The sequence below is a fragment of the Salvelinus alpinus genome, chromosome 36 (genome assembly GCF_045679555.1).
Source record: "Salvelinus alpinus chromosome 36, SLU_Salpinus.1, whole genome shotgun sequence".
Taxonomy (NCBI): Eukaryota; Metazoa; Chordata; class Actinopteri; order Salmoniformes; family Salmonidae; genus Salvelinus; species Salvelinus alpinus.
This window is the reverse complement of record NC_092121.1, coordinates 1,259,169-1,511,706: the sequence shown is the minus strand read 5'-3', so window position 1 is coordinate 1,511,706 and position 252,538 is coordinate 1,259,169. Positions and strand designations below refer to the sequence as shown.

At 42.9% G+C, this 252,538-nt stretch overlaps 8 protein-coding genes across 16 annotated transcripts; 6 read left to right on the top strand and 2 right to left on the bottom strand.

Moving 5' to 3' along the window:
- Window positions 1–21,443: 21,443 nt before the first annotated feature.
- Window positions 21,444–44,225, bottom strand: LOC139565440 (cytokine receptor common subunit beta-like). 4 transcript variants are annotated; one of them, XM_071385787.1, is made up of 15 exons: window positions 44,073–44,225; window positions 43,588–43,860; window positions 40,492–40,729; window positions 40,108–40,240; window positions 39,805–39,965; window positions 39,465–39,619; window positions 34,308–34,452; window positions 32,493–32,628; window positions 32,135–32,289; window positions 29,604–29,731; window positions 29,213–29,396; window positions 28,352–28,448; window positions 27,635–27,704; window positions 26,862–26,971; window positions 21,444–26,742 (listed from the first exon to the last, which is right to left on the bottom strand). In XM_071385787.1, the coding sequence occupies exons 3-15, from the start codon at window positions 40,640–40,642 to the stop codon at window positions 25,959–25,961; spliced, it is 2,409 nt and encodes an 802-aa protein (XP_071241888.1). In that variant the 5' UTR covers window positions 40,643–40,729; window positions 43,588–43,860; window positions 44,073–44,225; the 3' UTR covers window positions 21,444–25,958. The 4 variants fall into 4 exon arrangements, with proteins under 4 accessions (XP_071241888.1, XP_071241889.1, XP_071241890.1 ...); XM_071385788.1 differs by lacking the exon at window positions 43,588–43,860 and having other exon boundaries at window positions 44,073–44,201; XM_071385789.1 differs by lacking the exons at window positions 43,588–43,860; window positions 44,073–44,225 and adding an exon at window positions 41,331–41,543 and having other exon boundaries at window positions 26,862–26,968.
- A 15,180-nt stretch (window positions 44,226–59,405) lies between these two features.
- Window positions 59,406–107,830, top strand: LOC139565439 (parvalbumin-7-like). Of its 2 annotated transcripts, none has more exons than XM_071385784.1 (5): window positions 59,406–59,682; window positions 105,115–105,183; window positions 106,521–106,653; window positions 106,940–107,049; window positions 107,173–107,830. In XM_071385784.1, exons 2-5 carry the CDS (start codon window positions 105,123–105,125, stop codon window positions 107,196–107,198), a joined length of 330 nt encoding a protein of 109 aa, XP_071241885.1. In that variant the 5' UTR covers window positions 59,406–59,682; window positions 105,115–105,122; the 3' UTR covers window positions 107,199–107,830. The 2 variants fall into 2 exon arrangements, with proteins under 2 accessions (XP_071241885.1, XP_071241886.1); XM_071385785.1 differs by lacking the exon at window positions 59,406–59,682 and adding an exon at window positions 98,393–98,485.
- Window positions 107,831–108,311: 481 nt separating this feature from the next.
- LOC139565438 (BAR/IMD domain-containing adapter protein 2-like 2) lies at window positions 108,312–134,196 on the bottom strand. Its single transcript, XM_071385782.1, has 13 exons — window positions 133,495–134,196; window positions 133,072–133,147; window positions 132,303–132,389; window positions 116,532–116,593; window positions 116,163–116,234; window positions 115,558–115,638; window positions 114,989–115,114; window positions 114,322–114,511; window positions 113,762–113,981; window positions 113,424–113,489; window positions 113,081–113,246; window positions 112,224–112,267; window positions 108,312–110,219 (listed from the first exon to the last, which is right to left on the bottom strand). Exons 1-13 carry the CDS (start codon window positions 133,546–133,548, stop codon window positions 110,141–110,143), a joined length of 1,323 nt encoding a protein of 440 aa, XP_071241883.1. The 5' UTR covers window positions 133,549–134,196; the 3' UTR covers window positions 108,312–110,140.
- LOC139565269 (putative nuclease HARBI1) lies at window positions 120,937–124,653 on the top strand. Of its 2 annotated transcripts, XR_011672882.1 has the most exons (10): window positions 120,937–121,671; window positions 121,759–121,935; window positions 122,026–122,087; window positions 122,170–122,256; window positions 122,344–122,385; window positions 122,454–122,627; window positions 122,707–122,742; window positions 122,841–123,395; window positions 123,677–123,788; window positions 123,883–124,653. XR_011672882.1 is itself a non-coding variant. In XM_071385461.1 (8 exons), the coding sequence occupies exons 6-8, from the start codon at window positions 123,327–123,329 to the stop codon at window positions 124,251–124,253; spliced, it is 552 nt and encodes a 183-aa protein (XP_071241562.1). In that variant the 5' UTR covers window positions 120,937–121,671; window positions 121,759–121,935; window positions 122,026–122,087; window positions 122,170–122,256; window positions 122,344–122,627; window positions 122,707–123,326; the 3' UTR covers window positions 124,254–124,653. The 2 variants fall into 2 exon arrangements, 1 of the variants encoding a protein (XP_071241562.1); XM_071385461.1 differs by having other exon boundaries at window positions 122,344–122,627; window positions 122,707–123,395.
- A 9,747-nt stretch (window positions 134,197–143,943) lies between the features above and the next one.
- Window positions 143,944–160,544, top strand: LOC139565437 (neuronal pentraxin-2-like). Its single transcript, XM_071385781.1, has 5 exons — window positions 143,944–145,109; window positions 149,505–149,811; window positions 150,243–150,484; window positions 151,201–151,380; window positions 151,691–160,544. The coding sequence occupies exons 1-5, from the start codon at window positions 144,453–144,455 to the stop codon at window positions 151,931–151,933; spliced, it is 1,629 nt and encodes a 542-aa protein (XP_071241882.1). The 5' UTR covers window positions 143,944–144,452; the 3' UTR covers window positions 151,934–160,544.
- An 8,782-nt stretch (window positions 160,545–169,326) lies between these two features.
- Window positions 169,327–172,275, top strand: LOC139565027 (dynein axonemal light chain 4-like). Its single transcript, XM_071385033.1, has 4 exons — window positions 169,327–169,483; window positions 170,109–170,192; window positions 170,313–170,396; window positions 170,869–172,275. Exons 2-4 carry the CDS (start codon window positions 170,121–170,123, stop codon window positions 171,031–171,033), a joined length of 321 nt encoding a protein of 106 aa, XP_071241134.1. The 5' UTR covers window positions 169,327–169,483; window positions 170,109–170,120; the 3' UTR covers window positions 171,034–172,275.
- A 5,022-nt stretch (window positions 172,276–177,297) lies between these two features.
- On the top strand, window positions 177,298–192,427 carry LOC139565108 (extracellular serine/threonine protein kinase FAM20C-like). 4 transcript variants are annotated; one of them, XM_071385197.1, is made up of 11 exons: window positions 177,298–177,468; window positions 181,938–182,486; window positions 182,681–182,859; window positions 187,041–187,119; window positions 188,821–188,913; window positions 189,048–189,214; window positions 189,544–189,724; window positions 190,027–190,136; window positions 190,389–190,470; window positions 191,693–191,752; window positions 191,975–192,427. In XM_071385197.1, the coding sequence occupies exons 2-11, from the start codon at window positions 181,939–181,941 to the stop codon at window positions 192,225–192,227; spliced, it is 1,752 nt and encodes a 583-aa protein (XP_071241298.1). In that variant the 5' UTR covers window positions 177,298–177,468; window position 181,938; the 3' UTR covers window positions 192,228–192,427. The 4 variants fall into 4 exon arrangements, 3 of the variants coding, with proteins under 3 accessions (XP_071241298.1, XP_071241296.1, XP_071241297.1); XM_071385195.1 differs by lacking the exon at window positions 177,298–177,468 and adding an exon at window positions 180,951–181,441; XM_071385196.1 differs by lacking the exon at window positions 177,298–177,468 and adding an exon at window positions 180,955–181,441 and having other exon boundaries at window positions 189,048–189,163.
- Window positions 192,428–205,761: 13,334 nt separating this feature from the next.
- On the top strand, window positions 205,762–228,733 carry LOC139564865 (membrane-spanning 4-domains subfamily A member 4A-like). The gene is made up of 7 exons (XM_071384703.1): window positions 205,762–206,012; window positions 206,148–206,264; window positions 206,692–206,748; window positions 207,037–207,201; window positions 207,512–207,634; window positions 209,388–209,477; window positions 228,234–228,733. The coding sequence occupies exons 1-7, from the start codon at window positions 205,764–205,766 to the stop codon at window positions 228,327–228,329; spliced, it is 897 nt and encodes a 298-aa protein (XP_071240804.1). The 5' UTR covers window positions 205,762–205,763; the 3' UTR covers window positions 228,330–228,733.
- The last annotated feature ends 23,805 nt before the right edge of the window (window positions 228,734–252,538 follow it).

Genomic DNA, 252,538 nt, shown 5'->3' with positions numbered 1-252,538 from the left:
TCCGGCCTCTAGGTCACCAGGCTGCACAGTATGGCGCACACCTGTCATCATCGTTAAGTGCATTATGACACTCACCTGGACTCCATCACGTCCTTGATAACCTGCTCTATATACAGTTTAAGTCGGAAGTTTACATACACCTTAGCCAAATACATTTAAACTCAGTTTCAAAATTCCTGACATTTAATCCTAGTAAATATTCCCTGTTAAAGGTCAGTTAGGATCACCACTTTATTTTAAGAATGTGAAATGTCAGAATAATAGTAGAGAGAATGATTTATTTCAGCTTTTATTTCTTTGAACACATTCCCAGTGGGTCAGAAGTTTACATACACTCAATTAGTATTTGGTAGCATTGCCTTTAAATTGTTTAACTTGGGTCAAATTCTTTGGGCAGCATTCCACAAGCTTCCCACAATAAGTTGGGTGAATTTTGGCCCATTCCTCCTGACAGGTTGGTATGCCTCCTTGCTCGCACACGCTTTTTCAGTTCTGCCCACAAATTTTCTATGGGATTAAGGTCAGGGCTTTGTGATGGCCACTCCAATACCTTGACTTTGTTGTCCTTAAGCCATTTTGCAACAACTTTGGAAGTATGCTTGGGGTCATTGTCCATTGGAAGATCCATTTGCGACCAAGCTTTAACTTCCTGACTGATGTCTTGAGATGTTGCTTCAATATATCCACATAATTTTCCTGCCTCATGATGCCATCTATTTTGTAAAGTGCACCAGTCCCTCCTGCAGCAAAGCACCCCCACAACATGATGCTGCCACCTCCGAGCTTCACGGTTGGGATGGTGTTCTTCGGCTTGCAAGCCTCCCCCTTTTTCCTCCAAGCATAATGATGGTCATTATGGCCAAACAGTTCTATTTTTGTTTCATCAGACCAGAGGACATTTCTCCAAAAAGTATATGGCGGTTTTGGGGCAGTGGCTTCTTCCTTGCTGAGCGGCCTTTCAGGTTATGTCAATATAGGACTCGTTTTACTGTGGATATAGACACTTTTGTACCTGTTTCCTCCAGCATCTTTACAAGATCCTTTGCTTTTTTTCTGGGATTGATTTGCACTTTTCGCATCAAAGTATGTTCATCTCTAGGAGATGTGGTCCCATGGTGTTTATACTTGCGTACTATTGTTTGTACAGATGAACGTGGTACCTTCAGGCGTTTGGAAATTGCTCCCAAGGATGAACCAGACTTGTGGAGTTCTAAAAAAAAATTCAGAGGTCTTGGCAGATTTCTTTTGATTTTCTCATGATGTCAAGCAAAGAGGCACTGAGTTTGAAGGTAGGCCTTGAAATACATCCACAGGTACACCTCCAAGTGACTCAAATGATGTCAATTAGCCTATCGGGAGCTTCTAAAGCCATGAAATAATTTTCTGGAATTTTCCAAGCTGTTTAAAGGCACAGTCAAGTAATTGTATATAAACTTCTGACCCACTGGAATTGTGATACAATGAATTAGAAGTGAAATAATCTGTCTGTAAACAGTTGTTGGAAAAATGACTTGTGTCATGCACAAAGTAGATGTCCTAACCGACTTGCCAAAACTATAGTTTGTTAACAAGAAATTTGTGGAGTGGTTGAATAACGAGTTATAATGACTCCAACATAAGTGTATGTAAACTTTCGACTTCAACTGTATGTCACTCCCTTTGGTTTCTTCCCCAGTAGTCATTGTTCCCGTTTCATGTCGGTGCGCTGTTCGTGTTTCTTGTTTTGTTCATTTATTAATGAAATGTATTCACTCCCTGAACTTGCTTCCCGACTCTCAGCGTACATCGTTACAATAGCTAGGTTTCCATCCAATTGGCGACAGATTTTCATGTACTGAATAGAAATATAAAGTTCAATGTGTTTCCATCACATTTAAACTCTCCCGATAGTTTTGTCACAAAAACTGTTGCGTTAAATAGCAAATGTGCCTACTCGGGTCTTGGCACGTGCGCTCTAGGCAACAGCTTGCAGATACAATGATGAGATTATTATGGATAAGAGCGAACTATTTAAACACTTTTAAACGGCAGTCAAGCATCAATCCTCATGTCACCAGAATAAGACCTTCGATATTTATTGGAAAGGAGCATCAAAATCACTGTGCACTTTCACCACCCTGTGAAGCTCATCATAATTTATTTCATCTGTAGCCTAATAAACTGCATGGTTTCCCAAGTCATAGTGGGAGGACCACGCACCATATCATCGCGTGACTCCAAGTTCACTTCGATATGATGGTTATTTGATCAATATTAGTGTATAAAGGCGTTTCCACCACCATTTCTCAAATAATTAATTTTACCGACACAAAAATATCCCACCATGTCGAACGGACAAATGATATGTCGACATTTATAAAATTGTACCAAAACGACCTGTTTCCATCACAGCTGTCATGATCATTTTTTTTATACGGTATGAGTTTACTCCAGGGGAGGCTGGTGGGAGGAGCTATAGGAGGATGGGCTCATTGTATGGCTGGAATGGAATAAATGGAAGGCATATCAAACACATCAAACATATAAGTTCTTAACTGACTTGCCTAGTCAATTAAAGTTGAAATAAGGAAAAAAATATAGAAACCATATTCAATTCCAGACATTACAATGAGCTCATCCTCCTATAGCTCCTAATATAAAAACCACCACTTTACTCATATAGAAACTGTGGATGGAAACGTGGTTAGCGTAGCACTAAAAATAACATAAAGTAGAACAAAAACAGAAGAAATAATAATAAGAAATAAGAACACAAGAAAGTAAGAAGCTATTTACATGGTCAGTTCCCAATACCATATTTACAATTTGCAGGGATACTGGAGCTATAGAGGTAAATATGTACAGGGGTAAGGTGACTAGGGATCAGGATATATAATAAACAGAGTAGCATTAGTGCAAATTATGATGTATGTGAGTGTGTGTGCGGAGTGAGTACAACAGTGTGTGCATGTTATGTGTGTTGGAGTGTACGTGAGTGTGTAGAGTCCTGTGAGTATGCATAGAGACAAATGTTGTTTAAAAAAAAGATGTAATACAAGGGTCAACACAGATAGTTTGTGTAGCCATTCTGTTAGCTATTTAGCAGTCTTATGGCTTGGGGATCAGTGGTGTGTATTCAGGGAAGCCAGGCTTCCCCCAAAAATTGGGGGAAAAAACATACAATAATTTATCGTCTCTCTGTGTTTTCATAATTTTTCTTAAATTCGCAAGAGGCTTCACCGGAGAAAACATCCGAACGAGCAAAACAGCGGCCCTCTGTCTCTGAAGGCCATCTATCTGATGAGGTATGGTCATAAAGAGTATGACTTTGTTGCCACCCGTAGCTTTGAATGCAAGGGAAGCCAGCGAGCATTTGACCTCCCTTGATTAAAAAAGTATAAAATAGCCAATCAGCGTTGAGCTGAATGGTCCTGGCGTACCAAAAAAAAAAAAAAAAAGTGTGAAGGGAAGCCAGTTTGGATTTGGCTTCAATCCTATCACAGAGAAATATGTAATTGATAGAAACATCTTCTTGTGTTATTGTCCTACGGTGGCTAGCTAGATAGCTCAAATTGGCCCTTTTCTAAATTAAACATAGATGGAGATAAGGATTTGGATTTGTGGTTTTACTTAACTCTGTACTGGCCAATGATTATAACGATTATATGATTATAATGATTATATTCTGATCCATCCATAAAATACATTGAGTGATACACCTGGACTGAGAGGATGGACGTTCATTATGTAGCTAGATGTAGAAGGCTAATGTTAACTAGCTAACATTGCCCAAAAAGGACTTTAGGCTAGCGAGCAAGCATTTCAGCCAGGTAGCCTAGGACAACAAAAATAAGTGTGTACTGTATGACAGAGTGATAGACGTTTCGTCAACATGAATGAGAGGAGGATGTCATTGCCGTTTCTCTACAAGTAGGGTGAGTCAACATTTTTTTCTAATTGCACGAACGCACACACACACACACGGACAGCCACATCATATTTAGCTTACATTGATTGGACTAAATTATTTTTGGTATCTTTTAGTTGTCACTGTATTAGACCAAGCATAGGTGATTTTATGATGTTAAAATGTTGAAGTTGAAATGGTGCTGGAATAGTGGAGGCAGCTCCTGTTTTCTTTGTGACTTGAGGTAACTCTCCGTTGTTCTAAATCAATAGTTGTTTAGTAGTCCAAAAATGTCAGAAAGATTAACTTTCTTGACCATGCTGTAGGTCATGTAACTGTTTGTTACATGCAATATGCTTTGTGGACTTCACCGGACAGAGATTGTTCTCCAGTTTTGTGAAACAAAGGTGTGGTTGAATTTATACTGCCACTGTGTCTTCTTGTCTCGGCCTTAGGCATATATCACGGTCGCAAGGCATATGAATTAACAGGTTATAGAGAAAACAACACAATTATCAAATCAAATGTATTTGTCAAAAGCGCCGAATACAACAGGTGAACACAACAGTGAAATGCTTACTTACAATCCCTTAACCAACAATGCAGTTTTCAGAAAAATACCCCCCCAAAAGCAATTAAAGTAACAAATAATTAAAGAGCAGCGGTAAAATAACAATAGCGAGGCTATATACAGGGGGTGCCGGTACAGAGTCAATGTGCGGCGGCACCGGTTAGTCGAGGTTATTGAGGTAATATGTAAATGTAGGTAGTGTTATTAAAGTGACTATGCATAGATATTAACAGGGGGGGGGGGCAGTGCAAATAGACTGGGTAGCCATTTGATTAGATGTTCAGGAGTCTTATGGCTTGAGGGTAGAAGCTGTTTAGAAGCCTCTTGGACCTAGACTTGGCGCTCCGGTACCACTTGCCGTGCGGTAGCAAAGAGAACAGTCTATGACTAGAGTGGCTGGAGTCTGACAATTTTTAGGGCCTTCCTCTGACACCGCCTGGTATAGAGGTCCTGGGTGGCAGGAAGCTTGTCCCGGTGATGTACTTGGCCGCATGCACAACCCTCTGTAGTGCCTTGCGGTCGGAAACCGAGCGGTTACCATACCAGGCAGTGATGCAATCCGTCAGGATGCTCTCAACGGTGCAGCTGTAGAACCTTTTGAGGATCTGACGATCCATGACAAATCTTTTCAGTCTCCTGAGGGGGAATAGGTTTTGTCGTGCCCTCTTCACAATTGTCTTGGTGTGCTTGGACCATGTTAGTTTGTTGATGATATGGACACCAAGGAACTTGAAGCTCTCACTCTGCTCCATCCACTACAGCCCCGTCGATGAGATTGAGGGCGTGCTCGGTCCTCCTTTTCCTGTGGTCCACAATCATCTCCTTTGTCTTGATCACGTTGAGGGAGAGGTTGTTGTCCTTGCACCACACGGTCATGTCTCTGACCTCCTCCCTATAGGCTGTCTCGTCGTTGTCGGGGATCAGGCCAACTTAATGATGGGGTTGGAGTCGTGCCTGGCCGTGCAGTCATGAGTGAACAGGGAGTACAGGAGAGGACTGAGCACGCACCCCTGAGGGTCCACTGTGTTGAGGATCAGCGTGGCAGATGTGTTGTTACCTACCCTTACCACCTGAGGGCGGCCCGTCAGAAAGTCCAGGATCCAGTTGCAGAGGGAGGTGTTTAGTCCCAGGGTCCTTAGCTTAGTGATGAGCTTTGAGGGCACTATGGTGTTGAAAGCTGAGCTGTAGTCAATGAATTGCATTCTCACATAGGTGTTCCTTTTGTCCAGGTGTGAAAGGGCAGTGTGGAGTGCAAAAGAGATTGCATCATCTGTGGATCTGTTGGGTTGGTATGCAAATTGGAGTGGGTCTAGGGTTTCTGGGATAATGGTGTTGATTTGAGCCATGACCAGCCTTTCAAAGCACTTCATGGCTACAGACATGAGTGCTACGGGTCGGTAGTCATTTAGGCAAGTTACCATATTACAACATATGTAATATGGCTTCCCAGTGATTTTACCCACGCCCTCGCCCCCCCCCCCCCCCCCCCATTTCCTGTAGTCCACGATTGTCTCTTTGTTTGATGATTTTTTTCGTTTTCCATGTTGATTCAATGTCATCACAGAGATCTTTTGGGTTGAATTGACGTGGAAACAAAATTGATTTAACCAGTTTTTGTCCAGTAGGATACTTCAAATAATTTTGTGAAGTCATATCTATCTGTTTCCAAAATAGAATAGAACAAGCCTATAGGCCAGAACCAGTGGAAGTCACTCCAATTTTCCACTGTCACATTCTAAACCTATCAGTTCCATACATTTTTTTTTTACTTCCGTTTTTGAGAGTTGACGAGAGTTCCCTTAAACGAAACAAGACATTTTTGAGCCAACAATAGGGCGAACAAGGTGAGGCAGAGCGATCAGAATCTCTTACAGAGAAGTGAGAGAAAAAAAGACTTACGGATTCAAAAAGGAAATGGTGTTTTTTTTCACAGCGAGGCATCAACAACAGGTGAGTATGAACCAGCTGGGGAAAAACTGCTACATGGATTTACACACGACGAGCAGTACGCTATGTAAACTGCAATTTGATTCTCTGACAGTGTTTTGGCGCGGGAGTCTCTCGCTGATGCAGTGCTGAGGCGAAAACGCAGCAGGTGCTCATTCTAAGCAACTGCGGTGGGGACACACATGAACTCTGGGACACCTCTTCATTCTGTGGTTTACTTTGCACACTTACCCTACACTCGACTTCTGGAACTCACAAACTCAGCTGTAAAACTGCATCTCAGCCTCTGCTACATGCAGCAGTGCAGGCCTGCATTGGCACACAGCACAAACTATTGCTACCCCAGCAAACACATGAATGTGGATAACAATTCCATAGCTGTCAAGTAGTCTAAGCTATCAATTCAATTAGAGAATGGTCCCCATGATAATACAAAACTCATTTTTCATATTATCTCAATATTTTCCACTTCATTGTGACTGATTATGGCCTTTGAACACAACAGCTGTCCCTCTCTTGTATATTGGGCTTGGGCACACACAACATAGCTTTTTTTCAAGACATCATACAGCAGGTCCCAGAATCCTATGCACAAGGCCCATGGCGCTACCGTCAACCTCACATCCCCATACTACTTTTAAACAGCACACCATCTCAACATTCAGCACAGAGGTGGGAGGATATATTCAAGGAAGGGATGGTGAAGTTGTCCAACCCCCACAAACAACAATGGGGATAGCACAGAGGTGGGCCTGTTGACTGCCCCCATAGTCCCCATAGTCCCCCCAGTAGATTGGGTTCATCCACCATGGCAATGGGTGTCTGTGTGGGACCAGGGACCATGACTAAGGAGACATGGTTCGCAGATGACTACACTGATCTGGGTCATCGGATCAGAACAACACCATCCCCAACTCTGAACATTCACTTCCTGTGCCATGTGAGATATCTCATCCTCTTTCTCGGTTTGTGGGGACTGTTTAACCTTCTGACTCTGTTTCTCTTTTGCCCTTTCTCAATTGCTATTCAATGGTGACTTGAGTGGAGCAGGTGGTCGTGGCATAGACAGGATAGGTGATAGATCCCATGGTTCTGCTGGTGATGGCACTCTTAGAAATCTCCTGGTGTCTTTACAGTTCTCTTTTTTTCTATGTTTGGGCATTATATATACAGTACTCTGCAAGCAAACACACACGCACACAGGGGCGCAACATTGGTTTTAGAAGTGTGAGGGACATAACCTTGCGATCTGGGGGTCCTCCCTAAAGCTAAACCATTTTGGGGTCACTTTTATTGTAAATAAGAATAGAATATGTTTCTAAACACTTCTAAGTGAATGTGGATGCTTCCATGATTCTGGATAATCCTGAATGAATCGTGAATAATGATGAGTGAGAAAGTTAGACGCACGAATATCATACCCCCCCAAAAAATACTGGCTTCCCCTGTTATTGTAATGGTGAGAGGTTAGCATGTCTTGGGGGTATGGTATTTGTGCGTCTAACTTTCTCACTAATCATTATTCACGATTCATTCAGGATTATCCGTAATCATGGTAGCATCCACATGAATGTAGAAGTGTTTGGAAACATTCTATTCTTATTTACAATAAAAGTGACTCCAAAATGACAATACGTTATTTACCATTCATTTCTATTTGGCACAAAATAATCTAAAACACAATCTAAAACGCATCCAACAAATTTGTAGAGTCACAACCTTGATGTAGTCATTGTGTGCTATGAATGTGGGACCAAATACTTGTTACTACTTTAATACACATACAAGTGAATTTGTCCAAATACTTCTGCTCCCCTAAAATGGGGGGACAATGTGCAAAAAGTGGTCTAATTTCTAAATGGTCCACCCGATATGGATGAAAATACGCTCAAATTAAAGCGGACAGTCTGCACTTTAACTTCATAGTCATATGTTTGGTTTTAAATCCACACTTTTGGCGCATAGAGACAAAACAAGAAGAAAATAATCACTGTCCCAATAACTACGGAGGGCACTGTAATTCATATCATAGGCCTAATAGTACTGTAGAGCTCTTTTTTCCGTCCTGCCCCTAGGGGTCCACCACCCTGCAGCCCCCCAACACACCCCACTCAGCTTTAGGATCTTAGTGAAACATTCATTATTGGTTTCAGGTGTGTTAGGCCAAGGCCAGAGTGACAACTAGTACGGCAGAACCCCAGGGCCGGGACTGAGCAGCCCAACAGCTAGGGATTGCCTGAATAGGTATCTCCCCTGACGTGGGAATGTTTGCAACACAGAATCCTTTTGTCGTACAGTATCCCATCCTATCCAGACCTTATGAAAGTTACACTGTATACCTTTAATATTGTAATTAAATCAAATCTAGTGATACATAACTTGACATTTCTGACATCCATTGTGACATAGTGGAAGGCTAACCAACATTACAATTAATGGCAATGCATTTCTTAGCCGCTATAAATGCTTGGTTACACAGTTTCTTCAGATAAGTCTCTGGTATCAACATTTCCAAGCAAACAAAAACAGTCAGAAGGAAGAATCTGTAAAAATGCTGAGATAAAAGAACATACTCTTTGCCAGAATACAGCCAACCTTCACAAGAGCATAATATATGCAAATATGTCCTCTTTTGTGTTTTACACCTCCAGCAGAGGAAATACATTTCAGAGTGCATGATATTCCGTTTCACTGGCATCTAATACGTTCTATGGATGGTCTTAAACTGCAGTAATTTATGACTGAGATTATATGAACAGGACTGGGCATTCAAACATATGTGTATCCATTCATCTTCATCAATAGTGTCTCCCAGGTCTTCCTCACATTTTTGTTTGACATGTTTTGTGTCATCGGGAAAAGCCTCTATCAACCCTTCATACAGTTTGGAAATCAACTTTAGAGGTTTGTCAGACTGCCTTAATATAGTTTCAATCTTTGAAGCGTCTGGCTTGTCCAGTGTTTGCTGCACAAAGAGAATAAAGTGTTGCATCTGCAAAAGTTCATCTCAGCTCCGTCACAGACTGGACTTCCCTGGTTGCCTGACCCTGCTGAGACCCCAGTCACCATCTGATCCTTCTCTTACCTTGGTGTACTTTTATACATTATATTATCCAAGAATAGAATCAATGGTTCAATCATTGAAATGACCATTATTCCCAGATCCAAGACAGTAGCCCACCCATCAACTCAAGATCAAGCTTTGTATCCCATTCACTGGTTGTTATAATATACTTCGAAGACTAGTCTTCCCTGGCTGTCTGACCCTGCTGGGACACCTATCATCATCTGATCCTGCTAAGAAATGATGAGCATTAGTGTTGTGTACCGACTGTACACCATGACAATGAAGCCTGTAGAGCTGTTTATACCAAGTTACTATGAAAAGTAGGGAATTAGCTAGGGGAACGGACATATCAATAACATTACATTGCTATGCTGACAACAACAACAAAAATCACATTGCTCTGTCAAAAAATCATCAGAATATCAGTCTTCAATCATTTGGCCGCTGGTTTCATCATTTGATTCAGGTCTAGACTAGTGTGATTGAGGCAAAAAATAATAACTACAGTTAGTGAGCTAGCTACCTAGCGAACATTAGCCAACTTTTTGCTAGCTCTAATGGTATATCAACTGGCAAAAATGTACTTCTGTTGAAACAGGACAAAACAAGGGCTACAAAACATTTCCATACCCACAACAGCTGTTAGATACTGCTTCCTGACAGATAGCTAGAGGCTAGAGCTGAACTGGCTGTGGTAGCTACAGTACTAGCTAGCTAGCTAGTTCATTCACTTCAGAGAGAACTTCAGTCGAGAGGGGATGAAACATGTAGCTAATGCATTAGTTAACGTTTCATGTCAGTCACACTACAAACTCAGCACTGTGAATATATATATAGATATATATATATATATATATATATATATATATATATATTCTGTTAAGTCAAGTAGCAGTTACCTTGCCAGCTACAGCAATCAAATAAAGAGTAGCCAGTTTCTGCTCTGCTTGTTTTTACAACTCAGAGAAAAAGCACACACAAACAGCTGCCTCTGTTCACACGCTCTGTGGTGTCTGCACGGTCCTAAATCCAGCCGGCTGATACCGCCAAACAGCCCACCCGACCGCTCTGAGGCGTCTGCATGTCCTAAAGCACACTGATACCTCTTTTTGTATCACAGTGCAATTATAAAACTGGGGGGGGACAAGAATGCAATTTCAGAATGTGTGTGTGGGGGGGGGGTCATGTTTCCCCCATCCCCAGTGGAAGTTGTGTCCCTGCACACACACACACACACACACACACACACACACACACACACACACACACACACACACACACACACACACACACACACACACACACACACACACACACACACACACACACACACGGAGGAAGAAATCATGCCTGAATAAGATAACAGGAAGAGCCCTTGTGCTGCAGGGAAAGATAAAGATCATATCCATTGTGTGGGTGTGTGTGCCCCTGTGCGACTGTGTGAGTCGTGTGTCCCAGTACTAAATGAAGACTACCGATGACCTGTAGCCTACTGTTGCTTACTTAATTGGGAGAGTCCCCAATGTCTCATTCACAAAGCTTGTGTCAAAACCTAGGAGGCTCGCGGGCCTCCCGGGTGGCGCAGTGGTCTAGAGCACTGCATCGCAGTGCTAGCTGCGCCACCAGAGTCTCTGAGTTCGCGCCCAGGCTCTGTCGCAGCCGGCCGCGACCGGGAGGTCCGTGGGGCGACGCACAATTAGCTTAGCGTCGTCCGGGTTAGGGAGGGTTTGGCCGGTAGGGATATCCTTGTCTCATCGCGCTCCAGCGACTCCTATGGCGGGCCGGGCGCAGTGCGCGCTAACCGAGGGGGGCAGGTGCACGGTGTTTCCTCCGACACATTGGTGCGGCTGGCTTCCGGGTTGGAGGCGCGCTGTGTTAAGAAGCAGTGCGGCTTGGTTGGGTTGTGCTTCGGAGGACGCATGGCTTTCGACCTTCGTCTCTCCCGAGCCCGTACGGGAGTTGTAGCGATGAGACAAGATAGTAATTACTAGCGATTGGATACCACGAAAATTGGGGAGAAAAGGGGATAAAATTTATATTAAAAAAAAAATATATAAAATAAAAAAACCTAGGAGGCTCATGGTTCTCACCACCTTACCATAGACTTACACAGTAATTATGACAACTTCTGAAGGACGCCCTCCAACCTATCAGAGCTCTTGCAGCATGAACTGACATGTTGTACACCCAATCAAAGGATCAGAGAATGAATCTCATACTGAAAGCATAAGCTACAGCTAGCTAGCACTGCACTGCATAAAATGTGGTGAGTAGAGAAAGACAATAGTTAGACAGTTTGAACAAATACATTTCTTAAAAAATGAAGGAGAAGCAAGAGTGAGAGAGGCTGCAGTCCCAATTCAAAGTAGACAGCCCTCGGGCCTAAACCCTCAGCCCTTGAATTACATTTTACATCGTCACATCCGAGTGTACCTTAAATGGCCCTTGCCCAAGCGAGGGAGCGTGATGATCAGAGGCGTAACATCCTTGGTGGAAATCTTGAAATTGAGCTTTAAAACAATCAACCTAAAGCTATTAATGTACCTAGCAAGCTAACGTATCTAGCTAGCACTCCTGGCAGGTACCCAGCCAGCTACAGCTGGCTAGATAGTTTAATAGTTTGGTCATTTTTTCCAATATGTTTCAGAATTCCCCAATATATGTTTTTATTTATTAATTATTTAACCTCTCTAGGGTACGTGGGACGGTAACGTCCCACCTCGTCAACAGCCAGTGAAACTGCAGGGCGCCAAATTCAAAACAACAGAAATCCCATAATTAAAATTCCTCAAACATACATGTATTTTACACCATTTTAAAGATATACTTGTTGTAAATCCAGCCAGTGTCCGATTTCAAAAAGGCTAAATGTTGATGAAAATACAAGTGTTATGCATGGAACTTTAGATGCACTTCTCCTTAACTTCTTTGATATAGGGGGCAGCATTTTCACTTTTGGATGAATTGCGTGCCCATAGTGAACTGCCTCCTACTCTGTCCCAGATACTAATATATGCATATTATTATTACTATTATTACTGTTTTCTATCCAAATCTACTAATATGCATATTCTAGCTTTTATGGCTGAGTAGCAGGCCGTTTACTCTGGGCACGCTTTTCATCCGTATGTGAAAATACTGCCCCCTACCCCAAAGAAGTTAACTAGTTTTGAAGCTAGCTACGTTTTATAGGGTCCTCACTACTAGATTAAGCCAATTTGCCAACACTAAAATGAATGTCATCTATATATTTTTTTTGCAAGCTAGCTTCATAATCTGACATGCCAATAAGGCAGCCGTGTTGATTAAATTTGACACTTCGCAGCCACTGGAGTATGACACGTGACTACAGTTTGCATTGAATTGTGGGTCATATCAACCCCACAAGTGATCAAATTTCTTAACTCGCTCCCTTAGACTAAATTGAGGGCCGAGGGGGCAACGTTAGTAAATTGGACCTCCGATTAAGATGACAATTAATCTACATCCGGTTTCGGGAAAGTGTCTAGCGCGAGGGCTGAGGGGGGAAAATAACGTGTTTGGACTGCAGCTAGAGAGAGCTAGCTATATTTCATATTTTAACACTTTCACTTTCACTTAAAAATACACTATGCAGAAATCACTCTGCCATTTCCTGGTTGCTAAAATTCTAATAGTTTGCTTAATTTCAGTTTATGTGACAAAACAAGCAAGTATAGTGAAGAGAATCATTGTACCTTCTAAACCGCTGTGATTTTTTTTCCCCATAACCAAAAATATTGTATTTTCAACTGTTTGAAGCTGGTGTACAAATCAAAAGTAAAAGACACAAAAACGAAACATAAGAAAAGGAAGCATAGAAATAGCGCACATAGAACAGATCTACCACTTCTTAGACTTGTTTTTAATGATAATGACAGATCTATAACATGCATTTCTATGTGAAAGTTACATATTGCAGTGAGATAGCAATTGCAGCTAGCTAGTTTAGCCTACTCAAACACCCAGCTCAAACAGAGAGGGATGCGACGATAGCTAGCTAGATATGGCTCTTCCAAGTCAAGGTAAGGTTTTATTAATTTATTGCCACCGGGGCCCGCCAATGTAACTACTAAACTGCTTGCTGTACACGGTTTGCTGCTTGCTGTACACACATTAGTTCTAGTAGCTACAATATATATACAAAAGTATGTGTTCAAATTAGTGGATTCGGCTATTACAGGTAACAGGAGTATAAAATCGAGCACACAGCCATGCAATCTCCATAGACAAACATTGGCAGTAGAATGGCCTTACTGAAGAGCTCAGTGACTTTCAACGTGGCAGGATGTCAAATTTCTGCCCTGCTAGAGCTGCCCCGGTCAACTGTAAGTGCTGTTATTGTGAAGTGGAAACATCTATGAGGAACAACGGATCAGCCGCGAATTGATAGGCTACAGAAGTTTACAGAACAGGACCGCCGAGGGCTGAAGCGCGTAGCGAGTAAAAATCGTCTGGTCTCGGTTGCAACACTCACTACCGAATACCAAACTCCCTCTGGAAGCAACGTCAGCACAAGAACTGTTCATTGGGAACTTCATAAAATGGGTTTCCATGGCCGAGCAGCGGCACACAAGCCTAAGATCACAATGCGCAATGCCAAGCGTTAGCTGGAGTGGTGTAAAGCTCAGCGCCATTGGACTATGGAGCAGAGGAAAAGCATTCTCTGGAGGGATGAATCACGCTTCAACATCTGGCAGTCCGACGGACGAATCTGGTTTGACAGATGCCAGGAAAACGTTACATGCCCGAATACTTAGTGCCAACTGTAAAGTTTGGTGGATGAGGAATAAAGGTCTGGGGTTGTTTTTCATGGTTCGGGCTAGGCCCCTTAGTTCCATTGAAGGGAAATCTTAACGCCACAGCATACAATTACATTCTAGATGATTCTGTGCCTTCAACTTTGTGGCAACAGTTTGGGGAAGGCCTTTACCTGTTTCAGCATGACAATGCCCCCGTGCACAAAGAGAGGTCCATACAGAAATGGTTTGTCGAGATCGGTGTGGAAGAACTTGGCTGGCCTGCACAGAACCCTGACCTCAACCCCATCGAACACCTTTGCGATGAATTGGAATGCCAACTGCGAGCCAGGCCTAATCGCCCAACATCAGTGCCCGACTAATGCTCTTGTGGCTGAATGGAAGCAATTCTCAATGTTCCAACATCTAGTGGAAAGCCTTCCCAAAAGAGTGAAGGCTTTTATAACAGCAAAAGGGGGACCAACTCCATATTAATGCCGATGGTTTTGGAATGAGATTCTCGATGAGCAGGTGTCCTGCTTTGTCTAGCGGTTAGCGGTTATGGTATAACATTTTGGCTTGGAAAAGGTTTTTTCGCCTGGTCGCAGAATAGCACATAGATGTGAGAAGGAATTATACAATGAGCAAAGCGATCATGCTGTTTGTATGTGGCTGCAATGAAAAATGAACTATGTTTGGGGATGATCAGGGGTGTAATCATTCCGCTGATTCTGTTGAAAATTGTTTCTTAAACAGAAGCAAATGGAATGAAACGGGGATGAACATACCTGAATTTGTCCAATAGAAACTCTCGTTTGCAACTGTTTGGACTAATGATTACACCCTAGATCAGCTAGATGCAGGCAAGAGCGTGCAAAGCAGTATTGAATGTGTCACTGTCGGTCACCTTGATTACTCAAATGTTTCTCTCGACCTATGCACCTATGTTGTAAATGTTCATTCGTAGGCTAGGTGGTAGCAACCTCATGATGGGTATAGGGAACATTTGAGTATCATGTAGTAGCCTAAACCTATTGATGTTACATTGAGCTGGGTGAATGGAAAAGAAATGACAATCATCCAATATGCTGTAATAGAAATAAGGTCACGCTCATAAAAAATATATATCATCCTCCATAATCTTGAACAGAACTGACCGCCACTGCAGTGTAGGTATGTGTAGGTCTTCCCTTCAGAACTGATCTAAAGAAAGAGGTAGCATACTGTGCTTGGGTTTTCCTGTAGTTGCCATGGTGGGTAAATTATGTGTTGAAAACATGTCCGGTCTTGGCTCTTCTCGTTTTATGTTTTCGGTTGGCTTTGGAACTTGAAAGTGTTGTTTGGAATATTCAAGCCTAACGCTTCTCAATTGTGATCCTTTTTTAATTTGTATAAAGTCTTCGTGGGGGTGGGGGGTGTCCTCTGTGGCGTCCTTTGTGGCACTACCTGGTGGCTCCCGCCTGTCAGCGGTGAAAGTGACCTAGACTAATTGTTCCTGTCGAAAATAGAACAAAAGACGTTGAACAAGCCCTTGCATAAGTATCTGTGTGGCGCCACGCACCCCCTACACCTTCTTCACTTTTTATTTTCCTGTTCTTATTTACGACAAAGGATGGGGACAGACTGTACACAGAGAAGCCCCCAAACCCCCACCCCAGACATCACCGACTCTACCTCAACCCAAGCCGCCTTCTCTCTCTCTCTTTCTCTCTCTGTCTATTTCCCTTTATCCACCCCCCTCTCTCTCTGCGAACAATAGAACTGTGGTGGTGACAGAGGAATGTGGGACGGAGGAATGTGAGTGTTTTGGGGCAGTTTCAGCATCTGAACCAGTCTGGAATGTTTGGAAAAAATGAATCACCTCTTTACCTCCAAGCCACGGTCAAGGCTGTTATCTCAATAATAATAATAAATATGCTATATGAGCACGTTTGGGGGCAGTTTGACCGACACGCATGCACACACACATACACAAACGTCTCTAAACTGAACCCCAGAAGACAGGATGCTGTACCTTGCAAACAGGAAGTAGTACCTTGTGATGGGTTGAAAACACAGGAAGTTCGTATCATCATGCCTGAAATTCTTGCATTGTGTTTTCTGCGCAGACCAAGACATGCACAAGTACACACACAACACAAATGACGAACGACACCCACACTAAGGGCCACTGAGATATTAACCGTGAATACATGGTACAGTAATTCTCACATACTGACAACAGTTCCAAAAGTGGTTAGTTGGATGAGCGGATACACTCGGTCATAAATTTGATGATAAGTAATTCAGAACTGCAGACACAGGAATATTTCCCACGAGCCAGGCTTTAGTTGCCAACAGACAGCCAGCCAAATTACAATGTTCAAATAACTGGAGACCTAGCACCTATAAGCAGAAACAGACAGGGACTGGAGAGCAACCAAGTTTTCGCATCTAAATACGAACATACCAATATGTTTTTCATAACTTCTCGCAAAAACCGAGTAAGTGACACTGCCCAATTTCAATTCAACTACTTCAGTAAAATTAATTCTCTATAACCAGATTTACATCCAACCATTTAATGCGGATGAATTTCCTGACTGATAGCAAAACCTGATAGCAACCAATGTCCAGTGAAGTCCACAAAGCATATTGCATGTACAGTAACAGACAGTTACATGACCTACAACATGATCAACTGTCACGTTCCTGACCTGTTTTCCCTTGTTTTGTATTTATTTAGTTGGTCAGGGCGTGAGTTGGGTGGGTTGTCTATGTGTGATTTTCTATGTTGGGATTTTGTGTTCGGCCTGGTATGATTCTCAATCAGAGGCAGCTGTCAATCGTTGTCCCTGATTGAGAATCATACTTAGGCAGCCTGGGTTTCACGTGTGTTTTGTGGGTGTTTGTTTTCCGTGTCAGTAGTTGTGCCACACGGGACTGTTTGTCGGTTAGATTCTCTTTTTGTTATTTTGTTTCGTGTAGTGTTCAGTTTATTTGATAATAAAACATGGACACTTTCCACTCTGCGTCTTGGTCCGATCCCTACACCTCCTCTTCAGACGAAGAGGAGGAAATCAGCCGTAACAGTCAACCAAGTTCATGTTTTCGACATTTTCGGACCACTTAACAACTATTGCTTTTTAGAACCACAGAGAGTTACCGCAAGTCGCAAAGAAAACAGGAGCTGCCTCCACCATTCCAGCACCATTTCAACTTCAACATCCTCAAATCACTTCTGCTTAGTCTAATACAGTGACAATTAAAACATACACACAACTATTTAGTCCAATCAACGTAAACTAAATGTGATGTGGCTGTCCATGGTTCTGATTTATGTGTGCATGTGTGTGCGTGCACGTTCGTGCAAGTAGAAAAACATGTTGACTCATCCTACTTGTAGAGAAACGCCAATGCCATACTCCTCCCTTTCATGTTGACGAAACGGTCTATCACTCTGTCATACAGTACACACTTTTATTTGTTGTTGTCCTTGGCTACCTGGCTAAAATGTTATCTCGCTAGCCTAACTTCCATTCATGGGCAACGTTAGCTAGTTAACATTAGCCTTCTACATCCTCTCAGGCCAGGGGCACAACAATGTATGAATTAATGGTTTCATCAGAATCCCCATTATAATCATTGGCCAGTACTGAGAATTAAGTAAAACAACAAGTTCAAATCCCTATCTCCATCTATGTTAAATTTAGGAAAGGGACACTTTTAGCTTGCTAGCTAGCCACCGGAGGACAACAACACAACGAGATGCAACAATTCAAGTTTTTCTGTCAAGGCTGATTGCCAAATTTTTTTGTCAAGGGCTCGCATGCGTTCTCCTGTAAAATACATTCATCCTTTTGTGAATTGAAGGAAAATTATGAAACACAGATTTATTTCCCTTGACAGACATGAATACTCGTCACTGCCTGACGCATGAAAACAGTGACGACGGGCTGTTACTTTAGTAATGACCACCCAGAAACAGTGTTGAGTCTTTTTTTTGGCATTGTATTCATGTAAGAAAACTGTGGCAAGACATCAGTAGATTTATAATTGAACACATTTATGAAGGTCTTACACTATTGTGGAGAGAAGTACTGCTTGGATTCTTTACCTACGATAGGAATAAACTGAAACATTTTTATGTAATTAATTTCATTATTCTTTTGGCCAAATTTCATATTCACAAATGTAAATCTACAAACAAAAAAAACACATTTTCTTACCCTACAAAAAGAAATTGAACTGTATTTTAAGACAATTAAATACTCTACTAACAAAAAAAAGCTGTTAGAATTTTAAGTGTATGTATGTCCCTTATGGTCCTTGTGTAATGTGATATTGTACCCCCTAGCTCAATTGTCCATTGTATATTATCCATATATACTTGTGTTCCCCCATGTACTTCCTGTATTGATATGTTGTTAATAAAATAAAAGAAAACATTTAAATAAAAAACGACGGGCTGTTATAAATGCCGACAGACAATTTGTTCGTTGGACATTGAGATCTATTTGTGTCGGTATTGTATTATGTATTATGCGGGAAGTTGCGGTGGAAACGCCTTTATGTGCAAATATTGATATAATAACTATATCGAAGTAGGCTAAACTTGGGAGTCATACGTTGTGTGGTCCCCCCTCCACGACTCGGGAAACCATGCAGTTTATTAGGCTACAGGTGAAGTAAATTGGTGAATGTGCAAGTGATGAGCTTGATGCGCCTTTCCAATAAATATCAAGGGTCTTATTCTGGTGACATGATGATCGATGTGGCTGCCATTTGACGGAATAAAAATAATATCGCTCAACAGTTTTTGTGACGAAACCAACAGTAGAGTTGAAAATGTGATGGGAACCATTTAACTTCTATTTTTCATTCGGGACATGGGAATTAAAACGTAAACGTTATTTTTATGTGCACAACTTTTATCTGCAAATAGTCCGTTTGATGGAAACATCTCTGGTGGGAAAATGAGCATATTATTTTATCCAGATTTTAGAATATTTGCATGAAAATCTGTCGCAAATTGGACGGAAACCTATTTTCAAAGAGCGGCCGAAATGGAACCCTATTCCCTATAGTGATCAATTTTTTGATGTTCTGTAAACTACTTGATGTAGCACTCATCTCTACTCAACTTTTCCAGGTTTTCTGGAAACGGGTACGATCGAGTAGCATTGTTGAGGCCTTTTGCTCCAATAGGAGCTAAAAGGAAGAAGTAAAGTAAAGTGCTAACTTTATTGGTTAGGCTCGAATCCAGCCATGATATAAGGTTTAATGGGTAGGATCAAGTTCCCAAAAGAGCAAGGTTCTGGAGAGACTGCATAAATCAGAGAAAGCAAGGTGACAAGAGAGTGAGCGAAAGTGAGATACTCTTACTCTAGCGTGAAGGTGGGTCAAGCACATCATAAAACATAAGTAATGGTTGAAAAAGAAAGGGAAAAAAGGGGAAGAGAGGAAAGAGGTAGTGCTGAGTGCCCTGACTAGAAGGATTATACATCTCAGATGGGGTGTATGAACAGCTGTTTCTTTCCCACTCCAGATGTATGTCAGAGAGAGGGGCCACGGAGACAAGGGTGCACAAGAAAGAGGGTTGAATTATCCAAGCATATACTGTACGTTATGTATATTTTCTATAATATGTGTCTGTAGCAGTGGAGGCTGCTGAGGAGAGGTCAGTCATAATAATGGCTGGAATGGAGTGAATGGATGATAACCATGTGTTCGATACCATTCCATTCATTGCATTTCGGCCATTATTATGATCCATCCTCCCCTCAACAGCCTCCACTGGTCTGTAGCTTATCTGTAGGCCTACACAGTGCATTCAGAAATTATTCAGACCCCTTGACTTTTTCCACATTTTGTTACGTTACAGCCTTATTCTAAAATGGATTAAATCGTTTTTTCCCCCTCAATCTATACACAGTACCCCATAATGACAAAGCAAAAACAGGTTTTTAAGACATTTTTGAAAATGTATAAACAATTAAAAATGGAAATATCACTTTTACATAAGTATTCAGACCCTTTACTCAGTACTTTGTTGAAGCATCTTTGGCAGCGATCCTGACTAGTCTCCCAGTCTCTACCACTGAAAAACATCCCTACAGCATGATGCTGCCTCCACCATGCTTCACCTTAGGGATGGTGCCAGGATTCCTCCAGACGTGACGTTTGGCATTCAGGCCAAAGAGTTCAATCTTGGTTTCATCAGACCAGAGAGTCTTGTTTCTAATGGCCTGTGATTCCTTTAGGGGCCTTTTGGCAAACTCCAAGCGGACTGTAGTGCCTTTTATTGAGGAGTGGCTTCCATCTGGCCACACTACCATAAAGGCCTGATTGGTGGAGTGCAGCAGAGATGGTGGTCCTTCTGGAAGTTTCTCCCATCTCCACAGAGGAACTCTGAAGCTCTGTCAGAGTGACCATCAGGTTCTTGGTCACCTCTCACACCAAGGCACTTCTCCCCCGATTGCTCAGTTTGGCCAGGCTGCCAGCTCTAGGAAGAGTCTTGGTGGTTCTGAACTTCCATTTAAGAATGATGGAGGCCACCGTGTTCTTGGGGACCTTCAATGCTGCAGACATTTTTTGGTACCCTTCCCCAGATCTGTGCCTCGACACAATCCGGTGTCGGAGCTCTATGGACAATTCCTTCGACCTCATGGCTTGGTTTTTGTTCTAACATGCACTGTCAACTGTGAGAACTTTTATAGACAGGTTTGTGCTTTTCCAAATCATGTCCAATCAATTGAATTTACCACAGGTGGACTCCAATCAAGTTGTCGAAACAGCTCAAGGATGATCAATGGAAACATGATGCACCTGAGTTCAATTTCAAGTTTCATAGCAAAGGGTCTGAATACCTATGTAAATAAGATTTCTGTTTTAGATATTTTATAAATTAGCAAAATTTGAAAAAAAAAATGTTTTCACTTTGTCATTATGGAGTATTGTGTGTAGATCGATGAGGATTTTTATTTATATAATCCATTTAAGAATAATGCTGTAACGTAACAAAATGTGGAAAAAGTCAAGGGGTCTGAATACTTTCTGAAGACACTGTATGTGACATATAGGTCATATCCAAAGCCATAGTCATTTTATTCTTAAATAATAATAAATGTATACATTATTAACCTCTGATATTAACCTGATAATATTAGGATAGGCACAATGAGAATCGCTATACAGAAAAAACACGGGGGGAAAGAAATCATCATAGCACATCCATCTGGTGCCATTTTTCTTTACTTGAATGGAGCATTTGGGGAAGGAAAGTGTGACAGAAAGCTTGTTTCACAACATCATCTAATTGTATGATCGCCTAGAAATAGGCCTACACCACAAAACACATGAAATACAGGAAAAAGTTGGCAAAATTTTTCATACATCAAACTGCTTATCATATCTCATATAAAGCAAAATATAAAATGTATATTATATTGATTATTTCAGAAGTAAATAGGACAGACAAATAGTTAACACAAAGTTAAGGGCACCAGATGATCCAACAAGGCATATATAGTGTGCCAAAGACTAACATTTGCTCTGTGATGGTGAAGCATTCATAACCTTGGGGAAACTGGGGATGGTTCTAACACTTTTAGCATTTTTGTCAATTTCTCAGAGATTGTTTAAGCTGCTACATTCAAAATGTGATAGGAACGTCTTCCACCTGTCTGCTACCAATAGGTATAGGTGTTTATCTCTCTAAATCAAACAGACAAGGAGTAAAATGTTAACAATTTATGTCACCTCCCAGGTCAGTTGTAACACGGCCTGGGGTGAAATGTAACAGTGAAAAAAATGCAGAAATCATGATATGCAACGAAATATTGAAAGCCTTATTGAGAGCATGAGAACAACATTGCCACGTCCTCTTAAGGATCGGACCCTTTTTTTCCATTTTCGCCTAAAATGACATCCCCAAATCTAACTGCCTGAAGCTCAGGATCTGAAGCAAGGATATGCATATTATTGATACCATTTGAAAACGAAATACTTTGAAGTTTGTGGAAATGTGAAATTAATGTAGGAGAATATAACACATTAGATCTGGTAAAAGATGATACAATGAAAAAAACATTTCACTGTAACAGCTACTGTAAATTGGACAGTGCAGTTAGATTAACAAGAATTTAAACTTTCTGCCCATTTGAGATATGTCTATGTCCTGGGAAATGTTCTTGCTACTTAAAATGTCATGCTTAATCACATTAGCGCACGTTAGCTCAACCGTCCTGCGGGGGGACACCGATCCCATAGAGGGTTAACATTTTGTGCAGCGGAAATAATAAAATAATAATAAAAATCTGAAAATGTTTATTTTTTACATTTCATTAACTGGCCCTTCTCAACCACTACAACAACATCTGACAACTAAACAAGAACATCTGGACTAAACAACTGAATGTTTGTGGTGTCTCTTATGTAAAAAAAAAAACTCATGAATTCCACACGTGTCATTTTATGTGACGTTAATGTGATAAAATGTGACAACGTGAGCACATGTTAAATGTGACACGGGGATGCAACATTTCAACATGTGATACCATGAAACTATACATAAATGTGACACGGGGATGCAACATTTCAACATGTGATACCATGAAACTACACGTGACATTTCACATGTTAAATCATGTGCACGTGTTTTTTTCCCAACACTTCACATGAGACATTGAAGGGATTTGATTATCTGACACAGGTTGCCCTGGCAGGAGGAGTTTGCCCTGGGTAAAAAGTGATTGCATTCGGTTTGGAACAAGGCTGCCTCCCGGGCGTGAACCAAGTGCCCCGTTCAATGCCCACGGCAAAGTTGGCTCAAAACAAAAGTGACATACTGTAGATTAAGCAAGTGGATGTTCTCAAGACACTTGTTTTACCAGTCGTCAGGACGTCACATGATGGTCCCAAACCATCCCAAACCATTATAACAAAGTAATGGTATGGTGGTTTTAAAGTAAGTGGTAAACTGTTCATCTAAAATATAACTCCACCTGGGATTTGACCTCACAACCACTGGATTTGAGGTGTGCTAATCTTTCTGCTGCACCAATATGTCTGGCAGCATTCCTCCTGTGGCAATTTGCATTCCCAGTACCCAGACATCCTTAGGCTTGTTCCAACTAACCCTGACCCTTGCAGCCATGATTATCTATTAGCTATCTTCAATTTTAGCCACATGTTCAAACTTTAGCATTGATAGCATATATATAATATATACACACACTGGTTATAAACCTGATAAGTTTGGTGAATCTAACGACAAAGCAGGTGATGCTGTCTGCAAAATACATTTGGTCAATTTGTTTTATTATTTATTTATTCACAGGGTCTTGCTTCTTCACAATAGATTGTGCACGGTGAGTCACGTGATTCCAGCTTGTTCCTGATTAGAGATATTGAGAGTGTTACAACTATCCTGTGTTACAACCATCCCCGGTCTCTCCTAAGTATCCCCGCTATGATAACCTTTCAGAGGAGGATACACAGTAGCTAAGTCGGAGTCCCAAATGGCACCCTATTCCCTACATAGTGAACAAGGAGGCATTTGGGACGCAACCTTCACTACTGTGTGCCCTCTTCTGATGTGTAACATGGGGGATTTACATATATCTACCTATTCCCGTAGTCGATAGTACGGCACATTTCTATACGCGAGGGGAGGTCCTCGGGACTCATCTGAAACACACAGGTTCTCTAACGTCAGGGAGTGGAGCATGAGAATAATAGGCAGAGGTATAGTGAACAACAACAAAAATATTTTACACCATCTTTTCATCTTCAGCTCCAGGCATACATGTTCCTTGGAAGCTCCAGATCGTACTGGCATACGGGTACTCTTGCCGTACACACGTACAAAATCCCCGGATATACTTCCGAATTTGGACTAGCCCAATGTTGCCACTCCCATCCTCCCTGCGCATGCCAACCTTCTCATGGTAATGCAACTATGTAGAACAACAAGAACAGCCAAGTTAAACACGGAAGGCCACACCCTTAATTACAATCAACAATCTCACACACCTGGCACTGACAGAGGCACAAGGCTGCATTCACCAACTCAACAGTTCCACCCTGTTACATCTTCCCCCTCTATTTTTGAAATGTGTCCTCACATTTAACCAAGGAAGTAAAAAGTTTGCCACGCTGACCCTCGACACGTGAGCCCCTCAGGGGTGCATGCTTAGTCCCCTCCTGTGCTCCCTGTTCACCCACGCCTGCTTGGCTGCGCACAACTCCAATGCCATCATTAAGGCTGCTTAGACCACCTATAGAGAGGAGGTCAGTGATCTGTCAGTGTGGTGCCAGGACAACAACCTCTCCCTTAACATCAGCAAGACAAAGGAGCTGATCGTGGACTACAGGATACGGAGAGCCGAGCACACCCCTATCCACATCGATGGGGCTGTAGTGGAGTGCGATGAGAGCTTCAAGCTCCTTAGTTCCACATCACTAAGGAATAAACATGGTCCACCCACACCCACACATTTGTGAAGGTACGACAATGTCTCTTCCCCCTCAGGAGGCTAAAAATATTTGACATGGGCCCTCAGATCCTCAAAGTTCTACAGCTGCACCATTAAAGGCATCTTGACTGGTTGCATCACTGCTTGGTATGGCAACTGCTTGGCATCCGACTGCAAGGCGCTACAGAGGGTAGTGTGAACGGTCATGCCATCCAGGACCTCTACACCAGGTGGTTTCAAAGGAAAACATTTGTCAAAGACTCCATCCACCCAAGTCACAGACTATTCTCTCTGCTACCGCATGGCAAGCGGTACCAATGCACCAGGTCTGGAACCAACAGGACCCTGAACAGCTTCTACCCCCAAGCCATAAGACTACTAAATAGCTAACCAGACTATCTGCATTGACCCTCTTTGCACTAACACTGCTGCTACTGTTTATTATCTATCCTGTTGCCTTGTCACTTTACCCCTACATATATGTACATAGCTACCTCAATTACCTCATACCCTTGCACATCAACTCAGTGCTGGTAACCAGTGTATGTATCGTTACTCAATGTGTATTTATTCCTCGTGTTATTTTTTTTCTATATTTTTCTCTCTGCATTGTTGGGAAGGGCCTGTAATTAAGCATTTCACTGTAAGTCTACACCTGTTGTTTACGAAGCTTGTGACAAATTACATTTGATTTGATTCTGTAACACAACACTTTGCGGCCCGTGGGCCGACCCCTGCCGTAGAACGACGGGAACAGCCACTGGCACTGACAGAGGCTGCGCCACCAACTCAACAGTGCCACCCTGCCATCCATGTGATGTGGTGGAAACCTGGGATTCTGGCCCTGAGTCACCTTACCACCCAGAGAGGAATGGCTTACTGCAGTATGCTTCTGTGTTTGTAGTTAGTCGTTACAGTAGAATCCATAGGCCACCTCTTGAGTTCAATAGATACACAGTAAGTACAGTGCTGCCATCTGCTGGGCATTGTGAGTAATCAAGGACGGCTACTGTATGATGCTCCACAGTTTTCCCTCCTAGAAATAGAGGTCTTTCTCAATCCCAACCCAGTCTTCAGTGACCACAAATCAGTAGTTTAACACGTGGTCCATTCCAACACTAACACACCTGATTGAACTAGTCCAACTAATAATCAAGCTCTTGTGATTAGTTGAGTCAGGTGTGTTAGTGTTAGAATGGATCAAATATTGAGAACAGTGGCCTATAGAGGCCCTCATGTCCTGAGCATGTATTCCAGCATTAGATGGGGTTAGCTAAGTGGCTAGCTGGGACAGTCTGACATAGGGATCCTCCTTGCACTGCTCCTCCTGCCTCCTCTCTCTCCTCCCTGCCTGCTGCTCTTGACTGCCCCCTTTAGGTGGCCCAGAAGACTGCACATGGCCCCAGCCCCCAAGTGCCTGTAGAGCCGGGAGGAAGCAGTACCCAGAGGTATGTAGGGTAGGGTCCACTGGGGGCAAGGTGAAGGGGGTGGTGGTGGTGGTGAGGGCCATGTACGCTGGAGGAGGGTCTTCATTCTCACTGGGTGGTGAGCAGGTGGACATAGAGCTAGGTCGGGGTGGGAGGAGCTCTGACTTGGGCCATGCCATGATGACGACATTGTTGCCGTTGTTGTTACCAGTGTTCTTACTGTCGTCCGTTACTACCGCGCTCATAAGACCATCAGACACTCCCTCTGTTGATCTGGACAGGCCAGCACTGACCTGAGGCATCGCCACATAGCCCTCACTCGACTCCAAGAAGGATGGGGCAGAGGGAGAAGAGGGGTCAGATATAGAGAGAGTGTTGTCGGACTCCTCACAGGGAGGCTCCAGACTCAGAAACTCACTCGGCGCCGGTGAACTGTCACCACACAAGATGTAAGGGCCACTGAAGCTGAAGCCGGATGAGTCTAGAGCAGGAGGGCAAGATCTGTCCACAGACAACAGAAGTAGGGAGGAAAAGTTTGGGTCATACTTCTTCCACCCCTCCTTGGTAATGGAATGCAACAGTCCATTGGCCTTTACATCTGGGGTCAACCACAATGGATTATCTGAAGGGCTGCAACACAAGAATGAGTTACGGCTTAGGGTTGAGCCAGGTCACCGTGTGTACGAGTATTCTTTTATAAGTGTTGGATAGTGTAGGTTAGAAGTATAAAAGATATGAGCTAATTTTACCATCTAAAGCAGAGACTGATATCCTCCCTGCTCTCCAGTGTCTGTACGCTGCAGATGTAGGTCTTTTCACTTCTCTCACTCTCGGGAAATAACAACCTATCAGGAGACTTCTGGGAAAGAGAGGACATTACCATTATCTGTGAGTGATGAACTATGAAAAATGGATACATGCAGGCACGTGCACAGATAGAGGTCTACCTGTGCCCGAGCACCTGCCCCTTTGCCCTTCCACTCCCGTTTTCCCTCACACTCGCCCTTTTGGGTGGCGGTATATTTTTTGTATACCGTTTTTGTCGTTGTTGTTCTGAACCCATTGCCCCCAAGTCGTCGTGACATCGTCAAGTTCACTAACTGGCAGATTTACATCAATCAACATTAATGATCAGCTGATAGCCTACCCTCTTTTCCCAATATCAATAATGTCTTGCGGAGGCACTGTAACTAGCTTGCTTACAATTTTGTCAATGAGTGTAAATAGGCCAATGCTAAAACATGTTTAAACTTTCGCTACAGAGGCTGTTAGTAGGTTATGAATTTCGAGATATGAATTGCCCCTTTTATCATTTTGAGCACCTGCCCCATGAAAGGTCTGTGCACAGCCCTGGATACATACATTGTAATTTATAGTGGTTATGAAAAATAATTTTTGTACACAGTCTAGACAATGTTTATTATTATTGAGTGCAGTTGTCATATAGCTGAATAGTCCACCGTGAGATGCTTTGTGAATAATGCTGGATGAATACTCAGCCATTCAGATGATTCAGACTTACCTTAATGACCTCTCCCAGTGCCTTGCTCTTGAGGGGCGACGGGACAGACACCTCCCACAGGACTACCCTCCTACAGGCAGAAAACGAATGAATCAATCAATGGGTGGATAAATGAATGAATAGAATGACAGGTAACTGCCAAAATAAAGGATAGGGTGTTGGACCATCATGAACCAGAACAGCTTCAATGCACCTTGGCATAGATTCTACAAGTTTCTGGAATTATATTGGAGGGATGCGACGCCATTCTTCCACGAGAAATTACATACATTTTGTCGATGGTGGTGGAAAATGCTGTCTCAGGCGCCGCCCCAGAATCTCCCATAAGTGTTCAATTGGGTTGAGATCTGGTGACTGAGAAGGCAATGGCATATGGTTTACATTGTTTTCATGGTTTACATTGTTTTCATGCTCATCATGACCACTCGTGGCCTGTGGATGGGTTATTGTCATCCTATGGGGGCATTGCCCATGTAGCCAAAATAATGGTCTGCCCAGCATTTTTATACATGACGGGATGTTAATTGCTTAATTAACTCAGAAACCACACCTGTGTGGAAGCACCTGCTTTCAATATACAGTACTTTGTATCCCTCATTTACTCAAGTGTTTCCATTATTTTGGCAGTTACCTGTAGTTTAACACTAGTAATAACACAAGGGCAAATTCAAATGGTAGAAAAACAATAAAAACAGTTGGAGAAGTTTGATTAATCACCTGTGACAGGCTGGTATGGTAACATAGAGAGCAATGAAGACAATGGCCACCAGTACACTGATGAAGACGTAGAGGAAGGTGGTGATGGACCAGGAAGCTACCAGGAGACATGGGACAAAACATGCATATGTAAGAGTGGAAAAAGTAGTTGATGATCATTGATGAGTAATTGATATGTAGTGTCTGGAAATTCCTGTCTGTCACGTGAACTGATTGAGATGGCAGTTGCTTCAAGAGAACAAAGTCCTATTTTATCAGCTCCTGTATGCTGCCTTCATCAAGTCTAGTCTTAATTTCTTCTTGTTTCACTCTCTGAACCCTCCAAAATGGCGTGTTACACACATTTCAATATTATGGTAGTTCAATGATAAAACATCCAACTCATCCAAGCTCATTTTTCACATGAAAGCAAATATCATGGCTTCACATTAGACTAACACACGGAAGCAAAAAAACGCTCTTCAATACATAATGAAAGTCTTTGTTTGTTTTTGAAAACATTCCTCAAGGGATTTGAACTTTGGTGCTTTTTCATTCAGCATCACATTATAGTTTTTTGAACTCTGCTGTTTTGACATGGATCACATCCCCTCATTTGTACTTGTTTTAGTTCAGACTGGTTATCTCTGATGATAAAATATGTTTTCAGAGTTGTTTGCAAAAAAATATAGAATTAGCTTGGTCCAAGTTTGTGCTCTTGCCAACTCCATTGCTGTCATTATCAAGCCATATATAGCAAATGACATGACAATGAGTGACAAGGAGTTGGCATGATGGCAAAAAACAGACTCTCAGGCTAGAATAGAATAGAATACTATTAAAAACATGCTTCAACCAGGAGATACAATCTAGGTCCATTACCTGGTCGTGAGGTCCACTCCACTGGGTCGGTCCATTCTGAGGGGGGTCCTTCGAAAGTATCACCCCTTCCCGGGACCACCAGGGCTCTCACCTTAACCAGGTAGCACTCAGAGGGGCGCAGGGACCCCCCCAGGATGGAGAGCGAGAGGGACCCCTGGGAGACATTGAGGAACCTAGTGTCCTCCTGAGAAAAAGAAAAGGTAGTCATCATCAAATGATCTATTCATGAGATGCTTAAAAAAAGCAACAGTCTATCTCGCTTGATGAGCGTTCTTTAGATGATGACCTAGATATGATCAAATGTAATGCTGAAAATGAAAAGACATTGCTTTTGGATCATCCCACTTCCTGTGAAATTATAGCACAGAAATAGATCAAATACTTCTCCTACCCGAGTGTCATTACTCCAGTAGTGCACCTGATAGGTGAGTTCAACATTTGATTTTGGCGGATTCCATTTTAGAAGCCAGTTCCCGTCTCGAGCTTCTATCTGCACGTGGAGTGGACGGTTTGGACGGACTGTGTAGAGAGATGCATCAAGAATCAGACGTCAAGAATCTTTAAAGAGATTGAACGGGATCTTAAACAGGCTGGTGTGATTACAGACATATTCAATCTCTCTCCATCCCAGTCTGCTGTCCCCACATGTTTCAAGATAGCCACCATTGTTCCTGTACCCAAGAATGTAAAGGTAACGGAACTAAATGACTATCGCCCAGTAGTGCTCACTTCTGTCATCATTAAGTGCTTTGAGAGACTAGTCAAGGATCATATCACCTCCACCTTACTTGTCACCCTAGATCCACTTCAATTTGCTTACCGCCCCAATAGGTCCACAGACGATGCAATCGCCATCACATTGCACACTGCCCTATCCCATCTGGACAAGAGGAATACCTATGTAAGAATGCTGCTCAGCATTCAAAACCATAGTATCCTCCAAGCTCATCATTAAGCTTGAGGCCCTGGGTCTAAACCCCGCCCCCCTGTGCAATTGGGTCCTGGACTTCCTGACAGGCTGCCCCTAGGTGGTGAAGGTAGAAAACAACACCTCAACACCGGAGACACCTGAAACCCCACCTCTTTAAGGAATACCTAGGATAGGATAAAGTAATCCTTCTAACCCCCCCCCCCTTAAAAGAGTTAGATGCACTATTGTAAAGTGGTTGTTCCACTGGATATCATAAGGTGAATGCACCAATTTGTAAGTCGCTCTGGATAAGAGCGTCTGCTAAATGACTTAAATGTAAATGTAAACACTGGGGCCCCACAAGGGTGCATGCTCAGACCCCTTCTGTACTCCCTGTTCACCCATGACTGCGTGGCCATGCACGCCTCCAACTCAATCATCAAGTTTGCAGACGACACAACAGTAGTAGACTTGATTACCAACAATGATGAGACAGCCTACAGGGAGGAGGTGAGGGCTCTGGGAGTGTGGTGTCAGGAAAATAACCTCTCACTCAACATCAACAAAACAAAGGAGATGATCGTGGACTTCAGGAAACAGCAGAGGGAGCACCTCCCTATCCACATCAACGGGACAGCAGTGGAGAAGGTGGAAAGTTTCAAGTTCCTCGGCGTACATATCACTGACAAACTGAAATGGTCCACCCACACAGACAGTGTGGTGAAGAAGGCACGACAGCGCCTCTTCAACCTCAGGAGGCTGAAAAAAATGTGGCTTGTCACCTAAAACCCTCACACATTTTTACAGATGCACAATTGAGAGCATCCTGTCAGGCTGTATCACCGCCTGGTACGGTAACTGCAGCGCCCACAACCGCAGAGCTCTCCATAGGGTGGTGCTGTCTGCACAATGCATCACAGGAGGCATACTACCTGCCCTCCAGGACACCTACAGCACCCAATGTCACAGTACAGCCATAAAGATCAAAGGACAACATTTTTTACATTTTTACATTTTAAGTCATTTAGCAGACGCTCTTATCCAGAGCGACTTACAAATTGGAAAGTTCATACATATTCATCCTGGTCCCCCCGTGGGGAATGAACCCACAACCCTGGCGTTGCAAGCACCATGCTCTACCAACTGAGCCACACGGGACCAACCGAGCCACTGCCTGTTCACCCTGCTATCATCCACAAGGCAAGGTCAGTACAGGTGCATCAAAGCTGGGGAGACTGAATAACAGCTTCTATCTTAAGGCCATCAGACTGTTAAATAGCCATCACTAGCACAGAGAGGCTGCTGCCTACATACACAGACTTGAAATCATTGGCCACTTTAACAAATGGAACGCGAGTCACTTTAATAATGTTTACATATTTTGCATTACCTATCTCATATGTATATACTGTATTCTATACTATCTACTGTATCTTAGTCTATCCCACTCTGACATTGCTCGTCCACATATTTATATATTCTTAATTCCATTCCTTTACTTAGATTTGTGTGTATTAGGTATTTGTTGTGAAATTGTTAGATATTGGACGTTAGATATTGCTGCACTGTCGGAACTAGAAGCACAAGCATTTCGCTACACACGCAATAACATCTGCTAAACACGTGTATGTGACCAATACAATCTGATTTGATTTATGAACGTATGTATTTTTTGCAGGACGTAACATATCATACGAAATGGATGACGTTGTACACAGTTGTGCACAATTCCCTGGACCAGTTTTGGCTCATGAGCACAAATTTCTTAACTACTGGCTAAAATTATACAAAACCTTCTAGCCTCATTTTTGAGAATACGCTTGGGGAATCAGCAGAAAATTGTGCCTGTGATACCACAATACAAACTCCAGGTGGCAGCACTGATACACAATCACTGAGGCAGTATATTTTCTGGATTGCATCAAAACAAATATCATCATAAATTGAGTCTCAGCTATGAGATTTTATTCTCCCTCAAATATCACCCCTGTGTCGGAGTGAAAATGACTCACTGTTTTTATGCGTCTTAAACATTTTGCTGTTGCATGTGGGGATGAGCTCCACCTCTAGCTGCTCTGAGTCTGGGACAGGGAAGGAGCAGCTGTATTTGAGCATTAGACCTCTGGATGGAGCGCTGACCATGGTGTTAACACAGTATTTCTGGGCTCTGGAGAGATGGCGAAAGGGAGAGAGAAATGGATAGATGGAAATGAGGGAGGACAATGCTGTGAAGGAGAGTAGACATCCTTGAGTCTGAAGTGTAGTCAAATGTTTTGTCTCTCATCCATGGGCACACACACATAAACGCATGCACGCACGCACACACACACACGCACACACATAGTGCTTTGGCAGCAGATCCTAACTCACGGTGCAGTGTGGTTGTGTTTGCAGGACAGATGGAAGGTAAGGAACTGAGCCAGGTCTCTCTTCACCTCCCAGCTGCATGTCACCACTTTCTCGTCATCCACCACACACTGCGCACTGGAGGGGCCTGGCACAGGGTCTGCGTGGGGGGGGGAAGGGAGGTGAGGGAGGGAGGGAGGGAGGGAGGGAGGGAGGGACAGAGAGAGAGTCAATTAGGAAGGACGTGAGTGAACAAAAGGGAAGAAGACATTGATGCACGACTGAGCAATACTATTCCAAACACATGACATGAAGAGATCACAATGCCCTGACACCTCCACGTAAATCACACACAATGCTATAAAGTCACTAGTAACAATTTAATTACAAACTCATTACAATCCTATAAAACTAATACATTAGGATGGAGTATGTTTATGTACAGTTAATTCGGAAAGTATTTAGACACCATTACTTTTCCCACATTTTGTTACGTTACAGCCTTATTCTAAAATTGATTAAATCGTTTCTTTCTCCACAATCAACACACAATATCCCATAATGACAAAGCAAAAACAGGTTGAGACATTTTTGCAGATAAAAAAACAATTAAAAAAATGAAATATCATATCTTCTTGGGTATGACGCTATAAGCTTGAAACACCTGTATTTGAGGAGTTTCTCCCATTCTTCTCTGCAGATCCTCTCAAGCTCTGTCAGGTTGGATGGGCACAGCTATTTTCAGGTCTCTCCAGAGATGTCCGATTGGGTTCAAGTCCGGGCTCAAGGACGTTCAGAGACTTGTAGGGAAGCCACTCCTGCGTTGTATTGGCTGTGTTCCCTCGATCCTGACTAGTCTCCCAGTCCCTGCCGCTGAAAAACATCCCACAGCATAATGCTGCCACCACCGTGCTTCACCGTAGGGATGGTGCCAGGTTTCCTCCAGACGTGAGGCTTGGCATTCAGGCCAGAGTTCAATCTTGGTTTCATCAGACCAGAGACTCTTGTTTCTCAACATCTGAGAGTCCTTAAGGTGCCTTTTGGCAAACTCCAAGCGGGCTGTCTTGTGCCTTTTACTGAGGAGTGGCTTCTGTCTGGCCACTCTACAATAAAGGTCTGATTGGTAGAGTGCTGCAGAGATGGTTGTCCTTCTGGAAGTCTCACCCATCTCCACATAGGAAATCTGAAGCTCTGTCAGAGTGACCATCGGGTTCTTGGTCACCTCCCTGACCAAGGCCCTTCTCCCCCGATTGCTCAGTTTGGCCTGGGGGCCAGCTCTAGGAAGAGTCTTGGTGGTTCCAAACTTCTTCCATTTAAGAATGATGGAGGCCACTGTGTTCTTGGGGACCTTCAATGCGGAAGACATTTTTTGGTACCCTTCCCCAGATCTGTGCCTCGACACAATCCTGTCTCAGAGCTCTGCGGACAATTCCTTCGACCTCATGGCTTGGTTTTTGCTCTGACATGCACTGTTGGACCTTACATAGACAGGTGTGTGCCTTTCCAAATAATGTCCAATCAATTGAATTTACCACAGGTGGACTCCAACGAAGTTAAACATTTCAAGGATGATCAATGGAAACAGGATGCACCTGAGCTCAATTTCGAGTCTCATAGAAAAGGGTCTGAATACTTATGTAATTAAGGTAATTTTTTCATATATTTCTTTTTTACTGTTTTCGCTTTGTCATTATGGGGTATTGTGTGTAGTTTAATGAGGGGGAAAAAAAGATTTAATCAATTTTAGAATAAGGCTATAACGTAACAAAATGTGGAAAAAGTCAAGGGGTCTGAATACTTTCTGAAATCACTTTATGTACAGTAGGATTTGCCACTCACCGTCCTCAGTCATCCAGGTCACTAGAGAGCTCCACTCACTCCACAGTCCCGTCTTCCCCTTTGCCCTAACTTTGGCCTCATACTGGCAGCCAGGCACCTGATCTTCAGCCTCCACACTCAGCTGGGTGTCCTGAACCTTCACTGCCTGCACAGAGAGAAACAGACAAAGACTATGGCTGAGTCCCAAAAGGGCCTCAGAAGGCTCTGGTCTAAAGTTGTGTACTATAAAGGCAATAGGGTTCCATTTGGCACGCACATTATGTGTGCATCTCAATTTACTAAAGTAGCCCTCCATTGGGCACATACATCAATTCAACGTCTATTCCACGTTGGTTCAACATAATTCCATTGAAATAACGTGGACGCAGCATTGATTAAACCAGTGTGTGCCCAGTGGGTTCCTTTCCTTGTCTCATTCCCTACATCTGCACTAGAAGCACCTGGTCTGGACAGGTGAAAGTAGACTTCCTGAAAGAATCTTTAAATTGCTTTCACCTATCCTGTGGTATCAAATCAGTGCAGATGAAAGGGTGGAAACCACTTCAGACTATTGAGACAGAGCCCTGATCTTTATCTGACTCCCGCCGGCGGTACTGTTTTCTGTACTTCCGCCGTGTGAAATCCTCTCAGTCTCAGATAGTGGCACGGTAATCTTTGGTGAGGATTGTGACGTGCAAGATGAACGAAGCAGGAACATGAACGTCACCAGGACATAGCTTTCGGTACTTTAGCCCCGAATCTTTTGCGCTACTGCAATGGTGAATTTTTTTTTTGTAGTCAACTGAATATAAAAAATATAAACACAACATGCAACAATTTTACTGAGTTACAGTTCATATAAGGAAATCAATCAATTATAATACATTCATTAGGCCCTAATCTATAGATTTCACATGACTGGGCAGGGGCGCAGCCATGGGTGGGCCTGGCTCCCCAGTGGGTGGGCCTATGCCCTCCCAGGCCCACCCATGGCTGCGCCCCTGCCCAGTCATGTGAAATCTATCAGTGAGACTTTTTGTCCAGCCTCTTGTCCAGCCAATCAGAAAGACTTTTTCCCCACAAAAGGGCTTTATTACAGACACAAATACTCCTCAGTTTCATCAGCTGTCTGGGTGGCTGGTCTCAGACAATCCCGCAGGTGAAGAAGCCGGTTGTGGAGGTCCTGGGCTGGCATGGTTACACGTGGTCTGCGGTTGTGAGACCGGTTGGACGTACTGTGAAATTCTCTAAAATGATGTTGGAGGCGGCTTATGGTAGAAAAATTAACATTACATTTTTCTGGCTGTGTTTAACTCGATCTTCTCTAAAATTGGATTAGTTCAGCCAGTTAACCACACTTACTTACAACATTCAAGAAGATCAAAATCCATATTCCCATGAAACTGATTGGGATCAAATGGTTGGCATGCATGCAGCATGGACCTTTAACTTCTTATGGCTGCAGGGGCAGTATTGAGTAGCTTGGATAAAGGTGCCCAGAGTAAACGGCCTGCTCCTCAGTCCCAGTTACTAATATATGCATACTATTAGTATTGGATAGAAAACACTCTGAGGTTTCAGAGTGGCAGAGTGGCAACTCATATGGCAGTCAAAAACCTGAGAAAAAATCCAAACAGGAAGTGAGAATTCTGAGAGTGGTCGATGTTAAAGTCATCGCCTATTCAATTCCCTGTAATATATGGATCTGTTTGCACTTCCTACACCTTCCACTAGATGTCAACAGTCAGTAGAACGTGGAATGAAGCTTATGCTGTGTTGTGGGACCGGATGGGAGGTGTTTGAGTCAGTGGTCTGGCAGAGTGCCTTTTCTTGGTCTCGCACTTTCCTCATGATATCACCATGCGTTCCAATACTTATAGAGACTAAAAAGAATGCTCCGGTAGGAACGTTATTGGATATACAGTGGGGTAAAAAAGTATTTAGTCAGCCACCAATTGTGCAAGTTCTCCCACTTAAAAAGATGAGAGAGGCCTGTAATTTTCATCATATGTACACTTCCAACTATGACAGACAAAATGAGAAAAAAAATCCAGAAAATCACATTGTAGGATTTTTTATGAATTTATTTGCAAAATATGGTGGAAAATAAGTATTAAATAAGTATTTAAATAAGTATTAAATACTTTTTTGCCCCACTGTATATGATAACAACATCCTTAAGATTGATTCTCTACTAAGTTTGACCAGTTTATTCGACTTGTAATATAACTTCTTGAAGTTTTCGTGCGACGTTTGCCTGCATCTGCGCGAGCGTTTGGACACGTGTACTACACATGCTAGCAAAATTAGCTAATTGGACATAAGTAATGGACATTATCGAACAAAACAACGATTTATTGTGGAACTAGGATTCCTGGCACTGCATTCTGATGAAGATAATCAAAGGTAAAGGAATATTTATGATGTAATTTCGTATTTCTGTTGACTCCTCCATGGCGGCTAATTTGGCTATTGTTCTGAGCGCCGTCTCAGATTATTGCATGGTTTGTTTTTTCCGTAAAGTTTTTTTGAAATCTGACACAGCGGTTGCATTAAGGAGAGGTATATCTATAATTCCATGTGTATAACTTGTATTATCATCTACATTTATGATGAGTATTTCTGTTGAAACGATGTGGCTATGCAAAATCACTTGATGTTTTTGGAACTAGTGAATGTAACGCGCCAATGTAAACTCAGATCTTTTGTTATAAATATGAACTTTATCAAACAAAACATGCATGTATTGTGTAACATGAAGTCCTATGAGTGTCATCTGATGAAGATATTCAAAGGTTAGTGATTAATTTGATCTCTATTTCTGCTTTTTGTGAAAGCTATCTTTCGCTGGAAAAATGGCTGTGCTTATTGTGGTTTGGTGTTGACCTAACATAATCGTTTGTAGTGCTTTCGCTGAAAAGCATATTTGAAATCGGACACTTTGGTGGGATTAACAACAAGATTACCTTTAAAATTATATAAAACACATGTATGTCTGAGGAATGTTAATTATGAGATTTCTGTTTGAATTTGGCGCCCTGCACTTTCACTGGCTGTTGTCATATCATCCCGGTAACGGGATTGCAGCCATAAGAAGTTTTAACCTGTAAAACGCGAAGAATTATACATTTACGATTGACAGTGATGATGGCCTAATTTATAAAAAGGTAGGTCTAATTTGGTGTTTTAGAATTTTCTGAATTAAAGGTTTCATGTCGGTCGGTACCAACTTTCATTCATAAATGGCTTAATAATAATTTATAAAATGGTGCTCCGGGAGGCTACCTAAAAAAATAGCACTGGTTATAATAAATGTAAAGCAATTGCCATGTGTGGTCAACTGATCCCTCCAGCTGTCACGTTCTGACCTTAGTTCCTTTTTTATGTCTTTATTTTAGTTTGGTCAGGGCGTGAGTTGGGGTGGGCATTCTATGTTTTGTTCTGTATGTTATATTTCTATGTGTTTGGCCTAGTATGCTTCTCAATCAGAGGCAGATGTCAGTCGTTGTCTCTGATTAGGAGCCATATTTAGGTAGCCTGTTTTCTATTGTACTGTTTCGGTTTTCATTTATTCTCTTGTTCTTTTGTATTCATTCTCGGTTAAATGATATTATGGATATGTACCACGCTGCATTTTGGTCCTCCTCTCCTTCCACCAACGAAAGCCGTTACACCAGCACCGGTTTGATTGGGACAGGTTCATTGTGCTGCTTTGAGACAAGCATGGGAACTCATCTTGATAAATCAATCAATGTAAGATTTTTGTTTTCACTGAATCTTTGTTTGGATATTAGGTTACAATTACGCTGGGTAATGTTAGCTAAGTTGAGGTGAGTGTTCATGGTTATTAGTCTAGCATTTAAAAGCAATGCAGATGTTCTCAACACACATATATTAGGCCTATAGCCTACCTGTTGAGCTACGCTGCTATTTTCCTGAACTTTCCAATACTTTTCTGATGCATTTCAGTCACTTAGCCTACTGATGTGAATATACCTTGTACACTTTTCCCATAGGAATTCAAGGCTATTCAAGTCATTTGACATATTTTTGGTTATTGTTTAAAAAGGTCATACAGTAAGGCCTACATTGTTTTAATAACAATATAGCTGAAACCACTATTGGCTTCATTGACTTACTGAATTTATGCTATTGTAATTTTAGGCTAGGCTACTAGCTGATAGATTATTTTAAATATTATTCTAACAGTAGGCCCCCCAATAACAATTGCGGAAGAATTCTGTTTAAATACGTGAGTGGCACTGGAAAGTTGGTGGACTATAATTTCCTACTCATATTGTAGGCCTAAGATCTGTGTATCCACTCTTTTCATTGGCCTATGTTATTTGTTGCATTTAAGACATGGGTTGTTTGACATTTACATATTGAGATCACTAAAACAGAGTAGCTTGACATTTTGATCATTTGTGTGGTATAAAAAAATATTATTGTAACGTCTCCAGTCATGTAAAATGATAGAATTATCATTGGAATTACAGGAAATGATTTCAGAAAATTCATTTTTTCTCTCACCCACAAACCCCTCAGTCCCCCAAATGTTATGAAACTCTGGTGAAACCCGGGCAGGAAGCAGAGGGGTAGTAATGAAGGACTCTAAAGAAGTGATTAACGATTTAGTCACCGAGCAAAACTACCCTGTGCTTGTTTTGCGTGGAATATCTCATGCCATGATGAATAACCATGAGAGTTAGCATGTCTTTTTACAAGAGGGTCGGAAAACATAAGCAATATGTTAACTAACAGTCCTCCTACACTCTTACAAAAAAAGGTGATATCCAGAACCTAAAAGGGTTCTTCAGCTGTCCCCATAGGAGAACCATTTTTGGTTCCAGGTAGAACCCTATTGGGTTCCATGTAAAACCCTTTCCCTGGAGGGACTGTTAATAAATCTAACTGGAACCCAAAAGGGTTATTCTATGGTGACAGCCAAAGAAGCCTTTTGGAACCCATTTTTCTAAGAGTTTGTATTTATGAAGATTCAGAAGCACAACTCTTAGATGAACAGGAGTCTTTGAGAGCACATTGTATGTTAACCTGGTCCCAGATTTGTTTGTGCTCTTGCCTGCTATCCTTGACACTGAGTGATAGGGAGTTGGCAATATATAGCAAAAACAAGATATGGCACTCAAGCTAATTGTTTGTTACTCCAGTACATACTGTCCAGTCATCCTGGTTAGACCTCCTGTAGTTGACCTGATAGTTGAGAGTGGGGGTCAGGAGGGACGTTGGGGGGTAGGGGCTTTCCCAGCTGAGCAAACGGCCCCCTCTCTCTACAGGCTGCTGTGATAAGTGGACTGGTGGACGCACCCTCACTGTAATACACAGAAGCACACACTGTCAAAAACAAATCAACACATAAATGAATAGTCAAATACAGATACAGGACTATATATTTCGTAATCTGCTAGCTAACTTGTAACTAAAAATTAAACATGTAGATGTAAAATGATTGAGAACCAATGATTTATGACAGGGGTCCTGTAATGTTTAAACTCACGATTCTTAGACAGAAGCAGGGCAGGGGGACAGGAGGTCTTGAAGAAGAAGACATGGTTGGTATTGATGCCAAAGTCACGAGTGTTGTAATGACACTGGGCGGTGAGCTTGCTGTTGTTGGCATTCGATGCTGGCTGACCATAGGGTTTACACAGGGACTCACTGGAGGGACAGAGGGGAGAGAAAGTGAGAGAAAGAGAGAGAGAGACATGAGTTAATTGAGTACATTGTTTCTCGGTGTCCACATTTTCCTTCTCCCCTCTCTCCCTCCCTCTTTCTGTCCTCTCATCACCTCTATCCTTACCGGTTCTCAGTGTCGTCCCAGTAGTATAGGGCTAACAGGGCTTGTGAGGACGCGTGTCGACTCTCTTCCCAGCTACAGCGGACGTAGGAGCTGTAGTCATTGTAGCACCGCAGGGACTCAAGCACAGGGGACACTATGGAGAGAGGGAGTGGAATATATATATATATACAATAGAATTAGACCGCATTGTGCTGTATGATGTAGTGTAGTTCTCTCTATAGGGCATACAAATACATTTCCAAGTGGGTGGCAGTGTTGTGATATTGTCTCAATATTAATAAGACTTTCTATAATGTCCACAATTAAACATTTAACCATATGTCCATATTATACATTTTGTTGTCATCGATATCTGCTAAAAAGATTCTTAGACTTAGACCCTACCATGATATTGTTTGTTCTCCTGGATTGTGCAGCGTTCTTTTCCATTATAGCAGAGGACCAGGGGAGGGAGAAGTGATCCACAAGACATCCAGAAGATAAGCATGTTTCCTGGGGAGCGCAGGAGGACAGGTCCCCCGGAGCAGAAGAACATGGGTAAGGGTCAGCAGGTGGGTCTCAGTAATTAACCTTCCAGATCTAGACCATCCTGGGCCCGCATTATGTGGACTGGCTGCTATATCTGTCAGGGTTCAGAGAAAAATGGCTCAGATACAGAAAGTCTCTCTCTCTCTCACGCGCACGCAAATATCATAATTCTCGGAAAAAATTACACCATTCTCACTCACTTCCCTTACAGTATATTCTTCACTAAGTGACTCTGATGTTCCTCACACCATCCACTGTGACCACACATCCGTTCTTCTAACCCTTGTTGGCTTTCTCGTGTCTGTATGTTCCAAATGCCCCTCTATTCCCTATATATAGTGCACATTACCCTATGGGACCTGGTCAAAAGTAATGCACTTTATAGGGATTATGGTGGTATTTTGGACGTCTCTTATGACAGTGGTACTGTCTACATTGTAATGTAATTTCATCCGACACAGACACTTTGGAAGAGAAGAATGAAAACAAAGTGACAGACAGTTGTGACTGTAGTGGCGTTGAGAAATCCCCCTCAGATACAGTGTGTGTGTGTCTCTGTGTCTGTGCGTGCATTTAACGATAAGCATTCTAAGAATATATTGTGGGATAGAGGTTAAAATACAAAAAGATGGTAAGAATCCCAAAAAATGATCACTTATATGTAAGCTTATTTATACAACTTAAGTTATTCTCACCTAGTCTCCTCTTAAGTGTTCAGTGAATTCTGTAGTCCTATTTCCAAGAAGTTATGGTGTGCGAGGAAATGTCAAGACTCAAGACAGATCTGTTCTGTCTGTCGCCTCAACTTGATCTGCTTCCTCTTTTCATGCGGCTGTTTACCATGTAGTCATAAATGACACTTAATCAGCATTCAGCTCCATCGCAGTGTGATCAGTATGCTCCCAGTGAGCACGACACATTGAAAAAAACACTTTTCAACCAGAAATACATCTGTTCAACCAAAAAGGCTTCTTTTCAACATCTTTTCAACCAAAAAGGTGTCTTTTCAAAAGGTTCAACATCTTTTCACGTCTTGTGCTATAGTATGGAAATGAAATGCTGCCATGAGGGTAGTATAAGTAGCATAGTATGCATGAATTATGAATATCACTTTCACACAATTTATTTAAAACGAACTTATTCCTTTTCTGTCATCTTATAATTGTCTTGCTGTTACACAAGGGTGAGACTCTAGCCCAGGTATTTTATGAGTGATGGGGATTTCCAATGAGGTGCTACTAAACAGTGTGAAAATGTATCGATGAAGTCTCTTAGTTGGTTGAGGGAGTGTCATGTCACTACAGCAATTATCTGCATCACAAATGGCACTCTATTCCCTATATAGTACACTACTTTTGACCAGAACCCTATGATCCCTGGTCAAAAGTAGTGCACTAAATAGGGAATATGGTGCCATTTGGGATGTAAACAATTGATGTCATTTAGGTCCCTTTGGCATGCCAGGACTGCACTTCAGTAGCAGAGCAAATCCACAGTATAATACACCAGTCCTTAGCTAACCCACAGACAGACAGGGAAATGCTTGAGTCTGGATTCTGTGTCCAAAATGGCACCCTATTCCCTACATATTGCACTACTTATGAACAGAGGCCTATTTGGGGCGGAGACTGGAAGCTGTGCTGGGCTGCTAGAGTAGCTTATCCTGCTGCTCACTGTGGTGTGAAGGGAGAGGCACAATATCTGTCGAAGAACTCCTGTCTAGTACCTAGCAGGGTGATGATTTGACTCTTAAGTGTATGATACTCACATAGACCACTGATGAGGTTTTTAAGCGCACTCAAAACGCCAAAACCTACAATCGAACAACATTACTGTGACACAACACAGAAAAAATATGATTTTGTGGTAAGAAAGACATTTTTTGGACCAAATTTACATTGGCGATGGCATCACCTGCCTTGTCGTTAGATTCACAAAATGTATATCAGGTTTATAACCAGTGTGTGTAGATATATTTGATGTAAGTTAGCAATGCTAAAATTTGAACGTAGCTAAAATTGAAGATAGCTAATGGCTGCAAGGGTCAGGGTTAGTTGGAACAAACCTAAGGAGGTCTGGGTGCTGGGGATGCAAATTATGGGCCCACCAAGCCTGTATCCCAGGACTACCATACCACTGTCACAACTGACTGTGACTCTGAGTGAATATGTCCAACATACACACACACACACACACACACACACACACACACACACACACACACACACACACACGGAAAAAACATGTGGTTTTGGAAAACGTCACGTGACATTTCACATGTGAATTTATGTTTTTTTTTTTTAACACTTCACATGTGAAAACGTGTTTTTGGACAACAAAAACAGTGTCTATGATACACACACAGTGCTTTTAACATAGTGTTTTCATCTTACATATTTGACACACATGACTACATTGTGTATGTTATGTCATCATCTGGGATTTGAACTCACAACTGCTTGGTTCACGGCATTATGATATTTCTGCTACGCCACCACACCTGTATTGCTACACTTTGGACTTATATACTCAAGAAAAACTATGCTACTGTATTTATCGTAGTGATTCAGGGGTAAAATTAAAACAGAATAATATGGCCCAACAACATTAATGAAAATGAAATCAATGACGAGAGAATAGTCAGATTAACTGATAACTATTTTTCTAAATCCATACTGTAGATCAGTGGTCACCAACGTTTTCTGAGTCGAGACCACTTTTTTACATTAACCTCACACAGTTTTGTAAGAATGAGGTTTGGGCAGTAGGCCTAATACATTATCGCAGCATATTGGCTACATGATTGGCCTGCCAATATTGTTAACCAGACCATATTATATTTAAAAACTCTAGCTTTGATAACAAAATAGATCAGTTGGTTTAGCACTTGTGAGGCACTGTGGAGCATGAATTGAAAACATTTGCTTTTTTATTTTACTGGACTGATGGTACCTGCATCTGATGGTCAACGAGATCAAAGTACGACGTCAGTGATCTTCAGGTCGAAAAGTCGGAGCTCTATCTAAAAAGATGCCCTAGTTTCCGACTTGGAATTCCGAGTTGGATGACCGTTTAAAACGATTTTTCCCAACTGCCTCTCACGGTCCCTGCTCTCTCCTTCCTTTCCTCCGGTGAGACTGACCAGAGAGAGGGGACACCGTCTTCCACCTGATGGCGAAACTCGAGTCGCACCGCATCTGCCTCATGCACAACTTCATATTGTTCCTATGACCAGAGAAAGTTAAATATTCCTTAATATTAAAATCGACACGAACTGCTAATAATAATAATAATAATAATAAAACGCAGGGCTATCGATACTTGGCTACTCATTCATTGCAGCTGCATCCAGAGCGGAAGTACGGAGAAGCGCGTTTTGTAATATTGTTGAATAAAAACAGTTACAGTGCTGAATATAAACTTAAACATGAACTCACTCATAAAAACAGCAGTTATTTGCTGTATTCGTTGACCGTCTCTCTGTGGTCATGAATTGAAAAGTTATTAAATCTTACGTAGGCTAGTAGCCTATAAAGGTTGGCTGTGGCCAGGGTCATGGAAGCTCTGTAGCCACGGTGATTTGAGCTATCCGATTGGGCAGCACACTAGGTGGACTCGATTTAGTCACAGATTTGCCGGTCCGCCGGGTAGGGGGAGTTTGTCTCATGGGAACACTTTGCTACCCGGCGCGCAGGACTTTTGAATAAAATGCATCTACTGGCAACAGCTCAACACAATTTTAAAAAAGGAGCGGAAGCCTTTATCGTTCGTTGGCTTTCCACAAAAATATTTGGTGATCGACTAGGAATGCCTTGAAGATCGACCGTACTAGATGGTAATAGGCGCTCGCGTTGCCAGTACTGAACGGTAGGAAATTGACAGTGAAATAAAACGAAACCCAGGGCCATAATTTCGCAATTTCAATTATGGCACTGGGTGTCATATTCCATATTCTAGTCTGGCCTGTGATGAAGTCAGGTTCTGCGTCACAAATGGGACCTTATTCCCTACATTATGCACTACTTTCACCCAGAAAAGTAGTGCACTCTAAGTAGTAGGTTTCCATTTGGGATGCAAAGGCCTTATTATGTTGTTTTTACTTCACTTCCATAACAACCACAAATAAACCATCCCTTTGCCATCTGTCCCGGGCTGTAAGCTCTCTGAACATCTATTGTTTTGTTCAAATAAAGTTATTCTATTATATTTCCTTAGGGCCCCTCACCCCTATCCCTCGTGAGCAGCAGTCATACAGTGCCCTTCTAATGACAAACCTGGCATGTCTGTATCAAAGTCACACATACAATTAACCCCTGAGTCCCTGAGCTCGGATCAGATTCTCTCAGCAACACTGTGCACTTCACTCCCACCAGACTCCACCTGGTCACGTACTCAGAAACACTCCTCTTGTCAGCCAGGTGTGTTTGTTGTTTTGCATTTGAGAAAACGCCATTTGAGAGAACACCTGACTTTTCACAAAAGCATCACTTTCTGTGGACTATGACCTTGTTGTTTAGGTTAAAACAATCTGACATACTCTTAATCTCTACTCAGTCCAGTCAGAAGAGGATGGGCTACACATCTGACCCGGGTCTCCTTTCTATGTTTCTTCCCTCGGCTGAGTTTGTTTTTCTGGCCACTGTGCTCTCGCTTCTGCTTTTCTTGGTCTTTGGGGTCTAGGCCGGGTTACTGTAAAGCACTGTGACAACTGCTGATGTCAAAAGGGCTTTGTCAAATAAATGTTATTGATTGGTTGATTAAGGTCAAAGAGTGTGAATGGGATGCAACAGTATACTGCAGTTTGTTTGTGTTCAACTCCCTTTTACCTTCACCATCCGTCTGCAAATGAAATGCTTTAACATTTTGTAATTTATACGCCGGGAGGACCAAACATGAGACGCATATTGAAGATGCGAGAAAACAATAACACCTAAGGACTGATAACAACAACTGAGGGCTAAATAAAGTGATGAAGTCCAGGTGTGCCTAATGATGGGGCGCAGGTGTGTGTAATGACGGTTGCCAGGTGTGCGTAATGATGGGTTGCCAGGACTGGTGGTTAGTAAACCTGCAACATCGAGTACCGTAGCAGGAGTAGACATGACACAGTGTAACTATCTGTCATTTTGAGACCGGCAGAACTAAGGAGGATCAAGGTGTTAGCCAGATAACTAGCTTAAATATTCATATTTTTTCTTTCTTTTTTTAAAGATAAGCTTGACATGGGCATGGTCTTTATTGGCTCAACAACCAAAAACACATATCTAAGTTTATCTTTCTTAATTAACTAGAAAATCAATAGTTATTTCTGAGTATTATTCAAGTTAGCTGGCTAGATTCTGCTTTGTAGTATACCCCTCTGAAATGTTTTAATGTGTTGTTGTGTCTCTCTTTCTTTAACTTCCTGTAAGCAAGTGTCAAACCAAGCAGTTCCTCTTTCTTTCTCTGAAAAATGTGCTCTTAGAATTGTTTTGTGGGTATTTGATGGAGATGACATTCTATCATCAAATATTAGTTGTTGGTTGCACTTTCGCACTTTCACACGTTATAGTGTTGAGAGAAATGTATACATACAGTAACTAATGAGGAAGTCCTTACTGTTCTCAACACAAGTTCACAAATGCCCTTCCCATCCTAGATTATAATAGTGATATTGTTAGGTTTTTGAAAGGTGTTATGTGTAGTGTTGAAATTCGCACTACTTCTATATCACCATTATGCAGAGTGCGAATTACACCATTACACTCTGTATTGAAACATTTTTATGAGCCTAATAATAAAAAATGCATGACCTTTTAATATGGCATGAACACAACCAGTCATGATATTTTCATCTGATTGTCAAACGAATCACTTCAAAAAGTAGGCATGTTCGTCCACTCCAAAATAATTCCAGCATCCAAACTGCTTGTATACCTGTGCCATTTGATGAACTGAAATAGACATCAATCAATCAATTCAATCAATCAATTTTATTTTATATAGCCCTTCGTACATCAGCTAATATCTCGAAGTGCTGTACAGACACCCAGCCTAAAACCCCAAACAGCTAGTAATGCAGGTGTAGAAGCACGGTGGCTAGGAAAAACTCCCTAGAAAGGCAAAAACCTAGGAAGAAACCTAGAGAGGAACCAGGCTATGAGGGGTGGCCAGTCCTCTTCTGGCTGTGCCGGGTGGAGATTATAACAGAACTATGCCAAGATGTTCAAAAATGTTCATAAGTGACAAGCATGGTCAAATAATAATCATGAATAATTTTCAGTTGGCTTTTCATAGCCGATCATCAAGAGTTGAAAAACAACAGGTCTGGGACAGGTGGCGGTTCCATAACCGCAGGCAGAACAGCTGAAACTGGAATAGCAGCAAGGCCAGGCGGACTGGGGACAGCAAGGAGTCACCACGGGCGGCAGTCCCGACGCATGGTCCTAGGGCCCAGGTCCTCCGAGAGAAAGAAAGAGAGAAGGAGAAAATTAGAGAGAGCCAAGATTTTCAAAATTTCCATAAATGACAAGCATGGTCAAATAATAATCAGGAATAAATCTCAGTTGGCTTTTCATAGCCGATCATTAAGAGTTGAAAACAGCAGGTCTGGGACAGGTAGGGGTTCCATGACCGCAGGCAGAACAGTTGAAACTGGAATAGCAGCAAGGCCAGGCGGACTGGGGACAGCAAGGAGTCACCACGGCCGGTAGTCCTGACGTATGGTCCTAGGGCTCAGGTCCTCCGAGAGAAAGAAAGAGAGAAGGAGAAAATTAGAGAGAGCCAAGATTTTCAAAATGTTCATAAATGACAAGCATGGTCAAATAATAATCAGGAATAAATCTCAGTTGGCTTTTCATAGCCGATCATTAAGAGTTGAAAACAGCAGGTCTGGGACAGGTAGGGGTTCCATGACCGCAGGCAGAACAGTTGAAACTGGAATAGCAGCAAGGCCAGGCGGACTGGGGACAGCAAGGAGTCACCACGGCCGGTAGTCCCGACGTATGGTCCTAGGGCTCAGGTCCTCCGAGAGAAAGAAAGAGAGAAGGAGAAAATTAGAGAGCCAAGATTTTCAAAATGTTCATAAATGACAAGCATGGTCAAATAATAATCAGGAATAAATCTCAGTTGGCTTTTCATAGCCGATCATTAAGAGTTGAAAACAGCAGGTCTGGGACAGGTAGGGGTTCCGTAACCACAGGCAGAACAGTTGAAACTGGAATAGCAGCAAGGCCAGGCGGACTGGGGACAGCAAGGTGTCATCATGCCCGGTAGTCCTGACGTATGGTCCTAGGGCTCAGGTTCTCAGAGAGAAAGAGAGAACGAGAGAATTAGAGAGAGCATACTTAAATTCACACAGGACACTGGATAAGACAGGAGAAGTACTCCAGGTAACCAACTGACCCTAGCCCCCCGACACAAACTACTGCAGCATAAATACTGGAGGCTGAGACAGGAGCGGTCAGGAGACACTGTGGCCTCATCTGAAGAAACCCCCGGACAGGGCCAAATAGGAAGGATATAACCCCACCCACTTTGCCAAAGCACAGCCCCCGCACCACTAGAGGGAAATCCTCAACCACCAACTTACAATCCTGAGACAAGGCCGAGTATAGCTCACAAAGGTCTCCACCACAGCACAAACCAAGGGGGGGCGCCAACCCAGACAGGAAGATCACGTCAGTAACTCAACCCACTCAAGTGACGCACCCCTCCTAGGGACGGCATGAAAGAGCACCAGCAAGCCAGTGACTCAGCCCCTGTAACAGGGTTAGAGGCAGAGAATCCCAGTGGAGAGAGACATCTGTTACAAAACACCAAAAAGTGTGCCTAAGGACATCTGCAGATTGCCATTGATTAGGCCTACATTAATTAGTTCTATATTGATTAGGCCTAAATTAATACGTTCTATATTGATTAGGCCTACATTAATTAGTTCTATATTGATTAGTCCTACATTAATTGATGCTCTTACTGAAAAATTGACCTTTTTTTGTAGCCTGAAAAGTCGGGACACCTGAAATGGGGCTGAAACTGTCCCGGGAAATACAGGATGGTCAACTTACTAGACTAGGCTACAATGTATATTACCATGAACTTCAAAAAGGCCTGCCAGTGACCTATTGTTAAAAAAAATATGTGCGTAAACTCTGATTGCCGGATGATGAACTAATACTGCTTATACCTTCAACGCATAAAAAAAAGGTGGTTAACAGTGTTTGCTTGTGTTTACCTTGCACTAGGCCTACGCTACTGCCACATGAACACACCCAGAATAGGTATCCTACATTCAATATATAGTAATACGAGTTGAATCAAAACATGTTACACCCTAGTTCATGCGTTAATGCTTGGAGTCTTCACAAATCGTGAAACATACCTTTCTTTCCTTACATTAATGACAGTGCTATTTGTCATTATTACGCATTTAACAATTGAATTAGAACACTGAACTTAAACCCTGTTACGAATCAAAGATCTTGGAGATCAGCGAAAATGCACTGTAGGTCTAAGTGTAACTATGCCTACGTAACGTTTCATTACGTTTCACTGTGAAAACAGTTTTCATGGGAACACAAATCTAAAATAATGTAGGCCTATGCCGTTGCAAAATGTAATGCTTCTAACCTGAAAAGTAAACTATAGGACTACTGTCATTAACGTATGTTGGATGGATTGGATGCGCATTGGTGTCTAGCTGTAGGCTGGTTGTCTAGTGATATTGTCGACCATCATCAGCTGATCCAGGAAAAAGAAAACAAATATAAATGTTTTATTTAACTTTTATTTAACTAGGCAAGTCAGTTAAGAACGCATTCTTATTTACAATGACGGCCTACACCGGCTAAACCCGGACGACGTTGGGCCAATTGTGCGCCGCCCTATGGGACTCCCAATCATACAGCCTGGATATTGATGGAATAAAGAACACCAGTACCCGCGAGCACCTGAAAAACAAAGCAATGAGCGCTCTAAATAGTTGACTGACAAAAGAAAACAACGATTCAATATTTTTTTTTATCATGGAAGCATGGCAAACAAATGGCGAAAATGAAGACGCGCAAAGGAGCTCAGCTGAGTCCGAAATTCTACACTACTGGATGACAACTCTGCCACATATAAATAAATGGTTTAAACCATTACAGAGAGGTGCGGGTGTTTGGTTCATTGAAATATTTTTGCATTTTGAGGAGCTAACGTCTCATTCAGGGAAGCTGAGCCGACCCCTGGCTCCCTCGTAATGCCCTTATGCTAATAAACCTCTCAAAATGCCCGTAGGCAAACGCAATTCATATTAACCTCACCACTCCCATCTAGTGACCACAAAATGTTACTCTCATTTCACTTGATCAGAAAAGGAAATTTGATTTTCAATGTCATGTTTATTTTTAGAAAACCATTCCATAGTGAGTTCACAATCATATGGACTGTTTTCCTAATAGGCACTCTTCTCAGAAATAGATTTTCAGGAGAAGCCTTTATTTTCAGGAGATACTTATACATCTCATAAAATGGCTTTTATCCAGGGCTTCTTCTTTTTGTTACTGATAGACATTTCATCATTTCTACGCTACTAGGTCACAGTAATGACTTGCACGAACACATCAACTCAAATTGCTTCTTTTGTAATGACCACCCAGAAACAGTGTTGCATCTTTTTTGGCATTGTATTCATGTAAGAAAACTGTGGCAAGACATCAGTAGATGTATAATTGAACACATTTATGAAGATCTTACACTATTGTGGAGAGATGTACTGCTTGGATTCTTTACGTACGATAGAAATAAGCTGAAACGTTTTTATGTAATTAATTTAATTATTCTTTTGGACAAAGACAAATGTAAATTTACAAACAAAAAAAACACATTTTCTTACCCTACAAACATGTATTGAACTGTATTTTAAGACAATTAAATTACTAACAGAAAAGCTGTTAGAATTATGAAATTAAAACTTATTCAGGGCAGGGGGCTGTGACAATACAGAGGCGGATGCAAGATGCAAACAACGATGGTTTAATGAATACAGTTTACAGCAGCAACAGGACAGACAGACTGTACTCAGACGGAATCCGACCCAGGGACTAGGGCGCATCTTCCGATGATAGCGTGCTGAGAAATCCAGGGGAGTGTGTCCGGATGGGTAGGAAGGAGCACAGAAGATAATCCACACAAGGGCGGCGAGAGAATGAGCACGGACACACGACACAACCTCAGGGAAGTAACAACGATCTGACAACAAGAAACACTGGTTACAGAACATATAAAGGGAAGATAAGTGATTCCAGCTGGCGCAGACAATCAGGCCGAGATTGGGAACCACGCCCACACAAACACGGGAGAGAGAGAGAGAGAGAGAGAGAGAGAGAGAGAGAAAAAGAGAAAGAGAAAGAGAGAGGGAGGCAGTGGATTCATGAACCGTGACAATACCCCCCCCCCTAGGAACGCCTCTTGGCGTTCCCAGGCGAATTTACCTGTCGATTGAAATCATCGATAAGGGAGTGATCCAGAATGTCCCTAGCAGGTACCCAACTTCTCTCCTCCGGACCGTAACCCTCCCAGTCCACCAGGTACTGGAATCCGCGTCCCCTCCTTCTAGAGTCCAAAATACGATTGACAGAAAAGGTGGGTTCCCCATCAACAAGTCGTGGCGGCGGGGGAACCGGGACCGGCGGGTTAATGCGTGCCTGAAACACAGGTTTTATTTTAGACACATGAAAGGTAGGATGAATTCTCCTATACGCCGGAGGAAGCTTGAGCCGGACCGCCACCGGACTAATGATCCTGGTGACTTTGAACGGGCCGATAAATTTGGGGGCAAGCTTGTTCGAAACGGATCGGAGTGGAATGTTCTTAGTAGAAAGCCACACTCTTTGGCCAACGACGTATACCGGAGGCTTCGACCGGCGGCGATCGGCCTTAGCCTTGGTGCGCGCCCCCACCCGGAGAAGAGTCTCACGGGCTCTGCTCCATGCGTGACGGCACCTCTGGATGAAAGCGTGAGCGGAGGGAACAGTGACCTCGGACTCCGTACTGGGAAAGATAGGTGGCTGGTAACCTAAACTACACTCAAACGGAGAGAGACCCGTGGCTGCCACTGGCAACGAATTGTGAGCGTACTCAACCATAGAGAGTTGTTGACTCCAGGAAGAGGGATTCTTAGAAACCAAACATCGCAACACTCTCTCCAAATCTTGGTTGGCCCTCTCCGTTTGACCGTTGCTCTGGGGATGAAACCCTGAAGACAGACTGACACTCGCTCCCAGTAACCTACAAAACTCTTGCCAAAACTTGGACACAAATTGGGGCCCCCTGTCAGAAACTACGTCCATCGGCAGGCCATGTAAGCGAAAGACGTGATCCACGACAGTTACCGCTGTCTCCTTGGCAGATGGTAATTTAGGCAAGGGAATAAAATGAGCCGCCTTCGAGAACCGGTCCACCACGGTCAAAACAACCGTCTTGCCCTGGGAGGGCGGGAGGGCGGTAACAAAATCTAGCGCGATGTGGGACCAGGGTCTCGAAGGGACCGACAGCGGTTGGAGTAACCCATCTGGGGGTCGATTAGAAGTCTTCCCAGTGGCACAAACCGAGCAAGCCAAGACAAAACTGTGAATGTCACGAGCCATCAGTGGCCACCAAAAGCGTTGCTTAACCAAAAAGCTAGTGCGGCTGACTCCTGGATGACACGCTACGTTGGAGCAATGCCCCCACCGAATAACATCGGACCGACACCCCTCCGGCACAAACAACCGATTAGGCGGGCAACCGGGCGGAGGCTTTACCCCTTCTAAGGCCGTTTTGACCCTCGATTCAACCTCCCATGTGAGTGTGGAGACCACTAGGGTCCCGGGTAGGATGCACTCGGGAGTGGATGGGCGTTCGGAATGGTCAAAAATGCGAGAAAGGGAATCGGGTTTGACATTCTTGGAACCCGGGCGATACGAGAGAGAGAAGTCAAAACGTCCGAAAAAGAGTGCCCACCGCGCCTGCCTGGAGTTGAGTCGCTTGGCGGTTCTGATATATTCCAAATTTTTGTGATCGGTCCAAACTATAAAAGGTACCCCCGAACCCTCTAACCAATGGCGCCACTCCTCCAGTGCTAACTTCACTGCCAACAACTCTCTGTTGCCAATGTCGTAGTTGCGTTCCGCAGGTGATAACCGATGGGAAAGGAACGCGCAAGGGTGCATCTTGTCGTCAGAAGAGGAACGTTGGGAAAGTACCGCACCTACCCCCACCTCTGAAGCGTCCACCTCCACCACGAACTGACGCGAGGGATCGGGAGCTATGAGGATGGGGGCCGAAAACAAAGCGGCTCTTGAGTTTGGCGAATGCAGCCTCGGCTGTATCGGACCACCTGAACGTCACTCTGGGGGAGGTTAAGGCGGTAAGAGAAGCGACTATCTGGCTAAAGTTGCGAACGAAACGCCGGTAGAAATTGGCGAATCCCAGAAACCTCTGTAGGGCCTTACGGGAATCTGGGCTTGGCCAATTCACCACAGCCTTAACCTTGTCAGGATCCATGCGAATACCTTCAGTCGAGACGATGTAACCTATGAATGGAACGGATTGTGCATGAAAAATGCATTTCTCCGCCTTGACAAAAAGTCCATTCTCCAACAACCTCTGAAGCACTCGTCTGACGTGCTGAACGTGTTCCTGGAGAGAAGAAGATAAAATCAGTATGTCATCCAGGTAAACATATATGAACTGATCAATCATATCTCTCAGCACGTCATTGACGAGTGCCTGGAAAACCGCTGGGGAGTTGGATAGCCCAAAAGGCATGACCAAATATTCGAAGTGCCCTCTGGGGGTGTTAAACGCGGTCTTCCATTCGTCCCCCCTCCTTATGCGAACCAAATGATATGCATTACGTAAATCCAACTTAGTGAACACGGATGCTCCCTGTAACCTTTCAAAGGCTGAGGACATCAACGGTAAGGGATAGGTATTCTTCACTGTGATGTTATTCAACCCACGGTAATCAATGCAAGGACGCAGAGATCCGTCCTTCTTCCCCACAAAGAAGGACCCCGCCCCCGCTGGAGAAGAGGAAGGACGAATGAATCCAGATGCCAGAGAATCAGAGATGTATCTCTCCATAGCCTCCCTCTCAGGAACAGAGAGTGAATATAACTTGCCTTTAGGCGGAGACTCACCTGGCAATAATTCTATTGCACAGTCATAGGGACGATGCGGAGGAAGAGAAGCAGCACGGGACTTACTGAACACCTCCTTCAGGTCGAGGTATTCAACGGGCACGTTAGACAAATCCACTGCCTCCTCTAGAAACACAGAATCAGACACCGATGAACAAGCAGACACTAAACAGGACTCAAGACACTTGTTACTCCACATGGATATAGAGTTATGACCCCAGTCAACTCTGGGGTTGTGTTGGGTGAGCCAAGGGTGGCCGAGAACTAATGGTGCAAGGGGTGAGTCCATGAGTAGAAATGATAGTGTCTCAGTGTGATTGCCAGAAGTGATGAGTGTGATAGGTTCAGTGGTGTGAGAAATGTTGGAGAGTTCTTGACCATTGAGAGCGTTGACGGATATCTTGTGCGTGAGTGAGGTGATAGGAATCTGGAGTTTGTGAGCGAGCTTGAAGTCCATGAAATTACCCTCTGCTCCTGAGTCCAGTAAGGCTTGGGTGTCGTGCGTGTGGGTGGCCCATCTTAGTCTTACCGGGAGGAGAGTAGATGATGAGGTCTTCTCTGTGGTGACACCACCCGATAGTAGCCTCATACTTACTACCGGGCCTGATCTTTTACCGGGCAGGAGTGGATAAAGTGGCCCGCTCTACCACAGTAGAGACAGAGTCCTTGGGATCTCCGCCTCTCCCTCTCTTCCCGGGAGAGGCGAGCTCTCCCCAGCTGCATGGGTTCGTGAGCGGAGGCTGAACTGGCCGTGTTCCCGCCGCTGGCATGCCAGCCCTCCGTGTCGTTATACGGTCTGTTAAGGCATGCTCGGCGGCCAATACGACTCAGACGAGCGTCGACCCTCAAGGCTAGTTCCACTAGTCCATTTAAACTCCTGGGAAGGTCCAGAACATAAATCTCCTTCTGGATCCGGTCCTCCAGCCCATGCAGGAACATGTCCCACTGCGCCTCCTCGTTCCACTGACACTCTGCGGCCAGAGTGCGGAATTGGATGGAGTATTCCGATACTGAACGGTCTCCTTGGCGAAGGTCAGCGAATAGTCTGGCCGCCTCCCTACCCGCCACGGCCCGATCGAAGACCCTTCTCATCTCCTCGGAGAGTGTCTGGAAAGAGGTGCAGCATGGGTCCTGGTTCGCCCACACCGCCGTTCCCCAAAGAGCCGCTTTGCCTGATAGCAGTGTGAGTACGAATGCTACCTTAGACTGTTCACGGTTGAAGGTCCGTGGCTGCAACGAGAAATGCATGGAACATCTCGTAAGAAAAGCTCTGCAATAGTCAGGATCACCTGAATAACCCTCTGGTGTCGGTAGCCGTGGCTCTAGCTGGGAATCCGGCTCTGGCGGGGCGGGTTGAACTGCCGGTGTAGGTGGCGCAGCGAGACCCCTCAGATGTTGTAATTGTTGGGTCAGCTGGGATACCTGCGTCGCAAGGGCTTGTACTGCCCGACCTGTGCTGGAGATGTTCTCCTCTTGTTGATCCATTCTCGTGATACTGCGGGAAATGAATTCGGTCAGACTCGTTGAACTCGCTGCATCCATGGTCTGGTCAGATCGTTCTGTGACAATACAGAGGCGGATGCAAGATGCAAACAACGATGGTTTAATGAATACAGTTTACAGCAGCAACAGGACAGACAGACTGTACTCAGACCGAATCCGACCCAGGGCGCATCTTCCGATGATAGCGTGCTGAGAAATCCAGGGGAGTGTGTCCGGATGGGTAGGAAGGAGCACAGAAGATAATCCACACAAGGGCGGCGAGAGAATGAGCACGGACACACGACACAACCTCAGGGAAGTAACAACGATCTGACAACAAGAAACACTGGTTACAGAACATATAAAGGGAAGATAAGTGATTCCAGCTGGCGCAGACAATCAGGCCGAGATTGGGAACCACGCCCACACGAGAGAGAGAGAGAGAGAGAGAGAGAGAGAGAGAGAGAGAGAGAGAGAGAGAGAGAGAGAGAGAGAGAGAGAGAGAGAGAGAGAGAGAGAGAGAGAGAGAGAGAGAGAGAGAGAGAGAGAGAGAGAGAGAGAGAGAGAGAGAGAGAGAGAGAGAGAGAGAGAGAGAGAGAGAGAGAGAGAGAGAGAGAGAGAGAGAGAGAGAGAGAGAGAGAGAGAGAGAGAGAGAGAGAGAGAGAGAGAGAGAGAGAGAGAGAGAGAGAGAGAGAGAGAGAGAGAGAGAGAGAGAGAGAGAGAGAGAGAGAGAGAGAGAGAGAGAGAGAGAGAGAGAGAGAGAGAGACAGTGGATTCATGAACCGTGACAGGGGCAGCATTTTCACTTTTGGATAAATAGCATGCCAAAATTCAACTGCCTGCTACTCATCCCCAGAATATAAGATATGCATATTATTAGTAGATTTGGATAGAAAACACTCTGAAGTTTCTAAAACTGTTGAATTATGTCTGTGAGAATAACAAAACGTATGTAGCAGGCAAAACCCAGAGGACAAACCATTCAGAATTTTTATTTTTTTGAGGTCACTGTCTTTTCAATGAGCTTTCATTGAGACACCAGATTTCTAAGGGACTTGTTTGCAGTTCCTACCGCTTCCACTGGATGTCACCAGTCCTTGGAAATCGGTTGAGGTTATTCCTTTGTGTAATGAAGAAGTAAGGCAATCGTAAATGAGGGGCACATTAAGTAAATCGTTTGAGAGAGGCACGTTACCAAAAATGTTGGGTCAGTTTGTTTTCTTTTTGTATTGAACACAGATCATCCCATCTTCAAATTGATCTATTATTAACGTTTAAAAATACCTAACGTTGTATTACAAAAGTAGTTTGAAATGTTTTGGTAAAGTTTACATGTAACTTTTGTTATATTTTGTAGTGACGTTTCGCAAGTTGGAAGCTGTGTTTTTCTGGATGAAACGCGCCAAATAATTGACATTTTGGATATATATCGACGGAATTAATCGAACAAAAGGACCATTTGTGATGATTATGGGACATATTGGAGTGCCAACAAAAGAATTTCGTCAAAGGTAAGGCATGATTTATATTTTATTTCTGCGTTTTGTGTCGTGCTTGCAGTGTTGAAATATGCTACTCTCTTTGTTTACTGTTGTGCTATCATCAGATAATAGCATCTTATGCTTTCGTTGGCTGGATTCACAACGAGTGTAGCTTTAATTTGGTATCTTACATGTGTGATTTAATGAAAGTTAGATTTTTATATCATTTTATTTGAATATGGCGCGCTGTATTTTCCCTGGCTATTGGCTGCCCCAGAGAGGTTTTAAGGTCCTTGTGTAATGTGATATTGTACCCCCTAGCTCAATTGTCCATTGTATATTATCCATATATACTTGTGTTCCCCCATGTACTTCCTGTATTGATATGTTGTTAATAAAAATAAAAATAATATTTATTTTTTAATGACTTGCACTAACGTGTGATTACCTTAGTGTGTCATGATTCTGTGGGATGCTATTGGCTCTAATATTTCATAGAGGAAGCTGGTGGGAGGAGCTATATGAGGAAGGGCTCCTTGTAATGGCTGGAATGGAATTAATGGAACGGAGTCAAGCATGTGGTTTCCATTAATTCCAGCCATTACAATGAGCCCGTCCTCCTATAGCTCACCCCACCAGCCTCCTCTGATCCCACAGCATGACACACAAAGTAGCATCTGATCCATTCACCCTATTCTATTCCTATATGTTTTATAGCAGGTTATTATTCAGAAGTGGAAACATTTTAAAGGAATTCTTCCTGTATGGATAATGAGATTATATTGTAACTGTATAGGACCATTTAGACCAATAAGATGGAGAGGGATGGATGGGAGAGAGCTGTTAAGTTCGGCCTCCCTTTTATCGATACGTTATTGTGATTATAAGGCACTTGTGGTTTTAATCTAAGTGAATTGCTTTGGGGAGATATGGCAGCGGGCTGGGAGAGGAGATAACTCTCGAAAACTGCCTTTGAATGAGATATATAGAGCGGAGGGGATGCGCATCCACAGTACATGTTGGCTTTGTCTTAAAGCACCCCCATCTATCTCTCTCTCGCTCTCATACCCCCCCCCCCCACACACACACACACAGCTAATGACATGTAGTTGAGGGAGGATGATGCAATCACACTTTCCAATGCTCGGGCAGTGGCTGAATGTAGCTTTCGTAATCTAGCTTTTCATAGACAATTCTGTGCTCTTTTATGTTCTATACTGTTGTAGCGAGCGGCACTGTATCCCAGCTTTCAAGTCAAGTCAAAATCCCTATGCTGGACCCCTGGACCTAAAGCCTCTCCAATCGCTAATGTAGAAGTCCACTCTGACTTCTCAACATCTCAAACACTGCAAATCAACTGGGACCCCTTCACCTATTCACAAAAGAACTTATAGTAGGGGTGCTAATCAAGGATCAGGTCCTCCTGATCAATATAATTTTGATCTAAAACTCTAAGTTGATCCTAGATCACAGCACTCCTGCTCAGAGACACTTTGTGAATTCCAGAACTAACACTGAGCCAAGGTTCAGAACAGCCAGCCAAGTCTAATAGACGAGACATAACGTACTAAATGTAAATCTGGGACACTCAAATGAGTATGATATGTTCCATTTGGTATGGCTGCAAAAAACACAAGGTCAAGCTGGATGGGTAGGCGTATAATGCGAACGTCTAGCAGCCCGAAGGTTACGTGTTTGAATCTCATCGCAGACAACTTTAGCATTTTAGCTAATTAGCAACTACTTACTAGTTTTTATCTACTTTCAACTACGTAGCATGTTAGCTAACCTTTCCCCTAACCCTTAACTCTTTAACCTAACTCCTAACCGTAACTTTAAGCCCTAGCCTAGCTAACGTTAGCCACCGAGCGAATGTTAGCATTAGCCACCTCGCCACCTAGCTAACATTAGCCACAATAAATTGGAATTCATAACATATGATATGTTTAGCAAATTCGGAAACAAATTCTACGTATTGCAATTCGTAACATATTGTATGAGTTGCAATTTAGTAACATATAATAAGAATTGTAATACGTAACATATCATACGAAATGGGGTGTACCAGATTTACATTTACTATGTTATGTCTACCCCCGAGTCCAAGTTGGAACAGCAGGTTGATATGGGGATATTTCTCATTCTGTAATGCACATGGTAAGGATAGAAGTTATCCGCAGGCACTGATCTAGAACCAGCTCAACCTCACACAAAGCCTAACTTGTATAAAATAGCCTCAAAATAGCCTTCTAAATAACCATACGACAGATGACAGAGAAAGAAGGGGAATTTCAATTTAATCTTTCTCTCTATTTATTCATGTTCTTTTTTTCCCTCTGACCTCCTTCGCGTAAACTTTCACTCCTAAGTGCACTCACCCCCAGCCTCAGGCCAAACTGACATGTTCTCTTGTCTCTCATCAGCACTTCATCTATAGGAGGTTCATCCCTCGCTGCACTTTGTACTACTCCTCCACTCTTCCCTTTTCCATCACCTTTTCTGCATCACGTTCTTATCCTCTACTCCCCTCCCTCCTCTCTCAACTCTTCTCCATCTCCCTAGCCACCCTTCCTCTCCCCATCCCTTCTTCCACTATCTCCCTCCACTCTGCTGCAATCCCTCCCTCCTCTTACACATCACAAAATCCCCTCCTATCCCAATCCAGCCCTCTCTCCCTCTCCATTTATCTTTCCCTCCCTCTCTCTCTCCCCTTCATCTCACCTCCAGCCACTCAGCGCTCCCTCTTCCTCTTCAGCAGCACCGCCCGCTCTCTTTCTCTTTCTACCTTTCTTTATTTCTCTCTCTCACTCTCTCTTTTTTCCTCTCCTCCTTTCTTTGGCTCACAGAAGGTTCCCAGGCTCCTGGTCCGCCCGTCCGCCTGAGCGTCCGACGATCCCACTGAAGCTCCAGCACCAACCGGGACACAGACTCTCACAAAGGTAAGAAATAGGGGAAGATGAGAGGAGAGGAGAGAGGGGCTCTGCTTCCCTCAATCATCACTGATGCTGGAGGCAGACGGGACGAGGGAAAGAAAGAGAGAGGGAGTGGGGAGAATCAGAAATGAGAAGAGATGAAGTGGAAAAAGAAGAGGGAGAGAGGAGTGGAGAGGAGAGGCGGTAATGCAGTGCACTGTTACTTGTGAGAAGAGAGGAATATAAGAAAGAGATTTAGTTTCTTCAAGACACACCATTTCAATCTGTCTGAGAATAGAGAAAGAGAGAACAGTTTGATGCATACAGCGGGCAGAATTGCAGAAAGGGAGAGAGGGATGGAGATGGATAGAGAGAATATCATGAAAATGTTGGTGTATCAGCTGTGCGGCTACAGAAAGCATAAAGCAGCGGCAGCTCTGCCTCTCCGTAAAATCCCATTCACAAATAAGACCTGAACTCTGGCAACTCCGATTGGTCCCCGAATGGTGTATGTTTCATTCAGTGTGTGTGTGCACTGTATTAGAGAAAGAGATTGAGAGAGGGAAGGAGGGAAATGGGAAGGGAGGAGGGGTATAGAACATCTATTAGATAGCTCTTCTGTGGGTCTGGTGCTAATGCTGTGCTTGAGTGGCTGCTCCAGCAGCACACACCAAGCAGGCTAACAGAGAGAGACAGAGAGCTGGGCTGAGTTGGAGTGTACGCTTTAATCTGAGACGTACTGTAGGGAGGGGGGTCCAAATGAAAATAATTAGTGATGTTGGCTGTGCGGGTGGGTATACTTGTCATAATGCAGGCTTTAGATACAGAGACGATCAGTGTGACTTTACGACAGACTTTGGGACACCCTGCACTCCTCCCTACCCTTCCTTTCCCCTTCTCCCTGATTGCCTCATCTCTCACTCTAGATTGCTCCCCTTTGATAACATCTGTAGAAACAGAGCTGCACTCCTGGCATGCAAACAGCAGCCCGTAAGATTGACGTTATATTTCTGGGAAACTGTCGTTGGTGCGGCAAAGTACGGCCAGCCTGAAGTATATATGGGAGGGAGAGAGGGATGGAGAGAGAGGGATAGAGGGATGGGGAGAACTTCAGCAACCACAAGGGAGTTAATGGGACAGAGAGGAGAGAGAGAGACCGGGAGAGGGAGAAAGAGAAAAAGAGCACGTGAGAGAGAGGAGAGAAAGCATAAACTGACATATGGAGGGAATGAGGGGAATAATGAGTTGTCAGGAAAAAAAGAGGAGGAGGGTTGGGCAGCCAGAATAAAGGAAGTAGAGAAATAGAGAAGGGAGGGATAGCGATGAAGTAGAGACAGAGGAGGGAGAGAGAAAGAAAGAAAGACAGAACGAGAAAGAGGTGGTAATGCAGTGCACTGTTACTTGTGAGAAGAGAGGAATATAGAAAGAGATGTGTAGATTGAAATGGTCTGTATTGAGGAAACTGTCTGAGAACATTGAAAGAGAGAACAGTTTGATGCATGCAGCGGGCAGAATTAAAGAAATGGAGAGAGAGAGATAGGGATTGAAAGAGAGAGGGATGAGGGGATAGAGAGAACGTCATGAAAATGTTGGTCTATCAGCTGTGCTGGCTGCAGAAAGCCGTAAAATCCCATTCACAAAAAAGACCTGGAATAGACGTTGAATTGACATCGGTGCCCATCTCCTTTTCACTACATATAGTATCTCACACCCCATCACTCCTCTTTCATTAGAAGTGAATGTGAGGGGTGTGATGCATGACTCTAGACTATATCACATCAGGATTTTCTAGGAATTCACTGATTTAGAGGCGAGCGGCTCTTCGGAGTGTGAAATACAGCCTTGTGAAATATACCGTCGTATTTGTGGCAGCTGGGATCGACTGGGATACCCAGTACAGCACAGGAGTGATGGGGATGTGCACGGGGGCGTGGTGGAAGGGTGGGACTGTGGGGAGATTTAAGGGATGTGTCAGTGCGGGTAACTGAGTTCTTGGTGGTAGCTATGTGTTCAAGGGTTCTGCCTCCGGTTTGGTTTCCTGCTGCAGTGTGTTAGAGTAACTTTCGTCCTCCTTCTTCTTGAGGTGTCTCTCCACAAACCCTGTCTATAATAGTGGAGTAGTACAAGTATGTTATTGTGTGTGTGTGCCTGCAACCAAACCAGATCAGACCAGAGCAGGCGCGATGTAGCACCGCAGTTAATGAAGCATATGTCATCCCCGATCCCTGACTCACGGCACGGGCAGATTAATGACCATGAAACATGGATGGGATTAGAGTACCAATCCAACAGAGATGATCAATCTAGCCAGCTAGTACCAGTGTAGCAGCCCCACATACATCAAACTACAGTTATACTTATTATCTATATATTTTCTACAATTCCACATATGTGTGTGGGTGCCTTTCTGTGTGTGCAGTGCACGTATGTTTGAGTGAGTTTGAATGAGTGGGTAGCTAGCTGTGTGCCAGTGGGTGGAAGAATAGGAAAATGTCATGATTACTTGGAAGAAGAGTATTTGTTTGTGTGGGATTGTGTAGGTGAGAGGTTGTTAGATGTTAGATAGGACCAGCTAATTGTGTGCGGACGGATCCAGAGTGCATGTTTGAATTTTTACGTGGGCAGCCTTTTAAACTGAGCTGTAGGAAACTAAAGCACAGCTGCACTCTATAGTCCGAAAGGCATCACTCGCAATTCAAAAACTACCTCTCACACACACACAACTACACTCGTAGAAAAAAGGATTCCAAAAGGGTTCTTTGGCTGTCCCCATAGGAGAACCCTTTTTGGTTCTAGGTAGAACCCTTTTAAGATCCATGTAGAATCCTCTGTGGAATGGGTTCTACATGGAACCCAGAAGGTTTCTTCAAAGGGTTCTCCTATGGGGACAGGTGAAAAACCTATTTAGGTTCTAGATAGAACCTTTTTTTTCTAAGAGTGTAACAGAGATGTGACGAAAATATGTATCTTCCCCCACTTAAAAGGTTACTTGCAATTAGCCATCATTAGCCAACAGAAAGTGACACATTCAATACAGCCTTGCACGCTCTTGCCTGCATCTAGCTGATCTAGGGTGTAATCATTAGTCCAACATTTGCAAACGTTTGCTTCCGTTTATTTTTTTTTTTAACAGAATCAGCTGAATGAATACACCCCTGATCAATCGGAAACACAGTTAACTTTCATAGCAGTCACATTGTATTCTTTCTCGCCTCTATACGCTCTCTTCTTCTCACCTTTTCCCTTAGTTTGTGGACTTCTGCTGTATGTGGCCAGACGAAAAAACCTTTCCAAGCCAAACCATATCATAACCTCTACACACAGCCTACATCGTTGTCAACATATTAGCTAAAGTAACGTCATAGTCAACATAGCTAATATAACTAATGTGTTAGTAAACCTGCTACAATCATGCAGTAATGTTATAGTGTACAGTCAGTAAGCAGTTTAGAACAATGAATTAGTAAAACTCAAAGATCACCTTGACTTGGAAGAGTTCCAGTGTTGGAAATTAATAGCCAGCTAGCCTACATAGCATCCCTCTGTTTGAGCAGTACGCTAAACTAGCTAGCTGCATTTATTAGCTAAGTAAGTGAAACTAAATGTAAAAAAAAAAAAATTTTTAAAGATGAAATCTCGATCTCTCAATCTCTCTCTTGCTTGTCCTACATTTTGGAAGAAATTAATTTGTTCAAAATTGTTCAACTATTGTCTTTCTCTCTCTTTTAGTCAACTACTCACCACATGTTATGCACTGCAGTGCTAGCTAGCTGTAGCTTATGCTTTCAGTACTAGATTAATTCTCTGATCCTTTGATTGGGTGGACAACGTCAGTTCATGCTGCAAGAGCTCTGATAGGCTGGAGAACGTCCTCCGGAAGTTGTCATAATTACTGTGTAAGTCTATGGAAGGGCGTGGGAACCATGAGCCTCCTAGATTTTGTATTGAAGTCAATGTACCCAGAGGAGGACTGAAGCTAGCTGTCCTCCGGCTACACCATGGTGCTACCCTGCAGAGTACTGTTGAGGCTACTGTAGACATTCATTGCAAAACAGTGTGTTTTAATAAATTATTTGGTGACATGTGAATATATTTAGTAGAGTTTTATCTGAAAAGGAAAACATTTAAAATGTTTTACTTAAAAATAAAAAAAATCACTGAGGAGGATGGTCCACTGCTGTAAGGAGTGGGAAACTCAGAGGCTGCTGCCTGCCTGCCAGTCAGTATCGTGGGGATTGATCCCAATGTAGTTTGACACTCATGTCAACTCATTATTGTGCTGAGACACACTCTTGTATTAACCACCACTCGTGCGCGCTAGCGAGCACACACGCACGCACACACACACAAGCACTTACAAACCCCTTCACCTAGATGCACACATAGCGAGATGTTACACACCGTTCCGGAAGAGGCCATTTAGTTTTTCCATTGCTCAGCAGAACAGCACAATACCGTCTCCACCTACATAAAGTCCCACGGTCAGGTCACCAATGCAACGCATTCATCTCTTGAACGTTGGCCAACAAAATTCACTTAGACCTCCCATCATCCTCCAACTCATAATGCTTCGGGGTTAAAGGGGGATACCTAGTCAGTTGTACAACTGAATGCCTTCAACTGAAGTGTGTCTTCCACATTTAACCCAACCCCTCTGAATCAGAGAGGTGCGGGGGGCTGTCTTAATCAACATCCACAGCGCCCGGGGAACAGTGGATTAACTGCGTTGCTGAGGGGCAGAACAACAGATTTTTACCTTGTCAGCTCGGGGAGTCGATCCAGCAACGTTTCGATTACTGGCCCAACTCTTTAACCACCAGGCTACCTGTTGCCCCTGTCGTTAGGGTTATGTTCATGGTTAGGGGTTCGAGAAAGGATGTTGAATGGGACTGAATTGTGTGTCCCCACAAGGTTAGTTATACGTACGTACGTGCGTGCGTGCGTGCGTGCGTGCGTGCGTGCGTGCGTGCGTGCGTGCGTGCGTGCGTGTGTGTGTGTGTGTTACTGATCAGATGAAAGCACATGTGGGACCAAGTGGCATTACAGGGCTGGAAGTTGGAAGCCAGGAGCCATAACTTTGAGCCACCTGCTAATAATTATGGCTGTGGTGTAATGTAGCCTGGTCCCAGATCTGTTTGTGCTTTTCCCTACTCCATTGGCATTCCATAAGGAGTTCGCAAGAGAGCAGAAACAGACTGGCACCCATGCTAGTGCTAATGGTGCGTGGTGCTGGAACCTCAGCTGTTGTTCCATCTACATTTGGCTCTAGATCATATGATTTCAGACATTCTACTTTTACAAACCGCCTGTGTTATCGTGCAGTAAGCATATTAACGTGTGGACGGGAAAATTGTTGTATTGTTTTCATGGGTGATTGTTTTTTCTGTTGTTGAATATCCAGGTGCTGATTTAATTGCCACCACACCTGCAATACACTCAGTTTCTTATTTTACTCTCTCTCTCTCTCTCTTCCTCACGTTTTCTTTCTTTCTCTCTATCACCAGCGATCTCCCTATCCAAATGAAGGTGTGAAAAGGGAACACTTCCCACTGTGTGCCAGAGTTCAGTCGATCTATTTTAGAGATTTGGCCATGTATTTTTTGAAGGCCAACGTATTTTTAAACCGCCCGAGCAACAGAGGTCGCTGAGAGCGAATCTAACTTTAGTAGTGACACAGAGGTCACCGCAGCGCTGCAAGGAGTCAGGCCTAGCAATTAAAACATCCACAAACTCCTAAATGAGATCATTAGTGTGCTGGGATGGATGGAAGTCATCTGGGAAGAGGCAGGGGAGACGAAAGAGGATTGAGATTTTCCTTTTTATGGGTCACGGAGGGAGGGAGTTTTTGGTTAAATGAATGGGATGATAAGGTAACATTGTGAGCTATTTTGATGCGGTGTGACTTAAAGTCCTTACTCTTTTGGGGGAGACAGTGGATGTGGATGATATATAGACACAGATGTACACACACACACAGCACAACAAACAACTCTTCTTACCCAACATCGTTTGTAAAGGTGTACTCTTACTCTGTGACCTTAAAACAGCATCCCTCTGCACCACAGTTCATCTAAGTGAGGCAGGGGGCACTGTTTCACAGACAAGTGGATGAGTAGATGGAGATACTGCTGCATTCCCTATATGGGGGCTCAAACTTCTGCTCCATCTCCTGCTGAGGTTTCTCATGAACCTGCCACTTACCGGCTACATAATTAGCCCCTTACAGAAGACTGCTGCCTGGTCCCTGGCTGAACAGTTCAATCTTAGAACTACTGTTCTCTACTCCCTGCATAGAGAATATATGCCAAGAAAGGCCAATTTACTGGGCAAAGTGCAGAAGTTACCAAACTCTATTCTACTCCGTTCCAATGTATTCTATTATGTTGCTAGCGATGACTACGACGACCAGATATCATTGCATTATCAGCGTGATACAAGAGATAAGCATGACTTGGAATAGCGGTCGTTGTGACCGATACACATCATATTTCACATCAGCTGTGGAATATCAGCTGTCATATACACTGCTGAAAATGAGCGAAGAGGATGATAGAAGTTTCCTCCCCTCCTCTCCCATTTCTTCGCCACCCTGCTATTATATTGTAGATTAAGGTGACCAGACTTCTGAAATTAAAACCGGGGACATTTCCAGTTCGGTGGTCAATATATCATTAAAATGTCCAATGTTATTATCTATGAAATAAAAAAGGGGGACCATTCTGGTTTAATGTATTTAGTCTAAACAGGCACACTGTGATAGAGAAAACAACTATATTACAGAAACACTACAGACGAGACAGAACTGTCCAATCTGAACAGCCATTCAGTGGTCCTGGTAGTCTGGGTAGAATAAGAGCAGAATAGAACATGAGCAAAATTGAAGAAACAGACAATAGTATATGTGAAATACTTAACAACATAATAAAGAAATAAGACGCTGATGAGATTGGTAACTACATTGTATACTTATACCAACCTAACCTGTATATTTCTCAGAAGAATGCATCTTCTTCCGGATTGCTCTGTCTTTGGCCAGCTTCTCCATGAACTCCTGGCAGGGGAGGTTGAAGTTTGTCTTCACAATAAGCATGGCCTTGATGGTAGGAACAGTGAACCTATTTCTTGCTGCCGTCCATATATCATTCATTTGGGAGAACACTCTCTTGACTGGTGCATTACTTGCAGGTAAGCACATGACAACAGACGCTAATCTAGCCAGGTTAGTGTGTGGGATGTCGTTCTCTTTGAAGTGGGTAACCACCGTGCTCCATCTCTGACTAAGCGGTGTCTCAGATGTTTTCCATTCTTCAAGCGATCCCCCCTTTAGGAACTCTTGCAGGCCAGTAACCTCGTCAAACAATGCATCCTCATTGATGGTCACATTGGGACATTTTTCCTGCAGTGTGGCTGCTACCTTCTGGATCTCTTCACGCTGAGGTTGCCTTTTTAAAAGGAGACAATGTAAATCTTTTAGATTATCTGTGTGCTTTCCCCATGCTTGCAAGTTGTTCACTGCCGTAGTGAAGAATGATTGTGATGTTTTGAGAAAGCCCTCTTTAGACATTGCTCCATTTTCCTCTAGCTCTCTCTCAGAAGTCCTCTGACCAAAACTGGAATGAAGTTGTCATCACGTCTTGCAGTCAATTTTGCCTCAACGTTTCTCAGAATTGCAGCGGACTATACAGCACAGCGTTCCTGGCCTTCAAGCATCTTGATCGTGTCACTGAATACGGTCAAGTTTCCATGGGCAAAGGCCAGCCAAAGTTCAGTCAGTGGATCTTCGAACATTGTTCGCAGGACAACAGGGCATTTGTCTTCAGAAAGAAAAAAGGATTTCAATGGAACATCCATTTTCATCACTCTTTCTAGAGCAGGGAGCATGGACAGCCAGCGAACATGGACAGGGACACACATTCAACCTGGTCTAGGTCCTGTGTTACCAAAGTAGTTACCCATGGTGCTAACACGTTATTCACTATGGCGTCACATTTTGTCCTAGCACTTGTAAACTTCGGCTCATAAAGCTTCCGTGTGAGTTGTGCTGTGCAGTCCATAGATCTGTAACTATGATTGTGTCGCATAGTGTGGTATGCAAAGATACCCTCCTGCACAGCTAAATCATATTCTTCTTGGGAAGGCTCTCTTCTTGAAGAATGTGGTGACCAGGCAATCAGAGGCTTTATGATTTTTCGTCTGTTTTACCACTGCCGTTCTTCCCCCGCTGCCAATTGAAAAAGAGGAATTACAAAGGGTGCAGTTAACCCTTCTATCGTCTTGACCTGAGCGTATAAATGGAAATTCTCTCATGTTGTCATTAAAATGGCATTTCCGTTTTTGGAAAGAGCTATTGTACCTCCTCTGTCTGCTCTTCTTCACTCTCCTTGTGTCACTCTTCTTACTCTCTTAACTTTTTCTTCTCCTCCTCTTTTCTTCACTCCCTGCTCTTTCTTCCTTTCCTTCTCTTCATTTTTCCTTCTCCTTCCTCTCCAATCTTTAATAATAAACAGTACACTATTAGATAAAATACTTTGGTTAACATATTCCCATTGCTTGCCTCATTTTTGTATTTTCTCTCAAAAACATTGTTTGGAATAATAAATTGGCAGGCTCTGTAATCATATCTTTACCTTTCCTCCTCTATCTCCTTCACTCTTCTTCCTATTCAGTCTTCCTCCTCTCCTTCCTCTCCACTCTCTAACAGAAAACATTATGCTAATGTTATCCATGAAAATGTCAAAATATATTATATTATATATTATTATTATAATGCCAAACCATTAAAATTGTAATCTACAAATAAATATTCTCAGAATGAATTTTGCATTAATTTAATATAATTATATTTTCAAAATAGTCCGTTCACTGCATTTTCACATGTGAACGTTTTTTAACCTAACGTAAACTCACGTAAACACGTACATCGCCTTGGTCCGTACAATTGCCCTTATTTTAGCGCCCCAAAAACGTAATACTTGTAATGGCTTCTAGGAGTAGTGGGTGGAGGAGTCAGGCGCAGAGAGCAGGGTAGGGTTCAAAACGTGGATCTTTATTCCAAGAACAGAGTAACGGTCACGCCAAACACAAGGGCGCATAAATACCCAGTCCAACAAATAGGACGAAACTGTCCAGAAAAAACGGAATCCACAATAATCCACACACCATGAACAGAAAAACAAGCCCGCACAAAAGCCGGCGGGCATACCGGGTTTAAATAGCCCAAAACCCAAACAAGAAACAGGTGAAACTAATCAGACAAAACTAACTGAAACAGAAAAGGGGATCGGTGGCAGCTAGTAGGCCGGCGACGACGACCGCCGAGCGCCGCCCGAACAGGAAGAGGCACCATCTTCGGCGGGATTCGTGCCAATACTTCCAGATCAACTGTAATGTCAATACCATTGTAAAGCACAATTTCTCCCCTTTCCAACAGAATAAATTACATGACCTAAACACTGCCCGTTTCTGCATAATTCAAGCAGGCAATGAGCCCCGTCGGGTCTTTTTAAAAATGGCGGGTGGGGAAGCGAAACTAATGCGTGATAGTGAGAAGGAGAGATGTCGTATGGGAAAATTGCTTTTTTTCACTCGATCTGTCCAACTTATCACCTTATCGCCTCTAAAATGTAAATATAACACTATAAAGAGTTTATATAATGTGTCATTACATACCTATTTGAAGGTTTGTGTCGAATTTGAATCGGGTTTTTAGGGCGGTGCTAAAGTGATCTTAGAAGTAAACAGCGGCTTTGAGAATGATGATCGCATGCAATGATGCGCAAAAAATGACTAGGTATCCCCCCTTACCACGTCACTGTCCATTTCTTGTTTTTAAAGGATGAGAGAAGTGCTACACCTGGTGGAAAGAGATTGTAAGACAGAAATAGTTGCTTTATGCGTGCTGTACGTTACGACATGACACGTCCCAATGTAACGGAGGGTCCGTTTTTTCAACTTTTCTCCAATACTATAGAGCCATTACCATGTCGATCAACGCTTGAATAGAAAACTAGTTCACACCCCCGATTTTGAAGTCAACACAGTCGCTACAGTCCCATTTAGTTTTCTTTGTAGCCTCGTTTGAATGTCGCGGTTACGCACATTTGTACGGAATGGGGTGAGTTTACGTTAGCTACCATGAAAGTAGCTAGCTAAGCTAGCTAGATAAATTAGTCGACATAGCTAATGTTAGCTAGCATAACCTATTTAAAACCTTATAAAGCAGATCATCTATCTATATAATAAATTGTGACATAACATCACCAGCTAGTATCTCAAACAATTGTAACTTACCTGGCTTGAAAATACGTTTGTGGTGACGTTGTGGATTCACTTGACACTTGCTAGCTTCTGGCCGAGTTCTCCACAGCTGTTTTCTCTAAAACTAGCGCGAGCAAGTAGTTAGTAGAATAAGAAGAGTTAATGAAGCTGATATAGCGAGGAGCCCCCTCTGCTGGACAAAACAAGCACAATGCGATTGAGACGTCAACCGGTAGGCTCTGCTGCCCGGTCTTTCTTGCCACGTAAAATATTATTTCACTTTGCAGTCTGTTTTTAACGCACATTTCAAAACGGGGACATTACCGGGGACAGGCCACCAAAAACAGGGAGTGTCCCCAGAGAACGGGGACGTCTGGTCACCCTATTTTAGATGGGAGCTGGGAGCATTTCGGACTGGCCCCTGATCATAGAGATCATCTGAATGCAGGAAACATGCAACCTCATCTGTGTCCGAAAATCCTCTATGTCATTCTCTATTTGGAAGTGTTAGGTTGAAGCTTTATCAGTGAATGGGTTTTGAACATTATACTGTACAGTAGTACTGTAGATTCTCACACACACACACACACACACACACACACACACACACACACACACACACACACACACACACACACACACACACACACACACACACACACACACACACACACACACACACACACACACACACACACACACACACACATCTACAGTACTACAGTATAATGTCCAAAGCCCATTCACTGATAAGGCTTCAACCTAACACTCCCAAATAGAGAATGACATTCAAGTAAATGAAAGTCATCAGTGTAATATGCGACAAACAGAGACGTTTAGCGCTGGCTATACTGCAAGCCCCTTGCTCACACTGACATAACGATTGCATCCAAAATGGCACCCTATTCTCTAGATAGTGCACTACTTCTGACCAGAGAAGTAGTGCTCTATCTTTTCTATCTTTATGAATAACTGCACATATTGTTCCTTTGTAGGACCATGAATGTTTTCATCCCCCTTCTCCCTCTTTCCTCTCCTTCTCTCTCCTCCTCCCCCTTCTTTCCTCTCCATCTCTCTCCTCTTCCTCCTCCCTCCCTCTTTTTTTATGTGGAGCTGTGAGCGCTGGCTGGACACAGTCAACTCAGCTTGCCCCGGGGCTTGGCCCCGGCTCCCACCAGCAGAGTGTGAAGACTGTGTCAGAGTAAGAGAAGAGAGCAGTAGAGGAGGAGTGGAAGCCCAGGGCTGGACTGGCTTTTATAATGCAAGGTCAATGGAGAGTTTATGTAGCCGAGAGCACACACACATACACTTCTGCAAGACAAGAGGAGTTGTCAGGCGGCAGAGTTTCTGCTGCCAATACTGCTGACAAGGCAAGCCACTGCTAATGGGACAGGGGCTTTAGCCTCTCTCTCTGAATACACACGCTCCGACAACCTACATTGAAATACACACACGGACACACGCACACACCCTGACTCACTCATACACTCAGTAAAAACACGAGCAGAGAAATGTGCAGTTATGCGTGGATGGTGGTCACCCACCCAGTCACCCACATTGCACCAGAAAACACAACAAGAACTAATGCAAATGCATGAACACACACTCAATATCTGGTTTATATTTAGTCTGATGCAAACAACCACACACAACAAAGCATAGTTAAGTAACGTGATGTCATGTCAAAGTTCTGACGGATAGGCCACTTATGTAATGTATTACTACTTTGCCGATAATCCCGTCATTACGATTTTGAGAGTCGTACAAGCGAAATAATGAATTGCGAGTCATTAACGATAACAGCATAATTATAATTATGTGTTTGCAGCCTGCAGGACCATGGGTTAAATCCCAGATAAACAGAGAATGTGCTGACAATGTAAAGCCCAAACTGTATGTTCAAGGATTTTAAGCCGCCTATGACTGTGATTTTAAACCTTGTCTCCCCCCTCCTTCATCACTCTTCTACACCCCCCCCCCCATCAAAGACTAGCACAGAATATAAATTGTGTTGCGCTTTAGTTTTTCGGTACCGTAAGCCGAGGGCATGAGGAGAATGGGGAATAGAAGTGAATCTGTCCCAGGAAGAGAAAGAAAGGATCCAGCACAATAGAGCTGGGTAGACTGGACTGATGCAGACAACAAGCTGAGAGGAGGAGGAGAAAGGCGAGGGAAACAGAGAATAAAAGAGCAAGAGAAAATGGGAAGAAGGAGGACCGTCAAAAGGGAGGTGCTGGAGGGCACGCAAGGAAGAAAGAAAGTAAGAAAGAGAGGAAGAAAGAAACAAATAAGAAAAGGAAAATGCAAACCAGATACAGAGGAGAGGAGCCAGAGTAGCGAGGGATAAAAGACAAGAAAATAAAGGAAGATAAAGGAGTGTGTGATGGATGGACAGGCAGTGTTCTGCGGATGTATGAAGCCTCAGCCTCAGCACCATGCTAGTTGGCTAAGTGATACACAGGACCCTGATATCCAGCCCCTCTCCATAGTCTCATTGTCTCTCTTTCTCTCTCACCCCTCCCCCCAGGATCCTCTGTCCTCCTCTACTCCGCACACAGGGCTGTGTGGACTCAAGCCTCAGCGGCCATCAAAATCCATCAGACTCATCCTGGACAGGCTGCCACTCACATTATACTAAAGGAAACAGGAATCCTCTTCATACACATAGACAAACACGCATTGACTAGTGGAATGCAGTTATATTCATACTGTGCATCAAGGTACAAGGGTTAAATACCAAAAGAGCATGTCCCATCCCTGCCCATCTGGCACTTGTCACTCGAGACTCAATCAAACAATCTTAGAATATTTGGAGGGGGGAGCCAATTTGAACCATAGGGGGCTGGTGGGCAAATAAATGGGAGGATTGGCTCATTGTAATGGTTGGAATGGAATAAATGGAACGGTATCAAAAACATGGAAACATGTTTGATACCTTTCCATCCATTCCATTGCAGCTATTACGATGAGCCCATTTGTTGGGAGTTGTTCCCATGTGGTGAATGGATGCTGAGTTCAGAGTTGTTCAGAGTACTCCTGCCCCGCTGCTGAGACGAGGCTTGTCTCATATATTGGGTGTTAGGCTCTGAGACTATAAGGCAGCAACAGGTCAGTCAGCAGTGTGCTGCGTTGCCTACCTACTCCTTCACCCACTAATACTACTACTCTGCATTGGCAAGCCCCCAAGCTGTCAGTCAGTCATCCAGGAGGAGAAGGGGAAGGAAAAAAATGCCCAAGCAGCAAAGAGAGATGGAAGGATGAAGGGAGGGATGGAGGGAGATGGAGGGAGGAAGCAAGAGAGATGGAGGGAGGATGTATGAGAGATGGAGGGATGAGAGAGGAAGAAAGACAGTGGGATGAAGGGAGGATGGAGAGAGGAAGAGCACTACTGACTGTCATAAATCCTTCACTGCCAGTGGATTACCATAGACTGGAAAGACCTTATCCTTTAAACTTTTTACCCATAATCCCAGATTATGTATGTTTATAGGGGAGTTCACATGTCATGATGTCATTACCAATAAAGGCAAATCAAACGTCCCATCTCAAGACCCACCAAATCAAATCAAGTAGCAGTGGAATAACATAACAGGAACACCTAAATTGAAACAATACCGGCACCCAAAATTGATGCCAGAACCTATTTAAGTCCAAGTCAAGCACTGCATGACAGTGATGGAATGGTCTGAGTGTTATCGGAAATACTGGCTGTTAAAAACAAAATGGAGTAATTAACATAATACAAAATATCCCCACCAACACCCGTCTGTTTAAACTAGAGATATCTGTTTTTGTGTGCGTCTCAATCCACCACATCCACCGATGTCAGCCTTCCACACCTACGGTGGAAAGTGGCAGAGCTACGGCTCTGTTTGTCAGACCAGGAGACGTCCCGAAAATCGATCCTCTCACGAAAATGTCTGTAGCGTCAGAACTGTTTGGCCTACAAACTAATACACGATGGTGTTCTACGTTTTGTTCTATGACACCCACAAGCCCCATGGGACTCGTCTGAAGTCAGTGCCGCCAATGTGCCAACTTCTGTCTGTAGCGCCCGAACAGTTTGGGCTAATAACCAACTATGATCCACACAATTGTCACGGGACTCTTCTGAGGGTAGCCCGGTACTGGTTAAAAAAATGAATAGAAGTATGGAAGTCGTTTTGTGCAAATAACCTCTTGGCGCACAGATCCCTTTAGCGGGATAATTTTCGTAAACATCTGCTGAATTGCAGAGCGCCTACTTAAAACAAATTACTAAAAATATTTAATTTCAGGAAATCACAAGTGCAATATAGCAAAACACAGCTTAGCTTGTTGTTAATCCACCTGTCGTGTCAGATTTTGAAAATATGCTTTACAGGGAAAGCAATCCAAGCGTTTGTGTGAGTTTATCGATCACTAGACAAAACATTACATACAGCTAGCAGCAATGTAGATTGGTCACGAAAGTCAGAAAGCAATAAAAGTAATCGCTTACCTTTGATGATCTTCGGATGTTTGCACTCACGAGACTCCCAGTTACACAATAAATGTTCCTTTTGTTCGATAAAGATTATTTTTATAACCAAAAACATCCATTTGGTTGGCGCGTTATGTTCAGAAATCTACAGGCTCGAGCGGTCATGAAGGGCAGACGAAAATTCCAAATAGTATCCGTCAAGTTCGTAGAAACATGTCAAACGTTTTTTATAATCAATCCTCAGGTTGTTTTTAACATAAATAATCAATAATATTTCAACCGGATGGTGAACTATTCAATACAATAGATAAAGACATTGTCGAGCTATAACTTTCGCGCGCATGAACTAATTGAAGGACATCTGGCTATCCACTGACGCGTTTTGATAAATCTCACTCATTTTTCAGAATTAAAGCTTGAAACTATGTCTAAAGACTGTTCACACCCTGTGGAAGCCACAGGAAAAGGAATCTGGTTGATATCCCTTTAACCTCTCTGGGATAGCGGGACGCTTGCGTCCCAACAGCCTGTTAAAATGTAGAGCGCCAGATTCAAAAAAATTATGTAAAATCTAACTTTATTAAATTACACATATAAGATACCAAATTAAAGCTACACTCGTTGTGAATCCAGCCAACATGTCAGATTTCAAAAAGGCTTTTCGGCGAAATCATAAGATGCTATTATCTGATGATAGCAAAATGTCAACAAGAGAGTGTAGCCTATTTCAACTATGCCGGCGCTACTCAAAACGCAGATATAAAATATAAAACATGCATTACCTTTGACGAGATTCTTTTGTTGGCACTCCAATATGTCCCATAAACATCACAAATGGTCCTTTTGTTCGATTAATTCCGTCCATATATATTGTCCATTTATTTGGCGCCGTTGTACCAGAAAAAAACAGCGTCCAATTTGCGCAAAGTCACGACAAAATATCTAAAAAATTACCTCTAAACTTTGCCAAAACATTTCAAAGTACTTCACTGCACAGGACAGGCCTGGCTGCCACTCACATTATACTAAAGGAAACAGGAATCCTCTTCATACACATAGACAAACACGCATTGACTAGTGGAATGCAGTTATATTCATACTGTACATAAAGGTACAAGGGTTAAATACCAAAAGAGCATGTCCCATCCCTGCCCATCTGGCACTTGTCACTCGAGACTCAATCAAACAATCTTAGAATATTTGGAGGGGGAGCCAATTTGAACCATAGGGGGCTGGTGGGCAAATAAATGGGAGGATTGGCTCATTGTAATGGTTGGAATGGAATAAATGGAACGGTATCAAAAACATGGAAACATGTTTGATACCGTTCCATCCATTCCATTGCAGCTATTACGATGAGCCCATTTGTTGGGAGTTGTTCCCATGTGGTGAATGGATGCTGAGTTCAGAGTTGTTCAGAGTACTCCTGCCACGCTGCTGAGACGAGGCTTGTCTCATATATTGGGTGTTAGGCTCTGAGACTATAAGGCAGCAACAGGTCAGTCAGCAGTGTGCTGCGTTGCCTACCTACTCCTTCACCCACTAATACTACTACTCTGCATTGGCAAGCCCCCAAGCTGTCAGTCAGTCATCCAGGAGGAGAAGGGGAAGGAAAAAAATGCCCAAGCAGCAAAGAGAGATGGAAGGATGAAGGGAGGGATGGAGGGAGATGGAGGGAGGAAGCAAGAGAGATGGAGAGAGGATGTATGACAGATGGAGGGATGAGAGAGGAAGAAAGACAGTGGGATGAAGGGAGGATGGAGGGATGGAGAGAGGAAGAGCACTACTGACTGTCATAAATCCTTCACTGCCAGTGGATTACCATAGACTGGAAAGACCTTATCCTTTAAACTTTTTACCCATAATCCCAGATTATGTACAGTGGGGAGAACAAGTATTTGATACACTGACAATTTTGCAGGTTTTCCTACTTACAAAGCATGTAGAGGTCTGTAATTTTTATCATAGGTACACTTCAACTGTGAGAGAAGGAATCTAAAACAAAAATCCAGAAAATCACATTGTATGATTTTTAAGTAATTAATTTGCATTTTATTGCATGACATAAGTATTTGATACATCAGAAAAGCAGAACTGAATATTTGGTACAGAAACCTTAGTTTGCAATTACAGAGATCATACGTTTCCTGTAGTTCTTGACCAGGTTTGCACACACTGCAGCAGGGATTTTGGCCCACTCCTCCATACAGACCTTCTCCAGATCCTTCAGGTTTCGGGGCTGTCGCTGGGCAATACGGACTTTCGGCTCCCTCCAAAGATTTTCTATTGGGTTCAGGTCTGGAGACTGGCTAGGCCACTCCAGGACCTTGAGATGCTTCTTACGGAGCCACTCCTTAGTTGCCCTGGCTGTGTGTTTCGGGTCGTTGTCATGCTGGAAGACCCAGCCACGACCCATCTTCAATGCTCTTACTGAGGGAAGGAGGTTGTTGGTCAAGATCTCGCGATACATGGCCCCATCCATCCTCCCCTCAATACGGTGCAGTCGTCCTGTCCCCTTTGCAGAAAAGCATCCCCAAAGAATGATGTTTCCACCTCCATGCTTCACGGTTGGGATGGTGTTCTTGGGGTTGTACTCATCCTTCTATTCCTCCAAACACGGCGAGTGGAGTTTAGAGCAAAAAGCTCTATTTTTGTCTCATCAGACCACATGACCTTCTCCCATTCCTCCTCTGGATCATCCAGATGGTCATTGGCAAACTTCAGACGGGCCTGGACATGCGCTGGCTTGAGCAGGGGGACCTTGCGTGCGCTGCAGAATTTTAATCCATGACGGCGTAGTGTGTTACTAATGGTTTTCTTTGAGACTGTGGTCCCAGCTCTCTTCAGGTCATTGACCAGGTCCTGCCGTGTAGTTCTGGGCTGATCCCTCACATTCCTCATGATCATTGATGCCCCACGAGGTGAGATCTTGCATGGAGCCCCAGACCGAGGGTGATTGACCGTCATCTTGAACTTCTTCCATTTTCTAATAATTGTGCCAACAGTTGTTGCCTTCTCACCAAGCTGCTTGGCTATTGTCCTGTAGCCCATCCCAGCCTTGTACAGGTCTACAATTTATCCCTGATGTCCTTACACAGCTCTCTGGTCTTGGCCATTGTGGAGAGGTTGGAGTCTGTTTGATTGAGTGTGTGGACAGGTGTCTTTTATACAGGTAACGAGTTCAAACAGATGCAGTTAATACAGGTAATGAGTAGAGAACAGGAGGGCTTCTTAAAGAAAAACTAACAGGTCTGTGAGAGCCGGAATTCTTACTGGTTGGTAGGTGATCAAATACTTATGTCATGCAATAAAATGCAAATTAATTACTTAAAAATCATACAATGTGATTTTCTGGATTTTTGTTTTAGATTCCGTCTCTCACAGTTGAAGTGTACCTATGATAAAAATGACAGACCTCTACATGCTTTGTAAGTAGGAAAACCTGCAAAATCGGCAGTGTATCAAATACTTGTTCTCCCCACTGTATGTTTATAGGGGAGTTCACATGTCATGATGTCATTACCAATAAAGGCAAATCAAACGTCCCATCTCAAGACCCACCAAATCAAATCAAGTAGCAGTGGAATAACATAACAGGAACACCTAAATTGAAACAATACCGGCACCCAAAATTAATGCCAGAACCTATTTAAATCCAAGTCAAGCACTGCATGACAGTGATGGAATGGTCTGAGTGTTAGCGGAAATACTGGCTGTTAAAAACAAAATGGAGTAATTAACATAATACAAAATATCCCCACCAACACCCGTCTGTTTAAACTAGAGATATCTGTTTTTGTGTGCGTCTCAATCCACCACATCCACCGATGTCAGCCTTCCACACCTACGGTGGAAAGTGGCAGAGCTACGGCTCTGTTTGTCAGACCAGGAGACGTCCCGAAAATCGATCCTCTCACGAAAATGTCTGTAGCGTCAGAACTGTTTGGCCTACAAACTAATACACGATGGTGTTCTACGTTTTGTTCTATGACACCCACAAGCCCCATGGGACTCGTCTGAAGTCAGTGCCGCCAATGTGCCAACTTCTGTCTGTAGCGCCCGAACAGTTTGGGCTAATAACCAACTATGATCCACACAATTGTCACGGGACTCTTCTGAGGGTAGCCCGGTACTGGTTAAAAAAATGAATAGAAGTATGGAAGTCGTTTTGTGCAAATAACCTCTTGGCGCACAGATCCCTTTAGCGGGATAATTTTCGTAAACATCCGCTGAATTGCAGAGCGCCAAATTCAAAAAAATTACTAAAAATATTTAATTTCAGGAAATCACAAGTGCAATATAGCAAAACACAGCTTAGCTTGTTGTTAATCCACCTGTCGTGTCAGATTTTTAAAATATGCTTTACAGGGAAAGCAATCCAAGCGTTTGTGTGAGTTTATTGATCACTAGACAAAACATTACATACAGCTAGCAGCAATGTAGATTGGTCACAAAAGTCAGAAAGCAATAAAATTAATCGCTTACCTTTGATGATCTTCGGATGTTTGCACTCACGAGACTCCCAGTTACACAATAAATGTTCCTTTTGTTCGATAAAGGTTATTTTTATAACCAAAAACCTCCATTTGGTTGGCGCGTTATGTTCAGAAATCCACAGGCTCGAGCGGTCATGAAGGGCAGACGAAAATTCCAAATAGTATCCGTAAAGTTCGTAGAAACATGTCAAACGTTTTTTATAATCAATCCTCGGGTTGTTTTTAACATAAATAATCAATAATATTTCAACCGGACGGTAAACTATTCAATACAATAGATAAAGAAAATGTTGAGCTACAACTTTCGCGCATGAACTAATCGAAGGACATCTGGCTATCCACTGACGCGTTTTGATAAATCTCACTCATTTTTCAGAATTAAAGCTTGAAACTATGTCTAAAGACTGTTCGCACCCTGTGGAAGCCACAGGAAAATGAATCTGGTTGATATCCCTTTAAATGGCGGCAAGGCAGGCAATGGAACAGGGATTTTTCAAAATAAGAGGCACTTCCTGGTTGGATTTCCTCAGGTTTTCGCCTGCAAAATCAGTTCTGTTATACTCACAGACAATATTTTTGACCGTTTTGGAAACATTAGAGTGTTTTCTATCCCAATCTGTCAAATATATGCATATTCTAGCATCTGGGCCATAGGCTGTAATAGGCTGTTTACTTTGGGAACTATATTTTTCCAAACATAAAAATAGTGCCCCCTAGCTTCAAGAGGTTTTAATATATGTGTCAAAAAATAATAACGAATAATTCCTGAGCTTTCTTATATCACCTAGATATAGGACAGACACTTAAAAACCTTATGATTTATTTTTCGACTGTCTGTTTTGCCATTTATAAATTGGTTATTCAATGCATTTCTATGGGCTATAGCAGTAAAGGCCAATTTATATACAGTACCAGTCAAAGGTTTGGACAAACCTACTCAGTCCAGGGTTTTTATTTATTTTTACTATTTTCTGCATTGTACGATAATTGTGTAGACATCAAAACTATGAAATAAAACATATGGAATCATGTAGTAACCAAAAAAAGTGTTAAACAAATCAAAATCTATGTGATATTTGAGATTCTTCAATGTAGCTTTTGACTGGTACTGTATATACTGATAGGGCTCCTACAATTGTGAGCCATGGGATGACCATCTTAAAACAGGGGTTATTAATAGAAAATATGAATTTATCCATTTAGAGAGAGAGAGAGAGAGAATCTTAATCTCTGCTGTTTCAAGAGAAACTCCTGAGAAGACATTTGACAAATAGATAAAGAGCAATAAATAAAAAAAAGCTAAAGAGAGAGAGGAAATATGTCACAGAAACCGGAGAGAGGGAGCCAAGGACAGGAGAGTTGCATACAACAAACCAATAGCTGTTTGGAGAAGGAGGTGCCTCCTGTCTGGAATGTATTGTGGAATACTACTCAGCTCCCCAGATTTCCACTCCAGTTGTACAATTGACAGAAATACAGGGGGCAGAGAGGGGAAGAGAGGAAAGAAGAGGTGGCACTCTTGCATTTGATTTGGCGCTGGTTGTATGTGGAGGAGAAAACTCAGCCATGCCAGCAGCATGGCACCTCAATCACACTGTATCTATCTCTGCTCAGAGCAGCATTAACTGGGTCGTTACTGAAGCAGATTAGCTCATCAGCTCTTCTCCTCCGAGGCCTCCCTCACTTCCATTGTAAGGGGCGCTGCCACCTTACAAGCCTCACACGCCTCTCCTAATTATGCCCCCTGTCTGTCTCCAAGCCTCCATCCCCCTTCCTCCCCTCTCTCTACCCCCTCTCATCTTGTCACCTACAATTTTAGTTCAGGTGGTTTATTGGCAGGGCCACTTCAGGTTCAAAACCAATGCTGGCATTCTGAGCAGATTCCATTATGGTCACGGCAACAGTAAATAGAGGTTGGTAGCAGAATGGTAACAACATTGTTCTGATCCCTGGTCAGTTCCTTGGGATTACCTTGTTTAATTAGGGGCGTTTTCGAAATGCAAATGGCCAAGGTCGTGCACGAGCACTGAGGCTGAGAACAATTGCCATTTATCAATGGTGATCACCTACCGGTGTGTGTATGACACTCATTGGATTGATTTATAATCACACTTTTTCTATGCGTATGAACATTCTAAATTCCATTCGTAAATAGTATTTGAGATAAATTGATAAATGAGGCCCCAGGTGTTCCTTGTCTATGTTTTGTCCACTTACCCACTGCCTATGCTCTATAAGAGGAACTAGACAAAGAGAAAGTACTGGTTAAAAAGTTTGGCTGCATCAAATGTCCTTACAACCCAACACAATTATGCTTATTTTGCCCTCAGTCTGATTAGTCTTTATCATGTGTGTCTTTCACTAGTAGAAGAGCTTCTAGGGAAGCCTGGCTACAGATTAACTAGTCCCCTCTTTGTGTTCACATTCAAACCCCTCTGCCCATATGTGTGAGACTAAGATATATAGAGAGAAATAGTGGAAGACATGAGAAAAAAAGAGAGGGAGAGCGAGCCAGTGGAAGGATATGAGAGAGAGAGAGCTCGTGTGAAAGTGTGGGCATCTAAGTGCCTCGGGAGAAACAGGCAACATTAGTATGTGAGTAACTGAACAGAGCTCTCGTGGCACTCTGCTCTAGCGTGATGTCTTTAAAAAAGTAGGCTCCTTCAAATGCATTGTTGTCCTTGCACTGGCTTGCCTTTTGGCCAGTTAGTATAACCTCCTAGACAACTCTTCTCCTTTCACCAACCCGTAAGTGTGTGTAAAGAGTCACGGTAGAGTTTACGACTCAGTTAGTTATTATGCGTCTGTATTAACCAGGGTTGGGGTCAATTCCATTTAATTTCCAGTCAATTCAGGAAGTACAATCAAATTTAAATTATCTTCAATGCTTTTCAATTAGGAAACATTTGAATTTCAATTGGAGTTTCGTTCACTTTTTGGAATTGACTGTAATTGATATGGAATTAACCCCAACCCTGGAATTAACCCTCCGACCCTACACTACACTTTTGCTCTCCTCTCCTCTCCTCTCATCTCATCTCTTCTCCCCCCTCATCTCCTCTCCTCTCATCCCTAGGCGACGTGGACCCATCCTACATCTTAACACAACAGTGATCCTCATCCTACATCGACTCAGTGACTACTGACGCGAGGGGAACCAACAGGGTCATGAACCCTCCTCATTATATAGGCAGGCCTATAATGTGAACAGAAATGTGTCTTCTCTATGCCTCCATCTCTCTGTGTAGGCAGAGAGAGAGCAGAAGAAAACACAATGGACAGGCACAGAGAGAGAGATACACGGCAGGCATAATAAATAGCCTACAGTGGCGCGATAATCTAAGAGTGAGCACTATTGGGTCCTTACTCGCTAGCTGCTGACAGTATGGGCGTAATATCAAACCCTAGTCCTTCCTATGACCGTCAGGCTCTGAAAAGCATGAGAGGGTGTGAGCGGGTTTAAAGCTTGATCAATAGCTCGACCTTTTGGCCGATATGGCTGAGTAGTATCCGTTACTCTCCTGGGACAATGTCAATGTTCGTGACTTCCAAAAAGAGTGTGTGTGTGTGTGTGTGTGTGTGTGTGTGTGTGTGTGTGTGTGTGTGTGTGTGTGTGTGTGTGTGTGTGTGTGTGTGTGTGTGTGTGTGTGTGTGTGTGTGTGTGTGTGTGTGTGTGTGTGTGTGTGTGTGTGTGTGTGTGTGTGTGTGTGTGTGTGTGTGTGTGTGTGTGTGTGTTGTGCGTTGTGCGTGTTTAATCTGTTATTTCCGAGAACAAAGTAAGAGTAATAGTACGCATAGTTTAAGGACATAAGAAGATGGCAGAGAGAAAGAAAAAAGAGAGAGATGGAGATTGAGAGAAAGGGAGCGTGTGAGAGAGAAAGAGAAAGTTGGAGAGGTACCAAATATTTTAACCATATACAGCACGTTCGGAAATTATTCAGACCCCTTGACTTTTCCCCCCAAAAAATGTACTTTACAACCTTGTTCTAAAATTGATTAAATAAAAAACTGTCCTCATCAATCTACACACAATACCACATAATGACAAAGTGAAAACAGGTTTTTTGAAATTCTTGCAAATTAATACAAAATAAAAAACAGAAATACCTTAATTACATAAGTATTCAGACCCTTCGCTATGAGACTCGACATTGAGCTCAGGTGCATCATGTTTCCATTGATCATCCTTGAGATGTTTCTACAACTTGATTGGAGTCCACCTGTGGTAAATTCAATTGATTGGACATGATTTGGAAAGGTACACACCTATCTATATAAGTTCCAACAGTTGACGGTGCATGTCAGAGCAAAAACCAAGCCATGTGGTCGAAGGAATTGTCCGTAGAGCTCAGATCTGTGTTCTTGGGCACAGATCTGGGGAAGGGTACCAAAACATGTCTTCCGCATTGAAGGTCCCCAAGAACACAGTGGCCTCCATCATTCTTAAATGGAAGAAGTTTGAAACCACCAAGACTCTTCCTAGAGCTGACCACCCGGCCAAACTGAGCAATCGGGGGGAAGGGCCTTGGTCAGGGAGGTGACCAAGAACCCGATGGTCACTCTGACAGAGCTCCAGAGTTCCTCTATAGAGATGGGAGAACCTTCCAGAAGGACAACCATCTCTGCAGCACTCCAACAATCAAGCCTTTATGGTAGAGTGGCCAGGCGGAAGCCACTCCTAAGTAAAAGGCACATGACAGCCCGCTTGGAGTTTGCCAAAAGGTACCTAAAGACTCTCAGACCATGAGAAACAAGATGATCTGGTCTGATGAAACCAAGATTGAACTATTTGGCCTGAATGCCAAGCATCACGTCTGGAGGAAACCTGGCACCATCCCTACGGTGAAGCATGTGGTGGCAGCATCATGCTGTGGGGATGTTTTTCAGTGGCAGGGACTGGGAGACTAGTCAGGATTGAGGGAAAGATGAATGGAGCAAAGTACAGAGAGATTATTGATGAAAACCTGCTCTGGAGCGCTCAGGACCTCAGACTGGGGCAAAGGTTCACCTTCCAACAGGACAGTGACCCTAAGCACACAGCCAAGACAACACAGGAGTGGCTTCGGGACAAGTCCTTGAATGTCCTTGAGTGGTCCAGCCAGAACACGGACTTGAACCCAATCGAACATCTCCGGAGAAACCTGAAAATAGCTGTGCAGCGACGATCCCCAACCAGCCTGACAGAGCTTGAGAGGATCTGCAGAGAAGAATGGGAGAAACTCCTCAAATAAAGGTGTGTCAAGCTTGTATCTTCATACCCACGAAGACTAGAGGCTGTAATTGCTGCCAAAGGTGCTTCAACAAAGTACTGAGTAAAGGGTCCGAACTTACTTATGTAGATGTGATATTTCAAAAAAAGAAAATTATACATTCCTAAAATGTTCTAAAAAACATTTTCTTCTTTGTAATTATGTGTGTAGATATATGAGGTTAAAAAAACTATTTAATAAATTTTATAATAAGGCTGTAACTTAACAAAATGTGGAAAAAGTGAAAAGGTCAGAATACATTCCCGAATGCACTGTATATGGTCAAAAGCACCCCATTAAAGCCTGCAAGGAATATACAACGCCATACCATGAAATACAATGGCACAACCTAAGAAAGCTATGAAAAACAACTGAAATCGAGGTGCTAGTGTCAGAGGTCGAGTACGACCAAAAGGTTTTATTTGGGTCGCTCAGTTGTGGCTTGACCAGTAAAAAATGTAAGTACTAAGAGAGGACCATTAGGACAATTCAAGTTGCTTTAGCTATGGCAAATATACTTAAAATGAGTAGGCAACACTCACAAATAGGCTATCCATCCTCAACAGTTCCCTCCTGTAGGCGTATAGGCCAACATTGCTGTTCTGCAGAATGAACGAGTCGTGCGCTCCACCTGGCCACCACGTTCAGCAGCGTATTTTGCGCATTACATTTAAGTCATTTAGCAGACGCTCTTATCCAGAGCGACTTACAAATTGGAAAGTTCATACATATTCATCCTGGTCCCCCCGTGGGGAATGAACCCACAACCCTGGCGTTGCAAGCGCCATGCTCTACCAACTGAGCCACACGGGACCACATACTGCGCATCACATCACATACTGCAACCATAGTCAAACTCATTTTGTAATAGTGCTTTTATGGCAATGTGGGTGACGTCTATTGCTCCATTCAAATTTGGGAACCCATTGAAGGCGAAGAAACCCCTCTGACATCAACCTGTTGTGCGCTGGTGTATGGAAAGTGTACGTAACTGTTTGTTTAGCTGATTATTGCGTCTAAAACATTGTCTCATCGAAGGCTGTGAGATGCCGATCAGCAAACTCCAGCTGAAAAGTGCCCATTGCCATAACCCATCGCTTGAAAGCACTTGGATGTGCACCGGAATGGCATGGGTTTACCTTTTTTAAAGTAGGTCTAAAACCTTGCTAAAATCCTATAAGATTGGTTTTGTGAAACAACATCTGATGACCAAATCTGTACTTTCTGCAAAAAAGTCTCACCTGTCTCTAAAAAGAGACCATTATCTCAGTCTTTTATAGTATTTCAACAATGGTTTCACTTTCACACATGCCTCTAATTTAACAAACTACTGTACATTATATGGATTATTATCTTAACAAATGTACTGATGTGGTCAAATTATATGATATAGCCTGTAAAGAAATGTTGCATGAATTCACAATGGAAATACAATGAAATAGAAAAATGATTTAATTATTACTCTCACAATTTCACTAATTGTTCAACATACAGTGCACATAGAAAGTCTACACCCCCTTGAATGTTTTCTCATTTTGCTGCCTTAATATTAAATCTAAAAAGGAGTTAAATTTGATTTTGTCCTACAAATCTACACAACCTACTCCACATTTTCAAAGTGAAAGAAAGTTTTAGATAATGTTCCACAAAAAAAATACAGTATCATAATTGGACAAGTCTCCACCCACCTGAGTTAAAACTTGCGGAAAGCACCAGCCATTACAGCTGTGAATCATTTTCATTAAGATTCTATCAACTTTGCACAACTTTTAGGACAACATACAGTGCCTTCAGAAAGTATTAACACCCCTTGACTTTTTCCACATTTTGTTGTGTTACAGCCTGATTTTAAAATTTATTAAATATACGTTTTTTTTACGCACAATACCCCATAAATTGGAAATATGTTTTTCAAAATGTTGACTAATTAATTAAAAACGAAAAGCTGGAATGTCTTGAGTATTCAACCCCTTTGTTATGGCAAGCCTAAATGAGTTCAGGAGTAAACATTTGATTAACAAGTCACATAATAAGTTGCATGGACTCACTATGTGTGCAATAATAGTAATAATAGTAATACTTTTTGACTACCTCATCTCTGTACCCCACACATACAATTATCTCTAAGATCCCTCAGCCCAGCAGTGAATTTCAAACACAGATTCAACCACAAAGACTGTTTTCCAATTGGTAGTTGGGTAAACTGGAAGGAAACTGCTCTGGGATTTCACCATGAGGCCAATCGCAGTTTCCTTCCTCTCCGGCAACTAAGTTAGGATCTTTGTAGTGACTGGGTGTATTGATACACCATCCAAAGTGAAATTAATAACTTCACCATGCTCAAAGGGATATTCAACATCTGCTTTTTTAAAACAGTTACAGAGTTTAATGGCTGTGATAGAAGAAAACTGAGGATGGATCAACAACATTGTAGATGTTACAATACTAACCTTATTGACAGAGTGAAAAGAAGGAAGTCTGTACAGAATACAAATATTACAAGACATGCATCCTGTTTGCAACAAGGCACTAAAGTAATACTGCAAAAAATGTGGCAAAGCAATTCACCTTTTTGAAGGTTGTACTGTACTATAATAAGCTAATGCTAAGCTATTTGCAAACTACGTGTGGCGCCATGTTTGTTGACATTATATAATGCATTCTATCAGACCAAAGATGTTAAAATGGGGTGAGGAATGGTTCACTCATCTTTCGAATAAACTTCCGGAAGTGAATGAAGGGAAGTGAATGATCGTAGACGACACACCCCCTTCAACATGCATACTGTAAACAGATCAACCCCGTCTTCTCTCTTATCTTTGGTTGACGTGAAGAAAAAAAAAATGGCGGAGCGCTCAAACTACCCATCGTCGGAATACTTTCAATTTCTAGAAAGTGTTTTACTCAGTCATTACGATCAATGTTGAGTTCACCTGTGATGTGATGAATTATAAATAGTAATTGCTATTAGCTAATTCATGTTGTGGTTTCTGTCAGCAGAGAATTCTCTAAATATGACCGCTTGTGTTACTTTATTCTTTCCTTAGTTAGCGCTAGAACTAATGTAGTCTACATTTTCCGGTTTGGGTTATTGTGTGTGGTAGCTACTTCTGTGAATGTCTGAACATTGCATCCAAAATTAACTGGTCACATTTAGGACATAACTTTGTAAGGACTGTGTTTGTGCAAAATGTTTATTTGAAAAACCAGTGTGGCTAGCTCAAATGCTGATTTGCGTCAAATCGAAACTGGACGTTCTAAATAAGCGTTCTAATCGCACAGGTTTGAGCGTATGCTGCAGGGACCGCTGTAGAATGATCACACTTATTTTTTTTGTAATTATTATTACATTTAAAAACATGTTTTTTGGTACGTGTGAAAATGTTAAGGGGAGGGTAGGGATGTTTCATGGTCTGACAAACACAGCTCTAGCCTTGTCACCTTTCACCGCAGATGCAGAAGTGCGACATAGGCGGATGCAGGGGATTGAGACGTATCCAATGCAAAAAAAGGATTTCTCTAGTTTAAATGTACCGATTTCTATGGGATTTTTTTATTCTGCTAATTCGTTTCCTCGGGGGCGCGGAATGTAAATTTACGCACACTCTCAAAACACTTTGCGTGGAAATGATCTCACGCATGGTTTACGCACAGATTTGTGCTTATGCATGACTGATAAATTAGGTCACTGGAGCGATGTCAGCTACCATTATATTTTAAAAGATTAAATTGAAGCTGGGAGTATTAACTTTTATGTGAGATTCAAAATTATTTTATATTTTTTAACCAGCGATCCCTCTATGGCTTTTCTCAGATGTAACAGCAGGGGTTGGTTATTCTATCTTTTTGTTCACACACATCACAAAAATGATTCTGAAGAGAGTTGTTCAAAGACTGAGACAAATCCCCTGACACCCCAATTAGAAGACAATGGCTTGTGTTTGTGTGTGTGTGTCTCGCCCATTATGTTGGAATTGTGTCGACTGGAATCCCCCAAATACGTGTGAATAAAATTAGCCAACACTTTGGTTAGTGTTGTCCGAAACTGAGATGTGATATTTTGTGAATGTTGCTATCTCTTCTGAGAGAGATAGCAACAATTACTGTCATTAAGCTCATTCTCTATATTGAGCGCATCTGAAAAAGACACTCATGAACCCCCACTTCAAAATCTGCTACACACTTTTAAACCTAACACCACCTATACACTACTAAATAAATGTCCCAAAACGATTAATGCTTCTTTAGGTAATTACACTGTGGTGTGGTTGGCTGTTGGATCACCTGTAATAAATCTAATGGGTGCATCCCAAATGGCACCCAATTCCCTATATAATGCCATTTTGGACACACTCTAATGACTGGGACTGCTGAGGAATATTAGAGTATAGTGGATTGATGTACACTGGCGGCGGTGCATTAGCTTGTCGTAATTGAGCTATGGTGGCCACCCCCTGACTCCCACACGCTGCCTATATGCACGCCCGCATACACACACACACAGAGAGAGAGAGAGAGACGCACACACACAAAGACACACACCACCCTCATAGCCCATGTAACAGCTAATTGATTGTGTGATGTAATAATACAGGCCTTCCCAACCAAGCAACTTAAGGCATCCTTCACCTGTGAACAGACTTCCATTTTAACTGCAATGCGGCTGGGTCCCGGGGCAGGACAGGGAGCGTAGAATTAACAGTAGTGGTTTGTTAATGGGCCCTTCAAGAACCTATTGTATTTGTTAATATGTGAATACACTCCACTCCCTCCTAAATGGACGCACCCCTGACTGAATGGATGTCCGGCCAGCCGTTCAGTGTTGATGTTTCAATTTCAGGGGTGTGTGTTCCGTCTTTGTGAGCGCTGCCGTCTCTTTAATGTTTTTATAATGTAGTACATTTGGCAACACAGACAGAGATAGCATATCCCCCTAAATCAGGGGTGTGCAATTCCAGTCCTTGGGGGCCTGATTGTTGTCACAGTTTTGCCCCAGCCCCAGCTAACACACTTGACTCCAATAATCACCTAATTGTGATCTTCAGTTTAGAATGCAATTTGATTAATCAGCTGTGTTTGCTAGGAATGGAGAAAGAGTGTGACACCAATCAGGCCCCCGAGGACTGGAGTTGCCCACCCTTACCCTAAATGGACACGAGCCAGAACCAGTGCCAGTCTTTTAAATCTGTTCAACAACTAGTACTGAACAAAAATATAAACACAACACGTAAAGATAATTCTTATTACAATTACAATTATAATTCTGGTAGATCGCTCCTACCAGGTGGTGAATCGCATCTCTGCATGTCTGGCAGACATATCAGTGTGGATGACGGATCACCACCTCAAGCTGAACCTCGGCAAGACGGAGCTGCTCTTCCTCCCGGGGAAGGACTGCCCGTTCCATGATCTCGCCATCACGGTTGGCAACTCCATTGTGTCCTCCTCCCAGAGTGCTAAGAACCTTGGCGTGATCCTGGACAACACCCTGTCGTTCTCAACTAACATCAAGGCGGTGACCCGTTCCTGTAGGTTCATGCTCTACAACATTCGCAGAGTACGACCCTGCCTCACGCAGGAAGCGGCGCAGGTCCTAATCCAGGCACTTGTCATCTCCCGTCTGGATTACTGCAACTCGCTGTTGGCTGGGCTCCCTGCCTGTGCCATTAAACCCCTACAACTCATCCAGAACGCCGCAGCCCGTCTGGTGTTCAACTTTCCCAAGTTCTCTCACGTCACCCCGCTCCTCCGCTCTCTCCACTGGCTTCCAGTTGAAGCTCGCATCCGCTACAAGACCATGGTGCTTGCCTACGGAGCTGTGAGGGGAACGGCACCTCCGTACCTTCAGGCTCTGATCAGGCCCTACACCCAAACAAGGGCACTGCGTTCATCCACCTCTGGCCTGCTCGCCTCCCTACCTCTGAGGAAGTACAGTTCCCGCTCAGCCCACTCAAAACTGTTCGCTGCTCTGGCACCCCAATGGTGGAACAAACTCCCTCACGACGCCAGGTCAGCGGAGTCAATCACCACCTTCCGGAGACACCTGAAACCCCACCTCTTTAAGGAATACCTAGGATAGGATAAAGTAATCCTTCTAACCCCCCCCCCCCCCCTTAAAAGAGTTAGATGCACTATTGTAAAGTGGTTGTTCCACTGGATATCATAAGGTGAATGCACCAATTTGTAAGTCGCTCTGGATAAGAGCGTCTGCTAAATGACTTAAATGTAAATGTAAATGTAAAGACATTTCCGTACGCACCTAAAACATATTTCTCACAAATGTTGTGCACAAATTTGTTTACATCCCTGTTAGTGACCATTTCTCCTTTGCCAAGATAATCCATCCACCTGGCAGGTGTGGCATATCAAGAAGCTGATTAAACAGCATGATCATTACACAGGTGCACCTTGTGCTGGGGACAATACAAATCCATTCTAAAATTTGCAGTTTTGTCACACCACACAATACCACAGATGTCTCAAGTTTTGAAAAAGCGTGGAATTGGCATGCTGACTGCAGGAATGTCCACCAGAGCTGTTGCCAGAGAATTGAATGTTAATTTCTCTACCATAAGCCACCTCCAACGTCATTTTAGAGAATTTGGCAGTACGTCCAACCGGCCGCACAAGCGCAGACCCCGTGTAACCACGCCAGATCTCCACATCCGGCTTCTTCACCTGCGGGTTCGTCTGAGACCAGCCACCCGGACAGCTGATGAAACTGAGAAGTATTTCCGCCTGTAATAAAGCCCTTTTGCGAGGAAGAACTTATTCTGATTGAAGCCTGGCTCCCAAGTGGGTGGGACTATGCCCTCCCATGCCCACCAATGGCTGCGCCCCTGGCCAGTCAAGTGAAATCCATAGATTAGGGCCTAATAAACTGATTTCCTTATATGAACATTAACAGTAAATTTGTTTAAATTGTTGCATGTTGCATTTATATTTTTGTTCAGTATACATTTAGGGGAATAATTATCATTGTAGTAGTTATTATAATTTGGAGCTGCAGTTTAAGCCTGACTGCTTCTTAAGTCGAATGAACATTAGTGCTCTCTCTGCCTCAGGCCTTGAGCTGGTGTAGTGCTCGCTATATATATAAGAGCTACTATTTAGAGCCTTATCCCAGTTCATTCACACTACATACTACACCCGCACACGACGTCAAGGTCAAACCGATCTTGTGTGTGTGTGTGTGTGTGTGTGTGTGTGTGTGTGTGTGTGTGTGTGTTGACATGCATGCTTGCATTTTTGTGCTTGCTTGGTCTTGTGATTCTCAAGTGACACAGTTATAAATGTCATGTTGTTGGTTGGCCTAAAGAGGACGAGAAGGTATCACTGACCCGCTGACATGCTTCCTAAAACAAACAGGAACACACTGACATTAGAACCCAAGGAGAGCTAGAAAATGTATGACAAAAATGCCTTTGATAGTCAACACACTAATAATAACTCAAAAAGAGAAGGGATGAATCTTTTAGAAAAATTGTTTTGTTTCCACCCATTACACATACTATGATTACATATTCACGCACATCGTTCCGCAAATGCAAACTTGCCAGCATCCAACATTAGTTATGACAACATTGCCAGGGATACAGCGTCTGTCTCCCATATTACATTTGTAGCATCGCCGGGTGCAACTCAACATCTATCTCTTGAGTTGTAAGTCGACAGATGCTCCTGAGGAATCTCCTCACCCCTCTACTCCCTCTCCCCCCCACCCCCCTCTCGCTCACTCGCTCTCCTTGCTCAAACTCATATTTCTTCAGTTTCCTTTCGCCTATACCTCCCTCCTCAAATCCCCACACCCTTCTGCCCTCCCTCCCTTCCCTCTCCTCGTATCGCTTTCCCCGTGTTCTCCCTCTTTCCTCATATCTCCCCTTCACAACCTCCTATTCTCCTAAAGCCTGTCTCTCTGGTCCCAAGGCACCTGTTGAAGGGATTACACACCTTCCTGTGCCAAGTTCAGTACAGACCTGCTCTGATACTCTGCCTGCGTCCCAAGTGGCACCTTATTCCCTATATAGTTCACTAATTTTGACCAGAGCCCATAGGACCCTGGTCAAAAGGAGTACATTGCATATAGGACTAGGGTTCAGCTTTTCTATTGCAGCCACCGTCATCTCAAGGGGCTTTCAAGATTTATTGAAATGATTTAGTTCAGATTTGTTGGCACAATTCACATTGGTTGTCCATACTGGTGTGACCAACTGGGTCTGTTAGCATGCTAAGCTAAAGCCTAGGCATTAACTTGTGGAGCTAACAAGTCTTCAGGTCTAAGAAAAGGTTAGGCTACTAATCGCGCGAGCGCAGTTCACCAAATCACCTCCATTACACTGTCCATCGTTGATGATTGGGCTAGTTAACTTTCAGCCTGACTGTATGGTCGTCCTTTGAGGTTGACGACAAGACACTGTCGTCCATCTTATGTTTTTCCCTATAGATTGAGCAACCTTCCTTCACCACATCCAACCAAAACTCTATTTGACCTCTTTCTCTCCCCGCCTCTCCTTTCTCTTTCCTCTGTTTCTTATACACACTGCTTCTCTCCTAGCCTCCTGCCTGGCCCATATTTCTTACTCTCTCTTTCCTCTTTATCTTCTGCTCACTATTTCTCTCCTAGCCTCCTGACTGTCCATCAGTCTTACTATCTCTGTGCATCTCTTGGTATTCTCTTTTGGGTGTGTCTTCCTCAGCCCTGTCTTTTCCTGCATCAGAAGATGCTCGCGGCACGAAACAGCGTTACATCATTGCAACGGAATGGCTGATCATACGGAGAGAGAGAAGAGGCCCATCCGTCTTAATGTTTCAAATGCAGACTCCCATTTGTTAAGGCTAAGGGAGGATCCCTGCAGATGGACGACCCAGTAGCTCCTTTATTAAACAACTCATTAATTTCTGTCCCATGGCCGTCCAGCTCTCATTCTCCTATCATTCCCTCTGTCAGCACCCATGGATGTCCTTGTCCATCTTGTTCTCTCTCTCTCTCTCTCTCTCTCTCTCTCTCTCTCTCTCTCTCTCTCTCTCTCTCTCTCTCTCTCTCTCTCTCTCTCTCTCTCTCTCTCTCTCTCTCTCTCTCTCTCTCTCTCTCTCTCTCTCTCTCTCTCTCTCTCTCTCTCTCTCTCTCTCTCTCTCTCTCTCTCTCTCTCTCTCTCTCTCTCTCTCTCTCTCTCTCTCTCTCTCTCTCTCTCTCTCTCTCTCTCTCTCTCTCTCTCTCTCTCTCTCTCTCTCTCTCTCTCTCTCTCTCTCTCTCTCTCTCTCTCTCTCCTTGGACAGTATCTCATTCTATTGCCTCTCCATTTCCTACCTTTGGTCTTTCTCTCTTTCTTTACAGCTTTCATGTTCCCTCCATCCCTTGTTGCCTTCATCACTCTCAGTGTCATTTTTCGCTCTGTGTCTCCTTTGGAGAAAATGCTGAAACAGAGAAATGTAATAGTTGAAGGGAGGACCATGATTCTCAGTAATGGGTCTATCATGTGATGTCCCACAGCAGGCCAGACAGACGGCAACAGTAATGCCCCTACATACCCGCACCTACTGCCAGGTGGCAAGGCTCAGCACAGCACAGCTAAACAAGTAAACAATGCATTGCTTCCAGTGGTTTGCTGAAACAGACTTCGCCACTGTTTCACTGGATACTGATGATACAGTAAATAAACCAGGCGACAAGAAAAGGCTGGCACTCCAAAATGTACATAAAAGAAGAAGAAAAAAAGATGTCACCTCGTTTGAAAGGAAAATGCTGACGCGTTTATTTAAACGGCGGTTGTTTCAAGCCTTCATATCGTCCAACTTTTCATCCAGACCCACACTGTTCTGCAAAGATGACATTTGGAGATCCCACTACCTCTCATCTCACCCTGGACCAGCCGCACAGCCCTGACATCTGCCTCTTCAAAAGCTGTCAGTTTCAAAGGGACTGAGATTTTGTCTGTTTTAGCTGAGCTTTTTTAGGACTTTTTCAAAGCTTCCCTCCATCCCCCACACCCCGTCCCCCCTCGCTCTCTTTCTCTCCCTGGAATTCGGCTTCCTCTAAAACGTATTCAGTTTTATCCTCTCACTTTGTCTTCCTCAGAATAACTCTGTCTTTGTTATTCCAGGCAGGGAAACATGGAAATATGTAAACATATTTGTGCCTTCTTCAGCCACAGGAAGTGGCTCTCGCTAGGAAGTGTGTTATAAAGAGGAGGCCTTCGAACGACAGTCGCCCACCTGAAACGTAAAAATTTAATATGTGGTTTGGCAAGTTTTATTGCCATATTTGACATTTTGTTTCATATTATAACTTTGTTTCAGAGTAGGCCTAGTGTGAAAATGTCAGTGTGTTCAACTAACAGACCGAGACGAACTGAAATCAAACACTCAAAGACCTTTACTGGAAATGACTTACAACTGAACTCATTACAGTTTCAAATCAAATCAAATGTTATTTGTCAGATGCTTCGTAAACAAGAGGTGTAGACTAACAGTGAAATGCTTCCTTACGGGCCCTTCCCAACAATACAGAGATAAAAAAATGAGAAATAGTAGCAATAAAAAAATAAAAACAACAACACAAGGAATAAATAAATATAAAAATAATAACACAAGGAATAAGTACACAATGAGTAACGATAACCTAGCTATATACACAGGGTACCAGTACCGAGTCGATGTGTAGGGGTACAAGGTAATTGAGGTAGATATGTACATATACAGTGCATTTGGAAAGTATTCAGACCCCTTTTTCCACATTTTGTTACGTTAAAGCCTTATTCTAAAATGTATTAAACATTTAAAAATCCTCGTCAATCTACACAAAATACCCTATAATGAGAAAGCTTTTGCACATTTACTACAAATAAAAAACAGAAATACCAGCTCCTGACCTGTTCCACAACAGCCTCGTCGATGTGCTTTGTGTGCTTTGTCGGGGATAAACAACACAAACACGCACCCTGTCAACAAACCGACAAGGAACTTTTGATTTCCCTATTAACATGCTAGTCAGAACACAATTTATTGATACATCCATTTTCAAATAGTCAACCTCAACAAAAACCTTTCAAATGAACCAACAGATATCGAAACAAAAAGTCCCTTTTGAATCAAGGGAGCAGAGAATTCCATGAACTTCCATCAATTCCCTTACAGAACTACTCAAAATAATGTTGATGGTGTCAGGTGCCGTGCGTGTTAATGACAGCTAGGGCATTGGGGTAGAGGTTGAGATTAGGAAGAGAACCGATGTCATTTCACCCTCCACCCTCCAGGTCCTGACACCTTGGGGTGAAAAAAAAACCCATCAACACTGATTTTGATACAACCTGTTTATGCATCTCACCACCCTTCAGCTCGCCTTTTCGCTTTCCCCCTTGCACCACCCCTCCACCCAGGGAAATTCAGTGACCAGAAACCGGCCCGGCATTTCCTTGAAACCCCACACCAGTCCATTTTTTCTTTGCAGACCCTCAATATTAGCCCCTAAAAAATGTATCACCGACCCGCTGAGCTAAAGATGGACCAGCCCATCTGGTATTTTCCCGAACTGCCCTATGGCCAGTCCGTTTCTGCCACCACTCAGGCTCCACCACTGAGCACCACTGTCATCCCTCCTTGGGAGAGCCCCAGACAACAACCAAGCACTCTGTGGGGTTAAGTCAAGCCTCTTGGTGGCTTTTGGCTGCATGGCCCTGAAAGGCAGAGAGAGGAGGATGATACATTTAGTCTAAGGAAGGCTGGAGAACACAAAAGTTTAGTGGAAGAAAGGGTGCTTTATATACCTCTTCATGCAGTGAACCGAAGGCGGAAGGGATGATATGTTGAAAGGAAAGAGAGGAGAGAAAGAGTTAAAAAGATAAAGTGCTTGAGCGTATTAGAATTGGACGGGGGAATAACATTCCCATGAGTGGTACCAGAGGGAATAAGGGATAGGAGAAAAAGAGGGATAAATTATAGTGGCAAATTGCAGAGAAGTACAGATGGGGAGGTGTTCCATATCAAAGTCATTGATTGGAAATATGTCACGATGACTCAAACTGCATGATTAACCTCATTTGAGAAATGCATGTCATTCCAGAAACAAAACTTTATCGGGTTTTTAAAAAAGTACCAAATCTGCTCCATAAACAGTCCCAATGTGATATGGTAATAGGGCTAAATAGCAGCAGTCACTGAGGTCCCCTACAGAGCAGCAAATCCCTCCTCATCACACCATGTCCCAGTACATTTATACATGGGAACTCAGTGACCCACACCACCACCACAACCACCACCATTGCCTCCCCATCCTATCCTATAGTAAACCTGTTCATTGCTCTCTTTAAGTACAATACAGTAGCACAACAGCCCACATTGCAGGCCGCATCTCTGCCTTCAAACGCACCTTTACAAAGGTCAACGAGTACACACACACACACGCATGCATGCGCACACACACACACACACACACACACACACACTGTACACACACACACACAATAACCCCCAAACACACACACTTCATTAATACCTCAGACATGGAAACAGCTGATGTGTGCAGTCCACTGGTACAGCCATATTCAGTAAGACATATCTATATATGACAGGCTTTGGCGATTCCTGTGGGGGGGTGCTGCCTGCACCAGAGTGACCTAACCCACCAAGCCTCTATGTTTTATGGATAATTGATGCCGAGACTCTGTTCGGATTCTTTCCCCACAAAGTAATGTAGCCTGTGTCCCAAATGACACCCCGTCCCCTATATAGTGCACTACTTTTGACCACACCTACACTGTACATCTATGGGATCTTAATTTGATCACCCTTTTGTTGCTGAGAATTCACATTAAAACACGGGTTATATTAACAGTATTGCACTTTTCACACCTAATTTTTGACCAGCTAATAGCCTAACCACCGATCACGCAACGTTCAAATCCTGTTGCCGCATAATTATTTTGCTATGACAATAGTGGTCAAATGAAGATGCTACATCTGTATGTAGGACATAGGGTGTCATTTGGGACAAACGCATATGAACACAGAGCACAAGGTAGCCCACGGATATCAGATTTCACAGTTATGATCATGGACGTTCAGGGTCTCCCTTCAGCTTTGCTTTGACTTGTGTCTGCTATATATAGATTCGTTAGGGACAGACAAAGAAAGGAATAGGATAATGAAGGTGGATATAAAGGGATGGATTAAGGAAGTTGGCTGATTGTTTTAATCCCCCATGAGAAGGAAAGGTAAATGAGAGAGACTTTGAGATAGGGATGGGCATAAATAAGAAGTTACAATTAGAAAATACAACTTTAAAATACCCTAAAGACCAATGTATCAAAATAAAATATAAGATACTTTTGTAAAGTTTTGTAGTTTATTTAAATGCATGTCTTTTGTATTATAAAGTACAAAAATACATTGCTACTAAACGGTCGAAAAGAAACAACATTCTCAGTAACGGTTACAGAAACGTCTTACTTGCTATGACTGTGATATGTTGTCGTTAATCTACCTTAGTTGAATGCGTTGACTCTCTGGACAAGAGCGTCTGCTAAATGACCAAGATGTACTGTAAATGTATACGTGAAAATGAACAACTGCAAAGCACACAGGGTATTGTCATTGGCCTTGTTTCGGGGCGGCGCTCATTAGAATAATACTCAGCATGCCTTGGAATTGTTCATTTTTACATATACTGTACATCTACAGTATACGTTAATTTAGCAGATAGTCTTATCACACCATAGTGCCATCATACTTTTTTATAACAATGTAGGGTGAAATGGGGCCACAAAATGTTTAACTTCTATAAGGAAATGGTATAGAAAAGTATTTGGTATTTTGAAAATTACAGCCTTTTGAAAATATCTTGTTACAAAATACATTGGACTGTAGTTCAGCCCAGTGTAATACAACATACAAAATACTCAGAAGTAATTCAAATACATGTAACAGAACTACTACCCATCTCTGCTTTGAGAATGGTTAAGTGTGAGAGACAGGGGAAGTTGGAGAGCTTAGGAGATGAATGAGAGAGTGTGTGAAAAAGAGAAATATCAAAAGAGGATCTAAGGACAGAGACCCCTGAGTGGGAGGTGTGAGAAAATGATTTAAGAAAACCAGATGCGTGGAGGGAAGGCGAGAAAGAGAGAGAGTAAAGAAATAGGTGTCAGGTGGAATGGGTGCTGGAGACTGAGCAGGTGATTATTAATAGCAAGGGGTTTGATTAGTTAAGTGTGGTTAAAGGAAGCGATAGGGTTTCCATCTTTCCCTCCTAAAATAGTCGGAGAGGAGGGGTATAAAAAAGAAAGGAGTGGACCCTCGTTCCTTTATCAGACCTCCATCCTATCTCTCTGGCCCCTTTCTCCATCTCCTCCGTACTACTCCTCACCTTAACTCAGGTAAGGCTGCGTGCTTTGGTCAACAACCAGGGTTGGGGTCAATTCCATTTTAATTCAGCCAATTCAGGAAGTAAACATTGGGATTTCAGTTTACTTCCTGAATTGATTGAATTGAAATGGAATTGACCTGGTAATAACATGGAAAAGGGCTTCGTAAATTGGTCACCACAGTAGAGAATATCTATAATTCAATTTTAGGCAATTTTGCAGTACACTTACTAACAGCTACTTTGGAGAAAAAAATGACAAAAATGATATGTAAAGTTGTGAGGGTAAGATCAGGTTTAAGTATGTAGGTAGTTCTGTGTTGGAAAATAGCATGAGCAGGTGCAATTTGTGGTGTTAGTTAGTTGTATAATGGGAATGCAAATTGCTGACACTGTGAAATAGTATTAAGTGATTACATTTTTTAACAAAGATGCCTCTCGGGACTATAACCTTCCCTCATTAACATTCTGTATGTGATTACGTTGAGTATGTTTAGTGCATTTGCATGATACTCATGTGCCCATATCTCCTTGTTAATGCATATTCATGGAGTCAGTGAACTGTTTTAGTGGCTATAGCCTCTGTTAATTAAACAGAGACAAATAATGGGTGCATCCCAAATGGCACCCTATTCCCTATAGTGCACTACTTTTGGCCCAGGCCCAATAGGGCTCTGGTCAAAAGTAGCGCACTATATAAGGGATAGGGTGCCATTTGCTATGAATACAATGTGTTGTTTGTGTGTCATGATGAAATATGACCTCAAGACTTCAGACGTTGCTTTAAATGCTAACGGATAGCTTAAGCGATTGGCATATTTTTATTTACTTAATAATATTATACTACTCTGTTTGTGTCTCATGTAAATGTCTCGTGACGTGGTTTCCTTATTGACATGTTTGGCATTTGCATGTAGATGATTGTCCCATTGTTCCAGATGAAATTATGAGACGATGTGATGAGTTGATTAGATAAGATTACATTATTAGCTTGCGAGTCATAGCGGTACCTTTGTGTGCCATCCAGGAGAGTCCCTACTACTACGCAATGCCTATTGTTGTGGCTGCTCAATCATTGAATTGGGTCATTTGGAAGCTAGACCTGGGTTCAGATACTATATCAGATATTTTTTGCATTACCCTACCTTGATAGACAGGTGGGCAAGTTTGCACTGGGACCACTCTATTGGTTCCATTGCTACAGTCACATTTAGTCAAGTACAGATAAAGTATTTTTTTAAGTATTTGAACCCAGGTCTGATTGTTCAGTTGTACTGTGGCGGTACAGTAGGTAGGTAGCTCAGCAGTTCTTTTCAGTACCATGCTGTCAGATAACATAATGGACTTTGGTGTTATGTCCAAAGATGATCCCCCACAATCCATCTGGGTGTTGTTTTTATGGCCGTGCCGCTCGGACCACCGCTCTTTGTGTTTTGGTATTGTAACCATGACAAGAGAGGCTGACTCCACTTTTTATGATGAAATCAATAGCATTTGTTCTGATGAATAGCAAACATTAGATTGGATACATAGCACAAGATAGCGGCCATAACTAAAGACATCATCACCGTTGGAGCTACAACATTGTGTTGTAGCCACCCAGTTGAGCTGTTCTGTACACAATTTCAACTATTCAGTTACAAGTTGGCTATCATCTGAATCAAAATCCTCCAATAAGAGGTTTCTGCTGTACAGTAGGCTAAAACAAGCACAGTCCCCAATTTGTTGTGTTTAAATCATTCTGATTCACTTACATAGTGGTTATTTAAATGTAAAATCAATTGTAAGTAAGAGCCCTACAAGGTATATGAATCCAGATACACAATGTTGCAAATCATTATCTCACCAACAGCACACAGACGTACATACATGTATATGCATGTACATAAACACACACACAAACTCATCCCCGCCCCATGAGGGCGAGCATGCACGCACACACACACAAACTCATAACCCTGACCATGTGCACACCTAACCTATACCAAGCACACAGATCAAATCTAAGTTCACACACGTCACAGACATATCAGCAAAGCCACACATTCGTACATACAAACACATACTCTCACTCACACACTGACACTACAAACGACCGCATATGAACATACACATGCTGAGATCGAGGGGGCTTAACTTAAGGGGCTCGAGTTTCTTGAGACGCTAGTACATTCTCCCTTGATCCCTCTCTCTCCTCACCCACATCCGGCCTGCCTAGACCCAGAACCCCCAGACCCCCTCTTCCACACACACACACACACACACACACACACACACACACACACACACACACACACACACACACACACACACACACACACACACACACACACACACACACACACACACACACACACACACACACACACACACACACACACCATGCAGCTGTTGTAATGCAGGCTAGGAGTCGGTCCGTTCTCCTGAGGCACGGTTGGGTTTCCCTCACCTCTGGGTGAGAAGAAGGGCACAGGTGGCTCTCACGCAGGAGAAAAGTATAAAGGTTTCATATTTATACTTTTCATTGGAGCCAAAGGGTAAGCCAAACTTAGGAGTGTTAGAAAGAGGTTGGGTGAAAGGAAGTGCTAGATCTCACTAAGATGAGGCTGACTGTTGAGGCATTCGCATAGGACAAACTGTGGAAAGAAAAACGACTAAATAGGATCTTGTAGGCTCCTATAGAGAGCAATAGTAATGGCATATTTTTGTAGGCACTAACTCCACCATTGCTCAATGGCCAAAGCCTATGGAGAAATTCATGTTTTTTTTGACGGGGTTTTGGATAAACTGCAAAAATAAGGTCTGTGGTAAACACAGACTTAGGAGATTTTCTACGTTTTGTTCTATGAGCTAATCTTCATCAGCTAATGTCACTTTTTGTGAATTTTGAAGCATTTATGTAATCAAAACAAGCACATTAACCACATAACCCTTACAGAAAAACCACGTGATCACATGTGAAAACGTGTTGTCGTGTGATCACATAGTCACATGTGATAACATGTGACCATGTAAACACATGCAAAATCATGATCTCATGTGAAATAAATGCCAAATTTCAACATGTGATATCATGAAACTACACGTGACAACATGTGAAAACCCAGGTGTCAAATGTCATTGAGAATATTTTACTTTAAACGGCATAACTGACATGCATTCAATTTTTTATTAAAAAATATATATATTTACTAGACAAGTCAGTTAAGAACAAATTCTTATTTTCAATGACGGCCTAGGAACAGTGGGTTAACTGCCTTGTTCAGGGGCAGAACGACAGATTTGTACCTTGTAAGCTCGGGGATTCAATCTTGCAACCTTTTGGTTACTAGTCCAACGCTCTATACACTAGGCTACCTGCCGCTAATTTAAACAGTCATGATCCCCTGCAGGTTTTGTCTAGTTCCCAGGACATTCCCAATAACCGTTGTAGAACATTGTGTCATGGGGCCCTGCATTACTTGGAACTAAACCTAATTTGGGATTTGAACTCACAACTGCTTGGTTGGTAGGTACCTGAAGTGCCTCCTGCGCTACAAACACTTGACACCGAGTAAACATAAATTTTTGGGGGATTTAAACTTGCAACCGCTTGGTTGAGTGCATCAATGTTTCTGCAGTGCCACCAGGTTCATACTTAATTGCTTGGAACGTGTTACGACACACCCAAAAATTAAGGTAGTGTAAAAAGTAGAAAAAGCTTAATTAAGCTACAAAAAAGTGTCAATGCGCAACCTTAACATGTGTTGACAATACAACAGAACAGATGAACCGGAACGACATTTACTTTCACAGGTGGCCAAAAAGAGCTGAACGCCACGCCTCCAGTATTCTGATCTGACCTGATGGATCATAGCTCAATGACCCAACTGGCTGGGTCAAAAAGAACACAACATGTGTCTGTCCACTATGGGCTGCTTTTAACCCAGCATTTTTTAAAGTGCAGTAGTAATTGTACCCAGAAAAAATGTACGTCATACTAGATTATCTGCACATGTACCCTAAAAGATATTAAAACCTCTCTGGGATAGATGGGACGCTTGCGTCCCAACAGCCATGTCAAAATGTAGAGCGCCAAATTCAAAAAAATTATATAAAATTAAACTTGATTAAATCACACATATAAGATATCAAATTAAAGCTACACTCGTTGTGAATCCAGCCAACATGTCAGATTTCAAAAAGGCTTTTCGGCGAAAGCAAACGATGCTATTATCTGAGGATACACCATAGTAAACAAAGAGAGAGAAGCATATTTCAACCATGCCGGCGCTACTCAAAACGCAGAAATAAAATATAAAAAACGCATTACCTTTTATGAGATTCTTTTGTTGGCACTCCAATATGTCCCATAAACATCACAAGTGGTCCTTTAGTTCGATTAATTCCGTCCATATATATCCAAATTGTCCATTTATTTGGCGCCGTTGTACCAGGAAAAACAGCGTTCAATTTGAGCAAAATCACGACACAATATCTAACAAAAAATTACCTCTAAACTTTGCCAAAACATTTCAAAGTACTTTTGTAATACAGCTTAAGGTATTTGTAAACGTTAATAATCGATCAAATTGAAGACAGGTCAATCTGTTTTCAATACAGGATATCAACAAACTCACGGAACATTTCATTTCTTGCCCAAATCTCAAACATAAACAAACGACGTCACTCCACTTCCGGGTTAATATCTTTTTCACCTCACTATGAAAAAACCTTAACCATTTTCCATACAATGGCGACATCCAGTGGAAGCAGTAGAAACTGCGCATTTACTGATTAGAATCCTGGTTTGCCCAACACAATCCATTGAACATAGAGGAACTGAACAATAAAAAAGTTAGTCCTCAGGGTTTTGACTGCTATATAAGTTATGTTATACTTACAGATATGATTCAAACTGTTTTAGAAACTTCAGAGTGTTTTCTATCCAAATCTACTAATTATATGCATATCTTATATTCTGGGGATGAGTAGCACGAAGTTGAAATTGCGCACGCTATTTTTCCCTAAGTGAAAACTCTGCACCCTATCCTAGAGTTTAACCAGTACCCAGGGCCAGATTAAGAAATTTGTCAAAATTATGCTCTCTGGTGTAATTTCAACATTGAGGACGGGCTCATGTGGATGGATAAAAAAATATATATAAATAATAATTGTTTTTGCCTCTTGGGTCCGTTATGGGCTTGGGCCATGCCCCTGACTCACACAACTGACCAGTCACATGTATCTCCTCCCCCGTTCTAACGATTAGCAGAGAGGCACCAGGCAGCAGCAGGCTATCTACACTCATTGACAGTTGGCTCCTGAATCCTCCTGTGGTTGGCGGTTGCAGAATATTATATATATAATATATACTGTGTATTTTTGGGGTAAGCCCCTGCATTAAGCCGGCCCTGAAGGTACCTTATGTGTACCTTTGACCTTGTATTCTTGCCTATTAATCTGTGGCCACAGATTTGGTTGTGTAGCAGGAAATTCAGATTGCTGGCATCCCCATTACGGAAAAAAACACGTTTTCACATGATTTCACATGTGAAATGGTGTGTTTTTCTGTAAGGGAAAGGCTTCATAATTCATAAAGGTCATCTTAACTAGCTGATATTATCTTACAGAACAAAACGTATAAGATCTCCTAAGCCTGTGATAAACTCAGACGTTATTTTAGGCGTTTACCCCAAAACCCCATTCTTTCTCAATTAATTTCCCCCATAGGAACGGCCGAACAAGCCAGAGGCAAAGCATTTCCATTTTTTAGGACTACAAGCTGGCAAGCTCTGTTGTACTTTATTTGTCTAGCTGGGCCTTTTCGCTCACTTATCCCATGAGCCTTTGCTGCAGTAGTGTCTTAGGGAAATATCTTAGAGCACCCTACTTGGTCCTGACGCCCTGGAGCAGGGCCACCCCTCGGGGGCCATTACAGACATAAACTAATCCAAAAATAGACTTAAAAATTGCCCTCGCACGATATCATAGGATGGCCACCACATGGCAACCACACCTCAACCTACTAATCCATTCCTCAATAACCCCTTAGTCAACACCACTCACTCCCCAACTCTCCTCACATTTGTAAGTGAGAAGCAATTGACTTCAATGGCACACAGGGTTGGACACACAGGGCCAAGAGGTTTGGACACACAGCTCGCCTTTCAAAGTGTGAGACATAAGGAGCCCCCTGTCCACACTATTACTCTACACAGCTCTAACTCTGTGGTGTGTCCACAATGGCCTCCTAGCTCCACAGCTCTCGTTCTTGTTCTATGGTATGTCAGACACAGCACAAGGCACAGATCCCATGGCGCCTGGAGTAGACGCCTGGAGACCAGCCACGTTTCTCTTATAATACCCCACACCTCAACCTGCTCCCAAAAAACACACACAAACTAAATGGAGAACTGAGCACCCCTCACCCCCTCCTCCATGTTCTCCTCCTCCCTCCTCTCCCTCCTTTCTAATTTGTTCTCTCAATATCTCGCTCTCGCCCTGATTTCTTGCTCCAGTTCACAAGTCTCAGCAGTGTAATATGAGAATATCTCTCTCTGTTCCCTTTGCTCTCATGTACCCTCGTGTTTAACTTAGTTCCCCACTTTTCTTCTCATCCCTCCTCCCCCCCCCCCCCCCCCCTCTTTCCTGACATTCCAGCTGCTGAGATGGCGATGAACAGCATTCTCAACGCTGCCGACATCAAGAAAGCTCTAGACGCCTTCGCAGGTGACCAAACACCTTTTACTCCATTTCATTTTCTTACATCACATTTAGGAACAGTTTCCCAGACATACATTAAACCTAGTCCGGGACTAAGAAGCATTCTCAATGAAGATTCTCCATGGAAAAATGTTCTGTTGTTGTGCAGGACTAGGCTTAATCTGTGTACGGGAAACGGTCCCATAATGTGTACACAAGAAAACACTGAAAAGAGGCAAAATAAATGGCTAATAATACTTAGGAAAGGTATAATTAACTTTTTGTATTGCACGCGAGTGGCGAATATGTGTTCTCTCTACTAAAGTGTTAACAGGAGGAGCCCCTTGGTCCAACATACACATCGGATGCGTCCCAAATGGCACCCTATTCCCTATAGTGCCCTCCTTTTGACCAGAACCTCATGTGTCCTGGTCAAAAGTAGTACACTTTTTCCGTGGGGCGACGCACGATTGGCCCAGCGTCGTCCGGGTTAGGGAGGGTTTGGCCGGTAGGGATATCCTGGTCCCATCGCGCACCAGCGACTCCTGTGGCGGGCCGGGCGCAGTGCACGCTAACCAAGGTCGCCAGGTGCACAGTGTTTCCTCCGGCACATTGGTGCGGCTGGCTTCCGGGTTGGATGCGCGCTGTGTTAAGAAGCAGTGCGGCTTGGTTGGGTTGTGTTTCGGAGGACGCATGGCTTTCGACCTTCGTCTCTCCCGAGCCCGAACGGGAGTTGTAGCGATGAGACAAGATAGTAATTACTAACAATTGGATACCACGAAATTGGAGAGAAAAAGGGGGTAAAATTAAAATAAAAAAAATAAGTTGTACACTATGTGGCAAATAGGTGGTCATTTGGGATCAACACTTTTTACATAATTATGGTACTGTTATAGCACATCATATCTGACATAGTTATGATAGTGTAATAACTGATATTGTGTAACACATCTGCCAGAGGATGCCAGCTAGTCCTGGGGTTGGCGCAGTCCTCTAACCTATAGAAATGATATGACCACTGGCACAACACATGCTCTGAATCCACACACGCACATACACTCAGACAAACGCTGTATCGTAGAGTAAAACGAGTAATTTCTTAATGATTGTTTGGCATTAACGTTCAGCCTCTGGAGTGTTGTACACAGGCAGTCACCCATGCTGTTTTTTGTACTTTGTGTGTGTGTGTATGTGTGTGTGTGTGTGCAAGCATCCGTGCGTGCGTGCCTGTCTGTCTGCGTGCATGCGTGCCTGTCTGTGTGTGTTTGTATGTACGTGTGTGTGTCTGCCTCCATTTGTGTTTGTACTGTGTGTGTGTGTGTGTGTGTGTGTTCACTAAACTCTGTGTGCATTATGCCGTGCAGCGGCTGACTCTTTTGACCATAAGAAATTCTTTGAGATGGTGGGTCTGAAGGCCAAGTCAGCTGAGGATGTGAAGAAAGCCTTCCTGGTGCTGGATGCTGACGCCAGCGGATTCATAGAGGAGGAGGAGCTCAAGTAAGAGACACACACACACAGGGAGACACACACAGAGAGACACACACAGAGACAGAGAAAGACACAGACCGAGAGAGAAACACACCAACACTTTGACTGACTACACACTCCGCGATATATTAAACAATATACAGTGCGGGGTGACTGACCAGTGACCACGTGGACATGCATTCCCATCCTATATACACACACAAACACTCATGGTTAACTGTTTAGGCACCAGAGCATTCCTAGTAGTTGTACGGTCTGTACTCAAGTCTCTCTGCCCTCTTCCTGTTGTCCATAGGTTTGTACTGAAGGGATTTGCCTCAGACGGCAGGGACCTGACCGACAAAGAAACCAAAGCATTCTTAAACGAAGCTGACAAGGATGGAGACGGCATGATCGGCATCGATGGTAAATAAACTATTTCTCTGACCGACGGACACATGTACTCACCTGTATCATCATAGTGTAATCAGATTTTCCACAGAGTCTACAGAGGGCTCTAACCTCTTGTCTCTTCTTGTTCTCTTTCAGAGTTCGTTGCCCTGGTGCACGAGTAATAGACACCTTCCTAAACCGACTAGCGCTCCACCACCCAGCCCCGATACTCCCCCTCTTCCAGTCTGCAGCCGACCCCCCACACGCGCCCCTTCCTCCCCCACCTCATCCCTCCACCTGCCCTCACTGACACCCAGCTCTCTCCCACTCAAGCGCACGACTACTACTGCACCGGAGGAAGGGTGTCGTGGCTCCCGTCCCCACCCCGCTAACTTACCCCTCTCCCCCACTCCCACTCCCACCCACAACCCCATCCTATTTATTTTTTCCTTTTTATACAAACGTATGTGTTTCTGTTTCTGTATAGTTATCAGACCGCCTGGAAGGCCAATAACCTCAAGTTAAAATAATAATGTAGATATTTCAAAATGAGAGAAAGTCATTTCTCCTTTGAGTTGATTTTACTTCACCCCCCTTTTTCTCTCTCCCTCTCCCCCCACTCTTTCTCTTTCTCTGTCCCTTGTTTCTGTCTCTTTCTATCTCTATTTCAACTTTCTGGCACTGCTCTCCTCCTTTCCTTTCCTCCCCATCCCTCCATCCCTCTCTCCTTTGGTAATGAGCTGTTGTAATAACACACCAAAAGATGAAACTGTGAAAGAACAAAATAAAATAAAATATAAAAATGCCTCAAGAACAACTGACTCACTCCGACGCTTCCTTTAATGTTTCCTCTGTTTGTCTCCTTCTCATCTCCGATTGGTAGTGCTGAGCGATTAGTGCTTTTTGAGGTCGGTTCGTTTTCAGTTTGATTACAAAAAAGTAATCACAGTTTCGATTTCAGTTTCGATAATATATTTGCCTTTTTACTGCAGTGGGCTAAATCAGAGTAGTCTTAAACAAATCTACTTTGAAACAAAAGTATACCCCTCATTCACATGTTTATGAAATGTATTACATTTTGAGTTTGCATCCCAATATTACATCACAGAAGATGGAAATATATCAAAATCGTTTGACAGATTTTCAGCGGCTTTTTAAAACGTATGTTTATAAATTGTGAAATTATGTAAACTATTAATAACATTCCACCAATGAGGCCACTAGAGAGCAATTTGGTCATTTGAATGCAGGAAAGGGGTATACATTAAATGCATTACAAAATAAAACAATTTAAATGATTTTAAAGCTTTTTAATGGAAATTACAAACCAAAAATAGTGAACATTCAATTGCCAAAACATTACAAATATTCCATTGTCTCTGTCAGGTCCACATTGGGTAGACATCAATAGAAAAATTGAAAATTACTATGATAATAATAACATATTTCAGTTGTGTACATTACTTAGTTTTTATCTGATGACTTTATCATTTTTCATTTCTTAAGGTCATCATCTCATCTCTGCTCAAGTTGTAGCAGCCAGCCAGCACGACCATCTAACGTTACATTATCTCTGTGCTCCCTATACTGTATTGTCTTTTGTCATCCTGTTTAGGCTAGCCTGTCTAATAATGCTGCAGAGCAGTCTGCCAAAATAATTTTACTAGTTCTTCAAAGGAGATAAGGAACACTTTCACTAATGGTCTCTATCCCTCTCATCGTTGTGTTGTGTACATTCCTCTCATGCGGTCTATTTGGTCTGTGTGTATCTAACATTGTAGTTAATTACCAAATTTCTGTGCTGAATTAGGTTTAATTGTTGGCTTAATACTACAGCCAAGCGTCCCACATAGCTCTTGACTTACTTTCTCTTGTGAATTATTTGATTCCTCTCTACAGAAACGGCACGTTGGGCTAACAAATAAATAAATAAATGAACCAATGTTGGTCAATTGGTTGTTCAATAACACCCCCCCCCCCCCCCCCCCACAAAATATGACATTTTGGTTAATCACTCAGCACTACCAAGTGGCCCTCAATAACAAAAAAATAAATGTGTAAAATATCGCCAGCAACTAAAAAACTTCAGAATCAGAGGATGTATTTCTGTCTGATTTAAAGGAATTTGAAACCATGTTTTTATTCTAGCAGTAAAGTCAAAATTATTCATTCAGTTACAGCTATAACATTAGCTCAACACTCTCACGTCAGCCATTTACATAGCTGGGTACACACGAAAGGGTAATTTAGGTTAAGTATCCCCATTGGTGGATTAGAATTGACAACCCCGGGTTCTTCACTACAGTAGTAGTCCACCCTACTGCCTGCATGAACAAACAAACACATACACATCATATCGTACATTTACTAAAGGCACTGGACAAAACAGCACTGTTAAGTTATTAGCTCAAACTCACTTGTCATAACAATCTATCTACATGGCATTCCTAAGAGAAATTTTAGCATCAAAGTTATGTATTGGTTTAAACTGCCATATTGTCACTGTACAAGCAAAGCTAAATAAAAGAGCTACTTGAAGACAACAATTCAAAAGGCTTTGATAAAAACAACTTCCTCTACCATGATATTTCCTGTACCTGACATGTATATCCCTGATTCTGAAGAAAAGTGCATAAATGAGCGCTCTCAAAGATTTGTCTCACTAACGAAAAAAAAAATATTAATGCACTTTTCAGGTCAATCAGTGCACCAAGCATCTATTAGGGTTTCTGTCATCTTACACTGACCTCTGAAGTTCCTTTATCACTGTAGTCATCCGATAAACTCCATAATATGGATATAAATACAAGATTGGTATTAGGGGCTGCTTAGGGAAAGTTTTGGGCAGTTTTAAGACAGTTTTCAACAATTTGGGAAGATTTGGGTCAGTTTTAGGGCATCAACCCTAAAATCCCTGCTGCATGGTAGTGGACGCGTTTTAGGATGACTACATTTCAGACCCACCTGGATAAATATTTATTTAACAGATCAGTGAATCATATGATATAGCAGTCGACTGCACAGTCAATAAAGTGGCATGAAACCATTTTTTTGATGCAATCCAACGACTGAAATGTAGTCAACCTGGAACGCGCCCAGTACCTCTCTCAAGGGCGTGACCTCTTCACCGACGGAGCCGTGGAGCAGATCGGTCATCTGTGGATGTGGGCTTCAGCTTGACAGTGGCGAAAGGGTTAGTGCCCCTATACAACAAAGACAGATTGAGAGAACAGAGATATTTCAGTTCACACATGATATTGTAACAATATTTGTTATTATTTTTTATAAAACCTTTATTTAACTAGGCAAGTCAGTTAAGAACAAATTCTTATCTACAATGACAGCCTACACCAGCCAAACCCAGACAACGCTGGGCCAATTGAGCGCCGGCCTATGGTACTCCCAATCACAGCCGGTTGTGATGCAGCCTGGAATCGAACCAGTGTGTCTGTAGTGACACCTCAAGCACTGAGACAGCTGCGCCACTCAGGATCCCCCGTCTAATTTCGAAGTCGTTGCAAATATTTTTGACAGCCTGGGTTGACTCCTGTTCCTCTGTATCGTTCCGTTTCTCCAAACGTCACATTTTATAGTTAAGGGTTAAGTTTAGGCACTCATACCAATAGTTAAGGTAAAGGTTAAGGTTTGGAATAGGGTTAAAACATGGAGTTCAGGCACTCATTCCAATGGTTAAAGGGGCAAACAATACATTTTTGGACTTGTAAATTCATGATATGTACCCATTGATTCTTGAAGAATATAATTTAGAAATGCCTCATGAGCATAGTTCAACTGTCATACCCCAATAGAATTTAAAATGTAAGCTTATTTTGCTTCAACATTTGTAAACAAAGAAAATGTTAACAAGGTTAAAACTATAATTTTGATATCATGGATGGCCAGTCTTTGTATTCATAGCTCTGTCTATGAATTTGAGAGTGATTTCATTTCTCCAGCCCCATCACTTTGTTTTTTATCGAACCAGGGGTGGGTAGTCTGCTTTGTTATTGTTTTTACTGCTGATTGCCACTTTAAGGTAAGGGTTAAGGTTTGGGATAGGTTATATATACGTATATACTATCATTCAAAAGTTTGGGATCACTTAGAAATGTTCTTGTTTTTGAAAGAAAGGCACATTTTTGGTCCATTAAAATAACATCAAATTGATCAGAAATATAGTGTAGACTTTTGTTAATGTTGTAAATGACTATTGTAGCTGGAAACGGCAGATTTTTAATGGAATATCTACATAGGCCCATTATCAGCAACCATCACTCCTGTGTTCCAATGGCACGTTGTGTTAGCTAATCCAAGTTTATCATTTTAAAAGGCTAATTGATCATTAGAAAACCCTTTTGCAATTATGTTTGCACAGCTGAAAACTGGTGTTCTGATTAAAGAAGCAATAAAACTGGCCTTCTATAGACTTGTTGAGTATCTGGAGCATCAGCATTTGTGGCTTCGATTACAGACTAGAAACAAAGAACTTTCTGCTGAAACTCGTCAGTCTATTCTTGTTCTGAGAAATTGTGGCTATTTCATGAGAGAAATTGCCAAGAAACTGAAGATCTTGTATAACGCTGTGTACTACTCCCTTCACAGAACAGCGCAAACTGGCTCTAACCAGAATAGAAAGAGGAGTGGAAGGCCCCGGTGCACAACTGAGCAAGAGGATAAGTACATTAGAGTGACTATTTTGAGAAACAGACACCTCACAAGTCCTCAACTGGCAGCTTCATTAAATAGTACACGCAAAACAACAGTCTCAACGTCAATTGTGAAGAGGCGACTCCGGAATGCTGGCCTTCTAGGCAGAGTTGCAAAGAAAAAGCCATATCTCAGACTGGCCAATAAAAATAAAAGATTAAGATGGGCAAAAGAACACAGACACTGGACAGAGGAACTCTGAACTATTTGTTTCTGTCCATAACTGGGATCCAACACACAGTCTTCTGATCCAGAATCATCGGATTACACCCAGCCACCGTACCTGTCCATAACGCCCTAGAAAAACCCAAGCCTACTTGATGGTAATAGCGTTCACTGTTGCCCTTATTGGCTTGTTTTGATGGCATTTCCCAACGTCCTCGGAACATGGATAAACATCCAGTTTCGACGTCAATCTTGAACAATCTCTCTAGATATCACTTCTTAGTAATGAATAAACACAAATAGAACTGATGAGAACTGCAATGGTTGTTCCTTACTTTGGGAAGAGGTTTGGCACAGGTCCACCATGGCGCTCTCCTCTCTGCATGGAGAGGAAAGTACACAACTTTAAAGAGGTATCTATTCCAACCCATGCAAACATTTTTACATATAGAGCTGAAACCCAGAGTGGGGGGCAGAGCATCTGTGGTGTGTAATCCACACCATGCAAAGATCCAACACCATGCAAACACACACACACACACACACACGCGCACGCACGCACGCACGCACGCACGCACGCACGCACGCACGCACGCACGCACGCACGCACGCACGCACGCACACACACACACACACACACACACACACACACACACACACACACACACACACACACACACACACACACACACACACACACACACACACACACACACACACACACACACACACACACACACACACACCTCACCCCCCTACACTGTCAGCAGCTGGAGACTCCCCCCTGCATCCACCAGAAAGAGGCCTGTGGCGTCATAGAGAACAGCACATTGCCACAGTGCCACTGCTGGCCGGAGGACAAACATGCAACAGATTTTAAATACTAACTTCTCTATGTGAAGCTTTCATTCAACCTTTTCAGCTTTAACTCCATTCTAACTAGCTTTTACTATAACTAGCTTTTCATTACTTGTTATGCCTCACCAAAAACCTGAATAGGAATAACTTTCACTCAGAGACCTTCCTCAGGCTATCATGTTAACAATAACAAACCAACATTGATTTATCAGAAACACCACGTTAGTGTGGTAGAGCAGGCTCACCATAGAGTAAACACTGTAAACGCTAGAATTTAACAAGACCTTCATGGCCAACATCGATCCTCAGTGATCATTCAACCAGGCAGCACTACCTTGTTGTCAGAGTGAGACTCCGCCCTTCTCTCCATGATGGGTGTGATTGGACGCATCTCTGTCTGTCTATTGGGTGGAGGCGGGGGCGGGGGTCTGCCGTGGCTGCTGCCTCCTGATTGGTCTAGCAGGTTGTCCATACTGTGGGCGCTCCTAAGGGTGGAGCTACTGAAGGGTCAAAGATCACCAAAAGTCAAAACAGCACTAGCATTAGCAACTCTTTTTAGAATATAAAACACGATCAACATAACTCACTAGCAATGTTTCATAATTCACATATAATTTCCCTTGAGGGGAAATTTGGGTGAACTGTCCCTTTAAGAGACAGTGGAGCTAGTGGATCACCTGGAGCCAGTTGATCTAGGGGTCTCCTCCAGTGGCCCCACATAGGCAGCTGGGAACCATCCCTGACTGTGGTGGGAAACAGAGAAGAGATACATTTCTATGAGTTTCTATGAAGGACAGAGAGCTATGGCATGCTAACATTCAGCACGTCATAAGCAAGTAAGCTAAAAATATATTAAAACAGTATTTTCAATTTTCTAATACATATCCCAAATACTACAGTATCTAGTGGAGTATCTCTCAAACGGATTGAAATTTTCCTTATACAATGTTGTTCTGTGAGTTCAGCTCTGTCATGAAGGCAGGAGCATCTCTCTCTCTCCCTCCCTCTCCCTCACCGTGATCTGTTCTCTGCCCGGCCGTAGAGCCAGCCGTTACGGGGATCCTGCACCAGCACACTCACCACCTCCCCTCGGGAGAAGGGCAGCAGGGTGGCGCTGTTGGAGTTAGCGGGGTGGGACACCAGAGCTCTCATAGGTCTCCCTCCTCCACCTCCACCCAGACCTAGGGACTCCCCAATTGAGCTGGAGCGGGAACGGGTGTTTTGGGGTGATGGGCCTGGAGCGGGGGGGGGGGGGGGGTGATGGGGGTGAAGGGTGCGAGGGGAGGGAGGAGAGAGGAGAGGATGTGTGAACATCAGAGGGCCAGGAGGGCAGGTCATAGGAGAGGAAAGACACCTGAACACTTTGGGTATGGTGTGTACATAGTATTTATTTATGGTATGGTTATAGAGCCAGACAGAGGACTCCTGATGGACATACTGTAACTTGTTTTATCATGGACATTGCCATTGATGGCTTCCACCAAAGTAGTCAACTGGGCACGAAGATGAGTACTCTATCTAACTCTATAGGTTTGGTATACTGTAGTGTAGATATACAGTATATCATGCCCCCACCTCTGGAGGGCACTCTTCCCAGAGGCTGCTCCTCTTTGCCTGACCATTGGCTCCCCCTGTCCTCCTCCCTCATTCTGGACGTGTTGTCCTGGTCCAGGCGAGAGGGGTTCTGGGATCCAGGTCCTCTGGTGGCGTTGACCTGGTCTCTCCATCCATCAGCTATCTGCTGTAGGCCTCCCCCTGCCCCTGTCTGGCCCATCGAAAACACACACACACACATTACATTACCTTCATTGACCTTGTTTATTCATTGGCTTTAATCTAGTCAGGAAACTCACTCTCTTCTCTCTTACTTTGGTGACTCTCTCTCTCAAAAAAATAAAAACAGAAAGCATCAAACTAGGTGGAGCCTACTTATTCATTCCCTTTAAATCCACAAATTGGAGAAAACAAGGAAAAGGCCAGGAGCAGGTTGTCATATTGGAAACCAGCCAAGGTTCTTTCTATGATGAATGTGGTTTATGACACTATTGGAGAGGGTGGTCTGTAGCTCAGTTGGTAGAGCATGGCACTTGAAATGCCAGGATAGTGGGTTTGCTTCACGGGACCATCCATACGTAAAATGCATGCATGCCTGACTGTAAGTCGGTTTGGATAAAAGCGTCTGCTAAATGGCATATATTATTGTGTGGGTGTGATTAAATGAGAGCGCAGTAAGCTACACTACCTTGTTCATGAGATAGATGACGGACTGAGTGAGGCCACAGTGTTTCTCAGCCAGGAAACGGTATCTCCTTTCCTCCTCCATCAGAGCCTCGCGCTGACTATCCCTCAGGAAGTGAATGTACTCATCCTGTGGGCGCACACACACATGCAATACGTAAATATAAAACTTTCTCTGACACACACGCACTGTGGAAATACTTTACAGAAATGTAAGACAGTGGAGTACTCCACGGTGCACTCTTAATCTTAATTTTTTATTTATTCTACTCATACTCTTTATCTGACACACACACACACCAGTGGAGGCTGTTAGGGGAGGACAGCTCATAATAATGGCCAGAACGGCGCAAATGGAAGGGCATCAAACACATGGAAACCATGTGTTTGACACCATTCCACCTGTTCCGCTCCAGCCATCACCATGAGCCGTCCTCCCCGATTAAGGTGCCACCAACCTCCTCTGACACACACACACACACACACACACACACACACACACACACACACACACACACACACACACACACACACACACACACACACACACACACACACACAGAGTGGACTGACCTGGTAAGCCCCTCCCCTCAGCTGCCTCTCCAAAGATGTGGCCTGGGTCCGTACCTCCATCTCATATCGCCTCCTGCTGCCCTGGAGGACACATTACACCAATGCCAGACACGGTTACATTGAGTGTACAAAAAATTAGGAACACCTGCTCTTTCCATGACATAGACTGACCAGGTGAAAGCTATGATCCCTTGTGGATCTCACCTGTTAAATCCACTTCAATCAGTGTAGATGAAGGGGAGGAGACAGGTTAAAGAAGGATTTTTAAGCCTTAAGACAGTTGAGAGATGGATTGTGTATGTGTGCCATTCAGAGGGTGAATGGGCAAGACAAAATAATTAAGTGCCCTTGCTATGCACCAGTTTGAGGGTGTCAAGAACAGCAACGCTGCTTGGTTTTTCACGCTCAACAGTTTCCCGTATCAGGAATGGTCCACCATTCTTGAGCACTGCCCACTACTTCTCTACTCCCTTCTGATTCCGTCTGTGCGCCAGTCCATGCTCTTTACTACACAAATGACTTAAATGTAAATGTACTTCTGTACTGTCAACACAAGAGGGTACAGTATGTGAAAAAGGGGTATGTACAGGAGAGTGGCTACTCACTGCTATGTAGTCCTTATCCAGTTTGACATTGTTGTCCATCTCCTGCAGCACCTCAGAGTGGAACCAGCGGAACTAGAGAAACACAGAGCATGGTTATTATGATAGCAGTAGTTGAAACACCATTGGTAAGCCAAACAATCACATCTCAAACTGACAGCAAACTGTGTTGTTACCCCATCTAGTAAAATATACAGTACAATATCTTAATAAGTGGGTTGCTTAGTTGTGAGTTGTTTTGACAGGTGAATAACTACAACCAAGGTACAATTGCAATACACTCTTAATTCTTAATTTTGTATTTTAATACAGGAAAAGAACTAGTGCAGTGCTACTGTTCTACTGTTTGATGAGGAGTGTAAAGTAACCTACTATTGCTTCCAGTTCAGCGGTGAGTCGCCTCTGGTTCTCTGAAATCTGAATCAGGACATCCCCTGTGAGACACAATGAGAAATTACTATCATAGGCAGGCATTAAGACACACACACACACATGCACGTGTGCGCACGTGTGCGCACGTGTGCGCACACACACATCCCAAAAGGAGAGACACACAGTGTCAAAACACACACATACTCCCACTCCGCCACCACCCCCCCGCCCATACACACATACTGAATGAGAGCCTGCTTTTATAATTTTCAACAACATCCCAAGGCTCCTCTCTCTCACAACACTGTAAGACGTTTCTGTAATTTCAACAGTAAAACACTGTAGAACACAGTAAAATATCGTAAATGTGTTTTAATGCACATCTGTCATTTTAAATTTGAGTCATTTAGCAGATGCTCTTATCCAGAGCGACTTGCAGGTAGTGTATTCATCCTAAAACAGCTAAGTGGGGCAACCAGCTAGGTGGGTCAACCCTACCTGTTTGAAGAGGTAGGGTTTCAGGTGCTTTCGAAAGATGAGCAAGGACTCTATTGTACTAGATTCAGGGGGAAGCTGGTTCCCCAATTGGGGTGCCAGGACAGAGAAGAGCTTGGACTGGGCTGAGTGTGGGTGGGAAGGCCAGAATGGGGGCATGCTCAGTCCTCCTTTTCCTGTAGTCCACAATCATCTCCTTAGTCTTGATCACGTTGAGGGAGAGGTTGTTGTCCTGGCACCACACGGCCAGGTCTCTGACCTCCTCCCTATAGGCTGTCTCATCGTTGTCTGTGATCAGGCCTACCACTGTTGTGTCGTCAGAAAGCTTAATGATGGTGTTGGAGTCGTGTTTGGCCACGCAGTCATGGGTGAACTGGGAGTACAGGAGGGGACTAAGTACACACCCCTGAGGGGCCCCAGTGTTGAGGATCAGCGTGGCAGACGTGTTGCTGCCTACTCTTACCACATGGGGGCGGCCCGTCAGGAAGTCCAGGATCCAGTTGCAGAGGGAGGTGTTTAGTCCCAGAGTCCTTAGCTTAGTGATGAGCTTCGTGGGCACTATGGTATTGAACGCTGAGCTGTAGTCAATGAACAGCATTCTCACATAGGTGTTCCTTTTGTCCAGGTGGGACAGGGCAGTGTGGAGCACCCCAGTCTGAGGTCCTAAGCGCTCTGGAGCAAGTTTTCATGAAGGATCTCTCTGTACTTTGCTCCATTCATCTTTCCCTCGATCCTGACTAGTCTCCCAGTCCCTGCCGCTGAAAAACATCCCCAAAGCATGATGCTGCCACCACCATGCTTTTTCCTGTATGGAAGGGCGTCCAGCTCTAGAAAGAGTCTTGGTGGTTCCACACTTCTTCCATTTAAGGATAATGGAGATCACTGTGGTCTTGGGAACCTTCAGAGCCAAGACAATGCAGGAGTGGCTTCGGAACAAGTCTCTGATTGTCCTTGAGTGGCCCAGCCAGAGCCCAGACTTGAACCCGATCGAACATATCTGGTGAGACGTCAAAATAGCTGTGCAGCAACGCACCCTACAGAGTTTGAGAGGATCTGCAGAGAAGAATGGTAGAATCTCCCCAAATACAGGTGTGCCAAGCTTGAAGCGTCATACCCAAGAAGACTCAAGGCTGTAATCGCTGCCAAAGGTGCTTCAACAAAGTACTGAGTAAAGGGTCTGAATACTTATGTAAATGTGAAATTACATTTTTTTTTTTTTTAAGAAATTTGCTAAAAATTCTAAAAACCTGTTTTTGCTTTGTCATTATGGGGTATTGTGTGTAGATTGATGAAGGGGTAAAAAACAATTGAATACATTTTATAATAATTCCTTTACGTAACAAAATGTGGAAAAAGTCAAGGGGTCTGAACATTGACGTCACCAGACGGGTTTTTGGGGCTTTGATTTTGTCTCAGCCCCGAGTCTTTTGCCCTATTGGGATGATGTAAAACAAACTAGGCTACACTGCATTACACTGAATACTCCAATCAAGAGCCCTGGCCTCCCCTGCCTTTTTAGTGCTGCCTAAAATCAGCATTTCTGTGTACGGTGGCACTTTAGGAGGCGGAGTCAAAGTGGTTTTCCAAAGTCATTTTTGATTCGTCCAAAGAAATTATATTTCGGCGAGCACATGCGGGCGACAAGATGAGAAGGACGGAGGTTAACTTTGTTAGCTTGCTACTACTATAGCACTTTTTGGGGTTTTTGAACTCACAGTTTTGAGTAACTTAAATTTCAACATGTTGACTCGAAAGCTGAACATGTTGACAGATAACATTAAACTAGATAACTAACTAACGTTGGGGACTACTTGGTCTAGCTAGCATTGCTGCTAACATTAGCTACCTAATACATTTTATGAGCAGGGTTTTGACCAGAAGTGGTAAAGTACCCAATTGGTATACTTGAGTGAAAGTAAAGATAATAATAACAGAAAATTACTCACGTAAGAGTGAACATCACACAGTAAAATACTACTTGAGTGAAAGTTTTTGGTTTGAAAATATACTTCAGTATCAAAAGTAAATGTAATTGCTAAAATATACCTAAGTATCAAATTCCTCAAATTAAGCAAACCAGACGGGACCATTCTCTTAGATTTTTTTATGAACCGATCCAACACTCAGACATCCTTTACAAATGAAGCATGTGTTTAGTGAGTCAGTCAGATCAGAGGCAGTAGGGATGACCAGAGATGTTCTCTTGATGTGAATTAAACAATTTTCTGTCCTGGTAACCATTCAAAATGTAACGAGTACTTTTGAGTGTCAGGGAAAATGTATGGAGTAAAAAGTACATAATATGCTTTAGGAATGTCATGAAGTAAAAGAAAAAGTAGTCAGAAATATCAATAGTAAAGTACAAAAAAACTTCTTAAATAGTACTTTCAAGTATTTTTTACTTACGTACTTTACACCACTGGTTTTGACAGTAATTGATTAGGTATCTAGACAATGAAAACTCCTTTCACCACCCCACAAGTATCACTAACTAACCAATTACTGTCTACTCAAGTAACGTTACTGTCCAAATATGCAAAATAAATGCTAATAAAGCTAGCTAGCTAACGTAAGGCTAACATTAGCTATTTTGGTAACATCAGCTCAATTAGCTAGCTACTGTATCTGTTGAAAAAACAAAGCTCGATAGCTGAGTTAACATTTTTTTTTAATTTATAGAAGATGGACATACAGAATTTATTATTGAGAAAGAAGGCGAGAGATGCAGCTCGGCAAACACAGAGTGAGATGGTTGTTGTATTTGCAGGAGTAAGTGAAAATATTTTGTGTGTGTGTGTTTACAATACAGTTATTTGCCATCTAACTACATAGATGGGTTGGCTGACAATGTCACAAAAATTATGTGCGCTTCCATGGAGCAGAAGTCAGCCTGTTGTGATTCTGGATTGCCAGATTGCTAGCAAGAATGACAAACTACCATGTGAGGAATCATAAGTGGCTAATTTCAGCATGTTTCATCATGTTATTCATACCATGTGTTGTTTTGAGGTGTTTTGACTAATTTCATGTCAATGCAAATATGGATAAAATTTGCTAGCTATCTAACCAACAACTGTAACAATGTATTTGAGACAACAAGTGGTCAAATGTATTTGTTTCCAATAAACATTGGAGACAAAATATAGCTTACATGTCAACTATCTAAGCCAATCCGTTTTGCCCCATGGTTGAACGCATGTCGATTTTGTTGCTAAAGCGACAGAGAAAGAGAGAACACAGGTATTGTAGTTAGTGGAGGGTAATGCAGTTGAGTGTTAATCAGGTTTAAGATTGAGTGAACTGCTAATGTCATTATTAAGGAACAGAAATTATCCCAGATTTGACCTTCAGCTCAATTCAGGTAAACATTATTTGCCTGTTGTCACATTACATATGTGTGTGTGCACACAAACAATTTCAACGATTTTACTGAGTTACAGTTCATATAAGGAAATCAGTCAATTGAAATTAATTAATTAGGACCTAATCCATGGATTTCACATGACTGGGAATATTTTAGTCAGGCAAGGTGTCGCTTATTTTCCCCAGTGTATTTATCCCTGTGTTTCCTGTCTCTCTGTGTCAGTTCGTCTGGTATGTTTCCAAGTCAACCAGCGTTTTTTCCGTTCTCCTGCTTTTTGCATTCTCCTTTTTCTAGTCCTAGTTTTGCTTTGATTAGCGTAACGTTAGCTAGACACCACAGGTATTGTTTATCCAAATAATGAAAAAGCACCTGCCCAAAAGAAAATTGTAATTTCAGGTGTGCATGATCACAAAGCCGGGCGGCCCATACGCTCGCTACGCAAGTTGTGTAGGGCCCCATAATTACGCAAGGGCCCCGCCTCCCCGTGTCAAAGCGGGTGTCAATGTTTACAACTTCGATGAAGCGGAACTATCCTTCTGGGGCCTGTTGCACAAAAGTAGAATTAAGACATCCGGGATAAATGACTCAGCTGAGCTCAATGAAGCCAAAACATGTGCGTCCAGGCTTAATTGGTTGCACAAAGACCAAGCCGGGATGAGCAGACACGGATTCATTAAGCCAGGTGAAACCAATCCTGGATAGGTGCGCGCTCACGGCTCACTCAAATAGACCCCGCCACAGATCACAGATTAACTGATTTACCATGGCAACTAGAGCCGCGTACTTTTCCCCGTCGGAAGCACAAATCCTCATGGAGGCATACGAGGAGGTAAAAGATATAATTAAGAAGAAAGGCAACACCGCCACAGTGATAAAGCAAAGAGAAAAAGCGTGGCAAAGTATTGCAGACCGCCTGAATGCGTAAGTAGTGCACAATTACACACTCACCGCTCCACTGAAACATCACAATTACAATTCAAATATTTAATTCACATCTCCAAAAATGCAGTTGTACTGTAATTATGAAACGGTTAAATTTTTAATTGAAATGCACTGCAGATATGAGTGAAATTGTGTAAAGTAACTCCATCACACTGTATAAAGCTATGATACATTTTTTGATATTTTTACTGAAAACAAGACAAAAATACCAAGTAATTTTTTGCAGTGTGACTCCATTAAATGTGTGTGTGTGTGTGTGTGTGTGTAGATTAAACATGAACGGGCCAAAACGGACATGGCAGCAGGTCAAAATCAAATACAAGAACATTCTGCAGAATGGTATGGTCCCTGACTAATATTTAACAAAGCACAAGCATATATTGTACCCAGAAGGTGCCTGCTCACACATTGTCTGTACTGTTTTAGCAGTGAAAAAGAATACCCACAGACAAGGCACGGGTGGTGGGTCACCAAAGGCTGACCTTACCCCAGCAGAGGACATGGCCTTGGAGCTAAATAAAGGCAGGCCCGTCTTAGAGGGGATCCCTGGGGGGAAAGAGACGAGCATAGGTTCCTCCCAAGATGCCACCCGCTTCATTCAAGGTATGTCCTTCCATCTCTACATGGGATACAACCACATTCATATTGAATCAATTTGGACTGTCTGACTTTGGTTTACCTATTGCCTTGCAGTGTCTGGCAGCACTGTGTTCCTGTTAGAGCCACCAGCACAAGCACCAGACGATGCTGATCCAGTGAGTACTCCATCAAAGGCATACTGTAGGCCTGGCATGTCTTGTCTACTAGCTTCAATATGAATCCGATTAAATGTGATAGGGTGAAGGCCCCAGTGCAGCAGCAACAGCACATGATGGAGACGATGATGAGGAGGAGACCATCTCTCTGGATTCCAGAAGGCATGAGGTATCATGTTAAGACTGTGAAAGTACTATTTACTCTACAATGGTGAGGAGTCCTCATCAAAATCAAAAAATCTAATTTCTTTTACAGGACCCAGATGCTATACAGTGGGAAAACCAGCCTGGCAACATAGTGCGTATTAATAAAAGGACACCACATCCTGCCAAATTCCAGCTGCGCTAATTGTATTGTGTTCACAGAGCTCACAAGCTATCAGAAAGTTGTATGGCAACCACCTCCGGCGCCAAATAGAACTGGCAGACATAGACATTCAGTACAAGAAGAAAAAGATGGAAAATCTTGCACTGGAGTCCGAAATAAAAAAGAGGACAATTAGGAAACTGGACCTTGAAATAAAAAAACTTGAGAGGGAGGTGAGATATGCCTTCAATGTACACTGTATGCTAACTGTAACACAAATGTATTAATCATTATTTTTCTTTCCTCCCCCAGCTCCAAGAAGATGACACAGCTCAAAATAAAAATTAGGTATATTCTCGTAAAGTCAAGTGAGCCATGACATATGAGCTCTTATTGTGAGCACACAGGACGGTGGCATCTTTCTAAGTTTTTTTTTATTTTCCCAGCAATCAGTACAACCAAGTCATCGTTATAAGGCATCGCCCTCTTTTGCCCACCCCCCCAGCACCAGGTGTGGCCACTAGCCTATATGAAGGCCCAAAATTGTGTGTTCCTTTCTGCTCTGACAATGGCATGCCCATTCGTGCGAGATGTGGTGGATGAAGAAGCACTTGTGCTGAGGAGAGCCTTCAGGCGAGAAAGGGTCTTCAGGGACCGGTTGGACCCACTGGCCTTCCCTGATGACCATCTATATGAAAGATACAGGTTTTCTGCAGATGGCATCAGGTATCTATGCAGACTACTGGGTCCCAGGATTAAGCACCGCACTGCACGGAGCCATGCACTGAGTGTGGAGCAAATGGTTTGTGTGGCCTTGCGCTTTTTTGCTGGTGGAGCCTTCCTGTACTCAGTGGGGGATGCAGAACAGCTGAACAAGGCCACAATTTGCCGCACAATAAGGAGTGTGTGTCTGGCTATCAAAGCATTAGCAGATGTCTTCATCTCCTTCCCTGGCCACAGAAGACTCTGTGACATCAAAGAGGAGTTCTATAGGATTGCAGGTAAGAGGATCTACAAATTACAGGACAACTGTTAACACATAGTAGGATACTCATTACTTTGTGTGACAGGTTTCCCCAATGTCATTGGTGCAGTGGACTGCACACACATAAGGATAAAAGCCCCCTCAGGTGCCCATGAGGCCGATTTTGTGAATAGGAAATCCTTTCACAGCATTAATGTTCAGGTGAACATAACTTTTTGATATTGTCCATTGACGAACACTCTGCATTGCCAGTGATGTGCATTGATTGGTGTAATATTCCTCATCTTATGATTTCAGATGGTCTGCAATGCTGACTGTGTGATCAGCAATGTTGTGGCAAAATGGCCTGGCTCAGTCCATGACTCCAGAATCTTTCGGGCCTCTGAAATCTATCAGTGCCTATCACAAGGTAAGCCACACAACCCCTATTTATAACCATCATGGCTGTGTCAAGAATATCACTGTGTTTATGAGGTAGTAATGATGAGATTTTGTGTTGACAGGTGAATTCTCTGGTGTGTTGCTGGGAGACAGGGGGTATGGCTGCCAGCCTTTTCTCCTGACACCTTTCACAGACCCCCAGGAAGCACAGCAGGCCTACAACCATGCCCATGCCAGGACCAGGGCCAGAGTTGAAATGACCTTTGGCCTCCTGAAGGCACGCTTTCACTGCCTTCACAAATTAAGGGTCAGCCCTGTTAGGGCATGTGATATTACTGTGGCTTGTGCTGTCCTCCACAATGTGGCCTGCCTGAGGAAGGAGAGGGCCCCCAGAGTGCCACCAGCCATGGACTGGGACAATCCGGCAATCTTCCCTGATGACGACAGTGGTCGGCTGCTGAGGGACCAATATGTGTTGAATTATTTTAGTTAGTATGTGTGCTTTCAATTTTGGTTAAATATGTCCTGCGGTGGCAGAGGAATTTGGGTTTTTTTGGGTTCGTTTTTTGACGAATTTGGCCTCTTATGATGTTTGTGCGGTATACTGTGTGTAATACAAGGCTGCAGGGAGGCTACTGCATCCATTCATTTGTCTGTTCAGTTGATGTGTATGGATTTGTCCTGCATTTATTTTAGTGTGCAGACATGCAGGGTGTGTTATATACAGACCTTTGAATGTGTATGTATCATTTTGTATAATATGCTTGGATTCTGTGCTTTCCATCTTGTAGAGTCACTGTGACTTCAGTTTCGAAAGGAGCTGATGGTTTACCTGCTTTGTTTTGTCCTTATTCAATAAAGGAACATAATGTTACACATTGTGTTTTTATATTCATATGGAATGTGTATTTGTTTATATGACAGAGTACTAGGGCCACACTGAAGAAAAAGGATAAAGTCATAAATTTATGAGGCTGGTTCTTTCTGCAGAAAAGCTACATATTGTTTTTACAGTTTTGATACTTATGACAATGTGATACTTAATATTCTGGCACATCAGCATGTCTTTGTTTATGAAACCATACTGAAGTACAATTTCACGAAATGCCCCACATCTGTCATTTTAACAACTGTCCTCCTTTAAAACAACTGGTTACAATATTATGACTTGTGTTTTTTTCCCCTCTGTGGCCCTAATATTCTATCATTTTATATATAGCCTTATAGTCTATGGGAAACTGTAAATTATCTAATGATAGCAACATCATCTAAAAATCATTTTTTATCCAAAATCATTGAAATTAATGATCACAAACGTTTAAATAATAACAGTGGGTCTAGTTATATGTGATAACAATGTATAGTGAGCAGTGAAATAACTATTGGTTTCCATTTGTGGTGACTGCTGACTGACATTAGGGATGAGATTAAATAGATCCTGGAATTTAGCCTGGTCTGGAGCAGGCTAGCTCCACAGAATAAATCTCCATGGTAATTTATACCATAACATATCCTCCTGCCCCCTATCCATCTTTAGTGCAACCGGATTACGGATCAATTGAGCCAGGATCACCAAGATATCCTGGCTTAATCCCTTATCCTAGTTTTGTGCAACAGGCCCCTGGTCACGAAAAGAGAAAAAAACACAATGAGAGTGAATTGCGGGAACAGCAATCAGGTAAACTTGTGTTCTCTCCTCTCCGAGTTTGATGTCAGAAAATAACAGTAACGTTAAGTTGATGTGCTAGCTTGCAGTGCATCTCTCTCTAGTCTGTCTTGTCTTGCTAACCTAGCTGGGCAGTGCATCTCTTGGTCTGTCTGTGTCTTGCTTGCTTGCTTGCCAGCCACTTCCATGGCTGTGTTCTGTGACTTTGTGCCTGACAAAAGTGAGAGTGAAATACAACTATTTATTAAGTTTGATAAACGCCAACGGGCAACAGTGTTTATAAACTGCAGCTCGGAAAAGATAACCGCGTCGCGCGTGAACATGCGTTCATATGCGCGTGCACGAAATGAAACTCCGCTTTCCAGCAGCAACCTCTGTGGAGACCTCCTCACTCCTCATAGGTGCACATCATTTTAAAACAAGACAATTATTATCTAGTCTCTCGGTCAATAATCTAGTCTCGAAGTGAAATGGGGAAGTGAAATGATCCTTTTCCCTCCAACATGGACAACCCAGCTCCGCACACTAATGCAGAACTTAAAATCCAGCAGGAACAAACAAGATACTTGTTTGTTCCTGCATGTCTCCACTCTCAGTGAGTATTGGAGAGTAAGCGCGTAAGCGCATTCCAAGAGGACTGAGAATACAGAAGGAGCCTAAAATAAGGAAAAACTACAAAACTTTCGTTCAGAAATGGGGTTAAATCCTAAACAAATGCTATTTAGATGTAATGCTATTAATCGTTGAACATGTGTCGAAGGAAGTAAAATAAGTTCAAGTTAAAATCAGTGAACATGAGGTTATAATGGAGATTCTAGGCCCAAATGTCACAGCCATAGACGACTCAATCAATCAGTCCATTGGGAAATACAGAGACTTCCTACAAGCAACAAAGATCCAGAAATATCAGCGAGACACAGAGGACTACCAGCTCAACCAGGTGTATGCATGGGAAACGACGACGACATAGGGATGCAGCAGCGGGAGGACATGGAAATGTACACACAGAGGCATCCACTGAGAGCGAATTCCCAACAGACAGCGACGCTAGCTACCATCACACACAGACAGTTTTTTTTAGCCTGAAAGCAGCACAACAAGGCTCTACGAAAGAAAATAAACGATGTAGGAGAGGCAAGCGGTCAAAGAGGGGACCAGGAACACAGTCCGTGGACACGGAGCTACAGTCGGACGCGGTAATTAATGAACCTCTCCAAAAGAGCTCACTGACGCGCAAGTCTCAGTCTTATCCAAGGGCCTCTCTTTTGTACCAACATGTACAGACAAACCATTTGATACTACCGCAAGATTAAATATGAGCACGTGTTTTCTCAAACACTGTTTCGGGCCTAGAAACCCAACAAAGAACTGGTACCCATTTTAAGTCCAAAGGCAAATTATGTCCTATAGTTAACAACCCCTCGATTAATACCTATTGTAGGTTCGTCGAACAAGAAGACATGTCAGTATATACAAGAAAAATACAAAGAAGAGATTTAGAGACAACTCAGTAATGAACGTTTCTATAGAAAACTGAGTGTTGATCTCACACAGGTGTTCCAAAGGGATATAGGGAAAAGGAAACTATATACTATATATCTCAAAATCTGAATATGAATACCTTTGCTGCAAATGTGCCATATGTCCTAATACTAACGAATACCCACCAACAAACTTTAACCTAGAGCTGGCTGAATATGTTTTGACGTATAACTATTTCAGGTTTGATGATGAATACTACCTCCAAACGAATGGAACATCGATGGGCTCCACGTTCGCTCCGAGCTATGCTAACCTTTATGTGGGTCTTTTCGAATAACGTTTTGTTTATAATGAAAACGAAAATCAATTTTTGAATGAAGTCCTGAATTGGTATCGATATGACTTTCTTTTTTTTTTGCATATGGGGAGGAACGGGAAAAGAGCTGTCAGACTTAATGGCATTACTCAATGACATTGACCCTAATCTCAAATGCACTATTAAATGTGACACTAAACCTGTTCATTATCTCTATGTGGATTGAGAAATCAAATGGAACCCTGTTTACAACTCTGTATAGAAAAGAAACGGGCAGAAATATTATACTACAGGGGGACAGATTCCACCCTGAGCCGTTAAATTAAAAAGACGACTTCCAAGAAGCCAGTTTTTCAGACTGCGCCGTATATGCCACTCTACAGAGGGCTATCTGGAAAAAGCAGCGGATATGGACAATAGGTTTCTAAGAAGAGGCTATTCTCCACAATGTGTGGATGAAACTCTTAATTTGGCATTGGGGAAAACACGAGATGAACTGCTACAAAAAAAGACGCACTCGAGCTAAAGAACACTCTGTAACGTTCACCACCACATACTGTATACTTTGAACTCGTGAAAAGTGTGAGATGCTGTCAAGAAATTCTGGCATGTTTTATCATCGGACCCAAAAAATAAAATCAACCAGGCTATTTTACGCCCTCTTCCGAATGGTAGCTGTAAATGCAGAGTTTGCGCACAGTGCAACAATATGATGAAGTGTGAATATTTCTGCCACCCACATATAGGAAAACGTTTCCAAATTAATGACATTATTACGTGCTCCACCACCCATGTTATCTACATTATTAAATGTCCATGTGGGCTGTGCTATGTAGGTAAAACCTCTCGTTCTCTCAAACAGAGAATCAGTGAACATAAAAGAAAAATTAGGAGAAACGACAGGGATTATCCAGTCGCAGTACATTTTAATGACCTACAACATGACATTTTTTTTTTTAGATTGTGTGGCATAGAGAAAGTTAATATATCAGGCAGTGGAGGTGATGTAAATAACTCTGAGCAAAAGAGAATGTTTATGGATTTTCACCCTCCAGACATTCTTTTCTAAAGGTCTTAATGATGAAATGCCTATGTATGTTATGTTGTAAATGTAAACTTGAATTATGCCCCTGTTTCAGATTACTCTGACGTTGTAACGGTCGTCATAGTCGTTCTCCTCCTCAGATGAGGAGGAGCATGGATCGGACCAAGACGCAGAGTGGAAAGTGGTCATTATTTAATGAACGTAAACTGAACACTTACAAATACAAAAAAACAACAAACGTGACAAAACCGAAAACAGTCCCGTGTGGCACGAACACTGACACGAGATACAAACACCCACAAAACACACGTGAAACCCAGGCTGCCTAAGTATGATTCTCAATCAGGGACAACGATTGACATCTGCCTCTGATTGAGAATCATACCCGGCCGAACACAAACATCCCAACATAGAAAATCACACAGACAAACACACCCAACTCACGCCCTGACCAACTAAATAAATACAAGACAAAAGAAAAGAAAACAGGTCAGGAACGTGACATAACCCCCCCGTTAAGGTGCGAACTCCGGCTCTGGCTGCTCATGGCTGGACGGCTCTGGCTGCTCATGGCTGGACGGCTCTGGCTGCTCATGGCTGGAAGGCTCTGGCTGCTCATGGCTGGAAGGCTCTGGCTGCTCATGGCTGGAAGGCTCTGGCTGCTCATGGCTGGACGGCTCTGGCTGCTCATGGCTGGAAGGCTCTGGCTGCTCATGGCTGGACGGCTCTGGCTGCTCATGGCTGGACGGCTCTGGCTGCTCATGGCTGGACGGCTCTGGCTGCTCATGGCTGGAAGGCTCTGGCTGCTCATGGCTGGAAGGCTCTGGCTGCTCATGGCTGGACGGCTCTGGCTGCTCATGGCTGGAAGGCTCTGGCTGCTCATGGCTGGACGGCTCTGGCTGCTCATGGCTGGACGGCTCTGGCTGCTCATGGCTGGAAGGCTCTGGCTGCTCATGGCTGGACGGCTCTGGCTGCTCATGGCTGGAAGGCTCTGGCTGCTCATGGCTGGAAGGCTCTGGCTGCTCATGGCTGGAAGGCTCTGGCTGCTCAGGACAGACGGACAGCGCTGGGCAGGCAGGCAGCTCAGACAGCGCTGGGCAGGCAGACAGTTCAGACAGCGCTGGGCAGGCAGACAGTTCAGACAGCGCTAGGCAGGCAGGCAGCTCAGACAGCGCTGGGCAGGCAGGCAGCTCAGACACTGGCTGCGCTGGAGAGGAGGAAGGCTCTGACAGCGCTGGACAGGTGGGAGCAACTGGAGAGAGAAGACGGAGAGACAGCCTGGTGCGGGGGGCTGCCACCGGAGGACTGGTACGTGGAGGTGGCACCGGAAAAACCGGACCGTGAAGGAGGACACGTGCTCTTGAGCACCGAGCCTGCCCAACCTTACCAGGTTGAATGATCCCCGTAGCCCTGCCAGTGCGGCGAGGTGGAAAAACCCGCACTGGGCTATGCTGGCGAACCGGGGACACCCCTTGTAAGGCTGGTGCCATGTACGCCGGCCCGAGGAGACGCACTGGAGGCCAGATGCGTTGGGCCGGCTTCATGACACCCGGCTCGATGCCCAACCTAGCCCTGCCAGTGCGGCAAGGTGGAATAGCCCGCACTGGACTAAGCACGCGTACTGGGGACCGCATAACACGGTGTCTGACCAGTACGACGCCCTCTCACTCCACGGTAAGCACAGGGAGTTGGCTCAGGTATCCTACCCGGCTTTGTCACACTCCGCGTGTGCCCCCCCCCCCCCCAAGACATTTTTGGGTCTGACTCTCGGCTCCCAACCGCGTCGCCGCGCTGCCTCCTCATACCAGCGCCTCTCTGCCTTCGCTGCCTCCAACTCCGCCTTGGGACGGCGATATTCCCCTGGCTGAGCCCAGGGTCCTTTGCCGTCCAGGATCTCCTCCCAAGTCCACGAGTCCTGTGTCCTCGGTCTCTGCTGCTGTCTGTTCCCACTCTGCTTGATCCTTTTTTGGTGGGTGTTTCTGTAACGGTCGTCATAGTCGTTCTCCTCCTCAGACGAGGAGGAGCATGGATCGGACCAAGACGCAGAGTGGAAAGTGGTCATTATTTAATGAACGTAAACTGAACACTTACAAATACAAAAAAAAAAAAAACATGACAAAACCGAAAACAGTCCCGTGTGGCACGAACACTGACACGAGATACAAACACCCACAAAACACACGTGAAACCCAGGCTGCCTAAGTATGATTCTCAATCAGGGACAACGATGGACAGCTGCCTCTGATTGAGAATCATACCCGGCTGAACACAAACATCCCAACATAGAAAATCACACATAGACAAACCCACCCAACTCACGCCCTGACCAACTAAATAAATACAAGACAAAAGAAAACAGGTCAGGAATGTGACAGACGTTTTTCTTGCGGTGTGACAAATGATTCATGAAAACTTGCTTGGTAGGTCGATGTCCCCCATTATGGTTTTACAGACGTGTTTAATGTTTTATGTACACACTTTATTCGAATATTTATGAAATTCATTTTGTTTTATTTGGTAACACTTATTTGTTTTCCTTCGACTCCAACCCCATTCGGTGCGTAGAATGGATGTGGGTGGGGCTATGCCTACATAACGGTGCTAATTTAAAACACTCACAAAAGCTCTGAAGAAGGCCGTGAGGACGATACGTAAAGCTTAGTGATACTATCAAGAGCAGTGTGTGGGTTTCTTTTTTTTTTCTCTCTCTCTCACTTCCCCTGTGAGAACCATGAGCACGGGCTGACTTGGCTATACTGCCACATGCTGCCAGTAAGTTACTGTATATTTTACAGGAAATGTTTTACAATGTGGGAGAAGTCCAATCAGTGAATGCTCAACTAGACAATCAGTTTATGTGGGTTTCCATAGCCAACCTTACACAGATGTAGGATCTTAATTTGAGCCAGTTTGCTACAGCAGGAAAATAATCCTAGAGCAACAGGAAATGTGAATTATTATGTATAATTAATTTACTTTTTTGTAGGGGTTGATACATTTTCCGTAAGGTAAAATCATGTCTGAAATTTCTAAGTGGAAATTGCAAACTTCAGAAGCCTTTTTAAACCTCAAATACAGTACATGTTTTACATTTCCTGCATTACAGGAAAGTTATCCTGCAACAGGGTGATCAAATTAAAATCCTACAACGCCTTTTAGCCTCAGTGTCTGTAAGTGGCTAGATTCAGGCTGGGTTAAATGAATTTAACAGGACCCACAGCCTGTTACACTCTATTATTCATATGCTTCTGAAGACTACCTGTCTGTCCCTGGATTCCACTGATATTGTACAGACAACCCCCCCCCCCCCCCCCCCCCCACCCCAACAAGGGCTCCGGTTGCATTATACCTCTTATTAGCATTATGAGTGAAATGGGAAGACTGACTCTGGACCAGTTGTTATGGTTAGACTCACACATAGGTTGTCTTGTTATCTCAAAATGCATAAACATTGCAGTCACATTGATTTGGGCAAAGTTCATTTTAATTCATATTCCACTATGGGGTAAAAAAATAACATAGATATACGCACCTACACCCTCTGTAACTCTGCTCTATACAAACAGGAACAGACATACTGTGTATGGCAACAAAAAAAGAAAATAACTCACACGCATACACCACATCTGCTATTCAACCCCACCCAACCCATACACACACATGTCCACCCTCTGTCCCATACACACACATGCACACACGCAAACGTCTAAGACAGCTCCAGAGGTATTGTGACGGTAAAAGGAAGTGTACCAATGTGCTGCCTGTCAGATAAACTTTGCTCTGTGTGGTTCGGTGAAGGACACTGCAGTGATTGGGGTAATAACCACAACCATAAACAGCACAAAGGATCGATACAGTACATGGGTCCTTTGTGGTTCTTTAGCTTTGTTCCTGCATCTCTACCTTTCTCATACTCTTTAACTGACCTGATACACACCATACGGCAGACACACGCACATATGTAATGTGCACGCGCACACACACACACACACACACACACACACACACACACAGGGAATGAAGAGGTTCTTACCAATAGAGCGAGACGACATGGTGTGGAAGGCCTGCTCCCCTATCTTAGCAAGGGTGCTGAAGTAAGCCTCACTGGTTACAGCAAGGGCTAAACACACACACACACACACACACACAGAAACAAACAGGCAATTGAATTGCATATCCAGTTGATATGATTCACTTTGCTGACAATCCCAGAGTTAGACTCATGCCAGTAAAAGCACAACGAACACATTCATCTGAAAGCAGAAAATTGCAGAAAGGTTGTTTAATATGCATCAACAGATTAATCTATACTTCATTCAAATAGCTGGGCCCATCACATATACATGTTCCATAACTCATTGCTTTGGAGTGGAAAAGGACTGCTGCAGACAGAACAATAAACAGACAGACATATTTACATTCAGCAGCTCAACCAATAGAAACATGCGTAGGTTATATTATGGCCTATAGGTCCAGGTAATAAATATTCCCAGGTGATATGGCAGCACTTTACAAGGGAAACCTTATGAACTCTGACAAAATGAAAATACATTTGCATTTATTTCCAGGACGGGCACAGCCAAGGATCTCTCATTGATGGGATTGAATAGCAACGATGTGGAAGCATTGTATAGTTCTGAGAAGGACCTCTAGTAGAAATCAGAGTCATATACTGTATGTATGACTCTGCTGAGAAGGACTCTTTTGTCACATTTTTACTCTATTTTATTGGAACACTTCATCGTATTCAAATGCATGCCACAAAGGTCATCCGTTTCACTTCCTTTCTTTCTCATGCTCACCTTGGAAAGCCTGCATGTAGCTGTTTCCCAAAGACACTAGCTTCTGTAGACTTGGGTTGAACTGATCCATCAGGCTCTGTTAACACACACACACACACACACACACACACACACACACACACACACACACACACACACACACACACACACACACACACACACACACACACACACACACACACACACACACACACACACACACACAGTGAGACATTGAAAGGCGTGGTAATTATCTATGACTGTTAGCTGTATAGATACACCCTGTTCATAAGTCATATTGTATTTATTCATAGAATACAGTACTGCTCACAAGTATAGTGCGCCAAATTGAACAGTATATACATACAAACAACAAATGTGCATTGCAAATTAGGCCTTCAGTTGAAGTTAAAATTGTCAAGAGTTCAAACCAATCTCACTCACCGCATATATGCCCAAAGTAGAGCGATGCAACTGGTCGATGTTTTGTCCAGACATTCGGACGCTCAAAGTGTTCCCACTTGCTGCCTATGAAATGTTTAATCTATTTATTTATATGTTATGAAACATAAGGCGACAGTCCCAAAAGTCCCCTATCTGTATCAACGTGGATGTTCTAATTCACAGGAAACTGGGCGAGGAGCACAACAGAACGTGTGAGGAATTGACACTGGAGCTCAGAGAGGACTATTGTAAATGATTAATCAAGTCAAAGCTATAAACGACTCAACAACACAGAACACGCAGCGACTAGTGACCTGGCGGGGAAAATACATCTAATTAAGCTTTACAAAGATAGGTTAGTAGTGTAAGTAAGGGCCTTAAAGGGCCATTTTCATTTTCTCCAGCACAATACTAGTGTCTACATGAAAATGGTGCATTTCTACATTTTGTAGAAAATTATATAAAGTTCTACCCGATGACATCATCAAAAGTTAAACAGTTTAAAGATAGTGATTGTCAAACACTATGGGTTTCGGGTGATGTGGGGAGCAAGAAAATACCCATCCCTCTGGCTAGAAACTAGTTGCAGGTTTAGAAAATCACAGTTTTTCCTACTTTTAATCCTACCCTGTGATGTCACAGAGAAGCATTTCTTTACCTTTTTAACCACAGATTATAGAAACACGCCATTTTCAAATATGTAGACACTGGTATGATGCTGGAGATAATGAATATTAGGTTAAAAAGTGGCGGAATTGCCCTTTTAATGCTACATTTCAACCATCATCAACACTTTAATCAGATGCCAAAGTTAACCGGGAATGAATCAATTAGTCATTTTTATAACATTCACAATCTGATGAGCATGAGCTCATGTTCACACCCAGGAGAGTGTGTGTGCGCATCGGTGTGTGTGTGTGTGTGTGTGTGTGAGCTATCCCAGCATGAGGGTTCCGATGTATCACTGGGGGAACTATAGGGGCCTTGACCCAATCAAAGAGATAGACCAATAGAGAACAATTTAGCAGATTTTCCTGTGACCTCAAACACATACAACTCTCAGGTATGTGAACTGAGGCAGTCAATAATAAATAATCTTCCCATCTCCCCACAGACTACTATTAATAACCTTTCTGTTCACGTACAATAGATTCATACCGAGGCGTAGGATAGTAGCTAGAACTATAGTTCCCAATGTATAACTATGAATACTATGAATACTATATGTTTGAAGAATCATTGTATTTCCTATTTATATACAGGTAACTGCCAAAATGTATTATAAACGTGATGATAGTCTCGTCTATATAGGTATTGGTTGGAGCTCACTGTCAAATTCAAATCTCCCAATCATCATATCTAAGCCAATATGACACCAATCTCAAATCAACTTGATTGGAGACACAAAACACACTCCCCGCCTCTCGTTATGATCCGTCCATCCGTTACCTAGAACCACATGCCAGATTTTTTTTTAAGTGTCATTAGCAATTGAGTTTTAAGAGTATTTCTTGTGGCTAGCTCCAAATCTAGAAGTCGGATTAAACGAGACTATAGCATCCATAGAGTGACCATTGAACTTAAACAATGTCGGATAGACTAAGTTTGTAAGTGCAACAGTTTTTATGAAATTGATCATTTTTCACTCTCATGTGCACATTTCTGTCCATTAAAAAGCAATGATTTGCTACCTTTTTATAGCATTTCTGACAATGCTAACATTTTTTCATCTGAATCTCAGAGTTCTATCGAGCCGGTCAATCAGCTCCGTCGCTCAGCAACTCGCCAACACAAACAGGTCGTCGCCTCTATCAGCCAGGCAGCCAGCCATGATAAGAAATGGTTGAGGACAAACCTAGGCTACTATAGATAGCTATATGTTGGTATTCAAGATGAGGTTAATCAATAAATGCATACAGATAATTGTCCAACATGAAAAATGGGTTGGTTGTTATTAGTGAGCTGAATGTGGTTTTGTTTTGATTAGCGAACGTTAGGTAGCTAGCTAGCCAGCAGCTGTAACTTCAGCTAACTAGCTAATGTAACGTTATACCACAGAATAAGTTACCAGCCAGATGAGAACTAATGTTGGCTAGCTAGCTAACCAACAAGCGAGGAAAGCTACCTAGATATATTTTGACAGGGAAGGTTTTTTACATACAGTTGAAGTCGGAAGTTTACATTTAGCCAAATACATTTAAACTCAGTTTTTAACAATATCCGACATTTAATCAAAGTACAAATTCCCTGTCTTAGGTCAGTTAGGATCAGCACTTTATTTTAAGAATGTGAAATGTCAGAATAATAGTAGAGAGAATTATTTATTGAAGCTTTTATTTCTTTCATCACATTCCCAGTGGGTCAGAAGTTTACATACACTCAATTAGTATTTGGTAGCATTGCCTTTCATTTGTTTAACTTGGGTCAAACTTTTTGGGTAGCCTTCCACAAGCTTCCCACAATAAGTTGGGGGAATTTTGGCCCATTCCTCCTGATAAAGCTGGTTTGTATGCCTCCTTGCTCGCACACGCTTTTTCAGTTTTGCCCACAAATATTCTATAGGATTGATGGCCACTCCAATACCTTGAGTTTGTTGTCCTTATGCCATGTTGCCACAACTTTGGGAGTATGTTTGGAGTCATTGTCCATTTGGAAGACCCATTTGCGACCAAACTTTAACTTCCTGACTGATGTCTTGAGATGTTGCTTCAATATATCCACATAATTATCCTTCCTCATTATGCCATCTATTTTGTGAAGTGCACCAGTCTCTCCTGCAGCAAAGCACCCCCACAACATGATGCTGCCACCCCCGTGCTTCACGGTTGGGATTGTGTTCTTCGGCTTGCAAGCCTCCATCTTTTTCCTCCAAACATAACAAAGGTCATTATGGCCAAACAGTTCTATTTCTGTTTCATCAGACCAGAGGATATTTCTCCAAAAAGTATGATCTTTGTCCCCATGTGCAGTTGCAGACCGTAGTCTGGCTTTTTTATGGCGGTTTTGGACCAGTGGCTTCTTCCTTGCTGAGTGGCCTTTCAGGTTATGTCAACATAGCACTCATTTTACTGTGGATATAGATACTTTTGTACCTGTTTCCTCCAGCATCTTCACAAGGTTCTTTGTTGTTGTTCTGGAATTGATTTTCACTTTTCGCACCAAAGTACGTTCATCTCTAGGAGACAGAACGCGTCTCCTTCCTAAGTGTTATGATGGCTGCGTGGTCCTATGTTGTTTATACGTGTGTACTGTTTGTACAGATGAACGTGGTACCTTCAGGCGTTTGGAAATTGCTCCCAAGGATGAACCAAATCTGTGGAGGTCTACAATTTTTTTTCTGTGGTCTTGGCTGTTTTCTTTTGATTTTCCCATGATGTCAAGCAAAGAGGCACTGCGTTTGAAGGTAGGCCTTGAAATACATCAACAGGTACACCTCCAATTGACTCAAATGATGTCAATTAGCCTATCAGAAGCTTCTAAAGCCATGACATCATTTTCTGGAATTTTCCAAGCTGTTTAAAGGCACATTCAGTGTATGTAAACTTCTGACCAGCTGGAATTGTGATAAGTGAAATTATCTGTCTGTAAGAAATTGTTGGAAAAATTACTTGTGTCATGCACAAAGTAGATGTCCTAACCGACTTGCCAAAACTATAGTTTGTTAAGAAATTTGTGGAGTGGTTGAAAAATGAGTTTTAATGACTCCAACCTAAGTGTATGTAAACTTCCAACTTCAGCCTTACAGTTGAAGTCGGAAGGTATCTGTGTAAACAAACAGATAAGCTAGCTAATGTACTTGCCTGCTATAGCCAGTTAGCTAGCCAGCCAATAAAAATCAATGTTGATAATAACTTAGCAAGCTATATCCCACAATCTTCCACAAAGTATAGCTAGCTAGCTAAGTAAAGTTCATAGTCAACACCAAACTTTGGAAAACTGCCAAACAGCTAATTTATAATACATCATGCAATGGACATTGCTCATCTAACGTTAGCTACTCCATAAAGTCAAATTGGCTTGCATGCTAATATTACATGTCCACCAGATTTCAATTTATAACATAACAGTTGCTAGCTAGCTTGCTCATTTAACGTTAGCTAACGTTACAGACCTTATGCACTGATTCAGTACGGAGCGTACTCTTCTCTCAATGCAATTGTCTTCCTGTCATTGTAATCAAAATGTACACTGACTGATCAATACAGTGTCAAGTTACTTTTCAGTGTGTTCCCAAAAAGCTGATTTTGCCACACATGCACCCAGTTAAAACTTGCTAGTGTAACAGAATCTGAACGCAGTTAAAAGAAAATGCCATGCTTGCTTACTGAAATGATACAGTTTTCAACACATCAACTGTTTTCAACTATTTATTTCTAAGCAAGCAAGATAAATACACGTTCAATCAGTACTGAGTGAATGAACAACAAAAACATTGTGCAAGAAAGCTTCCAGGCGCATGCCCACAATCCGCCACCCTGCCATACAGCACTGTGTTCCTGGGCAGTACTGTACTGATGGCGTGTATCTCACGGATGAGGGCAACGACCTTTTTCTTCCTTGAGAGTCTGAGAGCTAGTCTCTCCTCCGTTCTAGCAAGACGGACGCAGTAGTACATACCACCCCACTCACTGCCACTTGCCTGCCACTCCACGAACCCAAAGGCTCTTTTAAGAGAGGAGGACCCAGAACCTTCAGTTCCAAAGATGGTGACGCTAACCATTACACCAGGAACCTTGTTATAAACACATCAACTTGACACTCTATTTATATGGACAGTCTGGCCTATTTAACTAGACATTCTGATGATGACCGGAGTTATCAATATTGCTCTTGATGATCCACAGCGTTTTGCAGGCTTTTCTGATCAAGCCCAGTGCTACCACATCTGATTCTACTACTCATCTGTTCATCAAGACCTCAGCTGTTCATCGAGACCACGAATAGTAGAATCAGGTGTGGTAGAACTGGGCTTGAACAAAAAAGCCTACATAAACCTGTAGCTTGTCAAGAGAAGTTGTGGCCATCCCTGAAATGTATTTACAAAGTTGACTATATCGGATGCATCTACATTTGGTGGTAAATTTGATATTTAGTTATAACTCACTTTTGTTTACAGGTAGTTTACTACTAGGCCTTTCCTCAGTAAACTATTATGTACATTTTCATGTAAATAGTTCATGGGTACTAAGGTTGTTCGATTGTCTTAAAATCTGAGTAACATGATTTAAAAAATCCCCATCAAAATCTGTTAGTTTAAGCTAGAAATGTAAAGTCCATTATCCCTCTGAAGAGCATGGTCTGCCTACCCATGTGAGAGACGCAGACTCGGTCTCAACCTTTAAGTCTTTATTGAAGACTCATCTCTTCAGTAGGTCCTATGATTGAGTGTAGTCTGGCCCAGGAGTGTGAAGGTGAACGGAAAGGCACTGGAGCAACGAACAGCCCTTGCTGTCTCTGCCTGGCCGGTTCCCCTCTCTCCACTGGGATTCTCTGCCTCTAACCCTATTACAGGGGCTGTCACTGGCTTACTGGTGCTCTTCCATGCCGTCCCTAAGAGGGGTGCGTCACTTGAGTGGGTTGAGTCACTGACGTGGTCTTCCTGTCTGGGTTGGCACCCCCCCTTGGGTTGTGCCATGGCGGAGATCTTTGTGGGCTATACTTGGCCTTGTCTCAGGATGGTAAGTTGGTGGCTGAAGATATCCCTCTAGTGGTGTGGGGGCTGTGCTTTGGCAAAGTGGGTCAATCCTGCCTGGTTGGCCCTGTCCGGGTGTATCATCGGATGGGGCCACAGTGTCTCCTGACCCCTCCTGTCTCAGCCTCCAGTATTTGTGCTGCAGAAGTTTATGTGTCGAGGGTCTAGGGTCAGTCTGTTTATATGTAGTAGTGGAGTATTTCTCCTGTCTTATCCGGTTTCCTGTGTGAATTTAAGTATGCTCTCTCTAATTCTCTCTTTCTTTCTTTCTCTCTCTCGGAGGACCTCAGCCCTAGGACCATGCCTCAGGACTACCTGGCATGATGACTCCTTGCTGTCCCCAGTCCACCTGGTCGTGCTGCTGCTCCAGTTTCAACTGTTCTGCCTGCGGCTATGGAACCCTGACCTGTTCACCGGACGTGCTACCTGTCCCAGACCTGCTGTTTTCAACTCTCTAGAGACAGCAGGAGCGGTAGAGATACTCTCAATGATCGGCTATGAAAAGCCAACTATCATTTACTCCTGAGGTGCTGACCTGTTGCACCCTCGACAACTACTGTGATTATTATTTGACCATGCTGGTCATTTATGAACATTTGAACATCTTGGCCATGTTCTGTTATAATCTCCACCCGGCACAGCCAGAAGAGGACTGGCCACCCCTCATAGCCTGGTTCCTCTCTAGGTTTCTTCCTAGGTTTTGTCCTTTCTAGGGAGTTTTTCCTAGCCACCGTGCTTCTACACCTGCATTGCTTGCTGTTTGGGGTTTTAGGCTGGGTTTCTCTACAGCACTTTGAGATATCAGCTGATGTAAGAAGAGCTATATTAATACATTTGATTGATTGATGAGAGAAAGAGAGATGGAGAGAGTGAAAGAAACAACAGAAGGGAAAGAGAACAAGAAAGAGAGGGAGAGAGAGCTGAGAAAGAGATCTGAGACAGAGAGAACGGAAAACGGGGGAGAAAGAGAAAGTGAGAGCGCCAGGCGAGATAGAGAGGGCCCTTGAGCTCTCATGAAACTAGTGGCGCAGTAATCATGGTCTGTCTGTCTAATGGCTATTTGTACACTAGGTGGCACCATAAAACCACCGGAGACATGACTGGAATTTTAAACAGCTGCACTCTCCATAGAGATACATCATTGACTCTCACATTCAGCAGCAGCTTTGTAGCATACCCTACACTAAAACCCTTTACAGTTTGAATGGAACCCTAAAGGCTGCCTACAGATATAGGCCTATGCAGCAGCAATACATACAACTATTATGCATGTAATCCCTTATGTAAAAAACACATGTAAACACGTGATCTCGTGTGATAACATGAAACTACACAAGACAACATGTGAGCACATGATCTCATGTTAAAGAAATGTGACAACTTGGGGAATGCAACACTTCAACATGTGATACCATTAAACTGAAATCATATGTTTTTGGAAAACTTCACGTGAAAATGTGTTTTTGAAACCTTTCACATGTGCCATTATACAGTTGAAATCAGGTGAAATGGGGTTTTGGAATACTTTACATTTGTGAAATTTAAAATGTAAAAATAAATTAAAAAGTGTTATATTTTCACACCAGATAGGAGCAGTGAAATGTGTTGTTTTACAAGGTCAGTCATAGTAGTATAGCAACCCTGGAGCAAATTAGGATGGAGTGCCTTGCTCAAGGACACATCAACAGATTTTTCACCTTGTCCATTTGGGTATTCAAACCAGCGACCTTTCAGTTACCAGCCCAACGCTCTAACCGCTAGGAAAATCATGTACAAGTGAAATTTCACATGTGAAATCATGTGCAAGCATGGGTTTTTGGAACACTTCGCGTGAGATATTGAGGGGATTCGATTATCTGGCACGGGTTGCCCCGGTGGAAGGAGTTTGTACCAAGTGATTGCATTAGTTTTAGAACCGGGATGCCTCCCGGGTGTGAGACAGGTGCCCCGTTCCCTACACATTACCTATAATACCGCTCTGCACTTTGCAAAATAGTGCCATCTGCACTCCTATTTTAGTCATCAGTTAATCTGACTATTCTCTCATCATTGATTTAATGTACCTATTTTAGCAATTTTAGGTTTTTCTGGGTTTACTGTCAAATGTTGGTAGGGCATATTCATCTATTTCAATGATACTCCTGAATCACTAGGATAAATATAATAATTTTTCTTGAGCGTATTTTTAACAAAGCTGAGATTTACTTTGAAGTCCAAAGTATAGGAATACAGGTGAAATCAGTCATTGACAGAGACATGGTGGCATAGCAGGAAGTTCGGAAGTTCGGAAAGTTCAAAACCCTGGTGAGGACATATTGAATAATAATTATTGCACAAATAAACATACACAATGTAGTTGTGTGTTTTATAAGCAGTGGTAGAAAAAGTCCCCAATTGTCATATTTGAGTAAAAGTAAAGATACCTTCATAGAAAATTACTCAAGTAAAAGTGGAAGTCACCCAGTAAAACACTACTTGAGTAAAAGTCTAAAAGTATTTGGTTGTAAATATACTTAAGTATCACAAGTAAACGTGATTGCTAAAATATACTTAAGTATCAAAAGTAAAAGTACAACTATAAATCATTTCAAATTCTTTATATTAAGCAAACCATACGGCCACATATTCTAGTTTTTTATTTATTTACGGATAGCCAGGGGCACGCTCCAACTCTCAGACATAATTTACAAACTAAGCATGTGTTTAGTGAGTCCGCCAGATCAGAGGCAGTAGGGATGACCAGGGATGTTCTCTTGAAAAGTGTGTGAATTATAACATTGTCCTGTCCTGCTAAACATTCAAAATGTAACGAGTAATTTTGGGTGTCAGGGAAAATGTACGGAATAAAAAGTAGATTATTTCCTTTAGGAATGTAGTGAAGTAAAAGTCGTCAAAAATATGAATAGTAAAGTACAGATACCCCCAAAAACGACTTAAGTAGTACTTTAAAGTATTTTTTACTTAAGTACTTTACAACACTGACTAAATGTAATTTGAAACACACAGTGCTTTTCACATACAGTGTTATCATTACAACACATTTTTGTTGTCACGTGAAGTGTTCCAAAAACACATGAATTCACATGTGAAATGTCACGTGAAGTGTTCCAAAAACAAATTTTCACATGACTTTACATGTGAAATCAGGTGTTTTTTCAGTAAGGGATTGCATGCAGATTTATTCAAATCTAAATGGTGATGTGGTTTAATAAGTACTGCAATGTGATGCCACAGCTGTAGTCCTATATTGTCATTACATGTATAACCTGTGGTGATCCAGTGAACCCTATGAACTCTCCTGGACTGGATTCAGGCCAGCTATGTAGTTGTTTTATGGATAAAACTGTAACCTTTAATACTTAATATTTGAGATCTATTAATGGAAATTATTAATTGGAAAACAGATGTCCCGTTACTGTTGGGTTGTCATCCATTGAATTTATCTCTCTTTCTCTCTCTTTTAATTATGAATTCCCCTTCAACCTCGGTCTCTGAGAGAGTGCCAACACCAGTCTATTTTACTATTCTTCTATTAAGCGAACCCAGAGCCTAGTGTTGGCACACTTCGAGTCTAGGCATTTTTCTTCTCTCTGAAACATATGTTAGAGCATAGAACCTATTCCCTTGCCTCGCAGAGGAAAAGCTTTCCATAAACATACCTAGGCTGTCTACTCTTCTTTCACCACAATCTCCTTTTGCAGTCATTTATGTGTGAGCAGCCAGCGAGAGAGAGTCCGCACACACACACACCACTCTGCACGTATGTGCTGTGTTTAGATGAGATTACCTTTGCTAACATGATCCGGTCGTGCTAGGAATGATCTCGTGGTTATCCGGGTACGCTAATCGTATCTTGCCGGGGCGGCATGGGGCGCCGCACAAAAAATAAACAAAATAATGAATAAATAAATTCTAAAAAAAGATTTTAAAATATTCAGAATGGTGACATTTGCGGGATCTGTTTTCTATCGCTCATTTGCACGTCAGGTCAATGATATCATGTCACCGTGTGGGACTGTGGGTGTAACAGTATAACTTTAAACCGTCCCCTCGCCCCGACACGGGCGCGAACCAGGGACCCTCTGCACACATCAACAACAGTCACCCACGAAGCATCGTTACCCATCGCTCCACAAAGGCCGCGGCCCTTGCAGAGCAAGGTGCAACACTACTTCTAGGTTTCAGAGCAAGTGACGTAACTGATTGAAACGCTACTAGCGCGTACCCGCTAACTAGCTAGCCATTTCACATCCGTTACATGGGTCAATTAACCTTGTCGGAGTGGGCGCCCTGATTCTAGTTTGTGAGCTAGGCAGGCTACTGCCTGGGAACGTCTCCCACTCAGAAGTACGAGGTGGTGAGGGGGCGGGGGTAGGTTGACCTCAGGTCCCCACACTGGAAGCCCCAAGGTAGGGGGAGCGGGGGAATCTATCAAATAGCGCATCTCTAACTTTGTACAGTACTAATGCAATTAGTAATGCAATTAGTTGTGCAATTTATTTTGTGTGTATCTTGTTTTGAAGTGCAATAGTCCAGGGAGCCATACAAGCTAGAACCGCCACTGCTTACAACACTTACACCATCAGTCTTCCTGTCTCGCGGGAACCTTGGATTTGACTAATGGGGGCGCGCGCTAGAATGTGTGCTATGTGCCCGCGCATCGTTCCTGATGAGAACCCGCTGTACGAGCTTTATGATACCCTAGGCTACTACAGTTCCACGAGAGGGTTATTTAGGTTATGCATTCACCGACATAAATACATAACACCAAGCGACCACAGCATATGAAAAGCACCTCGATCTAAATGTGGTGTGATGCGAGACACCGTCTCATATCATTCGCACCATCTCCCGTTCCCGCCTCCTGATATTGACTTGCATACTGTTTCGCGCTCTCTCGCTCTCTTTCTCTCTCTCGCTCTCTCTCTGGTTGTCCTGGTGATAACGAGATAGAGAAGCCTTACAACACTGAAGCCAAGAGACAGAGGGATGAGATAGAAACGGTTGGAGCATGTATCTGCATTCATTATAGCCTAATTATTAAATGAAGTGGGACATATCCTATATGTATTGACTAAAAGCCTAGCAAAGCCATAAAATGCGTCTTTCATGATATGTTCATGGATCCTTTGATCTGCCAAAAACGTTTTACTCCGGCTGCCCTATTTCAGTGTTGTTGAACTAGATAGACAAGTTATTTTATTCATAATTATTGATTTCTTACGCCGCCAACCTGAAGTTCATCGTTATCATCTTGGCCGCCGGGATGGTGGCCTTCGTTGGAGCAGTCATCTGCATCATCGCCGCGGTCCATACCGGCTCCGCTGCCGAATCTACCCAGCAGCCCGTGGCAGACAACCAGTCGCAGTCTCCATACGCTGGAGTGCAGCAGACTTTCCCCGGGGGCTCCGTGGCGCGAGCGGGTCCCCTGGGCGCTATCCATGGTTCTGAAAGGCAGGACGGAGAAGCGCCCACTTTCTTCCACCTCGCCAGCGGCTCAGATGCCGTTGGTGGAACTAGACAGGTTAGCCGACTTATCTGCACCCCAGTCCCCGCCGGAGAATGCAACCCCAAAAACGTTCAGCAACAAGCCGACGATCCGTCGCTGTACGCTGGCGAGGACTGGGGATACCTCCGCACCACGGCAAAGGAACTACAACAGACAGTGGTCCAGCAGAAGGACCAGATTATTACCGACCAGCGGACCATTAGGGATCTGTCAGGCAAGCTTTCGGAGTGTGAGAGTGGAATAGAGGGGCGTAGAGGCGCGGGGCTCTGGGGAGGTAAGAGGGTAGATGAGGGCCGGCTCGTGGTCCGGGACAGTGCTCCGTCGTCGACTGTGGCACAGCTGCTCACCGCTCAGGCTGTGGACGAGCTGGAACAAGCTATCGTTCAGATGAAAGACCGCATAGAGAAACTGGAGGTAAGGGGAATGGGATAAACGTGTGTGTGTCATGTCTGTTTGTGTTGAATTCCACTATCACATATCTTTATTTTAAACGAACTGTTATTGTATCGTTAAATAGAGCAGTGAATAGGCTAATTCTGCCCCTCCTGTGTGTCAGTTGACCTGCTTGGCAGACCTCGATAGCACTGACTCAATCTGAATTTCTACTCACGTCTCTGACGGCAGTATGTCGGTGTGGGTGTGGCTGCGTGGTTTTACTGTTTAATTGAGACCATTTCCAGTTGATAGAAATCATGGACAGTATTAGATTAGGTGAGATGACCACCTACAGGTAACTGCCAAAATAAAGGAAACCACATAAAGCCACCACATAAAGCCAGAATAACAAGGCTTGGCATAGATTCTACAAGTGCCTGGAACTCTATTGGACGGATGCGACACCATTCTTCCACAAGAAACTCTATAATTTGGTGTTTTGTTGATGGAAAACACTGTCACAGGCTTTGCTTCAGAATCTCCCATAAGTGTTCCAATGGGTTGAGATCTGGTGACACGCACGCACGCACGCACACACACACACACACACACACACACACACACACACACACACACACACACACACACACACACACACACACACACACACACACACACACACACACACACACACACACACACACACACTTTAAACTTCCTATGCTCCTTTGAGACCCCATCTTTCAAAGTCACTGAGATCTATTTTTGTAGCCATGGTTAAAATAAAGGTAATTGCTATCTGGGATAATAATGGGCAACTGGGAATTTTTATACATGACCCTAAGCATGGGATGTTAATTGCTTAATTAGCTCAGGAACCACACCTGTGGAAGCATCTGCATTCAATGTACTTTATATCCCTCGTTTACTCAAGTGTTTCCTTTATTTTGACAGTTACCTGTATATCAACATCTTTGACTTATTGACGCTGAAAATTGATTAGCTGCATTATATTAAAATTGATTAGATGCATTATTTTCGACTTGGCTATAGCTTATTAGAGTTCAACTCAATATTGAGGAACCAATCAGTTACTTCACCAAAATCTATTTACATATTTTGGTATCACTTGTTGCTATTGCATCGTTACAACGTCTTCGCAACACTGCTTCACAACTCAAGTTAAATGTAGCCAATTTGATGAATGGAAACCCCAAAACTAGAATGTTGTAGGATAATTGATGAGGCCTAGTCTACAGATACATGAGCATTTGTTATTCCAGGCACCTCTGCTTCCCAACATAACCAACCCAGGGGGGGAGAAGAGGGGGGGTGGAGGAGGGAGGGGAGAGTAGAGTAACGCAAAGCGGCTTTATAGCTGCCTGCCAAGCAACATGTGATGTACAACCCCATTTCTTCTGGAGAAAATATAATCAATTATTCATCCGTCCAGTTACCTATATTTGTTGAGAGCAGAGACCATCATATTCTTTTTTCAGCCTCTGCCTAGCACACTACTATTATACTATATCAGTGGTGTACCTCTGTATCTGTGGTCCTACCGTCTTTGGTCACTGAACCCCCAGTCATGGTGCAACTGATCATTAGGCCTATAGTCTTAACAAATGTACCCCATGTGTAAAGGTGAGGTACCCCCAAGGGTACTAGTACCTCATGTTGAGAACCACTGCTCTATATGTAACTTACAGCATGTGCCTCACTGTAAATAATATGTTGCATTGTCTGTGTGTCTATTTGACTGCACTTTGCTTTGCTGAAGTTGTAGTGTTTTTCCTTGGCTGACTAATGACTGAGAGGACCTTCAATTACTTGTTTTCCTGGCACTATTTCTGCATTTCTCTGCACATAATTGATTGTCCATAATAAAAAATAATAACAAAACCAGAGATTAGAGTGCATATCTAACACAAAGGCCCACATTAATCACAGCACATTACAAAGTGTGAGTGCAGCTCTGAAAATCGAACTGGCTTCCAGTGTTGCGTTCGAGACCACCTAAAGCGAGACCGATTCAAGACCAAGACCGGAGCATATCGAGTCAGAGTCAAAACCAAGATTGGAGGGGGGGTGAGACCGAGTCAAGAATGAGACCGGGAGGGGGACAAGGGGTCCGAGACCGAGTCAAGACCGAGACCAGAAAAATGTGAGTCCAATTCAAGACCATGATTGTAATTTAGTCAAATCGGCACCTTAATAAGAGTTCAAAATGTCCAGTATTTCTGTGTTCATATTTCAGAATAACATACAGTATGGATTTCTTAGACATTTAGAATGGTGAAAAAAATGCATGCGGAGGGCAAATAGAGCCGCTCTACAAATTATTACTAACCCAAACACAGTGGGGAACAATGAGGGCCTTCTACGCCTTCAGAGATGGGCAAAGAATTTATAAAATACTAATAACAACAATAATTCTTATTATATTATTTTTTTCAATTATGTTCTGATTTCATCTCTTCAGTTTTTGTTGGAAAGGAAAGGGTTAACACATATCCAATCAGGATTTTTCTTTCGTCATCTCTGGGGCTAGCTAAGTCAACCATTGGCTAGGCCATCAGAAGCTAGATAGAAGGCATCTGCCATTCAACTGTATTAGGGAAACATTTTGGAGTGACAGTGTAACGGTCTTCTTCATCTTCCTCCTCCTCAGACGAGGAGGAGCATGGATTGAACCAAAATGCAGCGTTGGAATAGGACATAATGAATTTATTTAACAAGACAAAAACGAACTAACTTGAATAACTAACAAAAATAACAAAAGGGAGTAGACAGACCTGGACTACGAACTTACATGTAACGAAGAACGAACGAACAAGTACTGAATACAAACAAACGAACGCACTGACAAACAAACCGAAACAGTCCCGTGTGGCGCGACAAACACAGACACAGGAAACAACCACCCACAACAATCAATGTGAAAACACCTACCTTAATATGGCTCTCAATCAGAGGAAATGAAAACCACCTGCCTCTAATTGAGAACCATATCAGGTCACCCATTAACAAACATAGAAACACATAACATAGACTACCCACCCAAACTCACGCCCTGACCGTCAAACACATACAAAATAACAGAAAACCGGTCAGGAACGTGACAGACAGTGGAATCAATCAATCACATTTTGACTTGTAATCGGTGGGATCATTTTAACAAAAAAGCATTCTCTTCTCAAAGGCCAACGGGTCACTGCACAATAGCAAGCAGTAGTTTTCACATGGTCTAGCTAGCTATCCTTTGTTGTAGACTAATCTGCAGCAGCTGCAGCAGGTGTTATCGAAAAGGATGTTGCAAATTTGTTAGCTTCTCCCTTTTCAAGAATAACTTTCAACAAGAAGTTAACCTTTTACTGCAGTGGGCTAAGTCAGGGTCACACAGAGTGATTCTTGGTACTTAAACAAATCTACTTTGAAACAAAAAACCACACACATGGTTATGGGATTAAAAAAAGACACCTGTACCATGTCAAATATAGAGTTGAAATTAATAAAAATGTATATGCAATACCCACTGAAAAAAAAGTGGGTAAACGGTGTATACCTGCATATAGTGTCACACCCTGATCTGTTCCACCTGTCCTTGTGATTGTCTCCACCCCCTCCAGGTGTCGCTTATTTCCCCCAGTGTATTTATCCCTGTGTTTCCTGTCTCTCTGTGCCAGTTTGTCTTGTAGGTTTCCAAGTCAACCAGCGGTTTTCCTGTTCCCCTGCTTTTTGCATTCCCCTTTTTCTAGTCATCCTGGTTTTGACCCTTGCCTGTTTCTGGACTTTGTACCTGCCTGCCTGACCATTCTGCCTGCCTTGACCACAAGCCTGTCTGCCACTCTGTACCTCCTGGACTCTGACCTGGTTTTGACCTTTTTGCCTGTCCACAACCATTCTCTTGCCTACCCCTTTGGAATAATAAACATTGTAAGACTCCAACCATCTGCCCCCTGTGTCTGCAATTGGGTCTCGCCATGTGCCTTGATATATGGTTTCCACCTCACCACTGGCCCTTTGTGTTTTACAAAATGTGCGCTGTCGTACATGACTGCGCTGGTATTTCCGTTGCTGTCCTTTCAGAATCATAAACCTGTCACACACTGAAGGCCTAGGTCCAATAGGTTCGCCACTGCCCAAACATGTCTATAATAGATATAAAGACTGTTCAGGTATTAATGTTTCAAGACAGGAGTGTATATGGCTAAGCGGTTTTATGTGCTTATTGAATGGAAGCTTATAATTCCGAGTTTTTTACTCCGCTGGTCTCGGGAAGAAATTACGAGTCCTCACTGTCCTCACCGAGACAAGACAGAGACACTCAAAATGTGGTCTCGAGACCGGACTGTACTACAACACTGCTGGCTTCATTTGTCTTTTTATTTCATTGTCTGCTCTTCCCTCCCTCCCACACTCCCTCCCATGAAGTCAGATATCGGACCGCTGGCGTTCCCTCACAACCACACAGATGCAGCAACTGCGATGACTTCAAGAGGTGGTGGTGGTGGGCTCTCTGAGGCCCCTGATGGTTGGGGTGAGGCAGGGCCAGGGGGACAGGCAGGGGATGGACCAAAGCAGTGGCCACGGTTGGAGGATCTGGAAGGAGAGCTTGAGAGGAAGCTGGAACTCCTGGAGAAGGAGAGGAAGGCCCTGCGAAAGGAATCCCAAAGACACAGGCAGGAGATCGACCAGGGGATGAACTCCCTACACCACCGCATCGCTGGCCTGGAGGAGGGTGAGAGGAGGGGCAGAGGGTTGGGTGTAAGAGAAGATCAATGGTCATGAGTGATAGTCATACCTGAATGATATTAATTTATATGGTGGGAGAGGTTAAGAGTCGGGGACATGAAACCATAACTGATGTACCAGAAAGGTAACTTATTATCAATCTATGAAAACGACATCAACACATTATGATACAGAATAAGAAATAAGTACATAACAAGAAAGAAAATCCAAGTGGATATATCATAGAAGAGAGATGAGATATCCTGGGGGCAGGAAATAAGTCAAATGTGTGATGTAGCCATTGTATAAACCCCCAAATACACTACAAAGTCCTAATAAGGCAAGTCTAGTCAACATCCCCCCCCTACCAAATTACCTCATTACTCAAACACTCTTTCCCTCCCTCTCTATTTCTCCACCCATACCTCCTTACCCCAGGACTCTCAGAGTACACCTATCCAGAGGGCTACAAGCTGTCCTTCCCAGCGCGTACCAACTATATGTACGCAGTGGTGCACCACCCCATCCCTGAGCTGCGTGCCTTCACCGTGTGCCTCTGGCTGAGACCCACAGAGGGGGGTATCGGCACCCCTTTCTCCTATGCTGTAGCGGAACAGCCAAACGAGCTAGTTCTGCTGCAGGGCATGCATACCCCTGTGGAGCTGCTCATTAACAACAAGGTAATGGAGGAAACAGAGCAGAAGTATTTTAATGGCACACTGAGTTAGACACAGCACAATTTAAGATGGAGCTATAACAGTACCTGAGAGTTTACTGTAGAATGATGTCTGCGACCAAAATGGCACCCCTATTCCCTATGTACTGCACTACTTTTGACCAGAGCCCTGGTCAAATGTAGTGTGCTACATAGGGAATAGGATGCCATTTGGGACAAAGACAAAGCACCGTTTAGGCTAGAGCTGGGAGTGTAGTGTAGATCAGCATGATGCCATTATGATAATACATTGCCTGGAAGGCATAGAGAGCTACCTAGCTGGCTGTGCCCTTGAGGAAGTGCAGTCTGTGCCTTTGAAAAAGTAATGCTGCAGTCCCCAAATGTTACTGTAATAAAAGTGCTGGATTAATATATTCCAGGGGGAAATTTGTTTAATGTCTCCATAAAGTGTGTTATTAAGCAGCAATATATCAACACTTAAAAAGCACAATATTTTATTTAATATAATATTGAGTTTTAGTCTAGAATATTCTGTACAACACATGGTTAGGGTCAGTACTGAGAACCACTTCGTCGTATGATTGATTATCCATTGATTTGTTGCTGTTGCCATCTTAAATACTCAATGTGCAGTCTAATGTAGTCTGCAGTATCACTGCATTACCTGCACTATAGCACTAACACTCACACTAACCCAAACTGTTGTCCTCCCACCCCTAGGTGGCGCAGTTACCTCTGAACCTGTCTCGGGGCAGCTGGCACCACATCTGTGTAAGCTGGAGCCAGAGAGGTGGGGCGTGGCAGGCCTACCAGGGGGGCAAGCTGAGAGGAGAGGGGCAGGGCCTGGCAGCCTGGCACCACATCAGGCCTGGGGGAGTCCTCATCCTGGGGCAGGAACAGGTAAGACCTGGAGGGGTTGGTATTTTGGTGAGGTCAGGGGTGGCTGGTTGAAGAGACCGCAACGGCATAGACCTATAGGGGGTTGTTGTTTTTAAAGGAGAACATATTTTATTGTTCATTGAGATATAGGGACAGGGATGAAATGATAGGGGGCAGGTGAGAGGAACATGCACAGTTGAAGTGGGGGACTTGAGCATCAAACCCCAGTCTCTCAGGGCAATGCCAAGTCCGGAGTTACCACTAGACCAAACTCTGACACATCCCTTCCTCTTTTCACCCCTTTCACTCCTCCACCTCCTTCTGCCTGTAGGACACTCTGGGCGGGCGTTTTGACTCGTCCCAGGCCATGGTGGGGGAGCTATCCCAGTGGAACGTATGGGAGCAGGTCCTGACCCCCAGCGAGGTGTCCAGCCTGGCCCACTGCAGCCAGCACAGCCCCCAGCCAAAGGGTAATGTGGCCCCCTGGACCAACCGGGAAGTAGAGGTGTTCGGAGGAGCCACCAAGGTGCCCATGGAGCCCTGCGCTGCCAAACGCACCAACACCCCACTGTGAGGGGAAGGGTGATATAGGATCCAGGGACCTTATTTACAAAGCGTCTCAGAGTAGGACAAGTGATTGGGGGAAAATCAATACAGTTACATATGGCAATATTCTTTTGGACAATATTATAGTGATACTTTTTGTTGTTGTTGCTAGGTAGTGTTAGCTAGCACTAGTCAGCTATGCCTGCGCCAAAACGCTGGTATTTTGTTGCTCTCCATCTTCTTTTTAAATAGTGAGCCATCATGTTTTCAATGCTTTTATTTCCATGACTGATCAAAACTCATTTTCTCATGCTCTCTCGTCTCTCCTCAGCAGACATATAGAGAGCAATATCTTTGGAACATCAAATTGCAATAAAATCGCAGTATCGAATCGCAATACATATAGAAATGTGAGAATCAGTATTGTCACCTAAGTATCATGATAATATTTGTGAGATCCCTGGCAATTCCCAGCCATACTGTACATGTCATATTATACATGATTTATTATGATCTAATAGGCAAAGCTGATTTTTCATCAGCATTTCTACTTTGAGACTGAGAGTCCTGAGCTGTGTTCAGTAGGGCGGAACATTGTGGAGGTAACATATTTCTATCTGAACAACTAGTTATGTAGAACAGCAGGAATGCCTCACTGACGTTCCGATTAAGGAATCATGTCAGCTATATTCATCACATTTCTATCTGCAATGTTCGGTATATTGCACATTGTGAATTTGTGAAGTGAATTTATGGGTGGAGCTTGGGTGAAAGGGAGTAAGGGAATAGGGGAATGAGGCACGTGGTTAGAAGTGGGAGTAACACTGGTTCTGTAACTACTCATAAAGACTTTATTTATCCCTCAAGGGGTAATTTTGTTTTGTTTTGCATGTTTTATTTATCTATGTTTTACATCTATTGTTGATTAAGTTTATTCAGAGCTACAGGACACAGAGTGGGTAGGCTAGGCATGCATACTTTTGCATTTGAACTGCTGCTTTGGACTTGGTCTATGGCCAGGCACTAGGTCCGAGGAGCCTATTTTGCAAACAATTGGGTATCGATAGCGTTCTCTATCATCTGACTTGTGTCTAACTGAAGGGGATAACTCAAGTGTACATTATGATTTTATATAACATTTTATATGCAGACATTAAGAACACACAATCGTGTCTGTATAGCATTGATTTTTTAAACAACTTTTTGTATCAACTTGTTTCAAAACAGCATTCTTACTGTATCCCTTTTCATATTCCTTCTCGTTAACATTTTTATAAATAGTCTATCTTAGTAATACAGCATGTCTAATCATTCCCTGTGACTAATAAGAACTACAGAAATAGAGACATGAACTAATCTCTTTGACAGTGATTCAAATTCAATAACTGTATCCAGTAATGTCACCGTGTGGCTTGAATTGAATTGAAGATGTCTTAGACTTGGGCAGTGCTATTACCCAAGCTCATTGAATAACTTTTTTGCACAATATGGTATAGCACAAAGTTTGATACTTTCTAGAACACTAGAATAGGTATTGGTACCAAGTTGTACTGTCATGTATAAACTGTGTTATATAAATGCTTATATATTCAATGAAAACAGTGATATGAATAACAATGGGTTTAAATGCATGTCATTTTACTGAATACATGTATTCATTTTACATAGCAATGCACATTCATATATAATTCAATGTATGAAAGCCCTCTTAATCTTCTACACCTTGCCATCCAGTGACGTGAGGTCTGAGGTCAGGTAGGCACATTCTATTGAGGCTCATAAAGCTGATTTTTGCTACGGTGTTTATCAGTATGACACGATCACAAAGATAACCATCAAACAGCAGCAGGTAGGCGGCGCAACCATTAGACTCGCATTCACAGGCCGTAATTGCTTGTGCCCCACTCAACTGCCCTGCACGAACAGGCGACTTTCAGCACCACAGACAGCGACCCAAATGCAAGTGAGTAGGTCTACTTGTAAACAGCGCTACACACACAACATCAAATTTTAGTTGTCACATGTGCCCGAATACAACAGGTGTAGACCTTACACCTTACACCTTACATATGCTTACTTACAAGCCCTTAATCAACAATGCAGTTTTAAGAAAAAATAAGTGTTAAGTAAAAATAGATAAATAAAAGTAACAAATAATTAGAACAGCAGTAAAATAACAATAGCGAGGCTGTGTACAGGGGGTACCGGTACAGAGTCAATTGGGGGTAGAAGCTGTTAAGAAGTCTTTTGGACCTAGATTTGGCGCTCCGGTACCGCTTGCCGTGTGGTAGCATAGATAACAGTCTATGACTAGGGCTGCTGGAGTCTTTGACAATTTTTAGGGCCTTCCTCTGACACCGCCTGTTAAAGAGGTCCTGGATGGCAGGACGCTTGGCCCCAGTGATGTACTGGGGCGTATGCACTGCCCTCTGTAGTGCCTTGCGGTCGGAGGCCGAGCAGGTGCCATACCAGGCAGTGATGCAATCAGTCAGGATGCTCTCGATGGTGCAGCTGTAGAATTTGAGAATCTGAAGACCCATGCCAAATCTTTCCAGTCTCCTGAGGGGGAATAGGCTTTGTCGTGCCCTCTTCACGGGAGAGGTTGTTGACCTGGCACCACAGGACCAGGTCTCTGACCTCCTTCCTATATGCTGTCTCGTTGTTGTTGGTGATTAGGCCTACCACTGTTGTGTCTTCAGCAAACTTAATTATATTGTTGGAGTCGTGCCTGGCCGTGCAGTCATGAGTGAACAGGGAGTACAGGAGGGGACTAAGCACGCACCCCTGAGGAGCCCCCGTGTTGAGGATCAGCGTGACGTATGTGTTGTTACCTACCCTTACCACCTGGGGGCGGCTCGTCAGGAAGTCCAGGATCCAGTTGCAGAGGGAGATGTTTAGTCCCAGGGTCCTTAGCTTAGTGATGAGCTTTGAGGGCACTATGGTGTTGAAAGCTGAGCTGTAGTCAATGAATAGCATTCTAACATAGGTGTTCCTTTTGTCCAGGTGGGAAAGGGCAGTGTGGAGTGCAATAGAGATTGAATCATCTGTGGATCTGTTGGGGCGGTATGCAAATTGGAAAGGTTCTAGGGTTTCTGGGATAATGGTGTTGATGTGAGCCATGACCAGCCTTTCAAAGCACTTCATGGCTACAGACGTGAGTGCTACGGTCGGTAGTAATTTAGGCAGGTTACCTTGGTGTTCTTGGGCACAGGGACTATGGTGGTCTGCTTGAAACATGTAGGTTTTACAGACTCAGTCAGGGACAGGTTGAAAATGTCAGTGAAGACACTTGTCAGTTGGTCAGCGCATGCTCGGAGTACACGTCCTGGTAGTTCAATTGCCGTGGATTGCCAGTACGCACCTCATTACAACGGCTGTTCTATCCTGCCCGAAAAAGTGCAAAACCCGCCACCTGTGTCACGGTCGATGCTGGAAAAAGACCAAAGTGCAGCGTGGTGAGCGTATATATTCCTTTTATTATAGAAAAATGACGCCAACAAAACAAGAAACGAAAGAACAACCGTGAAGCTTACAGGGCATAAGTGCCACTAACAAAAGTCAACTACCCACAACAAAAGGAGGGAAAAAGGGCTACCTAAGTATGGTTCCCAATCAGAGACAACGATAGACAGCTGTGTTGAAAACCATCCCCGGCCAAAACATAGAAATACAAAATCATAGAAAACAAAACATAGAATGCCCACCCCAAATCACACCCTGACCAAACCAAATAGAGACATAAAAAGGCTCTCTAAGGTCAAGGCGTGACAACCTGTATGTTATTTATGTCGTCATTAGGCCACGACTCGGTGAAACATAACATATTTCAGTTTTTAATGTCCCGTTGGTAGGATATACATGCTCGTAGTTCATCTATTTTTGTTATCCGGTGATTGTACGTTGGCTAATAAAACCGATGGTAAAGGCAGATTACCCACTCGCCATCCGATCCTTATAAAGCAGACAGACCTACGTCCCCAATATCTCCATCTCTTTCTCCTGCAAATGACAGGGATGAGAGCCTTGTCGGGTGTCTGGAGTAAATCCTTCGTCTCCGACTCGTTAAAGAAAAAATCTTCCAGTACATGGTGAATAATCGCTGTCCTGATATCTAGAAGCTATTTTCGGTCATAAGAGACGATTGCAGAAACATTATGTACAAAATAAGTTACAAATAACACGAAAAAACACACACACTGTAGCACAATTGCCGTAAAACAGCAGCCATCTCCTCCAGCGCCGTCTGTGCCTAGTAGTCAGCACTACTAATTCACATATATACTTACACAATAGACATGTAATGTCATAATAGTAGATGGCGCTACTGTAAATAAACTCTTGCATTTACGTTTACCTGTTAACAAAGTCCATTTGTCTATCCTTCTGGGTAAAGACATCAGTAACTGACCTGTAAAACTCCTCCCTGTTTGCCCTCAGTTTTAAAAGTCTCTTGGTCTGAATGTGATGGAGATGATGGCAAGGGATGAGAGTCATCCTTGATCGGTCCGGTTTTCGACTGTATGTCTTTATCTGTTTCAGCGCAGAAAATTACTTCTCAATAGATACTATTATGGCTGGTATAGTGAGGACCAGCTGCAGTAAATTTGTTGCCTCGGGACAGTCTGTGTCAGGTCATGCTGGAACAAAAAGCTGAGGAGCTGTCCAGGTGATTTGTCATGTACCATTTGTGAACTCTACAATCCGACAAGATCAGTCTTAAATCTAACAAAATCGAAGTACTTGGCATATTTTGACAGGCCTTGTTTACTGGTGTCGAACTTTTGAGACATTGTTTCACCTTTTTTGCAGTCCACTAAGCCAAGGAAATTAAGTTCACAAAAGTGGTCAAACTTGGCTCTCATCTGAACATTGATATTGTCCAGTGTGTTGTTATAGATTTGCCCCCTCCTTACTATGATCGGCTGTTTACTACGAGTTTTGCTTCCTGCCAGGCCCAGATCATTACATTTCTGCTCAAATCACTCATAGAAGCGATCATAGTCTTGTTGCTGCCGTTCCAGTGCTTTCATTGTGTCGCTGATCTGGGGATGGCAGACACTCATATCCATCACTTTGTTCTGCAGAACACGGAAGAGCGCATCAGTTTCCTTGAAAATTCCATCATAGGCCATGAGCAAAAAGGAAACACGGTGGCGGTCTCTAGATGGGTTGCTAACTGTTCATTTTTTTCAGCAAAGGCATGTAATAGTTCCACATAGTTGCCCCTAGGCCTGTTTGATGTGCTGGCACTCTCATCGTTGCCGCAAAATGCCAACTTCTGTTTACCTAGGTAGCATGCCGTAGCTTTAATTAGCTAGGGATTTCAAAATCTCACGGTTCTCTTTTACCTTTGCATTGTGCATGCTGATATTCAATCTCCATTGTTCATTGAATGCCAGATCTATCCGTGAGCTGCAAAATATCTGAAGGGCTTTTGATGTGAGACACAGGTTTCTCACGCTTGTTGAACGCTATAGACAAATTGTTCAAGTTGCAGTAACCGACTCTTGTCCACACACTGTCGCTGGTGGAGAACAGCAGGCAGGGGAAGCAGTAGAGTCGGCTGCTAGCAGTGCAGCCACAGAGCCAGTCTTTCCGTTGATACAACTCAGTTTGAAATTATCGTGTCATTTTCTGTCCCTTCTTTAGATGTAGGTCGCTAAACTCAGTTGTTGGTCTTCACACTGTTTCTCTAGAAAATCCAATGTGATGACTGCTATTTATCGAATAATTACCTACCACTTATAATTATTACTCTATTAAATTAATCATGTAACAATTACCTCATTAGGAATTAGGGGCACCACGGGAAAAGTTGTTTCCTGAGTTACTATCTCCCGACTTAAACTCTACAGATTATCTAAATAGCTCTTACATCAATAACAGTAAATTATTAATTATTACCTCATCAGTCTCTGTCACAGCCGTCGTCGGGAGGAGACCAAGGCGCAGCGTGATAAGCGTACGTTCTTCTTTATTTAAAGAATGAACACTGAACAAAACGAACAAAATAACAAACCGAACCGTGAAGCTAATATGGCTAGTGCAGACAGGCAACTAAACATAGAATAAGAACCCACCAAACCAAAAGAGAAAATGGGAACCTAAATATGATCCCCAATCAGAGACAACGATAAACAGCTGCCTCTGATTGGGAACCAATTCAGGCCACCATAGACATGCATATGCCGAGACTTACCAACACCCCTAGACGTACAAAAAACCCTAGACAATACAAAACAAGCATATCCACCCTCGTCACACCCTGACCTAACCAAAATAATAAAGAAAACATAGATAAATAAGGTCAGGGCGTGACAGTCTCATTCTGAACGTTGTTGACTTCGTAAATCTGCACGAACACTAACCTAAGTGATGAATCAGCGATACACATGTTTGGCTTAATTATTTATTTACTAACTAACTAAATAATCACACAGAAATACATAAACACACACACACACACACGGTATAGGTTATTGATCACTAACATAATGCAATGACAACAGTCCCTATTTTTTATTTCATCTTTATAGTTAGGCCAGTTGAGAACAAGTTCTCATTTACAACTGCGACCTGGCCAAGATAAAGCGAAGCAGTGCGACAAAAAACAACAACACAGTCAATAACACAATAGAAAAATCTATATACAGTGATTATATAGTCCCTAGTGGACTAACCTGATATGACAGCTTGATAAACAATGGAAAGGGGGAGTATGTAAGGAGAGGGAGAGACAGAGTCAACTTCTCGTACATACATTTGGAAACTACGCTCACCGTAGTCAGAAGATTTAGCACCCTAACAACCGCTCATTCGGATTAGAAATGCAACATATATTTACGCGTTGATGTCTTTCTCTGTCGTCTCTGTAGTTTGATGTAAGTCTCTGGTTGTCCACCATAGGTCACAATGTCCTTAGTTGTATGCTTCTTTGTTCTGGAGTGGTCTTAGAATGGATCCTTCAGGTGTACCACGCGGTGGTGAGAGGGATCTATTCCTCCATCCCGTCTTTGGTCAATTGTCCTAGACTACTTCACATACCAGCTGCAGACTGTGAATGTTTGGTCTAGTCTTCACCTTCTTCACTCATCGAGAGTTTCAGAGGGTCTTACCATTTTCTGGTCTTGTAGTTTTAAACATTTCAACGTGTGGACCACGTCCTCACGTTCTCTGGTCTGTATTTAAATTGTCAGTGAGTCCTTTTAAGCACTCTGGCCTTGGAGGGTGTTCCGTCCTGTTGACACAATGTATGTGCTAATGTATGTGCTCACGTGGGCGTGGTTACTGACTGGGCTCAAGTTTATATGAAAGTCAATATATCATTCAGAAGGCTAAAATAACATTTCTATCTTCACAAAAGTATTTTATACTTAAAAAGTGTTCTTATACTTAATAATTTATTTTTTACAACATTTAGATGCAAACCTGATAACTAGGACATACTGTATACACGTTCAGAGTTACAGTTATCTTGTTATATAATGACATCACAAAATAATAAATGATATGACATGATTACTGTTTGGATCCCCACCAACAATTCCAAACGTTTCTATTTCAAAACAAATGTTCCAATGTCCAATCTTTTGATGTTAGAGTTCTTAGCCAAGAGTCTCTCTCTACCCACAGCACATTCCTTTGTTCAGTACTGCAGGGCAAGAGAGAGAAAGTTTACGACCGGCGTTAAGTCATAAAACCAGCCCAACTCCCCTTCCTCTCTGGTGGGAGAGGGGTCTGGCTATCTGTCAGCCCTGTGCCGAGCTGATCTGGCAGCTTTGAGCCTCACCAAGGAGAGAGAGTCATGACAATAGGCAGGGGCGAGCTCTGACTATCCTCTTGCAAAGCTCTCTACCTGCCTTCATCCATTAGCTGGCAGTATAAGGTGGAAACACGAATGCGCAAGTCATGTCAATTCCTTTCATTGAGTTTGAATTTGAAGGGCGGGAGAAAGGTACATGGTGAGGCTACCTTTCCCCTCGCCTCCTTGTGCATTTTGTACCAGATCACTGCAAATTTGGGAAGTAGTAGTACTAGTTCAGACATCTATTTTATCATGCAGAAAAAAATGAAGTTGACAATGAATATTGATAAAAAGTATATTTATTTATTTTTCATTAGTTATTTTATCATAGATTTTCCCACTGCCTACCCTGCCTACCCTAACCGCACGTCACTGTCGCTTTCCCTGGTTATGACTAAGTGGCAAGTGCCTGTCTGGGTATCTTTACCCATATTAAAGAAATGTCCATTCATTTCTCGACTGTAGTTATGATTCCAACATCATTCTGCAGTGTGATCAGTGTTTTGCCTGCTTCTGGTCTGTTCGGCTCATGTCTGCACTTCTATGGTCTCTGTGATATTGTGGCAAACTGTACAGCTTAGAAAATGAATAAACAAGATATTTTCTCTATTAACCAAACAATGTCTTATAGCCGGTGTTTGGAAAATGACTCTTTGTATTACCTGTATTTTTTAACAGGTTTTTACTTCATGTGTAGGTCTATGTTTAGGCAAATTTGACATCTCTGTCTTTTTCCTCTTCTTTCCTGTCAGAGTTGGTATACTCTGTGTGTTCATGTCCTTGTCTTCACTGGAAAAGCTCAAATGGCCAAAAGTAAAGTCTGTTTCAAATGTGAGTTATGTGTATTTCCTTTCTTTTCCTCTTTGTGTCAATTAATAACCTACTACATCTCAGTTTCAAAATTATTGATTATAATATCAGCCTTAGATGGTGGCTGTAACACATGAATAGGAAACTATATTAATTGATTTCACTGTGCATGTTCTACATGTGATTGCATATATTTGGACTTTGCGTGTTGATGTGTCTGCGTGTTGCATAGGGTTAGAGCTTTAGGTATTACTGTAGCAGTAAACGCTCATACATACTTGCTTACACAGGCTAGATAAATGTGGTTTAAGCATATCTAGTAAGTAGACTATTACTGTATGGTGAGAGAGGTGCTTGGGCGTGCATGCTTTTGCACACCTGTGAGCAAACAAATTGGCAGGATTAAGTGTGTGTGAGTGAGAGCGAGAAAGAGATAAAGCTCATGGCTATTTGGACAAACAGTGGGATTATACATACTGTGCAGATTAACAGTGTGTGTGGGACAAGGACTGTCCTTGTTAGGCTACTTAGTGACCACCCTGTTACTCACTGACACACAAACCCTCGCTCGCACTGCTGCCAGTCACATCCGGTGCAGTCCAGGACACACGCCACAGGCTCAATTTAAAACACCACTGCTCCAAACACACTGAATTGTAAACACACACACCACACACACACACACAGACATGCAAACACACACACATGCACACATTCAGCATCAGTGTGAAGCCTTTTCTTCAAGCCACAGGTGCTTGAATAGGGCAGGGTCAATGGAAACCTGACCTGCGTACTGGATATGGAAAAACACAACACAGGATTATAAAAAATATATAGCTTTTACTACAAAGAATCAATGTATACATTTATGAATATGGATGTAGTCTGGTAAATGCAATAAATATCAGGCAGGACCAATACACAACCGTGTAAACAATAAATAGCATACCTGTCTCCAAGTCCAAACAGCCACAAGACAAAAGTTGTACTGAGAATACTTACAATTGCTATTTCACAAACACAGAGACTGGGAAAATGATTATCGTTGTGACATTGTAAATGTTGGTTGAGACTAGTTGCTCGGGGGCTCTGGCAGGCAGAAAGAAATGCATCACCATTTTTCTTTGTGTGGTTTTCCGGCAGACTAGACGCTGTGTTGCGTATCCGTGCCTTTCACAGGTCGGAATGCGGATTGCACATTTTGATCACCCCCCCAAAAAGGAAAAGGGGAATGGGACAACTTAAATATCACCACCCTCTAACTCTGCACCTATACACTATACCAAAAACCCACCACCCCATTCCACTACTTTGGCAGTCGGCCTGGGAGGATGGAACCCCTTCTCTCAAAACTTCCTGTAGATCTTCTGCACTCATCTCTCACACCCAAATATTTCTCTGCTGCTGCAACTAGGACATCTATCTTCTATGATTTCCGCTTCATCAGTGCAGTGCAGTTAATCACCATGGCTATAAATGCAAGAAATCCAACCCTACTATAATTCATCCTCTCTGGCTCTCTCTCTTCAGGCCTACTCACTGAGGGGCTACCAGTCATCTCACTCACCCCTGGGCTATCCTCTACTCTCTTCACTGCCTCAGCATAGGAAACTGTCTGCCCCACTCAGGCTCTAACAATCTCAACCTGTCTCTCTCTCACAGGGCACTTCGGATCCCTATCTGCATGGGGACCCCCACAGTTGACATGCAGTGCTTTCTCTATCCCAACTGTATATTCCCTCTAACTATGTTCTCCTGCCCATTTCTCACATCGTGGGATCTCCACGCTGCTGCAACATGTCCGAATCCTTGGCACCTAAAGCACCATAGCAGGTTCGGAACATAGGCCCTCACAGAATAGCAAATATAACCTAACCTGACCTTATCAGGTAGAAACTCTGTGTCATAGCTCAACAAGACAGACAGGGTATTCTTAGTCACTGGGTCTAAATCTCACTAAATGGCGTGTGTCACAAACACTAGGAATATTCCTTTTCATTTGATCCACCTCAACACTCAATGCAACCACACTGATCACCTCTTTTAGCAGCACCCTGCTCCGGAGTCCAAAGCAGGCCACAGGTTGAGCCCCTAGCTGTGTGACTCAAAGCGCCGCTTCCTCTGGGAGGCGGATACACAAAAAATCAAAACAATTCTACTTCTCGAAACATTCACAGATGTAACCATTTCCAGTTTGTCCTTTACCCAGCATGACACAACATATGGGTTGGCCAAAAAGCAGGAAATGGAATCCACTCATTCCAAAAGTCTCACTCCTACCGGCCCAAAATCATCTCTGGTAAGATTCTCAGGGCAAACGTTGGAAGTCTCTACCACACCTGTTGCTGCGGGTAGACCCACTACATCCTGAACTGGCTCAACTTCAGAGCGCTCACCACTGCCGACTGACTCCATTTCAGGTTCTCAAGAGACCCTGAAGACCTGTCACACTACTAGCCACCTAGCAATTTTATGAAGATGGCTTTAGCTAGCCCAGATAGGTTCCCAATCTCCCAACCTCATAACTAGCTACCAAGAATTCATTTTTAGGCTATCAATCAAGTTAGAGTAGCTTGCTTGTCTAACTATCTTAGCTGACATGCCTGTTAACAAGGTTAGTAGACTTTAGAAAAGTAAGCCATCACTAAATCTACTGAATAAGACTTACATTCCTTTCAATATTTTACCAATATTTTGACAGAGATGCAGGAAAGCATATTTAGTTTCTTGAAATAAATAACCACCAGTCAGGAGGATACAGACACCTCAAAAGGTATTCTCAAAAAACATGTTTTTTTTTACATAGAATTAAGCATAATGGAAAGATTGATGTTTTGGACCTTTTTTTTTTTAAGTCTATTGAAAAAGTTTGGTTACTAGCTAGCTACCTTTGGAGTTTGGATCGCGCCACGCGGTTGGCATCAGTTGCTGGGACAGCTACTATCTGTCCAGTTATCCTGCTGACCAAGGCCAGGTCTGAGGAGCTTCTTGGTGTAGCAGCTAGCCTAGTTGCTAGCCAGTTGCCGATCAAGCTAGCTGGTTTTTCTAGAGAGCTTGAACGCAGCCCACAACGCAGTTAGCCATTGTGGCTAGGAGCACGGTTTATCCCGGGCTTATGGCTGTCTAGATCCCTGCTGTTTGTTGTTGTTGTTTCCAATCTTCCCTGCGACCTGCTCTGTCTGGAACTGCAAGGAGTAACAGCGTAACCTAAAAGAAGGTTATTTTAAACAAACATAAATAGCTTCATGTGTTGTGTCCAAATACTGGTGGAGTCAACTAATAAAAGAATGGACGACCTGACCAGAGAGGTCCAGGACCTGAAGAACAGTTTGCAGTTCTCCTAGGGACAGCTCGATGAGTTTAATTAAGAATGGCAAGATGACAGCAAAGTCATTGAGAGAGGACATCAGTTCTGTATGTGAATCCATGATAACAAAGACGGCAAAATCTGATTATCTCGAGGGACAATCAAGGCGGAACAACATGGTTGTGGATGGAATTGCAGAATCTCCACATGAAACCTGGACGGAGTCTGAGGATAAAGTGAGGAAAATGATCTCGGAAAAACTGAAGATGGAAAACAGGAAGGTTGAGGTGGAGTACGCCCAGAGGACTGGAAACCCCACCACAGGCCCAGGTGACAGGCCCATGCCAATAGTGGTCAAGTTCCTGAGGTTCAAGGACAAGGTATCTGTTATGTAAAGTGGCAAGAACTTGAGAGGAACATACATCTTCACCAACAAGGACTATCCTGAAGCTCTGCCAGAAGAGGAATGAACTGATCCCAGACATGAAAGCTGCCAGAGCACGTGGGGACATTGCTTACATCCGCTATCAATCAATCAATTAAATGTATTTATAAAGACCTTTTTACATCAGCAGATGTCACAAAGTGTTATACAGAAATCCAGCCTAAAATCCCAAACAGCAAGCAATGCAGATGTAGAAGCACGGTGCCTAAGAAAAGCTCCCTAAAAGGCAGGAACCTAGGAAGAAACCTAGAGGAACCAGGCTCTGAGGGGTTGCCAGTCCTCTTTTGGCTGTGCCGGGTGGAGATTATAGGAGTACATGGCCATTTAAGGCCAGATTGTTCTTCAAGATGTTCAAATGTTCATAGATGACCAGCAGGGTCAAATAATAATCAGTGGTTGTAGAGGGTGTAACAGGTCAGTACCTCAGGAGTAAATGTCAGTTGGCTTTTCATAGCATTCAGACAGCAGGTGTGGTAGAGTGAGAGTCGAAAACAGCAGGTCCGGGGACAAGGTAGCACATCCGGTGAACAGGTCAGGGTCCCTAGCCGCAGGCAGAACAGTTGAAGCTTGAGCATACTTAAATTCACACAGGACACCAAATAAGACAGGATAATTACATTAGATATAACAGACTGACCCTAGCCCCCCAGCACGTAGACTATTGCAGCATAGGTACTGGAGACTGAGACAGGTATTGGTTCGGTGGACACTGTGGCCCCGTCTGACGATACCCCCGGACAGGGCCAACCAGGCAGGATATAACCCCAACCACTTTGCCAAAGCACAGCCCCCACACCACTAGAGGGATATCAACAGACCACCAACTTACTACCCTGCGACAATGCTGAGTATAGTCCACGAAGATCTCCTCCACCGCACGAGCCCGAGGGGGTGCAAAACTGGACAGGAAGATCACGTCTGTGACTCAACCCACTCAACCCACTCACCCCTCCTAAAGACGGCATGGAAGAGCACTAATAAGCCAGTGACTCATCCCCTGTAATAGGGTCAGTCCCAGTAGAGAGAGGGGAGCCGGCCAGGCAGAGACAGCAAGGGCGGTTCGTCGCTCCAGTGCCTTGCCGTTCACCTTCACACCCCTGGGCCAGAATACACTCAATCATAGGACCTACTGAAGGGATGAGTCTTCAGTCATGACTTAAAGGTCGAGACCGAGTCTGCGTCTCTCACATGGATAGGCAGACCAATCCATAAAAATGGAGCTCTATAGGAGAAAGCCTCCAGTTGTTTGCTTAGAAATTCTAGGGACAATAAGGAGGCCTGCGTCTTGTGACCGTAGCGTACGTGTAGGTATGTACGGCAAGACCAAATCGGAGAGATAGGTAGGAGCAAGCCCATGTAAATGCTTTGTAGGTTAGCAGTTAAACCTTGAAATCGGCCCTAGCCTTAACAGGAAGCCAATGTGGAGAGGCTAGCACTGGAGTAATATCATCACATTTGTTGGTTCTAGTCAGGATTCTAGCAGCTGTGTTTAGCATGGATAAGCTTTTCTGCATCATTTTTGGATAAAAGGTTTCTGATTTTTGCAATGTTACGAAAATGGAATGACAGGCTCCTTGTCCACCCTCCCTCCCAAAGCCTGGAAGGGATGAGCATGTCAAGCCTATGGGTTCGTAGCTTCAACCCCGCAGAACACACACACACTTACACACATCAACTGATTAATGGATTGCTGAATGTATATTTTTTCTCTTGCTTTTTTTTCTCTTGACAAGTGCTAAATAATATGCGTGAAATGCCTGATAGTGTATGTGATGTAAACAGAGAGGTCTATTTTCTTGGAGACCTGAACATTGACTGGTTTTCATCAAGCTGTCCGCTGAAGAGGAAGCTTCTCACTGTAACCAGTCGCCATTGGCGTCGGCTAATGACGTGGATGTTGATTAAGGCAGCCGCCCGCACCTCTCTGATTCAGAGGGGTTGGGTTAAATGCGGAAGACACATTTCAGTTGAACACATTCAGCTGTACAACTGACTAGGTATCCGCCTTTCCCTTTCCCTAATGGGGATCCTAATAAATAAAATAAATCATGATTATTGCTCTAGATTGCAGGAAAAGCTGTTTCAGGTGTTGGAAGAAAACAAAACTCTGGACCATCCCTTAGCCATACTCACATACTCGTGCCCCCTCAGACATTTGGCTGCCATAGAAGAGAGGCACATCCACCCTGTTACAGTAGGACTGTACAAGACCAATAAAATGTTCTGGACATTAACTAGTGTTTTCAATGTTCGCTCGAGACTACAGCGAATACGTTTAGTTATGGATTGCATGGATTCGATCACTTTTGATATCCGGAAGACATAACCTCACATGCTCGTTCCTCTATGGAATGAAAGAGAAACACGTTTGATTGGTAAGGTGAAAGCAACCGACTCCAGACGAAAGTCGAGGAGTGAAGTCGTGGGGAGGTGCATCTGCGACAGCTGATAGTCGGATACTGATGTAGTTTTCCAACAGCAAAGCTCAGTGCAACAAGTTAATGTGCCATTGTTAATAATAACCATTTCTCCAAGCCCCATATCACAAACTGAAAATATATACACTACCGTTCATAAGTTTGGGGTCACTTAGAAAAGTCCTTGTTTTTGATAGAAAAGCACACTTTTTGTCCATTAAAATAATGTCATATTGATCAGAAATAAAGTGTAGACATTGTTAATGTTGTAAATGACTATTGTAGCTGGAAACGACTGATTTTGAATGAAATATCTACGGTTGCCCGTTATCAGCAACCATCACTCCTGTGTTCCAATGGCACGTTGTGTTAGCTAATCCAAGTTTATCATTTTAAAAGGCTAATTGATCATTAGAAAACCCTTTTGCAATAATTTTAGCACAGCTAAAAACTGTTGTCCTGATTAAAGAAGCAATAAAACTGGCCTTCTGTAGACTAGTATCTGGAGCATCAGCATTTGTGGGTTCGATTACAAGCTCAAAATGGCCAGAAACAAATTACTTTCTTCTGAAACTCGTCAGTCTATTCTTGTTCTGAGAAATTAAGGCTATTCCATGCGAGAAATTGCCAAGAAACTGAAGATCTCGTACAACGCTGTGTACTACTCCCTTCACAGAACAGCACAAACTGTCTCTAACCAGAATAGAAAGAGGAGTGGGAGGCCCCAGTGAACAACTGAGCAAGAAGACAAGTACCAGTACCGGAAAACACCAGTCTCAACGTCAACAGTGAGGAGGCGACTCCGGGATGCTTGCCTTCTAGGCAGTTCCTCTGTCCAGTGTCTGTGTTATTTTGCCCATCTTAATCTTTTATTTTTATTGCAACTCTGCCTAGAAGGCCAGCATCCCGGAGTGTATGTGTACATTGCACTGTACAATCAATTGGTGACAGAGACCCAAATATCACATTCATTTGTACATAATCCACTGCATACATGAATTGTGGCAAAGTTGGTTTCTGTTTCAGTCACATCTTTGGTCACGTTCGTGTGGGTCAAACAAAAACACCCTAATGATTGGTTGACAATAGAGCCTCCCACAATGGAGGTGAAGGCTGCAGGATGAAGTTGCTGTTGATTAAGTGATTTTTGTAAAGTTCATGCAATCGACATGTCGGACAACTATTATAACCCCATAATGCAACGATGGTCACCGACTTCACAAGTGTGGTCTGCTCAAACACAACCACTCTTTCCACGCCATTTCAATACAGCTACGACTGGAAGTGACTTTTTCATAGCAGGTTAGGAGAACTTATGCAGCAGGTCAGGATAATTTATTTAACAGAGTAGGATAATTAGGTTAAGGTTAGGAAAAGGGTTAGGGTTAGCGAAAATGTTCTCCTAACCTGCTACGAAAATCACTTTTAGTCATAGCTGTCTTGAAGTGTTGTGAAAAGAGTGAAAATAAACTCAAGCCTTACAAAGAGTGTTGCATTATGTGCAAAGAAATTGTCAGACTTGAGCCTACTCCACAAATGCATGAAATTTACAAAAAGCATGTGATCAAAGGTCATGACTGCAATCGACTGCAAATTTATTCAGTTGATCTTCACCAACTTCATCCTGCAGCCATCACCTGCATTGTGGGTCAACCAATCATTAGGGTGTTTTTGTTTGACCCACGAGAACATGAGCAAAGATGTGATTGAAACAGGAACCAACATTGCTGTGATTCATGTATACAGTGGGTATGTACAATTGAATGTGATATTTGAGGCTCTCTCTCACCAATTGATAGTACAACATACACACATATATTTACAGTTTGTGAGTGTGTGATATAAGGGTTGAAGACGTCTTTTTTTACATTACAAAGAAAAACTTTAATAAACAATGGCAACACTGCCATGTTGCACTGAGCCTTGCTGCAAATAAGGTAGCAAAGGCAGCTCTGAAGGAGGATGTAGATGTGGTGGTCCTGTTATAGGGGGGGTGGAATGTAGGATCATCATAGCAGAGGGGTTGACCCAGGAGTGTCAACGTGAGTGGGATAGAGACCACTGGGGAAGGCATTTTTTCTCTATCCAGAATTCTGTGAGTAGGGTCAGTAGGTATACATGGGGAATGAAAGGAGGGATGTGTAATATTCATATGTGTAAACATACTGAATTATAATTGGATGCATTTTACCGCCATATCATACTGTGCTATGATTGGTTAAGACCACCCAAATGGTTAGGTCATGGTCAGTTTGATCCTGGTTGGCGATAAGTGAACATGCCAGTTATAGCTAGCTAATAAAGAGCTACGTTAAGAAATATCCTGTAGTACTGCATTTTATTATTTTGTACAAAGTGTGCAAAACAAGACAGGATGGGGTTCTGTTGACAAGGCTGAGGTTGGGCCATTGTTAGTGGGTAAACACCCAGATGGGAAATGTGAGTTGTGGGGAGTAGAGACTGTGAAGCATGTCCTGTTGCAGGCGGTATACTGAGGTTAGGATCACTTTTTTATGTGAGTTGGGTTTAAATGAGAGGCAGAGCGAAATACCAAGGAAGCTGTTGTCGTTTCTCTATTCCATCGGCCTGCTACGGGTGTGAGGCTATTAAATATTTAAATGTGTAATTCGCACTCCGACCTGAGAAAGGTAGCAATACGCAAGACGGACTCTAGTCTGCCAGAAACGCACAAGAAGAAGAAGGGGAGTCTGGTACGAAAGAAGCGGTTGCTATGGCCGACATGTTTCCATATCAACAATAAATGGACCTAGCTTGTTGTGGTAAACTAGCCAGAGGTAAGTCGCTAGGTATTTAGTTAATTTGCTATCCATAATCAAGTAGAATTCAAAGAAGAAAGTCTCATAACGGCGTGCAATGTTTCCAACTCTTTCATTAACTTGCAGCGTTGGTTGCATTGCAACTAAGAGAACGTTAGTGAGAAGGCAAGACAACAACCTACACAAGCCACAAGATAACTAGCTACAGTACAGTACAGTAGCTAGCTAACGTTACCGTAGGCAGACTCTTTAGTAAGATGCCTAGTTAGGTGTCAAAGTCATACCTAACGTTACACGTATAAAGACTAACGTTATTTGCTAGCTAACGTTAGCTAGTCAACTCTGTGGGTACCTTTCACCCATTTTTGATAATTGACTAAATATGCATGACAATGTCATTCATGCATGTCACTTTCCTGGCCATAGTGACTAACCCTGCAGTCACTACATTCATTGCTTGTGTTGTCATGGGTAGAAGTAAACAAATACGAAGTGAGCAGGACTAGGAGGGTCTCTTTAGTTCAGCCTTTGCTCATACCTACTGTAGTACTTGACAAACACTGTGGCAACATATAGCTAACATTTTAACCTGCCAAATAAACAAAAAGGCTTCCATTCAAATGTAAGTGTGTTTTCTCTCCAGAAGGAGAAGGGGATGGCAGAGACAACAGAGAGCAAGAAGGAGGAGGCCGATTACAAGAGGCTCCACAGCTTCCCACTCATCAGGGTGAGACAGATCGTTTCGCTGCTGTGACACATATGTGGTTCACAAGTAGAGGCTATGTGACCGTCGGTTTCGTGGAGTAAATGGGGAGTGTTGTAATGAATTGCTCTGTTTTCTTCACAGCACACAGACATGCCAGAGGAGATGAGAGTGGAAACGATGGAACTGTGTGTGACAGCCTGTGAGAAGTTTGCCACCAATAATGAGGTCTGTCTGTCTGTCTATACACTGTGCGAAGTGCAGCTTGATTAGTACAGCACACTCACTATTGCTTTAATCCACCCATTCACCTGACCCTGTCACTTTTTAAAACCAGACCTCCACCCACTCAGCCAGTCTGGCATTGTGTCAGCCTGCCTCACCACTCATCCCAGCAAACCTGTGTGTCCATCTGGACTAGAACACTGGTTGTCTCTCTCTTCCTCCGTCTCTCTCTCCTCCTCCCCTCTGTATTTTACCTCCTCCATCACTTCCTCTCCTCTCTCATAGGCCCAATTCCAAATGGATCCCTCATCCCTATCTATGCTTGTTATGGATAAGTGTTCAGTTTCAGCCATATTGCTGACTTCTATCCTTTACTCTCAAATCCACAAGGCAGTGTTGACAAGGGCTTACGGATAGGAGCCAGGGATTTGGTTTGGTTTCTGTATCTTCTCTGATCTCTCTCTTTCCATTTCAGAACGCGGCGAAGATGATCAAAGAGACGATGGATAAAAAGTTTGGCAGCTCGTGGCACGTGGTGATTGGTGAGGGCTTTGGCTTCGAGGTGACACACGAGGTCAAGAACCTGCTCTACATGTTCTTTGGAGGCAGCCTGGCTGTGTGTGTGTGGAAGTGTGCTTAGCACACACACGCAAACACACAGGCACACACACACACCCCTCCCATCCAGTCTGTCTCTACCTAACGAGTGTGTTTATATATTTATATACACATCCTGGATGATTCACCCATCTCTGAGCTTTGCAGTATTTTTCTTTGTTATTTACTGATCGTGTGTGTGTGCGTGCGCGTGTGCCTGTGATGTCCCATATGTCATTGATTGATTAGGCTAAGTCATTCTTGATATATTGTATTCAATATCAGCATGTCACACTCTTGCCTTGTGTGTGCCCAAACAGTATGAAAATGACCAAGTTTTATCTGTATACAAATGTGATCATTTCTACAGAGCAGTGAGTTCACTGCATGAACGAGTCTGCTGTCTCTCCTACTATCCTACTGATGGAATTCAGTGGGGCTGAAACACTTGCACTCTCTTTCCCTATTACTTTCTGCTCTACTTCTTTAACTCGAGGCGGTGTGTGTGTGTGTTCTCATCAACATCCCCTCATGCTCACCTTTGGAAAAAAAATGCATCCAGCTCCGTGTCTTTCCTCCACTCCGCCTGTACGTTGGCACACTGTCGTCTCGGTGGGCTGCCATGCCATCTGCTGAAAAACATCCTTACACACAGAAACACACACTCGCTCAGTCTCTCTTATTGCTCTCAATTCACACTATCTCTGTTTCTCCAATCCTCTCTATAGATTATTTTGTATCTCCTTCTACAGTCTTTTAGTCTTCACCTTTCAGACATGAGTTCCATAAGTCACCCGTGTCTGTGTCTCTACTCCTCCTATAACTGATAAGATATCACAGGGACTTTTATATCCTCTCAATGTACATTAAATACTTGAATTTGAATGTGAAGATGGAATCTGATTTTGTAAATGATCACCATGGGCTTTTTATGAAAGAGCTTATTGTTGAAATAATAGTTGTTTTCTGTCACGCCAATGTTTATAAGATAGTCATGGATAGGTGTCGTTGTTGTTCTGAATTTGATGATATTATAACTGATGATATCACATGAGCTATTCTGACTCCCTAGGCCTAGGCATTGCATTTCAATGAATATCAACTAGGCATACAGTCTCAATGCCACAAACCTTTATGTTGTCAACCGTGGATGCAACCAGGTACCATAACACCGATGCATTGTATTGTTGTTTTCACTTCAACACTGTGTGTTTGCGTAAATTCATAATATCATTGCACATGAAATTATTTCTGAAAGTGATAAAAATGTTTTAGTTTTTTCAAATCTTCCGATTGTGGGTGTTGTTTGTTGAAAGTATGTGGACCGGGGATTTATATATACAGTATGTCCCTAGTGTCGATTCACGATGAAGCAAACGGGATGAAATGGGGAGGGACCTACCTGAATTTGTCCAGTAAGAAACACTTGTTTTGGTTTTTCTGTTGCAAAACATTTGGCTATGCTATGCGCTATTGAATTACACCCCTGTTGTGGACTAGGAGTAAAAGGGAGGCTGCTAGAGGTCTAGGAAAAACCAAAACCCTACAGAGTTCCCTTTTAATTAGCCACCATGCTAACACTATGACCGAGGGCAACCCGCCCTTTAAAAACGCGACAACCAACAGAGCAATCTGCCCTTTGATGTAATAGTTTCATATTAGAGAAGGCAATTTACTGCTAGGCCCTTGGTGGTCCTTCTTATCTATAGGTCAAGTTCTGAAGTAAATAGTTCTATATAGCAAGACACTTAACCCTAATTGCTCATGTAAGTCCCTCTGGATAAGAGCATCTGCTAAATGACTAAAATGTAAACATAAAGTGCAGGTTGTGTGTGAGCACAGCACTGACCCTGAAATTTGAGTTTCTATGGATGTGAGTGAACCTACATGCGTCCTATCACCTAGACTAGAGAACGAATGACATACTGCTCCATATTCCGTCTCACACTGTTATTGGGTGCAAGCAGTAAGAGTGGTTTTAAATCTTAGCTCTCTTTTCCTCTTCTAAATCATCCTAGATTCCCAGAACCCTCTAGTCTCTCGTTCTCTCTCCCCGAGTCATCCATTTCCCTCATGTCTTCCTTTGTATTTGTTGCTCTCTCTGCCGTAGTCTCATTTCTCCCTCTGTCTGTCTATTCAGCTGGACCAAAATAATATTGTTTTTCTTTCTCTCTTTCCCGTTCAGGTCTTCATTCTGCCTCTGCTTTCTCTAATTTGCTCCCTTGCCTCTCCATCTCTATCCCCCCACATGAAAAAACACTATAGTGTACTATGGTATAAATATTACAGTATTCACTGTAGTGTTTTTGCAGATATTACTGTAGTATTTACTAGTGTTTTTTTTCTTTGGATAATACTGTTGTATTTACTATAGTATTCTCTAGTATACTACACAATTCTATAGTAAGTACTACACATCGAGGGATACTATTGTTTTTAATAATATATTATTTTAAAGTATACTACAGTTTACTACACTGAACAAAAATATATTAACGCAACATGTAAAGTGTTGGTCCCATGTTTCACGAGCTGAAATAAAAAATCCCAGACATTTTCCATATGCACAAATTTCTCTCAAATTTGGTGCACAAATTTGTTTATATCTCTATTAGTGAAAATGTCTCCTTTACCAAGATAATCCATCCATCTGACAGGTGGCATATCAAGAAGCTGATTAAACAGCATGCTCATTACACAGGTGTACCTTGTGCTGGGGACAATAAAAGGCCACTCTAAAATGTGCAGTTTTGTCACACAACACAATGCCACAGCTGTCTCAAGTTTTACAGTTGGCATGTTGACTGCAGGAATGTCCACCAGAGCTGTCGCCGTTTTAGAGAATTTGGCAGTACGTCCAACCGGCCTACCACGTGTAACCACACCTATCCAGGACTTGAGGAGTATTTCTGTCTGTAATAAAGCCCTTTTGTGAGGAAAAACTGACTCTGATTGGCTGGGCCTGGATCCCCAGTGGGTGCACTCCTGCCCAGTCATTTGACGGTGTAATTCATTTATTTCAATTGACTGATTTTCTTATATGAACTGTAACTCAGTAAAATATTAGAATTTGTTGCATGTTGCATTTATATATTTTTTCCAGTATATATAATTCTATAGTAAGTACTGTAGTATTCTATAAAAAACTGTAGTATTTTTTAATGTGGGGGCCTCCCCCTCCTATTTTCCCTCTACTTCCTCCATCTTCTCTCTCACCAACACACACAGTCTGACACACACTCTCTCTCTCTTCCTCTATAGCCAGTGACAGATTGTCCCAGTGGGAGACAGGGAGGATTAGCACTGTGCTATCCCACAAGCTGTTGCCTTGGAACAGCGAGAGGGAGAGGGGATGGATTGATGGAGAAAAAGAGTTAGGGAGTTAAAGAAAAAAGGCATTATGAGGGTGGGATAAGGATAAGGATGACAGTCCTTTTGGAATGCCGGGATGCAGGATTACACAAATCAAAATCAAATCAAATCAAATTTTATTAGTCACATACACATGGTTAGCAGATGTTAATGCGAGTGTAGCGAAATGCTTGTGCTTCTAGTTCCGACAATGCAGTAATAACCAACAAGTAATCTAACCTAACAATTCCACAACTACTACCTTATACACACACAAGTGTAAAGGGATAAAGAATATGTACATAAAGATATATGAATGAGTGGTGGTACAGAACGGCATAGGCAAGATGCAGTAGATGGTATAGAGTACGGTATATACATATGAGATGAGTACTGTAGGGTATGTAAACATAAAGTGGCATAGTTTAAAGTGGCTAGTGGTACATGTATTACATAAAGATGGCAAGATGCAGTAGATGATATAGAGTACAGTATATACATATGAGATGGGTAATGTAGGGTATGTAAACATTATATTAAGTGGCATTGTTTAAAGTGGCTAGTGGTACATTTTTACATAATTTCCATCAATTCCCATTTTTAAAGTGGCTGGAGTTGAGTCAGTATGTTGGCAGCGGCCGCTAAATGTTAGTGGTGGCTGTTTAACAGTCTGATGGCCTTGAGATAGAAGCTGTTTTTCAGTCTCTCGGTCCCTGCTTTGATGCACCTGTACTGACCTCGCCTTCTGGATGATAGCGGGGTGAACAGGCAGTGGCTTGGGTGGTTGTTGTCCTTGATGATCTTTATGGCCTTCCTGTGCCATCGGGTGGTGTAGGTGTCCTGGAGGGCAGGTAGTTTGCCCCCGGTGATGCGTTCTGCAGACCTCACTACCCTCTGGAGAGCCTTACGGTTGTGGGCGGAGCAGTTGCCGTACCAGGCGGTGATACAGCCCGACAGGATGCTCTCGATTGTGCATCTGTAGAAGTTTGTGAGTGCTTTTGGTGACAAGCCGAATTTCTTCAGCCTCCTGAGGTTGAAGAGGCGCTGCTGCGCCTTCTTCACGACGCTGTCTGTGTGGGTGGACCAATTCAGTTTGTCCGTGATGTGTACACCGAGGAACTTAAAACTTTCCACCTTCTCCACTACTGACCCGTCGATGTGGATAGGGGGGTGCTCCCTCTGCTGTTTCCTGAAGTCCACAATCATCTCCTTTGTTTTGTTGACGTTGAGTGTGAGGTTATTTTCCTGACACCACACTCCGAGGGCCCTCACCTCCTCCCTGTAGGCCGTCTCGTCGTTGTTGGTAATCAAGCCTACCACTGTAGTGTCATCCGCAAACTTGATGATTGAGTTGGAGGCGTGCATGGCCACGCAGTCGTGGGTGAACAGGGAGTACAGGAGAGGGCTCAGAACGCACCCTTGTGGGGCCCCAGTGTTGAGGATCAGCGGGGTGGAGATGTTGTTACCTACCCTCACCACCTGGGGGCGGCCCGTCAGGAAGTCCAGGACCCAGTTGCACAGGGCGGGGTCGAGACCCAGGGTCTCGAGCTTGATGACGAGTTTGGAGGGTACTATGGTGTTAAATGCTGAGCTGTAATCGATGAACAGCATTCTCACATGGGTATTCCTCTTGTCCAGATGGGTTAGGGCAGTGTGCAGTGTGGTTGCGATTGCGTCGTCTGTGGACCTATTGGGTCGGTAAGCAAATTGGAGTGGGTCTAGGGTGTCCGGTAGGGTGGAGGTGATATGGTCCTTGACTAGTCTCTCAAAGCACTTCATGATGACGGAAGTGAGTGCTACGGGGCGGTAGTCGTTTAGCTCAGTTACCTTAGCTTTCTTGGGAACAGGAACAATGGTGGCCCTCTTGAAGCATGTGGGAACAGCAGACTGGGATAAGGATTGATTGAATATGTCCGTAAACACACCAGCCAGCTGGTCTGCGCATGCTCTGAGGACGCGGCTGGGAATGCCGTCTGGGTCTGCAGCCTTGCGAGGGTTAACACGTTTAAATGTTTTACTCACCTCGGCTGCAGTGAAGGAGAGCCCGCAGGTTTTGGTAGGGGGCCGTGTCAGTGGCACTGTATTGTCCTCAAAGCGGGCAAAAAAGTTGTTTAGCCTGTCTGGGAGCAAGACATCCTGGTCCGCGACGGGGCTGGTTTTCTTTTTGTAATCCGTGATTGACTGTAGACCCTGCCACATACCTCTTGTGTCTGAGCTGTTGAATTGCGACTCGATTTTGTCTCTGTACTGGGACTTAGCCTGTTTGATTGCCTTGCGGAGAGAATAGCTACACTGTTTGTATTCGGTCATGCTTCCGGTCACCTTGCCCTGGTTAAAAGCAGTGGTTCGCGCTTTCAGTTTCACGCGAATGCTGCCGTCAATCCACGGTTTCTGGTTTGGGAATGTTTTAATCGTTGCTGTGGGTACGACATCGTCAATGCACTTCCTAATGAACTCGCTCACCGAATCAGCATATTCGTCAATATTGTTGTTGGACGCAATGCGGAACATATTCCAATCCGCGTGATCGAAGCAGTCTTGAAGCGTGGAATCAGATTGGTCGGACCAGCGTTGAACAGACCTGAGCGCGGGAGCTTGTTGTTTTAGTTTCTGTTTGTAGGCTGGAATCAACAAAATGGAGTCGTGGTCAGCTTTTCCGAAAGGGGGGCGGGGGTGGGATTATTTAACTGTGCGTGTGTGTGGCTATGTGTGTGGAATCTCTGCTACCAGCGCTATGTTTTGGTATTCCATGTGTCCCCTCTTGCTGTTCATTTCCCATGCATGATTTTTCCCCTCACTCCATCTCTTTTTTTCTTACGTTCTCTTAATTTCTGCCTCTCCTCCCACTCTTTTTCCTCTCTCTCTCTCTCTCTCTCTCTCTCTCTCTCTCTCTCTCTCTCTCTCTCTCTCTCTCTCTCTCTCTCTCTCTCTCTCTCTCTTTCACTGGATTGAAATGAAATATTCATTGGTAGCCAGGGAGTAACTGAACCACCAGCGCAACCCACAGTGACTCTGCCATCAAAGAGCTCTACCCTCATCTCTCTGCTGGCCAAGCCATCACTTCACCCACCATCTGTAACAAGAAACACTCTCCCTCTCTTCCTCTCTCTGTCTCAACACTGTACAAGTAAGTCTGCCACGGCAGTGAGGTGCAACACATTAGTCGACTGGGCCAACATTGTTCTTGTACCATGCCTTTCTTTTTTTTTGGTTTGAAGTAACAGACAATTATGGTGAGAATTCTGGATAGTTTCCAAGCAACCTACATTAACTGCTTTGAGGGAAACAGGACGGACTCTGAAGCTTTGATCTGTCTGTCTGTCCGTCCGTCCGTCCGTCTGTCTGTGTCTGAGTGAGTGCGTGTGTGTGTGTGTGTGTCAGGGAGAGAGATCGAGAGACACTGAGAGAATATCAAATCAAATGTATTTATATAGCCTTTCTAACATCAGCTGATATCTCAAAGTGCTGTACCCAGCCTAAAACTCCAAACAGCAAGCAATGCAGGTGTAGAAGCACGGTGGCTAGGAAAAACTCCCTAGAAAGGCCAAAACCTAGGAAGAAACCTAGAGAGGAACCAGACTATGAGGGGTGGCCAGTCCTCTTCTGGCTGTGCCGGGTGGAGATTGGAGCACTCTTCTGGCTGTGCCGGGTGGACTGGAGCAGCAGCACGGCGAGGTGGACTCGGGACAGCAAGGAGTCATCATGCCAGGTAGTCCTGAGGCATGGTCCTAGGGCTCAGGTCCTCCGAGAGAGAGAAAGAAAGAGAGATTTAGAGAGAACATACTTAAATTCACACAGGACACCGGATAAGACAGGAGAAGTACTCCAGATATAACAGACTGACCCTAGCCCCCCGACACATAAACTACTGCAGCATAAATACTGGAGGCTGAGACAGGAGGGGTCAGGAGACACTGTGGCCCCATTGGATGATACCCCCGGACAGGGCCAAACAGGCAGGATATAACCCCACCCACTTTGCCAAAGCACAGCCCCCACACCACTAGAGGGATACCTTCAACCACCAACTTACCATCCTGAGACAAGGCCGAGTATAGCAAACAAAGATCTCCGCCACGGCACAACCCAAGGGGGGGGCGCCAACCCAGACAGGAAGACCACGTCAGTGACTCAACCCACTCAAGTGACGCACCCCTCCTAGGGACGGCATGGAAGAGCACTAGTAAGCCAGTGACTCAGCCCCTGTAATAGGGTTAGAGGCAGAGAATCCAATTGGAGAGAGGGGAACCGGCCAGGCAGAGACAGCAAGGGCGGTTCGTTGCTCCAGAGCCTTTCCGTTCACCTTCACACTCCTGAAGAGATGAGTCTTCAGTAAAGACTTAAAGGTTGAGACCGAGTCTGCGTCTCTCACATGGGTAGGCAGACCATTCCATAAAAATTGAGCTCTATAGGAGAAAGCCCTGCCTCCAGTTGTTTGCTTAGAAATTCTAGGGACAATTAGGAGGCCTGCGTCTTGTGACCGTAGCGTACGTGTAGGTATGTACGGCAGGACCAAATCGTAAAGATAGGTAGGAGCAAGCCCATGTAATGCTTTGTAGGTTAGCAGTAAAACTTTGAAATCAGCCCTTGCCTTAACAGGAAGCCAGTGTAGGGAGGCTAGCACTGGAGTAATATGATCAATGTTTTTTGGTTCTAGTCAGGATTCTAGCAGCCGTATTTACCACTAACTGAAGTTTATTTAGTGCTTTATCCGGGTAGCCGGAAAGTAGAGCATTGCAGTAGTCTAACCTAGAAGTAACAAAAGCATGGATTAATTTTTCTGCAATATTTTTGGACAGAAAGTTTCAGATTTTTGCAATGTTACGTAGATGGAAAAAAGCTGTCCTTGAAACAGTCTTGATATGTTTGTCAAAAGAGAGATTAGGGTCCAGAGTAACGCCGAGGTCCTTCACAGTTTTATTTGAGACGACTGTACAACCATCAAGATTAATTGTCAGATTCAACAGGAGATCTCTTTGTTTCTTGGGACCTAGAACAAGCATCTCTGTTTTGTCCGAGTTTAAAAGTAGAAAGTTTGCAGCCATCCACTTCCTTATGTCTGAAACACAGGCTTCTAGCGAGGTCAATTTTGGGGCTTCATCATGTTTCATTGAAATGTACAGCTGTGTGTCATCCGCATAGCAGTGAAAGTTAACATTATGTTTTCAAATGACATCCCCAAGAGGTAAAATATATAGTGAAAACAATAGTGGTCCTAAAATGGATCCTTGAGGAACACCGAAATCATTCACAGAGACAAAGTGATATCTTTTCAACAGATAAGATCTACACCAGGCCAGAACTTGTCCGTGTAGACCAATTTGGGTTTCCAATCTCTCCAAAAGAATGTGGTGATCGATGGTATCAAAAGTAGCACTAAGGTCTAGGAGCACGAGGACAGATGCAGAGCCTCGGTCTGACGCCATTAAAGGTAATTTACCACCTTCACAAGTGCAGTCTCAGTGCTATGATGGGGTCTAAAACCAGACTGAAGCATTTCGTATACATTGTTTGTCTTCAGGAAGGCAGTGAGTTGCTGCGCAACAGCTTTTTCAAAATTCTTTCAGAGGAATGGAAGATTCGATATAGGCCGATAGTTTTTTATATTTTTGGGGTCAAGGTTTGGCTTTTTCAAGAGAGGCTGTATTACTGCCACTTTTAGTGAGTTTGGTACACATCCGGTGGATAGAGAGACGTTTATTATGTTCAACATAGGAGGGCCAAGCACAGGAAGCAGCTCTTTCAGTAGTTTAGTTGGAATAGGGTCCAGTATGCAGCTTGAAGGTTTAGAGGCCATGATTATTTTCATTATTTTGTCAAGAGATATAGTACTAAAACACTTGAGTACAACAACATTACAACAACATTATTTGAATGTATCATCATTATAAATGCATTTAACCAGCATACACACACCAATAAATACATTTACGCTAGCTCTCTTTTGTCTCAACACTTTCGGTACAAAATACCTCAGGTTGAAATTCATCTATGAACATCTATAGGGAACAGCCCATAAGTACCATGATATGCATTATGCATGTCATTTCTCTCATAGCTATGGTGTTTCACTAACAACGACTGTGTACTGCACGCTGAAGAATAAACTGGCCCCATCAGGAAATAATCAGGGATGGAGGGAAGGAATTACAGGGATAGAGGTAGATGAGGAATGGATTTATCAGCAGGTAAGAGAGCTGGAGGGAGGGTAAAAGGAAAGGGGGAGTGTGGGAATTGAGGAGAGATGGATGAAGCTGAGAGAAGAGAGGAGGAGGATAGAAGGAGTACAAATATTTGATCTGGTCGGTGCTATTGGGTGCTTTGTGAAGTAATACTACTACAGTATGTTACTACAACACTCTCTACAAACATGTGAAGCTGTGTGTGTGTGTGTGTGTGTGTGTGTGTGTGTGTGTGTGTGTGTGTGTGTGTGTGTGTGTGTGTGTGTGTGTGTGTGTGTGTGTGTGTGTGTGTGTGTGTGTGTGTGTGTGTGTGCGTGCGTGCGTGCGTGCGAGTGTCTGTTTCTGGAGGGAGGGCCCTGGTGGTCAAAAGTAGTGCACTATATAAGGAATAGGGTGCCATTTGGCATGCAAGCTCAGTAGACGGAGGGCTGGGGCTGTAGACTAATGAGGCTGAAAATAGAGAAGGAGAACCAGTCAATAGAGAATGAGAGCCAGTGGGTGACGACCCGTCAGAGTGTGTGTGTCTGTATCAGTGTGTGTATGTCTTGTGTAATAAATCCCATCTACAATTCAATCCAATTACACATTACGATATGTATTTCTATTGAAAGTATCTGGTGTTCTAAAAAACAAATCCTAAAATATAGGGGTAATGTGTATGAATGTCCCCTCCTCACTGTAACGTCCACCCCGGTCACTCTAACCTGGCTCCTCCCTCTGTTCTGTTTGAACTAGCGTGACCGCACAGATAACAGGATCACTATCAGCTGTCTGTCAGGGATAGAAAGGGAAAAAAATTGACTAAATGAAAATGTACTACAAGTGTAATTTTGCCCTGTCACATTTATTGAGGATCCAGAGAGAGAGAGAGAGGAAGAGAGAGTCTCACAACTTCTTGGCACATTGTGAGAAAACAAAGTAAGTAATGCATTAGCCATCCTGCTGCTGCTTCATACTGTGAATGTTGGAGCAGTGGGCCTTCAATAATATATTGATTCTCTTTAGCGGTGCTAGAGGGTAGCTAACTGGAATCACATTGTGTCTGTGCTTTGATGGGGAGAGGAGATTGTTAGATTTGTTTCTGGAGCACCAGGAATACTGGCTGGCTGTTTCTGGCTGGCTGGCTGGCTGTCTGGTGGCTGGCTGCATAGCTGGTTGGCGGGCCGGATAGCTGTCTGTCTCTTTCTGAAGCACCAGGAATACTGGCTGGCTGGATAGCTGGCTGGCTGTCTTTTCTGTCTGTCTGTCCGCCTGCTTGCCCGGCTATGACTCTGTCACATTTTCCTTTGTTTCCTTTATGCCTGTTAATCTGTCATGACTCTTGACTCAACAACTGCCTTCTTCAGAGTTTTGAATATTATAAAGCAGATTATATTTGGAGGTAATGTGAATTGAAGTTTTCACTCTCTCCCAGCATGGCGAGACAGGGCGTGGGTCGTCTCTCTCATTCCGTCTGTTTGGTATTGACATGTCTGTCCCTGGCTCTCCACCTCATCCTGGCCCTCTTCTGTCTCTCCGTCCTCCAAACATCCTGCGTTATCCCCCCCCCCTCCTCCTGTTCCTCCTCTTTTCCTGGAACTATTCCCCATGGAAAACAGGGGAGATCTCACCCCCTTTCCTCACAAAGCAGCTCACACAAATTACCAGTAAGTCGCATGAACGGAGACTTTACCAAAATGGCCGCCCACATAGACCACAAGGTGGAGGCCTCACTCAACATTGTCAATGAGAAGGAGAAGGACAAAAAGCTGATTCAAACCAACATGGCCACCAAAGTGAGCCAACGGGTCAGCAGTCGCTCCAAGCTGGAGGCCCTCTTCAGCCACCCGCTGTACAACCTGCCACGCAAACATCTGCTGGAAGACGATTGGCTACTGAAGTTGAAGCCAAAGAACAAGGGAGGGGACAGTGAAGAGGAAGATGAGGAGGAGGACAGTGACAAAAGCAGTGAAGATAGTGAGTGGTGAGTGAGAGAAAGAGGAGTGGAAGACCACTGATAACAACAAGTAGAAAAATTAAAGAGGAAAGAAGATGCTTTTTAGATAACAACAAAGTATATCATTCTGTCATAGCATATTACTTTTCTTATACATTTGTGATACCCATTGCTTAATTGGCCTGTTTCCCCATCCATCTTCCCCTGCTCTTTCCATATAGGCAGAGTGACAGCAAGGAGGATGGCTATGACCAAGCTAATTGGACGAGAAGTGCGGACACCCACCCTGCCTGGCTGAGGTACCACCTTGGGATCTCTCGCTGGGAGCTGTATGACAGGAATGACCCTAGCGTTGCCGAGGTGACTCAACAGATGGCCACACAATGCATCCTCAGCGCAGGTGAGAGGGTTGAGCTGGGGTGTGGACATGTAGCTAAGATTAGGATTAAGACTAAGGTTAGGGTTGAGCCGGGGTGTGAACATGGGGAAGCTAAGGTTAAGGTTAGGGTTTGGGTTATGGCTAGGGTTAATGTTAATGTTGAGCTGGGGTGTGGACAGGAAGCTAGGGTTAGGGTTGTGGTGGTTGAGGCTAACGTTAGCGCAATGACTGGAAGGATACTAGCAGGCTAGTTAGCATTAGCTCACAAAATGACATATAACTTCCTTCATATTGGACATAGAGACTTAAAAATGGTATACAGGAGTTCACTTGACTCTAGGGAAGTACATAAAGGATTATGTATTCATTACCAAAATCCCAAAGTATCCCTTTAATTTATACTGCTTTTTTGCGTGAACTAAGCCACAAATATTGTAATTCAAACACGACTGTCTGCAGTACAACAGCCTGTGGCACCACTGTAGCTTGCTTTTAGACTAAAGTACTGTAGCTATTCCAAGTCAGTTGGGTTAAATGCAGGAGCCTTTGTGGTGATGGTACTCTTTTATCTTTCAACCCCAAGGGGAAGCCCAAAATCCACAAACAAATCAAATCAAATCAACAAGATGATGACTGTGTTACTAAGCAGAGTTGAGATCAACTCTGTATCAATCAGCATGAACTGGACATGGAATAAACTACACTGAACAAAAATATAAATGCAACATGCAACAATTTCAAAGATTTTACTGAGTTACAGTTCTAATAAGGAAATCAGTCAATTTAAATAAATACATTTGGCCCTAATCTATAAATTTCACATGACTGAGAATACAGATAAGCATCTGTTAAAAAATGGTGGATCAGAAAACCAGTCAGTATCAAATCAAATCAAATGTTATTTGTCACATGCGCCGATTGCAACAGGTGTAGTAGACCTTACAGTGAACCGGTTAGTCGAGGTAATTGAGGTAATATGTACATGTAGGTAGAGTTAAAGTGACAATGCATAGATAATTAACAGAGAGTAGCAGCAGCGTAAAAGAGGGGTCTGAGTAGCCCTTTGATTCGTATCTGGTGTGACCACCCTTTGCCTCATGCAGCGTGACACATCTCCTTCGGATAGAGTTAATCAGTATGTTGATTGTGGCTTGTGAAATGTTGTCCCACTCCTCTTCAATGGCTGTGCAAAATTGCTGGATATTGGCAGGAACTGGAATACACTGTCGGACACTTCGATCCAAAGCATCCCAAACATGCTTAATGGTGAGAATACAGTCCATGGAAGAACTGTGACATTTTCAGCTACCAGGAATGATGTGCAAATCCTTCCGACATGGGGCCGTACATTATCATGCTGAAACATGAGGTGATGGCGGCGGACGAATGGCACGACAATGGACCTCAGGATCTCGTCACGGTATCTCGTGCATTCTAATTGCCATCAATAAAATGCAATTGTTTTTGTTGTCCATAGCTTATGCCTGCTGATACCATAACCCAACCGTCACCACAGGGCACTCTGTTCACAACGTTGACATCAGCAAACCACTCACCCACACGACGCCATATACGCTGCCATCTGCCCGGTACACTTGAAACCAGGATTAATCTCTGAAGAACACACTTCTCCAGCGTTCCAGTGGCCATCAAAGGTCAGCATTTGCCCAATTAAGTTGGTTACGAATCCGAACTGCGGTCAGGTCAAGACCCTGGTGAGGACGATGAGCACGCAGATGAGCTTCCCTGAGACGGTTTCTGACAATTTGTGCAGAAATTCTTCAGTTGTGCAAACCCACAGTTTCATCAGATGTCCAGGTGGCTGGTCCCAGACGATTCTGCAGGTGAAGAAGCCAGATGTGGAGGTCCTGGGCTGGTGTGGTTACACATGGTCTGCGGTTGTGAGGCCAGTTGAACGTACTGCCAAATTCTCTAAAATGACATTGGAGTTGGCTTATGGTAGAGAAATTAACATAAAATTCTCTGGCAACAGCTCTGTTGGACATTCCTGCAGTCAGTATGCCAATTGCATGCTCCCACAGAACTTGAGACATCTGTGGCATTGTGTTGTGTGACAAAACTGTACATTTTAGAGTGGCCATTTATTGTCCTCAGCACAAGGTGCAGCTGTGTAATGATCATGCTGTTTAATCAGCTTCTTGATATGCCACACCTTTTAGGTGGATGGATTGTCTTGGAAAAGGATAAATGCTCACTAACAGGGATGTAAGCATATTTGCGCATAACATTTGAGAGAATAAGCATTTTGTGCATATGGAACATTTCTGGTATCTTTTATTTCAGCACATGAAACATGGGACCAACACTTTACATGTTGCGTTTATATTTTTGTTCAATATATGCCATTCCTGAATTATACAGACCACTAGCAATAACCCTAACCATAGCTTCATGTCCACACCCCGGCTCAACCCTAAACCTACAATGAAGAGACTACCCTGGGAGGCTGTAAAACATTGTCTGATGGCCCTCAAATCCTGTCTGTTGTGAGACTGTTCAGAAGCCTTGGGAAGCAGTAGCAGTACTCTAAAAATGCTAGGTTGGTTGGTTGACCATGCTGGGTTGCAGGCGTTGTGTCACTTAGTTGGGTTGTTTTCTTTAAAAACTGCTGGATTATTGGTGCTGGGTGCTGGGTTATTGGTGCTGGGTTATCGGTGCTGGGTTATCGAGATATGACTCAGTGGGTGAGCTCAGAAGACTAGAGGATTGGCTTAGCAGGGGCGTGGCTTTTAGATAGTTATTTTTGGCCACCCGTGAAAGTAAATGTCATTCCGGTTCATCTGCTTTGTTGTTATTTCATGTTAAGGTTGAACACTGCCACATTAATCAATGTTTCCCAAGACCCTATGGATATTTCAATTTTGGGATAGGTATATAATAATGTTATGAATTTTATGTTATAATATGTCATGTGCAAAAAAAAAGACATTTGCAGTGTACAAACATGATGAACAGGAAATACATTTGCAATTACAGGTGGCCAAAAATAATTGTCTGAAACCCATGTCTCTAATAGGCCACGCCTCCTGAAAATAACCTATGGAGCTGCTATGTCATCCCAACTAATGGTTAAAAAAACAACTGATGGTAAAATAAACCCATGTTTGTATAATCCATATTAACGCGACCCAACTGGCTGGGTCAAACTAACCCAGTGTGTGTTCTGTCCAATATTTACCCAGCGCTGGTTTGCCAAATAAGCCAAATAGGGTTGTTTTTAACCCAGAATTTTTTTGTGTGCCAGGCTACTGTGTATGGGTTTGAGCGTGTGGGGAAGGGGAAGGGGAATGGGAAGGGGAAGGGGAAGGGGGAGTGTGAGTGTTGTGTGTGTGAGTGAGTGAGTATAATAATTAAACACAATCTAAAGAAACAAACAAAAGCCCAAAGCAATTCTTAAACACTAACCAATCAACCATAGACTGTGAGGATAAAATGTAAAACCACTGAAAGCAATTATAAGTCTTTAAACTGCAAAATACACAAAGTGATTACACCAAACTAGAACGTCAGCAAATGGACGACAGTAAAGAAACAATCAGAGTAGAAACTTGAAAGCCAGATCATCGAAATCTCCAGCTCCTCTGATCTTTTGTTCTGAGGTCAGTCAATATAATCCTGCACTGATCATAAAAAATCCCTCTTACACATCCACGCATGTAAACACACACAAACATATGCTCACACACAAACACACGCATACACACATACACTTTGAATACTGTATGGAGATTGTGTTGAGCATAAAAGATGACGCAATAATCAGCTTGTGTGTGGGCCACGTTTAGCCACGTTTCATATACTCCTCCTCATCTTCCTCTTCCTCTTACTCCTCCTCCTCTCTAAAGTCCCCTAGATTCTAGAATCACCACTAATGATACCAGACAGTTTTTGATGTTCAGCCACATTCTGTACTTTATGTAATGAGGACACCCTGTGGAGAACTGGGGTAACTGCATTTATGTCAAATCCACTAGAAATACTGTGCTATTACCAAAATAACGCCATCAGTGCAGTCAATGACAAGTACCTATGGTGTATTTCCTTTGAATGTTATGGAGACCCTGTGACTTTCATGTGTTTTAATGTACGGTAAGTGATATGTCTGTGTGTTCTGAGGGTCTGCATGCTGGTGTGTGATTATTATGGTGACGTTGGTGTGTTGTCTGTTATGTGTGTTTCAGTGCAGAAGAGTGGGGGTACCCAGCTCAAGCTGATCATGTCATTCCCCAACTACGGACAGGCCCTCCTCAAACCCATGAGGTGAGAATCCACGATACGATATGATATATGATACGATATATGATATTTATTTATTTGACCTTTATTTGACCAGGTTAGTCTCATTGAGATTAAACATCTATTTAGCAAGAGAGGCCTGGCTGAAAAAGCAGCACACAAATTGTCAACATTTACAACATAAAACACTACAGTTTAAAAACATCAGCTAATACATTTAACAGGCCCATTGGAGTGTTTCAACTAGGGGTCAAAATATTGACCGCCCCTTAAATCATTTTCCACCATAGTTTTTACCCTAGCTTTAAAATAATTGAAGGAGACGAACTCCTGTAGTTTCAAGTCATTTTGTAGCTCATTCCAAGTAGAGAGGGCAGAGTACTGGAACACTTTTTTACCTAGCTCTCCATAAGCAATAGGCACCATCAAAGAGATACTGTCCTGTGAGCATAGGCGATAATTGTCATTAATCTGATGGACAATGTAGGTACACAGGTAAACTGGGAGCAGTCTTAGCATGGCCTTATAAATAAAAACGTACCAATGACTTAGTCTCCGAAGAGCTAAGGAAGGCCAGCCCACTCTCATATAGAGGGTACATTCCGTGTAGCTCAGTTGGTAGAGCGTGGCGCTTGCAATGCCAGGATTGTGGGTTTGATTCCCACGGTGGACTAGTATGAAAATGTATGCACTCACTACTGTACGTTTCGATTCGATAAGATAAAACTAAAACATTTGCAGGGATGAGGGAAGGCTTTGGAGTTTGTAACAAACCTCAGCAGTGCAGTGTCCAGCATATGTAATGATGCCACAGGGGCAAACATGTACAAGTTATCACCATAGTTAATTACAGGCAAGAAGGTAGCGTAAACAAGTTTTTTTTCTCACTTTGAAAGAAAAAAACGACTTATTTTGAAAATAAGACCCCAATTTGAGCCTGAGCTTTTTCACAAGACCCTCTATGTGGGGTTTAGATGTGAACCACTCATCTAACGAGAAACTCAAGTACTTGTAAGTTGATACCCTTTCTATTTGCTTGTCCTGCATAGTGACTATACATGGAAGAGTCTAAAAGGCTCTGCGGGGTCAATCCGACATCTGCAGTGTCGGCCATACAGCATTTACTGCGACACGGCCTCTGCAGAAGTCAGGGTATTTATACTCCTCGCGCTTCGTAAAGCAGAGCTGTTGTCAAGGAAGTACGTTTTTTTTTATACTGGACCTCCCGCCCCACCGACCGTCAACCAATCATGTCAATGTAGAGTAATATATAGCCCCCCGCATTGTTAAGATTTGGGCAGCGCACGGCGATGCAGTACAGAGCTCAATTTGACCTCAATTGCTTCACACCCTCCATACGGCACCTCCGACCCCATTTTCAGATCAAGCATAATGGTTTCATCTTAGATTTCATGAGAACCATTAACTTTGTCTTATCAGCATTTAAGAGCAACCTCAGCTGACAGAGCTGAGCCTGGACAATAGTAAATGCACATTGCAGTTCATCAAAAAACAATATGATATACAATACAATATGGCATACAATACGATATACTATGGTATGATATACCATATGATTGCGATATGCGATATGCGATATGATACTATACAATACAACACAACAATACAACTTTATTGTATCAGTCACATAACACTCTTACTCTTTCACAGTAATCTTATTTTGGAGGGGAAAAAATCACATTGTTCTGTGCGTGTTTTATGCAGGCAGGAGAGAGATGCAGAGACAGACTTCAACCTGTTCTACTTCTCTGACTTTGAGAGACACAACGCAGAGATTGCTGCCTTCCACCTAGACAGGTGAAAACAATAAAATATGGACCTCCCATCTGAGATTAATCTGTGTGTCAAAAGAAAGAGAAGAAAATAACTACCAAATCGCTACCACTGATTTCTCTCTCTCTTTATCTGTGTCTGTGTGTGTCCTCTCTCAGGGTGCTAGGTTTCTGTAGAATCCCTCCAGTGGTAGGTAGACTCATCAACATAACCACGGAGATCAGAGCTATCACCACAGACCACAAACTATCCAGAACCTTCTTCACCTCTCCTGGTGTGTGGCGGTTGGTCCAATCAGCTTTCATAATCAAATCTAACTCTCCCGGTGTGTCCAATCAGCACAGATAGCAACCAAATGTCCCAAATGTCCCTCCTCCTCCTTATTACGCTTGTGTGTGTATAGTGGCTTGCACTATGTGCTAGTCCAGAGTTTTCCAAATGGTTGGTCGGGTTGCATTGGTGGGCTACAGTTTACTTTCCGTTTCGTTCTGGGTTTATGACTGGTCACAAGAAAAAGTTCTAAATGCTTTTAGATGGGTTATGACCCCAAATGTTTGGCAACAACTGTCCACTGTAGGCATACTACTTGCATTTGGTCAGTTTACTGTACTATTCACCCAACCCCTTCTCTCTCTCTCTCTCCACCTCCCCCAGTGGGTAATTTGTGTTTCCACGGTCAGTGTGAATACTACTGCTCCACAGAGAACCCAGTGTGTGGTCGACCCCAGGTCTTGGAGGTGTCCCTGGCCTCCATGCTGCCTGACCTCTCCCTGGCCCCCAGACGCTCCTGGAGGTCCCCTTGGAGACGCTCCTACAGCCGCACCAAACTGGCACCGTGGGTAGTGGGTACCGAAATGGGCCCCTTGCCTGGGGGTCTCTAACTATGGGAGGGGTTGTGAAGAAACCATGTGAAGTATATATCTGTATTAGTGGTTATATACTGTACAGTAGATGGCAAACCGATGGGTTGGAGGTATAATTCAACGTTTGGATTGCATTGATAGGATTCAACTGATCAATACAATGTAATAATGTGTAGTAGTATCATATTGTCCCCCACTGGGAATAACCCGTGCATTTGACTAAAGCATACACGTGTTCGAGTCCATACCTCACATGCAGCTGCTACTGTTTCAGATGGGAGAAGAACCCAGATTACTGTGACACGGTGAAACAGACTCCTCCATACAGCCAAGGCACCAGACTGGTGGATCTAATTGACATGGTCGTTCTGGACTTCCTCATGAGTCAGTAAGCACACTGAACAACACAGCTTCTACTACTATTACTACTTCAGTAGTTCCAATATTCTTGAATCAGTAACAATTCGACACACTACCTTGTTTTTTGCTCTTTTTCTTTTTATTGAGTCACCGAAGCAATACATTCCATAAGAATGACAAAATGTTCGGAACATTTCGAGTCCACTGATAATGTGGAACAGATTTTGAATAGACAGAAAGCAATAAGCTATTGTTTTGCTTTAATTCCTACTAAAGGTAATATGGACAGACATCACTACGAGACTTTTGAGAAGTTTGGGAATGACACTTTCCTGCTGCACCTAGACAACGGGAGGGCGTGAGTACCATACCTTCCTTCAATACCTTATAATGTGATACATACTGTATGTTCAGTGGCGATTTTAACATAAAAATATTGGATGTATCCAAAAAAAGCTAATATGCATCGAAACCACTACTCACACAAACGTTCTAACATTCAGTTAGGATCAGTTTACTTCCCATAGTTAAATTCAGCATGGGTCTACAATATTGCTACATTAATAAAGTTTTGGAACGCAGCCAATACACTATTCTGAGTGTGTCTGCCTGCCTTTTACCAAGACGCTCTGTTTTAGAATAAAGCAACACAATTTATAAAGTTAATCCCTCACTTCATCCATTGCATAGTTCCAGTTCCATGGGTATAACAGTGGCATCAAGCATTAACGAGCCGTGTCGTATAGCTACCTCAAAACAGATGTTAGCCACTGCTTCTATTCACCACCAACCACAGTTGAATCTTCTTTTCCAGCTTGCTTTATTTTTAACGGGTGGGCTTATTTCAATGTTCAGTGGCTGATGAGCACCGAAAATGTTTTATCTCGACATTTTCTACATGGCTTGAAAATTATTTGCTAGGAGATAGTCAACATGATTCATGATAACTTTTGAGCTGGCTAGAAGAGGTGGTAAACGATGAAGTTGACACACGTCAGTCCAATCACTGGGGAAAAGATGTAGACTTATCTGTGGCAAATGACCTTGAGCCTTCTTGGACGGGCACTGCCAATGTAACTCTATGGCAGCACCCAAGGGGCAGAAGCTGCCTGGTCGTCAGTGAGCTCTTCCAGTAGGTGCTGCGGTGTTGTAAGTGACATCACCCTGAGCCAATCACGCGCAACCAGAGAAGATCAACAACGCCTACGCTCTGTGCTTTCTCTGGCTGCCCCTCCGCCACAGAAGGCACATGAGCGAGGCTGAAACAGCTGCATTCTGGATCTGCCTTACACAAAGAAAATTGACCAAAACAATGATATGACATGGAGGAGTCAAGTATGCTGCTATATTAACTCAAGCAGTTATTTTGTTTAAATTGTTTGCTAACTGATACGATATAATACTGTGACACTAATTTATGCCAGAATTACATGCAGAACAGGGCCATCTGCTGGACAGTGCTTGGGCTGTGCCTCACTTGCCCTGAATGATGTGTCGCCAGTGCATATGTTGAAGTTGTTGTAGTTTATACATACCGATATAACAGTTATGTAATATTGTGGAAATTATGTTATTTTTAGGTTTGGGCGTCATTCTGTGGATGAACCCTCCATATTGGTGCCCTTACAACAGTGTTGCAGGTAAAACTATCAGCTTGTATAAAGATCTGGACAACTGCAGCAGAAAAAAAGTGCAAGAGGAGACTCATCTCTCCCTTCTCGTTCTCTTTCTCTCTCTCCCTTTCCTCCTCTCTCTCTCTCTCTCCTTGTCTTCCTCCCCTCTCTCTTTCTCCCCTCTCTCTCTCCTTGTCCTCCTCTCTGTCTTTTTCTTCTCTCTCTCCCAAATCTCTTTCTCTGTCTCAGGATCCGTCGTTCCACTCTCATGCGTCTGCGTCTCCTGTCCCTCCCGGGCTTCCGTCTGAGTGATGTCATGAGGGAGTCTCTATCCCAAGATCCCCTGGAGAGTGTGGCCCCCCTCCTCTCTGTACAACACCTCTCCGTGCTGGACCGTCGTCTGAAAACCATCCTGCAGGCTGTACACACCTGTCTGGAGCACCATGATGACGTTATCTATGATGACCTAGAGGGATATGATGTTAACTTATACCGGCACTAGACAATAATTAAGACTGAACATCCATTTACAAAACCATCACTGCAAGATGTCTATCATTGGATTCAGCTGTGGTTGATGATAAGTTGATTGTATTTATCAATCAATCAGTTCATTATTTGTGTACATGCATGGCACATTTGAACTGCGTGTGCTGCCTTATGAAATAAAAAATGCTAAAGTGTTGTAGCATTACAAGGGTGGAGTAGTGTTACTGGATTTTTCAGACAGCAAGGCCATTTGATCACAACAATGTCAGCACTCAGTAGAAAGATAACGCAGTATATCAGGAAGTTATGGTGGAAATTAAAATCATCGCAACCTCCTCTTTGTTTCAACAGCAACAGATTAAACCACTCAAACACGTTCCTACCAGTCATGTGTGTACGTGTGAGTGAGTGTGTTTGTGTGTCTATGTATGCTTGTTTTCCTACATTATCTGGACCCCAATGTCCTAACATTTCACCTGAATGTCCTGAAAAGGTAGGAAAACAAAAACAGTAGTCAGATGATCAGACAAACTGATGGGAGACGAGAGGTTAGAAGAAGCTCGTCAAAGGTAAGGCGGTTAACTGAGGTTAACTGACGAGAGGTTAATCTCGCCATCATCCTCATCGTCGCCCACCCCGAGAAGGAGTCGTTGGACTGATAGAGGGAGGAATTGAGGCTATCCATGACCTCGCTAACCAAAAGAGAAACATCGCACTCTCCCAAAAGCTTGGCTGGAGCGTAAAACCTGTGAATTGAGACAAACAAAGAGGTGTAATGGGTTCACGCTCAAAATTATGTTGTATAAAGCTTACTTCATTATTCAATGTTAAATTGTTTTACTGCATCAGGGATAGCCCTGATGCAGTAAAAATGTTAAAACTTTGAATAATAGTAGTGGTTAGCACAGTAGAGAACGCTATAGCCACGGGGTTGAGATGTGTTAGCTAGCTAGCAGCTACCCAAAGGTGTGCTGTAGCTAGCTCAGTGCTTAGCTAGAGTGGTTGGGCTAGGGTAGTGTTAACCCCTTAGGTTAGCTTACTCCCACGACCGCAGAGCCATGTGACTGTGTCTACGGTCTAGTTAGTGCCTGAGACTGAATGCAGATTAACTAGGTGAGGGGGAGAGCTAGCAAAGCTACCGTGTTGCAGGTAGAATTGTGTGGTCAGTTAGCCTGAGCCTAGCCGCGTGAGCTACTCGAGTCCCACTAGCTAGCTACAGTAGCTAGCCGGAGGTGACCGAGAGGTAGAAAGAGGGTTTCTTTCTACACAAGCAATACCACCGTTTTGCAGGTAGAATTGCGAAGCTAGTTTGCTTTGCAGCGAGTTAGCCAAGTTAGCTCGTGAAGAAGTGCACCACCATGTGGTGGTCTCCAATAGAGCTGCTGGTTTCGATTATAGGTGCAACTGTCCCAGAGTCCCAGAAAGAGGACTGATAATGACCAGCAGGAGACAGGGATAGAACTTATACTTATTTGCCACACCGAAACAGACAGGCACACACAGCAAACAAGAAGAGGAGACTAGTTTTTGATAGTGCGTCACTAACCATACAATCACTAACACATGGTTGGGAAGTCCAGAGTGGAGGATTGTCCTTATAGGAAGGGTCCAGTGTTGAGGTGGTGCAGAGTTCTTCTGACCTGTTGTCTCTCTGCACCCCTGTGTCCAACTGAAGCGCAGACTGTGTTGGAGGTTTGAGATCCCCACCAGGTAAAGCCTATGATTTGTTGGCCAGGTCACATGACCCTAGTCAGGGAAGAGTGTTCTGGAAGGGCCCTAAGCAACCCCCTAGCAACACAGTAGCCAGGGCCAGCGGTGTGAAACTGGGGGATGGTAGCATCTGCTGGGCTGGAGATTTTCTCAAGTTTGTGCCTCAATAGCTAGGTTTCCATCCAATTGGTGACATATTTTCATGTTAATATTCTAAAATCTGCATTTAAACTATTCCCAGGGAGCTAGCCAAGTTATCATCAGCCACACTGCGTGGGCTAACCGAGTCCCAATAGCTAGCGGTGAAGATAGCTAGCAGAGGTAAAAACATTTTTTGCATTTCTACAGAAAATAAGGTTCTACTCAGCCTCGCAGTGAGGACCTTGCAGGTTGCCTGTGAACTATGGAGTCAGACTAGTCTCATAGACTATACGTCACATAGTAAACATAAATCCAGGACACTCAAATTAGTATGATATGTTACTTTTGGTATGGTTACATAAGATAGAAGGCAAAAACAAAAGGAAGGTGGTTGGTTGGGGTGGATGAGTGGACATATAACACGGACATCTATTGTTCCAAAGGTTGCGTGCTCAAATCTCATCATGGACAATTTTAGCTAATTACCAACTTTGTAACTACTTGCTACTTTGCAACTCCTTAGCATGTTAGCTAACCCTTCCCCTAACCATAACCCTTTTAGCTAACCATTCCTCCAACCCTAAAATGTACCATTTTAGTTAACCCTTCACCAAACCCTAACCCTTTAACCTAACTCCTAACCTTAAGCTCAACCTTAACACCTAACCCTGACCCATAGTGCTAGCTAACGTTAGTGTTAGCCACCTAGCTAACGTTAGCCACAATTCGTAACATATTGTACGAATTGCAATTCATAGCATATCATGTGAATTGTAATTAATTTCATATGAAATGGATGATGGACATCCACAAATCAATACATACGATATGAAACATAACATATCATACTAAATGAAGTGTCTAGGATTTACGTACAGAATAATACGAAATGCTCTCTGACCACTTTGGTTGAGTGGAGAAAATCGAGAACCAGTCGCGTAGAGCTCTTCAATGAGGAAGTGAACATGGACAGTGAGTGGGAGAGTATCGCTTTTATACAGGGTAAGGACGCACCCTATTTGCTGCTATCCTAGTCTCCAACAGACATTTGTGATTGGCTACTTCGAGTTGAGACTTTCGGAACAAAATTTCACAGAATAAGTCATTGAAACAGATCTACATATAAGTCTTATTATAATGTAAAACATAAATATAAAACTAAGTCAAGTATGTTCTGGCAACTGTAAGAGTACTGAGCATGGCACCGCAAATAGAAGGAGAACAATCAAGCTGAATGAAACTAACTGTTATTATCATGTTTACATCAATACACTGTATTTTTGTTTAAGCGAAGACTTGAAATGGACTTAAAATTGACATGTTTGTCTTTCAGCAAGTGTCCATCATTGGGATGGAAATACCGGTACCTCATGGCAGGTATGGCGTCATACCTGACCCAACCAACTCCAAGCAACGCACCTTTCCCTCCACAGAACAACTACGAGACATGACATCTTTGCCGGTTGAATTGCAGGGTTGCCACATGAAATAACTTATTTATTGTTATCACTTTTTAAGGTATGACCCTGGTGCAGACAGTGTTGAAGAAACGAAAGTGTATTCTTTAAACAGGGGCAGGCAAACGACAGGTCATGGCAGGTAGGGGTCAATAATCCAGAGAGGGTGTAGGGCACCGGAACAGCAGGCGGGCTCAGGGTCAGGTCAGGCAGAGGTCAGTAATCCAGAGTAGTGGGGCAAAGGTACAGGACGGCAGGCAGGCTCAGGGAGGCAGGAATGGTCAAAACCGGGAAACTAGAAAACAGGCACTAAAGCACAGAGCAAGGGGAAAACGCTGGTAGGTATGAACGAACAAAACGAACTGGCAACAGACAAACAGAGAACACAGGTATAAATACACAGGGGATAATGGGGAAGATGGGCGACAGGGGAGGGGGGTGGAGACAAGCACAAAGACAGGTGAAACCGATCAGGGCGTGACAGTACCCCCCCCCCCCTCTAGGGACGCCACCTGGCGTCCTACCTGGGCGCATACCTGGTATATACTGTATATGTTTTACTGTGCCGACGGAACCCACTCCTCAGCAAAAGGCACATGATAGCCCACTTGGAGTTTGCCAAAAGGCACCTAAAGGACTCAGACCATGAGAAACAAGATTCTCTGGTCTGATGAAACCAAGATTGAAATCTTTGACCTGAATGCCAAGCATCACGTCTAGAGGAAACCTGGCACAATCCCCTACGGTGGTGGCAGCATCATGTTGTAGGGATGTTTTTCAGTGGCAGGGACTGGGAGACTAGTCTGGATCAAGGGAAAGATGAACAGAGAAAAGTACAGAGAGATCCTTGATGTTCTTGAGGATGAGTTGCAGCCACCTGTGTATGACAACCTCATGTTAATTTCTGTTGGTGTATATCTTTTAGCGAGTAAAGAATATTGTTTAACCATCCTAAATAATGCCATAGATTCACAGTTTTTGAAAAATAGTCAACTTGAAGGCAAAAAAATAGAAGCATGATGTGAATCTGGTTTCCAATTGATTGTAAGCTACTAAAGCCAACCATTTACTGCTGCGCCACAGAGTTTTGATTGAAATAGTGGGGGGGGATGTCTGTTAATCAAACGCTGCTATTTATTGTTGACCAGCAGATGTCACTAATGTGCATTGTGAACCGATAATGAAGTTCTGAGTAATGAACTATTTTTCTGCTCAATTTGGTAAAAGCCCCCGAAGCCTTCAGAAATCCTTGATTTCCCATCACTACTCTCCACAGTGTAAAACAATAACTATGGTTATTAACTCCAACACTGTTTTTTTTTGTACACAACTGAGTGTTAATATCACTCTTACAGCGTGATTTTAACTCCTGATTCAACACAATACATTTTACACTGAAAAATCAACACTGGCCAATTTACTGTGTAGCATGTCTATCATTTGATGCATCCCAAATGGCATCATATTCCCTATACTGCACTATTTTTGACCAGTGCAGTATAGAGGATAGGGTGCTGGCTCTGGTCAAAAGTAGTGCACTATATAGAGGATAGGGTGCAATTTGGGTCATAACCATAGTCAAGGTGATACATGTCTTATGATGGCCTGTGTTGTATTCTCTACAGACTGAACTACCCAAAGGGTCCCGAGGGAGGAGGGCTTCAACAGAACCACCTGCCTCCTCAATACACTGCCTGAGAAACGGGCCTCAGTGAATACATTGCTATTTTTCTTGTTGAAATCATGTTAAAAAGGAGGTGCTTTACCTAGCAGAGACTTGTAGATGACCTGGAGCCAGTGGGTTTGGCGACGAGTAGGAAGCGAGGGCCAGCCAATGAGAGCATACAGGTCGCAGTGGTGGGTAGGATATGGGGCTTTGGTGACAAAACGGATGGCACTGTGATAGACTGCATCCATTTTGTTGAGTAGAGTGTTGGTTTCACTGAAACCAGATTGCATAGCGGAGAAGGTACGGTAGGATTCGAAATGATCGGTAATCTGTTTGTTAACTTGGCTTTCGAAGACCTTAGAAAGGCAGGGTAGAATAGATATAGGTCTGTAGCAGTTTGGGTCTAGAGTGTCTCCCCCTTTGAAGAGGGGATGACCGCGGCGGCTTTCCAATCTTTGGGAATCTCAGACGATACGAGAGGTTGAACAGGCTAGTAATAGGGGTTGCAACAAGTTTGGCAGATCATTTTAGAAAGAGAGGGTCCAGATTGTCTAGCCCGGCTGATTTGTAGGGGTCCAGATTTTTCAGCTCTTTCAGAACATCAGCTATCTGGATTTCGGTGAAGGAGAAGTGGGGAGGCTTGGGCGGTGGGGGGTGGAGGGCTGTTGATCGGTGTAGGGGTAGCCAGGTGTTAAGCATGGCACAGTTTAGGTCACCTAGCAGCACGAGCTCTGAAGATAGATGGGGGGCAATCAATTCACATATGGTGTCCAGGGCACAGCTGGCGGCAGAGGGTGGTCTATAGCAAGCGGCAACTGTGAGAGACTTGTTTCTGGAAAGGTGGATTTTTAAAACTAGAAGCACTTCCAAGGCCATTTCATGATGATTATTATGGTCGTGTCAATCATGTTCTCCATGTTCAATCATGTTCTTGACGCACGGATCCCTTTAGCGGGATCATTTTTGTAAACAACTGCTAAATTGCAGAGCGCCAAATTTAAAAGAAAATACTACAAATATTTATTTTCATGAAATCACAAGTGAAATATACCAAAACACAGCTTAGTTTGTTGTTAATCCACCTATCGTGCCAGATTTTGAAAATATGCTTTACAGCGAAAGCAATCCAAGCGTTTGTGAGTTTATCGATCACTAGACAAAACAGTAAGAACATCTAGCAGCCATGTAGAATGCTCACGAAAGCCAGAAAAGCAATAAAATGAATTGCTTACTTTTGATGATCTTCGGATGTTTGCACTCACGAGACTCCCAGTTACACAATAAATGTTCCTTTTGTTCGATAAAGATTTGTTTATATCAAAATACCTCCATTTGTTTGGCGCGTTATGTTCAATATTCCACAGCCTTAGGCAAGTCATCAAGGCTTGACGAAAATTCCATATAGTATCCGTAAAGGTCATAAAAACATGTCAAACGTTTTTTTAAATCAATCCTCAGGTTGTTTTTAACATCAATAATCGATAATATTTCAATCGGACTGTAAACTATTCAATTCTGGAGAGAAAGAAAATGTCGAGCAACGAGTGTCTGGCGCAACAACTAATGGAGGGACATCCGCCTATCCACTGACGCGTTTTGATAAATCTCGCTCATTTTTCAAAATAAAAGCTTGAAACTATGTCTACAGACTGTTCACACATTGAGGAAGCCACAGGAAAGGGAATATGGTTGATATCCCTTTAAATGGACGAAAGGCAGGCAATGGAACAGTGATTTTTCAAAATAGAGGTCCCTTCCGGGTTGGATTTCTTCAGGTTTTCGCCTGCAAAATCAGTTCTGTTATACTCACAGACAATATTTTGACAGTTTTGGAAACTTTAGAGTGTTTTCTATCCTAATATGTCAATTATATGCATGTTCTAGCATCTGGGCCTGAGAAATAGGCAGTTTACTTTGGGAACGTTATTTTTCCAAACATAAAAATTCTGCCCCCTAGCTTCAAGAGAAGCTATTGTAACAAGGCATATGCCAGCATTATAGGCCTACTGCCTCTGCCCAGAGGCCTACTAGAATTCCATGGCAATGGCCGTTAGTGCTCACTTTGCCACGTATGAGCCCTGTTTAGAGTCCCTGTTGCAGCTTTCACTTTCTTCCACTACATTGGTGGCAGCGTTGGGATTACGTCCAACTCATGTCTAGTTATGTGATCTAGTGGTGGGAAGCATTCTGTTTTTCAACATTGTGTTGGGTGTAATTACATTGATATATCTAGTGAACAACGGATAAGCAACAATGGGAGTGACGGATAGAAGTAGTCACTATACACTTACATCAAAGTTGCCTGAATCTGAATGGGAACTGCTGAGCCCTGACCAGTTATTCATTAGAAATTCCTCTGTGACTAGACATGACATAAGTTAAACTTACCAGTGTAGACCCAAAACAAATACATTCTACACATGTACCTGTTTAAAGGGTTATTACAACCACGGTGTTATTTTGTCACTGAAGCGTATATGTCAAATAACCTGACAATGATCCACATCATATGGGTAGACAAGTAATGTTTGTGTGTTATGCAGCAAAACACAACTATCCTTTTTTTAGGATGCAACCCAGTAATATGAATCACTGTTGATCCACCCTGTTCTGATCTAATGAGATGGATATAGGATTTCCTAGGGCCTAGAATCAAGGCATTTCCCAGTCATGAAGGACGAAGCTAGGCCCAACTTCGTTCTAATTGGCGAAGACTGAACTCAAGTTAGGGGTTATACAGTACCAGTCAAAAGTTTGGACACATCTACTCATTCAAGGGTTTTTCTTTATTTTTACTATTTTCTACATTGTAGAATAACAGACTATGAACACATATGGAATCATGTAGTAACCAAAAAAGTGTTAAACAATTAAAAATCATTTTATATTTGAGATTCTTCAAAGTAGCCACCCTTTGCCTTGATGACAGTTTTGCACATTCTTGGCATTCTCTCAACCAGGTTCATGAGATCATCACCTGGAATGCATTTCAATTAACAGGTGTGCCTTGTTAAAAGTTCATTTGTGGAATTTCTTTCCTACATCGTACCACTTACTTTAAAGTCCCCATAACATTTAAATACTTTACTTATAATGGTTAGGGATGGTTTGATCTGATGTGAAGTTAATGTGATAAAATGTAAAGCAACATGTTATTACATGAAACTACACATGTGAAAATGTGATTACATGTGAAGTATTAAAAAAAAACATTTTCACATGTGCAATTCTATGGTAACGGAATTATATTCTTGATTCCGTTTTTTCACTTTAAATTGTATGCAAAACAAAAAAACATTGATTTAAAAGTTTAACAAACCATACAACTCTATGCACAAAGATTACATTAAAATGTTTAGTGGAAGAACTGTGCAGATGCTAACTTTAGTAACAGAATTAAGGTAAAATCTCCCTCAGGTTTTTATGCAACCACGTTTATGCGACCAGAGTTCCTCTGTCCAGTGTCTGTGTTATTTTGCCCATCTTAATTTTTTATTTTTATATGGCTTTTTCTTTGCAACTCTGCCTAGAAGGCCAGCATCCTGGAGTCGCCTCTTCACTGTTGACGTTGAGGCTGGTGTTTTGTGGGTACTCTTTAATGAAGCTGACAGTTGAGGACTTGTGAGGCGTCTGTTTCTCAAACTACACACTCTAATGTACTTGTCCTCTTGCTCAGTTGTGCACCGGGGCCTCCCACTCCTCTTTCTATTCTGGTTAGAGACAGTTTGCGCTGTTCTGTGAAGGGAGTAGTACACAGCGTTGTAAGAGATCTTCAGTTTCTTGGCAATTTCTCGCATGGAATAGCCTTCATTTCTCAGAACAAGAATAGACTGACGAGTTTCAGAAGAAAGTACTTTGTTTCTGGACATTTTGAGCCTGTAATCGAACCCACAAATGCTGATGCTCCAGATACTCAAATAGACTAAAGAAGGCCAGTTGTATTGCTTCTTTAATCAGGACAACATTTTTCAGCTGTGCTAACATAATTGCAAAAGGATTTTCTAATGATCAATTAGCCTTTTAAAATGATAAACTTGGATTAGCTAACACAACGTGCCATTGGAACACAGGAGTGATGGTTGCTGATAATGGGCCTCTGTACGCCTATGTAGATATTCCCCAAAAAATCTGCCGTTTCCAGCTACAATAGTCATTTACAACATTAACAATGTCTACACTGTATTTATAATCAATTTGACATTATTTTAATGGACAATAAATGTGCTTTTCTTTCAAAAACAAGGACATTTCTAAGTAACCCCAAACCTTTGATCGGTAGTGTTAATAGTTTTAAATGTTATGATTATTTATTTGTGTTTGTAACGGCAGCCTTCCTCCTCTTCACGAGAAGAGAAGGTGTAGCAGGGATCGGACCAAAACGCAGCGTAGCCAGTGCTCAACATGTTTAATAAACGAAAACTGTGAACACTTACAACAATACAAAAATAACAAACGTGGCAAACCGAAACAGTCCTCTCTGGTGAAACGAACACAAAGACAGGAAACAACCACCCACAAACCCCAACACAAAACAAGCCACCTAAATATGATTCCCAATCAGAGACAACACAAAACACCTGCCTCTGATTGAGAACCACATTAGGCCAAACATAGAAACAGACAAACTAGACACACAACATAGAATGCCCACCCAGCTCACGTCCTGACCAACACTAAAACAAGTAAAACACACAAGAACTATGGTCAGAACGTGACAGTGTTGTTCCAAATGTCTGAATAAAAAATACAGTTAGTGCAGAATAGTGATTTCTTTTTTTGGGGGGGGTGAAGGGGGGTTCGCCCAGGCAGCCATATAAGCTTGAACCGCCCCTGACTGCAAGCATTACAAAGCAATCACTAGCCTGCTATTCAGTGGAGTGGTTGTGTGGTTGTGTGGTCCCAAATCTGGGATTAAGGGTCTATTTTCCAAGTTAAAAAGAATAAACATTCAACATTGGCCATGCTGTCAATGAAGCAAGACTTGTGCCGCACTCAAAACAACTGGAAACTCGGAACTGGGAAATCTCAGACTCAGTGTGTTCAAGACGACTGGGAACTTGGAAAAAAATGAGCTCGGACTGGGAAAATTGTTTTGAACTGTCATCCAACTGGGAATTCCAAGTCGGGAACTCGGGAGTTCCCAGTTGTCTTGAAAGCACCATAAGAGAATGCCGGACTTTGATGACAAAGTTTGATGGCAAGGTTTGCCCACAAGAAGGACCGTCACAACAACTGTGAGACCGAAAATATGTATTGTATTCTGCTACATAAATTATGTAATATGCCAGGAACTGTAGCTAAGAAAGTAATACTAAGTGTATGTTGTGTAAGCTATTAGCAGCCCATGTGTCTCACCCTAAGGATTTGGTCCCTCTCCCCCTCAGAACTTAGCTTATTGTTCTGACTAGTTGGTGCATATGTAGCCTATATCCTGTTTTGGAGAAATGTCATCATTGAATATTGTAAGAGCTTTCATTGTCTGCTTATATACCCCCGTTATTTATCCTACGGTTCTGACTTGGTGTACAGGGAGAATATTGTAAGAACGGACCATGTTCTGAATTCTGTCACTGTACATTTCAAAAGCGCTGAACAAATAGTTACTGTATATCGACTACTCGCTCATTAATGTCTTAAACAAAATTATGGTTTGCCTCTTATCCGCTCATCATTCCCTTATGTAATAGTTTGTACATCTCAACTGTTATATTGCTTACAGTATATATAGGTCTATCTCATTAGTATCTTATTCCTAATTTTATTATGTTGGAATGATTTAATTGTTTTTCTTAATTTGTGTATTATAATTAGCTCATGTGCTTTTCTTCATGAGGAGGGGTTACTATATAATGTTGTTGGGTCTGTAACCATGTTTGCCAGTGGCAGTCTCTTCCAGTGGCAGTCTCTTCAACAAAAAGTTCAGTAAAAGACCCAAGTAATTCCAGTTGAAATTGTGAGGGTTGTTTTGTTTGAGCAATGCGCTGTCTGTGTGTTGGTATATTGTCTTTAAAAGTGGATAATCGTGATTGTATTTTCCTTCCTTTTTAGATCACATACAGTGCATTCCGAAAGAATTCAGAGCATTCACTTTTTACACATTTTGTTATGTTACAGCCTTATTCTAGAATGTATTAAATAAAACATCCTTGAAGAAAACCTGCTCCAGAGCGCTCAGGCATTCAGACTGAGGCAAAGGTTCACCTTCCAACAGAAAAACAACCCTAAACACACAGCCAAGACCACACAGGAGTGGCTTCGGGACAAGTCTATGAATGTCCTTGAGTGGCCCAGCCAGAACCCGGACTTGAACCAGATCGAAGGAGCTTGAGGTACTCTGGAGGTACCTGAAAAAAGCTGTGCAGCGACACTCCCCATCCAACCTGACAGAGCTTGAGAGGATCTGCAGAGAAGAGTGAGAGAAACTCCCCCAATACAGGTTTGTCAGGCTTGTAGCGCCATACCCAAGAAGACTCAAGGCTGTAATCGCTGCCAAAGGTGCTTCAACACAGTACGGAGTAAAGGGTCTGAATACTTATGTACTAGTGATATTTCAGTTTTTTTACTCTTAATAAATGTGCAAACATTTCTAAAAACCCATTTTTGCTTTGTCATCAACGGGTATTGTGCGTAGATTGATGAGAGGAAAAAAACTATTGAATCCAAGTGAAGAGGTCTGAATACTTTCCAAATACACTGTAGGCCTAGTAAAATTATAAGTTGTTGTGTAGTGGCTTTGCTGGCATGCATCAAAAAAAATTACTTGAGTTTTCCCCCACCAAGATTTACATGCTAAAATAACCACTGGAAATATATGGCAAGTCTTGGAAATGGCTGTCTAGCAATGATCAACAACCAACTTGACAAAGCTTGTACAATCCAGGTGTGCAAAGCTCTTAGAGACTTATCCAGAAAGACTCACAGCTGTAATCGCTGCCAAATGTGATTCTAACATGTATTGAGTCAGGGGTGTGAATACTTATGTAAATTAGATATTTCTGTATTTAATTTACAATAAATTTGCAAACATTTAAAAAAAAAATGTGTTTTCACTTTGTCATTATGGGGTATTGTGTGTAGATGGGTGAGAAAGGTGGAATAAGGGGTAGGAATACTTTTTGAAGCCAATGTATGTGTCACGCCCTGACCTTAGTTCCTTTGTTATGTCTCTATTTTGGTTTGGTCAGGGCGTGAGTTGGGGTGGGCATTCTATGTTTTTGTTCTATGTTTTATATTTCTATGTGTTTGGCCGAGTGTGGTTCTCAATCAGAGGCAGCTGTCTATCGTTGTCTCTGATTGAGAACCATACTTAGGTAGCCTCATCCCAACTGTGTTTTGTGGGTAGTTGTTTTCTGTTGTGTGTCTGCACCAGCCAGAACTGTTTCGGTCGTTATCTTTGTTATTTTTAATATTTCAGTGTTCATTTAATAAATATGGACACGTACCACGCTGCACCTTGGTCCTCTCCTTCCAACAGCCATTACAGTATACTTTAACTGTCTGTTACTGTACATGCAATATGCTTTGTGAACTTCACTGGACAGAGTTTGCTGTCTGGTTTTGTAATAAAACAAAGGTGTAGTTGAATTTACAAGGCGGGGGGGGGCTTGGCTTCCCCAGTGATTTTACCCATGCACTGCTACTGCTAAAACTAAACTGAAACGAAATAACATAAATTGAAATAGTAATGTTTTTATCAAAGAAAACATTTATAGAAACTCTAAAGGCAAACTGAAACTAAACTGAATTTCAAAGATAAATCAAAAAATGAATAGAATTAAAAACGAATAACTATAATAACCTTGGAAAAGAGATAAGGAGAGGTAGAGACAGGAGGAGAGGAAGAAAGGGGAGAAGAGGATGAGAGGGGAGAATAGGAAGAAAGATGAGGAGAGGAAGAGAGATTAGGAGAGGAAGAGAGACGAAGAAAAGAAGAGGAAGAGAGAGGAGGAGAGGCAGAGAGAGGAGAGGAAGAGAGGGGTGCAGGAGTAGACATGAAGAGCTTATGTTTACATGACATCTTAACATTTATATACACTTTACTAAGCTCTTTTCTGTTTGTCATGCTTATCTAACGTCCATTTACCAATAATTCAACATTCACTAATAAACAGTTATTCTGGTTATTTCACCTACTTCTTCTTTAATTCAGGATGTCTCCCCACAGAGGGGCAAAGTCTTTGGTTAAATTATATGACTTTATTACACCACACCTTGAAGATGATTGCCTCTACAGCACAGAACAAAAGAAACGTACGCTATGTAACATGAAAGAGAAAGTTATACACACTTTCAAGGAAGTGTATGAGTTTCTTGTATAGCCTGTGTTCTGAAGGCAAACAACTTCAAGCCCATGATGGGAAGTTATGATAATACAGCAGGAACTAAATGTCGCTCAGCAATGACGAAATTATTCAAGTAAACAGATGATACAACCACAAAGACAAACAGCCTACCGCTCACCCATATCTAATGGGGAGAGTTCAAAGTCTAATGAGTGGCAGACACACCTATTATGCATGACAATCCCAAGTAAATGATTATCTGGAAGTCCCAGGTAGAGTATAAACTTTACATGAGGCTCAACAACACACCACTGAACAGCCGTATCACCTCTTACTGTCCTACAAACATCCTTCTCTCCTCTGCGAAGATGTCCAGCTCTGTAACAGCCACCACTAACGGGGTGGTGGTCATCACCCATGTACACCCCACTGTCAACGGGATGGGGGTCGTAGGGGTCGCTTCTGCCCCTCACTGTTTGGGACAGACGGTTTCCTCAGTGCTGGGAAGTTTCCGGGCAGGGCAACCAAAAGCGCTGGGGGTAAGAATTTCTGTTTTACATAATTTGAAGATTATTTTGAAGTAAAAATAAGACAATTTTGGTTGTTTTTTGGGGATTCCAACGTATTGGAACGTAAATGAATTTCCTGCTTTGTACTTTGTTTTTCTCTCACAGACCGTACAGATCATGGTTGGTTTGTTGATGCTGTTGACAGGAATCGTGATGGCTACAGGACCACAAGTAGATAATATTGGAGTAATTAGCGGAATATTTGTCTGGGGATCTATCATTGTGAGTGAGCTGTTCTGTCTAACAATCCTACCTTACATTTCCTGTCTCTCTTGATGCCAACAAAACACAATAATTGAATCATGTCACAATTTGAAAAGAAATGCATTAAAAACAAATGTCAAAAAATGAAAAAAATATCAAATCTTTCATTTATGGTAATGCTTTATAACAAATTACTTAACTAATGAGTTTTATCACTGTATATGCATTTGGCTAGGCCTATGCCATTTATACACTCAGTTTATATTGACTTCTATGTGGGAATAATTAAACTTGAATTTGAACTTTGGTCATGCTGTAGAAATATGTTTGTCCCACATGGTACACTACTCACTATATAGTGCACTACTTTTGTAGTGTACTGTGTAGAGAATAGGGTGCCATTTGGGACGCACCCTTGTATAATAGCTTCCTTGTTCCTTCTCAGTATGTCATTGCAGGCTCTCTAACTGTTGCTGCTGACAACAAATTGAACACATGTCTGGTTAGTATCAACTATTTTCTCCTCAATAAAGTTTAGGCTTTTGATTTATGAAGTTCCACTCTATTTCAAAACAGAATCTACTTTATACATAGGCCCTCGTTTTTTCGTTCAACCTGCTTGTTTTCCTCCCACAACACAAGCAGTGGGGTGGGCACTGGCGATTCAGCAACTGCAGATTGCACCTTTAATAAAGACATGTAATAATGATTGTCAACACACTGTATTCTATATTGTATTTCATTCTTCACAACCAATCCCCATGTCCTCTTTCTGCTCTCTGTCCCTTAGGTAAAAGGCTCCCTTGGAATGAATGTTGTCGCCACGGTTACTGCTCTTACTGGCACCATTCTGCATTCTTTAGACAGTACTGGGATCATCTTTTACAACTACTACTGTGACTATCCAGGCTATCCTTCATACCTCCCTCCATCCTATGTCTGTCAACAGTATTGGGTATATACCAAATTCTTATTCCTTTGGTCAGGAGATGTTTGTAAATCGGTAAAGGGGTATTTATCATCTATAATCGTATTGCTAGACTTTTGTACATACTGTTGAATGTTTTTTATTTGTTTAAATTATACACCATTTGTAGCATATATGTGACATCTCCAACATGCAAGCAATCGTGAATGAGATGCTATTGAGTTAATTTATACTTCTTGTTAGCTCACGCTGAAACGGGAGTTTAATTGTACATAATTGCTCCAAAATGGCAGTGTAGTCTAGTTAACTGCTGTTTCCTGTTCCTCTCTGTCTATAGGTCAGGTCCCAGGGAATTTCGGGTGTTTTGGTGGTTTTTTCCCTGCTGGAGTTTATAGTGTCCATCTGTGTCTCGTCATTCGCCTGCAGAGCTGTCTGCCAGTGCTGCCGTTCCACCCCTGAGGTGAGTCTATGGACATAGATTTCTGTCAAAATGTGGTACAAGATTTAAACAGAAATCTAGCTCCGTATACAGTGTGGTCTGAAATGATTGACACCCTTGATAAAAATGAGCAGAAATGACTGTATAAAGTAAATCATTCAATACTGAGCTACATTGTATGCAACCAAAATGTATACTAATACAATTGCTTAGAGAAAGAGATTTTGCTTAACAAGTTTTTTGTTTTCTCAAAAGGTATGGGTTAAAATTAATGACACCCCTGTTTTCAATACCTTTCAATACCTCACTGTGCAAGGATAACAGCACTGACACTTTTTCTAAAATGTTTTATGATTTGGTGACCACATTAGGAGGGATCTTAGACCATTCCTCTGTACAGAATCCTTCCAGATCATTGATATCCTTTGTCTGCGCTTATGGTATGGGGTTCTCCAAATAGCTCTATGTTCATGTCATCTGACCAAATCACAGTGTCCAATCCAAGTGCTAATGCCGTTTAGTAAACTCCAGGCATTTACATTGGTTGGATGACATGAAAATAGCTTTGGCCACGCACACCAGTGGTGGGTTTGGCATCGACATGAGAATGCACAGAAAATAACCCCATATCTACCGTAAAATATGGTGGTGGGTCTTTGATGTTATGGGGTTAATTTTCTTCCACTGGTCCTGAGCCCCTTGTTAAGGTCAATGGCATCATGAACTTTAGCCAGTGTAGGAGCCAATTTGGGTGTATCTTATATTATGGTATTATTTGGGCAATTACACTCCCGACCACTAGGGAGCAATAGAACCAATGGTGTGTATAACCCCTGGTTGACTGACAGGGGGCACTGTATTGAAGCCACCAGGCACCGCCATCTTGGCACTCCTGCTCCAACTCCTGCTCCAGTGTGTGGATGTGGGAGAGCTCACGGTTCTTACTTTTGTTATGACAATTTGCTGCCAACACAGCGGCCGTGAGCTCAAACCTAGGAAGGATATCTGATTCATGGGAGAAACTCTCTCTTTTCTCAGCATGAACGAAAGATGTACAGTACTAGTTTATGAGAAGTTTTTCAGAATCATTGAAGAGAATAGTATGGTCCACCCCATTGAGTATTTCACTCAATGGATAGGGCAGTCCGTAAACGCAGACTAAGAATCTCAAGATCTGGAAGGATTCTGTTTGAAGGAGTGGTCTTTGTGAGATAATGTCTAGATGCTTTTTATAGTGGAGATCAAGTTTATAAATTGCTTGGCTGGGCTGATGAGACAGTGGATTGCACAGTCAGATGGAACAGAGTAAATAGGCATTTTAACGGCATAGATCGAGCCAGTGGTAAATTGTGGAATAGACACAGGCTGGAATGCAGTTTTAACCAATTAGCATTCAAGATTAGACCCACCCGTTGTATAATTCACAATAGCAGCACTTACAGTTGACCAGGGCAGAAATTTGACTAACTGACTTGTTGGAAAGTTGGCATCCTATGACCGTGCCACGTTGAATGTCACTGAGCTCTTCAGTAAGGCCATTCTACTGCCAATGTTTGTCTTAGGAGATTGCATGACCGTGTGCTTGATTTTATACACCTGTCAGCAACAACACCCGTTGAAATAGCTGAATCAACTCATTTGAAAGCGTGTCCACATACTTTTGTCTATATAGTGTTTGTTCTGCAACTGTAAGAGCGCTGAGCAATCATGAAACCTGTATATTTGATAAGCAGTTTATATAAATTAACTTAAAATGTACATGTCTGTCTTTTAGCAAGTGTTCGTCATTGGGAATCAAATATCGGTACCTCATGGCAGCATGACTCCAAGCAACGGACCTTTCCCTCCTCAGAGCAACTACGAGGTATGATATATTTGGAGGTTGAATTGCAGAGTTTGCTTTATAAAATAGGCTGCTCATTATCTCAAATAAAAATTTAGAATATCTCAACAATGTCCTAGTAACTGAGTTTCTGGAGTAATTATTTTTTTTAAATGTTTTACTTCCACTGCAAAAGCTTTAATTTAAAAATGTGTCATCAAAACGTTGGTCACTGTGTAAAATTCTGTGGGGCTGTACTTGCGAACATTAGAAAATTTTTAGTTTAAGTTTAAGCATCGGCCAAATTAAATCATTGACGTAGTTGCACGTGATCAAAGGCTACATGTTAGCTGTTCCCATAACATAACCTGGTACATTTTGCTCTATGCTAAACTCACCAGGTGGTCCTGATTATATCCAGTTGAAATTCCATATCAGCTAATTAAAATCGTCGACATAGTTAGAAGCGATAGAACCAATGGTGTGTATAACCTCTGGTTGACTGACAGGGGGCACTTTATTGAAGCCACCGGGCACAGCCATCTTGGCACTCCTGCTCCAATGTAAAAAAAAAAAAAAGATTTTGGAAGCTATAGAAATGCATGTATTAATGTCTACATTCGTTTTTGACACGTTTATTATATTACAGACACCTTAATGCATACTTTCAAATTATATTATGTGAGCTAAAAATAAACATTTGTAAATATATAAAAACATTTTCCTTAAAGTCTTTTTTTTAGATAGTACTAATGTTACTGTCCCCCCTACAACAACACAAATATGTGTAATTTTGTCCTTGAAACATTTAATTGAAATACTGTATAATTCCATTCATTCGTATGGAGGACTGCTCCTAATGGAGAGTGTGAATACGGCTGATCGGTGGTGTGAAAGCTCTCAATGGCCAATACATAGCACCAGTAATCCAGGGTTTATATACATCATTGTAAAGAACACTTTTCCAACACCTTAACAACAGTCAAATGGCATCGTCTGCTCATCAAAGTTACTAAAAAGCTAAAATTTTCAACTGAACGATTAACTCCTGGGGATTTTTGTCATTTGCGACTTTATAATTTTTACCTAACCTAACTTTAGCTCATGAGAATCCAAGCTCATACAGCCATAGGTTTCTCATTTGAACAATTGACCACAGCATGGCCAACAGGTTAAACTTTCCAGATACCCTGTCTAACTGCTAATAATCACTGCGTGCAATGCGGTTTTGGAAACCTCTGAAATTATACTTTCATATTACCCCAAAATGATTTTACAAATACAAAAGACACACTTACTCTGCGCCGCTTTAACACAGATTCTTCTGAGATGTTTTGCGTTGCACTTCCTGAGCTAATGGAAACTCGGAGGGAAACAAAGAAACGTGTCGGTTTAAAGCTTCACTGTAAACTCCAAGGCATTTTTTACTCAAATACCTCTAGTGAGTTGAACTCAAAGTCAATGTAAAGTCATTATTATTAAAATATTGATGTGGTACTGACTCAAAACTAAATGAGAAGTCACATCAACAATTTTTTGTAAAGTTATTAACTATTTTTCCCAGCATGCTCTAATGCATGTAGATTTTTGGGGAATTGTGTTAAATATCTGTTTTTTCTCATTTAACTAGGCAAGTCGGTTAAGAACAAATTCTTATTTACAATGACTGCTTTGGAACAGTGCGTTACCTGCCTTGTTCAGAGGCAGAACGACAGATTTTTTACCTTGTCAGCTCAGGGATTCGATCTAGCAACCTTTGTGTTACTGGCCCAACACTCTAACCACTAGGTTAGATACATTTCCCAGTTTTTCCAGAAATCTCGGTTGTAAGATTCCTGGAAATCCTTCAACCAGGATCTGGGAATTTTGTTAAAGTTACTGGAATTTTGCAACCTTACTTGCAGGCCTGATGTGGCCTTTGAGCCATGTGTTTCAGGCCACTGAAAATAAGGCCTTATGAGATTTATAATGTGTTTTCATTCAGTTGAATTATACTGATAACATTTGCATAGGAACTCACTTGGTGAAGGCTACAGGAGTGAAAATGAACGATTCCAACATACACATCTCTGTCACTAACAAATACAGTCATGGGTGTGTTGGACAATTTCTTCAACAAATGATCAGGTCTATATAATTATCAAACATACATGAGTAATGGAAAGGAAACACAGACTCTTTGTTTAAGTATTAAAATACTCCTTTAGTAATACAATTGTAGGCAGAAGTTGGTACAGAGTACAGTACATAATAGCTCTCCCCAGGTTCTGCAAAATATCTAAGACATACTGTAACTCATATAGCCTCTCCCAGTCCTTGCGTGAGTTTCCCTGGCAACAACATTTTAATCAATCTAACCTCCACCTGACAGCAGCAACCATCTTATCAGCAATTAAAAGCTCAGAAGTGGGTTTGACCGAAACTTGACCTTTCATCACAAGTATAGGGTCATAACAAGGTGAACGAGTGTAAGCATCTTCTGACAGGTGGCTGGTTTCATCTGTGGCAGCCCTGTGTTCTCAGACAGGAGGAGTCTGAACGTAGACGCCTTCTGATAGTGTCTGAACGTCACAACACTCAAAAACAGGTGTTAACACACACACAGAGGTCTCCTGAGAGGAGACCTTACAGTTTAAAATAACATAATTTAGTAACCCTTTAAAAGGTATAAGGCCTTGATTTAACCCTCTTCAGGTGCTAACATTCACTCAAAAAGGCAAGGCACACTGGGAAGTCTTAGTCGAGGTGTTATTCAGAATTTTGAAGCTGATACAACTCAAATCTGGACCCCCTACCGGGTCCAGTTTTGAGTAATGACTACAAAATTACTAAGTAAATGTACTGAGGCATATTAACAGGTTTCTACAAACAGGTTTCTACAAAAGAGGTTTCTACAGAAGTTTAGTAATGACAGCATATTGGGCTTTACAGTTTGTGTTACACAAAAAAACACTGTAGAAATCTGTGGTAAAACAGCAAACAGTAAGTGTATCGTTTGTATTTGTAGTCATTTTGGATGATAATTAAGTTGTGTTCACAGTTTCCAAAACCGCGTCGCAATCGAGGGTAAATTGTTTCTAGATAGAGCATTTCACCAAATCACCTCAGCTACTTAAAAGGGACGTGGAATGACTCCAATGTATAGCATTGGAGTCATGAGAACGGCTAACCAAACCCAAACACCTTATTATGTTTTACTGCCCGTCAGTTGCAAGAAGTGACATCCCAAAAAACACACAATAACTATCCATCCCAAATGGCTCCTAAATCAAATCTAATCAAACTTTATTTGTCACATGCGCCGAATACAATAAGTGTAGACCTTACTTGCAAGCCCTTAACCAACAGTGCAGTTCAAGAAGAGTTAAGAAAATATTTACCAAATAAACTAAAGTAAAAAATAATAAAAAGTAACACCATAAAATAACAATAACGAGGCTATATACAGGGGGTACCGGTACCGAGTCAATGTGTGGGGGTACAGGTTAGTTGAGGTAATTTGTACGTGTAGGTAGGGGTGAAGTGACTATGCATAGATAATAAACAGCGAGTAACAGCAGTGTACAAAACAAAAGGAGGGGGTGGGGTGTCAATGTAAATATTCCGGTGGCCATTTGATTAATTGTTCACAGGTCTTATGGCTTTGGGGTAGAAGCTGTTAAGGAGCCTTTTGTTCCTAGACTTGGCGCTCCGGTACCGCTTGCCGTAGCAGAGAAAATAGTCTATGACTTGTCTATGACCATGCTTTCTGGGTACCAGATGGCACTGCAGTGCATTTTACGGGCTCCTGACCAATTCTACTATTTTGTGTGGTTTTTTTTTTACGCTGATGGTAACTTTTTTTGTACATAATGTCTCCGTCATAATTTCTTATGACCGACAACAGCTTCAGGACATCAGAACAGCGATCACTAACCTCGATTTGGATGACAATTTCTACTTCAACAAGTCGGCAGTTCTGCTTTCTCCGGACCAAACCCTAATCCCTGGGACTTAAAAGAAGCAAATGAGCCGGCATCCTGATGAGACTATGTTGGCAAGCAAATAAACCGCCCCTAACCTCTGTTCTATTGGCTAATGTACAATCATTAGAACACAAGACTATCCTATCAACGGGACACGAAGAACTGTAATATTCTATGTTTCACAGAGAGGCGGCTGAACAAAGGCATGGATAAGATACATCTTGCTGGTTTTTCCATGTATCATTTAGAACAAACGGCAACCTCGGGTTAAACTAAGGGGGAGGGGTGTGTCTCTTTGTTAACTCCCGCTGGTGCGCGATCTCTAATGTTAAGGAAGTCTTGAGTTCTTGCTCGCCTGAGTTAGAATACCTCATGATAAGCTGCAGACCACACTATTTACCAAGAGAGTTTTCATCTATTTTTCTTCGTAGCTGTCTATTTACCACATAGGAGGTTGGTGGCACCTTAATTGGGGAGAACGGTCTTGTGGAAATGACTGGAGCGGAATCAGTAGAATGGTATCAAATACATCAAACACATGGTTTCCAGGTGTTTGATGCCATTCGATTTGCTCCATTCCGGTCATTATTATGAGCCGTCTTCCCCTCAGCAGCCTCCAGTGATTTACAGCCACAAACCAATGTTGGCTCTAAGACCACCCTCAATGACCTGTATAGAAAACAAGAAAAATTACTTTAACGCAGGGAAACTGAAATCAGATTTACCTTATTTTTACCAGCATGTCACCTGTGCAACTAGAGGGGACAAAACTCTTGATCAACTTTATTCCACACACAGAAATGTTCACAAAGCTCTCCCTCGCCCTCCCTTTGGCAAATCTGACCATAACTCTGTCCTCCTGATTCTTGCTGACAAGCAAAAACTCAAAAGGAAGTACCAGTGATGAACTTATTACGAAAGTGGTCCGATGAAGAGGATGCTAAGCTAAAGGACTGTTTTGCTAGCACAGACTGGAATATGTTCCGGGATTCGTTGTCGTCGATGCACTGTATGTATGGATCTATATACTAGGCGGTGTCAGAGGAAGACCCCAAAAAATTGTCAAAGACTCCAGTCACCCAGTCAACAGTCATAGAGTGTTCTCTCTGCTATTGCATGACAAGCGGCACCGGAGTGTGAAGTCTAGATCCAAAAGGCTCCTTAATAGCTTCTACCCCCAAGCAATAAGACTGCTGAACAATTATTTACACTGACACCCCCCCTTATTTACACTGACACTTTACCCCCACCTACATGTACAAATTACCTTGACCAACCTACACCCCTGTATATAGACTCTGTATTTTATTGTGTTACTTATTATTTCATTTTTTACTTTAGTTTATTTAGAAAATGTTTTCTTAACTCTGTTTCTTGAACTGCGTTGTTGGTTAAGGGCTTGTAAGTAAGCATTTCACAGTAAGGTATACCTACACCTGTTGTCTTCGGGCGCATGTGACAAATACAATATGATTTGATTTAGATTTGATGTACATATCCCAACCAGAAGCCATGGATTACAGGCAACATCCACACTGAGCTAAAGGCTAGGGCTGCCACTTTCAAGGAGCGGGACACTAATAAGAAATCCAGCTACCACCTCCGAAGAGCCATCAAACAGGCAAAATGTCAATACAGGACTAAGATCGAATCCTACTACGTCGGCTCTGACTCTTGTCAGATGTGGCAGGGCTTGCAAACTATCATGGACTACAAAACGAAACCCGGTCGCAAGCTGCCCAGTGACGCAAGCCTACCAGATGAGCTAAATGCCTTCTGTGCTCGCTTCGAGACAAGCAACACTGAGCCATGCATGAGAGGACTGGCTATTCTGGATGACTGTGTGATCTTGCTCTCCATAGCCGATGTGAGTAAACCCTTTTAAACAGGTTAACATTCAAACATTCAAGGATTCATAGACGGATTACCAGGACACATACTCAGAGCATGCGCTGACCGGCTGGTAAGTGTCTTGAATGACATTTCAACTTCTCCCTGACCCAGTATGTAATACATACATGTTCCAAGCAGACCACCATAGTCCCTGTGACCAAGAAGGCCAAGCTAACCTGTCTAAATGACTATTGACCCTTAGCATTCATATATGTAGCCATGAAATGCATTGAAAGGCTGGTCAAGGCTCACATCAACACCCTTATCCCAGACACCCTGGACCCACTCCAATTCGTATACCGCCCCAACAGATCCCCAGATGACGTAATCTCTATTGGACTCCACACTGCCCTCTCCCACCTGGACAAGAGGTACACCTACAGTACCAGTGAAAAGTTTGGACACACCTACTCATTCAAGGATTTTTCATTATTTTTACTATTTTCTACATAGTGAAGACATCAAAACTATGAAATAACACACATGGAATCATGTAGTAACCCAAAAAGTAAAAAAAAAAAATCCAAATACATTTTAGATTTTAGATTCTTTGAATTAGCCACCTCTTGCCTTGATGACAGCTTTGCACACTCTTGGCATTCTCTCAACCAGCTTCACCTGGAAAGCTTTTCCAACAGTCTAGAAGGAGTTCCCTACGGAACGGTTCCGTATTTCACTGAAAGAATAAACGTCTTGTTTTCGCGATGATAGTTTCCGGATTCGACCATATTAATGACCTAAGGCTCGTATTTCTGTATGTTATTATGTTATAATAACGAATCCAAGATGGCGTAGCAGTCGGACGTGTGTTTGTCTTGTCTTGTCCCGTGTAAATAGTCCTCGTATTTTTCGTATACATTTCGTATATATTTTAATTTCACTTTCCATCTAGGAACTGAATATACATTCCTACATTCCGCCTCACCCAATGTGATACGGACCTGCTATTTTTTATACTTTAGAACCGTAACCCCAATCAGAAGCTAGCCAGATAACTAGCTACTAGCTAGTAGTCAGTTAGCCACTGCTGCGGTCTTCACCCTTAACTCGGACACAGCCAGCTTCAGCTCGGGCCAATACCTGCCAGTCTGCAAGCGCGATATCAACCCAGAGCATATAGGACTGCTTTTTCTCTACCACATCACCGGATTCCTGACGCAAGCTCTGGACAATTACACCGTATCATCACAGCTAGCTAGCTGCAACCGAGTGGCTACTACTGGCTAACACCTCTGTCCCGAAGCAAGCACCAGTTAGCCTTGAGCTAGCCTCGAGCTAGGCCCATCTGCCGGCTAGCCGAAGAGGTCTGCCAGCGAATTCTTGGGCTACAATACCTCTTTTGCCAACTGGACTGGACCTTTTTTTGCCGACACAGAGCCCTGCCAATCCATCACAACTGGTCTAAATCAGCTACAAGCTAATTTAGCAATTTTTTGCCGCTGCTAGCAGCTTTTACCTTCTGCACAGACACCAGCCCTGTTATTAGCCTGGATATTACTCACCAATTTACCAGCATCGGACTGTCTCTCGACAACAACGCCGGATTCCTGCCGTAATCCCTGAGCCACTACTTCTGATCCTCACAGCTAGCTTGCAGCTAGCGCAGCTAGCGCCACTGCCACGAAGCTAGCACCAGTTAGCAAACACAATTCTACAATTCACAACCTCTCTTTCGCCATCGCCATCCGGCTTGGATTCTCTGTCGACACGACCACGTCTGAGCAGACCCCCTCCGTCTGAGCAGACCACCCCCCGTGCTACTAACTTTAAACGCCGCGTGCTAGCTTAGTGGAGGCCTCCCTGCTCCATCTACGGCTGCCCCCTGGACACTATGATCACTTGGCTACATAGCTGATGCCTGCTTGACTGTCCATTAATTCACGGTACTCCATTCTGTTTATTTGTGTTTTATCTGTCGGCTCTGTGCTTTAACTCAGGATCTGTGTGTAGTTAATCCGACCCTCTCTGCCTAGTCGTCGCCATTTTTACCTGTTGTTGCTGTGTTAGACTAGCACCCTGTTATTGCTGCTGTTATCTTACCTGTTGTTTTAGCTAGCTCTCCCAATCAAGACCTGCAATCACTTTATGCCTTATTGTATGTCTCTCTCAAATATCAATATGCCTTGCATACTGTTGTTCAGGCTAGTTATCATTATCATTGTTTTGGTTTGCAATGGACCCCGTAGTTCCACTCTCCGTACCTCTGATACCTCCTTTGTCCCACCCCCCACACATGCGGTGACCTCACCCATTGAGACCAGCATGTCCAGAGATACAACCACTCTTATCATCACCCAGTGCCTGGGCTTGCCTCCGCTGTACCCGTGCCCCACCATACCCCTGTCTGCACATTATGCCCAGAATCTATTCTACCACGCCCATAAATCTGCTCCTTTTATTCTTTGTCCCCAACGCTCTAGGCGACCAGTTTTGATAGCCTTTAGCCGCACCCTCATCCTACTACTCCTCTGTTCCTCGGGTGATGTGGAGGTAAACCCAGGCCCTGCATGTCCCCAGTCACCCTCATTTGTTGACTTCTGTGATCGAAAAAGCCTTGGCCTCATGCATGTCAACATCAGAAGCCTCCTCCCTAAGTTTGCCTTACTCACCGCTTTAGCACACTCTGCCAACCCTGATGTCCTTGCCGTGTCCGAATCCTGGCTTAGGAAGGCCACCAAAAATTCTGGGATTTCCATACCCAACTATAACACTTTCCGTCAAGATAGAACTGCCAAAGGGGGAGGAGTTGCAATCTACTGCAGAGATAGCCTGCAAAGTTCTGTCATACTTTCCAGGTCTATGTGTAACAGTATAACTTTACGTCGTCCCCTCGCCCCGACACGGGCGCGAACCAGGGACCCTCTGCACACATCAACAACTGACACCCACGAAGCGTCGTTACCCATTGCTCCACAAAAGCCGCGGCCCTTGCAGAGCAAGGGGAAACCCTACTTAAGTCTCAGAGCAAGTGACGTAACTGATTGAAACGCTACTAGCGCGTACCCGCTAACTAGCTAGCCATTTCACATCCGTTACACTCACCCCCCTTTCAACCTCCTCCTTTTCCGCAGCAACCAGTGATCCGGGTCAACAGCATCAATGTAACAGTATAACTTTAAACCGTCCCCTCGCCCCGACACGGGCGCGAACCAGGGACCCTCTGCACACATCAACAACGGTCGCCCACGAAGCATCGTTACCCATCGCTCCACAAAGGCCACGGCCCTTGCAGAGCAAGGGGAAACCCTACTTAAGTCTCAGAGCAAGTGACGTAACTGATTGAAACGCTACTAGCGCGTACCCGCTAACTAGCTAGCCATTTCACATCCGTTACATATGCCCAAACAGTTCGAACTTCTAATTTTAAAAATTAATCTCTCCAGAAATAAGTCTCTCACTGTTGCCGCCTGCTACCGACCCCCCTCAGCTCCCAGCTGTGCCCTGGACACCATCTGTGAATTGATCGCTCCCCATCTAGCTTCAGAGTTTGTTCTGTTAGGTGACCTAAACTGGGATATGCTTAACACCCCGGCAGTCCTACAATCCAAGCTTGATGCCCTCAATCTCACACAAATCATCAAGGAACCCACCAGGTACAACCCTAAATCCGTAAACATGGGCACCCTAATAGACATTATCCTGACCAACCTGCCCTCCAAATACACCTCTGCTGTCTTCAATCAAGATCACTCTAAATTCCAAGCATCTGCCTCTAACCCTAGGAAGCTCTTTGCCACCTTCTCCTCCCTCCTGAATCCTCCTCCCCCTCCTCCCCCCTCCTCCCTCTCTGCTGATGACTTTGTCAACCATTTTGAAAAGAAGGTCGACGACATCCGATCCTCGTTTGCTAAGTCAAACGACACCGCTGGTTCTGCTCACACTGCCCTACCCTGTGCTTTGACCTCTTTCTCCCCTCTCTCTCCAGATGAAATCTCGCGTCTTGTGACGGCCGGCCGCCCAACAACCTGCCCGCTTGACCCTATCCCCTCCTCTCTTCTCCAGACCATTTCCGGAGACCTTCTCCCTTACCTCACCTCGCTCATCAACTCATCCTTGACCGCTGGCTACGTCCCTTCCGTCTTCAAGAGAGCGAGAGTTGCACCCCTTCTGAAAAAACCTACACTCGATCCCTCCGATGTCAACAACTACAGACCAGTATCCCTTCTTTCTTTTCTCTCCAAAACTCTTGAACGTGCCGTCCTTGGCCAGCTCTCCTGCTATCTCTCTCAGAATGACCTTCTTGATCCAAATCAGTCAGGTTTCAAGACTAGTCATTCAACTGAGACTGCTCTTCTCTGTGTCACGGAGGCGCTCCGCACTGCTAAAGCTAACTCTCTCTCCTCTGCTCTCATCCTTCTAGACCTATCGGCTGCCTTTGATACTGTGAACCATCAGATCCTCCTCTCCACCCTCTCCGAGCTGGGCATCTCCGGCGCGGCCCACGCTTGGATTGCGTCCTACCTGACAGGTCGCTCCTACCAGGTGGCGTGGCGAGAATCTGTCTCCGCACCACGTGCTCTCACCACTGGTGTCCCCCAGGGCTCTGTTCTAGGCCCTCTCCTATTCTCGCTATACACCAAGTCACTTGGCTCTGTCATATCCTCACATGGTCTCTCCTATCATTGCTATGCAGACGACACACAATTAATCTTCTCCTTTCCCCCCTCTGATAACCAGGTGGTGAATCGCATCTCTGCATGTCTGGCAGACATATCAGTGTGGATGACGGATCACCACCTCAAGCTGAACCTCGGCAAGACGGAGCTGCTCTTCCTCCCGGGGAAGGACTGCCCGTTCCATGATCTCGCCATCACGGTTGACAACTCCATTGTGTCCTCCTCCCAGAGTGCTAAGAACCTTGGCGTGATCCTGGACAACACCCTGTCGTTCTCAACTAACATCAAGGCGGTGACCCGTTCCTGTAGGTTCATGCTCTACAACATTCGCAGAGTACGACCCTGCCTCACGCAGGAAGCGGCGCAGGTCCTAATCCAGGCACTTGTCATCTCCCGTCTGGATTACTGCAACTCGCTGTTGGCTGGGCTCCCTGCCTGTGCCATTAAACCCCTACAACTCATCCAGAACGCCGCAGCCCGTCTGGTGTTCAACTTTCCCAAGTTCTCCCACGTCACCCCGCTCCTCCGCTCTCTCCACTGGTTTCCAGTTGAAGCTCGCATCCGCTACAAGACCATGGTGCTTGCCTACGGAGCTGTGAGGGGAACGGCACCTCCGTACCTTCAGGCTCTGATCAGGCCCTACACCCAAACAAGGGCACTGCGTTCATCCACCTCTGGCCTGCTCGCCTCCCTACCTCTGAGGAAGTACAGTTCCCGCTCAGCCCAGTCAAAACTGTTCGCTGCTCTGGCACCCCAATGGTGGAACAAACTCCCTCACGACGCCAGGTCAGCGGAGTCAATCACCACCTTCCGGAGACACCTGAAACCCCACCTCTTTAAGGAATACCTAGGATAGGATAAAGTAATCCTTCTAACCCCCCCCCTTAAAAGAGTTAGATGCACTATTGTAAAGTGGTTGTTCCACTGGATATCATAAGGTGAATGCACCAATTTATAAGTCGCTCTGGATAAGAGCGTCTGCTAAATGACTTAAATGTTAAATGTTAATCTCAGCGATCACTGCCTCATTGCCTGTATCCGCCACGGGTCCGCGGTCAAACGACCACCCCTCATCACTGTCAAACGCTCCCTAAAACACTTCTGCGAGCAGGCCTTTCTAATCGACCTGGCCCGGGTACCCTGGAAGGATATTGACCTCATCCCGTCAGTTGAGGATGCCTGGTCATTCTTTAAAAGTTACTTCCTCACCATATTAGACAAGCATGCTCCGTTCAAAAAATGCAGAACCAAGAACAGATATAGCCCTTGGTTCACTCCAGACCTGACTGCCCTCGACCAGCACAAAAACATCCTGTGGCGAACTGCAATAGCATCGAAGAGCCCCCGCGATATGCAACTGTTCAGGGAAGTCAGGAACCAATACACGCAGTCAGTCAGGAAAGCAAAGGCCAGCTTTTTCAAGCAGAAATTTGCATCCTGTAGCTCTAACTCCAAAAAGTTCTGGGATACTGTAAAGTCCATGGAAAACAAGAGCACCTCCTCCCAGCTGCCCACTGCACTGAGGCTAGGTAACACGGTCACCACTGATAAGTCCGTGATAATCGAAAACTTCAACAAACATTTCTCAATGGCTGGCCATGCCTTCCTCCTGGCGACTCCAACCTTGGCCAACAGCCCCGCCCCCCCCGCTGCTACTCGCCCAAGCCTCCCCAGCTTCTCCTTTACCCATATCCAGATAGCAGATGTTCTGAAAGAGCTGGAAAACCTGGACCCATACAAATCAGCTGGGCTTGACAATCTGGACCCCCTATTTCTGAAACTGTCCGCCGCCATTGTCGCACCCCCTATTACCAGCCTGTTCAACCTCTCCTTCGTATCATCTGAGATCCCCAAGGATTGGAAAGCTGCCGCGGTCATCCCCCTCTTCAAAGGGGGAGACACCCTGGACCCAAACTGTTACAGACCTATATCCATCCTGCCCTGCCTATCTAAGGTCTTCGAAAGCCAAGTCAACAAACAGATCACTGACCATCTCGAATCCCACCGTACCTTCTCCGCTGTGCAATCCGGTTTCCGAGCCGGTCACGGGTGCACCTCAGCCACGCTCAAGGTACTAAACGATATCATAACCGCCATCGATAAAAGACATTACTGTGCAGCCGTCTTCATCGACCTGGCCAAGGCTTTCGACTCTGTCAATCACCATATTCTTATCGGCAGACTCAGTAGCCTCGGTTTTTCTAATGACTGCCTTGCCTGGTTCACCAACTACTTTGCAGACAGAGTTCAGTGTGTCAAATCGGAGGGCATGTTGTCCGGTCCTCTGGCAGTCTCTATGGGGGTACCACAGGGTTCAATTCTCGGGCCGACTCTTTTCTCTGTATACATCAATGATGTTGCTCTTGCTGCGGGCGATTCCCTGATCCACCTCTACGCAGACGACACCATTCTATATACTTCCGGCCCTTCCTTGGACACTGTGCTATCTAACCTCCAAACGAGCTTCAATGCCATACAACACTCCTTCCGTGGCCTCCAACTGCTCTTAAACGCTAGTAAAACCAAATGCATGCTTTTCAACCGTTCGCTGCCTGCACCCGCACGCCCGACTAGCATCACCACCCTGGACGGTTCCGACCTAGAATATGTGGACATCTATAAGTACCTAGGTGTCTGGCTAGACTGCAAACTCTCCTTCCAGACTCATATCAAACATCTCCAATCCAAAATCAAATCAAGAATCGGCTTTCTATTCCGCAACAAAGCCTCCTTCACTCACGCCGCCAAACTTACCCTAGTAAAACTGACTATCCTACCGATCCTCGACTTCGGCGATGTCATCTACAAAATAGCTTCCAATACTCTACTCAGCAAACTGGATGCAGTTTATCACAGTGCCATTCGTTTTGTTACTAAAGCACCTTATACGACCCACCACTGCGACCTGTATGCCCTAGTCGGCTGGCCCTCGCTACATGTTCGTCGTCAGACCCACTGGCTCCAGGTCATCTACAAGGCTATGCTATGTAAAGTGCCGCCTTATCTCAGTTCACTGGTCACGATGGCTACACCCACCCGCAGCACGCGCTCCAGCAGGTGTATCTCACTGATCATCCCTAAAGCCAAAACCTCATTTGGACGCCTTTCCTTCCAGTTCTCTGCTGCCTGCGACTGGAACGAATTGCAAAAATCTCTGAAGTTGGAGACTTTTATCTCCCTCAACAACTTTAAAAATCTGCTATCCGAGCAGCTAACCGATCGCTGCAGCTGTACATAGTCCATCTGTAAACTACCCACCCAATTTACCTACCTCACCCCCATACTGCTTTTATTTATTTACTTTTCTGCTCTTTTGCACACCAGTATCTCTTCTTGCACATGATCATCTGATGATTTATCACTCCAGTGTTAATCTGCTAAATTGTAATTATTCGATTTATTGCCTACCTCATGCCTTTTGCACACATTGTATATAGATTCTCTTTTTTTTCTACCATGTTATTGACTTGTTTATTGTTTACTCCATGTGTAACTCTGTGTTGTCTGTTCACACTGCTATGCTTTATCTTGGCCAGGTCGCAGTTGCAAATGAGAACTTGTTCTCAACTAGCCTACCTGGTTAAATAAAGGAGAAATAAAATAAAATAAAAAATAACTAAGTCTATGATTTGATAGAACAGTCTGACTGAGCGGTGGTAGGCAGCAGCAGGCTCGTAAGTGTCATGACGTTGGGTTGGGGGTAGGTTTATGACAGTCATAAATACCTCTTTCCCTCTTTTTCTCTCTCCCTACTATAACTGATGTGACATAAGAAAACCCCTTGGTTAACATAGAGATTCTGGGAACATCAGAAGTGGGGGGAAATGAACTATATTCTGGTAATCCGACCAACTGAACATATGCGGTGGTACTTAAGGTATATTATGTCAGTTCGGTTGCCCTCTGACACATTCTCATCAATGATAGAATGACATAAACTCTACTGTGGAAAGTCTAAACGTCAGAGGTATCGGATTCACATGGAATTGTTGTTTAATTCAAATGTTTGAATATGAAATTATTTGTGAAGAGATTAAATTTAATTTTAGCTTCCAAATGAGAGATTTGTGTTTTCATAAATTTGGGCTTCTGCTCAACTAGGGGCCCGCCCCTGTGAAGAGACATGGGTAATAGACTTTTCAGACACACCCCTCTCCCTCCACTATAAAAGCCATTGACAAAAATATAACTTTCTGTTCCGGGACGCTAGGATGACGATCCGATGTCAGAATGGTTCAGATAATAACTACAGAACTAAGCCAACATCAGCATGGACTTTGGTTGTAAATGGTATGAACTTTGAACTCGTATTCACTACAGAAGGGATACCTCCTAGCCGTTGAGTTAGCAACAGCTGCTACAAACGTAGGTTAGGAAGGACTGTCAGAGTATCCCGTCTACTACACACAACGTTACTCCAACGTACCCAGTGATCACCAGAGACATTCTTCAAAGGACAGAGGACTCGGGTTGGCGATACGGTCTTCCATCTACCACCAACCTACTGAAGCGCAGCTCAGAGAAAATATTTATTGGATTTTCCTTCTTCAAATGGGCGGTAATTTAGAATGCATAAGATACTGTATTTACGATAACACAGCTTCGCCTATGTTCCAGTCTCCCGCTCTTTCACTAAAACCCAGCCCCCCCCTTTCCTTTGTGTAACAAGCTGTCATGTCTATTCCGCCCGCTAGGGACGTTTTCTTCATGACGGCACTTTGTAATCAAGTTGTGATTTAATTGTGTATGTGTGTTTCTGTGTGATTAGTTAGGTATTTAGTAAATAAATAATTAAACCCAATTTTGTATTGCTGATTCAACTTGTTAGCCAGGATTCTTGCAGATAACAAGGATTTACCACTTTCAGATGAGACTGAATAAAATGACGATTAAGGTGACTGCTATGGATGTAAACTATTACTAAATCTTTAAGAGTTTATTCGAAAGATAACAGCTCTATAAATATTATTTCGTGGTGTCCCTCTCTAGTTAATTAATATTTACATGATTAGTTCAATCAGGTAATATTAATTACGGAGAAATTATTTTATAGAATAGCATGTCATAGCAATTAATCTGGCATAGTCAAAGACACGACATAAGCATTCATTCAAACAGCACTTTTGTGCGTTTTGCCAGCAGCTCTTCGTTGTGCTTCAAGCATTGCACTGTTTATGACTTCAAGCCGATCAACTCCCGAGATTAGGCTGGTGTAACCGATGTGAAATGGCTAGCTAGTTAGCGGGGTGCGCGCTAACAGCGTTTCAAACGTCACTCGCTCTGAGACTTGGAGTGGTTGTTCCCCTTGCTCTGCATGGGTAACGCTGCTTCGAGGGTGGCTGTTGTCGATGTGTTCCTGGTTCGAGCTCAGATAGGAACGAGGAGAGGGACGGAAGCTATACTGTTACACTGGCAATAGTAAAGTGCCTATAAGAACATCCAATAGTCAAAGGTTAATGAAATACAAATGGTATAGAGAGAAATAGTTCTATAATTCCTATAATAACTACAACCTAAAACTTCTTACCTGGGAATATTGAAGACTCACCTTGCCCAAACCGGCTGCGCGCGTGCGCCATCGTGCGCTATCGTGCATAAATTTATTTTGCCCCCCCACACCAAACGCGATCACGACACGCAGGTTAAAATATCAAAACAAACTCTGAACCAATGACATTAATTTGGGGACAGGTCGAAAAGCATTAAACATGTATGGTAATTTAGCTAGTTAGTTGCACTTGCTAGCTAACGTTAATTTGTCCTATTTAGCTAGCTTGCTGTTGCTAGCTAATTTGTCCTGGGATATAAACATTGAGTTGTTATTTTACCTGAAATGCACAACGATCTCTACTCCGACAATTAATCCACACATAAAATGGCCAACCGAATCGTTTCTAGTCATCTCTCCTCCTTCCAGGCTTTTTCATCGTTTAAATTATATGGTGATCGCATCTAAACTTTCATTGTATTACCACTACTACCGGCAAAACAGTTCGTCTTTCTATCACCCACGTGGGTATAACCAATGAGGAGATGGCACGTGTGTACCTGCTTCTATAAACCAATGAGGAGATGGCACGTGGGTACCTGCTTCTATAAACCAATGAGGAGATGGGAGAGGCAGGACTTGCAGCGCGATCTGCGTCAGAAATAGGAACGACATCTATTTTAGCCCTTGGTGTCGCAGACACTCGTTGGTGCGCGCAAGCAGTGTGGGTGTAATTATTGAAAAACATGGATTTCTAAATTTATTTTGCGACGCTCGCGCACGTGACGTGTCTGGTCTGGTCAGCATGTCATGTTAAAAGGAACCACCAGCTTTCATATGTTCGCATGTTCTGAGCAAGGAACTTAAATGTTAGCTTTCTTACATGGCACATATTGCACTTTTACTTTCTTCTCCAACACTTTGTTTTTGCATTATTTAAACAAAATTGAACATGTTTCATTATTTATTTGAGGCTAAATTGATTTTATTGATGTATTATATTAAGTTAAGTTAAAATAAGTGTTCATTCAGTATTGTTGTAATTGTCATTATTACAAATAAATGAAAGAAAACGTCCCATTAATCGGTATTGGCTTTTTTGTTCCTCCAATAATCGGTATCGGTATCGGCGTTGAAAAATCATAATCGGTCGACCTCTACCTCTGACCCACTGGAATTGTGATACAGTGAATTATAAGTGAAATAATCTGTCAGTAAACAATTGTTGGAAAAATGACTTGTGTCATGCACAAAGTAGATGTGCTAACCGACTTGCCAAAACTATAGTTTGTTAACAAGAAATTTGTGGAGTATGTGAAAAATGAGTTTTAATGACTCCAACCAAAGTGTATGTAAACTTCCAACTTCAACTGTACATACCTCTCCACATTGATCTGTTACTGGTACTCCCTGTATCTAGCTCCATTCTTGTGTATTTGTTGTATTTTTTATTGTAATTTTTTAACTCTGCATCATTGGGAAGGGCTCGTAAGCAAGCATTTCACAGTGTACTGTGTACTGTATTCCTGTGCATGTGACAAATAAAATTAGATTTGTTCATTCACTATAGCTCAGCGTTCAACACCATAGTGCACTCCAAGCTCATTACTAAGCTCAGGTCCCTGGGACTGAACACCACCCTCTGCAACTGGATCCTGAACTTCCAGACGAGCCGCCCCAGGTGGTGAGGGTAGGGAACAAAACATCCGTCACGCTTACTCTCAACACGGGGGCCCCTCAGGGGTGTGTGCTTAGTCCCCTCCTGTACTCACTTTTCACCCACAACTGCATGGCCACGCACGACTCCAACACCATCATCAAGTTTGCTGATGACACAACGGTGGTAGGCCTGATCACCAACAACAATGAAACAGCCTATAAGAAGAAGGTCAGTGACCTGGCAGTCCAGGACCTCTATACCAGGCGGTGGTAGAAGAAGGCACTAAACATAATCCAGACTGCAGCCACCCAAGTCGTAAACTGTTTTCTCTGTTACTGCACGGCAAGCTGTTTGAATGCACCAAGTCTGTGACCAACAGGACCCTGAACGGCATCAACTCCCAAGCCATAAGACTGCTAAATAGTTAACCAAAAAGCTACCTGGACTATCTGCATTGACCATCTTTTGCACAAACTCTTTTGACTCATCACATATGCTGCTGATATTGATTATTATCTATCGTGTTGCCTAGTCACTTTACCCCTACCTATATGCACATATCTACCTCAATTACCTCGTAACCCTGCACATCAACTCTGTACTGGTACCCCGTGTATATAGCCATGTTATCGTTACTCATTGTGTCTTTATTCCTCATTTTATTATTTTTCTCCCCGTAAATAAGCATTTCACTGTTAGTCTACACTTAAAGGAAGCATGTAACAAAACAAATACAAATAAATAATATATAACTATATAACTATATATATAGTTATAGTTATATATATATATATCACTTAAACTAAATAAAAACGAACAATAAAGGTCTGAAAACGAACTGAAACTGAACTGAATTAGAAATAAACATTGAAAAACTAACAGATAAAACTTAAAACTTAAAAACTATATAATAACAAGGATGTGATGATCATGCAATATTGACACTCTACAGGCTCAACCTAGTAAGTAATCAGTTTAAATTGTAAATACTGAGCATGTGTACTGTAGCTTTTTTGTTAACATCTCTCTATTGTATTAACGGCATCTTAATCCCTATATAGTGCACTACTTAGGGTATAGGGTGTGGGCTTTGGTCAAAGGTAGAGCACTATGTATAGGGAATAGGGTGCCATTTGGGACATATCTGTCTTATTATGTACTGTGTTGTTTCTACAGACTGTGATCTACCCAAAGGTTCCTGAGGGAGACGATATGGGAACAGGGTTTCAACAGTACCCCCTGCCCCCAAAAAACACTGCTTTCATCCCTTGAGAATTGGACTTCTGTGAATACATCGCTCTTTTTCTTGTTAAAATTGTGTTCTCTAGGGCTATTTTTCTGATCCAAGCCAGGCAATGTTTGGCACCACATCACTGATCTGAATAGTTTGACAGTTCAATATTGATAGTGTAATGTAATGTTTCAGTATAATGATTATGTTACTATATGGCAGATTTTTTTAACTTCATGTTTTTGTAATTTCTCTCTTTTCTTATTGATATAATTTAATTCGAATTTATTATATAAAAGTATAGTACATTTATCAACTAACATCAGCCACTGCTACATCACATTATATGACAATGAGGCATCACTTTTTTTAATAACATTCAAATACATATTTAACTTAATGTCTTGAAACAAGTCTTGACTTAAACGAATAAATAAAATGACAGAAAAAAATGTGAGTTGGGAGTCACTTTTATCTTTCATACAGCGTAATTAATGACATTCATATTTTGGGTAAATATTGATCTTGAAAGTAGGGCTAGACCTAAATAAATGAATATTTTTGGAGGAGTGGTTGAAGGGTCTGAAAACATCCTGATAAGGAGGGAGTGGTGCTTGGATGTTTACATTGGGAATTAGCCTATATCCTTTCTATCTTGAGCATGTGCAACATTAAACGTCATGAACAGTCAAAATTTAGATTTTTTAAAAGAAACCAGATCAATGTATGATGACCAAAGTATGAAAAATGACTGTTGCTTCTACAGTGCCACATTTGTGGGTTTTAAAGCATGAACTGTTCGTTTCAAGTACTGCCACAACATCTCAATTGGGATTAGGTCTGGACTTTGACTAGGCCATTCCAAAACTTCAAATGTGTTGCTTTTTAACCATTTTCATGTACTTGATTGTGTGTTTTGGATCATTGTCTTGCTGCATGACTCAGCTGCGCTTCAGCTTCAGCTCCCAGATGGATGGCCTGACATTCTCCTGTAGAATTATCTGATACAGTGCAGAATTCATGGTTCTTTCTATTAAGGCAAGTTGTCCAGGTCCTGAGGCAGCAAAGCATCCTCAAGAAGAGCTTTTGGGAATGTTTTGTTCTTTTGTCATATAATCCTCCTTTTAAAATATGTATACTTACCTGGAGTGGCGTTTTATTACATGCATACTTACCCAGAGTGGCCTTTAAACATGCATAGTTACCTAATTACTTAGCTGAAAACTTACCTGAGATCCAAACCGATGTGTAGACGGTATGTTGCTGTTCGTGAGAGGACTTGTGTGTAATCCTCTCTGCCGCTCCTGTTGAACAATGTAAACACCATCAACATCAACAATACCCACAGCCATTCATCCCAAACAACATCAGCAATAACCACGACCATTCATCCCACCGCTCAAAAATCGCTCAAAAATCACAAACCACCACTCCCCCCATAGTATTCTGAAGAACAGGTTTTCATTCCCTAGTTTCTATTTTTAATAAAGTTATTTACCCCTAACCCAAGACCCCTTACCCTAAACTAGATCCGGAACCTATTTCCAACACTTCCCTTTAAACTAGCGTTTCTCAAAGTCGGTCCTCGGTACCCCAAGGCGTGCAAGTTTTGGTTTTTGCCCTAACACTACACAGCTGATTCAAATTATCAAAGGCGTTTCAAAGAGTTGTCACTCCGCCTGCCTTTTCGGATGCTTGCCTTTTGGTTGATCCATTTGTGGTTTCAGGGTGGGTGAGAAAGGAGTTGCGTGCAGTTGAATCAGTGAAGGTAACCTGCAGTGGACTTGTGATATTTGTGTGTGTTACTTCTGGCCAGAGGGAGAAGGCACTTTGTGTCACGCAACTTGGGTCGATATCTGTTTCTTGTTTTGCTCTTAGGAATAAGGCACCATTGAAAGGAGTGATTTCTGGGGTAGCGTTATGTGTGAAGGTGGAACAATTGAAGTTGAAAATTCCTGGTCTTCGTGATGCATCCCGTTTGGTGCGACGCAGACCAGGTGGGGAGCGTGGTGAAAAAGTCATTGTCAGTCCTTTTGAGTTTTGAGTCAGTCTCAAAGGATATATTAGTTATCCTGTTAGAGCTTTTTTTGCAGAATCCACTGCACTGTTTCAGATGCAACAATTCTGGTCATTTTGCAGAAGTGTGTAAGTGGGAGATTTCAAGATGTGGGAAGTGTGCTGGAGGGCATGCGACAGAGGATTGTGTCGTTTCGGTGGATAAAGTTGTGTGTGTCAATTGTAGGGGTGCTCATGATGCTGGGGATCGGAAGTGTCCGGTGCGAGAGAGGCAGATTAATGCGGAGGATGGGTCAAGGGTGTTGGATCCTGAGAGGATCCCAGTGAGTAGTAGATTTGTGCCAGTACAAAGGGATAGGGTAATGAGGGAGTTATGCCTCAGTAAGGTTGGCTTCTTAGCATTCATAGCAAGGGTTATCAACTGTACCGCAGAAATTGAAAGTTAATCACAGAAAATAGATGTTGTGGTGGCAGCTGCAGAGAAGTATTTGGGTATATGAGATTTGACTTCAGAAAAGTTACAGGGTTTGTTGAGGGGTGGTGTCCCATCCTCCCAGGCTGTTGGCATAGGCAGAAACAGATATGGTGTAAGTAGTAGAATGGGATAGTGGGTTTTTGATGAGTGTAGGTGACCATTGCAGAGAAGTACTTGTGTGTAGGGCTGTGGCGGTCACAATTTCGTCAGCCGGTGATTGTCAAGCAAATAACTGCAGGTCTCACAGTAATTGACCGTTAATTAACATAAACACATTTAGCATCTCCTGGCTTCCACACATAGCCTACAAGCCACTGATGCAGACCTTTGGAACATCTACATTTTAAAAAGTCTAATCAATCCATGTAATATAGCCTACACCATCACAATATTTATTGTAGACAGGTCTAAAGAAACATGATACGAAGAAAATGTAGTCTACTTCAAAAGAACGGAATAGCATACTCTGAGTTGTCCGTGATAGGTCCTGATCTGGCTCTGCCATATGGCTGTGGGCTACACTAGTTCATTTAGCAGACAAGATTTGCTTAGAATTCCGCAGCATTATTTGATATTATTATTATTAACTATATTATTTTATAGTATGAACAATACAATTTATTAACAAAGCTGAATAAAATAGGAAATATATTTTCTTCAAATGATTTCAGGGAGTGCGCACATGCAGCTATTCTATGTTGAGTGGTTAACAAAGAAACAGGTACTCTTATATGCTTAATTTAGAGTTATTTATGAAACTTTAGTTGTGAGACAAACATCGGTCTATAGATTTTTAATACATTCTAAGTCTGCATGATGCGACTCTAATGATGATTTGCATGAAAAAGTTGCATGAAAGGCATGAGCTCTGCTTTATTTGCGCAGGCTGTACACACTTCATGAGTCTCTCGTTCACAATTTGACAAGCACTTGATAATGCCTAAAATTTCACACCGGCATCCCCTTTGTGTGGCCGCACTGCCCCCTAAAAAAATCCATGCCTTTTGCAGCCAGTGGCCATTGTGCCCATAGGCTGAATATAATAACTATAATTCCCTTCTCCCGGCTACATGCTGCGCGCTCCGAAGCACCTCTCCCTTCATGTGATCGGGTCTTTCTCACAGGCTACAAGTGAAGACAGACACATCCGGGACGCGACTGCTCGAGTTCTTTTCCGAAGATATTGTAAGAACTGTCCACATTTACTTTTCGTCAGCCAATAAGATGAGTAGGCCTAACGAACAGCAAAAGCACTAGCCTATGTCAACCTACTATCCCCCATAGTACAAAAGTTGACTTATTCTATTCTGTGCGAGGAAGAAATATTCCAAACATAGTCTGGGACAGTTGTGGGATGCGTTTGATCCCAAATTAATACAACCACTAGCATAAAAAATAAAAAATAATGCAATGAGGCTGACGCAACAGATCAGAACGTTTAGCTTATAAAGTTGATAAACTATTAGGCTATTTCTTTACATTATAAGGCAACAATGTGCACAATGTCCATTAGAGGGAAAACACCATTATCAAAAGTGACCGCAAATGTGATTATGCATGTAATGCTTTTATTATAAAGGAGCATTTTATGGTGAAAATATCTTCCCCAGTGGCGATTTAAGCTTTTAAATGTTGGTGGGGCAAACTCAAAAACTTTTTTTTAGATGCATGCCAGCAAAGCCACTACACAACACAACACTAAACAATACATGAATTGCACTGTAACGGTTACAAACGGTGCCCACAAATTGTTAGGGCCTACATAAAGCTGTCCCAACAGCAGAACTTTCTTTTCAGCACAATGGAGTGAATCTTTATGTCAGGGGTTCACCTAGGGGTCATGATAGGGGATGTGCCAAATGTTTGATGTATTATAATAATTGATTATGCTTATGTTGTATTAATAGATTTATTATTAATAGATATGTTGTATTATTACATTTATAGGGTCCTAGACTACAGATTAACAATATATATATTCATTATAGAGGTTTAATATTGTTCCACAGTTGTTTTCTAGTCTCTCTGCCTCTTTTAACCTTTTATGGCTGCAGGCCGGTGTCGGGCTCAATATGACAACAGCCCGTCCAAGTGCAGGGCGCGAAATTCAAAAGATATTTTTTAGAAATATTTAACTTTCACACATTAACAAGTCCAATACAGCAAATGAAAGATAAACATCTTGTGAATCCAGCCAACATGTCCGATTTTTTAAATGTTTTACAGTGAAAACACCACGTATATTTATGTTAGCTCACCACCAAATACAAAAAAGCACAGACATTTTTCACAGCACAGGTAGCATGCACAAAACCAACCAAACTAACAAAGAAACAACTTCATCAGATGACAGTCTTATAACATGTTATACAATAAATCTATGTTTTGTTCGAAAAATGTGCATATTTGAGGTATAAATCATAGTTTTACATTGCAGCTACAATCGGAAATAGCACCGAAGCAGCTAGAACAATTACAGAGACCAAATTGAAATACCTAAATACTCATCATAAAACATTTATGAAAAATACATGGTGTACAGCAAATGAAAGACAAACATCTTGTGAATCCAGCCAATATTTCCGATTCTTTAAGTGTTTTACAGCGAAAACACAATATAGCATTATATTAGCTTACTACAATAGCCAACCACACAGCTACATTGATTCAAGGCAACAGTAGCGATAGCGACAAAACCAGCAAAAGATATTAATTATTTCACTAACCTTCATAAACTTCATCAGATGACAGTCCTATAACATCATATTACACAATACATATATGGTTTGTTCGAAAATGTGCATATTTAAAGCTGAAATCCGTGGTTATACATCGTGAAAACTTAGCATCTTTTTCCCAGAATGTCCGGATATATTTCTGACACTCACCTATTCTGACCAAATAACTATTCATAAACTTTACTAAAAAATACATGTTGTATAGGAAATGATAGATACACTAGTTCTTAATGCACTCGCCGTGTTAGAATTCTAAAAATAACTTCAGTACGACATGCAGCTTACGTTATAGCGAGAGAGCGCCCAAAATCTGGGCGCAAACTAATAGTAAACATGTTCGACAGATATATGAAATAACATCATAAATGGGTCCTACTTTTGATGATCTTCCATCAGAATGTTGTACAAGGGGTCCTTCGTCCAGAACAATCGTTGTTTGGTTTTAGAATGGCCTTTTTCCCTCTCGATTTAGCAAGCAAAACTAGCCAAGTGGCGCTAAGCTCGCCTTCGTGAACAAACGCAGAGAACGCAACACGCCTAAACTCCCGAAAAAAAATCTATAATCTGATTAAACTATATTGAAAAAACATACTTTACGATGATATTGTCACATTTATCAAATAAAATCAAAGCCGGAGATATTAGACGTCTATAAGGAAAGCTTTTCAGAAGCCAAAGCTGATGTCCATCCCGCGTCTTCCTGAACAGAGGAAATTGGGGTCCTGTTATTCCAAGACCTCTCTTTTGACCATAGAAATACTTATACACTCCATTTCACCTCTCACAGCCTATTGACATCTAGTGGAAGGCGTATGAAGTGCATGTATAGTCATAAATCTCAAGCAAATTGATAAGGAGGCCCTGGAACAGAGCCTCGATTTCAGATTGTTCACTTTCTGACAGGAAGTTTGCTGCAAAATGAGTTCTGTTTTACTCACAGATATAATTCAAACGGTTTTAGAAACTTGAGAGTGTTTTCTATCCAATCATAATAATAATATGCATATTGTACGAGCAAGAATTGAGTACGAGGCCGTTTGAAATGGGCCCCTTTCATCCAAGTTACTCAATACTGCCCCTGCAGCAATAAGAAGTTAAAGAAACTGTCTGAGAAATGTGTGACTGAGACAGAACTCTGCAGGGGAGTGTAAGATATAAGAGACTAGTCAGACATTCCACAATAAGTCAACTTGGGGAGTGGACATTTACTGCTTAGCCCTTAGAAAACACTGGAACTATTGTATTTCTCTTGGAAGTTTGTATAGCTGTGTATGCATGGGCTTGGTCTGATGAGTAGAAGGTAATGACGTATGCAGTGACATCACTAGGGCTGGACTTCGGGTTTAATAAAATAACTTGGGACCTTTTCTATTTTGCAGAACTTACTTGGAAACATGCGTGCTATGTTCCTATTGTCACCTTCTGTCTGCAATTGCATTAATAAAGGTTTTTGAATGATTTAATTAAAGATATTGTCAGAATGCTAATTTCACCAATGAGCCAATGATTAACAAGGAACAAGGAACGAACCCCAACACTTACCACTGCTACACCTGGCTATCAGCGCAGCCTTGTCTGGCAGCGAAACATTTCATTCAGCCTCATTTACTGCCTTTTAAAAAACACAGCTGATATGGCAGACTTGCTTAAATAAATGTGGTTTCAACTGACAATTGAGATGTACAAACTATGGCATAAAGGGACAACGTCCGGAAAAGAGTCAATCTGTAATTTCGATTAAGACATTAATGAGCGAGCTAGGATGGACGTAGTCATTTGTTCAGCACTTTTAAAATGTACAGCGACAGAATTCAGAACATGGGCCGTTCTTAGTGTTCGCCCTGTACACCAAGTCAGAACCGTGGATAAATAAAGGGTACATATAAGCAGACAATGAAGCTCTTACAGTATCATGACTAAAACAGGCTACATGTGCACCACCAAGCCAGAACAGTAGGCTAAGTCAGGAGGGGGAAAGGGACCAAATTATTAGGGTGAGGCACATGGGCAACTAACAGCTTAGTACACAAAATACACTTAGCATTACTTTCTTAGCTACAGTATACATATCTATATGGCATACTACATCATTTATGCAGCAGCATACAAGACATTTTTGGATTCACGTTGTTGTGCTGTACTCACTTGAACATGAAGATGGTGGTTCTTCTTCGGCAAAGTTTGGCATCAAACTCTGGCATTTTCTGGATTTGTGGTGCTTTCGAGACAACTGGGAACTCAGAAAAAAACAAGGTTCAATCATGATATCAATGATTGAGCTCTAGAAAGAGCTCTAGAAAGATGCCCGAATTCCCGACTTGGAATTCCGAGTTGGATGACCGTTCAAAACATATTTTCCAGTCGGAGCTAATTTGCTAATTTGAGTTTCCAGTTGCCTTGAACACAGCAGAAGTCATGCTGGATTGACAGCATGGCTAATGTATTGAACCTTTTCTGGCCCATCATGTTGAATGTTTATCATTTTAAGCTTGGTAAAGAGACCCTTAAACCCAGACTTGGACCACACACCCACTCCACTGAATAGCAGGCTAGTGATTGCTAGCCACTGATTCCTTAAAAACCACTCATTGTTGAATTTGCGATTTCCAAGTTGTTGTGTAGTGTTTATGTCCAATGGCCGATGAGCACCAATACGTTTTATCTATAATTTCTCTTCATAATTTCTCTTCATATGACAAGGATTTCCCAGTAGATTGTCGACTTGATTCATGATGATGACTGCTAGCTTGCTAGCTAAGATTTTGAAAGTATGATGTTGACATGATCAGTCCATTCAAAGCTACTGTAGATTTAACATGATTTGGCGTCATTTTATCTGTGGACAATGACCTTGAGCCTTCTTGGATGGGCACTTCTAATGTAACTCTTTGGCAGCACCCAAGGGGCTTGAATTTCAGAGCTCTACTTATAGATTTTGCAGTGACGTTGTGTTCCCATGAGTGACAGAACACTGAGCCAATCACGGCACAACTAGAGAACATTACCAATGTAACGATCTTCTTCGTCTGATGAACAGGAAGGATCGGACCAAAACGCAGCGTTGTAAGTGTTCATGCTTTATTGAAAAAACTGAACACTAAATACAAAATAACAAAGTGAATAAACGAAAATCGAAACAGTCCTGTAAGGTGCTACAACACAAAACAGAAAACAACTACCCACAAACCACAGGTGGGAAAAGGCTACCTAAGTATGATTCTCAATCAGAGACAACGATAGACAGCTGCCTCTGATTGAGAACCACACCTGGCCAAACACATAGAAATAGAAAACATAGAACAAAAACATAGAATGCCCACCCCAACTCACGCCCTGACCAAACCAAAATAGAGACATAAAAAAGGAACTAAGGTCAGCGCGTGACAACCAAACCCTACGCTCCATATTTTCCGCTGACTGCCCCAGCTGAAACACCTGCATTTTGGAGCTGCCTTACTCAAGAAAGCAAAAAAGAGATGCGGCTTTATTAACTCAATGATTTATTTTTACATTGTTTGCAAACTGATATGTGACACGTATTAATGTCAAAATAACATGCAAAACAGGCACACACAAAAAAAAATATATATATCTTTTTTTTAGCTAAACAAAAACATAGAATGCCCACCCCAACTCACGCCCTGACCAAACCAAAATAGAGACATAAAAAAGGAACTAAGGTCAGCGCGTGACAACCAAACCCTACGCTCCATATTTTCCGCTGACTGCCCCAGCTGAAACACCTGCATTTTGGAGCTGCCTTACTCAAGAAAGCAAAAAAGAGATGCGGCTTTATTAACTCAATGATTTATTTTTACATTGTTTGCAAACTGATATGTGACACGTATTAATGTCAAAATAACATGCAAAACAGGCACACACAAAAAAATATATATATATCTTTTTTTTAGCTAAACAGGTGGGGCTCAAAACAGGTCAACACTGATCTTCCCCAAACTTGAAACTCATGTTCTGCCTATGTATGCCAGTTAGGTTCTACACCCGTTGTAAAAGCGGATTAATGTGCTTAATTTTAAGAAGTTATTTTGCCACTTTATTTGTGATACAAACCAAAAATTTAATAAAAAAATCTAAACATATAGCCCTATGTGCTAGGCTACATGAGGTGTGCGAAAAAAGTAATGATCGCTGCATTACTTCCCAATATATAATGAATGATTATCACGGAATCACCTCTTCAAAACCAAAAGTAATGATCCCTGTATTACCTCCCAATATATAATGGATGATTATCACTGAATCACCTCTTCAAACATTCATTTCATTCATCATATATTGACATCATGCATTTCACCAATAGTCCGTTACGTAATTTCTCCAAACTAAAATCCGACTGTGTCATATTCAAAGTGTATGTCTATAATTTAGATTGAGTGAGGTGCCACTTACTTGTTAGAGAGAAACCACACCAGTAAATGCCATTTAATTACAGACTTAGATTAAACGGGTGTCTGCTTACCTTATTTAATTTTGAGCTCTGGCGACGTGGTGTGGAATCTCTACCAACCGCGGTGACACTCACTCCTGGCTAGCTCGCCAAATGTTAGGGTTCGTTCCTTACGTCCTTCTTTGTCAATCATTGGTTCATTGGTGAAATTAGCATTATGACAATATCTTTAATTAAATCATTCAAAAACCTTTATTAATGCAATTGCAGACAGAAGTTGACAAACAGGAACATAGCACGCATGTTTCTGAGTAAGTTCTGCATCAAACAAAAGGTCTCAAGTTGTTTTATTAAACCAAAGTCCCACCTTAGTGATGTCACTAACTAGTCATTACCTTTTTACTTCTGAGACCAAAACCCTATATAAACAATGGCTTTTAGTGTTATCTTAAACTTAGCAGTAAACGTCCACTCCCCAAAGCTTATTTATTGTGGAATGTTTGACTAGTCTTATCTCCTCCACTCCCCTGCAGAGCTCCTTCTTCACAGTCACACATTACTCAGAGGGGCCTCTTCATAATGAAATAGAGAGAGAACTAAAAATAATTGTGGAATACTAAACCTCTACAATGAATTTGTATTGTTAATCTGTAATCTATGACCCTATAAATGTAAGGAGGGGTCTTATAACCCCTCCCCTTCTATTAATATAACATAAGCATAATCAATTATTCTAATACACCAAACATTTTTACAGCCCCAATCATGACCCCTAGGTAAATCCTGACAACGTAAATAGCAAATGGAGGACGCTTTTCCCGTGGTTCATTTCCATAAATCTTCTTAAGGCTAGGGGGCAATATCCTGAATTTCCGGCTGACTGACGTGCCCAAAGTAACCTGCCTGTTACTCAGGCCCAGAAGCTAGGAAATTCATATTGGTAGCATTGGATAGAAAACACTCTGAAGTTTCTAAAATTGTTAAAATAATGTCTGTGAGTGTAACAGAACTGATATGGTAGGCAAAAACCAGAGGAAAATCCATCCGGAAATAAAACAAATGTGGAGGTCACAGGCCTTTTCAATGCAAGCCTATAGGATATACAAAAAAATAGCTCCCAGATTGCAGTTCCTATGGATTCCACTAGATGTCAACAGTCTTCATACAGGGTTTCAGGATTGTTTCTTGAAAAATTAACAAGTAGTTGTAGTTTATCCAAGGTGTTCTCATCTGGAAAGGTAGGCTTTTGGCGCGCGTGAATGCAGGCGCGCTTTTTGTTATTTTCCTTTTCTATTGAACACCGATCTTTCTGTCTGAAATATTATCATTTATTTACATATTAGGGTACCTGAGGATTGATTAGAAACATTGTTTGACTTGATTGGATGAAGTTTACCGGTAGCTTTTTGGATTCCTTTGTATGCATGTTGAAGGAGTGGATTACTGAAATCAATGGTGCCAACTAAACATACTTTTTTGGATATAAAGAAGGACTTTATCGAACAAAACGAACATTCATTGTGTAGCTGGGACCCTTGGGATTTCAAACAGGAAGATCTTCAAAGGTAAGGGATTTATTTTATCGCTATTTGTGATTTTTGTGAAGCCTGTGCTGGTTGAAAAAGTATTTTGATGTGGGGCGCTGTCCTCAGATAATCGCATGGTATGCTTTCGCCATAAAGCCTTTTTGAAATCTGACAAAGCGGTTGGATTAACTTCTTGTCAATATGGGGGTGCAGTTTCCACTTTGTAAAAAATCGTGCCCAAATTAAACTGCCTCGTACTCTATTCTAGATCGTACAATATGCATATTATTATTACTATTGGATAGAAAACACTCTCAAGTTTCTAAAACCGTTTGAATTATATCTGTGAGTAAAACAGAACTCATTTTGCAGCAAACTTCCTGACAGGAAGTGAAAAATCTGAAATCGAGGCTCTGTTCCAGGGCCTTCCTATTCAATTGCTTGAAATCTATGGATATACATGCACTTCATACGCCTTCCACTAGATGTCAACAGGCAGTGGGAGGTGGAATGGGGTGTCTAGCTTGATCTGAGGTCGAACAAGAGCTCTTGGAATGACGTGACCACAATTTCCTTTGTCTACCAAGGCGCGGGAAGGACATCAGCATTGGCTTCTGAAAAGCGTTCGGTATAGACGGTGGATGTCTCTGGCTCTGATTTTACATTTACATTTACATTTAAGTCATTTAGCAGACGCTCTTATCCAGAGCGACTTACAAATTGGTGCATTCACCTTATGATATCCAGTGGAACAACCACTTTACAATAGTGCATCTAACTCTTTTAAGGGGGGGGGGGTTAGAAGGATTACTTTATCCTATCCTAGGTATTCCTTAAAGAGGTGGGGTTTCAGGTGTCTCCGGAAGGTGGTGATTGACTCCGCTGACCTGGCGTCGTGAGGGAGTTTGTTCCACCATTGGGGTGCCAGAGCAGCGAACAGTTTTGACTGGGCTGAGCGGGAACTGTACTTCCTCAGAGGTAGGGAGGCGAGCAGGCCAGAGGTGGATGAACGCAGTGCCCTTGTTTGGGTGTAGGGCCTGATCAGAGCCTGAAGGTACGGAGGTGCCGTTCCCCTCACAGCTCCGTAGGCAAGCACCATGGTCTTGTAGCGGATGCGAGCTTCAACTGGAAGCCAGTGGAGAGAGCGGAGGAGCGGGGTGACGTGAGAGAACTTGGGAAAGTTGAACACCAGACGGGCTGCGGCGTTCTGGATGAGTTGTAGGGGTTTAATGGCACAGGCAGGGAGCCCAGCCAACAGCGAGTTGCAGTAATCCAGACGGGAGATGACAAGTGCCTGGATTAGGACCTGCGCCGCTTCCTGCGTGAGGCAGGGTCGTACTCTGCGAATGTTGTAGAGCATGAACCTACAGGAACGGGTCACCGCCTTGATGTTAGTTGAGAACGACAGGGTGTTGTCCAGGATCACGCCAAGGTTCTTAGCACTCTGGGAGGAGGACACAATGGAGTTGTCAACCGTGATGGCGAGATCATGGAACGGGCAGTCCTTCCCCGGGAGGAAGAGCAGCTCCGTCTTGCCGAGGTTCAGCTTGAGGTGGTGGTCCGTCATCCACACTGATATGTCTGCCAGACATGCAGAGATGCGATTCACCACCTGGTTATCAGAGGGGGGAAAAGAGAAGATTAATTGTGTGTCGTCTGCATAGCAATGATAGGAGAGACCATGTGAGGATATGACAGAGCCAAGTGACTTGGTGTATAGCGAGAATAGGAGAGGGCCTAAAACAGAGCCCTGGGGGACACCAGTGGTGAGAGCACGTGGTGCGGAGACAGATTCTCGCCACGCCACCTGGTAGGAGCGACCTGTCAGGTAGGACACAATCCAAGCGTGGGCCGCGCCGGAGATGCCCAGCTCGGAGAGGGTGGAGAGGAGGATCTGATGGTTCACAGTATCAAAGGCAGCCGATAGGTCTAGAAGGATGAGAGCAGAGAAGAGAGAGTTAGCTTTAGCAGTGCGGAGCGCCTCCGTGACACAGAGAAGAGCAGTCTCAGTTGAATGACTAGTCTTGAAACCTGACTGATTTGGATCAAGAAGGTCATTCTGAGAGAGATAGCAGGAGAGCTGGCCAAGGACGGCACGTTCAAGAGTTTTGGAGAGAAAAGAAAGAAGGGATACTGGTCTGTAGTTGTTGACATCGGAGGGATCGAGTGTAGGTTTTTTCAGAAGGGGTGCAACTCTCGCTCTCTTGAAGACGGAAGGGACGTAGCCAGCGGTCAAGGATGAGTTGATGAGCGAGGTGAGGTAAGGGAGAAGGTCTCCGGAAATGGTCTGGAGAAGAGAGGAGGGGATAGGGTCAAGCGGGCAGGTTGTTGGGCGGCCGGCCGTCACAAGACGCGAGATTTCATCTGGAGAGAGAGGGGAGAAAGAGGTCAAAGCACAGGGTAGGGCAGTGTGAGCAGAACCAGCGGTGTCGTTTGACTTAGCAAACGAGGATCGGATGTCGTCGACCTTCTTTTCAAAATGGTTGACGAAGTCATCAGCAGAGAGGGAGGAGGGGGGAGGAGGGGGAGGAGGATTCAGGAGGGAGGAGAAGGTGGCAAAGAGCTTCCTAGGGTTAGAGGCAGATGCTTGGAATTTAGAGTGGTAGAAATTGGCTTTAGCAGCAGAGACAGAAGAGGAGAATGTAGAGAGGAGGGAGTGAAAGGATGCCAGGTCCGCAGGGAGGCGAGTTTTCCTCCATTTCCGCTCGGCTGCCCGGAGCCCTGTTCTGTGAGCTCGCAATGAGTCGTCGAGCCACGGAGCAGGAGGGGAGGACCGAGCCGGCCTGGAGGATAGGGGACATAGAGAGTCAAAGGATGCAGAAAGGGAGGAGAGGAGGGTTGAGGAGGCAGAATCAGGAGATAGGTTGGAGAAGGTTTGAGCAGAGGGAAGAGATGATAGGATGGAAGAGGAGAGAGTAGCGGGGGAGAGAGAGCGAAGGTTGGGATGGCGCGATACCATCCGAGTAGGGGCAGTGTGGGAAGTGTTGGATGAGAGCGAGAGGGAAAAGGATACAAGGTAGTGGTCGGAGACTTGGAGGGGAGTTGCAATGAGATTAGTGGAAGAACAGCATCTAGTAAAGATGAGGTCAAGCGTATTGCCTGCCTTGTGAGTAGGGGGGGAAGGTGAGAGGGTGAGGTCAAAAGAGGAGAGGAGTGGAAAGAAGGAGGCAGAGAGGAATGAGTCAAAGGTAGACGTGGGGAGGTTAAAGTCACCCAGAACTGTGAGAGGTGAGCCATCCTCAGGAAAGGAACTTATCAGGGCGTCAAGCTCATTGATGAACTCTCCAAGGGAACCTGGAGGGCGATAAATGATAAGGATGTTAAGCTTGAAAGGGCTGGTAACTGTGACAGCATGGAATTCAAAGGAGGCGATAGACAGATGGGTCAGGGGAGAAAGAGAGAATGTCCACTTGGGAGAGATGAGGATCCCAGTGCCACCACCCCGCTGACCAGAAGCTCTCGGGGTGTGCGAGAACACGTGGGCAGACGAGGAGAGAGCAGTAGGAGTAGCAGTGTTATCAGTGGTAATCCATGTTTCCGTCAGTGCCAAGAAGTCGAGGGACTGGAGGGAAGCATAGGCTGAGATGAACTCTGCCTTGTTGGCCGCAGATCGGCAGTTCCAGAGGCTGCCTGAGACCTGGAACTCCACGTGGGTCGTGCGCGCTGGGACCACCAGGTTAGAGTAGCAGCGGCCACGCGGTGTGAAGCGTTTGTATGGTCTGTGCAGAGAGGAGAGAACAGGGATAGACAGACACATAGTTGACAGGCTACAGAAGAGGCTACGCTAATGCAAAGGAGATTGGAATGACAAGTGGACTACACGTCTCGAATGTTCAGAAAGTTAAGCTTACGTTGCAAAAAATCTTATTGACTAAAATGATATAGTACTGCTGGCTGGTGAAATAGGCTAGCTAGCAGTGGCTGCGTTGTTGACTTTGTTTGAAAGTGTAGCTGGCTAGGTAACCTCTAACTGGCTAGGTAACCTCGACAATTACTCTAGACTACACAATTATCTTGGATACAAAGACGGCTATGTAGCCAGCTAAGATCAAACAAATCAAACTGTTGTACTGTAATGAAATGAAATGTAATACTACCTGTAATACTACCTGTGGAGCAAAGCGGAATGCAACTACTCGCTCCAAACCAAACCGGAAGTGCGTATCGTAGAGGGAGAGGCAATAGAAGTGTTGTTTCTTGTATTATTGTCTTTTGTGTCTTTAGAGGACTGCTTCACCTTAATGTCCCCTTTCCCTTTTCTTCTGTCCTTATTTTGTCCCACTTTGTCCCTTCTTTGTCCCTTCTTCTCTTCTGCCAACTAGACACTCCTTGTTAGCTAGCTAGCTTCTTTCAGGAATGTCCCTAGCAACTGCCTAGCAACAGGTAAACAACTTAGCTAGCTAAGAAAACGGTATAATTTTATGAAAAATTGTTACTTTTTCAAAAGCCTTTCTTCTTTGTTTGCTGCTTGTTTGGTCTCCTATTCAGTTTGCAGTTTTCTTTTGATTTTTTTCGATGTACTTTTATTTTATTTGATAGATGTGATAAAAACATCATAAAGTAGTTTTTTTCAACCGAGTTGTATCAGTTTATTCAACGTTTATTGCGAGTTTTGGAATTTTCCTTTCTTTGCGTCAGGAGAATTTGGGCATGTTCGCGCCACATGGCAAGCTAATGTTGCTAATTCGACAGGAGAAGAGGACATTCTAAAACCAAACAACGATTTATTCTGGACAAAGGACTCCTTGTACAAGATTCTGATGGAAGCTCAGCAAAAGTAAGAACCATTTATGATGTTATTTCGTATTTCTGTGGAAAATGTTTAGTCCTATTTTCCTTCCTTTTTGCGGGCGCTGTCTCGCTATAACGTAAGCTGTTTGTTATGGTAAAGTTATTTTAAAAAATCTAACACGGCGATTGCATTAAGAACTAGTGTATCTTTCATTTGCTGTCCAACATGTATTTTTTAGTAAAGTTTATGATGAGTTCTTTGATTAGATTAGGTGACTGTCCAAAATATCTCAGGAGATTCTGGTGAATCGATGCTACATATTCACAATGTATAACCACGGTTTGCAGCTCAAAATATGCACATTTTCGAACAAAACATAAGTGTATTGTATAACCTGATGTTATAGGACTGTCATCTGATGAAGTTGGTCAAGGTTAGTGATTAATTTTATATCTTTTGCTATTTTTTTGCGATCGCTACCTTTTGCTGCTGATAAATGCATTTGTGTGTTTGGCTATTGTGGTAAGCTAATATAATGCTATATTGTGTTTTCGCTGTAAAACACTTAAAAAATCTGAAATATTGGCTGGATTCACAAGATGTTTATCTTTCATTTGCTGTACACCATGTATTTTTCATAAATGTTTTATGATGAGTATTTAGGTATTTCACGTTGCTCTCTGTAATTATTCTGGCTGCTTTGGTGATATTTTTGATGGTAGCTGCAATGTAAAACTATGATTTATACCTCAAATATGCAAATTTTCGAACAAAACATACATTTATTGTATAACATGTTATAAGACTGTCATCTGATGAAGTTGTTTCTTGGTTAGTGACTAATTATATCTCTATTTGGTCGGTTTTGTGATAGCTACCTATGCGGTAGAAAAATGCTGAAAATATGCGGTTGAGTCTTTTGCTATTGTGGTTAGCTAATAGAAATACATATTGTGTTTTCGCTGTAAAACATTTTAAAAATCAGAAACGATGGCTGGATTCACAAGATGTTTATCTTTCATTTGTTGTATTGGACTTGTGATTTCATGAAAATTATATTATATGATATCCCTGTCGCGTTAGGCTAGGCTATGCTAGTCAGCTTTTTTCATGAGGATGCTCCCGGATCCGTGATGGGTAGCAATGAAAGGTTAACAAAAAGTTACGCTTTTAAATGATGTAAGACACTTGTATGTTCATGAATGTTTAATATTACAATTTTGTCATTTGAATTTGGCGCGCTCCAATTTCACCGGATGTTGTCGAATTTGATCCAGCTAGCGGGATCCGATCCCTAAGAGGATTTCCATAACAGACAGGTGGGCTATACTCATGTTGTAAAGAGTGGAAATGTGCTTAATGTTAGGAAAGTTGAGAAATAAATATAGTATGCCTAGCCTAAGAAAGCTGATGGGAACCACCTCTTTTTAATAGAGGCCATCACTATGTTTTCTCACGCAATTGCATAGCCTATAGAAATGCTGCGCAACATGAGCTCATGAGCTCTCGTGAAGTGTTTGATTAGATTTTTGATTACATTTGCATTGATGTCAGAGTGATGAGAGGGACAATAGACTGCTGAGTACCAGGCAGTTAGCAAGGTTGGTAGGCTACACATCAGCAGCATCAGAGCTTGGAGAAGACTAGTTACCGTGACTAAATGGTCATGTGGAATTTGACTGCCTTCATGACTCGTGACCACCGGTGTGGTCATCATAACAGCCCTACCTGGGTGTATGAGATTTTATTGCAGAAGTGTTAATGGTGTGCTGATTTATATTTTTATGAAATAGTGGTATATACTGTAGGTGTAGGGTTAGTTGATGGTGCAATTTATTTATATATTTTTAGGAACAGGAATAATGAAGAGAATTTAATGTAGGTAGGCCATGACTGGCCTCACACTTTAGTACAGTAGGGGGCGGTGTATGCACCGATCCGCCAACCCAATCCCAAAGAAAAAGAAGAAGCCTGTCTTTTCAAACTTCCTGGTAGTTAGCCATGAGATAAAAAGTACTTTTCAGAATGACTGTTCAGGACCTTTAAGCCTGGAGCCGAGGCTAGTGCAATATTATAAAATAGTAGCATCAGCACCCCGCCCTGCCCCAGTGTGCGCTCCTTACTGACCTGGCTTGGGGCACACTCTTTTCACGCCACTTCGATACTGCTACGACCAGAAATTATTTTCTTAACAGGTTAAGTGAGCATTTTCGCTAACCCTAACCATTTTGCTAACCTTAACCTCAGTCTCCTAACCTGCTACGTTAATTCTGCATAAATTCTCCTAACCTGCCACGAAAAAGTCACTTAGGTATCTTGCCTTGGAAAGAGTGTTTCCCCTTTTCAACACAATCTCACACTCAATTTGTGCAAATTCGTACAAAAGTATTTTAGCAGATTTCATGCTTTTCATAGGAGAAAATAAACATTTTCGGGGGAAAATTCGGGAACAATCTTTTTAAAGTTATTGGAGTAATGGTGTTCTTCACTGCCTTTTTGTGTCCCACATTTATTTATATCAGTAAACAAACGTGTTAACAACCCAATATTGTTAATCAACCAGTTTGTCTTCTAAATACTTATATTAGTTACCTTACATTTTGTTATTTTTTAAATAAATGCTGTTTCTATGCATGTTTTCGCTTAATACTTTGGGATACTGGTGCTATATTTTATGAGAGTTGCCATAATATTGGAATAAAATGCTATATTTGTGTCACGCCCTGACCTTAGTTATCTATGTTTTCTTTATTATTTTGGTTAGGTCAGGGTGTGACTAGGGTGGGTATGCTAGTTTTGTATTATCTAGGGGTTTTGTAAGTCTAGGGGTTTTAGTAGGCCCCTCTGGGGTTTTAGTAGGTCTAGGTGGCCTGATTATGGTTCCCAACCAGAGGCAGCTGTTTATCGTTGTCTCTGATTGGGGACCATATTTAGGTAGCCATTTTCCCTTGGGTATTTGTGGGTTCTCGTCTATGTGTAGTTGCCTGTTCAGCACTCATTTTGTATAGCTTCACGGTTCATTTTGTTATTTTGTTAGTTTTGTTCAGTGTTCATTCTTATAATAAAGAAGAATGTACGCATACCACGCTGCGCCTTGGTCTCCACCTTTTGACGGCCGTGACAATTTGTCAGTATCATGGTATTGTGGTATCGATGAAGGTATTTGATTGGGGAATGGGGATACATTTTCATGATGGAAAATTAATCAGTAAATGTGGGGAAACAGAAGACCTGCAAAACAAATCTGTTTGGTTTAAATTCTCCTAGTGTAACTGCATGGTATTTACAACTATAACGAGTTTGGACTATGATCAATTAAGCCATACCAATGTAGTTAAACAGGTTAATGTCAAATAATGAATGATGTTGGCTTACACTTATGGCACTTCCAAGGATGTTTCATGATGATTATTACGGTTGTGTCAATCATGTTATATACTTAAGCTATTGTATCAAGGCTTATTCCAGCATTGTAGTACTACTGCCTCTGCCCAGAGGCCTACTAGGATTTCATGGCAACGGCCGTTAGAGCTCACTTTGCCATGTATGAGCCCTGTTGCAGCTTTCACTTTCTTTGGCTACATTGGTAGCCGCATTGGGATCACATCCAGCTCACGTCTAGTTATGTGATCTAGTGGTGGGAAGCATTCTGTTTTTCAACATTGTGTTGGGTGTAATTACATTGATATATCTAGTGAACAATTGATAAGCAACAATGGGCATGACAGATAGTAGTAATCACTACAGGTGTGATCAAGCCTTACATCAAAGTTTCCTGAATCTGAATGGAAAGTGCTATGTACGCCCTGACCAGTTATTCAGAAGAAATTCCTCTGTGACTAGACATTTTATAAGTGGACTTACCAGCGTAGACCCAAAACAAACACATTCTACACATGTACAAACTACCTGTTTAAAGTGGTATTACAACCATGGTGTTCTTTTGTTACTGAAGCGTATCTAAGTGATAACGCCTGAGAAGTGATTGAAGTAATAATGCCAGAAAGACAGGAGCACGGGGAAAACGCTGGTAGGCTTGACGAAATAAAACGAACTGGCAACAGACAAACAGAAAACACAGGTGTAAATACACTGGGGATAATGGGGAAGATGGGCGACACCTGGAGGGAGGTGGAGACAAGCACAAAGACAGGTGAAACAGATCAGGGTGTGACAGGGCTACCAACATATTCAAATAATGATTGACATATTTTCATTAAAAACTATATTTTGATAAATGTATTCATACTATTTCATCTTTCCACAAGATATAGTCCCAACACAAATCTAGGGTTTTTACCCAAGCCGGCTGGTCGTTCGTTCCATCGGTTCGGTTGCCAGAGACGCAACCCAGTCGTTCAGTCTTTTTGTTCTGTATCTATGGACGCGACCCAGTCGTTCGTTCTAAATGGTCCATTGCCATACTGGCTGGCAACTTTCTTATCCCTTGCTTGCTAGCTAGCCAACTACAGCTAACTTACAGTCACATGCAGCTAGAATAACAGCAAAGTAGCTGCATTTGCATTTGTTTAAGCTGTTTTCTAGTGACATTTATTTGGATGCATCCATAACAATGAGCTAATGAGGCGTGATTTCGCATAGCATAGAAAATGGCATAGGACACTTGTTCAGAGGAGCTAGCCAACAACACAATCACTTCAAACTGAAGCTGGAAAGACTGCAAACTAGCTGCACTTCGTTTTGTTTTTACCTTTTTTCAATTGACCTTTCATTTCTTTGTATATATCCATAAAAATTATGCCAGCTGATTCATGATTTTGACTGGCTGAGAAACGCTGCTTGTCTGTCTCGTCCCAACTCCTGACACGTTCATTACTATGGGACAGCTGGAGATCGAATTTGAATATTGAAACAATGTTGCAAATGTCAGAGAGACAGACAGCAAGGTTTATACAAATCTCTGCTTTTGAAAACGAAATGTTCGTCTAAAGGAAATGTGAGAAAGTCTAGATGCTTTTGTAGTGGAGATCAAGTTTATAAATTACCTGGCTGGGCTAATGAGACAGTGGATTGCGCAGTCAGATGGAACAGAGTAAATGGTCATTTTAACATCATAGATTTAGCTGGTGGAAACTTGTGGAATAGACACGGCTGGAATATGGTTTTAATCAATCAGCATTCAGGATTAGACCCACCCATGGTATAAATATCAAATAACCTGACAATGATCCACATCATATGGGTAGACAAATAATGTTAGCGTGTTATGCAACAAAACACAACTATCCGTTTTTTAGGATGCAACCAAGTAATATGAATCACTGTTGATCCATCCTGTTCTGATCTAATGAGATGGATATAGGATTTCCTAGGGCCTAGAATCAAGGCATTTCCCAGTCATGAAGGACGAAGCCAGGCCCAACTTCGTTCTCATTGGCGAAGACTGAACTCAAGTTAGGGGTTATATGTCAGACTCTCTTATACCCCTTTGCCCAACATGTTATACCCCTTTTAAAGCTGATATAACTTGCACCATTATTATAGGGCTGTGAAACCCATAGCCCAATGGCTTCAGACTGAGCATTTCTCACTGGAAATTGCTGCTGACATTGAACATAGCTTAGGGTTAGGGTATTTAATTAATTTCAGACTCTCCTATTCCATTATTCTCAACATATTATACCCATAGGTTGTAAATAAACCGTTTTTAAGCTGATATATCTTGTATCATTATTATAGGACTGTGAGACCCATAGCCGAATGGCTTCAGACTGAACATTACTCACAATCTTTTTACGGAGAGCAATTTCCATTTTATAACAGCTAGTGTCCATTTATTTACAGTAGTGTGTTGATTAATTATTGCTTTATTCAGTGGAAATACAGAATTTGTATAAAAATGCAAAATTTAAGCATGTTAATCATTACTGAAACATGCACACTACAAACATTTAACATGTCAGCGAATTTTGTATTTGATTGGGCGCCATTTTGGTTAGGCTATTTTATCGAAGAAACCTAATGTAAAAAGTTTCCATCTCATTACAGTTTCATACACTATCACCGGCCTATAGGCTACAGAAAAGTCCACATACTCATTCTACCATATGCTATATCTGCTACACGATTTATGTTAGATGCAGGCTGGGAATGGATAAGATAAATATTTTGCATCCCTGCCTTTGACAAAGTGGACACTGCTTATCACAGGGCGGCATCAGCGCTCACCTAAAAAGCCTATATGCCACTGGTCGAGAGAAATTGTCATTGTTTTTGGGCAGAATTATGTGAGGTTTTATGTGTTGTTGGAGGTACAACTTGGTCAGTTTAGCTAAAAAAAATGCCGCCCTCGTCAATCTGCCGCCATACACCTAATGAGCGGGTCGGCAGATTTCAGACGTCCCTCCCACAAACAGGGCAATACAATCGCACACTCAATTCGTGCAAATATGTACAAAAAAGGATTTCAGCAGATTTCGTGCATTTTTTTTGTTTTTTGTGTCGCTTAATTCGTGTGAAAAGACACACATTTTTGCGCGACTTCAATCTGAGGAAAATACATTTTTGGGGGCAAACTTCAGAACAATCTTTTGAAAGTTATTAGAGCAATGGTGTTCTACATTGCCTTTTCTGTGTGTCCCACATTATGTATATAAAAACGTGTTAACAACCCAATATTGTTAATCAACCAGGTTGTCACAGAAATAATTATAATATAATAGTAGCCTTACGATGTTTTTTATTTTATTACACCCAATACTGTTTTCTATGCCTATTTTCGCTTAATACTTTGTGATACTGCTGCACTTGTAGACAGAATGGTCATTTTTTTTGTGTAGGCAACAGTAGGCCTACACAATTTTCTTCATAATGCATTTAATACAAGGCTCCACTTTTTCATGTACATTACACAATTTGTTTCATAATGCATTTTGTCGCATTTTATGAGGTTTTCCAGATTGGAAAAAAAATAAAAGTTTTTTATTTAAACAATTTGTGGTATCGATGAAGGTATTTTATTGGAGAATGGGGATCCATTTTTATGATGGGAAATTATTATACACACACCCGCACACAAACACTTACACACATATTACCACACTCACTTTGTTAGTACTCATCTTATAGCCAACTCTTGACTTTTGTGTGAATTATTTTTTATAAAATATTTGGATCTAGTAGTCATGTATTCAAATCAAATCAAAGTTTATTTGTCACGTGCGCCGAATACAACAGGTGTAGACCTTACAGTGAAATGCTTACTTACAGGCTCTAACCAATAGTGCAAAAGAGGTGTTAGGTGAACAATAGGTAAGTAAAGAAATAAAACAACGGTAAAAAGACAGGCTATATGTAGCGAGGCTACATACAGACACCGGTTAGTCAGGCTGATTGAGGTAGTATGTACATGTAGATATGGTTAAAGTGACTATGCATATATGATGAACAGAGAGTAGCAGTAGCGTAAAAGATGGTTTGGCGGGTGGTGGGTGGCGGGACACAATGCAGATAGCCCGGTTAGCCAATGTGCGGGAGCACTGGTTGGTCAGCCCAATTGAGGTAGTATGTACATGAATGTATAGTTAAAGTGACTATGCATATATGATAAACAGAAAGTAGCAGCAGCAGCGTAAAAAGATGGTTTGGGGGGGATTGGGGGGGGGGGGGGGGGGGCAGGGGCACACTATGCAAATAATCAGGGTAGCCATTTGATTACCTGTTCAGGAGGTAATGGGGGTAAAAACTGTTGAGAAGGCTTTTTGTATTAGACTTGGCACTCCTGTACCGCTTGCCATGCGGTAGTAGAGAGAACAGTCTATGACTGGGGTGGCTGGGGTCTTTGACAATTTTTAGGGCCTTCCTCTGACACCACCGTGTAGAGGTCCTGGATGGCAGGCAGGCAGCTTAGCCCCAGTGATGTACTGGGCCGCACGCACTACCCTCTGGAGTGCCTTGCGGTCAGAGGCCGAGCAATTGCCGTACCAGGCAGTGATGCAACCAGTCAGGATGCTCTCGATGTTGCAGCTGTAGAACCTTTTGAGGATCTCAGGACCCATGCCAAATCTTTTTAGTTTCCTGAGGGGGAATAGGCTTTGTCGTGCCCTCTTCACGACTGTCTTGGTGTATTTGGACCATTCTAGTTTGTTGTTGATGTGGACACAGAGGAACTTGAAGCTCTCAACCTGCTCCACTACAGCCCCATCGATGAGAATGGGGGCGTGCTCGGTCCTCTTTTTCCTGTAGTCCACAATCATCTCCTTAGTCTTGGCTACGTTGAGGGATAGGTTGTTATTCTGGCACCACACGGCCAGGTCTCTGACCTCCTCCCTATAGGCTGACTCGTCGTTGTCTGTGATCAGGCAACTACCACTGTTGTGTCGTCTGCAAACTTAA

Excerpts from the sequence above, each read along its gene's own strand:
- LOC139565440 (XM_071385787.1), bottom strand. The coding sequence starts at position 40,642 with ATGTTCTTCTGCTCCGGGGGACCTGTCCTCCTGCGCTCCCCAGGAAAC. Across the intron at positions 29,732-32,134 it reads GTTTAAGACGCATAAAAACA|TCCGTCCAAACCGTCCACTC; the intron begins GTGAGTCATTTT and ends CTCTCTACACAG. Across the intron at positions 28,449-29,212 it reads GGAGTGGACCTCACGACCAG|CTTCCTGGTCCATCACCACC; the intron begins GTAATGGACCTA and ends GTCTCCTGGTAG.
- LOC139565439 (XM_071385784.1), top strand. The coding sequence starts at position 105,123 with ATGGCGATGAACAGCATTCTCAACGCTGCCGACATCAAGAAAGCTCTA. Across the intron at positions 105,184-106,520 it reads AGCTCTAGACGCCTTCGCAG|CGGCTGACTCTTTTGACCAT; the intron begins GTGACCAAACAC and ends TATGCCGTGCAG. Across the intron at positions 107,050-107,172 it reads CGGCATGATCGGCATCGATG|AGTTCGTTGCCCTGGTGCAC; the intron begins GTAAATAAACTA and ends GTTCTCTTTCAG.
- LOC139565269 (XM_071385461.1), top strand. The coding sequence starts at position 123,327 with ATGTCTTCATCTCCTTCCCTGGCCACAGAAGACTCTGTGACATCAAAG. Across the intron at positions 123,396-123,676 it reads GGAGTTCTATAGGATTGCAG|ATGGTCTGCAATGCTGACTG; the intron begins GTAAGAGGATCT and ends TTATGATTTCAG. Across the intron at positions 123,789-123,882 it reads CTATCAGTGCCTATCACAAG|GTGAATTCTCTGGTGTGTTG; the intron begins GTAAGCCACACA and ends TTGTGTTGACAG.
- LOC139565438 (XM_071385782.1), bottom strand. The coding sequence starts at position 133,548 with ATGTCTGGACAAAACATCGACCAGTTGCATCGCTCTACTTTGGGCATA. Across the intron at positions 115,639-116,162 it reads TGGATAAGGACTACATAGCA|GGCAGCAGGAGGCGATATGA; the intron begins GTGAGTAGCCAC and ends TGTGTCCTCCAG. Across the intron at positions 113,247-113,423 it reads CCTAGATCAACTGGCTCCAG|TAGCTCCACCCTTAGGAGCG; the intron begins GTGATCCACTAG and ends TTGACCCTTCAG.
- LOC139565437 (XM_071385781.1), top strand. The coding sequence starts at position 144,453 with ATGGTGGCCTTCGTTGGAGCAGTCATCTGCATCATCGCCGCGGTCCAT. Across the intron at positions 149,812-150,242 it reads CATCGCTGGCCTGGAGGAGG|GACTCTCAGAGTACACCTAT; the intron begins GTGAGAGGAGGG and ends TCCTTACCCCAG. Across the intron at positions 151,381-151,690 it reads TCATCCTGGGGCAGGAACAG|GACACTCTGGGCGGGCGTTT; the intron begins GTAAGACCTGGA and ends TTCTGCCTGTAG.
- LOC139565027 (XM_071385033.1), top strand. The coding sequence starts at position 170,121 with ATGGCAGAGACAACAGAGAGCAAGAAGGAGGAGGCCGATTACAAGAGG. Across the intron at positions 170,193-170,312 it reads ACAGCTTCCCACTCATCAGG|CACACAGACATGCCAGAGGA; the intron begins GTGAGACAGATC and ends TTTTCTTCACAG. Across the intron at positions 170,397-170,868 it reads AGTTTGCCACCAATAATGAG|AACGCGGCGAAGATGATCAA; the intron begins GTCTGTCTGTCT and ends TTTCCATTTCAG.
- LOC139565108 (XM_071385195.1), top strand. The coding sequence starts at position 181,329 with ATGAAAATGTACTACAAGTGTAATTTTGCCCTGTCACATTTATTGAGG. Across the intron at positions 188,914-189,047 it reads GCTGCCTTCCACCTAGACAG|GGTGCTAGGTTTCTGTAGAA; the intron begins GTGAAAACAATA and ends GTCCTCTCTCAG. Across the intron at positions 189,215-189,543 it reads AATCAAATCTAACTCTCCCG|TGGGTAATTTGTGTTTCCAC; the intron begins GTGTGTCCAATC and ends CACCTCCCCCAG.
- LOC139564865 (XM_071384703.1), top strand. The coding sequence starts at position 205,764 with ATGAGGCTCAACAACACACCACTGAACAGCCGTATCACCTCTTACTGT. Across the intron at positions 206,749-207,036 it reads ACAAATTGAACACATGTCTG|GTAAAAGGCTCCCTTGGAAT; the intron begins GTTAGTATCAAC and ends TCTGTCCCTTAG. Across the intron at positions 209,478-228,233 it reads CTCCTCAGAGCAACTACGAG|ACTGTGATCTACCCAAAGGT; the intron begins GTATGATATATT and ends TTGTTTCTACAG.